This window comes from Oryctolagus cuniculus, chromosome 1 (genome assembly GCF_051225735.1).
Source record: "Oryctolagus cuniculus isolate XC-2025 breed Fujian yellow rabbit chromosome 1, ASM5122573v1, whole genome shotgun sequence".
Taxonomy (NCBI): Eukaryota; Metazoa; Chordata; class Mammalia; order Lagomorpha; family Leporidae; genus Oryctolagus; species Oryctolagus cuniculus.
In genome coordinates this window covers 173,674,099-173,962,456 of record NC_142867.1, presented here as the reverse complement: position 1 = coordinate 173,962,456, position 288,358 = coordinate 173,674,099, and the positions used below count along the sequence as shown (strand labels likewise).

The window sequence follows — 288,358 nt, the reverse complement described above, 5'->3', positions numbered from 1 at the left end:
TATGCATTAAGTAAGGATTTCAACAGTTTGCACCCCCATAGAAACACAAAGTGAAATATATTGTTTGAGTACTCGTTATAGCATTAAATCTCAATGCACAGCACATTAAGGATAGAGATCCTACATGAGGAGTAAGTGCACAGTGACTCCTGTTGTTGACTTTACCAATTGACACTCCTGTCTATGGCATCAGTAATCTCCCTATGCTCCAGTCATGAGTTTCCAAGGCTATGGAAGCCCTCTGAGTTCTCCGACTCTTATCTTGTTTAGACAAGGTCATAGTCAAAGTGGAGGTTCTCTCCTCCCTTCAGAGAAAGGTACCTCCTTCTTTGATGGCCTGTTCTTTCCACTAGGATCTCACTCGCAGAGCTCTTCTGCCAGAGTGTCTTGGCTTTCCATGCCTGAAATACTCTCATGAGCTTTTCAGCCAGATCCGAATGCCTTTAGGGCTGATTCTGAGGCCAGAGTGCTATTTAGGACATCTGCCATTCTATGAGTCTGCTGAGTATCTCACTTCCCATGTTGGATCACTCTCCCCTTTATTTACTCCATCAGTTAGCGTTAGCAGGTACTAGACTTGTCTATGTGCTCCCTTTGACTCCCAGTCCCTTCACCATGACCAACTGTGAACTGAAACTGATCACCTGGAACAGTGAGATGGCATTGGTACATGCCACCTCGATGGGATTGAATTGGAACCCCCTGGTATGCTTCCAACTCCACCACTTGGGGCAAGTCAGCCTGAGCATGTCCCAAATTATACATCTCTTCCCTCTCCCATTCCCACCACCATGTTCAACAGGGATCACATTTCAGTTAATTTTCAACACTTAAGAATAACTGTGCATCAATTACAGATCTAAACCAGTCATATTAAGTAGAACAGATAAAAAAACTACTAAGAGGGATAATGTATTTAGTTGTTCATTAACAGTCAGGGCTATGCTGATCAAGCCACCATTTCCCATAGTGTCCACCTCACTCCAACAGGTTTCCCTCTTGGTGTTCAGTCAGTCGTCACCGATCAGGGAGAACATATGGTATTTGTCCCTTTGGGACTGGCTTATTTCACTCAGCATGATGTGTTCCAGATTCCTCCATTTTGTTGCAAATGACTGGATTTCGTTGTTTCTTACTGCGGTATAGTATTCTAAAGAGTACATATCCCATAATTTCTTTATCCAGTCTATCGTTGATGGGCATTTAGGTTGGTTCCAGGTCTTAGCTATTGTGAATTGAGCTGCAATAAACATTAGGGTGCAGACCGCTTTTTTATTTGCCAATTTAAATTCCTTTGGGTAAATTCCAAGGAGTGGGATGGCTGGGTCGAACGGTAGGGTTATCTTCAGGTTTCTGAGGAATCTCCAGACTGACTTCCATAGTGGCTTGACCAGTTTGCATTCCCACCAACAGTGGGTTAGTGTCCCTTTTTCCCCACATCCTCGCCAGCATCTGTTGTTGGTAGATTTCTGCATGTGAGCCATTCTAACCGGGGTGAGGTGAAACCTCATTGTGGTTTTGATTTGCATTTCCCTGATTGCCAATGACCTTGAACATTTTTTCATGTGCCTGTTGGCCATTTGGATTTCCTCTTTTGAAAAATGTCTATTGAGGTCCTTGGCCCATCTCTTAAGTGGGTTGTTGGTTTTGTTTTTGTGGAATTTCTTGATCTCTTTGTAGATTCTGGTTATTAACCCTTTGTCTGTTGCATAGTTTGCAAATATTTTTTCCCATTCTGTCGGTTGTCTTTTCACTCTCCTGACTGTTTCTTTTGCAGTACAGAAACTTCTCAATTTGATGCAATCCCAATAGTTGATTTTGGCTTTGACTGCCTGTGCCTCCCGGGTCTTTTCCAGAAATTCTTTGCCTGTGCCAATATCTTGAAGGGTTTCTCCAATGTTCTCTAGTAACTTGATGGTGTCAGGTCGTAGATTTAGGTCTTTAATCCATGTGGAGTGGATTTTTGTGTAAGGTGTAAGGTAGGGGTCTTGCTTCATGATTCTGCACGTGGAAATCCAATTTTCCCAGCACCATTTATTGAATAGACTGTCCTTGCTCCAGGAATTAGTTTTAGATCCTTGATCAAATATAAGTTGGCTGTAGATGTTTGGGTTGATTTCTGGTGTTTCAATTCTGTTCCATTGGTCTATCCATCTGTTTCTGTACCAGTACCATGCTGTTTTGATTACAACTGCCCTGTAGTATGTCCTGAAATCTGGTATTGTGATGCCTCCGGCTTTGTTTTTGTTGTACAAGATTGCTTTAGCTATTCGAGGTCTCTTGTGCCTCCATATAAATTTCAGCACCATTTTTTCCAGATCTGAGAAGAAGGTCTTCGGTATCTTGATTGGTATTGCATTGAATCTGTAAATTGCTTTTGGGAGAATGGACATTTTGATGATATTGATTCTTCCAATCCATGAGCATGGAAGATTTTTCCATTTCTTGGTATCCTCTTCTATTTCTTTCTTTAAGGTTTTGTAATTTTCATCGTAGAGATCTTTAACGTCTTTGGTTAAGTTTATTCCAAGGTATTTGATTGTTTTTGTAGCTATTGTGAATGGGATTGATCTTAGAAGTTCTTCCTCAGCCATGGCATTGTCTGTGTATACAAAGGCTGTTGATTTTTGTGCATTGATTTTATACCCTGCTACTTTGCTAAACTCTTCTATGAGTTCCAATAGTCTCTTAGTAGAGTTCTTTGGGTCCCCTAAATACAGAATCATGTCATCTGCAAAGAGGGATAGTTTGAGTTCTTCCTTCCCAATTTGTATCCCTTTAATTTCTTTTTCTTGCCTAATAGCTCTGGCTAGAACCTCCAGAACTATATTGAATAGCAGTGGTGAGAGTGGGCATCCCTGTCTGGTTCCAGATCTCAGTGGAAATGCTTCCAACTTTTCCCCATTCAATAGGATGTTGGCTGTGGGTTTTTCATAGATTGCTTTGATTGTATTGAGGAATGTTCCTTCCAAACCCAGTTTGCTTAGAGTTTTCATCATGAACGGGTGTTGTATTTTATCAAATGCTTTCTCGGCATCTATTGAGATAATCATATGGTTTTTCTTCTGCAGTCTGTTAATGTGGTGTATCACATTGATTGTCTTGCGCACATTAAACCATCCCTGCATACCAGGGATAAATCCCACTTGGTCTGTGTGGATGATCTTTCTGATGTGTTGTTGCATTCTATTGGCGAGAATTTTATTGAGGATTTTTGCATCTATGTTCATCAGGGATATTGGTCTGTAATTCTCTTTCAGTGCTGCATCTTTTTCCGGCTTAGGAATTAAGGTGATGCTGGCTTCATAGAAAGAATTTGGGAGGACTCCCTCTTCTTCGATTGTTCTGAATAGTTTGAGAAGAATTGGAGTTAGTTCTTCTTTAAACGTCTGGTAGAATTCAGCAGTGAATCCATCTGGTCCTGGGCTTTTCTTTGTTGGGAGGGCCTTTATTACTGTTTCAATTTCTGTCTCAGTTATGGGTCTGTTTAGGTTTTCGATGTCTTCCTGGTTCAATTTAGGCAGGTTGCATGTGTCCAGGAATCTATCCATTTCTGATAGGTTTCCCTGTTTGCTGGCATACAAGTCCTTGTAGTAATTTCTGATGATTCTTTTTATTTCTGTGGTGTCTGTTGTTACATTTCCTTTTTCATCTCTGATTTTATTGATTTGGGTCTTTTCTCTTCTTTTTTTAGTTAGTTGGGCCAATGGGGTGTCAATTTTGTTTATTTTTTCAAAAAACCAGCTCTTCGTTTGGCTGATTTTTTGTAATGTTTTTCTTGATTCAATCCTGTTAATTTCTTCTCTGATTTTAATTATTTCTCTTCTCCTACTAGATTTGGGTCTGATTTGCTGTAGGTTTTCTAGATCCTTGAGGTGAATTGAAAGCTCATCTATTTGGTGTCTTTCCAATTTCTTGATGTAGGCACCTATTGATATAAACTTTCCTCTTAACACTGCTTTTGCTGTGTCCCATAAGTTTTGGTATGTTGTGCTGTTATCCTCATTTACTTCCAGAAAGTTTTTGATTTCTCTTTTGATTTCTTCTATGACCCATTGTTCATTCAGGAGCATGTTGTTCAATCTCCATGTGTTTGCGTATGCTCTAGGGATTCCTGAGTTGGTAATTTCCAACTTCATTCCTCTATGGTCTGAGAAGCTGCATGGTATGATTCTAATTCTTTTGAATTTGCTGAGGCTTGCTTTATGGCCTAGTATGTGGTCAATCCTAGAGAAGCTTCCATGTACTGCTGAGAAGAATGTAAAATCTTTAGCTGTAGGATTGAAAGTTCTGTATATATCTGTTAGATCCATTTGGGCTATAGTGTCGTTTAAATCTACTGTATCCTTGTTGATCTTCTGACCGGATGATCTGTCTATTTCTGAGAGTGGGGTATTGAAGTCCCCCAGTACTACTGTATTGGGGTCTAAGTCTCCCTTTAAGTCCGTTAATAAATCTTTTAGATAAACTGGTGCCCTGTAGTTAGGTGCATATACATTGATAATTGTTATATCTTCCTGTTGAATTGATCCCTTAATCATGATATAGTGTCCCTCTTTGTCTCTCTTAACAGTTTTTGTGGTAAAGTTTATGTTGTCCGATATTAAGATGGCTACGCCTGCTCTTTTTTCATTTCTGTTGGCATGGTATATCTTTTTCCAGCCTTTCACTTTCAGTCTGTATGGATCTTTGTTGGAAAGATGTGTTTCTTGTAAGCAGCAAATAGATGGGTTTTGTTCCTTAACCCAATCAGCCAATTGGTGTCTTTTAACTGGACAGTTCAGGCCATTCACGTTCAAAGTGACTAATGATAAGTGGTAACTTTGCCCTGCCATTTGCCAAAGATAAGTTCTAATATATGCTTTGAATTCCCTGTGATCTTTTGCTGTGAGGTTTCCTTCCTTGGTTTCCTTCCTTTACCTTCTTTCATATTGATGACCGTGTTTCTGTGTTTCTGTGTGTAACACATCTTTAAGCATCTTTTGCAGGACTGGACGAGTGGCAACAAATTCTTTCAATTTCTGTTTGCAATGAAAAGTCTTTATTTCACCTTCATTCACAAATGATAGCTTTGCAGGATATAATATTCTGGGCTGGCAGTTGTTCTCTCTTAGTACCTGGGCTATATCTCGCCATTCCCTCCTAGCTTTTAGAGTTTCTGATGAGAAGTCAGCTGTGAGTCTGATTGGAGATCCTCTGAGAGTAATCTGACGTTTCTCTCTTGCACATTTTAGGATCTTTTCTTTATGTTTCACTGTGGAGAGTTTAATTACAACGTGTCGTGGTGAGGATCTCTTTTGGTCGTGTTTATTAGGGGTTCTGTGGGCTTCCTGTACTAGGATTTCTCTGTCCTTCTCCAAACCTGGGAAATTTTCTGCTAATATCTCACTAAAAAGACCTTCTAATCCTTTCTCCCTCTCCATGCCTTCAGGAACTCCTAGAACCCGAATGTTGGGTTTTTTAATAGTATCCTGAAGATTCCCGACAATATGTTTCAGATTTCTAATTTCCTCTTCTTTTCTTTGGTCTGACTGTATCCTTTCCTGTTCTCTGTCTTCTAAGTCCGATATTCTCTCTTCTGCTTCACCCATTCTGTTTGTAAGGCTCTCTATTGTGTTTTTCATTTGATCTATTGAATTCTTCACTTCAGTCACTATCACAGTTTCCTGTTGTACTAGTTGTTTCGTTTCATTTTGATTCCTCCTTAATATTTCATTTTCACGAGAGAGATTTTCTATCTTGTCCAGTAAGGATTTGTGTAGTTCCAGAATTTGTTTTTGAGAACTTCTTAATGTTCTTATCAATTTTTTGAGATCTGCTTCTTGCATTTCTTCTATGTCATCATCTTCATAATCTTGAATTGGGGTGTCTTTTTCATTTGAGGCCGTCATGGTGACTTCCTTGTTTTTATTACCTCGGTTTTTGCGTTTGTTATTTGGCATATTGGAGATATTTGGTTTCTTCACTGTGGTGCTTTTTCTTGTTATACTATGACTCTAGATTAAGTGGACTATCTGTTTTTGATGGAGCCTTAGGGCTTGAGATGGGTGTGGCCTGAGAGCTCTGTTTGGTGTGCCAAAGGTGACACTCCCAGGTTAGGCGTGGTAAATCTCTCTCTCTCTCTCTCTTTTTTTTTTTTTTTTTTTGATTCAAAAGGGAAGTAATTCCGCACAGCTGAACGAAGTTGGAGGTAGTTAGCAGGCAAATGATATACCCACAGGAGCCAGAGATCGGAAGCTCTTTCCCAAGATCCCCACAGGGAATCTGTTCGGCCCTCAGAGTGGGCTCAAATTCTCCTTCAGCCTCCCACTGGGTTGCCAAAGTTACGGAATTGTAGCGTCTCTGGAGAGTGCTCACGTGAATTCCGTGAGTTCTCTCCCCCACCGTCTCTTTTTTCACAGTCTCAGTTCAGTAGCACCACAAATTTACTAGCTCCTAATCTCCTGTTAATTCGCCCCGCCCAGAGTCAGGTTTTTCTGCTAGGCTCAGGGCCGGTGCAGACCTGAGGTCGCTCTGCTTATGACGTATGTGCAAGATGGCGCCTGCTCTTTGTCTTGCTCGCCCTTGAGAGGTGAGCGGAGAGAGAGAAACCCGTGTCCGTACTAGTCACCCTTTTTTCTCTCTCTCTCTCTCTTCCAGTTAGCCTTGTGAACTTCCCCCCCCGGGGGTCGTTCCCTCTAGTCTCCTCTCTCTGCTTGCCTGCCGGTGTCTCGGGCTATTGAGGTTCGGCTCACCTCGCGTTCCAGCGCTGGTGTGTTGAGTCTGCCGCTGATGTCCCGAACTGCGGGCTCCCACGCTCTCCACGCAGGTCCGCTGTGAGTCACGCGTTCCGGAAGAGTTTCTTCTGCTGTTTCCTCCCCTACTCTTCCTTGAACCTGCAGTATCTCCACTTTTATTAAACTATCTCTCCCCAGACTATCAGTGTGCTCCCTTCCTATTCCGCCATCTTGCCTAGAATATTTAGTTGCTGTTTAATCTAGTCACTCTGTTGGGTTTTCAAATGGCTACTGATATTTATTCTTATCAGTGTTTTCACTGACTTGATGGGGATTACAAAGTGTGTGCAATTTTTCTCTACTTTATCCCATACTCAAATGATATCAAGAAGTGAATTTCAATTACCCTAGCATTTATCCATTTCCTAAAACAATATAAACCTTACAGGAATTTCAAAAACAAGTATATTTTGTGAAAACAAAGATTCTTTCAAATGAGAAAATTGTTTAAATTGCTGTCCTAACAAGTACTTTATTCACAGTGTTTTAAAATAAGTCTTCTAAGATAGTATCATGTTATGTAAAAATGAGTCATTCAGTTTACTCAACCAATATAGACTGCAGCAATATGCTGGGCACTAGGCACATCAGTAAGAATCAGATTCACTGGAAGTCAAGACCCATAAAGGAGACAGTCATGTAAACACAATAACAACCAATTTTTTAAATGTGATGACTGCTGGGGAGTTACATACAACTGACTGGTTGAAGAGTTGGTTATGTATGTTTCAAGGAGAGGTAAGTCTGAGTCATTAATAACAGTAATACAGTTTTTTGCCACTTTGCTTTATTTTAAAAGTTCTAATAGATATCTAGTGATGTTCCAACCTGCTCTTAAGCTTCATTTTTCAATGTTAGGTCAATTTAACATCTTTTCACATGTTTCTTTGCCACTCATATGATAAAATTTTAACATTAACTTCTATTAAATATTTATCATGTGCTAACTCATCTATATGCTTTATGTATACAAAATCCTTTTTTCTTGACACAAAATGGGTGGACTTTTTTTAAGGATGAGGAAATCAGAGATGCAGTGAGTTTGAATAGTCTGTTCAAAGTCACACAATCACTAATTAGTGAACTTGGTTTAGTAATCCAATCATTTGACCCTAAAGTCACTCAGATGCCTAACTGCTTTGCTGAGATATACTTAAACTGAAAGCTCAAAAAAACCCATTTAATTTGACCTTTAATATGAATTGCAAGCCCCAAGAAATACCCCAAGGTACTACTTACCATCATTTGCTAAGTATTAAACTAGTACTAATAGTGCAACACATATTTTAAATGAGCTACTTTATTACCAGAAAGAAAAAATAGACATCTGAATTTGCCATTGACATTAATGCTGCAACGCAATCTGCATAACAAATATGCCTTGCAGAAGCTATGTGCTTTATATAGAACTCTATGAAAAAAGATTTAAATAAGAGAGCAAGCATACTTGACAGCAAATCCAATATTATCTATTAAGTATATACACTTGACATGACAACACTTGAACAAGAACAAACAATGATCATGATTGCATGACATGGAGCTACCTCTTCAAAATAGCATCTGGTTTTGTTATTGAAAAGACTACTCAAAATCATTGAGGCATGCATACCTAAAACCTTCAAAAATCCTTTAAAACTACTTTCAAATGTTTTGCGATGCTACCATGTTATACACATACAATTATTTTGCAGTAATAATATTATTCAGAATATGAAACCATATCTGTTAAGAGAAATTTGAGGTAAAACACTATTAAGGAATAGAGAGAGAATCTACATTTGTATGTATCATCTCAGTCAAACTCAGAATCAATCTTTACATCATTGTCACCACATATTCAGCTGTGGAGCATTGAGACATGGAGGTTAATCAATAAGCCAGAGTTTTGATATGCAGCCAATTGACAGGGAAGCCAGAATCCGTACCTAAAACATCTCCATACATTAATTTTCATGATGGATCTGTTCTTAAGATTCTTTGAAATTAAACAGAACATTTTAAGTGTTCACAGGACTAACTGAGCATTAAAATTCTCATAACAGTATCCACACTCTAATTATGTTATCTGTGAACAGTATATCACACACACACACACACACACACACACACTTTTATACACAAAATGTTCTCTTTTATTCTGCAGAATCTCAGTATTTATGCTTCTCAGTATCAGGTGCCAAATCTACCAGGTAATTTACAAAAATCCAGTAGGTGTTATGACTATCCTCTGTATCTGCCATCCACAGTAAAGGCAACTGCAGTTTCAGCACACATTTGCATACACAACAGAGATCATTCACTTTAAGATTTTTCTATTATCTTTCTCTCTCTCTCCTTCCCTGTCTCTCCCTCTCTCCTCCTCATCTGCCGTTTCCTTGTCTCTCTTCCTATTTCTCTCATCTCTCCCTGAAATTTTATTGCCATTTGTATATTGACATATACTAAGAATCCCCATACCCTATCATTTTCCATCTTTATACTTGTAGATTTTCAACAAATTTGCACTCATTTAAACCCTCATCTATATGTACTTCTCAAGGTAATGAGTCAAAAATGTTGCGTTCTTGTTAGACCAACAAAATTTTCACCTTTGGTTTACATTTTCATTGTAGGGTAAGAAGACAAATAAGCCAGTAAATACCTTCACTTTAGATGGGGAAAAATACCTTGGAAGAATGATTCTTGAATCTTTTTTTTTTTTTTTTTTTTTTTTTTTTTGACAGGCAGAGTGGACAGTGAGAGAGAGAGACAGAGAGAGAAAGGTCTTCCTTTGCCGCTGGTTCACCCTCCAATGGCCGCCGCTGCAGCCGGCGCACCGCGCTGATCCTGGCAGGAGCCAGGATCCAGGTGCTTTTCCTGGTCTCCCATGGGGTGCAGGGCCCAAGCACCTGGGCCATCCTCCACTGCACTCCCTGGCCATAGCAGAGAGCTGGCCTGGAAGAGGGGCAACCGGGACAGAATCCGGCGCCCCAACCGGGACTAGAACCCGGTGTGCCGGCGCCGCAAGGTGGAGGATTAGCCTATTGAGCCACGGCGCCGGCTGATTCTTGAATCTTAAAAGAAGGATTGAGAGGTGATCTCTTTCAGATATGCCTGTAAGGGAAGTTCTCTCTAAGAAAGATTTAAATTTAAACAAAAATTCACAGCGCCAGCATTGTGGATTAGTGGGTAAAGCTTCCACCTGTGATGCTGGCATCCCATATCTGTGCTGGTCCATGTTTCAGCTGCTCCACTTCCAATCAGACTCCCTGCTCTTGTGTCTGGGAAAGCAGCAGAAGGTGGCCCAAGTGCTTGGGCCCTTGCACCCACTTGGGAGATCTGGAAAAATGTCCTGGCTCCTGGCTTCAGTCTGGCCCAGCTCCGGCCACTGCAGCCATTTGGAGAGTGAACCAGCTACTGGAAGCTCTCTCTCTCTCTCTCTCTCTCTTGCTCTCGCTCTCGCTCTGTGTGTATGTGTATTTGTGTGTGTGTGTGTCTGTAACTCTGCCTTCCAAATAAATCTAAAAAACATCATATGATAAGAAATAATGAATCTCAAGAAATTTATTCTGAACAACGTTCTAGAAATAAAAATACTATGTGTGATGTCCCTGAAGAAACTGCAAACTTAATTTGCAACAATCAACAACATCTTTGATCATTTTGACCCAAGAAACTGTGCTAGTGATAGTACTGCTGATTCTACTAAATGTAGAATCAGTCTGGCATTGTTTGGATTTTCTCAGGTGCCTTGTGAGAATAGAAATACATTTTAAATATCCAAGTAGAAATATCTAAAAGGAACTGTGGAATAAGCATCTGGTGTTCAGAGGAAAGTTTTGACCTTAGGGTATATTCTTTGGAATTGTTAATCTATGAATGGAATATGAATACAGGATGTGCTGACAAAGGGGGAGAATGTAAACAATAAAGCAACTTCTTTGTGGGTTAAGGCAAATGATTTAAAATACTCTAGGGGCCAGCGCTGTGGCGTAGTGGGTAAAGCCGCCATCTGCAGTGCCGGCATCCCATATGGGTGCTGGTTCTAGTCCTGGCTGCTCCACTTCTGATCCAGCTCTCTGCGATGGCCTGGAAAAGCAGCAGAAGATAGCCCAAGTCCTTGAGCCCCTACACCCACAAGGGAGACCCAGAAGAAGCTCCTGGCTCCTGGCTTCTTGCTTCAGATCAGCACAGCTCTAGCCCAACACAGGTCTGGCAGTTGTGGCCAACTGGGGAGTGAACCAGCAGATGAAAGACCTCTCTCCCTACATCTCCTTCTCTCTGTGTTACTCTGCCTTTCAAATAAATAAATAAATCTTTAAAAAATAAAAAATTCTCTAATCTTTAGAGATAAAATTAAGAAAGAGGAACTATGAAGAGACTTGTAAGAACTATATGATTCAAAGTCCCTAAACTGTAAGGATACAGTTAGGTGAGAGTGATATACTGTATACAAGTAAGGAAAATTTCTCAAGAAAGTAGCCATGGGAAATCAAGCCACATACAACTGTGAAGGTAAAATAGTGTGAATATTAGCTATTGGATTTGATATAAAGTGATCCTGATATAGTGTCAGGAAAGTCCTTGGGTCAAAATCCACACTAAGTAAAGCACAAAGAGAAAAAAACAACTTTTAAAAATTCAAAAAATTAATAACATAAAAAGTTAATACAACAAAAATATATTTCAAAACCATAAAAGATTAGCCAAGGAAGTGGTCAATAAGCAACATCATTACAAAAATAGAGTATCTATAAATATAAGTCATTTCATTTAATTAATAATAAAATAAATGGTTCTAGGAACATAAAATCTCTAGGCATCATTGCTTGAGATATGGGCTAGTCATTTTAAAGAATAATATAGCTATACTTAAAATTTGTATGCATGTGAGCATATAAATTGTTAGTTAATTGATTGGTTAGTTATAAAGATTTTCTCACAACTACTCAACTTCTGATTTTTTCAGAACACTTCACATTGTTTTCCATGCTGTCTGCACCATTTTGCATTCTCACCAAAAGCATGCAATGATTGCACTTAGAGAGAGATTTTCTTTTTTTTTTTTTTTTTTTTTTGACAGGCAGAGTGGACAGTGAGAGAGAGAGACAGAGAGAAAGGTCTTCCTTTGCCGTTGGTTCACCCTCCAATGGCCGCCGCGGCCGGCGCGCTGCGGCCAGCGCACCGCGCTGATCCGATGGCAGGAGCCAGGAGCCAGGTGCTTTTCCTGGTCTCCCATGGGGTGCAGGGCCCAAGCACCTGGGCCATCCTCCACTGCACTCCCTGGCCACAGCAGAGGGCTGGCCTGGAAGAGGGGCAACCGGGACAGAATCCGGCGCCCCAACCGGGACTAGAACCCGGTGTGCCGGCGTCGCTAGGCGGAGGATTAGCCTAGTGAGCCGCGGTGCCGGCTTAGAGAGAGATTTTCCATCCACTAGTTCACTCCCCAGATGGCCACAAAGGCCAATGCTAGGCCAGGTGGAAACCAGGAGCAAGGAGCTTCATCTAGGTCTCCCACGTAGATGGCAGGGTCACAGGTACTTGGACCATCTTCACTACATTTCCCAGGTCATTGGATGGGAAGCATAGAAGCTGGGACACAAACCTGTGCTCACACAGGATGCTGGTGTTGCAGGTGGCAACTTTAGTTGTCACAACGCTGCCCCCTCCCTACCCCATGAAGTTTATATGGATTTCTTTGATGATTTGTGATGTAGAGCACCTGTTTAAATACCTATTGGCCATCGGTGTATCTTCTTTGTAGAAATTCCTCTACAACATCTTCATTCACTTTTTAAATTGAATCATTTGATTTTGTTTCATTTTGTTTTGTTGAGTTGTAGGTATTCTTTATATATAGTTTGGAAATTAATTATTTCTCATATATTATCGAAAATATATTATACCATTCCATTGATTGACTTTTAATTCTGTTGAATGTTTCTTAGCTGTACATAAGCTTTTTAGTCTGATGGTTTCAAAGTCTAATTTTGCTTTTGTTGACTACGCTTTTGGGTACATATCCAATAAATTATTCCCCAAAAAAAATCACCAGAAAGTCAATGGTATGATTCTTGCAATTATGTTTGATATAGCACATTTTCATACAAATTTGGTATAGAGATTACTAAAATCCAAAATCTAAAGCTAACACACTTCTTTCTCATTAATACTTAACAAAATTACTCAAGCTAAGTAATATCTCTGGGTCATAGAACACATTGCATACAAGATTAAATTGGTAGAATCTGTAATTCCAAATAACCTGTCCTTACTGTTTCTTTCACCTCTGTGTTTACCATAGTTACTAAGAAAAAAATACCTTGAATACCATGAGTTATTGTCATTACTTTCTCACATGAAACCACACCAAATTCAAAGTGTAATCAGTAACTGGGCAATAATAGGTCTACTCAAAAAAGTACAAAATTAAAATAAAGATGTTGAATGTGTACTGGCCCCAGCTTCCTTTCAAAGTCAAAGTTTATAGATACACAACTATATCAATAATCAATCAACATATGAACACTTACTCTGGTCCACAGGATGTGTTAAGTGTCCTGGATGAATCGTCTCATTTAATTCCATTATAATAATCCGCATTTTACATGTATTTATAGAAAGTCTTATAGGTAGCAACTTACTCAAATTCCTATAGCTTACAACTGGCAGAACCAGAGTCAGAACACCAGAAGTACTGAAAATGCCATGCTTATGGCACATGTCACATACACTTTCATAGAGCATGTGAGTTCTGGATGGTTTGGTGAATAGATAGGGAAAGATGGCTATCAATGAAGATATTGGAAGTATAAGCAATTCATAAATCCCTAAAAGTGAATGGTAACACAGTAAATTTTTTCCTCTATAAAGATTTTTCTTTTAGGATTTATTTACTTATTTGAAAGTCAGAGTTAAACAGAGAGAGGAGAGGCAGAGAGAAAGAGGTCTTCCATCCGATCCTTCACTCCCTAATGGCCGCAACCGCGGGAGCTGCCTGGATCTGAAGCCAGAAGCCAGGAGCCAGGTCTCCCATGAGGGTGTAGGGGTCCAAGGACTTGGGCCATCTTCTACTGCTTTCCCAGGCCATAGCAGAGAGCTGGATCAGAAGTGGAGCAGCCAGGTCTCAAACCAGCGCCCATATGGGATGCAGGCACTTCAGGCCAGGATATTAACCCACTGCACCACAGTGCCAGCCCCCATGTAAAGATAAACAATATGAAAGTTAGCCAGAAATAGGTTTCCCACAGAGCTTAAAAGTTGATCTAAATTCAGCAGACATTTTCACATGCTATCTTGTAAAGTTATGTTTTATGTATATTTATTTCTCTGCAAGAAGTATCTGATCTAATTAAGGTCAAGGGCCTTGCATTCCCTCTTGTGTCTTACCATATAGTTACTCGATTTACATTCTTGCTGCAGAAGTTTACAGAAATTAGTTCATGCCATGTCCTAGTCATAGAAATCATGAGAAAAGATGAATGTCGGACACTTAGGCCTTGGTAGCCTCAAAACGATAGCAAAATTCAAGGACCAAGGGTATAGCAGTGCTCATAGATAGAAGATGCCATCTCAAGCTTTTAATTAAAATCTAAGTTGAAAGAGATATGCTGGTACTGATAGTTAATTATCCAAAGTTCTTAAACATATAAATAGTCCTAATTATTTATATTGTTTTTCTTTTTAAAAGTCCTATTTTTTGCTTGCACCTCAACTTATATAATGAATTTTGTTTTCAAGACTGAATTTTCCATTGTTTCCCTCCTTCATACAACTAAGCACAGAAGGTTTGTAAGTAAAGATTAATGAGTTATTTTTAAAGTAGCTTTATATATTTTGTAGAATAGTTTGAAAAACAAGATGTTCATAACAAATAGACATAAATAGTGTTCGTGTGATCCAACAGAAATTTTCAAAATTCATTTCATCATGAGCCTTAATGAGCCTTAATGTTAGTCACCATCGATTTTCCTGCAAATTGAAAGGATAAATGTCGATTCCAGATTAATTCAAGATAAGGAAGGCATGTATAATTTTTAACAACAAAGGCACATTATTACTGAAGCCATGTTATCCTTTATTTCTTGTAGTGTCTCTGCTTGTTTAAATATGCCTCAAATTATCATTTGAATATTCAGGGAACCGTTCTGACAATATAATGATTAACACCAACTCATTTTTCTGTCATCACTATCAAAATGGATCCCTACTCGTTTGAATAGATAAGTATGTCAGCAGGGATTATTATTAAGATTCAGTCACATAAAACATCATGCTGCATTGATATAGTTAAAACCTTTTAATATAATCTTATCAAAAATAGTATCTGGGAACCCTCTAGAACATAATAGAAAAAGAGTTCTTCATATGGTAATGGATTCAATTGCCTTGCTACCACTCTAAAAATCTTACATCTTTTTGACATGTCAATGTTATTTCTTTTGATGAATGCTACAACTTTTGGTCAGTTGGCTTATTCATGATTTCACAGAATTAATTTGTTACTGGTTTATACTTCCCTCAAGCAGGAAATGTACCTGTTATATAATATTATCATGAAAACTGTGCACCCAGTATCTAATTAACTTGAAGAAAAATTTGGACAGGTCTTTTTTAAGAGAAATTTTTCATAGGCAGGGTTATTAAACATGTTAATATCTGTTCTCAACTCATTCAGAACATGGGCAAAATAATCACCACTTTGATTTATAGGGATTTGCTTTCTGAGCAGGAACTTAACCCAAGACATTGGTTTTCAAACACATTTCAATTCTTATTTAGTAGGAGGAAAGGATGACCCCATACCTTATCAACAATAAATTACTCTCCTGTTAAACTTGCTGCTAAACAAGGAGCTACAGTCCTATTAAAATCCAATTAAACATGCATCACATTTGATAGATATAATTAGAACAACTGTAGAGGGTAAATGGCTCGAAGCACTGTAGCTGCAAGAACTGTAGATCAGCGTTAAAAGGGAAAATAATAGACAGTATGCTGGGGATTTGTTTCTGCAATGATTCCTCTTTATTGTAGCGATTTTATTTATTACTTTTTAGCTATTTTTAATAATTTCTCTAACTTACTGGGAAAGGATTGTTTTGCGCCCCCGTTTGCTTCTACAAATAAGGATATTGTGTCTGCTTTCATAGGGAAAAAACAGACATTTTAGAAATAGTATAGATTTTGCAATAATGCTCTATACTACGTAGCACTTAAACATATTTTTAAATCACTTTTTCATTTTTCTAATGTTCACTCCTCAAACTATCATATAAAACTTAGGTATAGATCTAGTTGTTTTTCTCACTGGGATATAATTACTAGGAATCGCCAACCTAGACCCTGCAAGAATTAGGTAGCTTATGCAGTAACTGGTTTCCTTACATACTCTCTACCCTCCCACAGTGGCTCTAACAATTTCTTCCCTGACTCTTTCTCAGTCATTCTTAGAAATACTTTGTACTCCAGGGCCAGAGTCATGGTGCAGTGGGTTAAATCACCATATCCCATATCAGAATGCTGATTCAAGTCACAGCTTCTTTGCCTCCAATCCAGCTGCCTGCTAACATGTCTTGAAATGCAGCAGATGATAGCCCACGTACTTGTGACCCGCAACCCATGTAGGAGACTAGGATGGAGATCCTAGATCCTGGCTTTGGTTGACCCAGCGCTGGATGTTGGAGCCATGTCGGGAGTATTATAGTGGATGGAAAATCTCTCTCTCTCCCTCTCTCTATCTCCCCCTCTCTTACTTTCACTCTGTCTTTCAAATACATAAACACACACACATACATACATACTTTTTTTTAAAGAAAGAACCATTTGTATTCCTTGTATCCTGTTCTTGTTAATCAAAACATACAGGAGTATTATTGCATTTTACATGTGGCTCTCAAGAAAGGCTCCTTTTGGAGGCTGGCACTGGGGCATAAAGGCATCCTAGTTGGCATCCAATGTAGACACCATTTCGAGTCCAGGCTGCTCCACTTCTGATCCAGCCACCTGCTAATGTGCCTGGGAAAGCAGCAGAGGATGGCCCAGGTGCTTGGGCCCCTGCCACTCATATGGGAGACCCAGAAGACACTACTGGTTCCTGACTTCAGTCTGGTCCTGGTGGCCATTGTGGCAATTTGGGGATTTGGGGAGTGAATCAGCAGATCAAAGATTCTCTCTCTCTCTCTCTCTCTCTCTCTGTGTGTGTGTGTGTGTGTGTGTTTTCTTTCTCTCTCTCTCTCTAACTCTGCATCTAAAATAAAATAAATAATTCTTTAAAAATATTCTTATCAAGGCCATCACCATCGTAGAATATAGTCTGGTAAAGGATGACATATTGTAAATGTAACAATGTAGAACATAGAATATTATTTTTGGTTTACTTACACTGAATTGGTGCTTTTTTTTTTTTTTTTTTTTTTTTTTTTTTTTTTTTTTGGTAAACCAAAACTGCCTAAGGTATAAAGTGTAGAAAATAAAAGAGGGAGACAAATCCAATATATCACAAGGTATAATTTATTGGGGAGACTTAAGACAAAAGCATAGTTTCAGGTAGTTGGGAGACAATGGCTTTCCATGACATGAAACAACAGAAAAAATGGTTTTATAGACAAAAATGATATGTCTAACCTGAGCATACTCGAATTTTACAAGAAATAGTAACATTCAAGGCATTTGATAAATGACATTCCAGGGTTGGCCTGGCAAGACATAGCTGGAAATTTATCTTAATGACTTTAGTTACCCCATGAGATTTGAAATATATGTCAGGATTGCCTAAGGGGCAAGATGGTGGTTATGATCAAAATGACTTTGGTCATCTCTAGTTTAACTCTATGATGGCAATATAGTTGAATAATCAGATAATAATATATTTTGAGACATCAGAAATGTCTTGATTAGGATGATGGTTGAGCATTTGATGTCTCTGCACATTTGTCAAATATTAGCTTGTTTTTACCTGATAACTTTTATCATATCAAAATCTGTCTTTCTTAAACTTCCTTATAATTGTTGTCACCATTCTAAGGCCACAAATAGATAAGTTTTCAAAGAATTAACAGTTCATATTCTGGATATCAATCATTGACCCATTATGTGGAAAAAAAGAATGAAAATGAGAAATTGTGCATTTGAGGACCTGGAATTTAAGACTAGTACATCACCATGTTCCTTTCTTTCTCATTAAAGCTTATCTTTCAGTTTCCCTATGGTTTGCTTTCCCTTTTCTTATTGATAATTCTCTAGGCAAAAAGAGCCACAGGTAACTCTCAAGATATTCCTCATAGCTGGGCCAATGCAGGGGGCGGTGGGGGGTGGGGGTGGGGAGTTGTGTTACTACCAAATCCAGGACTCAGAATGGCCCTCTTTGGCTCAATTGTATAATCATGTGACCATGATTAGCCCATGCTGTATCCTATGTCTGCTAATTAGCAAGGAAAATACATTACTAGAAGTTGGGTTGTGAATAGGGATACATGGGCAAGTCAGACAGGGAGAGTAGTTGCAAAAGTCTATCTGATAAACAGCTCCCAGCTAGTCTGCGAGATGTCCCTGCTTTCTCTGGACTTTGTTATGCTTGGCACACACAGGCTGCTCACAGACTTCTCACCAGTCTGTGATTCATGACTAACAAGCACTACCTGATTCAAATTCATATATTCTACTGGGATTTCTGTGTTTCTCATGTATATATATATATATATATATATACACACACTATACACACACACATACACATATGTGTGTGTGTGTGTATGCACATATATGTTTTTCCCCATTTGGTCTCCATTGAGTACTTTTGCTATATTGTTGTATTCTCTAATTATACCTCTGTATTTCAATTTTGCTCTATCACACATTTCTACAATGAAGCCTTTTCATATTAATGTAAATAAATGTACAACTACATTTCTTTGTATAGAATCACTATACAAAAATTTTGAACAAAAATGACAAATTCATTTTTATGAAATAGTTCAGGTCATGATATAAGCATATTGGCTGATTATATTATCTCTCTCCAAAATCTCATATTCATGCCATGCATTCTTAGTCTTTGGATTCTAACAAAGAATTAGATCTCATGGTATGGATATATCTAAATATTGGGCTTTAGAAATTTAAATTAACTATGAAATTTTAGGGACTAGTAAATTATTTACATTATATAATATGTGAGATTCATCAACTTTAAAGTAACAATTCATTTTTAGATATCAGGCGTTTAAGAAATACTTTTCAGATGTGGGCATTTGACTTAGCTGTTGACATCCATTAAGGCATCTGCATTCCCTATACAATTACTTGGGTTCTTGTCCCAGCTCCAGTTCTCAATTCCAGTTCTCAATTTTCTTTTCTTTTTCTTCCTTCCTTCCTGCCATTTCTTTTTCTTTCTTTCCTTCTTTTTTTCTTTGTCTATCTCTTTCTTTCTTTTGAGCTTATATTCTTATTTATTTGAAAGACAAAATGACAGAGAGCAGGAGAGGCAGAATGAAAGATCTTCCATCTGCTGATTCAATCCCAAAAAGGCCTCAACGACCAAAGGTAGGCCAGACCATAGAGAGGAGCCCAGAACAACTTTGAGTACTCCCACAGGGGTGGCAGAGGCCCAATTAATTAGGCCATCTTCCATTGCCTTCCCATATACAGTAGCAGGAAACGATGGGAGGCAGAGCAGTCAGAACTTGAACTGGTGCTATTATATGGGATGCTCACAAACCACTGCACCAGCATGCCAGGCCCCACATCGCAGTTTTGAATAATACAAGACCCTAAAAAAGCAGTAGGAAGTGCCTCAAGTATTTGGGTCCCCGCCACACACATGATAGACCTGGGTTGAATTCCTGGCTCCTCTCTTCAGCCTGGTCCATGCCTGACTGTTTGGGGCAATTGATGGAATTTCTCTCTCCTCTATTTTCAATCTCTCTCTATCTCTCCCTCCCTCCCTCCTTTCTAGCCTCCCTCCCTCCCTTTATATCTCTATCTTCTCTATCTACTTCTATCTCTCCACCCTCAAATCAATAAAAAAAAAAAAAACACTTTATTCAGAAATAGGAGTCTATGTTGACTCTACAACTGGTCCATTATAATTCTTATTATTTTTAATTTATTTTTATTGATCTGGAAGATTTACAGAGAGAGGTAGAGCCACAGAGAGAGGAAGAGGTCTTCCTTCTGCTTGTTCACCTCCCAGATGACTGTAACAGCCAGAGATGAACCAACCCAAAGCCAGGAGCCAGGAACTTCCTCCAGGTCTCCCACACGGGTGCAGAGGCCCAAGGACTTGAGCCATCTTCCACTGCTTTCCCAGCCATAGCAGAGAGGTGGAAAGGAAGTGGAGCAGCTGAGACACAAGCCAGTGCCCATAAGGGATGCCGGCACTGCAGGCTGGGGCATTAACCCATTGCACCACAGCGCCGGCCCCTGTCTATAATTATTATAAGACATCTTGGGCCAGCGGTGTGGCACAGTGGGTTAACACCCTGGCCTGAAGCGCCGGCATCCCATATGGGCACCAGCTTGTGTCCCAGCTGCTCCACTTCCTATCAGCTCTCTGCCATGGCCTGGGATAGCAGTAGAATATGGCCTAAGTTCTTGGGCCCCTGCACCCACGTGGGAGACCTAGAAGAAGCTCTTGGCTCCTGGCTTCGGATCAGCTCAGCTCCGGCCATTGCAGCCAATTGGGGAGTGAACCAGAAAATGGAAGACCTCTCTCTCTCTCTATCTGCCTTTCTCTCTGTGTAACTCTGACTTTCAAATAAATAAATAAATCTTTAAAAAAAGACATCTTATGCTATGATATTTGAAAATTTCATGATGTCCTGTGTTTTATGGTATCTTAAATGTGAATTTAAAAATAAACCTTAAGAGATGCGTATTTACTTATTAAGAGTAAATGAGGCCAGCGCCGCGGCTCACTAGGCTAATCCTCCGCCTTGAGGCGCCGGCACACGGGGTTCTAGTCCCAGTCGGGGCACCGGATTCTGTCCCGGTTGCCCCTCTACCAGACCAGCTCTCTGCTGTGGCCAGGGAGCGCAGTGGAGGATGGCCCAAGTGCTTGGGCCCTGCACCTGCATGGGAGACCAGGAGAAGCACCTGGCTCCGGGCTTCAGAACAGCGCGATGACTGGCTGCAGCATGCCGGCCGCAGCGGCCATTGGAGGGTGAACCAACAGCAAAAGGAAGACCTTTCTCTCTGTCTCTCTCTCTCTCACTGTCCACTATGCCTGTCAAAAAAAAAAAAAAAAAAAAAAAGAGTAAATGAGCATTAATTTATCAAAATATTTTGGCATTAAACAGTATCAATTTAAATATTCTGATGAATTTTAAACATAAAGAAAATATAAAATCTACATATATTTTATCCTACCTTTGTATTCGTTTATATACATTTCTCATTTTGCCCCATTTAGCCCCTTGTTTTAAATTAATGCATATTATTTCAGAAGTTCAATAGAAAGTTTTAAACACATAACTTTAAAATGGAAAACAGCTTATTAAGAATCAACATATGGGTGAAATTGTCATCCTTCCATTTAATAATTGCTTATAGTCTTGGCCATATTCCCACTAAACTAGGATCTTTTTGCCTTTTTTCCCATTAAACTCTTTGCTTTGTGAAGAATTAAGCCATTGACAATAATGTAAATTAAAAAATATGCTATCTCAGAAACTAAAAAGAGGGATGGGTGTTGTGATCTAGAGGGTAAAGCTACCACCTACAAAGCCAGCATCCCATTTGGGCTCTTATTCATGTTCCGGCTGTTCCACTTTCTTTTTTTTTTTTAATAGAAACCTTTATTTAATAAATATAAATTTCATAAGTACAACTTTTGTATTATTTTGGATTATAGCAGTTCTCCCCACCCACCCACCCTCCCACCTCCTACTCCCTCTCCCATCCCATTCTTCATTAAGATTCATTTTTAATTATCTTTATATACATAAGATAAACTCTATACTAAGTAAAGATTTCAAGTTCGCACCAACAAAAATCCAGCTCTCTGCTAATAGCCTGGGAAAAGCAACAGAAGATGACCCATGTTTGGGCCCTTGCCACCCACAAGGAGACCAGATAAATCTCCTGGCTCCTGTTTTTGGCCTTGCCCAGCATTTGCCTTTGTATCCATATGGGAGGTAAACCAGCAGACGACGATCTCTCTTTCTCTCTTTCTCTGCCTGTCTCATCTGTCCCTGTCTCTCTGTAAATCTGTCTAATAAACAAATCTTTAAAAAAAAAAAAAACACACAAGAAATATAGGGAGAGATAGAAGGAGGGAAAGAAAATCATTATATTCTTAGAATTCTATGAACAATATCGAATCTGTTAAAAACTAAATAGCTAAAAATAAATTTAAAAAGGGAAAAAAATGAAAAAGCATAAGTGTATATATACCCCTCAGGGGAGGAAAGAAATTTCTGCAACTAATCAATTAAAAAATAATTAATACATTAAATTTATTTAATACATTAATACATTTAACCTATTCCATTTCAAACCACCTTCATTTAACCACTGAAATTAGGAATAAAATTTAACTTAAATTTTTAAAAATTAATAAAATTGCACTCTTGAAAATACATAAACCTAAACATTTAAATTCTGAATGGGTAGAGGTAATAATGTATTCAGGAGACATAAATCACTTTCTACTCCTAGTCAAATAATTAAAAACCTTAAGAAAGTACTTGTGTGAATTGTTTGAGACTAAGTATATTTTCAATTTAGCATTAAATTTTATGTTTACTATTAAAATCATTTCTTCTAAATAATCAACACTAAGAAGTAAATAAACACTTTCAACATTTAGTGGTTTTTTTTCCTAGGAAGATGCTAGAAACTTTCCCTTATCAATGAATATCAGTGGTTTTCTTTAGTTTCCTCATTCTATTAACAGTTTAACCACTGACAAATCTTTACACTATACGTAACAACCATTAAATTTTCCTGTATTCAACACAGAGCAGAGAGATGAGCCTGTCTAGATAGAATATTCACTGATTTTCTTAATCTTTTTGTACACACACATCAACTGTTAGCAACAAAGTGGTGACTGTCAGCGAAATAGAGTAGCCAATGTCACAGGATTTTAGATATAAAGGTACTTCAGACAGCTCTGGAAAAAAACAAAATTAAAAGATAATTTATTTTGGTATAAACAATTTTAAGACCCATGCAGAGTAGACATTTTCCTGCAAACATTTTGAAGATAGCGTGTATATACGTATGCACACAGATATAAATTGGTAAATGTATTTCCATTTCTTTTATTTCAATAATAAAAATTAATACGTGTTCATTATATAAAACATATAAAGGGGAAGACATTTATAAAATAATTTAATAATTACTGTTGTCTACTTTTGAAAATTTCATCTATGCAAGTTTCACAGTCGACATTACTGCTTCAGAACATGCCCTAAAAGATGTGGATGTGTAATTGTTTCTCATACTATTTTGTGGGATCATTTTAAGCTTAATAAATTGTAAGTATTTTAATAAAATGTTAAATATTCACTGAATTCATGATGGCCAACAACTATATAGAAGTCCATTTACTCGCCATAATTTATTTTGTTCAGCTACTTGTTTTTCTTTTTTACTTTAGTTTGTTTTTACTACTTTAAATACAGTAAAGTTGTAATTACTATGTTCATCTTTTATACTCCACTTCTGATTATTTAACTGAGCTACTTTACTATAAATTCATTAAAATAATAAAAAATAAAAGCATACAGACTATTTTAAGGCTTAAATATTGGCATTATGATATCAAGAAAAAAACTTTTTACTTTTAGTTATGTAAAAGCATAGCAACAGAGATAGAGAGGGAGATTGATCTTCCATTTTTTGTTTCACTGCCCAAACACCTGCAACAGCCAGAACCAGGCAGGACCAAAGTTAGGAAACAGGATATCAGCATCTGTCACACCTGTGGCAGGGACTCCAGTGCATAAGCCATCCTTTGCTGGCTCCTAGGATGCACATTAGCAGGATCCTGGACCGGAAATATAGAGTAGCCAGGTCTCAAACCAAGGACTCCCAGATCAGGTGCAAGTGTCGCATGCAGTGCCTGACACAGAGCAACACAGGGCCCACCCTATCAAGAAAAATTTTAAAATTAAAATTTTAAGCTGAGAAAATAGCCTGAGACTGCCATCAGATTTTCACTTACGAGTGTAATTTTTATTTTCTCCATACATTCTAGTATGGAAACAAATTAAAACATTTTTCTTTATATAAGGTGAACAAATTTCATGTATTTCATATCTACAGATTTAGGAGCACAGTGATACTTCCCACCCTACCCTCCCTCCTGCACACACTCCCACCCTCTCGCCTCCTTCCATTTTACTCTTTCTTCTAATTTTTACAATAACGTACTTTCAGTTAAGAAGTTTTAAAATAAGATTTGGAATTGTGTTATTAACCCCAATATTAGTTTTGAAATTTGAATGTGTAGTGAATAGAATAGTTTATTAAGATAAGGAAGCAACAAATAATAGAAAGAGTACGGGAATGTTAGTCTAAATTTTCAGTCAAATGTCTGTCAGTTCCTGTCAATTCACAGTCAAAATTCAGAATGATCTCTTAGTCCCTCTGGCTGATACTCAGTGTTTACTTATCACCATAAACGTTTTTAGCCAGTCTGACTAGTCAGGATGCATGCGATTTATTATTTCGGGTTTTTTCAATCAGCCTGAGTGAACTTTTTAAAATATAAGAAAATTATATTTCACTGCAAAAATTTCTCCAATGTCTTCCAGTATCGCTTGGAATAATAATAATAAGCCTTGGGTGATCACTGACGTCCGAAATAAGAGTGTCAATTGTTAAATCAACAACAGAAGTCACTGTGCACTTACTCCCCAAGTAGGACCTCTGTCCTCAATGAGTTGTACTATGAGAATTAAGAATAAAACTTGTCTTCAAACAGTACTTGATACTTTGTTTGTCTGTGCAGGTGCAAACTGTTGAAATCTTTACTTAGTATAGAGTTGATCTTCTATATATAAAGATAATTAAAAATGAATCTTAATGAAAAATAGGATGAGAGAGGGAGTAGGAGGTGGGACGGAAGTGGAGGTGGGAGAGCAAGTATCTGGGGAAGAACCACTATTTTCCTAAAGCTGTACCTATGAAATTTGTATTCATTAAATAAAAGCTTTCTAAAAATGATAATAATAATTCCATATTCCTTTTTCTGCACTTTTTTAAAAATTTATTTTATATATTTGAATGTCAGAGTTACAGAGAGAGGAGAGACAGAGAGATCTATCAGCTGATTCACTCCCCAAATGGCCACAGCAGCCAGACTCAGGCCAGACCAAAGCCAGGAGCCATGAGCTTCTTCTACGTCTCCTATGTGGGTACAGAGGCCAAGCACTTGGGCCATCCTCCACTGCTCTCCCAGTCACTGTAGCAGGGGGCAGGATTGGGAGTGGAGCATCCAGGATTCAAACTGGCTGCTCATATGGGATACAGGAGCGCAGGTGGTGGTTTAACCTGCTGCACCAAAACTCCAGTTCCATTTCTGCACTTTTTTATGGATAGGAGGCACTAGAAACTTACTTTTGCACTTGGTTACTTTTTTTGTCTTCCCTACTTAAAGGTAAACGCCATTAGGTCAGGGATTTCATGCTTGTTTATTTCTTCATCCTTAGTGCTCAGAGCACGAGGGCCATATGGTGGATTTTCAGTAAATGTCTGTTGCAAGGATGAATATTTAAATCCATATGTTCAAAAAGATACTTAACCCCTCTAAAGCTCAGTTTTCTCATTTGCAAAATTGGTGCAATGATGGCAATACCTACTCCACTGAGATGTCATAAAGACCAAATAATACAATGAGTATGAAAGTACTTTGAAAATTGCAAAGGACCATTTTGTTTCTCTTAGAAAATCTAAATCTTTTGGAGGTAAAACTTAGACTTCGTACTTTTTCTTATTTTTCTATGTTAAGAAGTTTCTCTCTCCCTGAGTATCAGTAAATGGCAGAATGATATGAGTTAATTAATGATATATCATAAAATTAGTGCAGTACTAATAATCCATATATGTTCTCATGGAAACTACATCATCCATCACAGAAAAGAAAATTAATAGGGCGATCTCAGACACCTTTATAAGGTTTTTAAATAACCATAGATAAAGTGGGGAACTTTGAAGTACAGTCTATTAGAATTACCAAAATAAACTTTAATAGTAAGAAAGTATTGTTTTTATTAATTTTTAAATAGCTCTAATATGTAACTATTATCACTTGAAAACTGTGGTAACCATGGTTCTCTACAAATAGGTGCTTTGTGATAAACTAACAAAAATTAGAATTAAAAAGTCAATCTGTATCTGAAATTGCTGTTTCATCAAGAAATTATTCTCTATGTGAACCAATTATAATAAACAATGGACTACTTATTAACAAAGCATATAATAGCTATTCTGGCACAGAAACTTTAAAGTTGTTTCTCAACATGTGTTCAATATCATACCAGGGAATAAATAAACAAAACAAGAGATTTTGCAATTTGGGGGATAAATGTTCCATTTACATCTTATATTAATCTAGTTAACTGATTTTGAATAACTTAAACTCAATGTAACTTCTCAAGAGATTACAAATTTCTTACATCAGAGCCAGTATGTTGACATACTGGGTAAAGCCTCTGCCTGCAGTGCCAGCGTGATTTATGGGTGCCGGCTCACATCCAGGCTACTCTGCTTCTGATGCCGCTACCTACTAATTGGGAAATGCAGAGAAGGATGTCCCAGGTACGTAGGACCTTGCACCCATGTGGGCGATTCAGATGGAATTCCTGGCTCCTGGCTCCTGGCTCCTGGCTCCAGTGTGGCCATTTGGGGAGTGAATCAGTGGATGGAAGATATCTATCTCTCTCTGTCTCTTCCTCTCTCTCTGTAACACTGACTTTTAAATAAATAAATAATAAATCTTTTTAAAAAATTTCTTATATTAATATATCTTCTTGCTTATCTTATATTCGAATTCATATTTGTAGACAAAAAACCCAATGTTTAAAAGTAAGTCATATATTCATAGATCTTAATTTAATATATAGAAATTTGGGAACAGAGATAATTTTTCCAAAGTTATAAAAATGCTTTACATCCAGAAACTCTTTTTTTATTATTTATTGTCACAAAAAATCTGTTTTTTAAAGAAAATTTTTATTTAATGAATACAAATTTCATAGGTACAGCTTTAGAAATATACTGGTTCTACCCCTCATAGCCACCCTCCCATCCCCACTCCCATACCACCTCCTACTCCTTTTTCCATCCCATTCTCATTAAGATTCATTTTTAATTAAACTTATATACAGAAGACCAACTCTATACAAAGTAAAAATTCAACACTTTGCACACACTCACAAAGTATAAAGTACTGTTTGAGAACATGTTTTACAGGTAATTCTCATAGTACAACTCATTAAAGATAAAGGTCCTACATGGAGAGTAAGTACACAGTGACTCCCGCTGTTGATTTAACAATTAACACTCTTATTTTTGATGTCAGTGACCACCCCAGCTCTTGACATGAGCTGCCAAGGCTATGGAAGCCTTCTGAGTCCACAAACTCCATTAATATTTAGACAGGGCCATAAGCAAAGTGAAGTTTCTATTCTCCCTTCAGAGAAAAGTACAACCTTCTTGGATGACCCCTTTTTCCACTGGGGTTTCACTCACAGAGATCCTTCACATAGAACATTTTTTGGCACAGTGTCTTAGCTTTCCATGTCTGAAATGCTCTCATGAGCTTATAATCCAGTCCAGAGTGCCTTAAATTCTGATTCTGAGGTCAGAGTGCGGTTTAGGGCAGTTGTCATTCTGTGAGTCTGCTGTGTGGAGTGCTTCCCATGTTGGAACTTTCTCTCCTTTTTAATTGTTATTACCAGACATTTGTCTCATTTATGTGGTTCCTTTGACACTTAATCCTATCTATATGATTAATTTAACACTTAATATGATCACTCTGACACGTAAGATTGCATTATTACAACCCAGCATACTGGGATTTGGAGTCCCATGGCAAACTGAAATAATTTGTTATTAAAAACAGTTTGATACAGAGATAGACGTTTCTACAGGGTTTAAGAGCCATTTGGGATGCCCACAGCCATATCAGAGCACCTTGGCTGGAGTCCAACCTCTGCTTCCAATTCCAGCTTCCTCTTAATTCACGACCTGGGATAAAAGCAATCAATGGTTCAAGTACTTTGTCCCTGCCACCCATGTCCCAGTCATTGTGGATATTGGCGTGGGGGTTGGGAGAGTGAACCAGTGGATGGAAAACCTCTGTCTATCTATCTGCCTCTGTCTCCATCTCTCTGTATTTCAAGTAAATTTTTAAAAATGATTAATTTTTTATTTGACAAATAGAGTTAGACAGTGAGAGAGAGAGACAGAGAGAAAGGTCTTCCTTCCATTGGTTCACTCCCCAAATGGCCGCTACGGCCAGAGCTATGCCTATCCGAAGCCAGGAGCCAGGTGCTTCTTCCTAGTCTCCCACGTGGGTGCAGGCGCCCAAGCACTCAGGCCATCCTGCACTGCCTTCCCGGGCCACAGTGGAGAGCTTGACTGGAAGAGGAGCAACCAGGACTAGAACCTGGTGTCCATATGGGATGCCGGCGTCAGAGGCAGAGGATTAACCAAGTGAGCCACAGTGCTGGCCCCAAGTAGTTTTTTAAATTAGATAGAACTTCATATAATACGTGGCATCTTTGAAGCCCATTGGATTTTCCCCACAAAAATAAATGTCTCTTATTTTAAATTTAAATACATCAAATGTTGTAATAACAATTTCAATTGTGTTTCCTGTGTTGGAAATTATTGAGGTTGGTGATTAATGTCATGCCAGCAAAATAATTTTTCCTTTACTAATTTGAAGTTGTCAATGTAATAATCAAAATAACCTCAATATTTGACTATATAACAAATTTATTTTCATTGAATTGATTTAAACCTTATGCTATGATATATGCATAATAACTATAAGAATTGCAAACATTCAACAAGGACTAAAATATCTATATAATTACAAAAGAACTACCAAATGTTGTGGATTTGTGTTGTTTTGTTTTGTTTTAGAATTACCAAATTTGAGCTTTTTTTTTTTTTTTTAAGCAGCACTCCAGTGACACAATGAGATGGGAAAACAATTTATTTTCAGATGTGATTAGAAGTTCTGTCAGTGGTCTTGTTCAAGTGTTTCATATAAAGTCTTCGATTAGGCTTATTACAATATTTAATGATATCATAGGGCCAAGATGGACATTTCTAATTCCGAATTTCCATACATAATGCAAAATGGCCAAGTCAAAGTCCATGATTTTTAGCAGTCAATTGTAAGGAGGTAAAATTATTGATTGCTGGTCTGGAATATAAATATTTTAAGTCTGTTATATGCTGAATGGAAAAAAAAAGACTTGCAGAGTTATTTATGGGTAAAACGGAAAATATATCTGTAGAAAATCTGACTGCATTCAAACTTTTAAATTTATTTGAGAGATAAGAAAGAGAAAGGAAGAGAGAGAAGTGATCTCATGAGCTAGTTTTCTCCTCCAAATGCCCATAATGACAGGTGGTGAGGAGTTGAGCTAGGGTAAAGCTGGGAAGGGGGAACAACTTACAGGTCTTCCATATGGGTTGCAGGATCCTAATTATTTAAACCATCATCACTGTCTCCTAGGGTCTGCATGAGCAAGAAGCTGGAGGCAGTGTCTGGGCACTGGACTCAAGTACTTCACTATGGGAGGCAGGAAACTTAACGGCTAGGCGAAATGCCCACTTATTGATGCTGTTTTTGAGTTTGACTGCTAACACGTTTTAAGAGCCATGAGAATATTTTAGGCATGGAAAGCCAAGACACTCTGGGGAAAAAAAAAAATCCTAAATGAAAGATCTCTGTGGGTGAGATCCCAGTGGAAAGAATGGACCATCAAAGAAGGAGGAGGTACCTTTCTCTGAAGGGAGGAGAGAACTTCCACTTTGACTATGACCTTGTCTAAATAAGATAGGAGTTAGCGAACTCAAAAGGCTTCCATAACCTTGGCAACTCATGACAAGAGCCTAGGGTTATTACTGATGCCATAAATAAGAGTGCAATTGCTAAGTCAACGATAGGAGTAACTGTGCACTTACTCTCCATGTAGGATCTCTGTCCTTAATGTGTTGTACAATGTAAATTAATGCTATAACTAGTGCTCAAGCAGTACTTTACACTTTGTGTTTCTGTGTGGGTGCGAACTGTTGAAATCTTTACTTAATATATACTAAATTTATCTTCTCTATATAAAGATAATTGAAAATGAATCTTGATGCGAATGGAATGGGAGAGGGAGTGGGAGATGGGATGGTTGCAAGTGGGAGGGAAGTTATGGGGTGGGGGATAAAGCCACTGTAATCCAAAACTGTACTTTGGAAATTTACATTTATTAAATAAAAGTTAGAAACAAACACTAACTCTCTTTATTTCCCCTATTACCTTCCATACAACCAAAGGCAAAAATCTCCTAACCACTCTCTCACTTGGCAAAAAGTTGGAAATTCAAAAAACCATATTCAGGGATAGCCACACTCATCACAATAAAAACCTTAATGCAGAATCTTTTTTGCCCTCTCTATTCACTTTGGATCTACTTGGAACTACCCTGCTCTCCCCAGAAAACCTCATGATGTGAATAACAGCAACAACAAAAATTACACCCTCCTTGGGTAAGTATTCATGATTAGGCTCTATATCCAAACCAAATATTAGGTAAAGATCCACCTTGTTTCTGCATAGTTGCTTTGAAAGTATCTCTTTTCTTGGTAGAAGTGGGTCTTGACTTACTGCTTCCATCCTGTTTTCTTTTTTTTTTTTATTTTGTTGGTTCTTTTTTATAGATTTATTTGGAAGACAGAGTTACAGAGAGATTGAAGGAGATATATATATAGAGAGAGATCTATATACGGAGAGATCTTCCATCTGCTGGCTTACTCCCCAAATGGCTACAATGGCCAGGCCTGGCCAAAGCCAGGAGCCAGAAATTTCCTCTGGGTCTCCCAGATGGATACAGGGTCCCAGGGACTGGGGCCATTCCCTGCTGCTCTCCAACAGGAAGCTGGATCACAAGTGGGGCATCCAGGGCTCAGCAAGTTCATGGAAAATATGTGTTGCAAAAAAAATCTATGCATGTATTTCAAATGTTTTGCTTCAAAATAAAAATATCATTTCATTACACTTTTCCACAATTTTTGAAGTATTGTTACAAGCGAGTATTGATGTATTAAGTATATAATTTTTAAGTCTACTTATATGGGAAAATATTCCCAACAACAATTTTGGAACTATTTCTTGTGTAGATTCTCAATGATTTCCTTTTTTTTTTTTTTTTTTTTTGACAGGTAGAGTGGACAGTGAGAGAGACAGAGAGAAAGGTCTTCCTTTGCCATTGGTTCACCCTCCAATGGCTGCCGCTACCAGCTCGCTGTGGCCGGCGCACTGCGCTGATCCGATGGCAGGAGCCAGGTACTTCTCCTGGTCTCCAAAGGGGTGCAGGGCCCAAGGACTTGGGCCATCCTCCACTGCACTCCCTGGCCACAGCAGAGAACTGGCCTGGAAGAGGGGCAACCGGGAAAGAATCCGACGCCCCGACCAGGACTGGAACCCGGTGTGCCGGCACCGCAAAGTGGAGGATTAGCCTAGTGAGCCGCATCGCCGGCCAAGTGATTTCTTCCTATCTCCTAAAGGTAATCTTTTCCAGGGTTTGAAATGTCTCTTGGACTACTGAAACAGAAATATACTTACTTTGAAATTGGAAAGTAAATAAGCATAAATATTCAAAAGAAAAAATGATAAATGTTGACATTCTCAGGACAGTAGTATTTGGATATGGCTTCTTTTGAGTTTGGTGACATAATCAACTGCCCCTGCAACCAAGAGATAGAGTATTCCTTTCCAAAAAGAACTTCATGAATTTATAACAATGCATTAGTTTTTTCTCAAAAAAAAAAAAAAAAAAAAAAAAAAAAAAAAAACCTTAGAAAGGAATGGCATGATAGTCAGTACAACACTTCTGGTTGTAGAAGTATTTAATTAAGGCATCCTCATTAGATTAAATCACTTTAATAAAGAAAGCATGTAGTAGCATGCAAGTAATAAGAATTCACTGTATAAATGGTAATTGTTACTGATGATGATGATGTACATACTCATTGGTCCTTAATGAAATGCTAAGATAGAATTGAACATGACCTTGGAAGACATGCAGACCTAGATTATAATTTGTAATGATTAGATGTGAAACAGAAGGCAAATTACTTTAATTTTTCTCATCTATAACATGTAATAATAAAATTGAATTCTCATTGTGTTGAAATGAATAACGCACTTAACCCAGAGTCTACACAGTTATTATTTCTATATTCATCCTTATTTTACTGAATAGGAATCACTTATTTACTTTTTTTTTTTTTTTTGCAAATTGAATCTCCCTAATTAGATGACAAATTCCTTGTGGCCCTGTATTATATCTTTTGTTATTTTATTTCTAGCAAAAACCCTTTCTATGACAACATTTGGCCCTTAGTAAATGTGTGATGTCTACACTTTTCATAATGCTGAAGATTTCAAACCAAGTATACTTTGCACATCCTTAACTCTAAATGGTATAGTTGCTGCAATTTTCCAAAAGTTGTGTGTTAATTTTACCAGGAAACTTTATTTCTATTCCACATTCTGACAGCTACCTTATTTGGTAACATATGTAAAACAGTTTTGACTCTTACACATAAACACCAACTAAAAAGCAAGATGATAAAAATATTTTCTGAAGCCTTATAAACCAACTTCAAATTAACAGGTTAATTTAAAAAATTGCATTAAGCTATAACATTACTAAATCAATTCATTTATATATAAGCGATTTTAATTTAGCTTCACAAATATTCCCCAAATGGCAGTATTTTTAGAATAATATTGCCTAAATAATTTCTTCATTCTAATTCAGAAAATAGTTCAAATAAAGCTATAGAAAACAATTGACTTTCTGAAATTCCTTTACTTCATTTTTAGTATGAGATAAATTATTTAAACATTTCAAGCTAATGCTAGGTTAATTGGCTCCAACAAACTAGAAAATGTATTAAACATTTATTTAAATTAGACACTCACCCATTGAGCACTTACTCCATGAAAAGTTATTGCCCTAAAGAAAGTCACAAACACATACATGCTTGGATACAATTTAAGAAATCACTGGGGCAGGCATGGTGGTGCAGCAAGTTAAGCCACCTCATACTATGCCTGCATCCCATATTGCAGCACTCAGGTGCCCTGCTTTTCATCCAGCTCCCTGCTGTTGCACTTGGGCAAGCAGTGAATGATGGCCCCAGGAGTTGGGACCCTGCCACCTATGTGGGAAACTAGATGAAGTTCCAGGTTCCTGACTTTGGTCTTCACAGCCCCAACATTGTGGCCATTTGGGGAGTGAATCAGCATTGAAAGGTCTCTCTATTTCTCCCTCTCCCTATTACTCTGCCTTTCAAATAAATAAAGTAAATCTTTAAAAAAGAAATTGAAAAACATAGCTGTTCATTAAGTACTCTAGCATTTGAAAACAAAAGGCTCAGAAAATTCTGTCATTTGAAAGTAAGATCCAAGAAAATCATGACAAAGAGTTTATGTTTGAAATTAAGTCTGAAAGATGAATAGGGATGTGAGAAAGATAGCATTTTGGAAAACAAAGAACATGTACCACTTTTGACAATATAAGAAAGGATGATTTACCTGGGGAGAATATCAAGTAGTGCATTATGCCAGAAGCGTAAAACAGTGTCATGGAAGAGAGGTGTGAGAAGAGAACAAAAATGTACTAGGATTTCATAATGAAGTACCTTGCATTCTAAGCTAGAAATCTTAGAACTTAAACAGAATTGAAAAAAATAGTTTCGAAGAATTTTAAGAATAGGATAGCTAAAATTAGATTGACATTTTAGTACATGTTCTAATTAAAATATGGAGAATGGAGTCAGGTACAAAAAGTATCCTACTCAGAAATATGAAGCAATATTATAGGAAATATATGATGAGATCTGAAACTAAGGCAGTAGCTGTTGGATTGGAGAATTAGTGAACATATATGTAAAATATTTAGGAACAAGAATGAATAAGATTTGTTGATAGATATAATTTTTTTTATTTTTTTTAACTTTTATTTAATGAATATAAATTTCCAAAGTACAGCTTATGGATTACAATGGTTTCCCCCTCATAACGTCACTCCCACCAGCAACCCTCCCCTTTCCCACTCCCTCAACCCCTTCCATTCATATCAAGATTCATTTTTGATTCTCTTTATATACAGAAGATCAGTTTAGTATACATTAAGTAAAGATTTCAACAGTTTGCTCCCACACAGAAACATAAAGTGAAAAATACTGTTTGAGTACTAGTTCTAGCATTAAATCTCAATGTACAGCACACCAAGGACAAAGATCCTACATGAGGAGTAAGTGCACAGTGACTCCTGTTGTTGACTTAACAAATTGACACTCTTGTTTATGGCATCAGTCATCACCCTAGGCTCTTGTCATGAGCTGCCAAGGCTATGGAAGCCCCCTGAGTTCACCGACTCTGATCATATTTAAACAAGGCCATGGTCAAAGTAGAAGTTCTCTCCTCCCTTCAGAGAAAGGTACCTCCTTCGTTGATGACATGTTCTTTCCACTGGGATCTCACTTGCGGAGATCTTTCATTTAGGGTTTTTTTTTTTTTTTTTTTTTTTTTTTTTTGCCAGAGTGTCTTGGCTTTCCATGCCTGAAATACTCTCATCGGATTTTCAGCCGGATCCACATGCCTTAAGGGCTGATTATGAGGCCAGAGTGCTGTTTAGGACATCTGCCATTCTATGGGTCTGCTGTGTATCTCACTTCCCATGTTGCATCATTCTCTCCCTTTTTGATTCTATCAGCTAGTATTTGCAGACACTATTCTTGTTTGTGTGATCCCTTTGGTTCTGAGTCCTATCATTACGATCAATTGTGAACAGAAATTGATCACTGGGACTAGTGAGATGGCATTGGTACATGCCACCTTGATGGGATTGAATTGGAATCCCCTGGTATGTTTCTAACTCTACCATTTGAGGTAAGTCAGCTTGAGCATGTCCCGAATTGCACATCTCTTCCCTCTCTTACTCCCACTCTTATATTTAACAGTGATCACTTTTCAGTTAAGTTTCAGCACTTAAGAAGAATTGTGTATTGATTACAGTATTCAACCAAAAGTATTAAGTAGAACAAACAAACAAAAATACTAAGAGGGATAACATATTAAGTTGCTCATCAACAGTCAGGGTGAGGGCTGATCAAGTCACCATTTCTCATAGTGTTCATTTCACTTCAACAGGTTTCCTTTTTGGTGCTCAGTTAGTTGTCACCTATCAGGGAGAACAAGTGGTATTTTTCCCTTTGGGATTGGCTTATATCACTCAGCATAATGTTTTCCAAATTCCTAACAGGGCTCATTTTTCAGTTAAAATTTAAACACCTAAGAATAATTGTGTGTTAATTACAGAGTTCTAGTACCATTAATAGATATAATTTTTGAGATAAAACCATGAAGAAATACAGAGGGTGGTTAGTTTATAGTTTAGGTAAGAGGGTACATATAATATTCTTTCCTGCTATTACATCATGATATCTGCAGACTTCCTCCAAAAACATGGAGGCTGCCATTGCTGAGAAGATGTGGCCACATGGCCTGTTTCAACTGACGAAATTTCACAAGTGGTATGTCTATTTCCAAGTAGGAGCTTTAGAAATCAAAGCATAATTTCGCACATTTGGTCTATCTCTTTGCCACTAGTAATGTAGCTGTAACTACTCCAATAGCCTAAGATTTTGAGTAAAGATTATACCAAAGCAAAATATCTAGCAAATCCACAAGACTTGCAAAGTTGTGAAACAAATTCTTGTGTTAAGCCACTGAATCTTTGGTGTGTAGGGACTTGGTGGGTTTTGTTTTACTATAACAATACCTTGATAGTACTAAGCTGAAGAGGGAATAAAATGAAATTATTATAACCTGCAGGGATTGCAGTTATACCAGGAGGTTAATAATAACATGTGGGAGACTCAATGTTAGATTTTATTGGGAGTTTTTGACACATACAATGGTGTTCTCAAAGTCAAAACATATATTGGTGATATGGATGGATGGGTGTCAAAAATGTCATGAAAGCAGACATAACTTTGCAGGAAAAATAGACAAAGAAACAGTGTAAGTGCACAGTGACTGCTGTTGCTTACTCCTCATGTAGGATCTCTTTCCTTAATGTGCTGTACATTGTGATTTAATGCTATAACTAGTACTCAAACAGTATTTTTCACTTTGTGTTTCTATGTGGGTGCAAACTGTTGAAATCTTTACTTAATATATGCTAAACTGATCTTCTGTATATAAAGAGAATTGAAATTGAATCTTGATGTGAATGGAAGGGGAGAGGGAGTGGGAAAGGGGAGGGTTGTGAGTGGGAGGGAAGTTATGGGGGGGGGCATTGTAATCCATAAGCTGTACTTTGGAAATTTATATTCATTAAATAAAAGTTAAAAAAAAAAAGAAACAGTGTAGAAAATTTCTGAAAGCAGAATCCCAAAATACACCAACACTGTTTGAAATTGAACTTTACTTTGAAGGGAATATTTTGCTATCAGAGGATTTAAATAAATGATATGGTCAGAGCTATGTTTGAAAGATTAGTGTATAGGATAATTATTAAGCATAAGGAAAAGTTGATCATTAATAATAAATTTTTGTAATATTAGGTAATTCAGTAAATATTATCATGAATTAAATCTGTGAAAAAACATGTTGTCCAGGAATGTGCACCTTTGACTATCCAAAAACTAATGTTATGGGCTAGCTGTACATATTTGGTACTCTGGTGCTTAATGTATGTGATAATTTGATGGTTCCTGAATAGATGCAAGTAGATGCCCACCCCTGACACCTGACATCAGTGTTCCATAGGATATCTCAGGACACACTATCTTTTTCACAGTACTTGAACAGTACTGAATATCGTAAAGGTCATAAAGAAGCATAGGTTACAACTGTTGACTTCAAAATACTTATAATCATGGGACAGGGAGAGGTTAGGACAAACATTTTTGTGAAGGCATAGCTTTTGAAAACAACTCCCTTACACAACACTGGAAAATAATGCCAAACGCACACATGGTGCTATCTCTTGATTATCACACTTATTTTTGGAACTTTTTTTCTTGAATGAAAGTTGGATTTTCATGCTGAATTCCAATATTAATTTCTTCTTTTCTGTAATATTTCACTAATTAATAGTGGAAAATTTGGCTGGTGCCGCGGCTCACTAGGCTAATCCTCCGCCTTGCAGCGCTGGCACACCGGGTTCTAGTCCCAGTCGGGGTGCCAGATTCTGTCCCGGTTGCCCATCTTCCAGGCCAGCTCTCTGCTGTGGCCAGGGAGTGCAGTGGAGGATGGCCCAAGTACTTGGGCCCTGCACCCCATAGGAGACCAGGAGAAGTACCTGGCTCCTGCCATTGGATCAGCGCGGTGCGCTGGCCGCGGCAGCCATTGGAGGGTGAACCAACGGCAAAGGAAGACCTTTCTCTCTGTCTCTCTCTCTCACTGTCCACTCTGCTTGTCAAAAAATAAATAAATAAATAAATAAATAAAATAGTGGAAAATTTTAGCTATATAAAAATATCATCTTTGGGGGCTGGAGCTGTATTGTAATGGATGAAGCCACTGCCTGCAGTGCCAGCACCCTATGTGGGCTCTGACTGGGGTCCTGGCTGCTCCACTTCTAATCCAGCTCTCTGCTATGGCCTGGGAAAGCAGTGGAAGATGGCTCAAGTCCTTGGGCCCCTCTACCCACGTGGGAGACCCAGAAGAAGCTCCTGGCTTCAGATGGGCACAGCTCTGACCTTTGAGACCATCTGGGAGTGAAGCAGTGGATGGAAGACCTCTCTCTCTCTCTCTCTCTTTCACTTCCTCTGCCTCTCTGTAACTCTTTCAAATAAATAAATAAATATTTAAAAATATATCATCTTTTACAAATACAGTAAATTTTTGAACTTGGATTTAGAAAATACTTTTTTATATTAGAATAACCCAGTTACAAATGAAAATATTTAGAATATATTCTGGATATCAAAATAATATTACATCAATTGACTGATCTCAGCCTGTTGACTCATGGAAGACTTAGGGAAAATAGACCATCTGTTATTTGGATGCATACACACAACAGTCAAGAAGAAGAAAGGCAAGATAATATCTCACAAATGACATAGGAAGGATTTTTAACACCACAGAAGGTTGGATCTCAAAAATAAATGGGTTGCTGCAGAACACTCCAGATAGACTGTTGACCTTGTCTCAGTAAATACAGAATTAGGGGGGGAAAGGAAAAAAAAAGAATTAAAGAAGCACAAAGTATATAAAATGACCTCAAGTTGAATAAAAGAGGAAATCCTCTTATCTGAAATTGCCCTGTAATCCCTATATGAATGGAGCAAAAGAAAGATTTCTATTTCATACTTTATTTTTCCTCCTCAATTTATAACAAGATAGTTCCATTTTAAATTAATGCATCTCCAATAATTTCTGTTACACCCCAGTCAGGTGCATGGCTCCTTGTTCTATTTTATGAATAGGTTATAGGGTTATTACATGAATATTTGTTTATGTTCTGGTTTCTTCTATATAGTAATATGGTTTTTAGAATACTCTGCAAACAGTAGCAGTTTTCCCTCTGCTAAGATCTGATGATTATTATTAATGTTATCCTGATTTGATGCTGGCATACCCCTTGCACATTGATTTGAATCAGAATTGTGAAAAATGGAAAGACACAAATTGAAAATCTGTTACATATAGTGACTATGCATTAATGACTAATGTATTAATGACTGACTATTAATGCAGTGTGTTATGCATAGCAATGAGTCTTTTCAATTAAATCTCGAAAGATATTTTAAGGCATTACATCTCTGTCTCTCTCAAAAGTAGGTGAGACTAATTCTTCTCCAAACTGCTTTCTCTGATAAGTACTAACAATAGAACTGCTGAATATGTGGAAATATTTCATCACCATCAGGCAACACTTTTTAATTGCCACCACGAATGGTAGCATCCTAAACTAAATACTAAGGGACAGATATTTTGATGCTATCATATACTCAAATAGGTTTAATCTTTTGTATCACCTGGATAATCTTACATGCTAATTGAGTTTCAATAAGGATGCTAAACCTAAATAGCTGAAGGGCTTTCTGTAACATAACCGAAAAAATAATATGATTTGGTAATTATCATTTAATATTTTAATTTCAAAATCCTTGGCATCCAGATAAAAAGTAGGACATAACTCTAATGACAACTTTTTAAAAAAATAAATTTTCTACAATTTCAAAGTATTTATAGAAATATTCAGGGCTCTTTAAACCAATGCTATGTTTGAAATTCCTGTAATGGACACAGGTATTAAAACAGTACTACTCTCTTTGTCCTGCAGAAGTTTCTGTCTTTGAGTATAATTTAAAACTATATTAAGGCCAATATTTTTCTGATGTCTCAGTTTATTACAATACCACTTTTGTTTCTCTCCGGCCTTTTCAGATTCATGATACTTCTAACACTGAACCAAACGTGCACCAAGATAGGAACTTCCATCATGAAATCTTGTCTCTTCTGGAAACCTTAACAAAACTCTGTCAGCACATGCTTTTGACAATGTACTTATGGGATGTGTTGCTCTGACAGTATGATCATCAAATATGGAGTTACTGCTTTAAGCCTCTGTTTGCCTTATACCATAGGCTCAAGGGGATCAAGAGCATATCTTATTCATAATACTAAATAGCGCATATTGCGTTTTGGAGGCAAAATATGTTAAATAAGTTGTAATGATCACACATGCATATGAGGTTTACCAAGTGTGGAATTGACTAACCAATTTGAGATTTTATGATTTTATGAATTGTGTTGCCAGAACTTAGTTATTATCATTTCAACAAATCACCAACGTAAACAAGAAGAGTCTAAAGCAAATTCTCTCTAGTAATCCAAATATCTCTTCTTACAAAAATAATTGACTGAGATACTAATATTTTATTGAGCTGAGCAAAATAGTGCAAAAAGAGCTCTCCTTGGCTCTCTCCATTTTGTTAACATTTGTTATCCTTATTTTTTTTTTTTTTTTTGACAGGCAGAGTGGACAGTGAGAGAGAGAGACAGAGAGAAAGGTCTTCCTTTGCCGTTGGTTCACCCTCCAATGGCCGCCGTGGCCGGCGCATCGTGCTGATCCGATGGCAGGAGCCAGGTACTTCTCCTGGTCTCCCATGCGGGTGCAGGGCCCAAGCACTTGGGCCATCCTCCACTGCACTCCCTGGCCACAGCAGAGAGCTGGCCTGGAAGAGGGGCAACCGGGACAGAATCCGGCGCCCTGACTGGGACTAGAACCCAGTGTGCCGGTCCCGCAAGGCGGAGGATTAGCCTAATGAGCCGCGGCGCTGGCCAACTGTAGTTATTTATTATTATTTATATTTAGTTTCATTGAGATGGTTTGGTTATATAATATGAAAACCAAAATATTCTGCTTTATTGTTAATCATTGTGCTAGACAAACTATTTTCAAATCTGCAAATCAAGAAATAAATGTAAGTATAATTTGTAAATAAATTATCAAACATTTTATCATTTAATAAATTATTATGCATTCATAATTACTTAATGAATTCTACTAACACTAGAAAATCATGATAGTCATACACTGAAATAGATGTTGTCCTTAATGAGTTATTATACTCAAAAGTGTCTGTGCATGTTAGTATCCCTTCACAATTTATTAATCAAAAATTAACAAACTAGTATGTTCTGTTCTTAGATTACTGCTTCCAACATAATAATTTATTTACTTAAATGATACATTAAATTTTCTGGGAATTAAAACATGCAGAAAGGTCTTTATAAACAATCCTTGGGAAGACATAATATATGTATTTTTTTCCTGAAAAGCAGCAAGACAGAGAAAAAAAAAAGAGCTCTTATCTGCTGATTCACTCAACAAATGCATGCAACCTCCAGGGATGGGCCAGGGCAAAACTAGGAGTCAGGAATGCAAATCCGGTTTCTTGAAGGGTGTCAGGGACCCCAATACTAAAGCCATCACCTGATGCCTTCCAGGTCGTGCATCAACAAGGAGCTGAAATCTGCAAGGGAGCCTATACTAAAACTCAAGCACTGTAATATGGGTTTGAAGGCATCCCAAGGGTTATCTTCACTGTAGCGCTGAATGCTTGTCCTAGATGAATATCATTTAACTTGGTCTAACATAAATATTTGGACATGCAAACAGGTCTTAGCAAGAATATAATGTATTTATTTTAGTAATACATAGTTATAATCTAAATAGTGGTATAGGGTTGACTTATTCAATTACTAGCTAGCATCATCCTATTTGATTTCTATCTATCACTCATAAACATATAAATTTATGCCTATAAAATGCGTGTTGAGTAAATACATAAGTAAAAGGAACTCTGGAGTGAAACTACATATTTTGCTGTTTAGCTGATACTACTTATCATTCTTTGTTTCATTTTAAATGTTCTTAGCAAGTTATATAATTTTTAAAATTTAAGCAGAAAAGAGTTTAGGAAATAAATAACAGTAAGGTTTGCAGATGTTTCTAAATGCAAAGGCCAAGGCTACTAACTAAAAATAGATGGTGTGTCTAAAAATGCATTTGAATAAATGTTTCATTACAATGAAAGATCATTGCATTATCACTGATATGTCATTATATTTTTAAATACTTTTATATATTTTATATAAGAATTCTAAATATCTTCATTCTGCTTACTTCCTATAGTCCATCGATTATGTCTCCAACTATCTGTAACCTCTAGCCATTACTAACTTTATTTGCTAGGAATGCAATATCTGAAATCCAATGCTGTATTGAAATTGGAAAGCAAGTTATGTCCTATTTGTAAAAATTATTGATATTTGCTTGATATCACTTTTTAACATTTTAACTCCAATTGTATATGATATTTTTTACTAGGATGACCAGCTTGTGCAACTGGAAAGAAGCTATAAGCATCCTAGAACATCTCAATACTACAAAGGGAATAATCTTAAAAAAAAATAAGAAGTCTAGTCTCTAAACCCTAGAAGATTATATGCAAAATAGGTATTATCAAAAGCAATGACAAATAGCTACATAAAACCAAGTCTTGCATAAAAATAGGCATCATCCATCATTACAATAGAGCCTCTGAACACCTACTGAGTTCCTGATAAGCAGTATTATAACAATTAAGCAACATCATTCACTCCAGGGCTTCCTTACCTACAAGCTAATGGCTAAATGCTTAATTAAATTTTTTTTTTTTCAAAAAAAGGGCATATTTAATTCTTGAATATTCATTGAGTACCTACTATGTGTCTAGATTGTACTGCAGAAATCAAGCCAAGAAAAAACCCTGTAACACAATCATAATATATACTCACATCCTGAAAAGCACGAGGCATGTGAGCTACATTTTTACTTCTGGAAAATGTAGGAGGGTCTAAAACTACTCTAGCCAAAATAGGGAGACATCCTAATTTTGTTCTCTCTATGGAAAACATTTCCACCTTGAAATTGACTAGTGCTCAAAACCACATATATTGTGGGACTCTTCACCTGTTTAGGGATCATCAGAGCATGTTAGAAGTAGGTAGAGGAGCCGGCACTGTGTCACAGCAGGTTAACACCCTGCCCTGCAGTGCCCATATGGGCGCCAGTTAAGTCTCAGCTGCTCCACTTCCGATCTGGTTCTCTGCTATAGCCTGAGAAAGCAGTAGAAGATGGCCCAAGTCCTTGGGCCCCTGCACCCATGTGGGAGACCCAGAAGAAGCTCCTGGCTCCTGGCTCCTGGCTCCTGGCTCCTGGCTCCTGGCTCCAGATAGGCGCTGCTCCGTCGGTTGCAGCCATTTGGAGAGTGAACGAGCAGATGGAAGACCTTTGTGTACGTGTGTGTGTGTGTGTGTGTGTGGGTGTGGGTGTGTAACTCTGACTTTCAAATAAATAAATAAATCTTTTTTTTTTAAAAAGTAGCTAGCGATACCCAGATTCTAGCTAATGCCCCTTTTTGCTCCTTGTATGGTTCTGTTTCTGTCATGGTGACTAATAAGAATGTTGTCTAGCAGGCTAATGTATTACCATGAGTATATAATGAGCTGCAGGTAAATCTAGATCAGCCTTGGCCCCCTAAACTGAGGTGAACCTAGTCCATACAGGTGGTCTGTTTCTATTCAGAGCAAAAGGAATCAAACTCATATCCCTTAGAGCTTGAGAAAATTCCCAGGTGGCTTAACCACTCCCTCTGCCCACTGTCTCAGTAATGGCTATAGAGAATAAAAACAACAGATTATATAGAAATATGTTTTTATAAGACAAACTTTTAACAATATTTTTTAATGTTCTCTCATATTTTTACAATGATTAAAATCAGCCTATTGAATATGCGTCAATGAAATAGCAGTGAAAGTTCTGTTTTTCATCTGCCACACTGATCATCCTGCAATTATCTCAGAGTAAGCAGTATTGTGTTAACACTTTATCAGTTTTCCTCAATCCAAAAACAGATATTTTGCAAATGATTTGGACAGATATATTTTAAAATGCGCTAATATGAATTTCATTGTTTGTAATTATTCCCCAGAGTACTATAATTCTTATTAACTGCTCTGAAGAATACCTCAAGAAAGCATGATTGGCAATCTAGAATTTTCACTGCACCTAAGAAACAAAAATTGGGAGTAGACATTTGGCACAGCTGTTATGATGTCACCTGGAAGCCCACATGCCATATCAGAGTATCTCTGATCCATTTTCCAGTCCTTCTAAGTCTAGCTTCCTGCTAATGCACGTACCAGAATTGATGCAGTCTTTGGTTTCTATCACCCATGTGGGAAACCTGGATCGTGTTACAGGCTTCTGGCCTTGGCCTGCACCAGCTCAGACTCTAGCAGGTGTTTGAGTAGTAAAACAGCAGATGGGAGATCTCTGTTTCATTCTTTGTCTCTCTGCCTTTCAAATAAATATAAAAAATAAGTAAGCCAACAAACTTTTCTTAAATTCAGCATTATTAGAGCAAATTTACTATGGATTATTGAACCAGGAAGAGAAGAAAAATGTTTTCAATTACCTGGCCTGACTCAGTCCTGGTTGTTGTGGTCATGTGAGGAGTGAACAATCCTGTCACTTTATTTTTAAATATAAAAACATCAACATTTGAAAACCATAGTTTTCATTTTATGGAAAATAGTATTGAATTACTTTATTCTCTGTTTCCTAAGAGGAACCCACAAAAACTAATCTATTACCAGTTTTAGATATTTAGACACAACTCATTAAAATAGATGCACTTCTGGCCGGTGCCACGGCTCACTTGGCTAATCTTCCACCTGCAGCGCCGGCACCCCAGGCTCTAGTCCCGGTTGGGGCACCGGATTCTGTCCCGGTTGCTCCTCTTCCAGTCCAGCTCTCTGCTGTGGCCCCGGAGTGCAGTGTAGGATGGCCCAAGTGTTTGGGCCCTACACCCGCATGGGAGACCAGGGGGAAGCACCTGGCTTCTGGCTTCTGATCGGCACAGCGCGCTGGCCGTAGTGGCCATTTGGGGGGTGAACCAACGGAAGGAAGACCTTTCTCTCTGTCTCTTTCTCTCTCACTGTCTAACTCTGCCTGTCAAAAAAGAAAAAAAAAAAAATAGATGTGCTTCAAATTTAAGCCCTAAAGAAGTAAACTTGTAATGTTAAGTCTTAGGGAAGTGGTAGCACTATATCCATCTGCTGCAGCTAGTATGTCACAAAGCATGAGAGTGATGATTAAATAAAAATGGACAAAATGTTTCAAAGATAGTTGATTGTGAAAGTTGTGTCTGAGTGAACAAGTATTGAGTTGGAACACACAGGGGAATGGAAAAATTATGATACATGATTTTATATGATTATTTAAATGTTTAAAACAAGACACTATTCTGTGGGTACATATGTTTCAGACATCATGAGATATAAAATATTTTAAGATCTTAACAGAAATATCAGTGTCTACAACCTTTAAAGAAATGTACAAATCTATAGTTTATATTACTACAGCATGATTTTGGACAATATTTTATGCTGTGATATACAACTAGCCAAATAAATTTGTTAGGTCATTTTAGTGATTGCTTTTCTACATTCTCAAGTCCATATTTATATTTATTTTTTCTTTGATGCTGACAGAAATGTATTATCATTTTAGAAATTATAAAGTATATAGAATGACAGAAAAAATATTTTAAATTCTAAGTTTTCTATGCCTAATCATAATCTTTATTTGCACAATTTCCTATGTTTAAGTATTCTTACCTTGGAAGTTATCATAAATATCCTTCATGTATTAATTATAAGAATCAGTGATTCTTTGCTCAACTTAGTTTCCAAGGGGGAAATTAATGACTTGAAGAGGATTACATTGATGATTTTCAATCAGTATTGAAGAAATAAAATTATGTGTAAACTGATCCCTTAGTCATTACCCTCAGATCTTCAGTGTGTGACTCAATGTTCCCCAATGTGTATAATGAGAGAGTTTTCATGGACCAATTAAGTTGTGGGCTTCATACAAAGCAGTTACACATAAACAATATACACAGAATATTCTCAGCCCATATTTGAGGTAACAAAAATCATAGTTACATAAACACTATTGACTAAGTCCTTAAAATAGATCAAGTTTAGTATACATGATATTTGACACACACACTTTTTTTAAAAACCATCATTAGAACTCTGCAGACACATAGGGTAGATGTCTTTATTGAAAATACGGCAAAACTGTGTTTTGAACAAGGATAGAAACTGAGGGAATACCTAAGAGTTTCCTGTCACATCTCTCAGGAATAGGATTTATCTATTTCATGAAAGAAAGTGTTACCACACCAGCAGAGTTATTTTGCTGTCAATTTAGTTATATTGCCCTGATATTTCTAGGATTGCCTCTTGTTCTCGGATTAAAGCCTATCTTCCATCTTTGTTTTCATAAACATGTATTTTCAGCATGTTCTATTTTTTGAAAAAGGCTATAGATGCAAGGTAAATGAGTATCTGGATCTATGAAAAAAAGAGTTGCAATGTATGGAATATGCCATTTAACTTTTTTCCCCAATTTTTAAAAATGGTAGTAAAATACACAAAACAGAAAATTTGCCATCTTAACTATTTTTAGGTGGACAGTGTAGCAAATTATATACATTAGAAGGCTGTACAACTTTCATCAGAATCCAACCTTTAACTTTTGTTACTACTTGTACCAAAGCAGTTAGAATTGATGTGAATTAGCAGGTCCTATTAGGGAAAAGGTTTTTAAAATGCATTCTGCATTGGCAAGCACATCACTTCCTTGTAGCGAGGTCAAGATACTATTAAAGTCAATGCTATTTTATTGATTAATTTGATGTAGCTATGCAATAACAGAAGTTAAAGGAGGAAACATTGTCTATAAAAAATACATTGCATTTTGATTGCTTTCCCAGAAACTAATGCCAATTCCAATGTTTTTTCAATGAATATATTTTTCTTCTAAGACAGGAAAGTATGTATACTTGAAATGTTTTACGAAATTCAGTATGATTATGAAGACAAAAATACCAAATAATTTACTAGGAAACATGTTTATAATGATACAGGCTGTGGGAGAAAAAAAAAAAAAAAAAAAAAAAACAACCTTCCAGGAACTATATATTCTTTCGAACAGCAAAGATCCTGTTATATGTGATATAATTGTCTACCAAAAGAAATTTATCAGCTTCTGATTAAAATTATGTTGAGTACTAATAGTAACAGGAAAAATGATGGTTCTCATAAAGTACTTCTGTTTCTGGGGTGTCTACAAAATAATCAGATGGGAACATATTATGCCTCTATTTAATATCAATTCAATTAATGTATTACTGCAACACAAAAGGTATCTGTTCACAGTGCTACAGTGAGATTTACCATTCTTAATGTTTTTTAAGCAAATATTTTTCCCATTTAAAAGTTTCATTTATTTTTATGTGCTTGAAAGGCAAAGAGATACAGTGACTTACCATCCAGTTGTTCACTCCTCACATAACCACAACAGCCAGGACTGAGTCACGCCAAAACTAGTGTCGCTCCCCCTCTTCGTGGAGGAACGACACAGGACCCTGCGCTGTTCTTTCGTCTGCTCGGCCCTCCCCGGGTTTGCTGCTGGTTCTTCCCGGGTTGGCTACTATCCCTTCCACCTCCGTGGAAGGGCAGTTCCCCCTGGCCACATTCCCCACTTCCGCAGGGGAGCGGCACACCGCCGGCCGGCTCTTCTCGGGGGCTGCACAGGTGTTCCTTCAGCTAGGTGTTCCTTCAGCTAGATGTTCCCCATAGATGTTCCTGGTGAATGCCGTCTCTCTCCTCCTTTATAGTCCTCCTCCGCCAATCCTAACTCGGCTGCCCACACGCCGAGTACGCTGCTCTCCTCCAATCAGGAGTAGGTCCTACAGTTTATTAGTTGAACTGGAGGCAGCTGTGCGGAAGCTGTTTACTCCTCTCCCAGCGCCATATTGTGGGAGAGCAGATGCATAGAATAAGTCTTAATTCCAGTAACTCAGTCCAGTCCGGATTGCTCCCCACAAACTAGGAGCAAAGAATTTAATCTGGTCCTCCCACATGGGTGGCAGGGTCCCAGGTATTTGATTCATTAACTGCTACCTCCCTTCCTACTTAGCAGGAAGGTTTAATCAGAAGCCAAGACTTGAACCCAGGCACCTCATTAAGGGATGTCAGCATCCCAAGCAACTTAACTACTGTGCCAAACACTGACCTCCGTTCATTTCGTTTCACTAAAAATTTACAGATCTAGTCCATTTCAAGTGTTCCTGAAAATTAAATTAAAAAATAATAATTCTTACTTGCTTTCTATGAGATACCTATGTCATTTGGAAATTAAAACCAGAACATATAGGATAAATAGAATCAATTAGTCTTTCCCTTTTTCTATTCATGTTTAACATTATGTTAATTAGATAAGTGCTCCAGCAATAAACATATGTGAAAAGATGTACGTAGAAATACAGAAAGATGAAGGCATGATTTTGGATCTTTCCAAATGCTCCCACAAGACTCATTGGCTAGGCAAAAAATACATCTAAAATGTTTGTAAATAAAATATATGGCAGGAATACCACAAACCCAAAACTCAAAAGTCTGCATCTTATCAGCAACTGAAAATACTGAGAAGCAATGGAGCACTAGATAGATCCACATTATCCAGAAACTGTTCACAAGATAGTGAGAGACGCCTGTCCCTGTGATGGGCAGTTGAAACATTCCCCACTTGACGAGCAGACAAGTGAAAGTGGAGGACAGTAATGCCTAAAGGGCGAGTGCTATGAAATTTCAAAATTGATAATAAGCCCTATCAGAAAAGTTCCCACATGAATGGATCTGCAGGAGTGAAATAAAAATTAGGCAGAAATACTGATCAGAGATAAAGAAAAGAAAATATTGCATTGTTCCAGATGAAAATAGGAAATCTCAGGACTCTTAGAAAGCAAGATGCTGTATTTTAAAATTTACATTCAAAACAAAGGAAGTCTGTGAAATTAACAAAGATATCTGAATAAAATTGATTGAGTACTAACAGCAATAAGAATGTTTCTAAAACATCAAGCCTGGAGCTCCATAATCAGAAAGTGCTTGTCTTCCCACATACATTTCAAATCTCTGATGTCTTATTTGTTGATTTCAGATCAGATTCTTCTCTCCCTCTCTTCTTTGAAGGGTCAATTTTGGACTATTCCTTCAATTTATGAACTCTCAATTACCTGGTTATCTTATGCTACACCTCTGTGGATTTCAGATAATTATAATGCAAGCCCACATCAATAGTCAGGTCATAAGATTGCACATCAGGCTAGAGTCAATTCTTACCTGAAGTGGATTTTCATAATATGCAGAGATTTTAAGCCATTGAATGGCATACATTAAAAACAAAAACCCCATTATTTGATTTGATTTGATAAAGGCAATAATTTTTGGGATGGTGGTCTCAAACAGGCAATAAAATAGTTAATATTTCTTAAGGATTTACAAGGCACTGTCCTGAGTATACAGCATGTTTATCTCTTTCAAAATCAGTAACAGTTCTGAGATCTAGGTACTTTCATTTTTTCATTTTACATGCAAAATATTAAAGATGTAAAAGAGTTAAGTACTTGACTACAGTTACCAAATGAACAAGATAAAAAAAGGAAAAATGTACAAGTATAGATTTCTTTTCTATATCTGTTCTAATGAATGCCCAACTGTATAAGCAATGAAATTTAGTTTTGGAAACTGATTATATTGATCTTATATCTCAGTGCTCCAGTACAGAGAGGGATGACCTAGGCAATTAGACTCTGTAGAAATGAGCCTGTGGAAGTATATGATCTTTGCACATTACTGTGTTACATAAAAGCCAAGTAGCACTGGGTGGCAAGTACCTTCCAATACAGCAGATCAGTGACTTAACACATGGATGTCTTCTGTACTTTAATTTCTTTTTTTTTTTTTTTTTTTTTTTTTTTTTTTTATTTTTTGACAGGCAGAGTGGACAGTGAGAGAGACAGAGAGAAAGGTCTTCCTTTGCCATTGGTTCACCCTCCAATGGCCGCCGCGGCCGGCGCGCTGCAGCCGGCGCACCGCGCTGATCCGATGGCAGGAGCCAGGAGCCAGGTGCTTTTCCTGGTCTCCCATGGGGTGCAGGGCCCAAGCACCTGGGCCATCCTCCACTGCACTCCCTGGCCACAGCAGAGGGCTGGCCTGGAAGAGGGGCAACCGGGACAGAATCCGGCGCCCCGACCGGGACTAGAACCCGGTGTGCCGGCGCCGCTAGGCGGAGGATTAGCCTAGTGAGCCGCGGCGCCGGCTTGTACTTTAATTTCTTGAAACAAACATATATCAACAAAGTGTTCTGACAACATGAGTCCTAAAGAGATATGGATCAGTTCATTAGCACAAGTTTTCTACTACCCTCTGTACTTAACTGCTATGAACAGCATCCTTCCATCCACCTATTCTATTTGAGCCAGGCTAATTTATTTTGTATTTTTAAGTTAGCACATCCACTAAGAAGTCCTAGCCTACTCATGTATCAAAATTAAGGTCTCTTCTTTATTCTTTCATAACTTCCTATTACTTTCTACTTCATATCAACATCAAAACATAAATTCCTTAGAAATATAAAGAAAAATTGTGAGATTTTGATAGTGAGTGTCCTGATGAATTCCACCAATCATTATCTCTGCCTTTGTTGTTAATTATTGTTTAACAGCTCGTTTCTTTTTTTCATAAGACCTATCTGAAAGACAAAACAACAGAGATAGAGAGAGGGAAAGACAGAAAGAGAGCTTTCATTTACTGGTTCACTCCTCAAATTACTGCCCCCCCCCAAAAAAAAAAAAAAAAAAAAAAAACAGTTCTGGGCCAGGTCAAAGCCAGGGAACCAGGAATTCCATTCTGATCTGCCAGATGGGCAACAGGGCCACAACTACTTGGGTTATCTTCCACTGCCTTCCCAGGTGCACTAGCAGGAAGCTGGCCTGGAAGCAGAGCAACTGAGACTCTAATGGCACTATGCATAGCAAGCAGTTGTTTAATCCACTACACCACAATAGTGGCCCCTGTTGTTATTTACTTTACAGCTATAGAGATAGAAATGATTTGTAGAATGCTAATATAATACAAAAAAGGAAGTCATTTTTACATCTGTACAGCAATTATTTCCTATTTTTTTAATTTTAATAGGAAAAAAGCTGCACCTTATCCTCCAATATTTTCTACTTTCAGAAATTTTAACAAATATGTGACATAGTACAATATAAGTATTGAAATAGATAATTAAATTTATAATGTTGTTGACCTGTATTACACGATTTGTACCACAGGTTCAGATAGAAACCTAGATATAAGTGAAAATGAAATGAAATTTTTTAAAAAGTCCATATTTATGATCTCTCAAAATGAATCTCAGAATCTTGATTGATTTTAGACACTATTCCCAAAGCTAAATTAACTTAGGTTGACCATGGCTAAAAAATGAAGAACTAGACATCTCACAATACTAATTTGTTGGGAAGTAACCTTCCTCTAACACAATAGCCTTCCAGGAGTTCCTAATACATCAGACCTGCAGCTGAAAGAAACTGCAGGGGCTTTAGAAACCACTCTAAATTCACTATCAAAAGTTTTAATGTGGGTTTTTTAATATACAATCTCCAAGACTACCTTCAGAGAATAGACTGTTGTTCATTACTCTTCTTTTGGGGACTTGCATTAAATTCTCCAAGTTTTTATTCTCATTACAGTCTTTTGATATCCCATTTTCTTCTCCTTTATATATTCTTATGGATAACAAAAAGTCATACCCTTGCCTTACAATTGTTTAGTCATTATTAACTTAACAAGGTATCTCTCAAGTTTTTATTGTTTTGTTTTTGTTTTTGTTATTAAAGATTTGCTTATTTATTTGAAAGGCAGAGTTACACAGAGACAGAAAGAGATAGCCAGAGAGAGAGAAAGAGAGAGATCGTCCATCAGCTGGTTCACTCCCCAAATGGCCACAACGTCTGGGGCTGGACCAAATCAAAGCCAGGAGTCAGGAGCTTCTTCCAGATCTCCCAAGTGAGTGCAGGGGCCCGAACATTTGGGCCATCTCCCACATCTTTCCCAGGCACTTTAGCAGGGAGCTGGATTGGAAGTGGAGCAGCCAGTACTTGAACCAGTACTAATACAAGAGGCTGGCACCACAGTTGGCAACTTTACCCCTGTGCCGCAATGCCAGCTCCCATCCCAATATTTTATTCACTCTGATTCCTCATTTCTCTTCCGAAAAACTGAACATATTTCAATACCCTCATATGTATCTTCACAAATATGTTCTCAAGATGTCAAAATTCATTCAGTCAACAGTGTTGATTTTCATGTATTAAATCACTCCCTCTGTAAACATGTTAATAAAATGATAAAAGACCATCCTCAGGAGATTTTCAGTACAGTAGAGAAAATAAAAAATATCAAATATTTATCTCCACACTTTAAGAACACAGTACCATGGACACTTACTAGTTCAGCAACAATCCCCCACTTGTAATCTCCCCGAGTATAGAAGCTTAAGAACCTAAATATTCTCTTCATAAGGCTCCTTTAGGCTTAGGAATGATTCTGATACAGCTGTCCATAGAAATGACAAGATGTGTCCACAGAGAAAGCAGAGAATTTCTAGGAAAGGGCCTAATTTACCATAAGAAAAATAGATCTACCTGGCTCCATGCCTCCCCCTGTCATTTTTTTCTCTATAATTGGAGTTTAGAAGTCCTCTATTAATCTGAAAGAAAGCCAAAAGTATTATATAGATGTCTGTCCAAGATGTTCATCAGATTGGGCTACAGAAAATGAGACCAGCAGAACCAGATATTTCAGAAAAAAATTATCCTCCCATTTCTTATGTCATCATATGTCACATTTTGTAATTTGTTACTTCCAATTTGTACGCAGAGAAAATTTCCAACATTTATATTTTATATTGGAAAAGAGAATGTTTTACATAATTTTATTTTAAGTTCATATTCCTGAAATCTGATTATTCATTGTGTAAAATAATCCTGTACTTAAAGAGAATATAAATTTCTATTCAACTAATATGTTTTATATATATGCTATATATTACATATCTTTAATTTTAATGTAATTATTTTTAAAGGGTTATGTTTAGTGTTCAAATGAAAAACTGAGAATATGATCATATATATAAATTTTTTTTGACAGGCAGAGTTAGACAGTGAGAGAGAGAGAGAGACAGAGAGAAAGGTCTTCCTTTTCCGTTGGTTCACCCCCAAATGGCCGCTGAGGCCAGCAGGCTGCACTGATCCGAAGCCAGGAGCCAGCTGCTTCCTCTTGGTCTCCCATGTGGGCACAGGGCCCTAGCACCTGGGCCATCCTCCACTGCCTTCCCGGGCCACAGCAGAGAGCTGGACTGGAAGAGGAGCAACCGGGACAGAAACCGGCGCCCCAACCGGGACAAGAACCCGGTGTGCCTGCGCCACAGACGGAGGATTAGCCAAGTGAGCCACAGCACCGACCAATGATCATATATTTAACATATTAATGATACTAAAATGATTCTTCAGGCCGGTGCTGTGGTGTAGTATAAAGCTGCCACCTGCAGTGCTGGCATCCTACATGGGCACCGGCTCCAGTCCAGGCTGCTTCATTTTCCATCCAGCTCTCTGTTATGGCCTGAGACAGCAGTGGAGGATCACCCAATTTCTTGGGCCTGGCACCTGCGTGGGAGACCTGGAAGAAGCTCCTGGCTCCTGGCTTCAGATCCACTCAGCTGTAGCCATTGCAGCCATCTGGGGAGTGAACCAGCAGATGGAAGACCTCTCTCTCTCTCCCTCTCTCTGCCTCTGACTCTCTAACTCTGCCTTTCAAATAAATAAATAAATCTTTAAAAAAATAAAATAATTCTTAGTTCACAAGACAAAATTTACTTTTCCTTTAAGTATCTTTTTAAAATGATCACTTACTTGAATCTATTTAGATACGTAGAATTTATTTTATTTTTTATTTAAGTAAATAATACAAGTTGCATGATTTCTGGAAATCTTGTAAGTAAACAAGTACTATAGGCTGAAAGCCCTATAACACTGAAGATAATCTGATTCTGTTATGGTGCTAGATAAAGAGTCATTTTTTTAAACAGAGGACAACTCAAAATTATGGATTATTCATTTCAAGTGAAGTAATTATTTTCGTTAGTTAATTGACTTTAAGGAAAATATCTTACTAAAGTCTTTATATTTACAAATGAAAAAAGTTTTTTTTTTTCTGCACCACGTAAAAGCAAACTCTGAATATCTTAATTTGGATTTTCAATTACATACTTTTTCAAGTTACATTTTTCATTGTCTTATAAAAGATTTTTGTAAATTTTGGAAATCAGAGCACAAATGACCACTGCAAAGAAATAACTGATCCTCTATTCTATACAAAGATATGCAAAGTACTCCCCACAGGGGACAGGAGCACACATTTGGAAGAGCTGATCCTTGAAAGTCAAAGACACTAGCTACTGAATTAAAATTCCTGAAAAAAAAAAAGGGTGAAAAAAAAAGGGTGCATTATCCAACTTGTAAAGATAACAAGTCTAAGGGCACTGTTGTGACACTCATTTAAACACCCATATCCAGAGCTGCTGTTGTGGCATAGCAGGTACAGCTGCGCCTGCAAGGCTGGCAACGGAGGGAAAGGGAACGGAGGATGAACTAAGTGTTTGCACTCCTGCCACCCATGTAGGAGACCAGGTGAATGTCCTGGCTCCTGGTTTCGGTCTGCCCCAGCACTGGCCTATGCTGCTATGTGGAGAGTGAACCAGCGGATGGAAGATCTCTCCCTCTGTCCCTCCCTTCTCTGTATCTCTGACTTTCAAATCAATAAATAAATCTTTTTTTTTTTTTAACGATTGTTTTTATTTATTTATTTGAGAGGTAGAGTTACAGACAGTGAGAGGAAGAGAGAGAGAGAAAGGTCTTCCTTCCGTTGGTTCACTCCCCGTTGGCCACAACGGCTGGAGCTGTGCTGATCCGATGCCAGGAGCCAGGAGCCTCCTCCTGATCTCCCATGCGGGTACAGGGGCCCAAGGATGTGGGCCATCTTCTACTGCTTTCCCAGGCCACAGCAGAGAGGTAGATTAGAAAAGGAGCAGCCAGGACTAAAATCGACACCCATATAGGATGCTGGCACCACAGGTGGAGGATTAACCCACTGCACCACATCGCCAGCCCCAGTAAATAAATCTTAAAAAAAAAAGAAAATCTTACTTCAGATCGCCTTCTTGGTTGCTAGGTTTAAAGCCATTTCTGGCTTCTGACTCCAGCTTCCTGCTAATGGAGACCCTGCAAGGTAGTGGGATAGCTCAAGTAATTAGATTTCTACCACCCAAGTGGGAGACTAGGATTGAGTTCCTGGCTCCAAACTTGGGCCCAGCCCAGTGCTGGGCAATGAGGTCATGTAGGAAGTACCCAGTGGAATGGGTGCTCTATCATTCTTTCTCTCTCTCTCGCCTCCTTACACTCTCAAATAAATAAATGCTATTTAGAAAATAGTTTTTTATCATATCCATATGCCTAAATATTTACTATTAAAATTTACTCAATTTGCAAAATATTTAAATGTCAAAGGTGAAATTAAAGAATGCATTTCTCCAATAAACTTCTGCAAATGGTCCTCTACTCTAGTGGATGATACAAACTATTCATACCACCTGTCCGTGTGGGATCATCACCAACTGAACAATCCAAGTGTGTGCTTCACTAGTTAATTCACACTAATGATGCCCCATGCAGTTTTCTAACCTGTTAATATGATTCCTCAAACTCCTAAGTGTCCATGTGCATGAAAAAGCTGGAAGGACACTGGGAAACTGAATACCACTGAGTTGCTTGACTGAATACTGAGGGATAAATCATTTGCTTTCAGCATTTTCAGAACTTATTTGAGAGAACTGAGTAAATTTTGTTCACTGTGCTTATAGTGAAAAGGCTGTCAATTTAATTCAAACGTTTTCAAGCTCAATGGACTTCCTATCTGATTGACCCATGACACTCAATGATTGACAAGTAATCCACTGTCACAGTTTACCTTAGAAAAAATCCAGACCTTATCACTCATTTTTGTATTTATTTTTCCTTTATTGGGGTTTACATTTGAAGTGCCCTCAGAGCCCTTGATATCTTATCTCTTCCTTGGACTGCCAGCAATTCAGTTGCAAAATGCTTTTCTTTTTTAAAAGTCTCACTCCCAGACTAAGCTACATCAATGCCTTTTTTTTCCTGGCACTTCTAGCGAGGGGTGAGATCCATGGGTGACACAAATGGAGTAGTCTGTCTGCAGTAGAAGCAGTCTGTATTTCCTATTTCTCTTCTAATTCCTTTTCATCTTGGTCATGCAGTAAAGGATTTTCAGACAAGCAATTTTTGTGTGTGTGACTGACACAGAGTTAACTTGGGAGTCTTGGGATACAGACTTGGCAAAGGGCTCAAGGTTCAGACTATTAATATTTCTCCATTGGTTTGGGGATGTAAAAGCTGTGTGACCTTATTCAAGTAGCCAGGTTATCATTTTAACAGCTCCTAAACTGTCTAGTTTTTCTTGTTTCCTCACAATCTCAAGAATCAGCAATAATGTTCCTATAATGACTCCTCTATGGATTAGAGCCAATAAAGATTTACAGGTTGGTAGATCCTTAGCTCTTATTCAGTTGGGTACTCTTTCAATCTCTTTTCTTCAGAATTCTTATGTTTTGTTTAGAATATTCTTGGGTTTCATTTTGTATAAGGGAGAGAACCAACATTAAGGGCCTAAGATGGAGAGCATATCTCGCTTCTACAGGGATAACTCCAATGTTTCTGATATGGGCGTTCTTCAAATTTTATGCACTATCAATTTCAGTAATTAATTACTCAGAAATCCCTTCTTGTTACAAATTTCTCTATGAACTTCCACAATACAACATAATAATAACAAATATTGTTCCCCTGAGTCTGTTTCTGCCTAAAATTACAGCACATCAGAATCCATTTCATCCCATATTTGTTTCAAACTTAGGGGAAAGTCACCACCTTTCTCTAAACCTGTCTTTGTGGGGCTAACACACAAAACCCTGGTGTCTGTGCATTCCCTGCAAAGCCATCTCTGGGAGTTGCTAACCTCACAGTGAGTCCGTGCCACTCTGTGCCTTATTGGATGAAAGTACTCCGATGTGCCAACACAACAGAACTGAGACCTTTGAAATGATAATGAAAACAAGCATATTATACTCTCCATCCATATAAAGATCCTATTTCCTTAACTGTGCTGTTCGAGGAGTCCCTAGACAGCACTTTACTTTGAGAAATTTTAGTGAAGTAACTACTTCTGTATTTTTTTTTTTGACAGGCAGAGTTAGTGAGAGAGAGAGACAGACAGAAAGGTCTTCCTTCCATTGGTTTACCCCCAAAATGAGGGTACAGCCGGTGCACCTCACTGATCCGAAGCCAAGAGCCAGGTGCTTCCTCCTGGTCTCCCATGGGGTGCAGGGCCCAAGCACTTGGGCCATCCTCCACTGCACTCCCGGGCAACAGCAGAGAGATGGCCTGGAAGAGGAGCAACCGGGACAGAATCCAGCACCCTGACCCGGACTAGAACCCGGGGTGCCGGTGCCGCAGGCGAAGGATTAGCCAAGTGAGCCGCGGTGCAGACTACATCTGTATTTCTAGCACCTCCCTTCCCTCAGAACTAAGCACACATTGGTAAAGATTTGGCAAGAAATAGTGGGATAATTAACTGCATTGTTCAATTGCCTCCTCCTCTTCTCTCTCATGACAGACTTTGATAGACTGTTTTCTCAGCCTTCTGTGTGCCTGGACCCCCTCTTGCCTGGTGATGACTTTCCCAGAGGCTCCACAATCCCCATATAAATACATCTTAGCCAGGCTCAATCCTCATATCTTTTAGTGGGACTCCTTTTGTGTGCATCTAGGGTAAGCAAAGCTCAGGTCAAGTTGACACCAAGGTGTTGAGAACTAGAAGTGTGTTGAGGTGAGGGGGGAGGTTATGACTTACCCAATGTTTGCTCCACAGCAAAAAAGAAAAGGAAAAAAAAATCCACTGATTCCCAATTCACTGTAGTACACAACTTCTCAGAAACACTTAGACAATATTTCCAGAAAAGACCCAAAGTATTGTCCACTAAATTATATCAAACTAATTTGAAAGTAGAATCAGTAAGAAACAGATGTTAGAAGAAGAGTTTCTCTTCTGTTTTTGCCTAATGTTCCTTTCCAGTTCCAGGAGGTCACCCTGTAAACTCATTCATTTACGTGTCATAATTCCTTAGGTTTCCTTTGGCTGTGACGGCTTCTCAGACTTTCTGTTTATCATGACTCACAATTTTTTTAAGAGCGCTTGTGAGGTATATTATAGAATGCTGTCTGATGTTTTTCTCATGATTAGACTAGGGTTATGAGTTGTAAGGAGGCAGTTGATGAGGCAAAGTGTCATTTTTATCAAATCAGTAAAAATGCATACCATCAACATGATTTATGAATGCTGGTGTTGACCCTAATCACTCTCTAAAGCAGTGTTTGTAAGTTTCTTTACTGCAAAGTAACTCCCCACCACCAATTCCACACTTTTTTCTTTGTAAGGAAGTCATTATGCACACAACACACATGAGTAGATATGTGAGCAGAAATGTTCCCTTTCTTTAGGCAAATAATGTATATACATTATATAGAATTACTTTGTATGGAAAATGTATTTCTTCTCACCAAATCTATTAAGTTATTAAAAATTATTTAATCAATATGAAATCATGAGCACTTAATTTATCCTTTGCATTACTGATCCAATTCTACTTTGTTTTATTGCTCTATTTGCCCCAGCTATGTCAATGAGGAACTGTTTCCATTACTCATGTGCTCTTTGACATCCCTAATAATTGCATTCCTATTATTGCTTTTATTTTAACAATTTATTACTTTTTGGCACATCAAGAGTCTCTAGAATCCTATATTTCCACCTTGATGGGATTGAATTGGAATCCCCTGGTATGTTTCTAACTCTACCTTTTGAGGTAAATCAGCTTGAGCATGTCCCGAATTGCACATCACTTCCCTCTCTTATTCCCACTCTTATATTTAACAGCGATCACTTTTCAGTTAAGTTTCAGCACTTAAGAATAATTCTGTATTGATTACAGTATTCAACCAAAAGTATTAAGTGGAACAAACAAAAAAATACTAAGAGGGATAACATATTAAGTTGCTCATCAACAGTCAGCGTGAGGGCTGATCAAGTCACTGTTTCTCATAGTGTTCATTTCACTTTAACAGGTTTCCTTTTTGGTGCTCAGTTAGTTGTCACCTATCAGGGAGAACAAGTGGTATTTGTCCTTTTGGGATTGGCTTATTTCACTCAGCATAATGTTTTCCAGATTCCTAACAGGGCTCACTTTTCAGTTAAAATTTAAACACCTAAGAATAATTGTGTGTTAATTACAGAGTTCAACCAATGTTACTAGAACAAAAAAAATACTAAAATGGATAAAGTATTACATTGTACATAAACCGTCAGGACAAGAGCTGATCAATGCCATCTCACTAGTCCCAGTGATCAATTTCTGTTCACAATTGATCGTAATGATAGGACTCAGAACCAAAGGGATCACATAAACAAGACTAGGGTCTGCAAATACTAGCTGATAGAATCAAAAAGGGAGAGAATGATCCAACATGGGAAGTGAGATACACAGCAGACCCATAGAATGGCAGATGTCCTAAACAGCACTCTGGCCTCAGAATCAGCCCTTAAGGCATGCGGATCCGGCTGAAAAGCCCATGAGAGTATTTCAGGCATGGAAAGCCAAGACACTCTGGGGGAAAAAAAAAAAAAAAAAAAAACCTAAATTAAAGATCTCTGTGAGTGAGATCCCAGTGGAAAGAATGGGTCATCAAAGAAGGAGGTACCTTTCTCTGAAGGGAGGAGAGAACTTCCACTTTGACCATGGCCTTGTCTAATTTTGATCATAGTCAGTGAACTCAGGGGGCTTCCATAGCCTTGGCAGCTCATGACAAGAGCCTAGGGTGATGACTGAGGCCATAAACAAGAGTGTCAATTTGTTAAGTCAACAACAGGAGTCACTGTGCACTTACTCCTCATGTAGGATCTTTGTCCTTAGTGTGCTGTTCATTGAGATTTAATGCTATAACTAGTATTCAAACAGTATTTTTCACTTAATGTTCTGTGTGGGAGCAAACTGTTGAAATCTTTACTTAATGTATGCTAAACTGATCGTCTGTATATAAAGAGAAACGAAAATGAATCTTGATGTGAATGGAAAGGGAGAGGGAGGGTTGCGGGTGGGAGGGACGTTATGGGGGGGAAGCCATTGTAATCCATAAGCTGTACTTTGGAAATTTATATTCATTAAATAAAAGTAAAAAAAAAAAAGAATCTTATGTTTCCTTTCCACTCTAAGAATTAGCTGTTATTCCCAGGAATCCTGGTTCCTTTTGTTGGACATTGATATTTGTACCTGAAATGTGGGTCCTGGGTGTGCACAATTTACCGATAAATATTTTCAAATCTAGGTATACTAGAAGTATTCAAAAATTCTTGAAATTTTGTATGGGTATTATGAAAAAACAGTTCATAAAAAGATTTTTGGTGATAACTTTATCTTTTAATTTCAGCTTTCAACAGTTTTTTAAAAGATTTGTTTATCTATTTGAAAGCCAGATTTGAGAGAGAGAGAGAGAGAGAGAGAGAGAGAGAGAGACAGAGATCGATTTTCCATATGTTGGATCACTCCTCAAATTCCCTCTCCAAATGGTTACAACTGCCACAGCTGGGAAGATCCAAAGCCAGGATCCAGGAGCTTCTTCCAGATCTCCCATGAGGGTACAGGGGCCCAAATAATTGGACCATCTTCCACTGCTTTGCAAGGCACATTAGCTGGGAGCTGGATCAGAAGTGGAGTAGCCAAGACTTCAATCAGCATCCATATGGGATCCCAGCATCACAGGTGGCAGCTTTACCTTCTATGCCACAGCACCAGCCCCTCAACAAATTTTTTGAGGTATGCTTATATATAGATTAACTTGAAAGTGAAAATTCAAACCATAGTTATATTAAATTACTAAATCTGGAAAAGTTTCCAGTCTACTTTATCAACTCCATTTCTATGTGATAAACTCTGAAATTCACCATTAACTTCTTCAGTTTGTTTCAATATATTTTTGTTCAAAGTAGCATTTTTAAAGTAAAGATATATCCAAGCATGGTAGTCTTTATTGGATATCTTGGTATAGCTGTTAATACTGAACACTAACTGCATACATATGAAGGTTAATTGATTCTTTGGAGCATTATTAGACAAGTGAACACTTGGGTTTTGCCCCTTATATTTTGTGCCTTGCTGATGAATTAACCTCCCCTATCTCAATTTTCTCTGCTATAAAGGTTTCTAGAATCTATATCATTGAAAGATATTGTGAAGATTAAACCAAATAGATATTCCAGTGCTATAATATCAAATAAATATTAACCAGTTCATATTCCTCAGTGATGGGTATTTTGACAGTGTTGATCACGAAAGATTCTTTGGATTTATAAAGGATTTTCCTAATCAAAACTATTGACTGTGATATCAAAAATATTTTTGGAATTTTCTAGAATCTAGAGTTATCCTTGAGAGTTAAAAGCAGGAGGAAGCAGATTAAAGAAAAAAAGGAAAAATTAGATTGAATGCTGATGTGCAGGCAAGTCAAGCCAGAGAAACTGAAAATTGACCAGTGAATGATTCACTCCTTCAAGGGACATCCACAGACAGTACAATGTGTGGTTCAGGCTATAATCTAAGCCCTGAGAAAGTGGTATTCCCTGAGGCTACAAATAGGGTTCTAGCTAGCCTACAAATGGTTTTTTTCTGTTAAGGTGAAGTTAGAATTTCACTGTTCTGTATTTTTTATCACAATTAATTCCAATACATGAACACATTTGTTATGCACTTAACATATGGAAGACGCTGTTTAAACTCCCTCTATTAGATAACCTAGCTCTCACAATAATTTCCGATGTAGGTGTCATTATCATCTCAATTTTCTCAGTAAGTGAACTGAATCACAGAGCAGGAATTCGACTTTCTTGAGGTCTCACAGCTAATAAATGAAACAGTCAAATTCAAATTCAGAAAGTTAACACTAGAATTCTTATCCACTGCCCTGTATCTAAGTTTAAGACAAATAAAAATGTTTTTTTACTAGCTTGCTGCTATCATCATTTTCCCCTAAGTCTTCACTGAGAATTGGCACTTTTCCAATACCTTTTTCTTGGCATAATGATTCTGTTCCAAATCCACAGGACATGAGTCATGCATGAAAGAAATCTGAACCAAAGTGGGCTGCATTTTTGTGCTTAGTTAGGTCATAGATAACTTTTTTCTTGATTATTGAATTTACAAATATCAATATATTAAAAGACATGTTTCTACTTAAATTATGTAGGATACGCCTTTATACACCCATGCCATATCACATCTAGTCTGCAAAGAACACATCACAGTTAATGTTGTGTACAAGTTTTATACCCAAGGTAATATTAGTAGGCTACTATAATAGTACTTGAGAGTGAAAATGTTCTGTAAGATAGAGAAAGAGCCAGAAAAATATGACCCAAAAAATACTTAATAAATCTATGAATTCATTTCATAAATCAATTTCAAATTTTTAGAAAGGAAAAATATTAGTCTAAAGCTTTTTACACAGGTTGTAAAATACATGTTTTGAGATACTCACTCATTTGATTCTTATTTAGTTTAGTGTCACAAAATGAAATCTTTGCTGGTTGATAGAATCACTCAGGTGAAAGTTGACTGAGAACATGCTTAAAATAGTAAGTCTAGGGCCGGCGCCGCAGCTCACTAGGTTAATCCTCCGCCTTGCGGCGCCTGCACACCGGGTTCTAGTCCCGGTCGGGGCGCCGGATTCTGTCCCGGTTGCCCCTCTTCCAGGCCAGCTCTCTGCTGTGGCTAGGGAAGTGCAGTGGAGGATGGCCCAAGTACTTGGGCTCTGCACCCCATGGGAGACCAGGATAAGTACCTGGATCCTGCTATCGGATCAGCGCGGTGCAGCCATTGGAGGGTGAACCAACGGCAAAAGGAAGACCTTTCAAGCCGGCGCCGTGGCTCAATAGGCTAATCCTCCAGCTTGCGGCGCCGGCACACCGGGTTCTAGTCCCGGTTGGGGCGCCGGATTCTGTCCCGGTTGCCCCTCTTCCAGGCCAGCTCTCTGCTATGGCCAGGGAGTGCAGTGGAGGATGGCCCAGGTGCTTGGGCCCTGCACCCCATGGGAGACCAGGAAAAGCACCTGGCTCCTGGCTCCTGCCAGGATCAGCGCGGTGCGCCGGCTGCAGCGGCGGCCATTGGAGGGTGAACCAACGGCAAAGGAAGACCTTTCTCTCTGTCTCTCTCTCTCACTGTCCACTCTGCCTGTCAAAAAAAAAAAAAAAAAAAAAAAAAAAAAAAAAAAGGAAGACCTTTCTCTCTGTCTCTCTCACTGTCCACTCTGCCTGTTAAAAAAAAAAAAAAAAAAAAAAAGAAGTAAGTCTGGTCTCTAACTTCCTGTAAATATCATTAATCTACTTCACGTATGTACTCACATCAGATACTTTAGGCCAAAATGATCAGTATTTATTTGGTTATTTCCATTGATTTATAATCCAGAGCTTTACATTGTTTATATATAAACTTTAACTGAAATGAAAACTCATGCCAATATATAAGTATATATATTATCTGCTTTTATTTGTTTGTTTTGGTCTTGTTGATAATTCAAGTTTAATCACAATTAATTTATTGTATTACCCATGAGTCTTTTTGGCCTTCTTAGAAAATTATAGTAAAATGTTTTTGTAATCATTTAAATATATTAAAATATACCATTATGAGTTTTATGTATAAAATATAGAAATAAGTGATGTTTTCAAGCTTCATCTAAATGCAGGGAGCAGACATGAGAAATTATAGAGACATTTATAGAAATTAAATATAACAGAGTTTCTCATTTGGCATTTTTATTTCTAGTTCACATTTGTAATTACATTGCAGTACAAATGTAATTTTGAATCTTTCTTATTCTAGTCTCCTTTGCAGTACCATGATTTATCCAAGTACTGGTATTTTCAGTTTTAACGTGTTAAGTATAGGAAAGAATGTGAACTTGTTGATGCTCTTAAACTAAAAGAGGCAGTATGTTATAACTAAATACTAGCATAGAGAACTTCAGCAGAAGAGGAATCAAATTTCACCTCTGCTGTCTACTCATTGCATGATATTGAGTAAGGTACTTAACCCCTTTCAAACAAGGCTGCTCATCTGTAGAAGGGAGGTCAATTACACCTGTTTTATATGATGATTGTGAGGATGAAAGGCAATGAGATAATGGTTGATTTGACATAGTGTAGGTTGCTGCCTCTGCATGAAAACTGGGCTATAGTAAGCTACTCATCCCTTCAAAGGATATCATATATTCATAAGCAGATCTATAATTAAATAAATAAATACACGTCCTGGAAATGTAATGCCTTTAACAAGAATGTAACAAAAACCCTTTCCATATTCACAGAACATCAAGGCCATGGAAATTTGGAACTCAGTGAAATTTTAAGTCAAGCTAGCAGCATGTAGGAAAATCAGGCTTGAGCCCAGCTGTGTTTGTGTATATATATATAAATCACACATATGAGCATCTCTGCCTCTGTAGAACTTAATTAAGAGAGGAATGTGATTCACTTTGTCAGTTTCAGTTTCAAGGTGTTTTTTGCAGTTAGAAGTGTTAGATTCGTTTAAAAGTTGCATGTAGTCCTTGGAGGTGAAACAGAAAAGTAAAAATCTAGGTTAAGCCATTGTTACAGTTTGTATTATAGTTTGGGTGTTTTCCAAAGGCTCATGTGTTGGGGGCTTGGTCCCTAAAGTCTTATGTTACTGATTATTAGATTCATACTAATGATTAATGGATTATGGATGGATACTTGATCTGATTAGGGCATCTATTGGTGGGGCCACTGGGAGAGGTCTTTAGGTCCGAGAGCCCTTGGAAGGTAGTTTTTTCCAAGAGAGTTGATTATTTAAGCTTATTTCAGCCTAGTGCTTGCTTTACTTTAGGAAATTCACTTTGTTTCTCCACTCATGATCTCCCATTGGCACCCTCCATCAGATGCTGGACTAATGGGACTGCCCAGTCTCAACTGGGAGCCTCTAAATCATGAGCCAAAATAAGTCTTCTTCAGTCATAAGTAACTTGTCTCAGGTATTTACTTAAAGAAACAAAAAGCTATCAAATGCAGGCATTTTGAAAGAAATTTGTTACAGAATATAACATGCCTTTTCAACAACCACGTGGGAAAGGGGCCGAGATACTGAAATCTGAAATCAGATTCAGGGCAGTTTATTATTGGTTTAATCAGGAAATAATACTCATACTTAGTATGGAAAATATGAATGAAAGTGAAATTTAACTAACCAAAATAGTCTCATTTTATGTAGAATGTGTTTTATTGAAGGGGCAATGGGAACCAAAAGCTGACATGAGTCAGCAACACAATGCTTCACTTTCCTTTTCCATTCAGTAGCTCCTGTAGTATTTTTCCTTAATAGAGGTAGACTTTAAAATGGAAGCCCAAACCATATTCTAATATTTTCTCTGTATTTTTAACTTTGTTACTCAAACAATAATTAAATTAAAAAAGAGATAGCATTGGCTATCATCAACATTGTTTTATTTATTTATAGTTTATTTATTTTCCTTTGCTTTTCTAATGCAATTATTTTCTGAAAATAAAAATACTAAATGGGAAATTTAGTTAAGACCACAAGGATATGACACTAACAGAATATAATAAAACAACTGTAATAGTGGCACCAATATTCATTATTTTGAATGTCAGTGTGTTTTTTTTCAAATTGTTATCCTATGTTTTATTAATTTATTTATTTATCAGATAGGCAAACAGATTTGGAGAGGGGAAGTAAATTACTCATGGTCAGATCAGCAATGCACAAGTCAATTTCCATTTGTTGTCAGAATGTGAGCAATAGAAAAAAAATTAAGTTGCAGCCATACATAATTGTCATTAGCACTAGAGATTTTTAAACAGGGAAACAATGACCAAGGTGATGCTACTTGATACACTGAATGGCTTCTCTCCCTCTTGAAACAATTGTATTTGTTGTTTTGAAAGAAAGTTTTCTCAAAATGGGCTTCAAGAATTTGGGGAATGCCTTTAAGTTGGATGTAAAGCTACCTGTGTGTGAATATAAGAATATGTCTAGGATTTTGTGTGTGTGAATGCCTGTGTGTATGAACAGTTTGCCAGGTGCAGAAGGACCAATAACTATCATCTCATTTTCAAAAGCTCCCATGATACAAAGCAAGTTGAAGAGCTAGTGTTTGGAGGAGAGTAATGATTTATATCAGTAATCAAACATCTTTCTGCACATTATAACCCCTGGAAAGATTTCTAAAATGGCTGTCTATGGGCTCACCAATTTATTTTTATTTGGTCTTGGGTGTGGTCCGTGCATTGTCCTGCCTTGATCACTCTAGGTCATTCTAATGCATAATTAGTATGGAACTTTATTTAAATGAGGTCATATCCATTACTTCTATATTGATATATACAATAACGCACTCTTCCTTTCATTATTGTTAGAGAAGACAATATTAATTTTAGTTTCCAGTTAGTATCTTTTTAAAAACAGGTTTTCCATCTAAAATAAATTTAACTATAGTTCTCATGTCTGCATTTTATTTGTCTACAGTTACTGAGGAGTTCTAATGGCTTAACATTATTCTGAGATTATTGTTTTCAATATAAATAAGTTTTTGGAAATAGAAATTGGTATTATAATTTTATGGACTAAAACCTTCAGGGGGCAAAATATAAGCTACTTAAAGTAATTAGCATGACAATGCACTAAATGAGCAGCCTATCAAAAGAAGAAAATTGTACATATTAATTCAAATTCTGAGAAGAAATTAATATTAGCGTTGTTTTCCAGGGGAGGAGTCTTTTAGTGGAGAGATCTGTACCTAAAATCATCTCTGCAATGGCCTGGGAAAGCAATAGAAGATGGCCCAAATGTTTGGGCCCCTGCATCCACATGGGAGAGCTGGAAGAAGCTCCTGGCTCCTGGTTTCAGATCGGCCTAACTCCAGCCATTGCAGCCACCTGAGGAGTTGAACCAGCAGATGGAAAATCTTCCCCTCTGTGCCTCTGCCTCTGCCTCTCTGTAACTCTTCCTTTCAAATAAAGAAAAAAGAAAAAAAATAAGAGTAGGAATAGGAAAGGGAGGAGGAAGAGGGGTGGGAGTGTGGGTGGGAGGGAGCTTAGGGTTGCAAGCATCACTGTGTTCCTAAATCTGTATATATGAAATACATGAAATTTGTATAACTTAAAACCCAAGTAGAAATCTTGAAAAAATTCAGTCAATATTTAGAAGTATGTTCATAAATAAATATTTGTTAAAAAAAGAAAACCACAATGAACTGATAGGGAGCCTTGACTTTGCTGAGGTACTGAATAAATAAAAGGAATGAGGCCAGCGCTGTGGCTCACTTGGCTAATCCTCCGCCTGTGGCACTGGCACCCCGGATTCTAGTCCCGGTCAGGGCACCGGGTTATGTCCCGGTTGCTTGTGGCCCTGGAAGGCAGTGGAGGATGGCACAGGTTCTTGGGCCCTGCACCCGCATGGGAGACCAGGAGGAAGCACCTGGCTCCTTGCTTTGGATCAGCACAGCGCGCCGGCCGTGGCGGCCATTTGAGGGTTGAACCAACAGAAGAAAGACCTTTCTCTCTGTCTCTCTCTCTCTCACTGTCTAACTCTGCCTGCCAAAAAAATAAAATAAAATAAAATAAAAGGAATGAAAGCCTTAAATAAAATTCTTGCTAAATTTTTATAACTCCAATGTCCAAATAACCTTGATATCAAAAAATGAGAGAAATTTTAAGAGAAACTATTATTGAATCTTACTTAAAATCCTAGGCAAACTGTTGATAAAGTGTATTAAAATATATAAAAGAATCATATATAAAAAAAGACTAGCATTCTGCAGGATGAGTTTTGGGGCTTATAAATGGTTACAAGGAAAAGGGTGCTGATATGGTGCATTTGTAAGGAAAAGGATTGCAAGGAAAAGGGCACAGAACAGAGGAGACTGGATATAAACTCACAGTCCAAACAACGTATTTGCAGAGGTGGTTGACCGCCAGCATGCACACAGAACGAAGGTGGCTGGGCCGTCTATATCTTAGGGTGGGCTAAGAGGTGGGGGCGGGCACTGGATGGAGATGAGTTTCACCACACAGGTTTTTAAGTTTTTCTGAAGGCTTTCCAGTCTGGAAAGGAATGCAGGCGGTGGGGTGGGGAACAACACATGGTGTGAGACTGAACTGGTCTCTTGAAAGAAGGCCAGGATAAGGGGTAAAATGGCATTTTATTTACTTTCAGGCTAGAACCTAAAATGGTTGAGGTTTATGTGTAAGGCCACCACAAGACACACCAGAGGTGTATTGTCAGGTGGGGGAGGGAGAGGGCAAGAGAGAAAAACACCTGTGAGGGAAGCAGGTCCTGTTGTACTCTTGCAGGGAGTAGGGAAGTGGGAGCCGGGAATCATGTTAGGGTTGGGGTGGAGCTGACACTTGTGGTTGGGTCTTTTAGTCACCTGACACCCAGTGAGCCAGACTGGTCTTAGGACTGAAGCTTACTGTGCAAGATGAACAGGAGCCAGAGGCTACGATGGTGTCTGGGGCTTAGATGACGCCACAGATTAGACTGTGACATTTTAATAACATTATGTCCTTGTTCCATCAGAAATCACAGAAGAGCTGCAGGTCTCTTGATTCTGGTGCCATGTCTTGTCGCTAGATCAATGACAAAATATTCCTTCGCTGTTTCAGCCTTGTGGTCCTTGACATCCACAGGTGGTGAGAGTATATCTAGCCTGACCAGGTTCTCCCTCTCTGGGAAAAAAGTACAGAGATAAGGAACAATGCAGTGTACACCTTAGGACCTGGGGGGAGTGGAAGCTAGCAGAACAGCCTGAAGCTTCAGCTCCCTGGCTTTGCATTCAAGTAGTAAAAATTGTCTGCTTATGCTATTTTATAGCCAGTTACACCTACCTCCCCCTCCAATCCTAAATTTAATATTCTGACTCTATCTGTATTTTCACTAGACTAATTATGATTCCCAAACTCTGCCTTCTCAGAAAAAGCCTGTTGACTGCTATTTACTGTAAGTTTTAAAAGTACTTATATTTAGGATGAAAACTTGGTCTGATGGTTAAGACAATTGCCTCCCATTTCTCACTCTAGCTTCCTGCTAATGAAGACACTGGGAGGCAGTGGTGATGGCTTTAGAGTTTGAGCTGCTGACAACGCTGCAGGGGTTCAGTGCCAACCTGCATAGACCAGTGCATGGGTTCTCTCTCCCCATCCCTGCTCCCTGTCTCTTTCAAATAAATTTTTAAAACTCTATACAAAACTATACTATTAATTTACACAGTTATAAAACACAGAGAATGTCAAAGTGACGTGAACTTGTGTTGCCTTCATGGCATTCTTTGATGTCCAATTTAAGAACTGGGGTTTATATCAATATCCATAAAAGAATAGAACAAATAAAATAATAGAAGTCTGGATGAATTGGAGAAACAACTGAAACAACAGATTTGTTTTAAAAAAATGCATATTTGGGTTATATGCTTATACCAAATCTCTAAACTCTTCTTCCTTTGTTTCTATTTTGGTACAAGCAGATTCCCTACCCTTTCAACTCTCTTTTCCACTGCAGCCTCCCTGTGCTTAAATTCATCTTGTATATGTATGTACATCTCGAGTTATAGAAAGGGTACAATTAGAGTTCTTAAGATACCTTACATGGGACCCACAGAAGTCTTCCTGTATAATAACCAGAGTACTAAATGGCTTTCTTCCCAATGTGCAAGTGATATGGGACAAATCAGCGAGACAGATTAAGTTCATGAGCTAGAGACCCTGTCTCCATGTCATCTCACCTGCATCCACCCACATGTCAATCAGCCTACGTAACCACTCCCTCTTTTGGAAGTGAATAAGAGGTCTGAAGATCACAGGGCTGGAGTGTTCATGCTCTCCGGTTTGCTCCCTCTCTCTCCTGGTGGACCCCTGCAGACTGCTATGAAGATCCCCATGTGCTCTTTCTGGCCCATTCTCCCTTAATAAAGCCCTTATGTTCCTATCTATTCTTCTAAATAAAACTTAAATCTGACCATGTTACATGCTTGTTTGAGTCTGTGCTTAGAATTCTTCTTTAAGTAAAAGGCAAGAGCACAATATACTAATTTTTAGGCTAACCTAGCTCACAACACAAGGACTATAATGTTTGTCTCACTTGGAAGATAGTTTCTGCAAAACTTGTAAATGCATTTATTTATCTATTAGGTTCTGTTTATTGTTAGATTGGCCGTGTATTTTATACTCCTCATATATCAAATTTGTTACTTTTTAGAAGTCTTTTTTTTTTGTGGGGTCAGATGTTTGTTATTTTAATGTGTTAATTTCCTTGGATATATCTATATAATTAATAGTTTCATCTTACATTTTACTTTCTAAGTAGTTTATTGTGTTTCAAATGTACAGCATGCTCATTATGTTAAGCATAAGCTTAAAATCTTTAAATGTATTTTCACTTTCCTTTTTTTAATTTTTAATTATATGGAGTCTAAACACAATTTATGACAATACAATTATACATACTTATGCTTTATTATAAATATGACAATAGTTCACAAATTTCATGAAATGCATATTATGAAAAAATGATGAATAGATTTCAAAATTTTTCCATCAAATAAATATATCTCCTAATTCCATTTTCCACAACCATTTTGAACTCCTTTATTTTGTGCAATTTTGCATATGAGTAAATATATAAAAAACTGCATAAATGCATTATATGTGTAAGTACACACATGAGGAGAAATGTAATCATAAAATGTGATCTTTTTCATTTCCCATTTGATACAGATTGATATATGGCATAGATATATAAATTTATGAACCTGTAATGTTCAAGAATAATAAAGAATTCACTCCTTTATAAAATTAGAACTCTTTTATTTGACTATAAGTAGTATTTTAGATAATATAATCAGTCTTCATTTTCTTATATCATGGTAACTATCATAACTAAACAAAAAATGTTTATACTTCCAGGTTTCCATGATCTGGTGCTGGGTTTAAATAAAAGTAATCCAAGAATGATTAACATCTATAAGGACAAATATTTGTTGCATCAGGTTTAATAGCAGTATTGATCTTCACATAGATCATTCTTGCCTCTGGGAGTCGCCAATTTAATGCTGACACATTGTACTATCTCTCAGTAATTCATGGGCGCAACGACATTTTGATTCATGGTCCTAGTCTTTGAATTTAAACATACTGTGATAAAAGCTGTCTGAATTCAAAACATAAATTAGTGAAGAATTAATCAGTTTGGCAAAGGTGTTAAACAGCACTCCAGTACCATGACACTTTCAAGACTTATCCAGCAGATGGTTTTGAGATGAAAGTTACTCCTGATGCAGGATTTGAGCATTGCTATCAGTATTTCAATTAATACAAACTCAAATGGGCAGGTTGATATTTCCACAACAAATGTGTTAGATCTCAGTGTAAGTGATAAGTCCATATTATAAAGCTTTACACACCTTTGGCCAACCTTGTATTTCTCAATGATTTGACTTTGCCCAAAACATGCTTTTCCTTCCTTTCCTGGGGCTTCTATCTGTCTGTGTACATAGGAACAGCCTGATAGCTTTCACTCTGGAGATTCCTGTTTAACTCTTCTCTCCATTGTGAAACAAACTTCACAGCAACAGTTGATTTGTGGAATACCCATCTAATTCTGTACAATGTCAAACCACCAGGTAAAATGTTCAGAAGTATAAGACACAAAGTGTTTTGAGTAGTGTAGTCTGATCACTTGGAAAATATTTGAAGTTTATTTCACAAGATTGGACTATAAACATGGAATTACCATCAGAAAGTAAACTCTTCTAAATTCAAAGCTCATTTAGTCCTTGATTGTATTTGATGAGCACTTGATTTGAAAACAGACCCACCAAAGCCTAAATATGATTAAATCATTGTTGATATATTTTGGGTGTAAGTTGGACAGTCAAATTTTCACCTATTAAATGTTCAGATTATTCATGATTAGAATTTAAAATTATGTAATTGCATCTCACCCTCCTAAACTGTACTTGAATGCAATGACATTGAAATCACTGACTGTATGAGTTATGGTTATGTTCAAGTTAGCAATTATTTTTAAAGTTACTGTCCTGTCTTTGTTGGTGTCACCTCAGGTCACCAATGTCATGTTCTTTGTTTCAATTTATTTGGATACAATTTCTGATTTAAGTTATGGTGCATTTGAGCTCCATTCCAACATAATAAAGACTGATGGTAAGAGTTATAGATCACAATTTAATTAACTATAAACTTAAAGATTGAGTTCATTACTAACAATTTAGGAATGTCTCCAATCTCTATCTTCCCAACCTACACATTCATTGTTTGTCCACAAATATACATATATTGTATAAATCACAGGAATACTAGAATTGATACTAATCTACTTGAAACTGTCTACTAACGCCCCTTTAATCTGTGATAAGATTCAATTACGGAAGGATAACTAGCCTATTTCTGATGCCTTACAAGTAGTGCGGTATATGAACAGGGATGTAGAAGGAAAACATCACCCATGTTCTTCCCATGTATGTGTTTTTTTAAGCTTGGTAGACAACGTTTATTTATCTTGACCAGGATAAGTCAGTAAACTAAAAGTGGACTCGTCACGGGACAACACGCAGGAAGACTTCGTCACCACGGGCTATGTCTGCCGGAGCAAAGAATGGGCGCAGAGGCCCTTGGGGAGAGATTTTGGTGAACGTGAAGGGAGAGGCTCCGTCGGCCACGTTACAAAAGGAAATTATCCCAATATCCAAGTCCACGAAAATCCCCACTCGGTTTAACCTGGGCTCCAGAAAGAGACGAGTCAAAGGCACGGTGCTGGCACAGAAGAGGTCATCGTCTCTCAAACTCAAGGTCCAGAAGCCGTGTTCTGAAGACAGCTCTACCGGCCCCTTGCGATTAGCTGACTCTCTACAGACCCCCACGTCCCATTTTTCTGCTGCTTCCCACGTCCACCTCCCAGTAATGGCGTCCAGAAGTGAATCCCAGGGAGTCCAGGACGCACAACGAGTAGTCGAATCTCTCAGGACACTCTCTCCGAGTCCGTGGGGAGAGTCCACAGTGAACGGTTTTCCGGTCCTCCGAAAAGACCAGGCAGTTGTTGGCCGTGTCCTCATCCCAGGTCACATCCACTTGGAACTTGAGCGTCCTTGGGTTCATATACAGAATGGCACTCCTATGGGGCTCCAGCTCCTTGATGGCGTCCACCAGCTCCCTCAGCTGGAAAGCAGGCTTTGATGTCCTGCTCCTGAGAGACCACAGAGCAGCCAGGGCACAGGAGACCCTCCCCGTCGGGCTCCCTTTGCAGTGAGTCGGCGCATCGCAGGCAGCAGGTGTAACCACACATCAGATACACGGGTTTTTGGAGGTGAGCGGAGCTGAAAGGACATCTACATGCCTCTTTAAAGCGGTCCGCCGTGGCTACTGCCTGTCGGGTGCTGGTGTCAGCAAGGTGAACGGTCAGAAGTGCTGGTGTGGATGCGGGGAGATGGGAACCCTCGTGTGCTGGCCCCGCTCAGCTCTCTCTGCCTCCAGCGCATCCCCAACAGCTCTTGCTGCGTGTTGGATGCAGAATAGGTCTAATATAGTTTCAATATTTTTCTCTGTTTCTTGTGGAGTTTTTTTTTTTCTATTTCTCTTAAGTTCTACTACTACTATCACTGCTTTCTTTACTAATACTCTATTTCCAAATCATTTATTGTCTTAGAATTGAAACTTTTCAACTCAACTAATTTTTTTATCAAAATCCTCATGATATAATTAATTATTAAATTTCCCTACACTAAGTGGGGACAATATCAATCCCTTTTTTTCTGCCAATTGATTTATTTTTGCTCCAAAACACTGTTGTCTTTATAGCAGAGCACAATAGTCACTCAAATACAGAAGAAAGATATGTATTTGGGCAGAGGTCCCTTCTCAAGAATTCAAGCTTTTAAATAAGCTTCCATTTGTGTTCTTTCTTTTTTTTTTTCAATTTTCCTCTTTCTGTATTTGAAAGCCTATAATTTTTTTAATAATTCTCCATGTTTTTATTCAGGTCCAATGACTAGAGCAGTGTGGCATTACTCAGAGAAGGCATAGATACACTACTTCAATGATTCAGATTCTTTGTCACTGCTTGGAAGAAACACAATGATTTACATTTCTCTGGATAACTAAAATAGGCACACACACACACACACACACAAACACATGATCTTCCAGGTCTTTGTGTTTGACTTTCCTTTTTGCACTAAAAACCAAATTAGGGACTGACTCACCTGCTTATGGGTTCTTGAGCTTTTCAAATTTTCCCCTGCAACCTCTTGTTTTAGTTTAACCTACTGGATGTCTTCTCATTCGTTCCCTTGTTGTCTCTGAATAAATAAGATGTTATAATTCTATTATCTTCCATTCTTCACTTTGAAAATTTATTTATTTATTTTTATTATTTAAAAGACACAGAGTGGGGAGAGGTTGGTGGTGTAGAGCAAGAGAGAGTCCCTATTGCCTGGTTCACTCCCCAAGCACCTGCCACAGCTCAGTGTGGGTCTGGAGGAAGCCAAGAGCCTGGAACTCAATCCAGCTCTCCCATTTGTGTGGCAGAGACCAAAGTACTTGAAGTGGATCTGGGACTCAAACTCAAGCATCCCAATTGACAATGGCTGTGCAAAACGCCCTGTTAATTCAGTAATGTTCTGATCTTGCTCTTTGCCTGGTAAATTAAGCTTTGGGCTGGATGTACCACATATTTCTTACCTAAATAGAAATGTGTGGCTTTATCCCGAGGTGTGTGTTTTCCTCTCAAGGATTCCCTGTTCTTAGTAAATGCAAATTCTCTTTCAACCTCATGCCTTGTTTTTGATCCTCTCTCTTCATTGCATCTTATGTGTTTCTGGACAATTAACATTTATCTTTTAGCATCTGTATTCTAGGAGACTTCTGGTTATTTTTTTCCATTTTTGACTTACTTATTGGATTCGCTGTTGCTCATGATGAATTGATATAAGTTTTGTAATTACTATGTACCCCTCTACATGGTATAATGCTAGAAAATGTTGGCCAGTCTACTTGCTTAGTTAAAAGTGGCCTTAAAAGAGAATTTTGAACCTACAAAAATCAAGACTCCTGATTCTCAGTCATTTATTTTTCTATCTATGTATTGTCTTTATTTTTCAACTTGATTGAGGTATGTTTTTATGTCTCCTGGATAAAGAGTTTGCATTGTGGGACCAGCGGTGTGGTGTAGTGGGTTAAGTATCTGCTTGAAGTGCTGGCATCCCACATGGGCACCGGTTTGAGTTCCGACTACTCCACTTCTGATCCAGCTCCCTGCTGGTGGCCTGGAAAAGCAGTATAAGTGCTTGGGCCCCTGCAACCGCATGGGAGACTAAGAAGAAGCTACTGGGTACTGGCTTTGGATTGGCCCAGCTCCAGCCATTGTGGCCATTTGGGGAATGAACCACCTGGTGGAAGACCTATCTTTATGCTTTTCCCTCTCTCTCAAGTAAATAAATAAATGTTTTTAAAATGAGAATTTGTATTGTATTTTATGATGGGTCAAAATGTAACATAAGGAACTCCCAGGTTACTTACTTTTCCAATGCTGTTAATATCTAATATTCATATCAGCAGTTAATGAGTATTCAATTGATTCTGTATACTCACCAGTACTAAACTTTGTCAATTTTTTTAATTTTAAGCATTCTAAATGGAGTATTGTACTGTTTGTTGTGGTTTTCATTTGCATATCCCTGATGAGAAACTGTCACACACACATTTCATACACTTTTCAGTTCTTCTGAGAAGTGTCCAAATCTTCCCTTATTGTGGCATTTATCTTCTTAATATGAATACCAGCTGTAGATTTTTCCAAAATATCTTATTAGGCCGAGAAAGAACCACTATATAATTAACACACCATAGGTGCTTAATAAAACTAGATGTTGAACTTAGTTTAATTATTTTTCTGCTTCTGTTGCAAAACTCATATATTTTCCCCATTATTGTATTAATATGGCAAAATGCCTACATTTGGTTTCTTATCTTAAACTTTGCATTCCTAAAATGAAAGATATTTACCATTGAATTAAAAGGAAATATTTTGTTACAAAAGTTTATGCCCATGTCATGAAGAATATTTTCTTAGAATTACAACATACTATTAAAACAGCTTAAAAACTAAATCCTCATCTACTTACTGAAAGAACTTATATATAATTATTGCTTCTCTTTATTTGAAATGTCTTTATATTGACTTTATTCTGGTTTATTTATGCATTTACTTATTTATGTTTATTTTAAAGACAGAGAGACAGACACACAGAGATCTAACTTCTGGATTATTTCCCAAATGCTCACAACAGGTCCAGGGCCAGTATCAAGCCAAGAGCCCAGGACCTAATCTGAATCTGTAAAGTGGATGGCAGGAACCCAAGTTACTTTACGTCTGTTACCTTACAGATGCATTACAGGAAGTTAAATTGGAAGCAGAGGAGCTACTCATATGGAATGCGGCTGTCTCAAGAGTTTTCTTAACCACTGTGCCTAATATCCATTCCATCTTTATTTTTGAAAGACATTTTGCTGAAATGGAATTCTGGTTTGATTTTTTGTTTCTTTCAGTTCTTTAAAGATATTGGACTATTATATTAGTGTCTCCATGAATTCTCCTGAGAAATCCACTGTCAGCCAAATAATGTTTTCCTCAAAAAACTGCAATATGTTGGTCTGTTCTAGATGAATTGAAGTTTTATTCTTTACCTTTATTTTTAATTATTTGATTGCAGTATGTCAGGACATAGTTTTCATCATATTTATCCAAAGTGGTGTTCATTGAATTTCTTAAAACTATTTTGTCTCAACAAAGAAGTTGTTGGATCACTTGTCTTCTGTCATTTTGGAACTTCACGTGTATTTTAGAATTTAATTCCACTTATGTCTGTGCATTCCTGACCACTTTTATCCTATCATTTTCCTCTCTGTTCTTCAGATTAAATAATTTTAGTGCATCTTCAAGGCCATGGTCGGTTTCTATTTGTTTCCTTTAAAATATTTTCTATTTCTTTTCTGAGATTATATATCTCTCAATCATTGCAGTTCTTATTTTCATTCCTTGGGCCCAGTGATACTATCTACAAAAGTCCTTGAGCTCTGATAGCTGAGTTATCTCAACATTGCACTCTGCTTCTTTTCTCTTCAAGGGGTCGAATTTTCCTGGTTCTTTATATGTCAAATATTTTTAATTTTATCTAGACCTGCTTCTTTATCTGTCAAATAATTTTTAATTTTATCTGGATAAAATTTCTAATTTTATCTGTATTGTAATGGATGTGGATTTTATTAGAGTTTTCCAAAGTATGTTTTGTTTTATTTTGTTTCTTCCAGCATAGTGGCCTTTGTTTAAAAAAATGCAGAACGTGTCTCGTTTACACTGGGAGGAAGATGAACTCTCTTATATTTTTACCTTATCTTGTAGTGTTTATTATACAAGGCCTGCCAGCTCCTTGGCTGAAATTAACTACAGAAACCTGGGGCCTCTACTTTGGAGCACTTTCTTTGAGATTGTTTCCTCAGTTTCTTGTGAGTATGACCCTTGAGGCTTTCTTTTTTTCAAAGCCAGAAAGATTGAAAGTTTTCTCATAGAGGTTTAGCTGTTCTGAGTTGAGAAGGGACCATTGCTTTTCCTCTGGCTAAAATTGCAAAAGCAAGAGAGTCACTCTGCTCCAATCCCATTTGCTGTGTTTGGACTTCCCTCAAAGTTTGTGTGCATATTTCAATCTGCAGAACATTCGAGTAGCTGCTTTTTGTGTTTGGTGCAGGTTGTGAAGGGGTGATTGACTGGAGGGCTGGTGTTAGAATCGTACTTCCCAAACTGGAAGCTGACCTCTAGTTCTTACATATTTATTTGAATAATATATGCCTGCTCTTACAGAGCATAAGCTCTCAGAGAAAAATAAGTCTATTTTTGTTTGCAGTGTTATTACCAGATTCTAGAAAAAGTCATTGTTTGTAACAGGCTCATAATAAATATTTCTATGATTAGTAAGTGATGAAATGCTCTTTGCATAGTATAGTAGAAAAGCAATAGCATTAGAATCAGAATTCAAAGGTTTTAGTACTAGTGTTGTTAGTATAAAGAATTTGGAGCTACTTTTTTTTTTTTTTGTTTTCTCATGTATAATTAAGTGTCTCTGAATGTATCTCTTAGAGGTTCTTCTTTAATAATAGGCTATGGATACATACTTCTTGGCAATTCCAATTTAGTGCTCCCCCAAAATTTTGATTTTACTTCTCTACTATAACAATTATCACATTACATTATACAATTTTCTTTATCTGTTTTCCCTTTTATTTTTGAGCACAATAAGGGCAAGGATAGTATCTTTTTTCACCTTTATTATCTGAGCACCAGGCACACAGTTTGCCCCAAGCACATTTCACAGAGGATACATGATTGAATGGCCAAGCAAATTTTTGGTGATTTTTCTTCTAAGTACGACATCAGGTAGTGCTGATAAAACTACTCAAGATGATGAATATGGCATTCTTGGCAGTTATATTTCCTGTGACCATATAGATTAGACACAAATACTACTCCTGAGACTTGCAGCTTTGCATAGTTACTATATCACGACTGTCAACTTCCCAAAAGACATACTGACCTTTCTTAATCAGTGCATCATTTGGAATATGTGGCAAAGGAGCTTCTTGACAACTTTTAAGCCTGAAAACCATAGTCTGCATGCAAAGATCCTCTTGTGCAGACAGGCCATGATTTCCATCTTCTTCATGCTTGTCATTAGTCTTTCTTTGCTGACCCTGCACATCTTTAACATGCAATCATTAGCAGTTTCTGGATTACTGTCGTAAGAATTTATGATGATCTTCATAGCCTGCTGAGTTACAAAAGTTTCCCACAGGACCGGAGGCACATTATGACACCAACTTGTGTTTCTAGCATATGTCCCAAGTTCAATTTAATATACCAGTGGCTACTTTAAAACAGGTATTTCTTCTACTTAAGAAATAGATACTCCTTTCAATTATTTTTTTTCCAGCAAAAAAGTAAAGAAAATTAATAATCAGGAGAAAAAGAAAAAGAGAAGATAAAAAGAAAAGATAAAATAAAATTGACATGAATTTAAATAGGCAACTGCCCCTTCATATGTTTAATTAGACCAGGGGTGGGGGATATCACACCTGCAGTGGATAAAAGTCTCATGAAATCATTTGGTCTGACCTTGCCAAGGCAAACATACAAGGGTTCAAAATTTAATAAATTTAATAAATCTAAATTTTTGATAATTTTGGATACCACAAAAGATGTTATAAATATCCAGAAATATTTTATTTATAGTATACTATTATTTGTGATTTTATGAAACATTCCATTTATCCTCAAGGCAAATTAATTTCCTTTATCACTATTTCTAAGGCTTTCTTTCTGTCATTTTGTTTATATAATTTTATTATTTGAAAGGAAAGGGACAGAGACGGAGAGAGAGAGATTTTCCATTTCTTGGTTTGAACAAATATCCAAAAGAGTTGGCAATGGGCCAGGATGATACCAGGTACCAGGAACTCCATTGAGATTTTCCAGGTGGGTAGCAAGGCCCCACGTCCTTGGGATACCACTTGCTGTCTCCCAAGGTCTGCACTAACAAGCAGCTAGAGTCAGGAGTGGAGCTGGGATTCAGACCGAGGCAGTCCAACATGGGATACAGGTGTTCCAAGCAGCATCACAACTGCTGCATCAGACATCCATCTCTCTTTTTTAAACTTGTTTGTGTTGGCCCCTCTTTTTAGTGGAAGATTTCCCTAGATTCCTGTGGATCCTTAGCTTTCATTTCTTATCCAGAGTGAGTTGATGGCACTGTCAGAACCGGTCACTTGGTGGTGTTTACATGACAATAGTACATTTTTAATGAAATATTTTTGACTGTTAGTATCAGAAATTATTTTCCTTAGATTTATTTATTTTGTCAAAATTAAACTTTCTTAACTTTGGCAGGGTATACAGTTGGAGTGGATATTATATACTTGGCTTCTGACTTTCTGGGAATTAGGGAGGAAAATATATATCAGGATTGTATATTTTTAATATAGCTCTTCGGTTAATCCCTACCCTTCCGGTTTTCTATAATGTCTAGTAGCTCCAAGTCTTAAGCCAGTTTTCAGCAGTATATAAATGCATTAGAATGTGACATTTGAAGGTCCAAGTACTTTTAAAATAGATTTTCAGTCAATATACTTTTTGTCTTGCTGCATTAACCTTGTTTGTCAGATGTCTCCAAATACTGAGATCTTCAGGTGTTCTGCAGGATGGATTATTTCACTGCTCAGTAAATTCCTCTGTACAAACCAAGTTGACCACTTTATCGCCTGGACTAAATCAATTGTCACTTGTATATCGGTTGGTTTCCCAAAGGCAGATTCCTGAGGAATTTTAGAAAGTGATTTGTTAGGAAGTGTTCCCAGGGAAAAACAGTAGGTAGCTGAAGCAGTGGAATTAAGTGAAAGAGGTAAAGAAGGCAGGATGTTGTATTAAGTAAACTCCTGCAGAGAATTATTTTGGTTCAACCCTACTTCAGAGCTCTGGGGACCCAGTGTTGGTTCAATCATAAGCAAGGAAGCTGGTGTATTTATATCTGTCAATCACTGGATAAGGCCTGTCTGCTGCTCACTGGCATATAAAATGGTCCCAGCAGCCTTGAACAGCTCTCTTACAATGATGCTAATATTGATTAACTAGAGCCGCAGTGCATTAAAGTAGTAAAGGATGGGAGGAACATGAGTTAATTACTAACAACAACTAGAACCACATCTCTATCTGTATTTTTCCTTAAAATTTATTTAAATTGATGTTATCTTTTCTTCTTTCAGTAACTTTAGGTTTTTACATTTTGTTTTACTTTGCTTTTATCTATGATGCCAACTGACACATTTAATTAGATTTTTCTAGGGGAAGCCCTGAGGTTCTTTTAGAAATATTTCTACTTTTCTAGGAAAAGAAAGTATGTTGCACTGGAAATAAATAGAAAACAATATGGGTTATTTTAAGAAACATAAAATATATTTGCTGATATATATATATATATATATATATCCACGTCATATTAAGCAAATAGAATTGTAATTTGTTTCCTCACATCACAAGTTGGTCAGAAGTATTGAAGAAGAACACCAAAAGTGTAAAGAAAATGCAAAATAATTTTAATTAACAGAATTGCAAATATGCCAAGTGAAGCTATTCAAATATTTATGAAGTTATATATTAAATATTTTAATGAAAAGGCAGTTATAGTTTAATAGTACCCACTATACCAAGAGCATTTTTTCAATAAATAGTGCTGGGAAAATCAGATATCCATTTCCAAAAGAATGAAACAAGAACCCTACTTCTCACCATGTTCCAAAGCACCTCAAAATGAATTAAAGCCGGCGCCGTGGCTCACTAGGCTAATCCTTCGCCTTGCGGCGCCGGCACACCAGGTTTTAGTCCCGGTCGGGGCACCGGATTCTGTTCCAGTTGCCCCTCTTCCAGGCCAGCTCTCTGCTGTGGCCAGGGAGTGCAGTGGAGGATGGCCAAGTACTTGGGCCCTGCACCCCATGGGAGACCAGGATAAATACCTGGCTCCTGCCATAGGATCAGCGCGGTACGCCAGCCGCGGCGCACTGGCCATGGCGGCCATTGGAGGGTGAACCAATGGCAAAAAGAAAGACCTTTCTCTCTGTCTCTCTCTCTCACTGTCCACTCTGCCTGTCAAAAAAAAAAAAAAGAATTAAAGACCCAAGATTAGGATCTAGAACTTTGAATTTATTAGGAGAGGAAATGCTTTAGGACTTTGGAAGGGACAGTAATTTTTTGGATAAAATCCTAAAAGCATGGCCATCAGAAGTAAATATAGACTAATGGATTTAATCAAACTAAAGTGCTGCTAGATAGCAAGGCAATAATCATCACAGTAAACAGACAACCTATGAATGTGAGAAAATATTTGAAAACTTTTCATATGATAAGTTAATAGTTAGAATACATAAGTAACTGAAAGAATTCAATAGCAAAAAAGAAAATCAATAAAAATGGGCAGTAGACCTATACTTGATGTTAGCCAAAAGGCCAAGATACAGTGGACTATAAATCTAAACAGACATTTCTCAAAAGAAGACATGCAAATAGCCAGTAGGTAGATACAAAAACTTACTCAACATCTCTCATCAGAGAATGCAAATCAAAATCACAGATATTTTGGCTGTTATCACAGACATGAAATATAGTATGTGTTGGCAAAGGTGTAGAGAAAAAAGGGCCCTTGTTCATCATTGGTAAGAGTTTAAATTAGGATATCCATTGTGGAAAACAGTATGAAGACACAACAAAAACATGTTCACTCTACAATGTTTATTGCAGCACTATTCACAATAGCCTAGAGCTAGAAACAATCTAAATGTCCATCCACTAACGAATAGATAAAAAAGAGACATATATACATAATGGAATACTACTCAGTCATAAAAAGATGAAATATTATGTGCAACAACACAGACAGAACTGAAAGTCATTATGTTAGGTGAAATAAACCAAGCATGGAAAGACAAATATCACATGACCTCACTCATATGTGGTGTCTAAAAAAGATGATCTCATTGAATTAAAAATATAGGCCGGTGCCGCGGCTCACTAGGCTAATCCTCCGCCTAGCGGCGCCGGCACACCGGGTTCTAGTCCCGGTCGGGGCGCCGGATTCTGTCCCGGTTGCCCCTCTTCCAGGCCAGCCCTCTGCTATGGCCCGGGAGTGCAGTGGAGGATGGCCCAGGTGCTTGGGCCCTGCACCCCATGGGAGACCAGGAAAGCACCTGGCTCCTGGCTCCTGCCATCGGATCAGCGCGGTGCGCTGGTCGCAGCACGCCGGCCGCGGCGGCCATTGGAGGGTGAACCAACGGCAAAGGAAGACCTTTCTCTCTGTCTCTCTCTCTCACTGTCCACTCTGCCTGTCAAAAAAAAAAAATAAAATAAAATAAAATAAATAAAAATAAAAATATAATGGTAGTTACCAGAGGCTGAGGAGTGAAGAGGGTAGAGAGAAGGGGAAAGGTTCATTAAATTATAAGTAGATAGAATTAAGTTGGGATTTATTGAACAGTAGAGTAACTGTAGATAATTTAATATACCATATATTTCTCCATTTAAAAATTAGCAGATAGTATTTTGCATATTTTTAATATAAAGAATTGTTAAATGTTTGAAAAGATATTTATCCTGATTGAACATTAGTCAGTATGTACATATATCAAAACATTACGATACTACATAAATTGGTGTAATTTTCTTTGCCTGTTAAATTTTCAATTAAATTTTAAAAAGTTTTTAAATTATAAAATATTTGAAAACTAAAATGTGAAACCACAAAATAATTGTTGCCTTCTAATTCATAATCTTAAAAATATTACCATAAGGGCGTACATTGGGGTACAGTGAATTAAGCCACTGCTTTGATGCTGGCATCTCATATTGGTGTGCTGATTCAAGTCCCACCTGCTCTACTTCCAATCCATTTGCATGCTGATTCTGCTGGGAAAGCAGCAGGTGATGGTCTAAGAACTTGGGCCCTGGCCACTCACATAGGAGGCCCAGATGCAGTTCTGGACTCCAACTCCTGGCTTGATTCAGTCCTGGCTCTTAAGCCATTTGGGGAGTAAACCAGGTGAATTAAAGTGTCTGGCTGCCATGTCCATGCATTTCTAAGCTGAATTTCTACTTCTTAAAGAACCTATGATTTCAGTTAGCAATAGTTTTTTTTCTACATGCTAATATACTTTTTTTCTAACTACATAGGCAGGTAAGTGTGAGGATAAACACAGAAATGGAAATAGGTATCTAGGTCCTCCTGGAGGCCATGCCCAGAGGTTAGCTGCCAGTGTGGTCTTTTGGGATTGAAATTTGGGATGAACTAAGAGAAAAAACTGGGACTACATGAGACAAGATAGCAGGTGAATCATTTTTAAATAGAATGTTTTGGGAAGAGACAGGTCTAAGAGTGATGAAGAAAAGGACAAAAGGCAGAATAATTTGAATTAACAGAATTAGAAATGCATCAGTATTACTTTTCATGGATATATCACTCTAGTATGGGGCTTTTCAGAAATAAACTGCTATGTAGTTTTATGAGATTCTCCATTTCTCCATCGTTGGCTTATGAGATTTCTGCCATAGGAGAGTCAAACCCTGGCATAGAAACAGTATAGGAATATGATGCAAAGGAAAAGAGATTTCACCTTGGAGGAATCTCCTTAGACTGGATGCTAAACAGCTCAACACTATTGCCCAACCAAGTTGCTAGCTTGGTTGCTAGGCTATGCTTGATAGACATCTGAGACCTGTTCATTAATAAGGAGAGAGGTGCAACGCTGTGGTACAGTAAGTTAATTCTCTGCCTGCGGCATCAGCATCCCATATGGGTGCCAGTTCTAGTCCTGGCTATCCACTTCCAATCCATCTCTCTGCTATGGCCTGGGAAAGCAGTAGAAGATGGCCCAAGTCCTTGGGTCCCTGTAACCACGTGGGAGACCTGGAAGAAGGTCCTGGTTCCTGGCTTCGGATCAGCAAAGCTCCAGCCATTGCAGCCATTTGGGAAGTGAACCGGCAGATGGAAGACCACTCTCTCTGTCTCTGCCCCTCTCTGTCTACTGTAACTCTACCTCTCAAGTAAATAAATATTAAAAAAAAAAGAACAGAGAGGTTACAGTGATAAAACTACCTGTTGTGATGTCCACATCCCCTACCTGGAATTCCTGCGCAACTCCATTCAAGATTCCAGCATTTCTGCTCCTGTGTACTACAAAAGGCAGCAAGGAGTGGTTGAAGTATCTGTGACCACTGATATTGGAGACCTGGATTAACTTCCCAGATCATGGTTTTGGCCTGACCCAGCCTTGGCTATTGTGACCATCTAGGGATTGAACCAATGACTGGGAGTTGACACTCAGCCTCTCTGTCTTTCAAAAACATATAATATAAGTAACAAATTTAAAAAGAATGAAAAGGAAATGAACATCGTTAACTGTGTCATTTTATAAATCACTTGTGGAAATAGACCTTGACATAACAAGTATGCCTTCTCGTATTATATTTTTTGATGATCACAGTATACTCGCACTTTTATTCATTTTTCTTTTTCTATGTTTGCAATCTCAATTCTTCTGATTTACAACAATGATTGCCTAAGAACACTATCATCCTGAAGTGGTGCTGCTTAACCCTATTGTGATGTTCTTTTCTTAGTCCCTAAGACATTATTCAAGTACTCAGTATAAAAGGTGAACAGAGGATCAACCCAGAAAAAGACAAGAAAAAACATGAATGCATTGTCAGCTTAGCGTAAGTGAAAAAAAAACATGCTTGTGAGGAATAAATAGCCATTCATCCCTTGACAAAAAGAATCTAAATGAACATGTTTCTTTCTTTTCTAAGATGAAACGCCAGTTTATGAGTTACCTAATCCTTTAATCCAGATTGAAATCCTTTAATCCTGCCAAGAATAGCCCAAAATGGGAGCCAAGAAAGGCATTTCAAATAGATTCATAATTGTACCAATGAAAATCTGCTCCTTGTATAAGCCAATCATGTCCTCTCTTGCTTTTTAGACCTTCACTATTTAAGATGAATAAATAAACATATGAAGCAAACAGCTTCAAAACTGACAGCAATTGAAACACCTAAGAAAGTATTTTTTGTGTGCTACAATGTCAATTGTATAACCCAAAGTATTATATATTTACCCTTTATTTATGGGTATCTTCAGATTTTCACAGGGTATATTGCTAGAAAAAATTATAACTATTGACAGTAATGATAACGACAATTAAGGTTAAGAAACAGATCTGACAAATTTAATTGTTTCCCAGAAGATATCCATTAGAAAATAACTTGCTGGACAATAAAATTGAGTCTAAAACAGCAGCTGCTCTGAAAAGTGTCTCACAACTTTTGTGAATTTCATCATTCATAATTGTACCAGTTTTTTCATCTTTGACAAAGAGTTCAAGGAATAGATAGTTATCTGCTTGATAGATAAGGTTAAATTATACGTTTTTTTTATGTGAGTAGAAGAAATTGCTGTAGTAAATGCTAGTTACCAAGAGGGAGCTTCATAAATATATGTTGAATGATTAATTATTTCTTCCTGATCATATTCTTTTTTAAAGATTATTGTTTGATTTTTATTTTATGTATTTATTTATTTATTTATTTATTTATTTTGACAGGCAGAGTTAGACAGTGAGAGAGAGAGACAGAGAGAAAGGTCTTCCTTCCGTTGGTTCACCCCTCAAAGGGCCGCTATGGCCAACACTGTACTGATCCGAAGCCAGGAGCCAGGTGCTTCCTCCTGGTCTCCCATGTGGGTGCAGGGCCCAAGCACTTGGGCCATCTCCACTGCCTTCCCGGGCCACAGCAGAGAGCTGGACTGGAAGAGGAGCAACCAGGACAGAATCCGCCACCCTGACCCGGACTAGATCCTGGGGTGCCGGCGCTGTAAGCGGAGGATTAGCCTCGTGAGCCGCAGCGCCAGCCCTGATCATATTCAATCATAGAGCTAGTTGGTTTATTTCTATGATTCTAGATTTTTTTTTTTGCAGTCATCCTAGAAAAAAAGTTCATCTTCAGTCTTTGAATTGCCAATTCACCCTAAAGTTTTATTTTGCAATGCTTTTCCCTTTAAAAAAATTGATACTTTAGAAAAGATAACTGAACAATGCAGCTTACAAAATTACCTTGGTATTCATTTTACTTAAAGTCAAGGTTTTCAGCACCCATCAGATTTAGAGATAATACACCTCTGGTAGTGATACTCCCTGCTAGTGTCAGGGAGCCTTAAGAATTAAGTCACAACAATATATTCAAAAACATCTATTGTGAACTTCATGTCATTCATTGTTCTCTTTAAAAAAAATACTTCTAATGAGTCACATACTCCAGATATCCAGTAAACACCAGAAAGAACAAACAAAAGGAGAAAAATAAAGACCTATGAAGGCATACCATATTAAAATTGTTTAACAACAAACAAAAACAGAAGATCTTGAAAGAAACCAGAGTTTTGAGGTGGGCTTTACCTTTAGAGAATATAGGATAGGAATCACAGATTGTTGAAATGAAAAAAATCTAGAACTAACTGATGCTGAATATTAATTGCTTTTTTGCTTATGTTTTGCGCTGCTTGCTCAATGACTTAATGCAGGATGCCCAGCATAAGAAAAGGGGGAGGGGTAATTGTACCTCCAAGGCAGGCCTCACAAACTCCAGGAAGACGGGAAGGCCCAATTCTTAGAAAAACAAAACTTAGTAAATACTTCCTGAAATTAATGGTCTCCCACTTCCTTGTGTGACCACTTCCTTGTGTAACCACTTCCTTGTGTGATGCATAGTCCCCAGACTGCTGAGATACACCAATAAAATGCTCAAATTTAGGTAATTGCCATATAAAAATAAAAAACTAGCATATGTGTGTGATGACAGATGTACTTGTTTACTCAAGCATATAAAATCGCTGAGAAAGAAAGAGGCGGGGCTTCTCACCCCTGCACTGTGCTATACTGTATGTGTCAGTGGGAGCCCCAACTAGCTGGCAATAAAATAAAACAATAAAACCTCTTGCCTTTGCATCTGTAACTGTCTTTTGTGGACTAATTGGGAAAATTCTTGGACCCATAACTCAACAAGATGACTTCTACTCAGAAATCATGCATGTAGCAAGAGACTGACATGAAATATTTAAAACTATTGAAAGACAAAGTCACCAACATAGAATTCAGTGAGAAGAAAAATCATCCTTCAAAAAGGAAAGAGAAACAAAGACTTAATCTACAAACAAAGCCTGAGGAAATTTGTTATCATTAGATCAATCTATGAGAAATGTAAAAGAAATATTTCAGGCATAAAGAAAATTGGTAAATTCATAATGAAAGGAAGAGAGTTGGAAAAAGAATGAATATAAAATGAAATCATTTCCTTTTCTTACTCTATATTGGTAAAAGAAAATCCAGCTTGATATTTAGATCTAATACAGTTCCAGTAAAATCTCAGCGTGATATTATGTGGAAGTCAACAAACCAATTCTATAATTTATATGGAAAGGCAAAAGATTCAGAATAGAAGAACAAAGTTGGAGGGCTTATATTATCTAATATCAATGCTTAGTATGAAACTACAGTGCTCAAGATAGTATAGGACTGATGAAGATATGGATATACAGATCAATGGAACAGAGTAGAAAACTGCGACATAGAACCAGATAAACATTCACAAAGAGTTTTTGACAAAGATAAAGGAAATTTAAAGAAGCAAGAATGGTCTGCAAATGGTGCTGATACAATTGGTGCATTCTTGTGTGTATGCACACCCCCACACAAACACACACAAATGAAACCTATACACAGATCTTGTGTTTTCCCCTCAAACATCTCAAAGTTTATCATTAGCTAATATAAGTTCCAAAAATGTAAACCTTCCTGGCTATATCTGTGTGTGTGTGTGTGTGTGTGTGTGTGTGTGTGAAAACCTATGTCCTTAAACTTGAGGGTAAATTTTTTTAAAGATTTTATTTATTTACTTGAGAGACAGTTACACTCAGAGAAACAGCAACAGACAGAGAGAGGAAGAAAGAGAGAGTGAGAGAGAGCGTGCACTCTTCCATCTGCTGATTCATTCCGCAGATGGCTGCAATGGCTGGGTCTGGGCCAAGATGAAGCCAGGAGCCAGGAACTCCAACAAGGTTTCCCATGTGAGTGCAGTGGCCAAGTACTTGGGCCATCTCCCATTGCTCTCCAAGGCATATTAGCAGGGAGATGAATCAGAAGTAGAGCAGCTGAGACTTGAACTGGCTCCCATATGGGATGCCACTGATCCACAATGCTGGCTCTGAGGGTAAATTTTAAGACCTAAAACCAAACATACTTTTTATGAAAGAAAAATAGATGAATAGGATTATCAGTTTAATTAAATATTTTAAAAAGAGACTTCTAATTTGTGAAACACACTAGCTAGAGAATCTAAAGGTCAGCCATAGACTAGGGAAAAATATTTGTAAAACATTTATCTGACACAGGTCCTGTATACAAAATACACAAAGAACTTTTAAATATCAGTGATAAGATAAACACATAATCCAGTAAAAAGATGCCTTAGAAGACAAGACAACTAAATGAAATGTGGTATCCCAGGTAACAACAACAACAACAAAAAGACATCAAGTAAAAGAAAATCAAAAACATCAAATAATGTATGGAATTTAGTTAAAAATAATGTATTGATATTGATTAACTATGACAAACATAGGTATACCTCACTAATAAAGGGTTTGAAAATAAGGAATTCTGGGTGTGGTTCATGAGAACATATTTGTTTATTGATTTTGATTTATTTAAAAGACACACCCAAAGAGAGAAAGAGAGAGAGAGAGAGAATCTTCAAAATCCTCTAGTTCACATCCCAAATGCCTGCAACAGTCAGGGCTGGACCAGATTGAAGTCAGTAGCCAAGAACTCCGTCCAGGTAGTCACAGAGATCCAAGTACTTGGACCATCACCTGCAGCCTCCCAGCTCGCACATCAGTAGGATACTGGCTAGGAGGTAGGGTGGGACTTTTTCTGGGCTTTTTTTTCTATATTTAACATAAAAATAGCAAAAGCAATCATCAAAGAAGAAAATAAGTATTCAAATATTTCATAAAGAAGACAAACATTACTTTGTTGAAAAGTGGTTCTTTTTTTTAACTTTTATTTAATGAATATAGATTTCCAAAGTACAGCTTATGGATTACATTGGCTTCCCCCCCCCAATGACTTCCCTCCAACCTGCAACCCTTCCCTTTCCCGCTCCCTCTCCCCTTCCATTTACATCAAGATTCATTTTCAATTTTCTATATATACTTCTAGAAGATCAGTTTAGTATACATTAAGTAAAGATTTCAACAGTTTGCACCCACGTAGAAACACAAAGTGAAAAATACTGTTTGAGTACTCATTATAGCATCAAATCTCAATGTAAGCACATTAAGGACAGAGATCCTACATGAGGAGTAAGTGCACAGTAACTCCTGTTGTTGACTTTACAAATTGACACTCCTGTTTATGGCATCAGTAATCTCCCTATGCTCCAGTCATGAGTTTCCAAGGCTATGGAAGCCCCCTGAGTTCACCGACTCTTATCTTATTTAGACATGGTCATAGTCAAAGTGGAAGTTCTCTCCTCCCTTCAGAGAAAGGTACCTCGAAAAGTGGTTCTTAACAATGGAATAAGAGCAAAAGAGAATATATAGATAAATATAAAAGATTATTTTTAAATCACTTTTTTTTACAGAAGATCAATTTAGCATATATTAAGTAAAGATTTCCACATTTGCTCCCACACAGAAACACAAAGTGTAAAATACTATTTGAGTACTAGTTATAGCATTAATTAAACATCTAAGAGTAATTGTGTATTAATTACAGAGTTCAACCAATAGTTTTAAGTAGAATATAAAATGCATTTGTATTGTTGTGGCTTCCCCCCCCAACCTCCCTCCCTCCCGTGGCCCTCCCCTCACCCACTCCCTCTCCCATCCCGCCCTTCATCAGGTTTCATTTTCAATTACCTTCATATACTGAAGATCAACTTAGAATATACTAAGCAGGGATTTCAACAGGCTGCACTCACAGAACCGAACCAGGTATAGGGTATTGTTCAACTAGTAGTGTTGTTTTTGAGTTTCATAGTTAAACACATTAAGGACAGAGATCCTACGTGGGGAGCATGAACCCAGTGACTCCCGTTGTTGATTTAACAATTGGCACTCTTATTTATGATGTCAGCAATCACCCGAGACTCTTGCTATGAGCTGTCTAGGCTATGGAAGCCCTTTGAGTTCACCAACTCTGAATTTGTTTAGTCAAGGCCGTATCACAGTGGAGGTTCCTTTCTCCCTTCAGAGAAAGGCGCCTCTCTCCTTGATGGCCTGATCCTTCTGCTGGGGTCTTGTTCATCAGGATCTTTCATTTAGACTGTTTTTTGCCACCATGTCATGGCTTTCCATGCCTGTGAGACTCTCATGGACCTTTTAGTCACTTTAAAATATAAAACAAAATAAAGCATTGTGGCACAGTGAGTTAAGTTGCCTCTTGGGACACCCATATCCCATATCAGAGTCCTGGGTACTCTGCTTCTGATCCAGCTCCCAGTTAATCCATCTAAGAAGGCAGCTGATCATGGCCCAAATACTCAGGTAAAGGCATAGACATCAGAGACCTAAATAGAGCTCCTTGCTCCTGATTTAGCTTGGTCTAACACTGGTTGTTGCAAACATTTGTGGAATGAACTAGCAGATGCCAGATCTCTCCCTCTCTCTTTCATTTTCCTTTTCAAATAAATAAATAAATCTTAAAGAAACAAAATATAATACAGTTTAGTGCTATGTCCAGTGATTAAAAAAGCCCTTCTGATAACTGCATTCCATATCATAGTGCCTGGGTTCAAGTATTGGATCTGCTTCTGATTCCCACTGTCTACTAATGAGCACCATGGGAAGCAGAAGGTGATGGCTCAACCACATGTGTTTCTGTCAATCTACATGTGAGGCCTAGATTGGGCACTGAGCTCCTGGCTTCAGCCTGGCCCAGGCCCTGATGTTATGGAAATTCAGGGAATTAACTAACTAGAAGATTCTCTTGCTCTTTTCTCTCTCTCCCTCTCTCCCTCTCTCTCCCTCTCTCTCTCCCTCTTCCTCTGTGTATGTGTGTCTGAATTTCAAATAAATTATAAATTTATTTTAAATGTGTATACAAATATTTAACATAATACTACTAAGCAATTTTAAAAATGTTTTATGATATTTAGAAAAAAAAATTGGAAGTAAATTGTATGATAGCAACACAAAGAAGTCAGCAGAGTCAAAATGGAAAGATGCTTAAATAAGTCTGTAACTCACCATTATCAAATATAATATTACTTAAAGATAGATCATGATCAGATTAAAATATATTATATAATGAAAAAATGGATATACCAATAACCAAAGAAATTTACAAAATATAATGATGAAAATAATAATTTGTTTATGAAGGTGGATAATAATAGTAGAAAATGAACACAGAGATATTAGGATAATAGAAAAAAAGTGAAATGGTAGACTTTAATCCAACCATCTTAATAGTCACATTCAAGTTAAATAGTAAATACATCCATGAAAAGCTCAAGATTGTCCGATTAGAAAAAACTATATGCTTGGCTATATACTGAATGCAAGAAATTCAATTCACATTATAGGTCTGAAACAAAGTACAGAAAGATGCATACTATGCCAAGGTAATCAAAAGGCAACTGAAGTAATGATATTAATACCAGATGAACTAGATTTCAGAGCAAAAAAACCTAACACGGATAAAGACTGTAATTTTATAAGATCATCAAAAGGGCATAAGGCTCCTGAATTTTTGTGAACTCAGTAACAGTACTTATAGATGCAAAAAGAAAAAAACTGATGGAACTGCAAAAAGAAACAGAAAACGAACAATGACCATAGAGCTGGAGATATCAACACCCCATTCTTAACAAATGGTTGAAAATGTTGACACAAAATCAGTAACAGCATAGAAGTCTTGAACATCTTGTCAACTAATTTAACTTGTAAAATATTTTGAAATATGCCACTCAACATAGAATTATTATTCCTCACAAGGCCAGCAGAACTTTTACCAGGATGCACTACATTCCCAGTGGTAAAATGATTCTCAGTAAATGTATACTTTCTGACTGCCAGATAATGAAATTAAAAATGAATAATGAGATATTTTCTTTTTCTTTTTTTTAGTAAATTTTTATGCTTTCTTAACGATTTATTTATTTATTTGAAAGGCAGAGATACAGAGAGGCAGGGGCAGAGAAAGAGAGAGCAAGGTCTTCCATCCACTGATTAATTCCCCAAATGGACACAGCGTCTGGAATTGGGTCTATCAGAAGCCAGGAGCTTGGAGCTTCTTCTGGGTCTTTCACACAGGTACAGGGACCGAAGCTCTTGGGCCATCTTCTACTGCTTTGCCAGGCCATAGCAAAGAGCTAGATCGAAAGTGGAGCAACCAGGTCTCAAACTGGTACCCATAGGTGATGCTGGCACTACTGGCAGCAGTTTTACCAGCTATGGCACTACGCCACCCCCAAGATATTTTCAAAATTTTAAGATAGAAGGAAACAAAATGCATTTCTAAGCAACACATGGTCAAAGAAGAAAACAAATTAGGAAGTCTTTTGCTAGATGAAATTAAATACACATGTCAAAACTTGTGGAATGTAAATGCAATAGGGCTTAGAAAGATATCTGCAAAGTCTATCAGAAAAGCAGAAAAATCTCAAACTAATTCCTTAATTTTCCAACAAATGATAAATGAAAGAAACAAGGAGGAAAACAAAGCTAAAGTATGAAGGAGAAAGAAAATAAAGGTAAAAGCACAAGAAACAACATAGAAAATAAAAACAATGTATAAAATCAAGAAAAAAAAAACAATCTGTGAAAATCAATACATTTAATCCATTTCTAGTCTAATTAATGACACAAAAAAGGAGATGACAGATTTACAAATATCAAGATTTCAGGGATAATATTTCTATAAATCAGAAAAATAATAATGAAAATATCTAGATAACTTTTCAAAGGTTTTCAAATATATCTACAGTACTCTTGTAATGTGCATTTACAGGAAGAGGGTTCATTTCTCTCCTTAACTGGGGCGTGACTTAATGATTTGTTTCTAGTAAATTGTATATTGTAGCAAAGACTGTGTGGGAGTTTAGATGTTAGATGATGAAAGATTGTGGCTTCCTCCTCTCTCATACTGTCTTGGATTCCTTGCTCTGGGGAAAGTGTTCATGTGGTAAGGACATTTAAGCCCTTAAGCAGATTATGAAGAGACTCATGTGGCAGGAAAGTAAGACCTGCCAACATTCATCAAGGAACTATCTTCTTCCAATAACTTTGAGAGTGATCCATCTTGAAATTGGATACTCCAACACATCAACCTTCTGATGAGTACAACCACATGAGAGACACTGAGCCAAAACCATCCAGCTAACCCAAACCAGAATTTCAGATCCAGAGAGATTTGAGAAAATAAATGTTTCATGTTTTAAGCATTGTATATCCAGAAAATGTGTTTTATACAACAATAGATAAGTAATAAAAATTTAGGCTAATCAATTTGGCAAATTAGAGTAAATGATAAATTCATGAAAGGTACAATATAATGAATCTCACTGACAATGGAAAACGTAACCTGAATATTTTTATTTGTATTTTTAAAAGAATTTTGTATTTACACGAAATGTAGAAAGATTATTCACCCACTACTTCACTCCCTAATTAGCAACAAGAGCCAGAGCTGGGCCTGGCTGAAGCGAAGAGCCAGAAACTCCATCTCCACTGGGTAGCAAGGACTACAGCACTTTAGCCATCTGCTGCTGCTTCCTAGGTCTAAACCAGGAAGCAAGGCAGGAAGTAGCAGTGCCAGGACATGAGCCATGTACTCTGCATGGAAGGCCAGCATCTAAAGATGCAATTTAACCCACTGTAGCCTGATACTCAGGCACTATAACCTGGATATTTTTAAACCTAATAGAAAAATTGAATTTATAGTTTAAAATGGGCTCACGAAGAAAATTATAGGCATGAAGTCTTTAGTGTTGTTTCTGCAAAGATTGAAAAATATACAAAAAGAAATTATACATAATAATATTGCTTATATATGCACATATTATAATATTAAATGGCAAAATGGCTTTATTATGGGAAGGCAAGATTATGTCTGTATTTACAAATCAATCACATTGGCTGGCGCCTCGGCTCACTTGGCTAATCCTCCGCCTGCAGCGCCGGCACTCCAGTTGGGGTGCAGGATTCTGTCCCGGTTGCTCCTCTTCCAGTCCAGCTTTCTGCTGTGGCCCGGGAAGGCAGTGGAGGATGGCCCAAGTCCTTGGGCCCTGTACCCGCATGGGGGACCAGGAGGAAGCACCTGGCTCCTGGCTTTGGATCAGAGCAGCGTGCCGGCCTCAGCGGCCATTTGAGGGGTGAACCAACGGAAAAGGAGGACCTTTCTCTCTGTCTCTCTCTCTCACTAACTCTGCCTATCAAAAAAAATCAATCACATTAATTCACCATTAAAGTATAAATTAAAATCATATGAGTATTCAAATAGAGGAAGAAAAACATATTTGGTCAAATTCAACACCCATCATGATAGAAACTCTCAAGAAACTAGAAATAGAAAATAACTTCCTCAATCTGAAAAAGGGCATCTGCCAAAAATTTAAAGTTATTGTCATATTGAATGGTGAAAAACCAAGTGTTTCTTCATTTAAAAAATCAAAATAATGACTATGATGCCAATGTCAGGGGTACTATTTACTCCTGAAGATCCAGGGCAGTAGAGCAAGGAAAAGAAAATAATGCTATATAGAAAGAAAAGGAGGAAATAAAACTGTCTCTACTTTCCTTATCATGATTGTCTATAAATAAAAACTCAAGGAATCTACAAAAATACTATACTAATAATGAGTTTAACCAGATTAATGCCTATCAACTCAAAATTCAGGAATCACTGCTTATTAGTATACTAATGAAATGAAAGAATCACTGTTATTAAGACCACATTTCTAGGCCGGCGCCGCGGCTCACTAGGCTAATCCTCCGCCTAGCAGCGCCGGCACACCAGGTTCTAGTCCCGGTTGGGGCTCTGGATTCTGTCCCGGTTGCCCCTCTTCCAGGCCAGCCCTCTGCTGTGGCCAGGGAGTGCAGTGGAGGATGGCCCAGGTGCTTGGGCCCTGCACCCCATGGGAGACCAGGAAAAGCACCTGGCTCCTGGCTCCTGCCATCGGATCAGCGCGGCGCGCCGGCCGCAGCGGCCATTGGAGGTTGAACGAACGGCAAAAGGAAGACCTTTCTCTCTGTCTCTCTCTCTCACTGTCCACTCTGCCTGTCAAAAAAAAAAAAAAAAAAAAACAAAAAAAACAAAAAAAAACACATTTCTTCCCAAAGTGATAAATTCAACAAAATTCCATTAATTATGACTATGATTTTTTTACTTAATATTAAACTATAATACATTCAATAATAAAATGTACATGGAAAGACAGAGTCAAGAATAAATTAAAATTGGTATTGTGAGTTGAATTGCTATAAACATGGGAGAGTGCAGTAGCTCTTTCATATGTTTATTTCATTTCCTTTAATTATTTTCCTAGGAGTGATATAACTGATTCTTATTGTAGATCTACTTTTAGTTTTCTGAGGAATCTCCATATTGTTTTCAATAATGGTTGTATCAATTAGCATTCCTAACAACAATGTACTAGGGTAGCCTTTTCTTCACAACCTCTTCTGTATTTGCTATTTTTTTTTTTATTTTTAGAGAATAGCCATTCTAAATGGAGTGAGCTGATAGCTCGTTGAGGCTTTTATTTGCATTTCCCAGAAGGCTAGTGATCCTGTGCATTTTTTCGTGTGTCTGTTGGTCACTGGTATTTCATCCTTTGAAAAATGTGTTTCTATCCTTTTGCCCACTTCTTAACTGAAGTGCTTGTTTTATTGTTGAGAATCAATCTAGATTTCTATCAACCAATGATTGGATAAAGAGAATGTGGCATACATACATGATGGAATATTACTCAGCCATAAAAAATGATGAAAACCTTACATTTGCAATAAAATGGATGAAACTAAGGATCATTATGCCAAATTAAATAAGTCATACACAGAAAGACAAACATCAAACGTTTTCTGTTATTTGTGGAGGCTAATGTTTAGAGAGTATAAAAATGATGTGTATGTAGCTATAAATATTGCATCACTGAATCATACTATATGCATGACAATATGGTCTTCTTTCCCCATTATATAATTATCATGAATCTTCACTTTGTGATATTAATATATCTGTTTTCAAGAAAATAGTGTATGTGTGTATATATATAATGTCTATAAATGTGAATGTGGAAAACTTAAATTTTAAAGCTAAAACACAATAAATATCAAAAAATAAAATTTAACTATCAGGCCTTGATGCCAAAACTTACTATAATCTTAAGACTTGCACAATAATATATAACTCACAATAGATTATAGAAATAAATATATATATAAAACTATATAAATGCAAAATATGTCTTCTCACAAAACTATAAATGAGGGGTCAGTGTTAGGGTACAGCATGTTAGGTCACCACTTAGGATGCCAGTGTGCCAATTCTGGAGTGCCAGTTCTACTCCCAGCAGGTCTGCTTCCTATCCTTCTTACTGCTAATGCAACTAGGAAGGCAATGGGAAACGGCCATGGATTTTTATAACCACTACACTTGTTCCTTCTCACTCTTCTTCACTGGCTAGCCTTCCAATGTTCAACTTTCAAATTCAAATTTCATGAAGTGCTCCGTTCTCTGTCATGTTTTAGATTATAAAACTCCACCTAGAAAGTTTGTTAAAACATTAAAAATTTTTAAAAAGTAAAACTTAAATATCCAATTATCACTTAAAGTCAGTTCATGTCCAAATCCCTATCTTAGCATTCTGAATCATGCATTTATTTGCATCTGTAGACATTTACATTTGTATTTCTTAATATATATCTCACATTCTGATTTTTTGAAAATGAATTCGTGATTACTCCTTAATCCCAAGCAACCTCCTCAATCCAATATACCATTGCTAGTTGAGGAGCACCAGTGCCCAACAAGAGATTGCCTCAGCAAGGAACTTGTTCATAGTAAATAATATGATATCAATTACTTCCTTTCTTCTTTCACCAACTTTCCATTTTAATACCTATGCCATTGATCACTTTCCATTCTCTATTTCCACTCACACTACTGTTATTCTGATACTGTTTTTCACTTGTAATAGAGCAATAGATGCTGAGTTAGTTCTTTCTTCATCTGGGCCTTGTTTCAGACTTCCTACTGATAGTGACAGAGACACTGTGTCAAATACAAACCTAATCACAAGTTCTCTCATTTATAAAAGATTACAGTGCTTTCCAAAGATTTCAGAATAGCATTCAATTAGCTGAGCATTATTTAAAAGTCTTCCTACCTCATATTTTGTACCACTTGACCCCTCAACATTTTCTTCAGTTATGAATAATTACTTGCAGTTTCTCTACTTATATGATACCATTTAACACCAATCTGACCGTTAATGCCATTTGGAATATACTCTCTTCACAAATCTAAGTCCCAGTATGTGCCCAAATAGCACCTCTCATACTTAAAGACTGAATTTTTATCTGTTCAGAGATATCTTTCTTGATTCCCAATGCTTTCCCTTACATAATATAAAATTGTCAGTTGACTTCTTTTGAGTCTTGATCCTATTGTCCTCCATACCTGAATGTATCATATCATAGATTATAATGAAACAACATTTTTAATTGACTTTTGACTCTATATACTAGATGAAGAGCTGTTCAGGATGGAAACTATAGTTAAATCATCCTTGTAATTTTCATGGCAGAGCAACTCTAATATTTCTAAATTTCCTAATAAATATCTTTTAATTAAATTAATCAATTTGTGAAGCAGATATTTTAAAAGTAAAACATTAATATGACATATAGTATACTATATATCCTATTTCTATTTAAAGACCTATGCACAAATGTTCATCTCAGTAATTTATTAGAAATAAAACAAAAATGGAACCATATATGATAAATTTCACTGTTAAATGTAGTTTTGCAAGCTTGTAATCCTAACATGTCACTCTCCAAAGAGCTTAACTATATCTTCAAAGCATTGCCAAGGACCAGAAAATAACATTTAATGCAGTGTTGGCAAATGTCTGTTATTTTCCTTAGTTTGTTGGTCGTGTCTTTTTAAAATTAGTTTTCATGGAAATTATACATATTTATATAAAAATTCAGAAGGCTTCAGTTCATTCATTTCACCCAGATTTTGACTTTCCCTTAGAGATTTCAAAACACTCCACTGGAAAGCTATTCATGAAGAAAAGTAGTGTGCTGCCAGTTTAAATGAATCTCTGGCTTCATACCAGTTGAAAGAATCCTCTGAGAAGATGATTTTGAAGCAGGCATATGAAAAATATAAAGCCTGTAGGTTTTAAACTATAGTTTATTCTGCAGCTATTGAGGTTGTTAATCACCATAGTTATGGATGTGATGAACATACTCACTAGAACTACGGATTCTTATTCCAAAACAAAAAAACCATTAGTACATAAAAGTAGACAAATTAAAGTGCCCTGGCTCTGACAAACCTCAACAATTACCATGTTTTATATCCTTAATTCTGAAATTAATACTATAAGCAACTGTATCCTCCAAATACTTTGCCTGTAGTTAAACATACTAAGAATTCAGATCTTATGGGTAATTCTATACAGTTTTGATGACATGGAGCTGTTAATTTCTACAAAATGATATCTCAATATTTTTAGTTTTTACATATTATTGGCTCTTCATTATTCCATTGTTACATAATAATTTTTCTTTTATTCCCCCTAAAAGGAATTATATTTTTCTGTGAGTTATTGATGTCCAAGAACAAAGTTTCAACAAATCATGTTTTAGAGAACTAACTGGATTTTGTTAGTGGTTCACAATCTGGTCATTATCCCATCTATGAAATAGAAAGGTGCCCTATGGGGAATAATAGAACAATCAGTTTATGTGAGGTCCTTAAGCAATGCCAATGTTAGACCAATATCAGGTTACATTCTCTGTATGGGATAAAGCAGAAGAGACTTCCTTATCATGCCAATTCAAATGGTCTGAGCCAGTTTTGCTTGTTTGCTGTAAATAATCCATTGTGTTTGCTTATTCTTCTAAAAACTGTCTTTTGGGGGACATGGCTAACATCCTTCTTGGTTTCTCAGAAGGTCAGGTTTACAAAAGTCAACAGCAACAGTTTTGGTTTGATAACACAGAACCTTAGGATGTGTGACACAATTTTGCGTGGATCTGATTTGACCTAGTGCAGGACCTGGTGTTAGACTTTTGCAAAGGCTTACAGACTACTAGTTTACAATGGAGTACAATTTCACATCGCAGGAATAAGGGCAAAACGGAGAGAGGCAGGGAAGGAGAAAAGTAAGTTCAAGTATCAATTAACTGGTGCCAAGTCTGACCAATTCCCAAATCTTGCATGTCCACCTTCTGAAAGGACAAACATGTGACCTTTCTCAGGATAGATCACTGTGTTTGTGAGCTGGGATGTAGGAAGTTACCAGAGAGCCAAGAAGCAGGAAACAAATGTGATTGAGATGACCCGGTTAGCACTCGCGATGTGCTTGATACACAGAGTTTTACCCAGGTTCATGCTTCCAGAACTGCTTCACCAAAAATTAACAGTCTACTTCTCTTTTTATGTTACTATGGTCAAGTTTATTGATATTTACACACTCAATGGTCATTTCCAAAATTTCATGGAATGTAAAATGTGACATGGCTTTTGTGATATTTTGTCCTCTCTGTGGATGATGTAGTGCATTCCCTGACAGAGTGGGCATCAACATTACTGTAGGTGCCAGAAATAGATGAAATGATTAGAACCGCTATACCACAGTTCAGTTATGTAGTTCAAGAACTGAGTTTTCTCATGTACCAATCTTGGAAGAAGTGGTGAAGTTGTCCACTGTTTCCCTTTGCTTCTCATTCTATCAGTGAAACATGAGTAAGCATTGCTTCAGGATCTCCACTCTCCAGGGTAAAACAACCTCATTTGGCCTTCACATAAAAATAGGAGTGTGGCAGGCCTGTTTCATTGCATGTGATCCTGAGGCTTGGCAGTTCAGATAGAAGAAGGCACTTAGTTGCTTATACTCAGGCCGGATGTGTGGACATTTCTGCTTTCAAAACTTGAGATTAAATGTGCTTGGCTCAGATTCTGATCTATTTATCATGTGCTCAGTATACACTGAGAAGTAGGAGGTTGTTAAAAGTACAGAAAATCCCTTCATGTACAAAACATGAGAAGGACAGATATTTGGTTCCTGGGGTCTTGTCTCTGGAGGCATGTAGGCGTAATATTTCTTTGAAAATATCATACCAGTTTTATCTCTCCTGGGGGTATATCCTCTGCTTTACCTTCACACATGTTACTTAACTCTAGCTGTCTTTCTGTCACAATCTACGAATTATTTTGTCAGTCTTTCTCTTGAGCTTGGCTGAATTTTAAGATCAATGAACTTACTTGTGAATTTGACAGGGCTATCAGTTGTTGTAGCAATTAATTAAGCCTTACAAATTATCTTAACCCACGACTAGCAGCCTCTATCTTGCTTAATCGCCACTCAATCACACAGTTAAATTTGCCTAAAATTAACGTCGTGGTCCACAAGGAGACAATTTCAACCATCCTGTCCAGCTGCTAATTCTCTGAGCACCTCCTTAGGCGTAGCTTTGAAAAAATATTAAAGCTTCAACATAGGAATCTTACTTTTCTGAAATCATTTGAAAAATGTTCTTTTCTCCTTCAAAGCCTAATTTTGGAGTCAAGCAAAAAATGTTTATGACAAAGCATTTTTCCATCTTTGTGATATTTAACATTTCAGGAGAGAAAGCAACTGGAGAACAAGCTATAGGAGGAGAGCTTCAAAAAGTGTACATGTGCAAACACATACTTTCACATTTTCATTTATTGGTTCATTGACTGTGTCTCAAGAAAGGTATAGTCAAGAAAAAGAAACTGGTTACATGAACAACTTTGCAGCTGATCTTCACACTTAAATATCATTCACCATAACAAGCCGACTTGGAAACTAACAATCTATCCACCTGTAAAAACATATTTATATCTATTCTATGCTAGGAAGTGTTCTTCACTGTGCTTGTGTGGCAAAAGAATAGCATTAGGGTTTCTTGAGGCACTCTTTATGCCTGGATTTTTAGTTCAAGCTGTAAAAACCATGTAATATATGATCTGACTTTAAAATAGCTATTTTAAAATGACCCATTTCTTTTTTAAGAGCACATAAAGGTACATGTTAATCTGTTTCCAGCAGGAGAGCTAACTCCTTGTTCTTGTGCTCATGTGAAGGAGTGGGTTGTCATGAGAGACAGAGGAATCATCTGTTACAGGAAAATATCATCTTCCTTATAGAGATGGAGACTAACATTTCAGAGGTTGGAGCTGATGAAGAGAACCCACTTGATAAGTACCTAATAGATCCCTGTCACAATACTAGCTACTCCATATAAATGTGTTCTAATCTTATGATTAGCTATTAATATTCTGTTGATTTTTTCCTTTTTCTGATGAGCCAGATGAGGGTCAGAAAAGTTACAAAAATTAGCATGATCTCACAACTGATAAGTGGAGTAATCTCTTCATCAGCATTGCCCCTTCTTCTTCTTCTTCTTTTTTTTTTTTTGTCTAGTACCAATAAGTCTTGATTTATTCATTATATTTTCCAAGGGAATGGAGAAGGGATGAGTAGATCAGCATATGTGTTACAAAGCAATTAGGAAATGGTAATGAAGTACCCAGTACAGCAAAAATCAACCTTCAAATAAATACACCCCAGTGACAGAGACACCAAAGCCCAAGGGGCTCAGTCTCCTGCGGTCCAGGAGTGAGGGGAAGAGGTCAGGGAAAGAGCAGACACAAGTTCTCCTTCTCTCCCTCCCTCCATAAATTCAAGATTTCACACACAGCAGTAAACATAGAGTTAAATTCATCCATCTCCTATCAAACAATCTTGTGGCCACTCTGACCTTTCTTGCACCTGCATAAAAGTTTCTGAGTGACTTGCATGTACATTGATAGTCTCCTTCTTGGCCCGCAAACCCCACTTCATACACAGAAGGTTCGCCAGTAGCATTTCTTCTTTAGGATACGAATTCCATAGGTTTAGTTTTGATCCATCCAAATATATCAGTGTCTTAAGTCTTTGGCATGAATCACATCAAGATGTGGTCTTGACTCTGGAGGTTGGGAACAAGGGATGGCAGTTTCCTATTTTCTTCAGGATTTTTGCATAAATCCTTTAGATTTGTGGAAATACCCCAAGAGTTAAACATTTACATGTGCAGATTTCCTTTTTATTGATGGAGGAATGGAGAAGACGATAGGTTAGGAGTCAAATTTTAAAGATAGGAGATCCAAAATAGGATAGGGGAATGAAAACACAAAGAATAGATGGTTTAAGAGCCCCACTTCAAGAAGGCTCCACCAAACTTATGATTCAGATACTTTTGCCTGGTGCAGAATCTTCTATCAAAGATGCTTTGATTATTTTTCACTCAATAAAAAAAGAAGTTTATAAACAATAATAGCACAAAAGAACATGGAGAAAGGCCAATGCCTCACATTCACACAAACTAGACCTCCAGTGATCATCAACTCAGAGACTCAATGAAGTCCTACAAAGCACAAATACAATTACTAAAGGGGGGCAACATTTGAGGGAGACAGGGACCCAAGACCAGGCATACATCACCCAGTGGGTTCTATTGCATTTATCCCATTAAAACAGTGAGTTAGGTTTGTGGTGATCTTTCATAGAAAGTTTAGCACCAGGCAAAAGGATCTGAAACATATTTTGGGGGAGCCTTCTTCTTCAAGTGGGGATCTTAAGCCATTTTTCTTTTGTGTTTCCCTTTGCCTATCCCCTATCAGCATGCAAATGAAACCCCCATTTTGTCCTTTAGTTACCACAACTCTAGTAATCAATACTGTCACAGGGCAGGACATTGGCCCCAGATACCACAGAGGCCCTCGCTTATGGGACTCTCTGGAAGTCAAGAATTTAGAAAGGTTAAGGAATTTTAGACTTTGCTTCATATTTCTATCTTTGGACAGCACAGAATGGGTACATATATGTTGGCCTTCAAACTTGTCCTTATCAGCTCACATTTTTCACGCACATTTGTGCATGCACACACACACACCCTGTTGTGCCTAGTGGTAGTGGGTCTAGCTTAATCTGCTGAGGATGGATCTGTTATGTGAAGCAAAAGACCCATGCCCTAGATCAGGCAAGCCTAATCATGGATTCCTCATCAGGCTCAGCTCTCTTAACTTCTCTGCACCACCTTCCTGTTTAATTTTCAATCTTTGAGGAGGAGGAGATCAAGTCATGGGGCAACCCAATTAACACTTTGTCTCCTATGAAATATTTTCAAGAGGACACTATGGTAAAAAGCCAGCTCTAATTGGCAAAATGAGGTAGTACAATAGGCTGTGCGCTCCAAATAGCTGCTCTCCATGGTGATGAAAACAACAAAAAGTATTCCTGCTGTGCAGACCTGGAGCTGCTGCAGACTTATCCCGGAGATTACTCATGTACCTGGGAACGCAGTGCAGGAATGAGGGCCTTATATTAAAATAAACCAAAATGCAAAACAAGAATATTTATATATTTAGAAAAACAATTCAAAATGCACAAGATATCTCATTTGCACACAGTTAGTGCAGTTGGCATCCTGGAGAAAGTGGAACCAAAGGTGTAGTTATCCAAGGGAGCAAGTAAATAAGTCACATTGGCCCAGAACAGGGTCCAGTGAGCTTAGGAGCAGTGGGTCTGTGACTGCTCCCCTAACCATCATTTTTTCTCATCACGGCAACCCATTGCTTGTGACAGTACCCAGCACTCTGTCCCAGGATCGAGTAATGGGGAAACAAGATGTGGAAAACCCTACCTTACTCCTGAGAGAGTCCCTCCCACAGAAAGATGTGGTTTCTGGGTTGGATCCAAGAATCTGGTCCCACAGCCAACCTTCTCACACTGGCTAGGGAAATATCATTCCATATCCTTCCTTGAAATGAAAACTTCCCCATCCAGGCTACTTTCTAAAGCTGGAGATTTTGCACGTGGGGCCTCAGATAAAGCATGCAGGCTACAGGGTGATATCCCCCCCAGATGCCTTATTGGCATTTGGATGCAGCATGGTTGGAAATCCTTTGTCTCACTCCTTCCTCCCAGCAAGAGGGAAAAAGGGGTGATGCTCTGAACCCCAGCCTGGGATACTTGGCATTTCCAGCTACTGCAACCCACCCTGTCCCCATTTTCTCCACTCTGTGGTTGATGCCTGCTGCTTGAAACTTTGTGATAGCAAAAGAACAGCTCTCACCCACTGGGGCTCAATTCTGGGCTTCAGGGAGCAGGTCAGGGCTGTGGATCTCTTGTTCATCTTTCCAGAAGCAGGCTGGTTTTCCCTGGGGAATGGGGCCCTGTTGGGTCTTGCGGGGAATAAGACCAGCGTATGGCTAATGCTCTGGCAGAAGTGGCACTTCTTGGACTGGAGTGGCAGCCTGCACTCCTCGGCATGATGGTCTAGACCTCCACCTGTAGCACCTGTCTCCTTTAGGGCTGTGCTTCTGCATGTTCTTCCCCTTTGGCCGTCTCTCACTCCTGATACAGAACACTGCACCAGGCCTAGTGACACTGACGCTGATGAATTCCAGGCCCTTGGCAGATTTCTTGAAGGTGAACTCCACTGCTTCACCCTCCTTCAGGTTCCAGAAGCCTTCTGTGTGCAGCGTACTCTGGTGCACAAAGACATCCATTGGGGGTTTGAGTACGATCCCTGCACAGACGGTCATGGACAGGAAGCCCAGCCACATGCACACGCTGAACCACTTACAGACTCCTCTGCCCCCCAGGGACGCGTGCCCTATGCTTCTTAGGGAGCTTTCTTCACCACCTTGGTGCAGCCACCTGCAAACTGCAAACTATGTAAACCAAATCATAGCTAGCCTGGAAATCTGCTGGTATAGTTTCGGTGAATTTGTTGGACTTGTGATATGGGGATGATGGCAAAACAAGAAATGAGTGATATTGATCTCATCAAGTGAATCTTATTAAATCAATTCATGATTAAAACTGTTTCCTATATCCACCTTTATGTATAAATAATTTATTAGTTACAGTTTTACAATCTTTTGATAATCAATAATCAAGTTCCTATGCTTTTAAAAATAAAGAGATGTGAGTTTTACTTCTCTTTGTTTTAGTAACCCTTTCTAGCTCTGAAGAAATTTAAGGTTTTCATTCATGTATTTTTAACCAAAAACTTTTTGTTTAATGTATTTTATAATGTCAGTAAATAACATCTATTCCTAATATTTCTTTATTTGTAATATATTTTAGCTGAGTTAGAAGTTTGTGAGTAAGGATAAAGGCTTCTGTGTGTACCCTGTTTTCCTATAATGTTAGCTCCTGATTCCTCCTAGGAGAATTAAGAAAGAATGAACTCCATTTTCCCAGATCAATTCTATGGCATTGGTATTAAACAATCTATATCTTCTTTTTAAATCCAATTTTCCCCTAGAATTCTATATTATAATGAATTTTAAAATGCTTATTCATAATTACATCTTAGTAAATCAATAATGATGTGATAAAGTACATGGCAAGAGTTTATCTGTGTTTGCTTGGGTCCACCCATATGAACATTTCATAAAACAAACACTTGTACAGAGATATATGATTTGAGGACAGTAGGCCATAGATAGTGATTCTGAGAACAGTATGGTACAGTATCCCCTTCTCAAATTGTTCTCCATCCAGCACTACAGATATGCCATGAACTTTGTCGAGATACCATTTCCAATCATATCTCAGTGGAACCTGAAGAGCTCGACTAACGGAAACCTTGATCCAGGTAACTTGATGTTTTGTATGTTAACATTTGGCTCACTTTCTAGCTCATGTCTGACTTTAGCAAAAGAGAATCAAATCTACAGCTATAATTGTTATAAACAGGGAGAGTGGAATAAATCTCTGGCTAGTAATATTTTTAAGTTAATAAACATTATTTAGAAAGACATTGCTGGGGCTGACCATGTGGTGCAGCAGGTTAACATCCTGGCCTGAAGTGCCCACATCCCATATTGGCACCAGTTCAAGTCCCGGCTGCTCCACTTCCGATCCAGCTCTCTGCTATAGCCTGGGAAAGCAGTAGAAGATGGCCCAAGTCCTTGGACTCCTGCACCCATCTGGGAGACCTGGAAGAAGCTCCTGTCTCCTGGCTTTGGATCGCCACAGCTCTGGCCATTGATGCCAATTGGTGAGTGAATCATCAGATGGAAGACCTCTCTCTCTCTGTAACTCTTTTTTTTGTTTGTTTGTTTGTTTGTTTTTGTTTTTGTTTTACAGGCAGAGTGGATAGTGAGAGAGAGAGACAGAAAGAAAGGTCTTCCTTTTGCTGTTGGTTCACCTTCCAATGGCCACCACGGCTGGCGTGCTGTGGCCAGCGCACCGCACTAATCCGAAGCCAGAAGCCAGGTGCTTCTCCTGGTCTCCCATGGGGTGCAGGGCCCAAGCACTTGGGCCATCCTCCACTGCCTTCCCGGGCCACAGCAGAGAGCTGGCCTGGAAGAGGGGCAACCGGGACAGAATTCGGCGCCCCGACCGGGACTAGAACCCGGTGTGCCGGCGCCACTAGGTGGAGGATTAGCCTATTGAGCCGCGGCGCCGGCCTCTCTGTAACTCTTTGAATAAATAAATAAATCTTTAAAAATACATTGCTTTCAATTACATAACAGCTATTGAAAATAAGCTCCATCCATTCAAAGTAAAACACACTGTATATACTTGAAGTAATATTTTAGATAAGATGTAACAATAATATTTTTGAGATTGAGCAATATTAAGTACGTGACCTTAATGTTTATTTTATTGCTGAAGATTTTTTTCAAGGAACATAGCTTAAATATCCCAGGTCACAATTTGGATTTAATAAGATTAAAAGGTGTTTATTATGCATTCCTCAACATGCAAGCATATACACGAACAATCACATACACACACATATTTTTCTTTACACAGAACTATTGTTCAACCTGCATTTTGTAATATATTGTGGATCATGTTTAAAGATAGCCCATTCTGCTTTGTTATACAGCCTTCTTTTTTAAAACTCGTTTCTGTTTAACAACCATTGCCCATCAGGGAAATCTTCCTTATGGTTAATTTAAATCACTCGTGCTCTGTAACCGGTTTACAGTTTTGTCCTCAGTTCTCCTTCTGGTGAGAAGATAGCTACTAAATCCCCCCATTCACCTTCTGGTGCTCTTTTCTCTTCACACATAACTTACCCCTATGAAGTTCTCACAGGCATTTAGACTCAAGCATTTACAAAATGCAGTTAGAAGTTAAAAAATTAAAAAGAAAATAAGGTCCTTGAAAAGGGCTTGGGGGAAGAGATATTTTATATGTCAGATTTTGTCATTCAGGAGCAAAAATAAAAGTTTAGCCTCTATAGATTTTTGTAATTTTCTAATTATGTTGGAAGTTTGGATAAAACCCCCAGTCCTTTTTTTTAATAAGCCTTAAATTCATTGATATGTTTCTATTCTATGGGTTCTTTGAATTTCATGTATTTAAGAACATGATGTATTCATTTTAGTGATCATAACATCAATTTAAACCCAACATTTTGATCCATTATTTTCGTAAACCAAAAAAAAAAATTTTACCATGCTAGAATATAAAATATGTTGGGTATTTCTTAATGAAGGTGATCAATTAGCTTATTTGTAAGTTTTTATTTAATAACTAATTTTAAGTCAACAGTTATATTTTAAGGGATATTTCTATATCTGTATATTAATATTTATTTATTTATTTGAAATTCAGATTCACAGAGAGTGAGGGAGAGGCATAGAGGGAAAGATCTTCCACCTACTGGCTCACTTCTCAAATTACTACAACTGCTAAGGCTGAGCCAGGCCAAAGACAGGAGCCAGGAAATTCACTTAGGTCTTCTATGTGGGTGCCAGGAGCCCAAGCACCGGATCGTTAACAGGGAGCTGGATCAGAAGTGGAGTAGTGCATATGGGATGCCGGTGTTACAGGTAGAAGTTTTACCTACTGTGCTACAACATTGCCCTATTTCTGTTTATAAATATTAGCTCTCAAGAAGTTAGCTTGTTATGGTAAGTAATTTCTATTAATTTTGCAAATTTTCTGGAAGCTACAATAATTATAAATAGTAAAATAAATTCCTTAAAAAATTTCAGAGTTGATACTAATATCATTTTAATAATACAATCATGAATTATAAAGCATTTGAAAAAAATTGAATGCAATTACAGCAATTGCACTCTGACCATCCATCCAACTAAACTGTACAAGCAATCTCAATTTCTATCATAATTTGTGTTCATGTTTAAGCAAATTTTAGGGTAAAGTTTAAAATTCAAAATGTTAATTAAAGAGGGAAGGACCTTGGAATCACCACTGTCAAAAACATGAGAAAGAAGCAGAATTTGATCAATAGCTTCAGCCGTCCCCATGGGAACCTTCAGCGCTAACAAGGCCCATCAAAGACTTTCCGTGCTGCACTGATGTAGCTGGGCCTTTATATTTCCTCTTGGTCAGTCATTAGATATAAGCTTGCCCTGGTAGAGCACACCTTTGGATGTGGTGAATCTCAACAGATTAAGGGAACCCTGAAGGTGTTTACAGTTGAAAGGTGTCTCTTGACAGCTCTCCTAGACACTATGATAAGTCCTTTAAGGAAAATCTAAATGGTATACAGGCAAGCCCACCACTATTTATTTAGTTATGTGCCACACATTGCTATAACTACTTTGTATATACTAACTCATTTAAAAGCACAAGCGTGTGACAAAATTACTCCCATGTTACCATTTTCAAGATAAAGAGAATGAAAATGATGGAATTCCAAAAACTTGCCCAAAGTCACACCTGGTGGATGGTAGAGCTAGTCAATTGAAGCATTCTGGTACAGAATCTGTTGTGCTTCTTTGCCGCCCAGAGTCACTGGTTGAGTGGTTCCTAAGGATCTCTTCATTACCCAATTCCTCATTTTTAATTCATTTTTATTGCTCTTTTTCTTTCAGAATGACCTGCCATGGTTTAATTTGGTTTATTTCTTGAAACTATCTCCTAGGGTAATTCATATGTCATGATGCTGGTTTTTCCAACTGCTTTTCTGAGATGTTTTCTGGTGATTGCTTTTCATCTTGTTACTGCTTAAGTGTTGATATCCTTTTAGTGTTGGCTACTCAGTTTTCTTAACTACTTATACTAAATACTATACCTAGAATGTATTCCATCCACTCTGATGCTGATATCAATTCTTACTATATCACAAGATGCTCAGGTATCAGGTCATGTTGTTCATGTTAGGAATGAATGTGGTGGGACAACAGGAAGGAAGCAACCTTTCTCCATGCAAGAACTGATGAAAACAGAAAATGTAATCAGTATGTTCAGTCCTCAGCCTCTCAAATTTTCCCAAATAAGATAAGAAAATGCAATGATGTCACTTCCAACTACTTTCTTTTCACATCATAGTGAAAGGAAAGATGTCAAGAAAAAGGAAACAATATAAATTAAGAAGGAAGAAATAAAACTGCTTTCATTTACAGATGATTTGATCTTATGTGTAGAAAGTCAAAAAATCAACTGAAAAATCCCTATGCGGCTAATGAACAGTTATTGCAAGATTTTACTATGCATGGTTACTTTATAAATGGCAATTACTTTCCTATATATATGCAATGAACAAATAGAATCTGCTATGAAAAACAACACTGATTATATTAATACCCCCAAAGTGAAATACTTAGGTATAAATCTAACAAATTACATACAAGATCTATGTGATGGCTAATTTTGGTTGTCAACTTCAGTGAATGAAATGTTGCTAAGATAGTTGGTGAAGCTTTATTTCTTCTCAGTGCTACAGTAGACACTGAGTCCATCTATCAAACTGAGAGTTACACCATCAGCTTTCTTGCTTCTAAGACCTTTGAAGTTGGACTGAGCCATTGTACTGGCTTCTCTGCTTCTCCAGGTTGCAAATAGCCTATCATGGGACTTCCCAGACTCCATAATCAACTGAGTCACTGCCCTACTAAATCTTTTCTTATATGGTCTTCTATATTCTCTATGAGTTGTCTCCCTGAAATATTTGTGTATCCTGACTAAATATATGTGAGAAAAATTATAAAACTATCATGAGTTAAATAAAAGGACTAAATAAATGAAGATGCCCAATATTGTCAAGATATCAATTCTTTCCAAAATAATCTGTAGAATCAATGCAATCACAAGAAAAATACCAGCAAGTTATTTGTTAGAATTTCAACAAACTTACTTTAATATTTCTATGTAGAAGTAAAATATCCTGAGTACTCAATACAATACTGTAAGATAAGAACAAAGTCAGAAGACATACAATACCAACTTCAAAATTGATTATAAAGCTACAGTCACTAAAGATAATGTAGTATTGGTTACAGAATAGATGAAAAATTAATCAACAAAATAGAAAGCCAAGAAATAGACTGGTAAAAGTATAGTCAACTAAACTTTGAAAAAGGAGCGAAGCAACAAATGAAGCAAATATAGGATTTGCAAGAAATTATGTCAGAACAATTGGAAATCCACATACAAAAAAGAAAAAAATGAATGTAGACACCGACCTTACATGCAACAGAAGGATTAACCAAAAATGAATCATGGATGTAAAGTGAATAACTCTAAAACTATTGGAAGATAAAATAAGAGAAAACCTGGATTACCATGGACATGGTAATGACATATCATCAATTCAATGAGAAGATATGCAAATTATAAATATGTATGCACCCAATATCTGAACACCCATGTACACAAATATTGACAGATCTGAAGTGAGGCATGGCAAACAATATATTAAGATAATACATCAATATCCTCTTTTCCATAATGTATGAAACATCCAGATAGAAACTCAACAGACATGGTGGACTTGAACAACACCATTGATCGAACAGACCCAACAGCACTTTTCATAAAACAGAAGAATACATATATTTCTCAAGTGCACATGGAACTTCTCCAGGATAGATTGTGTGTTAGCTTACAAAACAAGTTTTAATCAACTTAAAGAAGGTTGAAGTTATAATAAGCATGTTCTTCAACTAGAATGGAATAAAATTGCAATCACTAACAGCATGAAAATGATAAAATTCACCAATATATGGAAAACAACACATTTTGAACCACTAAGTAGTAGGTTAAATTAAAGGGCATCTGAAGTGTTCTTATTTCATATAAATATGTTCTAGGTTAATTCTTCAGGATTTTTAGTATTCTGTTTATTGTATCATCTGTGATAATGATATGGAAAATATAAGGGTGTATATCAATTTAGTGTCTATTCTAGTTTGACATGTTTGTTTTTCAAAGTTTAGATGACCCTCTTAAATCAATAAATGTAGAATGAAAATTTTAATACTCCTCAATTATTAATGTGAACAAATATTCCTATAATATATAAAACATTTGAAGAGATACTCCTTCTGTTTGACACCATATCTCTGACAAATATGCTCATTAAAGTTAGATATTGTTTTTTTAAGCATCACCAAGACACAGAAATAATAACTGTAAAATAAAGAAAAATCTGAAATTTACTATGCTTAGATTGTCTGAGGAAAAATGCCAAACCTGATCCCTCCATATCACCAGGAAATGTAATGTGCTCATTGCTTTAAAAAGCAGAGATCTGTCAACAGAGTGAGAGTGTGATGAATAGAGCAAAGCAGTTTTCAAAATAATGGAAATCTATATATAAAATGTATTATTATAGTTATGTAATATTAGATAATAAAACCATAATGCAATTATAATAAATGTTATTATACATCAAAGTAATATTATATTTTGTACTGAAAATACTAAATTTTGCTTCTCTGATGTCTCAATAAAAAAGACATGAATTCATTTCTTCTCACTAAAACACTGGCAAGAAAAGTTTTTGAGACCAAAAGATGATTTAACTCCTAAACTATACCAAGTGGTTCTGAATCACCTGGAAAACTCACTGATGCCTCAAAGGAAACATTTTTCAGTCCATGATTTATCCCCTTTGCCCTCATTACTTTAGGATTCTGTGGTAGAATTTCCTGTGTTATCAAAATTTCAATTCCTTGGAAGTGGTGAGTTGTCAGTTTGAAAGCAGAAATATATTGTTATAGCAATTCATTGCTCCCATGTACAATATTGTAGCCCAACGCAAGTTAATATGTTCAATCTTTCATTTATTTCTATTTTTAACAAATACTTACTTAGTTTCCCTATTTACTCAGCAACTTTCTAGACACTGACATACAAAGATGAATAAGATGAAGACATGGCATGAATAGGGATATGCTTTAGATAGCTGTTAGTGTATTTAGGGGACTATGTCAGATGTGCTAAGAGTAAGACGAGTTGATGTTAGGGTCAAACATTGAAGGACCTCTTACAACATGATAAGGAATTTAGAATGCACCTCTTATGAAGGCTTAATTAAGGTTTTTAAGTGATAGATAACATAATGAGGTCAGTATTTAGAAATATACTCAGAAATTGATTAGACAAGGAGAAGGCTGGAGAAAGAAAGCGTAAACCCATAATGTGCCAGAATCTGGGATTAAATGTTAATAGTGCAAGATCTCATCATTCAATGAATGTAGGATTGTGAGGATGACATACTTATAGAAATACAAATTTTACAAACCTTTTCTAAAGGAATAAACGCTAAAAGGAGAGCACTTCATGCCTGATTGCGAGTGCCAGGGTCTGGTGAGCAGTGTGGTTTCATGGACGGTTCAGGAAAGATGCCCAAAACTGATTTGTGAACTGGAGCTTGATTTGAATTAACATATTTCCTGGGAGACCTAATAACATATTTTAAAATAACTAGGTATGAGAGAGATTAGTGCACCTGAAAATCTGAAACAGATAGATATTACTGAATCACAGGAGAGTTGTAGGATTTTATGGTAGAAAAGCCAATGGAGACTAGTCCAGAAAATGTTGCTATTCTAGTGAGTTTTTAAACTAGGGAGTGAGGTTTGTCAGATTTTATGAAGAAAATAGACATGTTAAAATAATATCTCTGCTGACTGTAGTGGCCAGAGATAAGAGCCAGCATACAGTAAGGAAATGATTGTTAGAGATGAGAGGAACTAGAACTAAATGTACTAAAAAAAAGAGAAAGAATAGATAAATTCAAAACATATTTACAGGGTAGAACATTCCATAAATATTTGCCTTAATTGCCTATCCTTTGGACATAAGATTCCAAGTGAGAGATCATTTCTGATATGGACAAAATGTAGGAATTAGCAGTCACTTATTTTGAAAGCAAGGGGGAGCACAGGGATAGTAAGATTTTGATAACTTTAGATGCACTGAATTTGAGGTGCCAATGTAATATAACCAGGAGGCACAATATATTAAAAATTATGAAGTAGGGCAAGAAATTGGATTTGATATGTAAATCTTGGATTAAAGTCCAAGTCATTGACCTATCCCACTTTATAGCCTTGTTCCTATCCTAGCTTTAATCAATGATAATTAATGCACACTGAACATAAGGACAGAGTCTGAACAATGGAAGAAATCTGGACATAAATAAGGAGCCCACTCACTGAAAGCAGTTAGAGTTAGCTTGATTTAGAGTCGAGCTGCTATATGTCCAGAGGCCTGACGGTGACTGAAATGCTAGTTTGTTTTCCGGTATCATTTTTCTACTAGGTCACTGTGTTCAATAATCTTGCTAGATCCCTTTAACAGCTAATGTAATATATAAAAATCTGATGGAAGTATTGGTAGTGATAATAATGCATATGCTGCTATATTCACGGTAATCTAAAGCCAGCTTTCTAGCTTGCAAAAATACTAATACTAGCATTTTTCTGAAGTCAAAAGTGATCACATTATATTCAGTCTCACATATGAGGGTACTATGAAAATCAATGGCAAAATTGAAATTAAAAGAGAATTTTTTAGTTCAAAAAATTGAAATCCATATCATATGAAGTATGCACAGTTGGAAAAAACCTTTGTGTGGATTTCAATTTTCTTTGTAGCAAAGTAAACCAATATTTAAATTTCACTTTCCATACATTTTTGAAGTAATCTAATAGTCTACACTGCATGATGTCTGCATTGTATACATGCCATCTGCATAGCAAGTCATATCCAAGTGTATTAAAATAATGGTGTACCCCGGGTTCTAGTCCCAGTCGGGGCGCCAGATTCTGTCCCGGTTGCCCCTCTTCCAGGCCAGCTCTCTGCTGTGGCCAGGGAGTGCAGTGGAGGATGGCCCAAGTGCTTGGGCCCTGCACCCCATGGGAGACCAGGAGAAGCACCTGGCTCCTGCCATCGGATCAGCATGGTGAGCCGGCCACGGCAGCCATTGGAGGGTGAACCAACGGCAAAGGAAGACCTTTCTCTGTCTCTCTCTCTCACTGTCCACTCTGCCTGTCAAAAAAATAAAATAAATAAATAAATTTAAAAAAAAATTAAAAAAAAATAATGGTGTAGGACTTACACAAACATAAAAAGAGAAAAACAAAGTTAGAAAATTAATATAGAATGAACTTAAATACTTTTGTGTGTTATAATTTCAGCGTGAAGTACATTATCCTTTCAAAAGTTTCCTTTAAAATAATTTTCAGAGTGAAAAGATACAGTTTATTTTCAGGTATATATTTATTTGCTCTTTTTTAACTCTATGGAATGTGCTTTTTGTTTATTAGGTAGTATAAACTACCAGTATGGTATTCCTAATTTTTGGTATTGTTAAATAAACTAAAATCATTTCTGTAAAAAAAAAAAACCAATTAAAATTATTGTGAGATATTTCTCAAATAAAAATTTATGTCCATGAGTTTCCATCTCTGAGCAGGAAAAAAGAAAAAAACTAATCCATTCACTTTCTTTGGTAGAAAATAGCTTGCTTTTAATAGCTAAAATATCATAAAATCTCCTGTGTGGTGTTTTTGTATCCATTCCAATGTAATATAACCATGGGAGTCAGTTGGTTATACAGAGTTAGAATACACTAACTTGAGCAGGCTTAGCAGATCTTAAAAACTCATAGTATAGATATTCTTGATAGTTAAGGGATTTAAAGGGAGACTTAGTTCCAATACAATAGTACTTGGGGACTTCTATACTCCACTCTCAGAAATAGACAGATCAACTGGACAGAAGATCAACAAGGAATTGGTTCTGGTTATGCCAGGAAAGCCGAGCCTGAGCCCAGTTCCCTGGGCTCTGTGTTCCCCTTGGAGGCTCCAAGGTGGGCCAGATGGAGCAGAACCCCAGGTTTCTGGGTGGGAGACTCTGGGGGAGTGTCTGTCACTAGTTCTTTTTTATTTTTTAATTTATTTTTATTTATTTTTTTGACAGGCAGAGTGGACAGTGAGAGAGAGAGACAGAGAGAAACGTCTTCCTTTGCCATTGGTTCACCCCCCAATGGCTGCCGCGGCCGGCGCACCAAGCTGATCTGATGGCAGGAGCCAGGTACTTATCCTGGTCTCAACATGGGAAGATGGCAGAATAGGAAGGGAGCACACTGATAGTCCGGGGAGAGATAGTTTAATAAAAGTAGAGATACTTCAGGTTCAAGGAAGAGTAGGGGAAGAAACAGCAGAACTCTTCCGGAACGAGTGATTCACAGTGGACCTGCGTGGAGAGCGTGGGAGCCCACAGTTCGGGACACCAGCGGCAGACTCAACACACCAGCGCTGGAACGCGAGGTGAGCTGAACCTCAATAGCCTGAGACACCGGCAGGCAAGTGGAAAGAGGAGACTAGAGGGAACGACCCCGGGGGGAAAAGTTCACCAGGCTAAATAGAAGAGAGAGAGAGAGAAAAAAAAAAAAAAGTGACTGATACGGACACGGGTTTCTCTCTCTCCGCTCACCTCTCAAAGGCGAGCAAGACAAAGAGCAGGCGCCATCTTGGACATACATCATAAGCAGAGAGACCTCAGGTCTGCACCAGCCCTGAGCCTAGCAGAAAAACCTGACTCTGGGCGGGGTGAATTAACAGGAGATTAGGACCTAGTAAATTTGTGGTGCTACTGAACTGAGACTGTGAAAAAAGAGATGGTGGGAGAGAGAACTCACGGAATTCACGTGAGTACTCTCCAGAGATGCTGCAATTCCATAAATTTGGCAACCCAGTGGGAGACTGAAGGAGAATTTGAGCCCACTCTGAGGGCAGAACAGATTCCCTGTGTGGTCCTTGGGAAAGAGCTTCCGATCTCTGGCTCCTGTGGGTATATCATTTGCCTGCTAACTACCTCCAACTTCATTCAGCTGTGCGGAATTACTTCCCTTTTGAATCAAAAAAAGAAAGAGAGAGAGAGAGAGAGATCTACCATGCCTAACCTGGGAGTGTCACCTTTGGCACACCAAACAGAGCTCTCAGGCCACACCCATCTCAAGCCTCTAAGGCTCCATCAAAAGCAGACAGTCCACTTAATCTAGAGTCATAGTATAACAAGAAAAAGCACCACAGTGAAGAAACCAAATATCTCCAATATGCCAAATAACAAATGCAAAAACCGAGGTAATAAAAACAAGGAAATCACTATGACGCCCCCAAATGAAAAAGACTCCCCAATTCAAGATTATGAAGATGATGAGATAGAACAAATGCAAGAAGCAGATCTCAAAAAATTGATAAGAACATTAAGAAGTTCTTAAAAACAAATTCTTGAACTACAGAAATCCTTAATGGACAGGATAGAAAATCTCTCTCATGAAAATGAAATATTAAGGAGGAATCAAAATGAAACGAAACAACTAGTACAACAGGAAACTGTGATAGTGATGAGAAATCATAATGAAGTGAAGAATTCAATAGATCAAATGAAAAACACATTAGAGAGCCTTAAAAACAGAATGGGTGAAGCAGAAGAGAGAATATCGGACTTAGAAGACAGAGAACAGGAAAGGATACAGTCAGACCAAAGAAAAGAAGAGGAAATTAGAAATCTAAAACATATTGTCGGGAATCTTCAGGAGACTATTTAAAAAAACAACATTAGGGTTCTAGGAGTTCCTGAAGGCATGGAGAGGGAGAAAGAATTAGAAGGCCTTTTTAGTGAGATATTAGCAGAAAATTTCCCAGGTTTGGAAAAGGACAGAGAAATCCTAGTACAGGAAGCTTATAGAACCCCTAATAAACACGACCAAAAGAGATCCTCACCACGACACGTTGTAATTAAACTCTCCACAGTGAAACATAAAGAAAAGATCCTAAAATGTGCAAGAAAGAAACGTCAGATTACTCTCAGAGGATCTCCAATCAGACTCACAGCTGACTTCTCATCAGAAACCCTACAAGCTAGGAGGGAATGGTGAGATATAGCCCAGGTACTAAGAGAGAAAAACTGCCAGCCCAGAATATTATATCCTGCAAAGCTCTCATTTATGAATGAAGGTGAAATAAAGACTTTTCATAGCAAACAGAAATTGAAAGAATTTGTCGCCACTCGTCCAGCCCTGAAAAAGATGCTTAAAGATGTGTTGCACACAGAAACACAGAAACATGGTCATCAATATGAAAGAAGGTAAAGGAAGGAAACCTCACAGCAAAAGATCACAGGGAATTCAAAGCATATATTAGAACTTATCTTTGGCAAATGGCAGGGCAAAGTTACCACTTATCAATAGTCACATTGAACGTTAATGGCCTGAACTGTCCAGTTAAAAGACACAGATTGGCTGATTGGGTTAAGGAACAAAACCCATCTATTTGCTGCTTACAAGAAACACATCTTTCCAACAAAGATGCATACAGACTGAAAGTGAAAGGCTGGAAAAAGATATACCATGCCAACAGAAATGAAAAAAGAGCGGGCGTAGCCATCTTAATATCGGACAACATAAACTTCACCACAAAAACTGTTAAGAGAGACAAAGAGGGGCACTATATAATGATTAAGGGACCAATTCAACAGGAAGATATAACAATTATCAATGTATATGCACCTAATTACAGGGCACCGGCTTATCTAAAAGATTTGTTAAGAGACTTAAAGGGAGACTTAGACCCCAATACAATAGTACTGGGGGACTTCAATACTCCACTCTCAGAAATAGATCATCAGGACAGAAGATCAACAAGGATACAGTCGATTTAAATGACACTATAGCCCAAATGGATCTAACAGATATCTACAGAACTTTCAATCCTACAGCTAAAGATTTTACATTCTTCTCAGCAGTACATGGAACATTCTCTAGGATTGACCACATCCTAGGCCATAAAGCAAGTCTCAGCGAATTCAAAAGAATTAGAATCATACCATGCAGCTTCTCAGACCATAAAGGAATGAAGTTGGAAATTAGCAACTCAGGAATCCCTAGAGCATACGCAAACACATGGAGATTGAACAACATGCTCCTGAATGAACAATAGGTCATAGAAGAAATCAAAAGAGAAATCAAAAATTTTCTGGAAGTAAATGAGGAAAACAGCACAACATACCAAAACTTATGGGACACAGCAAAAGCAGTGTTAAGAGGAAAGTTTATATCAATAGGTGCCTACATCAAGAAATTGGAAAGGCACCAAATAGATGATATTTCAATTCACCTCAAGGATCTAGAAAACCTACAGCAAACCAGACCCAAATCTAGTAGGAGAAGAGAAATAATTAAAATCAGAGAAGAAATCAACAGGATTGAATCCAAAAAACATTACAAAAAATCAGCCAAACGAGGAACTGGTTTTTTGAAAAAATAAACAAAATTGACACCCCATTGGCCCAACTAACTAAAAAAAGAAGAGAAAAGACCCAAATCAATAAAATCAGAGATGAAAAAGGAAACATAACAATAGACACCACAGAAATAAAAAGAATCATCAGAAATTACTACAAGGACTTGTATGCCAACAAACAGGGAAACCTATCAGAAATGGATAGATTCCTGGACACATGCAACCTACCTAAATTGAACCAGGAAGACATCGAAAACCTAAACAGACCCATAACTGAGACAGAAATTGAAACAGTAATAAAGGCCCTCCCAACAAAGAAAAGCCCAGGACCAGATGGATTCACTGCTGAATTCTACCAGATATTTGAAGAAGAAATGACTCCAATTCTTCTCAAACTATTCAGAATAATCAAAAAGAGGGAGTCCTCCCAAATTCTTTCTATGAAGCCAGCATCACCTTAATTCCTAAGCCGGAAAAAGATGCAGCATTGAAAGAGAATTACAGACCAATATCCCTGATGAACATAGATGCAAAAATCCTCAATAAAATTCTGGCCAATAGAATGCAACAACACATCAGAAAGATCATCCACCCAGACCAAGTGGGAATTATCCCTGGTATGCAGGGATGGTTTAATGTGCGCAAGACAATCAATGTGATACACCACATTAACAGACTACAGAAAAAAACCATATGATTATCTCAATAGATGCCGAGAAAGCATTTGGTAAAATACAACACCCGTTCATGATGAAAACTCTAAGCAAACTGAGTTTGGAAGGAACATTCCTCAATACAATCAAAGCAATCTATGAAAAACCCACAGCCAACATCCTATTGAATGGGGAAAAGTTGGAAGCATTTCCACTGAGATCTGGTACCAGACAGGGATGCCCACTCTCACCACTGCTATTCAATATAGTTCTGGAAGTTCTAGCCAGAGCTATTAGGCAAGAAAAAGAAATTAAAGGGATACAAATTGGGAAGGAAGAACTCAAACTATCCCTCTTTGCAGATATATGATTCTTTATTTAGGGGACCCAAAGAACTCTACTAAGAGACTATTGGAACTCATAGAAGATTTTGGCAAAGTAGCAGGGTATAAAATCAATGCACAAAAATCAAGAGCCTTTGTATACACAGGCAATGCCATGGCTGAGGAAGAACTGCTAAGATCAATCCCATTCACAATAGCTACAAAAACAATCAAATACCTTGGAATCAACTTAACCAAGGACGTTCAAGATCTCTACGATGAAAATTACAAAACCTTAAAGAAAGAAATAGAAGAGGATACCAAGAAATGGAAAAATCTCCCATGCTCATGGATTGGAAGAAACAACATCATCAAAATGTCCATTCTCCCAAAAGCAATTTATAGATTCAATGCAATACCAATCAAGATACCGAAGACATTCTTCTCAGATCTGGAAAAAATGATGCTGAAATTCATATGGAGATACAGGAGACCTCGAATAGCTAAAGCAATCTTGTACAACAACAACAAAGCTGGAGGCATCACAATACCAGATTTCAGGACATACTACAGGGCAGTTGTAATCAAAACAGCATAGTACTGGTACAGAAACAGATGGATAGACCAATGGAACAGAACAGAAACACCAGCAATCAATCCAAATATCTACAGCCAACTCATATTTGATCAAGGATCCAAAACCAATCCCTGGAGTAAGGACAGTCTATTCAATAAATGGTGCTGGGAAAATAGGGTTTCCACGTGCAGAATCATGAAGCAAGACCCCTATGTTTCACCTTACACAAAAATCCACTCAAAATGCATTAAAGACCTAAATCTATGACCTGACATCATCAAATTATTAGAGAGCATTGGAAAAACACTGCAAGATGTAGGTACCGGCAATGATTTCTTGGAAAACACCCCAGAAGCACAGGCAGTCAAAGCCAAAATTAACATTTGGGATTGCATCAAATTGAGAAGTTTCTGTACTGCAAAAGAAACAGTCAGGAAAGTGAAGAGACAACCGACAGAATGGGAAAATATATTTGCAAACTATGCAACTGATAAAGGGTTGATAACCAGAATCTACAAAGAAATCAAGAAACTCCACAACATCAAAACAAACAACCCACTTAAGAGATGGGCCAAGGACTTTAACAGACATTTTTCAAAAGAGGAAATCCAAATGGCCAATAGGCACATGAAAAAATGTTCAAGATCACTAGCAATCAGGGAATGCAAATCAAAACCACAATGAGGTTCCACCTCACCCCAGTTAGAATGGCTCACACTCAGAAATCTACCAACAACAGATGCTGGAGAGGATGTGGGGAAAAAGGGACACTAACCCACTGTTGGTGGGAATGCAAACTGGTTAAGCCACTATGGAAGTCAGTCTGGAGATTCCTCAGAAACCTGAATATAACCCTACCATTCGACCCAGGCATCCCACTCCTCGGAATTTACCCAAAGGAAATTAAATTGGCAAACAAACAAGCTGTCTGCACGGTAATGTTTATGGCAGCTCAATTCGCAATAGCTAAGACCTGGAACCAACCCAAAGGCCCATCAACAGTAGACTGGATAAGGAAATCATGGGATATGTACTCTATAAAATACTATACAGCATTAAAAAACAGTGAAACCCAGTCATTTGCAACAAAATGGAGGAATCTGGAAAACATCATGCTGAGTGAAATAAGCCAGTCCCAAAGGTACAAATATCGTATGTTCTCCCTGATCGGTGACAAATAACTGAGCACCAAAAAGGAAACTTGTTGAAATGAAATGGACACTATGAGAAATGGTGACTTGATCAGCCCTTGCCCTGACAGTTGATGAACAACTTAATACTTTATCCCTTTTAGTATTTTTTGTTCTACTTTATAATATTGGTTGAGCTCTTTAATTAATATACAATTATTCTTAAGTGTTGAAACTTAACTGAAAAGTGATCCTTGTTAAATATAAATGCCTAGGTTGATTACTGATGCCATAAACAAGAGTGTCAATTTGTTAAGTCAACAACAGGAGTCACTGTGCTCTTACTCCTCATGTAGGATCTCTGTCCTTAATGTGCTGCACATTGTGATTTAATGCTATAACTAGTACTCAAACAGTATTTTTCACTTTGTGTTTCTATGTGGGTGCAAACTGTTGAAATCTTTACTTAATGTATGCTAAACTGATCTTCTGTATATAAAGAGAATTGAAAATGAATCTTGATGTAAATGGAAGGGGAGAGGGAGTGGGAAAGGGGAGGGTTGCGGGTGGGAGGGAAGTTATTGGGGGGGAAGCCATTGTAATCCACATTCTGTACTTTGGAAATTTATGTTCATTAAATAAAAGTTAAAAAAATATAAGAGTGGGAATAAGAAAGGGAGGAGATGTGCAATTCAGGATATGCTCAAGCTGACTTGTCCCAAATGGTAAAATTAGAAACATGCCAGGGGATTCCAATTCAATCCCATCAAGGTGGCATGTACCAATGCCATCTCACTAGTCCAAGTGATCAATTTCTGTTCACAATTGATGATAATGATTGGACTAAGAGTCAAAGGGATCACATAAACAAGACTAGTGTCTGCAAATACTAACTGATAGAATTAAAAAGGGAGAGAATGATCCAACATGGGAAGTGAGATACACAGCAGACCCATAGAATGGCAAATGTCCTAAACAGCACTCTGGCCTCAGAATCAGCCCTTAAGGCATTCGGATCCAGCTAAAAAGCCCATGAGAGTATTTCAGGCATGGAAAGCCAAGACACTCTGGCAAAAAAAAAAAAAAAAAAAAAGAATTGACCTAAATGAAAGATTTCTGTGAGTGAGATCCCAGCAGAAAGAATGGGCCATCAAAGAAGGAGGTACCTTTCTCTGAAGAGAGGAGAGAACTTCCACTTTGACTATGACCCTGTTGGAATAAGATCGAAGTCAGTGAACTCAAAAGGCTTCCTTAACCTTGCAACTCATGACAAGAGCCTAGGGTGATTACTGACGCCATAAACAAGAGTGTCAATTTGTTAAGTCAACAACAGGAGTCACTGTGCACTTACTCCTCATGTAGGATCTCTGTCCTTAATGTGTTGTTCAATGTGAATTAATGCTATAACTATTACTCAAACACTATTTTACACTTTATGTTCTGTGTAGGTGCAAACTATTGAAATCTTTAGTTAATATATACTAAATCGATCTTCTGTATACAAAGAGAACTGAAAATGAATCTTGATGTGAATGGAGGGGAGAGGGAGCAGGAGAGGGGAGGGTGAGGGTGGGAGGGAAGTTATTGGGGGGGGAAGCCATTGTAATCCACAAGCTGTACTTTGGAAATTTATATTCATTTAATAAAAGTTTTAAAAAAAGGAAAACAAAAATAAGTAAAATATAAAATGAAAAAAAAGAGAATCGAAACCAAGCAGAATGTCTAAATTTCTATGCCTGTATTGGTATCAAGAAGGAAGAATTTGTCAGTGATGGTAGATACCTGGCGTTTCCCCTACCTGTCTCTAACTCTTGGAGCAGCTGGATGCTTCATCTCCTACTTGACCTTCTGCCATTCTTACTTTCCCTACATAGTTGTGAAAATCCTTTCTCAACAAATAAAAGGAATTCTGAAAGGTTTATTTTCCAAATTCTAAACATTTGAAGGAAGATATGTCTTAGAGGTTGCTTTGTAGTACAGTTTTAAAGAGTTGATGAAAGGCAATTTTTTTCTTACAGTTTTATGTTTTATTTCCGATATAATGTAATCACAGTAAATTTTAAGGAACCATATCTACAGGTTTTTTTTAAACTAGAATTTGAGAAAGTAGAATGATAACTTCACATGATGACCATCTCCTGCTGACATCTTTAATAATAATTTACAATACCTTCTCATTTGGTTGGGAGGGATTTTCCGAAGAAAGCACTTATTCTACTCCACAATTACCTTCTTCAACTTATCACGTTGATTCAGTAGGTAATATTTGAAAGGCCCTTTTTCTTCAACTACACTCTCAATAATGATTACAGAATGTGAGCTAGTTCAGCTTTTCTATCAATATTTTATCCTTTAGTACCGTGAAAACAATTCCCACTTTACCAAGCACACTCAGGGTCTGCTATGTTTTGAACTAAAGTACTTCTAAGTATCAAGCAAATAGGTATACAAGAGCACACAGTCATCAAATACTACTACAGACTACCTAACACAGAACATAGCATACAAACTAACATTTACAGAAATGGGCATAAGAATAGATACTTGATAACTACTTCCAAAATATATTGAATTTCTATTGTTCCTCTCTAACATATTTTCCTCTCTCATTCTAAATATATAGTTTGGGAACTTGGACCACAAAGGAAACTGGTCCTAGTTTGAGATTGTATTGTGTAGACTGGGGTATTATTAGAATCTAAATTAATGTTTTTATACATACTGCCCTTCACAGTAACAAACCTCTTTCTGTTATGGTATCACATTTGATATTTTAAACAACATATTCAAGAATGTGCTTTCCAAACTGCACATCTCCAACTCTAAATATTTCAGTAGTAGGGGTATGGGTGAGTTGGGGGAAGGACAGGGGATAGGAGAGAAGGGAAATAAATGTAGGCCCAGAGGTCTCTGTTTAGATGTCTGGTAGGATTCTCTAGTGATCCTGTTGTGCATTCTAATCAAGCAGTAAACCAATTCCCCACATAGCAGTTCTCAAAACATGGTACTCCCATCAGCCTCACCTTGCCAGATGAGATCTACTGGAAAAGCAAATTCCCAGGCCCCGCTCAGCTCTACTAAATAGAAATCTAGTGGCTGTGCAATAATTGGGGTTTAGCACACCCTTTGGGAGGCTCTGATGCATACTGAAGTTTGTGAACCACTGGTCCACAGAACTTAGTGGGAATAGGAGCACCTGTGTTAATGTATAATGTAGGTTTCTTCAGCCTACCAAAATAATGTCTCATAAAGGAGAGAAAACTTTTGCAATGGAATATTTTCGAAATTCTACCAGGGATTGTAAAGCATAGCAAAGTGTAAGAACCACTAATATAATTCCTAAAGCCTAGTTGAGTGAGGTAAAGTTTCTGCACTTTCTGGCTCCTGTACCATCCAGTCTTTTCTCCTGACATTACCAAATCCTCCCTTTGCTCCCTACATTTTAAACTTCTGGTGTAATCCCACTAATTCCACAACACTGTCTAACACACAGGACCTCTAAGCCACTATGTCTTTGCACAGCTGCTCCTTTGGGGAAACCCTTCTCTTCTTTCTGGTTCTGAATTAAATTCTATCTTTATTTTAAAGCAACCACATTTCACAAAGATTTAACCTACATTCCTTTATGCATGCTCTTATGTTACTTATCTTGATCTTTTTTACATTTGTTATCCAACTCTCTTGGATTTATTACATACATATCTTTCTCCTCAACTAGTCTGGGTCACTTAAACACTTGGGCTCACTATACTACTATTGCCCTAATAAACTCAAGGCTCCCTGATTACTGTTGTAAATGGAAATAATATTAGTATAGGTTCAAGTACTGTTCTAAGATATTCACTTACATTATTTGTTTTTAAATATGTTTAAAATAATACTAATTTTATAATGTGCATACTATGATAATGCATGATTCATGGACAAGGATTTGGAAGTAACAAAACTTGCCTGGAGTCACACTCACACAATGGGACTCAAACCCAGGCAATCTATTTCCAAAGCCAAGCTCGTTACCATTACAACAAAGCCCTAAATACTTAAGTCCTAACTCCCCTGCTCAGAATCCCTCCAGAAAGTCCTTAAGGGGTATCCAAAGTCTACTCATGTTCTTCTCCTCTGACCTCATGCTTTCTGTTCGAGGGAAATAATGTTCCACTGTGATTGCACCTGGGCCTCTGCGAAGATAATACTTCCCCATCATTCAGATCATCCCCTTCAGTATCACTGCCTTTGTTATTCCCATAAATTCATTTCACAGGTTTGTTTAATCTGGAGTCTCAGCTATTTCAGGAAATAGAAAATACAGCTTCTAGTGACATAAACTTTCTGCAAGGGGCCTCAAAACCATTAAGAGTGCAGCCATGAGCACTCTCCACTTCCTAAAAAAATTAGAGAGACAAAAACAAGTAACATTAAATTTGCCATCTTCACCATTTTGAGTGTAAAGTTAGATAGTAGAAGTATATTCATTGCTGTGTAACATATCTCTAGACATTTTCACATTGCAAAACTAAAACCCTGAATTTTTTTTATGCTAAACCCATGTTTGGCACCCACATTGCTACTTTCTGTTTCTATGAGTTTTACTCCTAAAATACAATTTTTGAGGAAAACCACAGTGTTTACATTATATACTCAAGTTTCATCCATGTTATACTATGTGGCAGGATTTCCTTCTTTTTTCAAGTCTGCATAGTGTTAATGTATTTTGCATTTTCTTTATTCATTCATCTGTTGATGGACATTTGGGTTCACTCATCCTTGCTTTTAACAGTCCTCATGAAAATTCTCCCTATTTCTTCAAATTCCTTCTTCTTTGTTCAAAAATCTGGGCCATAATTTAACAGTTGTGAAGTATGTGGTCAACTGTTCTCCAGCAGAGTGTCAAACCTACATATCAAGAGATGATAGCATTTCAACAATTAATAGTGGGAAAACTGGATGTTCATACACAAAAGAATGAAATTGGAACTATACTTTATATCATATACAAAAGTAAACTCGAAGAAAATTAAACATTTAACTATAAGACCTGAAACTCTAAAACTCTTAGAAAAAAAATTTTATCATGTTAGTCTAGGTGATAACTTGTTGGATAAGCCAAAAACACAGGCAATAAAAGCAAAAAAAAAAATCTGTGAACTATTGAATCTGTTCTCCTTGTATTAACATCACATTAACATGAGAAATGTGCAGTAAAAATTGAAAAGGAGAGAAATTGAGAGAGAGGGAAATTTAAAAAACTTCTCTGTGATCATCTTTAATCATGTTTTCTGGTGTATGTTAACAAATGTCTTTAAAGTTTTTAAGGTTCGAAAAATGAGGACTATTTGTACATTAAATGTTTAGAAGTCTTTGTATGTAAAACTGCTTGAGTTTTGTATCAGATTATCTGTGATACTACAAACAACATGCCCTCAGCTCACTTGATGATGTGTTAATCCATCCTTTCCAACAGTACACATCTGAAAAAGCGTGGAAATTCTCTTATCCCATGCACAGGCCCAGAGAAGAATATGAAGGAGTTGTTCTTCAAACAGTGGAGAAGAGAATGGAGGGTTAAGTACTTTAGTCTTCTTATCCATAAATATTATTCAGAAATATATTCTATAGAGTGACTTAAAATATACCCTGTGGGGCTAAGTTTCAGTTGTCTATATCAGTAATTAGCTTAATAGCACATATTTTATTGTCTTACCCCAACCTTCTCGTTATCAAACCCATCTTCCTCACTTCTCCATCCAAGGGTCATCTCCCACACAAAAACCACATCAAAATACTTATCTAAGGCTTTGCTTTTAGGGCCTAAAAACTAGTATTGACCACTATAGGAGAGGTCTTAGAAGGTGACTCTCAGAACGCAATTTAGAACGCGATCACTCACTGATCAGATGGCCATTAGGACTCCAATTTTAGTGTTAATAATGAGTACTATTAGCTCTTGACATGCTGTAGAATAATAATTCCTCATCTATCCCTATGCTGTGGATTAGAAGACATGATCGTATAGGAAAAATTGACTTCTTAGTAGCTCTCTAACATTTGAAGGAAATGGGAATATAGCAAATACAGACTGCCAATTGTTTAGATTTGCTAATGGTTGTAAAGTCTTTTATAAAGTACCAACAGGTACAGGTTAACCAATTGCCCATTATGTGTATGCCGTGAAGATACAAAGTTCTCCAGGACCGTATTAAGAGACACCCTCATCTCCTGTAACTGCACTGAAGACTGTGATGATAATCATGACAGTGATTTAATTAGGTGGTAAAATAGTAAAGGAGACCGGATATACTGCCTTGATAGGATTTCTAATAAAAAGTGAAAGGGTTTGGCACTGTGATGCAATCCATTATGTCACCTCTTGAGACACCTGTATCCCATATGGCAGTGCCTAGGAACCTGTATCCCATATGGCAGTGCCTAGGATCCTGTCTTCCCCAGCATCTCTGTCAGCCCCAACTTCCAGCTAATGCACCTGGGAGGCGTCAGATAATGGCCCAAGTACTTGGGTTCCTACAAGTCACGTCAAAGTACAGTATGGAGGTCCTGTCTCCTGGTTCAGCTGGCCACAGCTCCAGCTCTTTTGGGCATTTGAGGAGTGAACCTGATGATGAAATACCTCAATCTTTTTCTATCTTTTCCTCTCTGTCTCTCTGCCTTTTAAATAAATAAATGTAGCATAAAAGTAAATAAAATCGGTGCTGTGGCGCAGTGGGTTAAAGCCCTTGCCTGAAGCACCAGCATCCCATATGGGCACCACTTCTAGTCCCAGCTGCTCTCTTCCCATCCATCTCTCTGCTATTGCCTGGGAAAGCAGTAGAAGATGGCCCAAGTCCTTGGGCCCTGCATCCACGTGGGAGACCTGGAAGAAGCTCCTGGCTTCAGATTGGCACAGTTCCAGCTGTTGCGGCCAACTGGGGAGTGAACCAGCAGATGGAGGACCTCTCTCTCTGTCTACCTCTCTCTCTCTAACTCTGTCTTTCAAATAAATACAATAAATGTTTTTAAAAAAGAAAATAAAATCACATCTTGAAAGTGAAGAATATAAACCCCGAGAATAGCGATTGGGATATTTGAATAGAATCTTCTGAATGATATTCTGTACACCAGCAGAAGTAATGGTCTCTCTCTTCCTAGAGGAATGTTGTCTCTCTTTGACTGGAGACCATGAAAAGTATTCATCTATTGTGATGTTTTCAGAAGATGATAATTTTCTCCCCAATATATTCTGCACCCAATTTTCCCTCATTGCCTCTGGTCAATAACTAATGTCAGATTTCTGCATTGCTTGAAAAGTAAATAATTACAAAACCAGATGCAGCAATGTTCTAATAAGGGATAGCAGCATAAGTGAAGCATAGGTAAACTTGAAATTTGAGAGCTTGAGCTGGAGGATATAGATAAAATACAAACCTAGATGGAGAAGAATTATCAACTTGAGCTAAATCTGTGTCTCAGAATTTAATATCCTGCCAAATAAATCTGGATTCAACCCTAAAATTCTTCTGGGATATTTTCTAAAGTTTGGAGATGATAAATGCTTATAGTAAGTAGATAAATATGTTGGACTGCACTTGCAGAGTATTAAGGAATTAATCAGAACTCACAGACAATTACATGTTTATTATGTGGGACCAGATAAACTACTACCTGACTGTGTGCTGAGAAGACACTAGAAACCTTCACTATTCTAAGGGAAATATTTAGAGGACATCAGGCTTTCTGAGAAGTTCTGTGATGGCTGCTCTTGAAGTTCAACATCCAAAAAAAAAAAAAAGTGTGCATGGATCCTTTGGTCAATGGAAATTCAACATTCTGGTCGATTGAAAGGCAGATAGCAAAGGTTACGAATCAGAAACAAGGTGTTTTTAATTATCATCATAGACTGCAATAATAAATTAGTAACTGTTTGCATTTGATCTGCCAGAATATATAGAACTTAGCATAAACCATGGTGTTCATAGGATAACATTAGATGCACAATCAACAAAGATACTTTTCTACTTGGATAGCCAAAAAGAAAAAAATCAAGACCAAAGATTTATGTCTATTGCCACAATAAAAAAGCATCAACCCTTGACAAGCTGTGAAAAGTGAGATTCACAATCCATTGGTTGATAAGTAGGCTAAGACCCTATAAAGTAGGTTTTGCGGCTGGTGCCACGGCTCACTAGGCTAATCCTCCGCCTGCGGCGCCGGCACACTGGGTTCTAGTCCTGGTCGGAGCATCAGATTTTGTCCCGGTTGCCCCGGTTGCCCCTCTTCCAGTCCAGCTCTCTGCTGTGGCCCGGGAGGGCAGTGGAGGTGGTCCAGGTCCTTGGGCCCTGCACCGGCATGGGGGACCAGGAGGAGGCACCTGGCTCCTGGCTTCGGATTGGTGCAGCGTGCAGGCCGCAACCCGCCAGCTGTAGCGGCCACTTGTGGGATGAACCAATGGAAAAAGGAAGACCTTTCTGTCTCTCTTTCTCTCTCACTAACTCTGCCTGTCAAAAAAAGAAAAAAAGTAGGTTTTGCATGATCACCAAAATACACGATTTAAAGTAAACATTCTTTGACTTTTTCCACTAAAGGGGCTGTAGTCATTTATTAGAACAAAAAAAAAAAAAAAAAGGAATAGTGAATGCCTAGGTCTTTTGAAGGCTTCTAGATTCAGAGTCAAACTGTCACTCATTTTACAGCATGTAAAATGTCATTATGCCTAGTTCAGTAGAGTGGAAATTACAAATATATGATATAAATGGAATTTACACTTATATTTACCTGAGAATGATTCCAAAGCATCTATGGGAAAGCCTTATGATAGTTTCTGTGGTTCTTGCATCTATTATCAAAATGGTTATAAGTAACTGCTGATTGAACCATCACATTTGCTTCTCTGACATATGTAATAAATTTATCATAGAAATGTAAAATGAAATTCTGTGAACCAACTTCAACAACTGTTTCCCACTAACATACACACATACACACACACACACACAACCACACACACCACATGCATACAAACTCAAGAGAGATTTTGGGGAAGCAATAAATATCACTTTTTTTCGTATAATTGCAGAGCTTAATGTTATGTTCAAAGTCTTGAAGATTACAAGGATATAGTATAGCGTACCTCATATCTCTATTCAATAAACCCATATAGTTTCTGCAAAAACAAATTGATTATAGTAGATATCATTGCACAGTTGTAAATGTAATCAACTTGTAGCACCGATTGTCATTGCTATATATGATATCATAAGCATTTCAATATATCTTATCATATTGATTATGTGGCTATTAATTTGGTTATCTTTCAATTAAGTAAATAAAAAGTATTTTGGAAGGTTAAAATTTAATATTCATGGAATTAATCAAGAAATGTGTTAACTCTCCTGCTTCTTTTCACCATATGGTCTGAAATAAATAATGATGGATTTGACAGTCTGAAGAACATCATGTTGGTCCATTATATTGGTGTCTTCTTTTATACAAGAGCCCTGAAAAGCGAAAGAGAAGTAAACTTAATGATTTAGATACACTCTTCATGAATTTAAGAAATAAATTGGACTTATTGTCCTTGTCACAGTGGTGAAGTTTATAGGGTCCCCATGGTCTTAAGATAAAGATTAAATTATTACATCTTGCGGCTGGTGCCACAGCTCACTAGGCTAATCCTCCGCCTGCAGTACTCCGGGTTTTAGTCCCCGTTGGGGTGGCAGTTTTGTCCTGGTTACTCCTCTTCCAGTCCAGATCTCTGCTGTGGCCCGGGAAGACAGTGAAGGATGGCCCAAATCCTTGGGCCCTGCACCCCATGGGAGACCAGGAGGAAGTACCTGGCTCCTGGCTTCAGATCGGTGCAGCTGCCAACCGTGAAGACCATTTTGGGGATGAACCAATGGAAGGAAGACCTTTCTCTCTGTATCTCTCTCTCAAAAAAACAAAAGAAATTATTACATCTTGTATCTCTTACTATTAAGGAAGGAACACAGCACTTAGAAGTCCTATTTAAATCTTAAAGGCACAATTTATTACCAGTTTCTAGGACACCAAACATATTTTAAGGACATTGTTTACATTAGCAAAATAATTTAAAATGCATTATTAAATCTATGGACCTGAATAATGTACATTAATATATCATAAGAAGAATAAATAATGGAAAGTAAGTCCTTATGTATTTGATTATTGCTCAAACATTGCACCTTAAAATACTTTTTGAGTTTAGTTAGCATCTCATCCTACTCAGATCCAAGAATCATGTGATTCTGTGCTTTTTCAATTAAATATGCTATTCATCACATAGTGTGTTTCCAACCATAAGAAAATGAAGACAAAAATTATCATTCAGAAGCCACAGCTCTTTATAACTTATGTCTTCTGAAGGATACAGATCCTCCCACTCCACAGTTCCCTACTACCATTTACTTAACACTGCTACATTATTACTCATGACTGCCTCATCAATTGTGACAGCTGTGAGTTGTGAGTACTAGCTTGTAATGACTCACTCAAAAGTGTTCCTCTGCTTCATTGATGAAGGACAAAGTACAATTTTTTTCACCAGATAATGCAGGAAAATGTGAAATTGTAATTGTTAATTACATTCAATTACATTTAAATTTTATTTAAGTTATACAAGCTTCATACATGTCCATAGTGTTTATATACCATAATTTCATTATCAGGTTGATGGACATCTGGGTTGATTCCATATCTTAGCTATTGTGAATTTTGTTGCAATGAAAATGTGGGTACAGATAACTCTTTCAGATTCTGATTTCTTTTAGTTTGGGTAAATTCCCAGGAATAGGGTGGCTGGATCAAATGGTAAGTCTCTATTCAGATATTTGAGGTATCTTTATAGTGCATTCCACAGTGGCTACAGAAGTTTACATTCCCAACAGTGGATTAGGGTACCTTTTTCCCCACATCCTTGCTAGCATTTGTTGTTTGTTGATTTCCCTATGAAAGCCTCTCTAACTGGTGTGAGGTGAAATCTCATTGTGCTTTTGATTTGCCTTTCCCTGATGGCTAGTGGTTAATGTTATGGAACTGAATAATGGACCTGAATTTTTTTTCAAGTGTCTATTGGCCATTTGAATTTTTTCTCTTGAAAAATACCTGTTCAATTCTGTTGCCCATGTCTTAACTAGATTATTTGTTTTGTTGTTATTGAGTTTCTTGAACTGCTTTTAGATTCTGGATGTTAACCCTTTAGAAGTTGTGTAGTTTGCAAATATTTTCTCCCATTCTGTGTTGCCTCTTCACTTTGTTAAGTGTTTGTTTTGCAGCTCTATATAATCCCACTTGTCAGTTTTGGCTTTGATTGACTGTGCTTCCTGAGCCTTTTTCAAGAAGTCTTTACCTATTCCAATGTCTTGCAGAGCTTCCCTAATGCTCTCTAGTAATTTGATGGTATCAGGGTAGATTTAGGTCTTTGATCCATTTTGAGTGGATTTTTTGCGTAAGGTATAAGGTATGGGTCTAGTTTTCATACTTCTGCACACAGAGATCCAGTTTCCCTAGAACCATCTGTTGAAGAAGGGATGGTCCTTGCTCCAGAAACTGATTTTAGCTACCTTGTCAAAGATAAGTTTGATGTAGATGTGTAGATTGTGTTCTGGAGGTTCTATTCTGCTCCATTTATCTAAATGTCTATTTTTGTTCCCATACCAGGTTGTTTTGATCATAACTGTCCTGTAGTACGTTTTGAAATCAGGTATTGTGATGCCTCCAGCTTTGATTTTGTTGTATAAGATTGCTTTAGCTTTATGGGCTATTTTCCTGCTTTCATATGAATTTTAGCAACCTTTTTTCTAGATCTGCAAAGAATATCATTGGTATTTTGATTGGGATTACATTGAATTTGTAAAGTATTTTTGATACTATGGACATTCTGATGATGTTTATTCTTCTAATCCATGGACATGGAAGATTTTTCAATTTTTTAATGTCTTATTCTATTTCTTTCTTTAGTGTTTTGTAATTTCAATGTAGAGATCTTTGACATCATTGATTAAATTTATTCCAAGGTATTTAATTCTTTTTGGAGCTAATGAATATGCAACTTCTTAAAAGTTCTTTCTCAGCCAAGGCATTGTCTGTGAGTACAAAGGCTGTTGATTTTTCTGTGTTGACTTCATACCCTGCCATTTTACCATACTCTTTTATGAATTCCAATGGTCTCTCAGTGGAATCTTTTGGATCCCCTACTTTTAGAATCATGTCATCTGCAAATAGGGATAGTTTGGTTTCCTTCTTTCCAATTTGTATCCCTTTGATTTCTTTTTATTGTTTAATGGTTTTGGCTAAAACTTTCAAGATTCTATTAAATAACAATGTTGAGAGTGGGCATCCTTTCCTGGTTCTAGATCTTAGAGCGAATGCTTCTAGCTTTTCCCCATTCAGTAAGATGCTGGCCATGGGATTGTCACAAATTGTTTGCGTTGTTTTGTGGAATGTTCCTTTTTTTTCTTTTTTTCTTTTCTTTTTTTTGACAGCCAGAGTTAGACAGCGAGAGAGACAGAGAGAAAGGTGTTCTTTTTCTGTTGGTTTGCCGGCAAATGGCCACCACGGCCGGCGTGCTGCGCCGATCCGAAGCCAGTAGCTAGGTGCTTCCTCCTGGTCTCCCATGTGGGTGCAGGGCCCAAGCACTTGGGCCATCCTCCACTGCCTTCCTGGGCCACAGCAGAGAGCTGGACTGGAAGAGGAGCAACCAGGACAGAATCCGGTCCCCAAACTATGACTAGAACCCTTCCATATCCAAATCTCTTAAAATTTTCTTCATGAAAGGTTGTTGTACTTTATCAAATGCTCTCTCTGCATCTATTGAAATAACCATATGATTTTGGTTCTTCAGCTTGTTAATGTATCAGATTAATTGATTTGCAAATGCTGAATGATTCCTGAATATCAGGAGTAAATTCCACTTGGACTGGGTGAATAATCTTTCTAATGTGTTGTTAAATTCGATTAGCTAATATTCTATTGAAGATTTTTTCCATCTATGTTCATCAGGGATATTGTCTATAGTTCTCTTTCTCTGTTGTATCTTTATCTATCTTAGCAATTAAGGTGATGCAAGCTTCATAGAAGGAGTTAGGGATAATTCCCTCTCTTTCAATTGTTTTGAATAGCTTGAGAAGCATTAGGATTAGTTATTCTTTAAATGTCTAGTAAAATTCAGCAGTGAAGCCATCTAGTCTGAGCTTTTCTTTGTGGGAGGGTTTTTATTACTGATTCATTTTCCATCATGGTTATTGTTCTGTTTCTTATGTCTTCATGACCCAATTTTTGTAGATTGTATGTATCTAGGAATCTATCCATTTCTTCTAGCTTTTCTAATTTGTTCCCATACAGCTCTTTGTAGTAATTCCTTATTATTCTTTTTATTTCTGTGGTATCTGTTGTTACATTTCCTTTTTTATTTCTGATTTTATTGATTTGGGTCCTCTCCCTTTTTTTTTTTTTTTTTTTTTGGTTAGTTGGGTTAATGGTATATCAGTTTTGTTTATTTAAAAAAAAATAGCTCTTCATTTAACTGATCTTTTTTTTTTGACAGGCAGAGTTAGAGAGAGACAGACAGACAGACAGAAATGTCTTCCTTTCATTGGTTCACCCCTCAAAGGGCCGCCAAGGCCAAGGCCAAGGCCGGTGGGCTGCGGGCAGCGCGCCACACCGATCCGAAGCCAGGAATTAACTGATCTTTTGTATTATCTTTGGTTTCACTTTTCTTTATTTATTCTCTAATTTTTATTATTTCTTTTCTTCTACTTATTTGGGGGTTGATTCATTGTTTTTCTAGGTCTTTAAGATGCAATGATGGCTCATTTATTTGTATCTTCATGTTGGCACGGATTCTTATAAACTTCCCTCTGATACTTTTGCTGTATCCCATAATTTTTGATATCTTCATTCATTTCAGAAACTTTTTGATTTCTCTTTTGATTTCTTCTGTGACACACTGTTCATTCAGGAACACGTTCTTCATACTCCATGTGTTTTCATATGTTCTAGAGATTTTTTGAGTTGTTTATTTCCAACTCCATTCCACTGTGGTCTGAGAAGATGCAAGGTATGATTTCAATTTTTTGAATTTGCTAAGACTTGCTTTATCCTAGAGAAAAGTTCCATGCACGGATGATAAGAATGTGTATTCTGCAACTATTTGGTGACAAATTCCATAGATATCAGTTAGATTCATTTGGTCCATGGTGTCGAGTAGCTCTGTTGTTTCTTTGTTGAGTTTTCTGCCTTGTTCTGTCCATAAATGAAATGAGGTATTGAAATCCCTCATTACTATTGTATTGGATTCTATGTCTCCCTTTAGAACCATAAGCAATTCTTTTAAATAACCAGGTGCCCTGTAGTTGGGTATGTATTCGTATTGTTTATTTTGGATTTCTTTTGAATTTTTCCTCGGGGGTTTTCTGCTTTCACATTCTTTTGTAACAATGGCTATCTTTCTGTGTTTCTGTATATAGCACATCCATAAGCATGTTTTATAAGGCTGGATGAGTGGTGACAATTTCTTTTAATTTCTATTTGTTATTGAAGGTCTTTATTTCACATTCATCCATAAATGAGAGGTTTGCAGGGTACAATACTCTGGGTTGACAGTTTTTTTTTTCTCTTAAGACTTGGACTATATCTCGCCATTCTCTTCTAGGCTGTAGGGTTTCTAATTAGAAGTCAGCTGTGAGTCTAATTGGTGATATTCTGAGAATAACCTGGCATTTCTCTTTTGCACATTTTAGAATCTTTTCTTTATGTTTCACTATAAAGCTTGACCACAATGTGTCATGTGAAGCTCTTTTCTGGTCGTGTCTGATAGGAATTCTGTGTTTCCTCTACTTGGATGTCCCTCGCTTTATTTCAAGAAGTTTTCTCAAGACTAGTGTCTGCTAATACTAACTGATAGAATCAAAAAGGGAGAGAACGATCCAACATGGGAAGTGGGATACACAGCAGACTCATAGAATGGCAGATGTCCTAAATAGCACTCTGGCCTCAGAATCAGCCCTTAAGGCATTCAGATATAGCTGAAGAGCCCATGAGAGTATTTTAGGCATGGAAAGCCAAGACACTCTGGAAAAAAAAAAAAAGAAGAAGAAGACCTAAATGAAAGATCTCTGTGAGTGAGATCCCAGTGAAAAGAATGGGGCCATCAAAGAAGGAGGTACCTTTCTCTGAAGGGAGGAGAGAACTTCCACTTTGACTATGACCCTATTAGAATAAGATTGAAGTCGGAGAACTCAAAAGGCTTCCATAGCCTTGGCAACTCATGAGTAGAGCCTAGGGAGATTACTGACTCCATAAACAAGAGTGTCAGATTGTTAAATCAACAACAGGTGTCACTGTGTACTTACTTCTCATGTGGGATCTGTCCTTAATGTGTTGTCCAATGTGAAGTAATGCTATAACTAGTACTGAAACAGTATTTTACATTTTGTGTTTCTGTGTGGGTGCAAACTGTTGAAATCTTTACTTAATATATACTAAACTGATCTTCTATATATAAAGAGAATTGAAAATGAATCTTGATGTGAATGGAATGGGAGAGGGAGTGGGAGATGGGAGGGGTGTGAGTGGGAGGGAAATTATGGGGGGGGGGGACCATTGTAATCCATAAACTGTACTTTGGAAATTTATATTTACTAAATAAAAGTTAAAAAAAGAAAAAAAAAGTTTTCTGTAATTATTTCACTAAATAGACCTTGAGTCCATTCTCTCTCCACACTTTCAGGAGCTCCTTCCACCCGAATGTTGACTTGTTTAATAGTATCCCATAAGTCTCCAACATTGTTTTTAAGTTTGGTCTTAGGGCCAACATTCTGGCACAGTGTGTAAAGCCACCCCCTACGACACTGGCATTCCATATGGACACAAGTTCCAGTCCCAGTTGCCCCACTTCCAATCAAGCTCCCTGTTAATGGCATGGGAAAAGCAGTGGAAGATGGTCCAATTGCTTGGGCCTTTTCCACTAATGTGGGAGACAAAAAAGAAGCTCTTGGATCCTGGCCTGGCCAATGTGCCCATCTGGGGAGAGAACCAGTGGATGAAAAATCTCTCTCTCTCTCTCTTTCTCTTTCTGTACTTTCAACTAAAAAAACAAATTACTTTTTTTAAAAAAAAGGACATCATTGTCTTGGTCTGGGAACCTCTGGCTCCATGACACTACTGGCCCAATTACATCAAAAAATGTTCTTAAGAAATTGTTGAGAAAGACACACAAAGTAAGGAGTCCCTTGAGGCATGAGTCTTGAAAAAGGGGACTTGCTGGCTCAGATATAATGTATTTGGAATAAATATATAACTATCACTAACCCCCAGGACAGTGTATTATTTGACAAATAACTTCCATTGCAATTTAACAAATGAAATAGGTGGTGGTTTTAATAGACATATTTCAATGATCCATATGCATTAATTCTACAAAAATTTACTAAACTCTTGTAAAGTGATAGATTCTAATTTATGTCAGGAATAAATAAAATGCCAATGATGAAACTAATATACCAACAGAAGACACAGACAAAAAATAAACTGTATGAATTAATGTGCACACACACACATACACAATTTCTATAATGAAGTTACTGATGAATGTAAAGTTTGGTAAAGGTATATAGTTACAATGGCTAAGGGCAGAATCTTGGAGGAGATGATGTTTGCCCAGAAATGTTGATGAGGTAAGGGAGATAGCAGTGAGAATTGTGAGAAGAGAGAACACCAAGTACACCTTGAGTTAGAGAAAGTTAATGAGAATCATTTTGATAGGCTTGAAGAACGACAATGAAAAGTGCATAATAGAAGCTCACAGATCAACTGACAGATTAGGAGAGTATGAGGCTAAAGGAATAGCAAGAAGTTGTAGGATTGTTATAAATGTGAAGATTCAGGGTTTTGTTTTTTTTTTTTCTGTTAATTTTAATGGAAAGCCATTAAAGGGTATTGAGTTGAAGAACACTATGGACTGACTTGATTTGATTGCTTTCATTGGTTTATGAAATTATAAAATTGTAAAATGTGGATTAACAAAGAAGCAAAGAGATTAGTTAGAGCTGTTAAAGCATCACATGTGATGGTTAAATATCCCTGATGGGGTTCAGAACTGTGACATAGCAGGTAAAGCCATCACCTGCAGCACTAGCATCCCATATGGGTGACAGTTTGAGTCCCAGCAGCTCCACTTCCAATCCAGCTCCATTCTAATACACCTAGGAAAGTAGAAGAAGATGGCCCAAGTTTCTCTCTCTCTCTCTCTCCCTCTCTCTCTGTCTTTCTCTCTCTGTAAATCTTTCAAATAAATAAATATATAAATCTTTAAAAAAAATCCCTGAGGGCTTTGCACAAGTGAGTGTTTTATAATGATTTGCTGACTGTGTTTCATAGTCATATACTTATATCAATGTTTATTAAACCTACTAAACATAGACTATACTAATCAGTAAAATTGCCAAGCTACATTCAGATGTCAAAAAAAGTTTTAAACCCTGAGTTTCTAAAAGAAATAACTGAAAGCAGTCCATTAGTGCTCATAATATATCAAGGAGAATACATTTTGTGATTTAGAAATATTTACCTCTGCTGACAGGAAGGTTATTTCCATCTTAGGGTAAATATATTACCCTTCATAGGTTACAAATTTGTCAATGCAGCCACCTACCATATTTCAAAGTATGCTCTAATGAGCAAGCTATGACAAAATCAGTCCAAAATTTTAAAAAATACAAAATTCTATGTGATATACAGTTTTACTTTAAATTTTTTCAATGGAAATTCTTAATATCAAGGAAATTAGCTAGTCTAAAATACAAAATGCAGACACTGAATAATCATTCTCTCCACTGCAGATGATATATCACTATATCTTGCCAGCACTTAATCACTTTTATGGAATTACAATTTGGTTTTCACTAAGTGTGATTTACTTAGTGTGGGTTGATTTATGCCAAGGAGAATTTGTTTAGTTAATGGAACATTTTAATTTATGACAGAAGGCTGTATAAAATTGCTTTGAATATCTGGATTGCTTTACCATTGACTGCTAGTCAAATTTTCAAATGAGAAGAAAAGTGACAGAATAAAAGTATTTTTATTTCAGCTACATTTATTAATTGTATAGTACAGATTTGAAGCTAAGAGCACAAGAAGCCAGTAGATTTTACACTCGCTTATCAAAACACTTGACTAGATACTGCAGTTTTTCCTGACATATGGTACTGTCTGTGAAGTCTTTTCAGTGAAGCCTCACAGGGAAAGAGTGAGATGTTTCAGAATGTAGTGTCATCAGTATTCTATTGGCACCCAGAACTGGGTCTCCTTTCATCTGGCCCAGATGGTATAGATCCTTGACTCTTACAGTGTCTGCCTGAGATAAAAAGGAGTTGAAAGCATACTGGCTGATGGTCTATCCTGATGATTTCAGACTATCGTTCATGGGTCAAAGAGTCAGGAGCAAAGAAAGCTTAGGCTTCTCCATTAGTGGAAGTTTATTTAACCATTGACATCAAGTTATATCTGTTTTTATTTAATACCTCACTTGTAAAGATTCATCCCTGTGCAGCAAATGTTCATCCATGCTTTAAATGTTTCCACCATGCTGTGTGACTTTTCTTGAAAGAGTGTAAGAGGATTAGGCTTTCACAGAATCAGAGATTTTCAGGGTTCAGTTAAGTCCACATGTACTTGTAACTGTTTGGGTTAGATATCTGCTACTTTTTCTACCAGATCCCTTCTTGCACAAGATTGTGAAAACTGAGTAAGTGAGTTCTGTGGATAGTCCTCTCACCTTCTATTTTCCTCTTGGTTTTAACAAATTATAGGCACTAGCAGAAGATTAGGTTGGTTGGTAGAAAAGACAATAGAGTGATGTCAAGATTTATTTATTCAGTATCCTGCCTATTCAGTCATTGGAGATTATATTCATAAGTGCTGTGTCCTTCATCAAAGACTCTATTCCCTGCTGTGTGGACCTCTTCCACATGGAAGGGACAGGGCTTTCTGAGTTCTGGCAGTCATTCATTTCCCTTGTCCCTTCAACTTTAGGGTGGTGATGGCATTTTATTGTCTCTAATTCCAAGACGGTCCTCTGTCTCTTGTTACCTTTCCTAACCTGTAATTTTGTTTTTGCAAGCAATAGATTCACTAAGTTGTCTTCAATATGCCCATTTGAGTGGGTATCTGTGTCCTGATAATACAATCATCTAGTCTAAAGACTTGCTGGTTGTTTGAATCCTCATTAATACATCTGTTATTGCTTATTGATAAACCAATTCCTTCCTTAATCAAACTCTAAATAAATTTAATTTTTATGTATCATAAAAGAACAGTGATCCTTTGTGAAACTGTAGAAAAAATATTTGGTGTTTTTAATGTTTTTGATTAGTTGTAGTTTTCTAAGCATAAAAAAAAACTTTTTTAAAAGGACAAGATTTTGTATCGAAATGATGGTTGACTAGATATAAGATTCGGGAACTGTGTAGATTCGTCACCACTCAGAGACAAGAGTTACCATTTAAAAATTTCTTAAACCACAGGCCACTCATTTATATTCCAAAGAGTTGTAAACTAGGGACTCATCTCTTTACTGATAGTACTTATGAAAATGAGATTTCCCTCCTTGTTTAAGGAGAGCACCTCTGTTGCATTTTCTATGTAAACTCCATCAGAGAGAGGGAAAATTCTGGCCCATGGACTGTAAGGCCCACAAAATCATTTGATTTGGCCCTACCAATGTAACCATAGACTGCACGTCAATAAATAGCAAGCAAATTTTTAAGCTGATAATTTTGTATGGCTCGCAAATGTTGTTATAAATATTCAAATGGCCCCTGGCAGAAAGAAGGTTTCCCACCTCCAAAGCTTCATAACATTGGAGTTCCTCTCCTACAGTACATACTCCTTTATAAACACATGCCTAACCATCTGGCTGTCATCACATTACCCAAAGAAGAGACTGGATTATGGGGGACAAGTGCAGGTTTCTTTTTGTTGTTGTTGTTGTGTTGAATATTTCTTTGTTCATTTAAAAGACAGAATGACAGAAATAGAGAAAGACAGATCTTCCATTTGCTAGTTCACCCCAGGGCTAGGCCAGACCAAAGCCAGGAGTTCAGGGACTCCATCCAGGTCTCCTACATTGGTGTCAGGTGCCCAAACATGCATGCCATTTTCTGCTGCCTTCCTAAGCAGCATTAGCAGGAAGCTGGATTGGAAGTGATGCAGCCTGGATTCCAACCAGTGCTCACGTATGGGATATCTGGATTGCAAATGGGAGCTTAAACCACTGTGCCATAATGCTGACCTCCAGGACATTTGTAAACTTAAGTTATAACAATAACAGTCTGCCTCTGATGCAGAACCTTGTTTGCTTTCACAATAAAATAAACAAATATGGGTACTAAAAATTTATCAGTTCCCTTCATATCTTTGGATTGATTATATAATTTTGTATGAGAGAATATCTTGGCAGAAGATAGCAGTTTTAGGTTTTGATCTTGGTGCACAAATATTTAGAGTGTACAAAATATTTAGTGTTCAAATATCAAAGATTAAAGTCTTTTAAACTTCTTAGATGTTCTCTAATGGAAACTCCGGCTATATCCACCCTTTTGTTGAATAATTTACTAAGTCTCACCAATGAGATGTGTATGTGTGTGTGTACATATACATATAAGTGTATGTCTACATTCATATATATGTATATATGTGTGTATATATACATACATATGTATATATACATATATATTTCCATTAGTTTCTAGTTACTATATTAAAAGATGAAGTTTACAAAACAATAGAGAAGAGTAAGATAACAAGGTCACTTGTAGTATCTCTATAATGTGTCACCATCAAGAATAGTCAACTCTAATAATTTTTATATTTCCTTAATGAAAGTCAAAATCCATATTCCTAGAAAAATAAATCCATTTGCTCCAGATTGTATTATACCCTTCTTAATCCTTGCTAAGGAAAATATGAGTCACTTTTATGGGTTCCACCTAAATCACTTATAAAAGGAAAAGAGAATTCCAGAAAGGAAAGTAAGGATGCTGTTATTGGAAGGACATATTAATAGACAGCAGACAAAAATGTTGATAAAAGTTTATGCAGGTAAAGGAATCGGTGTGAGAAAGTGAGGATAGGGATATTTTTGGAAACTACATAGTAGTTTGGAAAAAAAACGAGACTGAAGAGAAATTTTAGGGTGAAAAATGATAAAGTGGGATGAGTTTTGTTGATTTTTGCTGTTTTCTTACTAGCTTGTTTTTGCATCAAAATTTTTGCTTACTGCAGACAAAAATTAAATGATACACTAAAAGTGCTGAAAAAATCATTTCAGACTCATACCAAATTTCTTTTTCATGTAGGCAGTCAATGATCTAATTAAGTGTGACAGACTTTTGTATATTAATGTTGTATCCTGCAACTTTATTGAATACTTTTGTCTGTTGTAACAAGTGTATGTGTGTGCTGTCTTTAGGGTTTTCTCCACACAGGATCATATCATCTGGAAATAGAGTTGACTCTATTCCTTCCTTTCTTATTTTGATGCCTTTTATTTATTTTTCTTGACTGATTGCTCTTGCTAGTACTTCTAGTATTAGTACTATGTTGAATAAAAGTTGTTGGAATGGGCATCCTTACCTTTCAGCTGCTCTTAGAGGAGAAGTTTCAGGTTTTCCTCATTGATTATAATGCTAGCTGTGGGGTTTTTGTTTAGGGACCTTTGTGCATTGAGGAAATTTCCTTCTAAATACAAAATGACAATATTGTCTAATGAAGAAAAGATATTGAACTTTTTCAGTTTCTTTGTATCTGTTGAGGTGATCACATGGTCTCTATCTGATCCTGCTAATAGGATATATCACATTGGTTGGTTTGTATATGCTAGACCAACCCTGCATCCCAAAGACAAATCTGCATTGGTCATAATGCTTAGTATTTCTGATATGATGAACAATTTAATTGTTGGTTTTTATGTTTGGTTTGGTTTGGTTTGGTTTCAATTTTAGAGGCAGAGAGAGAGAAAGAGACAGCTCGCATCTGCTGATTTAGTCTCCAAATGCCAGCAATGGGAAAATGCAATATTCATATGAAAAAGAAAGAAGCTGGATCCTTCTCTAACACTACCCACAAAAAAACAAATTCAAAATGAAATAAAGACATAAGCATGACACCTGAAACCCTAAAATACCTAGAAGAAACATTAGGGAAAGGATCCTTGACATTGATTGTGGCTTTTTTTCTTTCTTTTTTTTTTTTTTTCTATTTTTCTTTTTGATATCAGACCAAAAGACCAGATAACAAAATCAAAAGCAAAACAAGGTGGCCTACAATAAATTACAATATTCTATACACCAAAGGAAACAGCTAACAAAATAAAAAGACAGCCTGTGGATTGGAATAAATATTTATAAACTCTATTTCTGATAAGAGGTTAATATTCAAAATACATAAGGAATTCACACCATTTGATATGTATATATATATCACAATTTTTAAAATGAATACAGAATTGAGTAGACATTTCTACAAAGAAGATACACAAATTGCCAATTGTGAAAAAGTGCTCAATGTCACTAGTCATCATAGAGAGCAAATCAAAACGACAGAGATATTTCCTTACACTTGTTTGGATGGCTGTTAATAAAAATACAGGAGAGATCCAGTGTTAGCAAGTATGTGTTGATGGAAAATGTAAACTGGCATTTTTATGGAAAACAGTGTGGATATTCCTTAAAAATTAAAAATAGGATAACATTGTGCAATTTTTATGCAAGTTGCATGCCAAAGGCACCCTCATGAACACTGCAACAGTATTCACAATAGCCAAGATGTGGAAGCAATCTATATTTTCTTTTTTTCATGTTTTTTTTTTTTTATTTATTTATTTGAAAGTCAGAGTTAAAGAGAGGCAGAAAGAGAGAGAGAGATCGAGAGAGAGAGAGAGGTCTTCCATCTTCTGGTTCACTCCCCAAATTTCTGCAACGGCTGGAGCCGAGCTGATCAGAAACCAGTAGCTTCTTCTGGGTCTCCTATGCAGGTGCAGGGGCCCAAGGACTTGGGCCATCTTCTACTGCTTTCCAAAGCCAAAGTAGAGAGCTGGATCAGAAGTGGAGAAGCTGGGATTTGAAATGGCACACATACGGGATGCCTGCATTGCAGGCAGCAGCTTTACCCCCTATGCCACAATGCCAGCCCTGCAATCTATGGTTTCACCAACAGATGAATGGATAAAGATAATGGAGCTTTTTTAATCTGTGGAAAATGACTAGGTCTTGAAGAAAGAAACCCTGAAGTTTTTTGCAACAACACAGATGAAACTTAAGAACATTACACAAATTGAAATAAGCTAAACAGAGAAAGCAAAAATATTCAATAATCTTACTTATATGTAAAATCATGAAAGAAGTCAAATAAACAGGAACAAAAAGGATATCAGTGGCTGCCAGGGTTGCAGAAGATGGAGAGCTGCAGGTGAAAGGGGTGTAGAGTTGTTACATAGGATGAATATGTCTTGAGAGCTAATGTACAGCATGAGGAATATAGTTAATAGCTTTGTCTACTGAAAATATGATCAGATAGCCCATTGTAGGAGCTCTTACTACCAAAAACTATGTATGTCTATGCCAGTGTTAATTTGTTTGACTGTAGCAATCATTTAGTTTTATATATATATATATATGTGTGTGTATGTATATATTTATCAAGACATAATATTGTAATTCTTCATGTAGACAATAAAATTTTATAAAAGATATCAATATCAATTTAATAGTGACACAAAATTTTTAATAGCAATAGGAAAATAGACATGTTTTCAGACGAAAAAAAGCCCAGGAAACCTGTTTTTAGCATAGCTTTACTAAAATAAATAAAAAACGCAGAGAGGGAAATGAGCTCAGCAGAAAATACAGAAATGCAGAAAGTAATGGAGATTGTTGGAAAGTATAAATATGTGGATAAATAAAATAAGAAATGAGAATACAAGTCAGTGTCAGCACTACACTGGGAAAACTAAAAGTAAAATCACAAACTTGACAATAATAATGCAAAGGCAGGCAGAGAATATGTAGGAATAAATGGCTTAAAACTTCTTTCTTTAAAAAGATTTATTTATTTGAAAGGCAGAATGAGGGAAGGGAGAGAAGGATTAAAAACAGGAAGAGAGAGAGGGAGAGAGAGAGAGAAAGTCTCTACTGTACACTGGTTTGAACTCTTAATTACAGAATGGAGGTGGAGAGAATACGGGTGATTCTTGCAAAATTCTTTCAGTTTGTCCTTATATTCAGATTTTCTTTTATAAAAATATTTGGAAAATATAAAATGGTGAGCAAGTCCACCATTGAAATTTATGATTATCAACAGGAAAAGGAAGAGAAAAACTTACATATAAATTTCAACAGAAATGTAAGCAATTTATCTATTTATTTGAAAGGAGGAGTTACAGAGAGGGAAGAAGGGGGGAAGAAAGAGGTGAGAGAGAGAGACAGAGAGAGAGTGAGACAGAAAGACAGAGACAGAGATCTTCCATCTGTTCTGTACATTCCCTGAATGACTGCAATGGCTGGGTCTGGGCCAGGCTAGACAGGAGGCTGGAATTCCACCGAGTCTCTCACTTGGGTGCAGGGACCTATGCACTCAGGCCAACATCTGCTCCTTCCCAGGTATATTAGCAGGAAGCTGGATCTCTCCGCAGTGGAGAATTGAACCGGCGCACATCTGGGATGCCAGCATCACAGGCAGCAGCTTACCCCGCTACACCACCATACCCATACCAATTTAAAACTTTTATCTAATTAAAATAAAAGTCAGCATTTTTAATTTGATAAAGAATATCTGTGAAGTGAAAATTTATAAAACATCCTATATATTGATGAGTTAAAATATTTCTTAGATTTAAAACAGAATAAAGATAAAGGGAAATAAATTGATGTGTAATCTAAACTGTTTCCCACATTAAGGCAAGGATATGGCCAATACACAAAAAATAAAAAGACTAAAAGTCTAAAAATTTGAAAAGAAGGAACAAAAATGTTATGTTGAACAGATAATATGATTGAATGAATAGGAAATGCAAATAAATCTCCAAGAAAAATTATTATAATTCATCACTGAAATTAATGAGGTAACAGAATATACTTTTATCTCCAAATCACAGCAAAAGTGAGAATTTTTTTACTTCAAAAACATTAAAAATTTCAAATTAAATAAATATATGTAAGATTTTTACAACATAGAGTGTAATTTTATACTGGTAGACAGTTTATTCAATACCTGAATGAAGTGAGGGATGCTTAGAATACTCAGTATTTTAAAAATGTCAATTGTGTCCAACTGATATTTTGATTAAATTAAAGTCCCAATAAAATAATGTCAGGTTGTGTGTGTTATGTGTGTGTACTTATCTCTACTAGAATTTGATGAACTGATTCTGAGATATATGTATGAAAATTCAAAGAAACAAGAATACCACAGGCACTCTTGGAAAATGACATTTGAGTACTTATGCTATCACATGGACAGATTTGTTTTAATACTGAGATAATTACTCAGCATAGTGGTAGCACAAAGAGGAAAAAATAGGCCAATGGCAAAGAAGATCGTTCATAAATAAGCTAAGAGAGAGTCATTTGATGATATATTTTTCATATATTCTGCTTAACAAATTATCTTAATGTTTCGCAGCTTACAAAACAAGCATTTATCATCTCACATGTTTCAATGTGTCAGGAATTCTGGAGCAGCTCAGCCGGGTCGTTTTGGCTCAGAGTCTATCAAGAGGTTGCTGTCAAGCTGTCAGCGCAGGGCTGCTGTATGAGTTTCCAAGTGCACTCAGGTGACTTTTGGTAAGAGGCTTCAGTTGCTCATCACATGGATCTCCCCATAGGACTTCACTGCTGCTGACTTCTTCCAGCAAATGCTTTAAAGAGAACAAATGAGAGAGAGCTGATAACAGAAATGACACACTATTATTTCTGCTGAATCTTGTTGATTCCCCAAACCAAGCCTGGTATAATGTGGGAGAGGACTGCCCTGGGTCTGAATACCGGATGAAGGGATCACCGGGTGCTTCCCCAGAGGTTGTCACCACAGTGATATTGGTGATACTGTAATGTAGTGGGGAAACAATGCTCTTTAAAAAAAAATTGATTCAGGGTCAAATGGATGGTCTTATGGGGCAAATATCTTCATTGTGTATCACACAAAAAAAGTCAGAAATGCACATGTGAAAGGTAAAATAATTAAAATTTAGGAAATAAATACTAGAGAATATCTTCATTTCATTGTCCTAGTGAAAAAATTCTTACAGATACAAAAATCATTAACAGGGAATTGGCAAAGTGAAAGACATTAAGAGTTAAGTGAAAGCCACAAAGTGGAGAAAAGGAGGACTCATCTTTAGACTTTTTAAATAGCACAAATCTTTAAGAAAAAGACAGATAAACACATAGAAAACCAAGAGACTACTCGAATGGTAAATAAGCACGAAACGTGTTCAAATTCATTAAATCATGGAAAGGCAAACTAAAATCACACTGACATTATTACGTACCACAGCTAGCGTGGCTAAAAAAAATAGGAGACAAATTTAAAATTTTAAAAAGACATTTAAAATTTAAATGCTCAGTTAGACAAATGTGCCCAAATGGCTAAAATTAAAAATACATTTCTAAATGTTGGTGAGAATATGGATCAACAGGAACTCATAGACTACTGGTGGGAGAATATTATGCTGTAAACACTTTGAAAAACTGTGCTATAATACTCTAAAGTTCAATATATGCTAACCTAATGACCCAGTCAAATGTACCATTAAAGACATGACCCATGGAAATAGATGCTTACAGTCATGAAGAAATGTACATGAATGTTCCAGAAATATGACTCTTTTAACCAAAAGTTAAAGCAGCTCAAATATCCATCATCATAGACTATGGTGATGTGAAATATTTTCACAATTGACTAAACAGAACAATGAGAATCAATCACTATTCCCAACAACACACTCAATGAATGAAGTTAGACAAATAAAGACCACATACTATATAAGTCCATTTATTATGTATTATTCAAAAACAGGGCAAATTAATTTGTGGTACTTGATAACAGTATAGTATTACCTTTGATGGGGTCAGTGGAAGAAGGCATGTATATTGTAAGTTTCTGGGGTACTAGCAAATTTCTTTTCTTTTCTTTTCTTTTTTATTTTTTTGACAGGCAGAGTGGACAGTGAGAGAGGGAGAGACAGAGAGAAAGGTCTTCCTTTCCCTCTGGTTCACCCTCCAATGCCCGCCGCGACCGGTGCGCTGTGGCCGGCGCACCGTGCTGATCCGATGGCAGGAGCCAGGTACTTATCCTGGTCTCCCATGGGGTGCAGGGCCCAAGCACTTGGGCCATCCTCCACTGCACTCCCGGGCCACAGCAGAGAGCTGGCCTGGAAGAGGGGCAACCAGAACAGAATCCGGCTCTCCGACCGGGACTAGAACCCTGTGTGCCGGCGCCGCAGGCGGAGGATTAGTCTATTGAGCCGCTGCACCGGCCAACTAGTAAATTTCTGTTTCTTCATCTAATTGCTGGATCCACAAATCTATCTCTTTGCAAAAACATCATCAAGCAGATCATCTGCAATATGTCCGATTTTCTACATGTTACAATCTAATAATGAGATTATTGCATCAAAATGCACCAAAGTAGAAGCAAAAGCAAAGACTATTCTTTGAGTGAGAATGAAAATAAAAGTAAAGTCAGTTTGGAGGAGTTTGGATTAAAATATAGGGGAAGCTGGGTGTGGTTTTTATGAATTGTGATCACCAATGTGAGATATTAATGGAGAAATGGGGAATTCCAAATGTAGAAACTCTTTGTATTACTACCTCACATTTTTTGTTTTTGTTTTTTGAATTTAAAACCATTTCAAATAACATGTTAAAAAATAGAAATTAACGTCAAGGGGAGGAATTGATGGCATTTAACCATAGAAAAAGGAAAGGAAAGTCTTTAGGAAAATGGGAGTAGGACGTACATGGGAGCTTTTAGAAATATCATGGAAAGGTAAAAGCTGGAAATGGAAGAGAAAATAGAGCTTAACAGCCTCTCCTGAAGGAGAGTAAGAAGGATGATTATGGAGATGCATATGCAGAAGGTAAAAAGAATAGGTTAGTAAAAATAAGCAAGTAAACAGAAATGGTCATAAAATTAATTCAGAACTTTTCAGGTATTTTTGCCACAATGAATCAATAAGTTGGAAATATTATCATGGAGAGAGAGAGTAAGCAAAATAGGGATGATTGAGAGTTTGATTAAATATAGATTGTATAGAGCCTTGAGGAACTGTAATAGAAATTAAATATTAAAATATTGAACTATCAGAGGACAGTGAAGAAAGTAAGCTATCAGATTTCCATGATAACATATACACATTTTACATCACAGTATCATAATGTACATGTGATAAATGACATGTAATAAGCTTTATTGTTTATATTCTTTGCTGGGAAATACTATACAAATGCATATATCTGTTTTGTTTGCTCTAGGCATTTCAGTTGGTCTTATCTGTCTTAAAGGCAAAATGTATTAAGAATTGATCATGTGTCATCCATTTGCATTAAATAAAGTTTCTTTGTACTAATACTTACACTTACTATGATGATATGAAGTCTTACTTCAGTTCCACTAAGCCAAGAATATATGACATTTCTTAAAAAGATTATACAGATTTAATTACTAGTTAAGCACTCTTAATAATCCATGTCCAGTTAGCTCCTAAAATGTGTGCTGCACACATTGATATCTACAGAATCTTCTTTACGAGTGAATCTTTATTTATGCATTAAAATTAGTTGTGCTTTTTTTTCAAAATTTCTCGCTAAAATAATTGGTTAGTAAGAATTTCCCACCCTTCTTCTCTATAAAGGTATATATCTGCACTTCAAATAATTATTATGTAATGCTTGGTTTTTTGAAGTTAGTAGGATAATTTTTTACCTGAATGAAATTCTTGATATTTATCAATTTATTCAATATATTTTTATCTTTTCCAAGAAATTCAAACTTTGTTTAGTATTTTTAAGCTTATCTCAATGCTTCTATCATCATTTTAGGGGATATGTCATGATGTCATTTGTATCTGTCTTAATACACTTGAAAAATGAGGTAAAATTTATAATGCATCCCAAGTTTACTTGGACATTTATTTCAGTTTACCTCAGAGTTAGGTGAGACAAATTAAGAAAATTATGATTCACTGGTAAAATGTTTAAAGCTTTAAAAATTTTGCACTTATAATTTCTTTTTCATGATTGCACTCTATTAGTCACTAATTATATGTGGGTAGATCATCATTTCTAAAATCTTTGCTTCAATTATATTTATGGTTAAAATAAAACACATTTTTATCATTTATTTATTTCCATAAACTGAAAATTCCTCAAATGTATCATTCTAACAATTAAGTACGAATGCAGAGTATAGCAGAGTTAAAATAGTTTTTTTTCAGCATTCATATAGCGATACTGTGTATTTCTATTTTCTATTTTAAATATTTATTTATTTATTTATTTGAAAGGCAGATTTACAGAGAAGAGGCAGAGAGAGAGAGAGAGAGAAAGAGAGAGTCTTCCATCCCTTGATTCATTCCCCAGATGGTCACAACAGCCAGAGCTGTGCTGATCCAAAGCTGAGAGCCAGCCAGGAGCTTCTTTTGGGTCTCTCACGCAAATGCCAGGGCCCAAGGACTTGGGCAATCTTTTACTGCTTTCCCAGGCCATAGCAGAGAGCTGGATCAGAAATGGAGCAGCCAGGACTCAAATAATAATCAACTCTTTAATAAGAGCAACCACCTGAGGGCCCACCCCCAGTGACTCAAACACCTCCCACCTGACTCATCTTTCATATGCCATAATTAGATGAAGTCTGCACCCTTAACCATCAACCATTAGTATTAAGACATCAGAGTTTCCAGATCTGCATGAGTTTCAATCAGACAGTTCCTATTCAACACATAACATTCTGTGTCACTGTATTTGGATGATACCATTAACCAATGTTTATAGAACAACTTTAGTAGAGCTCTGTGTAATGATTTGCCCATTTGTGTCTGACTTCTATGTGGAATGCCTTTTACTTTAGTTATTTTATTTATTTTTTTGCCAGTTTTTTTTTTTTTTTAATTCTAAGGCCGACCATATTAGAGGCTCAGTAAGTATTTGTTAGGTGAATGAATGAAAATATTACTATGCAGTACCTTTCTGGGTATGATGAACATCAAGCTAGTTAGTTTGCCTACCTAAATATTAGTGTCATGTACTTGATGGTTAGAATGATAAATATGAGGGGTTTTCAAAAAGTTAATGGAAAAACCTAGTGTAAAAAACTTTGCTTGGATTTAAACTTTATTGTACAAAATATGCTTTTCTTTTGATTACATATTTTATGATTTACTCTGATACCTAAATAGACCACTGCAAATATCTTCAAAGAAGTTTGAGCATGACAATTTATAACTTCATCTACATAGGAACTTATGGTTAATCTATTTATTTATTGAAAGCAATACAGAAAAATTCAGAAATTTCTTTATCTTTAAATAGCTAATATATAGTAAAATTAGGGGGAAACTAAATTCTTCTGATATTCCATTGCTTTTTCCTCTATGCAATGCCTAGATTATAATGAAATATTTTTTCAAAAGATGTAATACAAAATAAACTCCCTTTGTTACATAAATTAATGGAAAATTATATAAACTAACATTTTATGTATAGAAACAAGAAACGTAAGTGTAATGATCCTACCATATGAAATTTTTTCTTTTACATCAAATAAAATGTTAGATAAAGGAGGCAACACTGGAAGAGTAGTGTTTAGGGAGTTCTGTATCAGCCAGGAGTCCTTTGATTGTAAGGTACAGAGTATGTAACCAACAAAATAGTGTTTAAACAGGGGATCAATTACATAATGAAAACCCTGCTTTCCTTCTGTCTTGTTGGGATCAACTTTCTCTAGGCTTGCTCCACTTTTTTTTTTTTTTTTTTTTTGACAGGCAGAGTGGACAGTGAGAGACAGAGAGACAGAAAGAAAGGTCTTCCTTTTCCGTTGGTTCACCCTCCAGTGGCCACTGCGGCCGGCTTGCTGCAGCCAGTGCACCGCGCTGATCCAAAAGCAGGAACCAGGTGCTTCTCCTGGTCTCCCATGGGGTGCAGGGCCCAAACACTTGGGCCATCCTCCACTGCCTTCCCAGGCCACAGTGGAGAGCTGGACTGGAAGAGGACCTACCAGGACAGAATCCGGCGCCCCGACCGGGACTAGAACTCAGTGTCGCTCCCCCTCTTCGTGGAGGAACGACACAGGACCCTGCGCTGTTCTTTTGTCTGCTCGGCCCTCCCCGGGTTTGCTGCTGGTTCTTCCCGGGTTGGCTACCAACCCTTCCACCTCCGTGGAAGGGCGGTTCCCCCTGGCCACCTTCCCCACTTCCGCGGGGGAGCGGCACACCGCTGGCCGGCTCTATCGGGGGCTGCACAGGTGTTCCTTCAGATAGATGTTCCCCTTAGATGTTCCTGGTGCATGTTGTCTCTCTCCTCCTTTATAGTCCTCTTCCGCCAATCCCAACTCTGCTACCCACACGCCGAGTACGCCGCTCTCCTCCAATCAGGAGCGGCTCCTGCAGCTTGTCAAGTTGGTGAGAGGCAGCTGGGTAGAAGCTGTTCGCTCCTCTCCCAGCGCCACATTGTGGGAGAGCAGATGCATAGAATAAGTCTTAATTCCAGTAACAGTATAGTCCGAGTTGCTCCCCACACTCGGGGTGCCAGCGCCACAGGCGGAGGATTAGGCAAGTGAGCCATGGCGTCGGCCAAGGAAATTAAACTTCTAACAACAGCTATTTATCAAATTTGCTTGGAGATAACCCCTCTTATGTTGAACTAACTACAATCCAAATAACTATTATAAGTCAGGAAAAGTTAAAACTATATAATTACTTCACTATCCTAAAGAAAAATGTGTAAAAAAAAAATACATAAAAGATTAATGGAAACATCTGTCTCTGGTCCCCTGAGTTTTAAATCAAAGAATCAGGTTTATGAGTGGTATAACTAGTTCCAGCACAGGATGATTCATAAGTGCAGAAGTAATCTATAAGACAACTCAGCAAGCCACCAGAAGGGGGTTTATAAATTAAAATTGATAGTTGAATTTCACTCCAAAGTCTATGGTAGGTAGTGCTGATTTCAGGGTTTGGGTGAATCGACTCGAAACTTGTTTTATTCATAGATTACTACATTTTCTTTTTTTTAATTTTTATTTTTTTAACTTTTATTTAATGAATATAAATTTCCAAAGTACAGAATATGGATTACAATGGCTTCCCCCCCATAACGTCCCTCCCACCCGCAACCCTCACCTTTCCCACTCCCTCTCCCCTTCCATTCACATCAAGATTCATTTTCGATTCTCTTTATATACAGAAGATCAGTTTTGCATACATTAAGTAAAGATTTCAACAGTTTGCTCCCACACAGAAACATAAAGTGAAAAATACTGTTTGAGTACTAGTTATAGCATTAAATCTCAATGTACAGCACACCAAGGACAAAGATCCTACATGAGGAGTAAGTGCATAGTGACTCCTGTTGTTGACTTAACAAATTGACACTCTTGTTTATGGCCTCAGTAATCACCCTAGGCTCTTGTCATGAGCTGCCAAGGCTATGGAAGCCCCCTGAGTTCACTGACTCTGATCATATTTAGACAAGACCATGGTCAAAGTGGAAGTTCTCTCCTCCCTTCAGAGAAAGGTACCTCCTTCTTTGATGACCCATTCTTTCCACTGGGATCTCACTCACGGAGATCTTTCATTTAGGTTTTTTTTTCCCCCATAGTTTCTTGGCTTTCCATGCCTGAAATACTCTAATGGGCATTTCAGCTGGATCCGCATGCCTTAAGGGCTGATTCTGAGGCCAGAGTGCTGTTAGGACATTTGCCATTCTATGGGTCTGCTGTGTATCTCACTTCCCATGTTGGATCATTCTCTCCCTTTTTTATTCTATCAGCTAGTATTTGCAGACACTATTCTTGTTTATGTGATCCCTTTGGTTCTGAGTCCTATCATTACGATCAATTGTGAACAGAAATTGATCACTGGGACTAGTGAGATGGCATTGGTACATGCCACCTCGATGGGATTGAATTCGAATCCCCTGGTATGTTTCAAACTCTACCGTTTGAGGTAAGTCAGCTTGAGTATGTCCCGCATTGTACATCTCTTCCCTCTCTTATTCCCACTCTTATATTTAACAGTGATCACTTTTTAGTTAAGTTTCAGCACTTAAGAAGAATTGTGTATTGATTACAGTATTCAACCAAAATTATTAAGTAAAACAAACAAAAAAATACTAAGAGGGATAACATATTAAGCTGCTCATCAACAGTCAGGGTGAGGGCTGATCAAGTCACCGTTTCTCATAGTGTTCATTTCACTTTAACAGGTTTCCTTTTTGGTGCTCAGTTAGTTGTCACCAATCAGGGAGAACAAGTGGTATTTGTCCCCTTGGGATTGGCTTATTTCACTCAACATAATGTTTTCCAAATTCTTAACAGGGATCACTTTTCAGTTAAAATTTAAACACCTAAGAATAATTGTGTGTTAATTACAGAGTTCAACCAATGGTACTAGAATAAAAAAAAAATACTAAAATGGATAAAGTATTACATTGTACATCAACCGTCAGGACAAGAGCTGATCAAGTCACTGTTTCTCATAGTGTCCCTTTCACTTCAACAATTCTATGAGCAAGAATTTCTTGTTTTGAAAGATTTATTTAGTTTTTGAAAGGCAGAGTTAGAGAGGCAGAGAGAGAGGTTTTCCATCTGTTGGTTCACTTCCCAGATGGCCACGACAGCTGGAGCTGTGTTGATCAGAAGCCAGGAGCCGGTAGCTTCCTCCAGGTCTCCCTTGTGGGTGCAGGGGCCCAAGGCCATCCTCCACTACTTTCCCAGGCCATAGCAGAGAGCTGAATTGGAAGTAGAGCAGCCAGGACTCAAACAGGCACCCATATGGGACGCTGGCAATGCAGGCAGTGGCTTTACCTGCCATGCCACAGAACTGGCCCCTACGTGCAAGAATTTCAAGAAACTATTTGCCTGGGAATTCTAGAGGGCAAAGTTATTCAGTGAAAGATTATTTAACCTTGGGCTTTTCTGTAAAATGCACATGCACACACAGACACATAAAGTTAATATAGAGATGCACAACTGAGGGATGAGAATTATTCTTGGCTTTTCATATTTTTTCTTTTGGTTTTGGTTTGCTTTTATTTTATTTTGTTGTTTTAAAAATAAACTGCTAGGAAGTTGAATAAGTGACCAGATAGATAAAAACCAGCAACCATGAGATGCATTTTATATTACGCATGCTTATTTTATGCCTATAAAAAAGAAATCAATTTAAAATTTTTGACAGTGTCAGAAATGTTTATAAAGATTACATTTTGTACTATTAAAATAAGTAAGTAGAAGGTCATTAGCCTGAGGCTGTTGCCATAATTTTAGTTACTGCATAAGGAATCACAAACTTCACTCAGTACTTAGGAGCATAACAAACAGCCAAGTTTTAAGCTATTACAAGCAGCCAGATTTCAGGTAGTCACAACAGTCCACTCATTACACCACGTCCAGTAAGGCAGATGCCTAACTGTAGTCAGGTGACTTCTCAGCTTTGCTTCCATGTTCAGCCTACAAAACCTCACTGCTCATATTGCTGGGTAGATCTCTCTCAAGCTTTTCTGGTTATAAGTGCTGCCCAATTCATGAATAGTTCTTTGATAAAATGAACTCTTCTAGATTTAATTTGTCTAAAGTTTTTGCTTTAACAACACAAATGAGATCATGATATACCTTGCTGTATATTCCTTAATGTCTTCTTCAACCCTTATATGTTAGTACAACAGAACACTTAATTTTTTTTAATGGATGCCCTCTAATTCATTGTGTAGATGAATTATCCCGTTTTTTTTTTTTTTGAAAAAATATTTATTTGAAAGGCAGAAAGAGAGAGAGAGAAAACTTCCATCCACTGGTTTGCTCCCCAAATGGCCCCACAGCCAGGGTTGATCAAGCCTGAAGCCAGAGCCTGGAACTCCATCTGGGTCTCCCACATGAGTCAAGGGGCCCAGGTACTTGAGCCATCCTCTGCTGCTTTTCCAGGCATATCATGAGGGAGCTGGATGATAAGTGGAGCAGCTGGTACTTGAACCCATGCCCATATGGGATGTCATCATCAGAGGTAGTAGCTACTAATATGTCATGGTGCCAGTTCAGACCTGGAATTGATTAGTTACAATATTGTTATATTTTTGAATAGTGTGGGAAGAAAGACTATAAATATTTTTACCTTATAACTTTTTTTCAATTACATAAATATTTCTGAATAATTAATTCATAGATAGAGTAATGCTAGGTTAAAAGCTAGGAATTTCAAATGAAATTTTATCTTCCAATTTCATTTTTGTTACCTCTGTTCTCTATAACTTGAGGAACAATATTATCATGTGTATTTTAAATATCTATAATGAAAAGAATCTAACACTGAGCAAAGCTCCCTTTAGAATAAAAATACTTAGGGCCGGCACTGTGGCCCACTAGGCTAATCCTCCACCTTGCGGCGCTGGCACACTGGGTTCTAGTCCCGGTCGGGGTACCAGATTCTGTCCCGGTTGCCCCTCTTCCAGACCAGCCCTCTGCTGTGGCCAGGGAGTGCAGTGGAGGATGGCCCAAGTGCTTGGGCCCTGCACCCCATGGGAGACCAGGATAAGTACCTGGCTCCTGCCATCGGATCAGTGCAGTGCACCGGCCACAGCACGCCGGCCGCGGCAGCCATTGGAGGGTGAACCAATGGCAAAGAAGACCTTTCTCTCTGTCTCTCTCTCTCACTGTCCACTCTGCCTGTCAAAAAATAAAAAAAAAGAATAAAAATACTTAGAATGTGTAAATATAGTCTGTTAGCTGTTTAGATAATGCTTTCTTTCTCCCCAAATTTAACTATAGTCTCATAATCAGTGCATTATAGATAAGCAAGGAGATGTTTCCTAGCACAGTAACAAACGAACACTTCTTATTTTCCATTTTTTTAGCTTATTAACAAATCCAGCCTAGCAATCTTTAAAAAGAAACACAGTAATGATTGTATTTAAATAATGGAAACACTTGACCAGCACAGCTAATATTTGTTTATAATTGAATTTTGCATTTCTTGTGTAAAATATTTCAGAGAACACAATACAAAAAAAGTCAATTTGTTAAAGAAAAGTCAATTTGTTAAGTGAGAAGCTCACAATTTCTAATATGAAAACTCTCTCCTGAAAAGGAAACCTTAGCGCTTTTCTGTAAGTAAACAGTCCCTAAGCCTCTTCTCTGTTTTCTTTGTCACTAAATTCATTGACACCTTTTATAAGGCTTCATTCTGTCAAGGTGTCCCTTTGCCTTTCCACATGTTTTTGTCCATCTCTGAATCTTTGTTTAGGTTTTTCTCCAGTGGCGTCCTTTATCTACTAAGATAACCAACCCCTTTTATCTCCAGGCTTCTCAGATGAAGGACTTAAAGAAAATGGAGTGGGGTGAGCAGGCAGGACAGGACCATCCTATTCTTTAGAGAGTTTTAGTTTTTATTTTATTTTATTCATGTAGAGAGGAAAAATGATGCTGAAACACCCTGCTTTCTTCTCCCTTCCCCCACAAGCTAAATGTTTTTATGTACTTCCTGGAGTAAAGAAATAAAATACACAGGAGAACAATTTCTTTGTTTTATAACTAATATCCACCTCAAGTGTTTCAGATTACTGCAAAACAGTTATCTGAATCATTTCAGAAATTGTTTCTGAGTGTACATTGAGGCTTTAATAACACAATTGAATGATGGATTTGCTTTTGTCTTTCTTAAGGTCACAACGTTTTCCTTGGGCATTCAAAGATTTCTCTTTCTTTTTTTTTTTTATTTTTAAATCTTGCCTGCAAACAAAAATTATAAAATTACCAACTTAAGTTTCATCAAATTTACTTCAAATACTGATTATCATCTGTTTTGCAGGTAAGAAAAGTTTAGATTGTCTTTGTTAAGATTTTATCTACACATTAGAGTTCTGTGAATGACTGGTTCTGCCAGACACAGAAATCTGAGCTTGAGACACCCTTTCCACGGTCTGCTGGCAGATGACATCTTGATAATTAATCTTTCTGCATTTATTACATTTGAATTTATAAGAAAACAGTCAATTCTCTCTAAATCTGTAGTACTGTTGGTTATACAAATAGCTTGGGCTGTTTTAAATCAGTTCACACCACTCTTGTCTGACATTTCTGTGATTCAATATCCACATCTGTGACAGGGTAGAATAAACGTACTTTCCTCATTGGGTTGTTGTGAGGATAACAGAAGCGTGTTATATGATAAATATGAAGTATTGTTAAATAATATAATGTAAAGTGCTTTAGAGCCCTGTTGGACATATAGTAGGCGTTCAGTTAATATTACTTAACGTTGTCCTTGTAAGGTTATTCTATTAGTTCTGAGGTTCATTACAGGTTACTACAAAAGGAAAAAATAAACAGACAAGAATTTTATTTCTCATTATCTTATGATTTGAAGCACACTGGTATAACAGTGTAAAACAAACATTTTCTTTAGCAATTACTGGAGAATTATTTTAGTATTGGTCAAAGTAGACTTAAAGCAACACAATGGGCTATGTCCTTGTGAGAGTTTTCTGTTCCTTTTGCAGTAAAATAAAAAAAAATTAGTGACTAACACAATACAAACATTTTATCTTACAATTTTTATGTGTCTCATTGGGTAACAGTCAGATGAGTCTCACGGGGACAGCATAGAGCTTTGCCAGGACTGTGTTTCTTCTGGAGGCTCTAAATGAAAATCTATTTCCTTGCTTGTGTAGATTGTTGGCTGAATTCATTTCCTTGCCTGTGTTTGGTCAAGTGTTGTTCTCCACTTCGAGAATTCTTTGGCTCACATGGCCTTCTTTCTGAAAACAGCAATGGTTGGTCAAGACCCTCTCTCATCAATCTCTCCATCAACATCTCTATATTCTGCTTTCTTCTTTCACTTATAATGACTTACATGACTTGATTGTACCTATGTGATAAGCCACAATAATTTCCAAAGTCATTGTTATAACCTTAATCACATCTGCAGATCTCTTTGCCATTAAGACAAAATATCCCTAATTTCCAGGAATTAGTGTGTGGGTATGTTTTTCAGAATACTGGCAAAATTCTACCTATTACAGTCTTCACTTGCTTTTTAAATTACTGCATTTGTTCCTTCCAGTGTCTATTTCTTATGCTACTTCTATAGCATCTCATATGGCAGCTATTTTCTCAATCCTATCTATAAGCTAGACTTACCCACAGAGTATTCCAAAAAATACCAATGCCAAAACTCACCTCCAGATTAATTATACCAGAATGCCTGGGGATGAGTATATTGGTTCTACTTTAGATTAAATATGATAGTATTTTATGTAGGTAATATTCCTAACAAATAAAATCTAAGTATTTTCTAGCAAAATTTTTCTGTTAAATCTAAAGTTAAAAGCTAACAGGGGAGGCCGGCGCCGTGGCTCACTTGGCTAATCCTCTGTCTGTGGCGCCGGCACCCCGGGTTCTAGTCCCAGTTGGGGCGCCGGATTTTGTCCCGGTTGCTCCTCTTCCAGTCCAGCTCTCTGCTGTGGCCCAGGAGGGCAGTGGAGGATGGCCCAAGTCCTTGGGCCCTGTGCACCTGCATGGGAGACCAGGAGGAAGCACCTGGCTCCTGGCTTTGGATTGGCATAGCGCGCCGGCTGCAGCAGCCATTTGGGGGTTGAACCAACAAAAGGAAGACCTTTCTCTCTGTCTCTCTCTCTCTCACTGTTTAACTCTGCCTGTCAAAAAAAAAAAAAAAAAAAAAAAAGCTAACAATAGCCAGTGTTGTGATGCTGACATCCCATATGGATGGCTGCTCCATTTCCTAGACAGTTCCCTGCTAATACATCTGGGAAAGCAGTGAGGATGGCCCTGGGTGCTTGGGCCCCTGATACCCATGTGGATGACTTGGATGAAGCTCCTGACTCCTGGCTTCGGCCTGACATGGCCTCGGCCAACCATTGCAGTCATTTGAGGAATGAACCAGTGGATGGAAGACCCCTCTCTCTTTCTCTTTCTCTCTCTCTCTCTCTCTCTGCGTCTCTCCTCTCCTTCTCTGTAACTCTGCCTTTCAAATACATAAACAAATTTTAAAAAGCTAACAATAAAGTTTTTTCTAATAAAATCTAAAATTATGCAGTTGAAATATAAACTTGTGTCTTTAGTCTAAGTGGGCATATGTTAGGGACACTGGAGCCTTCTTTCTACAAGTGTTATGTGGATCAGCAACCTCAGTATCAAGAGAGCCTGTCAGAAATTCAGAATCATGGATGCACAGAAGAATGGAATTTTGATTCCAAATGTCTATATCTGGGCCTGAAATGTAGCCTTTCATTCAACTCCTAAGTTAGGACAATTCTGCTGGTTCATGGATCACACTTCCAGCAGTAAGGTTCCAGAGGATTATGATATAAAAATTGCTCTGTCTCAATTTAGTATGTATTTTCAGTTGCATTTTACAGAAAAGGAGCTTAAACATTATGAATTAAATTTCTTCATCCACAAAACAAGGTGGTGGAACCAAGATGCCAGTCCTGAGCAATCATTCGGCATTTCTCTACCACAACCTGGTCACTTTCTGAATGGAATGGTGAGCGAGGTGTCTCAGTCTGGGTTTAGCAATCATTACTTGCCTCATTTCATCTCTGAGAGAAGATTCAGAGTGAGGCAAGTACCCATAACCTAATTGTTGTTATTTTCCATTAAAAAGACAACCATGGAGTTATTTTATGACTTCTATCAGAAAAGCTAGCATTTCTTTAGGAAAACTTTAGAGAAAAATTAATTCACATTTTTTCTCCTCTAGATGTAGTAGCACTCCTTTTTTTTCTGCAAATTAATGAAAATATCAGGAATAATAAAATGATGCATTTCATATCCTTTCCCTTTATTTTATATGAAGTAGGGTTTATAGTGAGAGCAAAGAGGATTTTTTTTTTCCCAAACCCATCTGGAGGCTTCCAGCTGAGATTACAATTTTCTGAGGCTGGAGGTAGATATTATCAATTACCAGCTGCTTCTTAGCTAGATAATTTGAGTAGTTTTTAATGTCTTTAAATGCCAAATGATTGAAGATTAGTACTAATTATATGCAGCATATTAAGCTACTGTTGATCTCTAATGTTAATAGTGACTGGTAGCATTTTGTGAATAAGACAATATTTAGCACCCCATTAAATAATCTGTAACTAGTAAGTTACAAATTTGACTTCAGTATCATGAAAGAGTTTTATGGTCTAGAAAAAAAATCTAAAAACTAACAAAACCCCTTCTATCTCTTCACAAAATTGGTTAATATTTGAGAAGCTGAACTATACATTTGCTTATTCTGATAACAGATTATAAATATCTATGGTGAAACAAAAGTAAAAATTAAAACAAGTAGTATTTATTAAATGTTGGTTTTTGAAAATTATAAACTTGAAAATTTGAGCGTGGCTTTCAATATTAAATACAAAGATAATTTCAGATTTTGAAACTCAGACCACAGTCAGGATTAATAACAAAACTTTCTTGGCCAGCACTGTGGCTCACTTGGTTAATCCTCTGCCTGCGGCGCCAGCACCCCGGGTTCTAGTCCTGGTCGGGGTGCCAGACTCTGTCCCGGTTGCCCCTCTTCCAGTCCAGCTCTCTGCTGTGGCCGGGGAGTGCAGTGGAGGATGGTCCAAGTGCTTGGGCCCTGCACCCCATGGGAGACCAGGAGAAGCACCTGGCTCCTGGTTTCTGATCGCTGCAGCGCACTGACCATGGCAGCCATTTGGGGGGTGAACCAATAGAAAGGAAGACCTTTCTCTCTCTCTTTCTCTCTCTCTCTGTCTCTCACTGTCTACATCTGCCTGTCAAAACAAACAAACAAACAAACAAAAAAACTTTCTGCAAACTCATCATGCCTTAGTTGGGGTGGGTCAAAGGTAAGAACTGGATTAAGTGGAATCCTATAACTCTGACTGAGGGCCCTATATGGACCTGAATTGTCCTATGTTCTTAAATAAATTAATTAATTTAATTGTCTCAATACATTGTCATATTATTCTTGTTTCAAGAGAGGAGAACTGAAGCACATGAAGGGGTATAAAATGACTTGTCTGGGTACTTGAGAAAACAACTCGAAAATCTATTTATTTTCATTAAACCACAGGACATTACTCAAAAATGTTGTGAACCAACTACACCTTGAAAGTTGAGTCCAGCTAACTTGAAACACAGTCTAAGACATGACATTGGTTTATTTGTCTATTCAAAATACTTTTATTTAGTACTTATTTTGTACCAGGAATTGTGTCAAGAATTGTTGAGGAAAGGGGGCTAACAGTAAATTCTAGAACCAGTTCTTTTTTTTTTTTTTTTTTTTTGACAGGCAGAGTGGACAGTGAGAGAGAGAGGCAGAGAGAAAGGTCTTCCTTTGCCGTTGGTTCACCCTCCAATGGCCAACGCGACCAGCGCACCGCGCTGATCTGAAGGCAAGAGCCAGGTGCTTCTTCTGGTCTCCCAGGGGGTGCAGGGCCCAAGCACTTGGGCCATCCTCCACTGCCCTCCCGGGCCACAGCAGAGAGCTGGCCTGGAAGAGGGGCAACCGGGACAGAATCTGGCACCCTGCCCGGGACTAGAACCCAGTGTGCCGACGCCACAAGGCAGAGGATTAGCCTACTGAGCCGTGGCACCGGCCTAGAACCAGTTCTTGAATTGTGACTGTCCCTGAATTTCTAGCTTTTAATTATTTTGTTACACTGTATTATAACTTGGCACTATAGGCAATTAAAAGGCCCTAGTTGATGTGAGAGTCCTGATTCGTAGCAAGGGAAATAGGGAAAGAAGAGATTGGTGGGAGCCTGGTATTGGAATCTGAGTGTATATACATATATATGTGTGTGTGTGTGTGTGTGTGTGTGTGTACACACACATACATACATATATAATAAACATATATAATATAAATATATATAATTTTATATATAATTTGAAACAGGAGTTTTACATGTTCCTGAATAGTAGGTGCTGTGCTATTTGCAACAATAAGCATAGCCTCAAGAATTTACATGGGTAAAACTAATATGTTCCAGAGATGCTTACCAGTAGAAAAAAAAGCACATAGGAACAGAATGAATGAAGAACAAAGTACAAGAAAAAATTGGCTTACATAAATCAAGCTAATTATTTCTTGATTAGCTTCCTAGAATCATTAAAATACAAATGCCTGTTTGAAAATAAGTTAGACCTTTGGAGACCATTCCAAATGATAAGAGCTTTGTTCTTTTTAATTTTAATTATTTGGGAACAGAGAGACAAAAAAAATATATAGAAAGAGAGAGAGAGAGAGAGAGAGAGAGAGAGAGAGAGAGTGCTCCCACTCACTGATTCAATTCCCGAATGTCTGCAGTGGCTGGAACTTCGCCAGGCTGAAGCCGGGGCCAGCAACATGGGTGTCAGGGCCACAACTTCAAAGTCTTTACCTGCTGCCTCTCAGCATGTGTATTAAGGAAGAAACTGAAATTGAGATTCAGATAGGAAGTGAATCCAGGCACTTCACTACAGGATGCAAGCATCCCAAACGTCATCTTAAACACCAGACCAAATGCTTGCTTGCCCAGAGTTGTTAAGAAATTCCTTCCAGCCGGCGCCGTGACTCACTAGGCTAATCCTCAGCCTGCGGTGCTGGCACCCAGGTTCTAGTCCCGGCTAGGGCACCAGATTCTGTTCTGGTTGCCCCTCTTCCAGTCCAGCTCTCTGCTGTGGCCCAGGAAGGCAGTGGAGGATGGCCCAAGTGCTTGGGCCCTGCACCCCATGGGACATCAAGAAGAAGCACCTGGCTCCTGGCCTCAGCAGCCATTTGGGGGGTGAACCAACAGAAAAAGGAAAACCTTTCTCACTGTCTCTCTCTCTCTCTCACTGTCTAACTCTGCCTGTCCAAAAAAAAAAAAAAAAGAAATTCCTTCCTTTCTTCCTTTCTCTTTTTTCTTTCTTTTTCATGTCTCTTTTCTTTACCTTTCTATCACTTTCCCTCTTTCCCTACTTCTCTTCCAGCCTTCCTTCTTCCTTCTCTCCCTCCCTCCCTCCCTCCCTCCCTCCCTTCCTTCCTTCCTTCCTTCCTTCCTTCCTTCCTTCCTTCCTTTTTTCCTTCATAAATACAAATATTTCCTGACTGATGATTATTTGACAGGATTTTTCAACACTCAGATGGTATGAAGGCAATACAGTTTCAGTAGAAACTAGACTCTAACTTTTGAATTTTGATCTCTTGGGCTAGTGATATACAGCAAGTCATTATCTTGTGATGCTTGGCGACTGCAGGGAGCACAGTCAGCCAAGCAATCATTAGGGTCAACTATCTTTGTATTCAATAATTTACATGGAATACCACAGCACACTTATGTATTTGAAAACAGGGAGAGGAAGAGAGAGGGAGAGTGAAAGACACACACATACACAGAAAGAGAGAGAGAGAGAGAGAGAGAGAATCTGATCTTCTGGTTCACTCCTCAACTGCTAGGACTGGGTTAAGGCAAAGCCAGGAGTTTGCCCTCCATTAGGGTGTCTCAGATGGGTGGCAGAGACCCATCACATTTTTTTTTTGGACAGGCAAAGTAGACAGTTCACCCTCCAATGGCCGCCGGGGCTGGCGCGCTGCGGCCAGCGCACAGCGCTGATCTGAAGGCAGGAGCCAGGTGCTTCTCCTGGTCTCCCATGGGGTGCAGAGCCCAAACACTTGGGCCATCCTCCACTGCACTCCCTGGCCATAGCAGAGAGCTGGCCTGGAAGAGGGGCAACCGGGACAGAATCCGGCGCCCCGACCTGGACTAGAACCCGGTGTGCCGGTGCCGCTAGGTGGAGGATTAGCCTATTGAGCCGTGGCACTGGCCCATCACATTTTTAATTTAATATGTTTGCAAATTATGATGGGTTTAGCTTGATGGACTCCCTTATAATCTAAGTAGGAGAAACTTCTTCTTTACAATTATATTTTGTTTTACTTTTCAATCACAAATATCCTATATATATATATTTTCATAAGTCATGAAAATCTGTATGGTACAAAAGTACTTATGTTGTCATAAAAAATGCATAGCTAATATTTTAAAAATTCACATATTGTACAAGAGGAATATTATGTAAATTTCAAGTCTAAAATTATATCCTCCCAAGTATTAAAAAATGAAGATTAAATATTTTATGAACATCAAATTCACTTTTTCCTTTGATCTATATATGGTTTACAGGTAATGAAGAAATCTAAGCTGATATCCTCAGGAAGATAAAAAGTTAAAAGAATTAAATTCCTTGTTTACAAGTATATTCTGCTATATCAGGGAGAAAAACAGCCCAAATTTAGACTGGCTGCTGATAAAATGCAAATCCTGTCCTTTTTTGTACATGGTACCCAAAAACATCTTATCCTTGGGAATGTAGGTTCCATTCTTATCCATTTAATCATTCTCTAGACTGTTGAGAGCTGACTGTAAATTGTCTGGTGAATGACCCAATTCAATTTCTCTCCCTCCTCTGTTAACGAATAAGCTGGAACCGGGGGCCGGCGCCGTGGCTCACTTGGTTAATCCTCTGCCTGCAGCGCGACATCCTATATGGGCAACAGGTTCTAGTCCGAGTTGCTCCTCTTCCAGTCCAGATCTCTGCTGTGGCCCAGGAGGGCAGTGGAGGATGGCCCAAGTGCTTGGGCCCCTGCACCCACATGGGAGACCAGGAGGAAGCACCTGGCTCCTGGCTTCAGATCGGCACAGCGCACTGGCTGTGGCGGCCATTTGGGGAGTGAACCAACAGAAGGAAGACCTTTCTCTCTCTCTCTCTCACTGTCTAACTCTGCCTGTCAAAAACAAAAAACAAATAAGCTGGAACCAGCATTCCTCCCCACACACAGAGGCTGCACATAGCTCAGATTTTCACAGGAAATGGGATCTCCAAGCTTTCCAGGTCCTGGGAAGTTAGGTGTTCCCAAAGTCCTCTTGCATTAGTTGACACATAATCTCAGACCACTTGATCCCTGAGACCAAAGTGTATGTTTTTCCCATGGGAGTACACTACAGTCTTGACTCTTAGAAAAGGTGAACAGAGAAGTAGGGTCAGTCATTGGGGATGACAAAGAAGGAAGGACACTTTTGCTCAGCGACTCTCTTACCTATCAGTCCCAGTGTACATCACAAGGTGCTCCTCATGTTGTCCAAGACTTTTGTTCAAGAACAATGCAGTTAAGAATCAGAATTCAGATTATTCCAGGTCATTCATGCAAAATTTACAAGAAAACTTAGAAATATATATTCTCAGTAGCAAACAGAATTATTCCTTAAACACTAAACATGAAAGTATGACTGCTTTCTGCTCTAGGGGAAGCCCTCTGGACATCATTTAGATCTTTAGCATGTTTTATTTGTACACTAGGTGTTCCGGTGTGCATTTGCGTGGCCTGAGGCAAGATACAAATGTACAAATGAATAAATTTTTAAAATTTTAAAATCTGGCAAAAAACTTTTAAATAAAATATGTGTTCTCTGTTCATACTTTGACAGATATACCTTTGCAGTAAGAGGAAAACCAGATTTAAACTGAGAATATTCTTATTCCTTAAATTCCAGGTAATGAAAGGCTATGATGAGGACACACCCCTGGCCCTACTCAGGCCTTCCCTCCCTAACTAGAGCTTAGACTCTCCATGAGAAGGAGGAATACTTTGGGAAGAGAATAACCTCACTTGAGATTCTCTTTAGCTGACACAGGACGTAAAGCAAATGAAAGACAGATGCCCACAAAACTGCATTAAAGTCCCCAAGAAAAGAAATTTGACTGTGCATGTTCTGATCTATCACAGTGGCTAAATCCCAAATATCTGTCATCACCTTTTGACAAGCCCACACAATCCTGGAACCTTTCTTAAGGAAAACAAGAAGCAGAAAGTCTTTTCTAGAATCCTATCTTATAGTGAGAACAGCTATAGCATGACCTAAATACATTGCTCTGGAGATGCCAAGTGAAAGGAAATCTTTCATAACCCTTTCTTATATGTATTTCTACCTGAGCCAAATGATGCTACCAGTGTTCATCTCAAGCATTCTGCATAACAGCTACACCTAACATGACATATTGTTTCATGGTGGGGAAGGAGGGTTTAACTGCAATATCCAGAGGTGGGACACACTCAAATAGGAAAAAAGGATAGTTTACTGGAGAGCACATAAGATGTGGATGCACTGTTTCAAGCAAACCAGGCAAAGGAGGAAGATGAACACAGAAAGGAAAACAAAGTCCATAGTCTCTGGAGGTCCCTGACAGAAGACAGCTTTAGTCACTGGTAGACTGATAGACAGCCTGGGCAAATCCTTAAGAAACGTGATGAACTTCTAATGCTTCAACTGCTTTCTATCCAGCCCACTGCAGTCTCCAGGTCTGTTGGAGAGAGATTCAAGGGGAGAAAAGAGGTGAGTCAGTAAACCCATGGCATCTTAACAATACTTTCACCACAGGACAGAATGTAATTTAGGAGATCAGTTCCCCAACGTGAAACATTTTGATCAAAAGAAGACTAAGGTTGGGACTAAATATCTTGCCTTTAGCTTCCAAAAAGATTCCCAGTGTCAACTTCATGTTCTTTGCTCTCCAGGTTAGGGAATCTGTTATAGAGAGAGGAACACCTGGACAATTACAAACAGGAAGAGAAGTGAGAGGGCAGAGTCTCTCTGGTTGGACAGAGCCCAAGAATACAACTGCAGCATGTGGGCACCAGCCTCTCTGTATAGTGCTGAGTAGGCTGGGGATGTGGTGCACCTGCTGACATTTCTGTTCATGAGTTTCAGCCTCCAGCAACTGCTGCTGCTGTTGTTTGCACTACACATTTTACGTAGCTAATTTGTAACACATTTAAGTAAAGTTTTAAATCTGAGTATTTAAAAAATAGATGTCTATATCAGTCACAATTCATTATTAAATATGAATACAACTTTTAGAATGTGTCCTAGTTCTACAAAATCTGTAAAACCCTAGGCAATAGATGTGTTTTGGTGGCCTAGTGGTTTATGGTGTCATTGTTGAGACCACGTCCAAAAGAATGGCAGCAGCTTCAATACTTGACAAATAAATCTGTTCAGCTACAAGCTTTATTTTGTGTCAAACAGCATAGACAAAGGATAGGATTGAAAGTCCCACTGTTCATCTTTTCTGTGGGGAGAGAACAGCTAACAAAGTGACATCTTTGGACAGCAAGAAGCTGTATCCTAAGCATCACAAATGAAACTTTCTGGGTTTTTATATCTTTGTCTGCCACGAGAGTCTTATAAGACCCAGCAAGAACTTTCATTACCACACAAGACACCAAATAGAGACCCAAAGACTGGATCCAGGATTCTGAATTCTTGCTGCCCCATATTTAGTTTGCTTCTCATATATTCTTGGGTCACAAAACAGAAGGGTAATAAATTTATTCACCAGTTCAAAGAGCATCACATTGCTTAGCTCAGTATTGTGTCTAACAAGAACTTGTTAACTTAAGTGTTATTCCTTTGCATCACTTTCTTAGAGTGTTATTTTGCAATCCCTATTATAAGTCAGCAACAATACCTTACTCATTTCTAAATGATGTGCTAGTATATTATTCTTGTGAAGTAAGAAAACACTAACTCCAAGGAGTAGTGGCAATGCTTAAGGGAAATTAAGAAGGGCAGGGAAACATTTTTTTTTTCTCGGTTCAAAATATATCTCAAATAGCATATACTCCCAATTGTATACACATTGCAACATCAACCAATATTGCTTGAGTATCCTATTTCCTTGAGCCCCTGAAAACACAGGGTATTTATATTTCTGTGTAACTGAAATTATTCTATTCCTGCCTATTGTCTCTTCTACAACCTATGTTTCTAAATGTCAATAAGACAATTTTAAAATAAAAGAAAATGGGTTATTCCAATCCATTACATTTTTAAAGTACTCTATAATCACAACAATATTTGGCACTTAAGTGTGAAAAACTCAAAGAATTATTTTCAAAAATGGAAAATAAAATAGGAAGACAGGAAGGCAGGAAAGAAAAAAAGGCTGACATTGCTGCCTATACCTCAACCCAATTTGTATTTTGATGTTTCCAGAAAGAACAGCAAATCCAGCCAGATAGTAACTCCTAAAGTGAAAAACAAAGCTCTTTTGAGATGAAGATCATTATGCACTGAAAACACTCACTTTACAGAAGTTTCCTTCCTTTGACTCTAGGAAGATAGGAAGAGGCAGTAAAATAAGACAAGTAGCATCAGTAGACATCACCTTGTTTGTGAGTGCTAACTGTGACCCCAGAACAATTCATTACTTTCTTTCATTCATTGCAAAGATTGGAAGGTGAAGGAAATATCTTTTATTTTGATTTCTTTAAAACAGATCATAGCTTACAAAGTCCTAAATGGTTGCAGGATTAAAACATAGATGTTACTTTGAGGTTACTAAATAAAATTGACATCATGTCATTTATCTGAGGTTTTTAACTCACCCCAGTTAGAATGGCTCACATTCAGAAATCAACAAAAAACAAATTCTGGCAAGGATTATTGAAGAAGGATACCCTAATCCACTGTTGGTGGGAATGTAAATTGGAAGACAGTATGGAGATACCTCAGAAAGCTGAGTATAGACCTACCATATGACCCAGCCATCTCACTCCTGGGAATTTATCCAAAGGAAATGAAACCAGCATATGAAAGAGTGATCTGTAACCCCATATTCATTTCAGCTCAATTTACAATAGCTAAGACATGAAATCAACCCAGATGTCCATCAACTGAAGACGGGATAAAGAAATTACGGTATATATACACTATGGAGTACTACATAGGAGTAAAAAAAAAAAAAAAGATGAATCATCATTTGAAACAAAATGGATGCAACTGGAAACCATTATACTTAATGAAATAAGCCAGTCACAAAAGGACAAATAGCATATGGTCTCTCTGATCTGTGGTAACACTGTGCTAATACAATACTCAAAATGAAATCTATAGGAGTGAAACCGACATTTTGAGATGCAATGATTTTTTACAGCCAATGCCTTGATTGTCAGGGAACAATGTTTTTCTTATTTGTTTGTTTTTGTTCTTTTTACTCTTTTCTTCATACTAATTAGTGAACTCTCCAAGAGGTGTAGGGTTAATCTTATGAGTATAAAAATTAACTGAAAATTGATTTCTATAAAAAATATGAATGAGAAAGGAAGAGGAAGGAGGAAGAAAGGTGGAGTATGACTGGGAGGGAGGTAGTGGGGAAGAAGCATCATGTTCACAAACTTGTATATATTAAATGCATAAAGTATTCCTTAAACAAAATAAGTTTTTAAAATGGCAATTTTTCATTCCTTTTTATGATATGCTTAATTCTTACTTTAAAAGAAAAATAAAACAGAACAGCATAGGTCAATTCATGCATCCCCACTTACCCCAAAAGAAAAAAAAATGAATATTACTCACTTATATTTAAATTAGTATGCAAGATTCACTTTCAAATAAATATTGCTGCTTGCTAGAAACTTACAAACTCACTACACCGTGATATTTAGAGATTTAAAGAATCATTCAAACTCCTGGTCTTCATGATATGTGTTAAGTTGGAAGTCATAATTCAAAGAAAATAAAATATAAAAAACAGAATGAATTTTGTGATTAAATTGATTTTTTTACCCACCTTTGTCCTTGAAAGTACATCTAGGCCATTATATTGTGATATTAATCAATACCCAGTTAGACCCAAAATGGTTTAAAACATACTTTTATGCTTTGTTATGGAGAAAGCAGAGAAAGGTTCCATTTTTCATATATGACCCTACAGCACTATACTTTATAAGAAAGAGTCTTTTCCATTTCCAGCCTAAACAGCAATCTCTGCTTGCAGCTGTTCTATTTGAGTAACCTGATTAAAACTGAATGATAACTTTTCCCCCAGTCTTTACTGTACTGATGATTGTTACAATAAATGGCCACAATCTTCTTTCTCCAGATAGGAAATTTTCCCGGAAGAAACTCAACATCTTTTAACTCTTGCTTCTGAAGAATTTTATTTTTTATATTGTTAGGGACGATTGTCTGATCAAAGAATCTTTTATAACCAATGACCCAGCTCATTACCAAATGAGCCGATTTCTGAGAGCAAAAATTATTTAATTAAAGGGAATGTGAGAAAGGACATTAATAAGTAGGGCACTGGGATCAGAAATAGTTTATATTTTATTCTTGGATATCTGTTTAGGAGATAATGTCCTTGTGAAGAAACATTGCTCCTGGATAATGTTTTGTTGCTTTCAAGTAAATATTGAGATGAAGCCAAGGCATCCATTTTCGAAGGTTAAAAAACAAAGCAAAATACCTGCTTCTTTCTTGACTGGGTGAAATAGAACTTCAGGGTCTTTCATATACAAGCCACTAGAGGCAAAAGTTATACTTAAAGAAGCATCTAAGAGTCAAAGAAGCTCATGGTCATCTATTCTCCACACATATAAGTCATGTCTTTTTGTATCCCTGACAGAAAATCATCAGCCTTTCTTGAGTCTTCCCATAAATAGAAGTCCTTCCAGCTTGTAGAACAGTACATCCCATTAGCTTTAATGACTGAAACACTTTTTTCATGCTTTGATAAAAAAATCTGCTTCCCTATAGCTTCTATTGGTGCCAATATCTCCTTACAATGAAGGCAAGTCCTTAGGTGCATCTCAGGTATTTAATTTATTATGTCAGTCTCCCCAAATTCATCTTTCCTAGCCAAGAATTCCCCATCCTTCAACTCTTGAAATAATATCCCTCTTTTTTAACTAATGATTTACTTATTTTTTTGAAAGAGAGCAAGAGAGAGAGAAAGTACACATACATTTCCATCCACTGGTTCATACCCCAAATGGCCACAATAACCAGGGCTAGGCCAGGCCAAAGCCAGGAGCATGGAATTTCATCCTGGTATTACATATGGGTGACAGGAGTTCAAATACTTGCCCACTTTCTGCTATATTAATCGTGCATTATCAGGGAGCTGGATAGAAATCAGGACAGCCGAGATTCAACCAAGTACTCCAATATGACATGGTAGGCTCTGAAGTGATGGCTTAACCCCGTATTCCACAATGCCAGCTCCTGTGTTTATGTTTTTATTTCCCCTGCTCCACTACCAATTCGCAGTGAAGATCAACACGAAAATGTTAGTAATTACTGTAGTTATTTGTACATATAAGTATATATATTAATATTTATCAGTGCACATGAGATCATGTTCCCCTACACACACTTTTTATAAGAAATTTTCAAATTAACTGCTACTGAGCAGTGTACCCAAACCTATGCCTTATGTCATTAAAAATAAAAATTGAACACTGTAATTTAACTATTATATTCTGTTATAGACTATATGGTCATTTTCAATCATCTCCCTCAAGTGCCAACATGCAATATCTGCATCACTGTATTTCCTAATAAAATTTCTGAGTGTCATTATATTTATTACATAACCTCTTATTATTATTAGTTTACTTCATTGAACTGCAATCCAAATAAGGACAATTTTTTGTTTATTATAGTTTCATCTGTGTGCTAGACTCTAAGTTCAGTGCTCAATAAATAGGTATCGACATGTAAAACCATAAACAAGTGAATGATCAAAGCGTTTTTTTTTTTGTTTTTTTTGTTTTTTTTTTTTTAATTTTTTATTTTTTTTTTTTTTGACAGGCAGAGTGGACAGTGAGAGAGAGAGACAGAGAGAGAAAGGTCTTCCTTTGCCGTTGGTTCACCCTCCAATGGCCGCCGCTGCAGCAGGCGCACCGCGCTGATCCGATGGCAGGAGCCAGGAGCCAGGTGCTTTTCCTGGTCTCCCATGGGGTGCAGGGCCCAAGCACCTGGGCCATCCTCCACTGCACTCCCTGGCCATAGCAGAGAGCTGGCCTGGAAGAGGGGCAACCGGGACAGAATCCGGCGCCCCAACCGGGACTAGAACCCGGTGTGCCGGCGCCGCAAGGTGGAGGATTAGCCTATTGAGCCACGGCGCCGGCTTCAAAGCGTTTTTTATAACAAAGGTAAAACTTAACCCTATACATATGGTGTTGACAGTAGAGGAAACCTGTACTGACTTCCCTACTCATTAATTTAGATTAATTTAATACACTTATAATATAATGAACCAATGCACATAATTTATATAACTGTACTATTATCATTAAATTTTTTGCTTTTCTCTTTTTCATAAATGTATCAGTTATCAATTATACAAAAATGAAATTGTGACATTTCTCTTCCCCTAAGCAAGTAATATAAAAACCCAATGAAAAACATGAATAAAAGTAGGCAGATGTTGTGATATAGCCATCACATGGGATGCCTATTTTCCATTTGAGTGCCAGATATCAAGTCTCACCTTGCTTCTGATCCAGCTTCCTGCTAATGCACTTGAGAAGGCAGCAGATGATGGTCGAAGTACTTGTGTTCCTGCCACCTGTGTGGGAAACAGATGGAATTCCTAGCTCCTGGTTTCAGCCTGGCTTAACAGGACATTTGGAGAGTGAACCAACTGATGGGAGATAACACTCTGTCTCTCCTTCTCTCTGTTAAATGAAGGCTTAAAAATGGAAAGAGATTAATTTGGCCTGAATTATTTCTAGTGACTCCATGTAATTTATCCTTTTTAGTTATCATGATGTGTCTGCTGAAATACCTCCTCTATATATTTTTGAGATATTTATACTGATTTTATTCATTTGAAAGTCAGAGTTACACAGAAACAGAGGGAGAGAGTAAAAGAGAGAGAGAGAGAATCTTCCATCTTCTGGTTCACTCCCCAGATGGCTGCAAAGGCCAGAGCTGGGCTATTTAGAAGCCAGTAGCAGGGAACTTCTTCCAGGTCTCCCACATGGGCGCAGGGGCTCACGCACTTGGACCATCCTCTGCTGCTCTCCCAGGCACATTAGCAGGGTGGTTGATCAGAAGTAGAGCAGCCGGGACTTGAACTACTTGGATTGGCACCCATATGGAATGCTGGCATTACAGGCAGCAGCTCCACACTCTATGCTGCAATGCCAATCCCAATATAGGTTTTCAAAAAAGGTTCCTTTAACTTTGATGAGAAACATACACATATACACATTCTAATTCATAAGCTTCATAATAAAGTAAAAAATGCAAAATTAGTTAAATGTGCATATAAACTACTTGCAACAGATAATATTGTAGTCCAAAATATATTGTATTAATTGAAAATATTAATTTTCCATTATCACATAATAAAGAGTTCTCATCTAAACCCTTTTTCTTTATTTCTGACACAAAACTTTCTAACACTCCTTTCCTGATTTCTTTTTTACAGCCCACTCATAAATGAGATGCTCGCAATTTGTCCTCAAGTTCTTCCTTTCAGCAAACTGTAAACACTATTCAAAATCAGTGATGTGACTGTGAAGGAGAAGAAAATTAAGGAAAAAAAGGAAGGAATAAAGAAAGGAAGAAATGAAGGGCATTATATGAAGAAATATACCTACTTTATCAAGTGTTATGGAAGGTACTTATAAGACACTTGGCCCCAAAGACTACAGATCCAGAACTGTAATTTGTAATAAGAACATCAAAAGTACACAGAAATGGGTTGAACCTTTGATTTCTACCTCCAAGTTTAAAGCGCTTTGGCCAGAAACAATGTTGTGAAGCTCATTTTCCTCATATGCAAAATGGGGTTTTCTTTTTTACCTTTAGGCTAGTTGGAAAATATTAGCAGATGTTATTTTAATTTATTCTCTGCCTATTGCACCCCAAGCCCTGCAACTAGGCAGTTTGTGTGTTTTTAAATTTTAATTTATTATTTACAGCATGCACATGGACTTAAATTACAAATACAAAGGCCTTAGCACTAATTATAGCAGATAACAAGTATTTCATATATGTTAATGGCTTCCCCTCTTCTCCTCAAACTAAAATGTTATAAAAATCTATTCTCAGTTTTAAGGCATTATGTGTCTCTAAGTTGTATTCATTGCCCACTAAATTATTTTTTAAAAACTCCCAATAAAGCACTCATTAATTTCCATTATCATAATAATCAGATGCATGACTTAACACCAATTCTGACAGGAATAATTTAATCAAGTTCAAAAGTTTATTTGCCACCTATTAATCTACTTGATTTTTAGCTAGGTATATAATACCTCCAAATTTAGAAACTTGAGGAATTTTATGTTTAGAATTCTTTGCAAAGATGTAGTTTGCAAAGTACATATGTTGTCTTTATCAAGATCAATTTACAAAATCCTGGAAAACATCCTTAAAGTGAAATTTAACAAAAGGTACAAGAAATCATTTCAAATTATTGTTGAATGTACAGCTTGTATTCAATATAACTTCAACTTTTCCATGATCACATGTGTTTACATTTGTGTCTTCAGTGCCTGTCTAGCATGCTGTATATCAATTTATAGGTACAGAATAAATCACTGTATAATTGATATATCTGGTAATGATTAATTAACTAGTAAAACAGGTGGGACTGCATCCATGGGTTAAAAACTTTGGGTGCATGTGTCACAGATGTATGAAACTTGAAAGTCTTTTATTTTATTTTTTAACAGATTTACTTTATTTGAAAGGCATAGTGACAGGGAGAGAGAGAGAAAGAGAAATAGAGAGAGAGAGCTTCCATCCACTGGTTCTCTCTCCAAATAGCCACAATAGCCATGGCTGGGCCAGGCTGCAGCCAGGAGCCAGAACTTCATCAGGGTTTCTCACATGAGTGCAGGGGTCCAAGGACTTCGGCCAACCTGCACTACCCTCCAGGCACACCAGCAGGGAGCAGCCAGGCCTCACACTGGCTCCCATATGGGATACCGACATTTCAACAGCCACTCAACCCACTACACCACAATGACAGCTCCCAGAATATTTCTTACCATGTTCAAGAATATCTTTAACATATTAGGAAAAACTTTGGTTTTAAAAAATAGCTGTAAACATGACTCCAATTAATAAAGGGACAATAGTCTGAATTTTTAGTATATTTCTCCTCTAGTGTTGACATACACAAGACGGGGTGAAGTGAAGAATGCTGGAGACATTAGCCTCAGGTATTGAAGATATGGAAAGACACCGGAAAATATACTGTTGACAGAGTATGTTGATGCACTACAGCATGTGTCCAGCTGCAGTCACAAGAGGATTGCTCCAAAGCCTTCAAGGCCTAGGTTCTTCTGAAAACCCTATGACATTAATTAGAAGCTTGATAGTCTTAACAGTTCCCTTTCGGCCTCTAACTCTACCACATTCTCTTTGCCGTGTCTGTCGAGTTTAGATGATGAATCCAGAGTCAGGGAATCACTTTGACAATTTAGTGTTTGATGCTAGCCTCATTAAATGCTTCCATTCTTTCAAGGCATGTTTTTGTGATGAACAGTTATGAGGCAAGCATTGTGCTGGGCACCGGAAGGATAACTAAAGAAAAGCAATGCTCAGTGCTCATGATCCATTCAGGGAGAGTGACAATCACAAGCAACGAGACAGTGTGATATCTCTTGTCAATGTCATGGAGACACTTCTGGAAAAGTAAAACCTAGGCATCTAACCTGACAGACGGGGAGTCATGCAAGAAGGAAAGCCTTATATGGAATTTGAAATGTGTGTAACCAGGCAAAGGGTAGATAATGATACATTAGGAGTAGATAAGAAACAGCTTGATTTCTTCATGGAAAATTTCACGTGGTGTTTCTATGTGTCTATAGAGTCAGGAATGATTACAAATAGTGCCAAAAACAAAAGCAATGTCAAAGCCACAAAAGATTCTATACAGTGACCTTGTGCCTGAGTGCAATAAGGAACCACTGTAAATTTGAGGCAGCAGAGAGATGTCCCTCTAGACTCAGACTTTAGTACAATCATCCTGGATGTATAACAGATGATGGATTTTAAAAAGCAAGATTAGAGTCATGGATTATAATTATGAAATATTTTTAGTAACCCAGATAAAAATTATGGTGGACTGGACCTTTGAAAAAGAAACGAGAGAATCTGTTAGCTAATTGTGTAAGTCGTGCATTGTTAACATATGTACAATCCGAAGAAAAGCAAAATAACCATTGTTTACTTTGCTTCAAGAGGAAGTAGTGAAATAATGAGTTGTTTATAAAGGATTCAGATGCCTTACGACTGGTCAGATAATTAGGTACCTACACAAAAACTTATTTGACCCCTCACAATAATCCTGAAAAATACTTATTATTCATTCTATCATTTGGAGAAACAAACAAAGAAAACTAGTCCCAAAGATGAAGAAAACTGCCTAAAGTTACACTTCCAGTAAGTGGCAGGGCTGAGGCTCCAGTCCAGCTGTGTCTGATTCCAAACTCACAATTTCCCTACACCTTGTTTCATCATTCTTACATTTAAATTCAACAATATCATAATATTAAAAATATTAGCAGTATGTTGTAACTATCCCAAAATAAATCTGTTCTATTTATAACGACCAGCTTAATGATAAACCAAATGACAGGTTATTTATAAAGTCCTATATTGAGGAAATACTTTGAACTATTTTTTGTTTGTTTTTTGTTTTGTTGTGTTTTGTTTTTAAAGATTTATTTGAAAGCAAGAGACACACAGAGGCAGAGAGAGAGAGGTCTTCCATGCCCCGATTCACTTCCCAAATGCCTGCATTTGCCGGAGCTGCGCCAATCCAAAGCCAGGAGCCAGGGCTTCCTCCAGGTCTCCCACATGGGTATAGGGGCCCAAGCACTTGGGTCATCCTCCACTGCGTTCTCAGGCCATAGCAGAGAGCCAGATCAGAAGTGGAGCAGCCAGGCCTAGAACCGGTGCCCACATGGGATGCTCATATGGCAGGCAGTGGCTTTACCCGCTATGCCACAGCACCAGCCCTTGAATTATTATGATACATAGATACATTTATAAAAACCTTTGCCAATTTGTGTTTCATGCTATTTTTACTTAAAATATGGTTCATGCAATACTCCGGACTAAATCACGTAAGGCTGCTTGTTAAATGAGTCCTAAGTCACACCTGTAGTAGTGTTTGCAAATGCAAGTGAAGTTCTCCATTCTAACAAGGGCTGTAAATAATGAGAAATCCAGTGATTTTATCTAGAAATATATATGTGTTTGTGTATATAAAATGAAATTTTACTGAAGAAAGAGAATAGGCATATCATAATTTTAATATCATTAAATAATACAATGTAAATAAACTTAATAGTCATATAGTAAAAGCATGAGGCATTTTACTCTTCTGTTTAAAAGAGCAATTAGAAAAATCTTTAAGGCATATTAAGATAAGCTAAATAGTGGGAAAATTAAACCTCGAGGCACAAAATAGTTTCCCAAAAATCTTCTTCCTAGGTTACATGTATTGTTTTTAGAATGTGTTTTTTACCTTGAAAGCCACTAAAACACTCTAAATTTCTACATTGAAGCCTAAGAATTATTTAGTTTGTAATTTCACATAATGTATTTGTCTCTAATTTTTATCATCAAAAACATTTTTCTCTGAAAATTACCAAGAAATGCTGTTTCTTAGAGTACGAGTGTCATGAGATCATTGGATTAAAACCATTGCAAAAATGACTTCCTTATTTATTCCTGTGTTTGGCTACCCCAATTCTTGCTGTGGTTGGACCAAATGAAAGAACTTGTGCATTCTTATTGTAAATGATGGAAATCTAAAATATTCTTTGATGGGGCCAGCGTTGTGACACATCAGGTTAAAGCCCTGGCCTGAAGTGCCAGCATCCCATATGGTCGCCGGTTCTAGTCCCGGCTGCTCCTCTTCCAATTCAGCTCTCTGCTATGGCCTGGGAAAGCATTAGAGCATGGCCCAAGTCCTGGGGCCCCTATACCGGTGTGGGAGACCCAGAAGAAGCTCCTGGCTCCTGGCTTCAGATAGGTGCAGCTTCAGCCATTGCAGGCATTTGGGGAGTGAACCAGAGGATGGAAGACCTCTCTCTCTGTCTCTACTTTTCTCTGTAACTCTTTCAGATAAATAAAATAAATCTTCTAAAAATATTCTTTGATAATTCTGTTTTAATAATATTTTATGGATTTAATAATACTTAATGACACCTATTAAGAGTGGGATCCACTTTCTGACACTTTATTTGTTCCCTCCCCCCAACACACATCCATTGAAAATGGAGATAGAGCAAAATAGCAAAGACAGTTACAATGTCAGAGTCCTGAGGATCTTACACAATCTACCTAAGCTCCGGGTATTTCAGAATGCAAGCAGATATTATACACTAAATGAAACAATAATACCTGAATCCATAAGAGAGGGAAAGGTAGTTTGAAACAACTTGGAGAATTCACCTAAAGCTGAAACTTCCAGCAAACACACACCTTGGAGCTCTTTTGCACTGCAGGTTTGCAGCCAGAGCTACGACAGCTTTAAGAATATATTTGACAGAAACTGCAGGAGGATGAGTTGAACACACGGCACTCAGTCAGTTATTTATTTTACATTTAGAAATCAACCTTCCAAGCATACGAGCTTTTGATAATATTTGTGACATAAATTATCTCTAGTGTCCTGTAGTTCCTTCTGGTAGTGATGCTTTCCAAAGTCATTTGTTATTCAGAAGTTTCACTGGTGCATTCTATTAGCAATAATTTATGTTTGCCAATGAAACCTGAAGGGACAACTTGACACCTTGACATTTAATGCTGTGGTGAAGTGAAGTAAATTGGTGGTTTCATACTGCCTGTGCACTACAATAATTTATGCAGCTTTGCACATATTGAACAATAACATTTGAATCCATAAACAAAACTAAGAAACAATAGTTTGGAGGAACTCAGTCAATACCATGTATCTTTCTGAGTTATTGCCTTGCTGCTAAAAATACATATCTAGTGTCAGCTCTATTTCCATAGTTTACACAGTCTTTTCAAAACTCTGGTAATCTGTGAGTACCTAGGGTGTAGGTGAAGGAACTGGCTTGACTTTGTCAACATATATTTCTTCTGTATTAAATTGTACAATTCTGTTTTGCAGTGGTTTTGTATCTAAATTGTATACAAAAGTTAATCTTAGAGATTTTTTTGAATGTTTGGTTATAACATTTCAATCAATTCCATTACTGGAGCAATAATGACAAAATAATCATTTCTCTCCCATGTTCCAAGCATATTTCTTATATGTGAATATAATGTAATAATTCAATAAGAGTATCTGAGCTTTATTTACAACTTCATTAAAGAATACATTCAGTAAGTGTGATAAATTTATGTTGGCAGAACTATGAATCTTCAACTATAACCAAGTTTGTTAGCTTATACTAAGTTTCTCCTTCACAATAACTTATTTTATTTCAGGTTTAAAAAAATTCAACTCACATTAATCTCTAAAGGATCCAAATATGTTTTCCTTTACTGCTTTCTTGAGAAAGTTATTACAACTTCTGATAAATCAAGAATGAAAAATAAGTCCAAGCCATTTTTTTTCTTTTTAAAAGTACATGTAGATTTCCCAGTTTTTCAAATGATCTTTCACTTTATCCTATCTCCTCATTTCAAAACCACATTTAGGGGCTGGTTATGTGGCACAGTGGGTTAAGCCTTGGCCTGTGATGCCAGCATAGCCCTGGTTGGAGTCCCAGCTTTTCCACATTTGACCCAGCTCCCTGCTAATGCACCTGAGAAAGCATCTGAAAATGCCCCAAGACGTTGGGCCCCTCCTACCCACATGGGAGACTCTGACAGAGTTTCTGGTTCCTGGCTTCAACATAGCCCAGTCCTGCCATTGTGGCCATTTGGGAAATCAACCAGTGTCTGTCTGTCTGTCTGTCTGTCTCTCTCTCTCCCTCTCTGTAACTCTGCCTTTATAAAAATAAACAAATCTTTAAAAAAAACTGCATCCAAAGATGTTATAAAATTTTTCTGCTATTTGAATATGTGAAAGTTCCCATACTTATTAATTGCTACCTAGTAGTGGAAAAATAATTTACTTCATCAAGGAGCATGATACTACTAAACATGATTTTAACACATTTGATAGCCAGATGCACCCCTCAGATGCTCTACAAGATCTGTTCTGGAGAGATAGAAAACAGCAGCATTCTTCATTTTAAACTTGGCTCTGGTCACTGCCAAGGCTCCAACTGCAGCACTATCTTTTGCTAGTGAGCCTCAAGGACAAGCTGAGGTCATCGACTATCGCTTACAATTCAGATGGCTTGAGATGCTGTTGAACAATGAATGTGGGACTGCCACATTTTTCTCCCACATTATTTTGTGGGTCCTGACGTTGCAACTTTTAAAGTTTATTAGTTGGAAGATTTCATTCTTCACGTTTTTCTCAGCTCATAGAATATCTAAATACCTAATATCTGTGAGGGAAACTTCCCTAAAATTCAGAGGCTTCAGAATAGATTCCAAAAACAAAATCAGATATGACAGAGAAAGGCAGAAAACAATTGCTTTCACTTAATTATCACAGCTGATTATTAAATTATCATAGTTTTTGAAATTTAAGCAGGAGATTTTTAACCTATTTTGCAGTTTTCTATCACTAAAGAAAATAACACAGCAAAAAATGTTTGTATTCTGTAAACAGATTGCAACTCTTCCTTAAGGCAAAAATAGTGACATGTATGGCTCAGAAACAACATATGTCTGTCACATTAAGAAGGGATGTAATAAAGAGAGAGAGAGAGAGAGAGAGAGAGAAGATTCTCTTAGAAAAACAACAGAACCTTTTTTAAAAAATGACCTAAACACACCATATGGATTTAAATGTATAAACTTTGATTTAAAAATATGCAGATGTACCTGTATACACACATGCTGTGTGTTTGCGTATATAGAGAAAAGTAAAGGTAGCGAGAATAAAAAATAAGAGAAAAGAAACAGAGAAAAATCAAGGAAGTGAAGGGAGAGGGGAATAGGGGACAGAAAGGGAAGGAAAGAAGGAAGTTGTTAATTAACATTCTTGATTAAGGAAAGTCTTGATTAAGGGTGTCCTGTTAAGATTCCTGCATAGGAAATACTTCACTCTATTGTTTTCTTCCACTGCATTCAATTGCAACTGGTATAAAAAAATTCCTCTATCTTAAAATGCAGATGGTTTGGTGTAATGTTAGGTCAGAGGAAAACTTAAAGACTCTCCAGGCTATTTCTCAGAAAGTTTGAATGACATGATTGATAACAACTATCATAATTACAGCTACATTTGCTTGAGTAGCTGTGAGGTACTGCAACTGGTCTGGGCAGTATATGATGCAGTTGTAATCTTCCCAACAGCTTTGGAAGAAAAGGATTATTATTCCCACATTAGAACTGAAACTAATGTTCAGAACGGGAAAGTAGCATTTCCAGAGCACACGACAAATAGATGAGAAGCAGGGTTTGAAATGATTATCTTACTGCTTCTGCCAGTAGATTCAAGTTACAAGGAAGTGGCAGGAAGAAAATTTGAATGTCTTGTGTTACAGTACCTTGTTTGTTTGTTTTTCTATTACACCATATTAATCAATGCCTCTGCCATTCAGGTAATATAAAGATGAGGTTAGTGGTCACAATGTAAATGAAATTATGCATTCCTCAGACCCACTATAAAACTCCCTTTCCTTAGAGATGGGACCCTCTGCAATCTGATGAGTACATGCAGTCCTTAGTCCTCTGCTTTATTTTTTTTAAACATTCAAGATTATTCAGTACATACGACATCTTCACAACTAACAGGTACCTGTTAAAGAAGGAACATAAGGGGAAAAAAACCATGATGCAACACAGAAAGAAATCATATTAATACCAGTGGCAATGTTGTAAGAAGCTTACTTGACTGGGGCAAGGGATGGGGAGATAAGGAAGGAATTGATCATATGCTATCAATTCTTTATTATGGGGGAGAGGCGAAATTTTGAAATTTCAATTATGGTTAAAATACTAAAAAAAGTCTTTTTTAGAAGGTTTTTTTTTTTTTTTCAGACAGAGTTAGACAGTGAGAGAGAGAGAAAGAGAGAGGTCTTCCTACCATTGGTTCACCCCCCAATGGCTGCTGCGGCCAGTGCGCTGCGCTGATCCAAAGCCAAGAGCCAGGTGCTTTCTCCTGGTCTCCCATGCGGGTGCAGGGCCCAAGCACTTGGGCCATCCTCCACTGCCTTCCCGGAGAGAAGGACTGGAAGAGGAGCAACCAGGACAGGATCCAGCGCTCCAACCAGGACTAGAACCCTGTGTGCCGGCACTGCAGGCGGAGTATCAGCCAAGTAAGCCGCAAAGGTTTTCTTTTACATATTACTGAAGTATAATTGTGTCCCAGTCCAGGTGTAGCAAAGCATTGTTAATTAAGCTTTGTGACTGAATGCTAAAGAATGGAAATTTCTATTGTTCCTTTTATTTACTAATAACCAAGTATGATGCTAATATTGCTTATTGATTATTTATTTTCAAATACGTAAATTAATGTATGTGAAAATCGATTATAAATTCAGAGCTGATGTGAAGGTCTACTCAAAACGACAAGCAATATTTAGTTTTGCATAAACCTGCCAATTGTAATGCACTGTTGGTCTGTGTTTTCTCATCTCAGAAGCAAGATTATATATAGCTGTATTGATGAAAAAGGGAAGAAAAGAATTTGAGGGCAGTGGTTCATGGTCATAAAAGTTGGACAATTAATAGCTACGGCCAGAGCCAAAAACGCAATAACTTCCCCTAGTGCATCAGGAAAATAAAACAGTGTCTTTTCCAGCCAAGGGTTTCTACTATGTGAAGATAAATTGTTATAATAATATTCAGCATTTTCTACTAAAAATCACAAGGTATTTTAAAAACAAGTAAGTCATGATTCAAAATAAAATAAAAGTATGAGTTCAGAAACAGGTGAAAAACTAAAATAGAACCAGTTGTTCTGTTTTATGGAATAAAATTATAACCCAGCTTCTAGGAGTCTTTGGTCTCTAGACAAGCTTCTTTAAAACAGCATTCAGAATACACCTTTGTTTAGTCACCATATTATACAGAATACTATAGCATATTGTATTTGTAAAGTTATTGGGAATATTAATAAAATGTAATTGGAAAAGGAGTATATAAAGAGTATTTATAACATGATCACTAATCCTGTTTTTTAAAACAAGTGATGCATATGTATTTATGAATGCATATAAATGAAGGTATTTGTGGTCTGAAAATTTACTCATGATATATCAGCCATGATTATCTCTGAGAATTAGATTAATGGCTGATTTTCAAAGGTAAACTTGCTCATCCACATTTTTGTAATTACATAGGACTTTATTAACAGAGATGTAAAAAAGCAGAGAATAATTATAATAAGATTATATTTAAATATAATTTTTAAAAATTATTTAATTTAGTGACCCACAACATAAGATCTTCTTTAAAGAAATCTATTTATTTTATTTGAAGGCAGTGTGACAGAGAGAGAATCTCCCATCCTCTGGTTCACTTCCCAAATGGCTGCAACGCCCAGGGCAAGGCCAAGCCAAAGCCAGGAGTCTCCCATATGTGCGGCAAGGGCTCAAGTATTTGGGTCATCTTCCACTGTTTCCCCAGGTACATTAGCAGGGAATTGGATCTGAAGTGAAGCATTTGGGACTTGAACCAGCACCCACATGGGCATCGAGTCTCAGACAATGCCCTAACCGAATAAACCACAGTGCCAGCAAAAACATAAGACTTTTAGACCTTATAATGTCATTTGCATTATAACTACAGCATTGTCATAAAATATATTAGTTAATGACTTTTTATGTTTTTGAAATTGTCTAATATCTGTATCTATCAAGTTATATTTTCTAATTGATTTGGGTTTTGTGTTATAATTATGATTCTCATTCCGTTTTCTATTTCTAAATGTCATCTACCTTTTCTAGAAGCTCATAAAGTAAGTAACCAAAATTCATTTATAGATCATCTTACATGGTAAGCATACATTGAGCACATTACATGAATCATCTCACTAATTTCCTTAACAACTCTGTGATTGAGACATTGGTAGGTTTCCAATTTGTAGATGAGGGAAATTTAGAGTGGAAGAGATTAGGATAACATCAGAAGGTCAAACACCTAACAAATGTCAATGCAAGAATGAAAGAAAAAAATTTAATCTAAATTCAAAGTCAAGACTTTCCATTAAGAATTATTCCAAGAAGTCAGAGAGACAATCAATCCATAAGAACTTTGAAAACTTATTTAGAAGCATTCATGTATTAAAATATACCACACAGTTAATTTCAAATCTGCTGAGATTTATCTCTGACTCCATAGAACTGGAATCTTTAACCACCATGCTGACCACATCATTAACAATGCAAACATTTGGCAGAACTTCTTTACTAAAAGTGTCTCATGTTAATGCCTTTAAAAACATTTTTAGTGTTTATTTTTGTCTGCTTGGAAAGGAAAGTAACAGAGTGAGAGAGTCAGAGAGTCAGAGAGAAAGAGATACCTTCCACATGCTGGTTCTCTCACCAACTGTTCACAACAGTTAGGGTTTGGTCATCCAGAGCCAGGAGCCCAGAACTATATCGAGGTCTAATGTGGGTAACAAGTCCCAAGCTCTCAGACCACCATCTATTGCTTCCTAGGAAGCAGAGGCAGGAAGCTTGATAGAAAGTGGGGTAGGGGCCAGATCTGTGGCACAACAGGTTAATCCATGGCCTACGGTGCTGGTATCACATATGGGTCTCAGTTCAAGTAGCAGGCTACTCCACTTCCAATCCAGCTCCCTGCTAATACACCTGAGAAAGCAGCAGAGAATGGCCTAAGTCCTTGGGTCCCTGGAACCTTGTGGGAGGCCTACATGAAACTCCTGGCTCCTGGCTTCAGCCTGGTCCAGTCCTAGCCATTGCAACCATTTGGGGAATGGAAGACCTCTCTCTCTCTCCCTCTCTCTCTCTGTAACTCTGCTTTTCAAATAAATAATCTTTTTTTTAATGATCTATTGAATAAGCTTTAAAAAAAAAGAAAAAAGAAAGAAAGTTACGTAGCCAATACTTGAACCGGCACTGGATGCAATGTGGGCATCCCAAGCAGTCGCTTAACCCAGTGCCCCACAACACCTGCCTTCATGTTGATGCTTTTCAAGGTAGTTAAGAAAACAGAAAGCAACTTGTGATTTGTACATAAAAGAGAAGTATATTGAGTGTAATTCGACAGGTATCTATTTCTTTATCTACTTATACATCCATCCATAAGTCTAAACATCCATCAACCCATTTAACATTCTCCTTGCAAGAGGACAGGTATGAGCTTTATAATCACATTTTTACAGAAGACATTCAGGCAGAACAATGCTTAACCAAGATTCCCCTGTCTATATGCTGGGTAGCTGAAGATATTTCTTTTCTCCAGTCTACTCAGAACATTTTACAGGTTTCCATCCATGGTTTTCATATCTATTTACTTTGTAGTTCTTGCTAAGTTCTGAATCTCAGCTTGTACTTTTGGGATTCTCGTTGGTTTCTCTCCAAGTTGTTATCTTCTTCAGATATCATCTCTCTTTTCTCTTAAATCCCTGTGTTGTTATTCTTCTGTGTGGTTTTGATCATCCTTAGCTAATGCCTTGAAATGGGAAAACTAGCACAACTTACCCCAATACAAGGACCCGGGAACACAATGTGCTTCAGGCTCTAGGCTTCTTGAATTTGAATTTAATCTTGAATAGGGTAGGCCAGATAGTAGGTATGTGAGAGTGTGATGTGAAGAACATTTGGGAAACTTATTCCAGCATTAATGTTATAGCTCTGAGTTCAGGAAATGATCATAACTAAGATTCTTTATTTTGTGGAGAGCAACAATGTTAAGTAAGAGCTACGACATTTGTGCTCAGACTTGACTATCCTGAATCTCACTCTCATTATATTTCGTATGATATAATGGTGATCATGAGATTGCACAAATGCTTGAGTCTGTCATGGTGATATGCAGCAAATATCTATACAAGCCTACATCCCAGGTTATACTTGGAGGGATCAGTTGATCTTCCTGAACAGCTGAGATGATTCTTATTCATTCAGATATTAACATACCCAAATGTGAATAGCTAGGATGAGGATTTCAAGGGCCCAATAAAAGTATGCACTATCATGTCTACTTTGAAAATGCTGCTAATTTCTCTTCAGAACGTTCTGATTTTGTGACTTCTTATTGTGCAAATAATTTTTCACTTTACTAGAGTGATAGTTGGTTGAACTTATTGCTAACTTTTTCAAAACACCATTATCTACAATTTGGTGGCAATTACATGAAGACTCAGATACACTATGCTACAATTCTTTAGGGGAAAGTATTGAGGTACTGAAGGGTAGATGATTTGTGATGCTAAAGATGGTCCACTGACATTGCAATTTGCAGATGACTGAGGCTTTGGAATTTATTAAAGGGAAGTAAGGTTTTTCCATGGAACCAGAAGTCCACAGCAGGAATTTCTAGGAGTCTGGCACACAGTCATAGATTAAAACTTTGGCAATGGCCAGATTTTAGTAATGCTGTGACAGAAAAGATTGAATCAAGAAGGGTGCTTACATAGCTTAGACTATATTAATGGATATGTCACCTTATTAGTAGGAACTTCTAAGTACAACGGAAAGGAGCTAAAGGAATTCTGGAGTCTCAGAAAGACGTCTGGTAGCAGGAGCACTATAGTGAATAAATATGGTCCAGAAAAAGACGATTTGCCCCCAACTCAACAAATTGGTAATGGAAGACCAGATTTTAAATGCCCAGGACTAGCATCCAAGATAGAGGTTTTCATTTCAATGTTTTAGTTTTTTTTTTTTTTTTCTGTTATCTCACTTGATTCCATCTGCTTCCCTTTCATTCCACCATATCCAATTTACCTTACCTTTAAGTGTTAAGAATTTAACTTTTTCATCACTGCTCCTAGACATCTGTTGTCATGGGTTCCCAGGATATAGTTGTCCTTCCTTATCATTTAAGGCCAAGAGAACTTGCAGAATACTTGTATTACTTATGGCTCATTTTCTGAATTAACAAGTCAAAATATTTGGTATAGCTAGGTTCATTCATATTTATATGTATATGTGCACGCACAAACACACAGTGTGTGTTCCACATTGATGGTGGAAGAGGTTATGATTCTGGACAATAAAACAAGTGAATACAGGAGGTCACAAGCCACGTGCTGGTGGCTTCAAATATGGCACCTTTGATGCTTTTTCTTAAATGTAAATATATGTTTTAAGATTCTTTATTTATTTGAAAATCACAGTTACAGAGAATGAGGGAGAAACACAGAGAGAAAGATTTTCCATTTGCTAATTCACTCCCCCAAATAATGGCCAGGGCCAGGACAGATCGAAATTAAGAGCAAGGAGCTTCATCCTGGTCTCCTACATGGATGGCAGGGATCCAAACATTTGGGGAATCTTGCACTACTTTTCCCAGACCATTTAGAGGGTGCTGGATCAGAAATGGAGCAACCAGGAATCGAACCAGTGTCCATATGGAATGCTTTACCCATTGTGCCAAAATGCCAGTCCCATTTTGGCTCCATCTGAAGGTGATTTTCTTGCACACATGGCCAAGATTCCACAAGAGCATATTTATATTTTGCTGTAACATATATATAGCAAAAAGATTTATCAATCTCTGTATATTCAACATTAAGAGACTAGTTTAAAAATGATGGTATCCCATTGAGTGTATTAATATAGCCAATATTTATTAATTATTGAGCAGTGTTGTAGGTACATAAGGGGATACAATGTTGAATAAAATGAATCACTCTTTACTTCTTTACTGCCTGATTAGAGCCACATATACCTATGTTCTTTATATAAAATTAATTAGCAGAGTAAAATTAACTAAAATGTCTCTCAGAAAATTTACTTAGAAATTTTTTCCATGAAAATAAGAATAGCATATTTTATGAGTAATCCATAACAACAGTGAAGATAAAAATCATAAAATGTGGGCTGGTGCCATGGCTAATCCTCTGCCTGTGGTGCTGGCATCCCATATGGGCTCTAGGTTCTAGTCCTGGTTGCTCCTCTTCCAGTCCAGATCTCTGCTGTGGCCCAGGAGGGCAGTGGAGGATGGCCCAAGTGTTTGGGCCCCTACACCCACATGGGAGACCAGGAGGAAGCACCTGGCTCCTGGCTTTGGATCGGCACAGCTCTGGCCATGGCGGCCATTTGGGGAGTGAACCAAAAGAGGGAAGACCTTTCTGTCTGTCTCTCTCTCTCACTGTCTTTAACTCTACCTGTCAAACAACAACAACAAAAAAAAAAAATCATAAAATGCAAATACAACAAGAGACAAAATTTAAAAGCTGATATTATAGCTTTCAATAATTAATTTTAGAGCTTAAATACTTTCATTTTATGTGTATTTATATATGTTAAATATATATGTATACATATATATCATGGAAAGAGACAGAAATAGAGACAGAGACATATATCAAAAATAAAGAGAAAGGAGAATGAGATTTTCAGCATTTTTATATATAAATAAAATACATTATTATTTTAATGACCAAAAATCCATAGCTATTTGAATAGCCTCTAATTTACTTAACAAATCTCATATTGATAAATACTCTAAGTTTTTGCAAGATTTTATGACTCTTGTCATATGACAGTAAAGCCATTCTAAATGTTATTGAATGTTTAAAATATATCTCTGCTGTGGCCAGGGAAGTGCAGTGGAGGATGGCCCAAGTACTTGGGCCCTGCACCCCATGGGAGACCAGGATAAGTACCTGGCTCCTGCCATCGGATCAGCGTGGTGCGCCGGCTGCAGTGCGCTGGCCGCGGCAGCCATTGGAGGGTGAACCAACAGCAAAGGAAGACCTTTCTCTCTGTCTCTCTCTCTCACTGTCCACTCTGCCTGTCAAAAAAATATATATATATATATATATTTCTAAGCATGAAACCCCTAAATCACATTGAATGTTGTCAAGACACTATACTCATATCACCAAATAGCTTTCCAGAAATTTTGTAAGAATTCAAAATTTATTGTCTGTATATTAGAGTGCTCTTATCAACACAGCATTGGAAAAATAAATTCTGAGAATTAAAGATTAAATATAATCAAAATTACCATAAATCTTAAATCTGTTAGTGATTTATTTTGGTATAAAATATGATGCAGACATGTGTGATGTTATCCAGGTATTCCATTGTCACTTATTAATGAATCCATTTGGTCATTCTATTTAAAATTCCAATTTTAGATTCATTAACTCAGTAATTATGCATAATTGCCCTTGCTTCTGACCTGTCATCACTCTTACATTGGCCTATCCATATACTTTGTTGCTGAAAGTATACTATAATATTAATGGGTTATTTACAATGTTTTATGATTTGCTATTTTAACTCTAGATGTACATGTAGACAAATGTTTAGAATTATTTAGCTAACTACACTATTCATTTCCAAAGTTAAAATTTGGGTTATGATATTTTATATGTGAATATTAGAAGATGTTACTATCTCCTTCCATTTGTTGATGAAAAACACAACTGTTCTTCATTTTTATCTTGCATAGAATTTTTAGATTGAAAAGAAAATTTATGTAATTTATTTCAAAAAGCTCCTAGAAGTGGATTTTAGTTAATTATTTAGAATTTATATTATTTCTACTACTGTGGTTCCTTATTTCATATTTTAAATGTTTATTATTTGTATAGGGAAATTTGACTGCTCTGTTTTCAATCAGGCTGTGCTAACATCCAGACAAATTCTGATAGGCCTTTTAGATCTCTTCAAATTCCACAATAACAAATCATGACATTGGCAATTAATATTTATTTTCTGTTTTGATTATACGTTTATGTAATTTTTTTTTCATTTTTTCCCATGATGGTCAGGTTATAATTTCCATAAGGATGTTTAAAAGATATTGACCACAATGGCAAACTGTTTTGCTTCAAAGTTAAATGTTAATGTCTCTATTGCTGTACCATGTGATACCAGTCTTCCTTCAGCAATGATTGACAATATATTATGTTACAAGGAGTCTCTAGCCTAGCAGTTAAAACACCTGTTACAATGTCAATGTCATACATGGAGTATCTAGTTTCAGTTTCTGGGTTCTCTCTAGCTCTGACTCTAGCTTCCTGCTAAGGCAGATCCAGGGAGGCAGGGGCAATGGCTTAATAAGATTAATTAATTAACTAGGTTCCTGCCACCCACCTGGGAGATCTAGATTAGTTCCAGGCTCCTTTCTCTCAGCATTGAGCCTGTTCTTCCCAAGTCCTCCTTCCTAGCATTGCAGGCATCTTGGAAGTTAAAGCAGTAGAAGAAATTCTCTCTTTCATCTCAAATAAATAAAGAAAGATGTAAAAGACTTATTTATTCATTTGAAAGGTAGAGTTACAGAGAGTGCAAGAGAGACAGAGGAAGAGAGATTTCCCATTCCTTGGATCACTTCCAAAATGACTGCAAAGGCCAGGACTGGGCCTAGTGGAAACTATGATCCAGGCCTAAGCCAGGAGCCTGGAACTCCCTCTGGGTCTCCATGTGGGTGACAGGGCCCCAAGCATTTGGGCCATCTTTCACTGCTTTCCCAGGCATATAAGCAGAGAGCTGGATCAGAAGTGGAGCATCCAGGGGCCGGCGCTGTGTCATACTAGGTAAAGACCCTGTCTGCAGTGCTGGCATCCCCTATGGGAACTGGAGACCCAGCTGTTCCACTTCCGATCCAACTCTCTACTATGGCCTGGGAAAGCAGTAGAAGATGGACCAAGTCCTTGGGCCCCTGAACCTGAGTGGGAGACCTGGAAGAAGCTCCTGGCTCCTGACTTCAGATTGGCACAGCTCTGGCAGTTGCAGCCAATTGGGGAGTGAACCAGCGGATGGAAGACCTCTCTTTGTCTCTCCTTCTCTCTGTGTAACTCTGACTTTCAAATAAATAAATAAATCTTAAAAGAGAGAGAGAGAGAAGTAGAGCATCCAGGACATGGCACATTGACCATATGCGATGCTCTCTTTGAAGGTGGTGGCTTAACCAACAGAACTACTACCCCAGCCCCCCAAATTAAACTTTTAAGCAACAATTATGTTAAGGAATAACACAATTTTACCACCCCTCTGCTGCTTTGTTTCCCTAAGATTGTTTAAATTGTTTTTACTTGATTTGCTTCTAGTACTTGATCTTATTAACTATAATAGCAAACTTTACTTTATAATGGATTGTTCCCTTTATTCCTAACTTTACTTACTTTTGTTCCTAACTTACTCTCTTCCCCAGTAATTCTTTAAATCAAAATGCAGGTGCAACAGAGTAACTCATATCCCTTGAAATCTGGAAAGCACTGAGCATCATTTCTTCCCCTTGGGCAGTAGCCTGGGCACACATGAGACCACAGGATGGTCCATATGGCTCAAGCCTCAACTGCTCCTGGGGCTTGGTGTTCTCCTGTTGCATCTTTTTCATGTGGGAGGAGAACATTGCCTGAGGCTGTAGAGGCAGTGTAGTTGTCCTTAGTGGAAATCACAAATTGTCCTCCATTAGGTAGTAAGGTGTTGGCATCCAAGCCACCTTTGGAGTTGGCTTAGCAGAACCACAGCAGCATGGGTCACATCCTCCATTGTGATGTCCGAGCATGCAGGAAGAATGTTAGTGCTGTTCTTGGCCAAGTAGGTGAAGTCACAGCCAGAGCAGTGGGAGAACATAGCTGCAGAGACCAGGCCAACAATATCAGAGATGGTGAAGATGGTAGCACCGGAAGCAGTGCACCTAGGTCTGGCTGATTGTGAATTTGATCCTCGCAGCCCTGTATTGCTGCCGCCATCTTGGAACAGAAAAGGTTTCAGATTCGCTATTCGCTCTTTGCTCCATAAACTGATTCTCCTAACACACTATGCTGTGGCATAGCAGCACGCCATACAGGCGCTTGTTGAGTCCTAGCTGCTCCACTTCTGATCTAGCTCTCTGCTATGGCCTGGGAAAGCAGTAGAAGACGGCCCAAATCCTTGGGACCCTGCACCATATAGGAGAACCCAGAAGAAGCTCCTGGCTCCTGGCTTCAGATCAGCACAGCTACAGCTGTTGTGACCATCTGGGGAGTAAATCAGTGGATGGAAGACCTCTCTCTCTCTGCCTCTGCCTCTGTCTCTCTCTGCCTTTGCCTCTGCTTCTCTGTAACTCTGCCTTCAAATAAATAAATAAATCTTATTTTAAAAAAATCACATTCTTGGTAACCAATGCATCTTCGTTTCCTTGACAAAGACACCCTTATGCCCAAGAGACTCCTCCATCACCTTCTTCCCTGACAGGTTTCCTTTCCTTCCCCCAACCAGGATACCAGATGTCTCCAAAATGGAAGCGACCAGCACGTCTTCCTCTGCCACCAACTCCTCCTCCTCGTCTTCCACCTCGGCCCCTAAACCCTCCGCTTCCACCTTGGCCCTGCTGAATCCTCCTTGCCCTCTTCTGGTACTACCAGACCACCACAGCCACCAAAGCACCCCGCCCCTTGGCCCCAGAAGCCACGCCCATGGAGACTAACTCTGACTGTATGGGGAGTGCTCAGTTTCACTGCTCCAACACTGTGGCATCTCTAAATGCACATGTCTCCTAATTTACTGAAACACTAAAATATTAGTTTTGGACATCTATCCACACAGTCGTATAGTTTTTCTCCTTTGATCTACTAATATTATGCATTATATTAAAAGATTTCCTAAAATTAAAACACTATTGTCATTTTAATTTATTCATGGATTTTTATGGTATTGAAATTAGTGTTTATTTCTTTTTTAAAGATTTAATCTTGTCTTTTGCAACAAAATGGATACAATTAGAAACCAATACACTTAGTGAAATAAGCCAGTCATGAAAGACAAACATCATCTATTCCCTGATCTCTGGTAACTATACAGTACAAAAAATGTAATGTATATGAGCAAAACTGACAGTTTGAGGTTTGATTATTGTTTACAGTACTTGTCTCTACTGTTGAGAAACTGTTTTTTTCTTCTGTTTGTTGAATTCTTTACTTAGTGAAGGGTTAAGCTTATGATAAGACAAACTGAAAATATGTCATTGTAAAAATGAAAACAAAGAATAAGAAAGGAAGGAGGAGCAGAGGTTGGGAACATGGGTGGATGGGTGGGAAGGAGGGAAGGATCACTATGCCCCTAAATCTGAATATATGAAATGCCTGAAATTTGTTCACCTTATATAAATATATATGTATATATAAAAAAGGAGTGAAAAAATATTTATTCGTTTATTTAAAAGTGGAAGTTTCAGAGAGAGAGAGAACTTCCATCCACTGGTTCACTAGTCAAATGATTGCAATAGCCAGGGCAAGGACAAAGCCGGAAGCCAGGAGCTTCATTTAGGTCTCCCACATGGGTGGCAAGGGCCTAAACACACGGTCCATCTTCTGCTGATTTTCCCAGATCATTAGCTGGATCCGAGGTGGATTCCAGGACACAAATGCCCATCACAGGCATCAGCTTTACCCATTACACCACAACCCTAGCCTCTGAATTTTAGCTTTTAATATCTGTATATGAGGGTTTAGTTTATATTTTTTATTATGCTATTTATTTCAAGTTCTAGTATCAATTTTTACAGGTGGTATTAGATAAGTGAATGTAAAATAAGAACGACCTCTAAAATTGATTGTTTTAATATGTTGTTTGAAATTTAGCAGAAGAGACCACTATCTTATGGAGAAAATTTTGTAATATTAAGGGTTTATGAAATAGCCCCACCTGAAATGCAAGCCACTACAGATCATTTAAAACTAAATGTCTTTGCTTTTATTCTTCTATAAAAATGAAACAGTAAAGATAATTTTTCAATTATCATTTAATAAAGAGAGACTCTGTCTATAAACTTTACAAGTAAAAATAAAAATAAAGTTAAAAAAATCATGAAACAAGTCTGACCAAGTGTCTGTCTTAATATAGGGCAATATAGGGTTCTCAAGCGTACATTTTTAATAATTTTACTGAAATGAAGTATGCATACCAAGAAATGCACATAAGTGTACAAATGAGTTTTTGCCATCTGATTACAGTCATAAACAATACCCAAATTATGAACAAAGCATTACTAGTACCCCAAGAGTCTATCACCCCATTATAATTTTTCTTTTTTTAAAAAGATTTTACTTATTTGACAGGTAGAGTTACAGACAGAGAGACGGAGAGTCAGAGAGAAAGATCTTTCATTTGCTGGTTCATTCTCCAAATGGCCATAACAGCCATAGTTGAGCCTATCTGAAGCCAGGAGCCTGGAGCTTCTTCCAGGACTCCCACACAGGTGCAGGGACCCAAGCACATGGGCCATCCTCTACTGCTTTCCTAGGTCATAAGCAGAGAGCTGGATTGGAAGAGGAGCAGCCAGGACATGAACTGGATCCTATATAGATACTGGTGCCAAAGGCGGAGGCTTAGTGTCCTACACCACATCACCCCCTGTCTAATTCCTCTTTTTGTAACATGAGAAATAAAAGCATCTTGTCATGTACATATTATGATTCAAATATAACACATATGTAACTACATATCAAAAGATATGACATGCATATAATTTTATACTCTATATGTATTAATATCACAAATAAGATAAAACATGTTATTTGTCTTTTTGGGTTTGGCTTATTTTACTTAGCATAATGTTCTCCAGTTGTATCCTTTTTGCTGCAAATGTCAGGATTTCATTATTTTCTAAGGCTATGTAGCATTCCATTGAGTATATATACCACATTTTCTGTATCCAGTCATCAATTGATAAATATCTAGGTTGATTCCATATCTTATTTATTGTGAACTGAGCTGCTGTAATTTTGGGAGTCCTGGTAACTCTTTCATATGCTGATTTAATTTCCTTAGGATACATTTCCAGGGGTGGGATAGCTGAGTCATTCTGCCTCTCAAACAAACAAATCTTTACTTAAAAAGTCAATTTATTTTAATACAAATCACCAAATACTGAACTTTATACAGTCTTATGATGATAAGATACCCAAAATACTTTCATTTAAAGTTGTCTTGAAACCACATATTTATTAATTTCTTCATTAAAACTAAAAATATCACTTTCAGGACAGGTGTTTGGCTAGTGTTTAAGATACCATTGAAAACACCTCAGTATTGTATTGATGTGCATGAGTTTGATTCATAATACAACCTTCCTGCTAACGTGCACTCTGAGAGGTAGTGGTGGTGTCTTAAGTACTCGTGTCCTTAACACCCATGTAGGAGGCCTGGATTGAGTTCCTGGCTTCCAGGTTTGGCCTGGACAGTACTTACTAGATATTGTGGATGTTGAGACAACGGATAGGAACTCCCCCAACCGTTCTCTCTGCGTCTCCAATAAAAAATAGAAAAATCCTTTTACATGACAATATTATAAATAAAATTTATATTGTTGTACTCAAACATCAAATGCATATAGGAATGTAGAGAAAACATAGAGATTAGTGAATTTGTCAATTTTTCTTGTTTGTAAGAAATGCATTATTTTTAATTTCTAGTACCTTCAAAACATTGTACTTGATAAGAACAAGATAATACAAAATAGCAAAGAACTCCCAGGTCATATAACATCAATATTTCTGCTTCTAGTCCATGGAAATAATGAGTCAGATAGAAAAATAATGATTATAATCTGATAAACAAAAATATTGGTAAGTGCATAAGCAATAATGGATCTGGAGGGATTTTGCAGAAATAGGACTAAGTGAGGGTTGATGTAGGTAATAATGAAGATGCAGCAAAGTGTAAATAAATCCAACAGAGAACTCTGGAACCAATTCTAGGACTGCTGAATGGCTGCCCTCACATTCATTCCCCCAAGGCTTGGCAGGGTAGATTCCCAAGGGATTATTGAAACACCTATCATTAACACACTTAATTTATTTATGTAGCTCCTTTCTTCAAATGCAAGTTTAGAAGTTACATTGTTTAACAAGTAACTGTGGATCATAGGCAGGTGCAGATCAGATCCAAAGTCTAGCTAAAATTTGTCCCATTTGTTTCCAGCTTTGGAGTAAAAATATCAGCAGTTCAAAGAAAAAAGAAAAAAAAAACCCACATTATTCTTAAAAAAAAAATGGAAGTGCATTTAAGGACAATAAACTGTCATAAAATAATATAGCTACAATAAAGCAACAAATGCTGCACAAATTCGAGGAGAAAGTGGTTGTTGGAAAAGATTCAATGAGTATGCAAGTAACACACGTTTAGCCAAATAAAAACTGTGGGCAGGAGGAAACACAAGACATAAAATAATTTAATTAAAATGTAGTCATGCCAAGAATGTGCCTGGGATTTCGTCTGCATTAATTTTTGTCATATTCAAAATATGACATGTGAGGAAATTTCACATGTGAGGAAATTAAGAGATTTAGATGACAGGAATCACCATTGGTCTCTTAGCAAACTTCAAATTTCAGATCAATTGATCTGTCTGCTATAAGTAACTATTTTGCAGATACACATGACATGCTGTGTATGAGTTTATTTGGCATGGACTTCTTCAATTAATGATCAATATTTAAATAAGAAGTTTAAACTTTTTTTTTTCAAAACTCACATGTCTGTCAATATGGGGTTGACTTTCACTATCACAAGCTGAAGCATGTTGTTTGGGACGGCTGTAGTAAGATATACTTCCTGTTGTCCATTGCCCCATACAACCATATGCACTTATGCCTTCCTACATTGATTCCTTTCTTTACAATACTACCTAACCCTGAGGTTCAGATCTCTACTTTAAAAAGTGAGTTAATGAAGAAAACATAAATTTTAAAGCACTAAAAAGAATGAAAAGGGACTCAACTCTATTGTATTGATAGGCAAAATTTAAAATAGTGTACTTAAATTTTTTAATTCATTTAATTCATTTTTTTTATTCTCCTGTAAATGGACTGTTCTCCAATGGTTAAAGTAAAGCATACAGTTTTTACTAAATCACCACATCAGATATCATTCTGGAATAATTTGCTGTTAACTCAGTGTTAGGGGAAGTACATACATAACGCTCTGAAGGCTATGAATCTCCTTCTGCAAAACAGCAAGTTAGTTGCTAAGCATCCTTTTTGTTAAGCAATCCCTATAACTATGTGAACACAAAACACACACGGTAATCCCTGAAACAGACAAACTCATTTTTAGATATGTGTGAAGATTTACAAAATATCTATGTGATTTCTTTTTTTTTAACTTTTATTTAATGAATATAAATTTCCAAAGTACAGCCTAGAGATTACAATGGCTTCCCCCCATAACGTCCCTCCCACCCGCAACCCTCCCCTTTCCCACTCACCCTCTCCTTCCATTCACATCAAGATTCATTTTCGATTCTCTTTATATACAGAAGATCAGTTTAGCATACATTAAGTAAAGATTTCAACAGTTTGCTCCCACACAGAAACATAAAGTGAAAAATACTGTTTGAGTGCTAGTTATAGCATTAAATCTCAATGTACAGCACACTAAGGACAAAGATCCTACATGAGGAGTAAGTGCACAGTGACTCCTGTTGTTGACTTAACAAATTGACACTCTTGTTTATGGCCTCAGTAATCACCCTAGGCTCTTGTCATGAGCTGCCAAGGCTATGGAAGCGCCCTGAGTTCACCGACTCTGATCATATTTAGACAAGGCCATGGTCAAAGTGGAAGTTCTCTCCTCCCTTCAGAGAAAGGTACCTCCTTCTTTGATGACCCATTCTTTCCACTGGGATCTCACTTGCGGAGATCTTTCAATTTGGAAAACATTATGCTGAGTGAAATAAGCCAATCCCAAAGGGACAAATACCATATGTTCTCCCTGAGAGGTGACAACTAACTGAGCACCAAAAAGGAAACCTGTTAAAGTGAAATGAACACTATGAGAAACGGTGACTTGATCAGCCCTCACCCTGACTGTTGATGAGCAACTTGATATGTTATCCCTCTTAGTATTTTTGTTTGTTTGTTCTACTTAATACTTTTGGTTGAATAATGTAATCAATACACAATTATTCTTTTTTTTAACTTTTATTTAATGAATATAAATTTCCAAAGTACAGCTTATGGATTACAATGGCTTCCCCCCCATAACGTCCCTCCCACCCACAACCCTCCCCTTTCCCACTCCCTCTCCCCTTCCATTCACATCAAGATTCATTTTCAATTCTCTTTATATACAGAAGATCAGTTTAGCATACATTAAGTAAAGATTTCAACAGTTTGCTCCCACACAGAAACATAAAGTGAAAAATAATAGATGATTTTTTAAATGATGATGAAATCAAATCAGACCTGTTGTCATTCTTAACTGATGAAACTTAACTGAAAAGTGATCGCTGTTAAATATAAGAGTGGGAATAAGAGAGGGAAGAGATGTGCAATTTGGGACATGCTCAAGCTGACTTACTTCAAACGGTAGAGTTAGAAACATCCATGGGATTCCAATTCAATCCCGTCAAAGTGGCATGTATCAATGCCATCTCACTAGTCCCAGTGATCAATTTCTGTTCACAATTGATCATAATGATAGGACTAAGAACCAAAGGGATCACATAAATAAGAATAGTGTCTGCAAATACTAGCTGATAGAATAAAAAATGGAGAGAACGATCCAACATGGGAAGTGAGATACACAGCAGACCCATAGAATGACAGATGTCCTAAACAGCACTCTGGCCTCAGAATCAGCCCTTAAGGCATTCGGATCTGGCTGAAAAGCCCATGAGAGTATTTCAGGCATGGAAAGCCAAGACACTCTGGGGAAAAAAAAAAAATGAACCTATGTGATTTCTAAAATTAGCTAACACATGTCTAGATGTTTGGAAAGACATTATTTTAGTTCTTTAGGGTACATTTGGAAACTGAACAGGAGGATATATGAAGGTATCCTAACTTCATAAAAGGAATTCTTTGAGGAAATATAGTAAGGAGAATTTCCTTCTTTGTTTTCTATGTGTAAAACGTTATTGCATTTATATTCATCGCGCACCATTGAAAATTATATCATCAATTGCTTATCTTGATTTTATCTTTTTTTTTTTTTTTTTTTTTTTTTGCCAGGCAGAGTTACAGTGAGAGAGAGAGACAGAGAGAGAGTTATAGACAGTGAGAGATCGCTTCTCTGCCTTTTGGCTAAGATCAAGTGTAGATAGTGAGAGGCAAAGAGAAAGATCTTCCTTCCACTGGTTCACTCCCCTAATGGCCGCTACAGCCGGTGGTGCACCGATCCAAAGCCAGGAGCTGGGTACTTCTTCCCAGTCTCCCATGCAGGCGCAGGGACCCAAGTACTTGGGCCATCCTCCTCTGCCCTCTTGGGCCACAGCAGAGAGCTGGACAGGAAGAGGAGTAACCTGGACTAGAACCAGGGGTGCCGGCGTCGCAGCCGGAGGATTAGCCTAGTGAGCCATGGCGCCGGCCTTGATTTTATAATTTAACAGGAACTTTTGCTGTTAAAAAGGCATGAACTAATATGATATATTTGTAATTGTCTAATTTGATTGTTTGAAAACACACAAATTCAGTTTTAACATAAGTCTTTTATCTGTAGGTTTGGTTTTGTTTGGCTTGACAGGGTAGTGGTTAAATGTAAACTCAAAATCAAACTACCTGAATTCAACCCCTGTTTTTGTCATTTACTAATTATTTGAACTGAGGCAACGACTTTAACTTTCTGGGTCTCTGTTTTGAATCTTAAACGTGAGAATAATCATAACATCTCACTCGCAGTGCTGTTAGACAGTAAAATTGAAAAACCATACAGAATACTTATAAAAGTGTGTCTAGTATATGTTAAATGAGAAATATTAGCTAGTTCTACATTTTTTGCATTAATTAAACTACCATAACAGTTGCCACATATCTGCATTACCTCAGAGACTTGAGATAATAAAAGAAGGGAAAACTCCAGGGTTTAGATGAATTTAATTAAGCTTGAAAAAAAATGAAATTACTCAGAGGATGGATTTTTTCATTACTAGGTCAACTGAATGCACCAGAATCATAGCAAGCATACTCACTGCATTTTCCTCTCTATTGAAACATTGGGTCAGCTTTCCACAATTTTTCAAGCTTTTAAATATATCCTCCTCCACAATAACTTAATTTAGGATTAGTTTGCTCTAAAAAATTTCCAGCATAGCATTGGCTTTTTAATTTTTGATACTTGCAACTTTAAGGAGTACTAAACTAAAGATTCATTTTATAAAAATTGGATATAACTGTAATACATTATTCAAAAGATGATTATGATTCTTTGTTTAAATAATTTTTAATGTTTGTCTTGAATTGACACTTATTGTAATTATTGTGTACACCAGGATGCCTCGAAATATATGTACATTGTGATTAGCAGGGAGGAGAATGGTGAGATGTTGATTAAAGGATATATAATTGCAGGCAGTAATAAACGTAAGAAATCTGTTGTGCAGCAAGATGACGATCATTAATGAAGATATGTTGTTTAGCAAATGCAATGAGAGTGGATATTAAGTGCTCTCACCACAAAAAAAAATCCTATTTTTCAACTGATACACATATAAGAGAGCAAAACATGGAGAGCCATCAGTGCACTGTACTTTACTAGGAAGTACAAAGCATTTGGTCTAAGAAATCAATGAGAAATAATTTCAAACAGGATGACACCATTTGCTTACAAGTACAGCCTTTCTTTCCCTTTTCTTGCCCCACCTCCTGCTTATTTACTGTGCTCTGGTAACCTTGGCCGCCTAGGGCTTCTTTACTGGTGTTTCTTCTGCTTGAAATGCCCCTTCCTGAGCTTGCTGTGTGACTGCCTCATTGACATAGAGGGAGGAGCTAAAACAATAGATACTAAATTTCAACTCCTCTAACAAAGCATCTTCAGATCCTAAAAAAAATAAAATAAAAAACACTGCTCACTGCCAGGCACTCTCTATTACACCTTTCTTCTTTATTTTATTATTTCTATTATTTCAAAATGCACAAATACAGTTTTTATTATTTGTTCTTAATATAAACTTATTGCTAGATTATAAGGATTATGGAGACAAGAATCTTTTTTCAATTTGTTCACCACTACAGTTACAACAGGGCTTCTGAGAGGAGCCCTGAAAATAGTTTTTTAATGATAAGCAAAACCCTCCATCAACTTATATTTCTCTGTAAGTGAATAATGGGAATAGGTCCCTATTTAGTTGTGTTCCCTTGGATGCAATAAGCTCTTCATGAATAAAAGAGCAAATTTTAAAGAGGATACTCTCATGCCAGATTCAATGACAAATAGAGATAAATTCTAAAAGGGAGATGTAATCAGTTATGTGCAGAAGGCACTTAGAAAAGGGAGAAACTGTGTGGACTTTAATTTTCTGCTAAAACTGTATGATGGAAATAAAATCTTGGCTTTTGTGCTTATCTTTTAAAAGCTGGGGAAACAAAGCCGACACACAGACACAAGCCATTGAAAGCCATCTCCGCACAAAAAATGAACAAAGATAAAGAGATGAGTAAGAGCTTTGTGAGTGAGTGTTTGTTTAAAGTGTTCCAATAGAAAGAGAGGACTTGTGTTGAGTGGAGCAGGAATAATTTGGGAAAGGAAGGGCTAAATGAGAATCTCGATCTAAAATCTGTGTAGAAAAGTCCAGCACTGGTCACATCATCACATATCTCCCTTTACAATGAATGATGCCAACCATTCCATGCAAATCTCTATGTTATACCATGTCTGTAACTGTATTATATTATCATTATTAAAGACTGTGCCTTTTTTTTCTTAAGATTTATTTGTTTATTTGCGAGTAAGAGTTACACAGAGAGATAGAGCGATCTTTTGTCAACTGGTTCACTCCCCAATTGGCCACATCGGCTAGAGCTGCGCATACCCGAAGCTAGGAGCCAGGAGCTTCATCCAGGTCTCCTACGTGGGTGCGGGGGCCCAAGGACTTGGGCCATTTTCCATTGCTTTCCCAGGATGGAGCAGAGAGCTTGATCAGAAGGGGATTGGCCGGGACTCTAACCAGCACCCATATGGGATGCAGGCACTGCAGGCGACAGCTTTACCCGCTATGCCACAGCAATGACCCCAAAAGACTGTGTCTTTATTTATCATTGTATACAATAACTAGAAGAGCTGATGACACCTACTAAACACCAAAATGTTTGAATATATAATAATGATCATAAGAAGTTTTTGAATGTTTTAACATATTAAAATAAGAAAGTAATAGTTGTGCTTTAAAAACATACAGAGGTGAAAATCAAAGAGGAAAAGTATAAACTTACTGCCAGAGATTTGGAATTGAAGCATTATGGTCCTAGATATTAGTAGTGGCAAGTAGGAATAGAGCAAAAGAACAGTTATGAAAAATTAATGTAAAAAAGGAGTCTTCATATCTTATCAACAAGTTGAACATGTAGAATAAAGAAGTAGTAAATCTGAGTGAACAATAATTCCATATTTTACTTCTAGTAACTGAAAAAAGTATAAATATTTAATAGAAATCTGAATGCTTATACAGTACATTATTTAATATTTTAATCTTGTCATTGCTAATTCCAAGTTATGTAACCAATACATTACAACTTCTCCAATACTCCAACATGAAGAGACATTAATAAATACATCATGTGGCTGCAGGAAATAAGAGATACATGTATTTTAGGATCCTGTATGGAAAGGGTTAATTTTACGGATTTTCTCACAATCCACTTGCTCCACACTGTATAACTCCAAATGTTGACCAGAAAATATTTCACTTTTTTTCAACTGAAAAAGTTCCCTAATCATTACATTTTATACCATTCTTCAATGATGGCTTCAAGGGACTCGAAAGAGTTTATGTTTTATCATTAAATAAGTCAAAAAGTAAATATCAGATTTTTTTGCTTTTTCTATGTAAAGTTATTTCTCTTGCAAATGTCCTCTTTCCATTTCTTTTTTTCTCTTTCTCTCTCCTTGCTTGCTATCCCTAAGAAACTCAGTTTAATATACAGAATAGTTTGTCATTCCAGTCTCTTCCACAAAACTCATATGGTGGTAGGTACATAAAGTCTCAAGATTCATGTTCTGATGGTGCACTAGACACAGACACGGACCACTGGGATTCTGTAAAGCAGGTCTAGTGTCCCAGACATAGTGAATATGATGAGTTGACAGCTTCCTGTTCCTAGTGTCTTCAGAGCTCCTTAGCATTCAAGCAGTAACCCCCTCCTACCAGGAAACCAAAAGCTATGCACAGTGATGATTGTACAGAAAGGGACTGGCCACTTCTTACTAAGGGAAGATACCTCGAATGGGCTGTCTTTGCATGGAGTGCACCATTTAGCTCACAGATATTTTTCAGATCCAGAGCTTGATTTTATATTTTGCCTCTTTCCATCGCTTCTCAGCCTTTTGTCTAAGATCAAGTGTATAATTTACCTCTTTCCTCTGATTTTTAACATAGATATTAACCCTCTACAATTCTTTCATATTCTAACCTTAATTTAAAACTGCCTCCCAGAAAACCTTTGGCAGTGGTATCCAGAAACTGAGCTGCAGCTTTGTTGGAGCCTTTTTGATAATTGCCCAGTTAAGGAAATCTTGTCTTGGAGGTAAGTCAGGAGCAGCACCTGGAACACAATGACGGTTCAGTTCTTAAAGTTCTCACCCACGATGAGATGGGAAGTCATACACGTAGATGTGAATGCAGAGCCACAACGCAGGCATCTGAAGGGACATGGGGATATAAATAGAACAGAATTGAATGATTATGCGAAGTTCCCTTGATGTAGACTAGAAATGAAAAGCAGGGGGCACTTAGTAAACAATTTTAAACTAACTTTGAGATCTGAGAATCCCTTTGTCACCAAAGAAAATCTCCTTTCTTGCTCCTGAGCAACCAGAAAAAGCTAAGATTTAGCCAAGGATTTGAAAAAAAGGGTGTTGAATTTCAAAGGCATTGAATGTTCAACCTTAGCACATCTGTTATGCCAAGAGAGGGCCCTAATTGGGAAAAACCCTGGACACTGATGCAGGATGAAGGCATCTGGATGGATGCCCTAGAATCTGTTAACTCAACATCTCTCTCTTTACAATCAGAGTCTGAAGAAATGGCCCATCTCAACTCATTAGGATCTAGCATTACCCCAATATCAGGAAATGATACGAAGTGGCTACTTCACAAAAAAGTATTGCTCCTCAGAAGTTGTTGTCATCTCTTCTCCTGTCTCTAAATTGATAAACAAAATTAGGTCATGACATATCTGTGATATGTTGGTATGTCCTAATGCCATAGCAGATGGTAAAATATGAAATTAAAAGGCCCAGAGAAGTAGGCATTTTGTATGGCAATTTCAAACTCAGAAAATATTAGCTGAAAAGGTGACACAGTTCCATGGCTTAAGGAGCCTATGATACCTTGGCAAGGATGCACTTTAACATTTTCTTTTACACCTTTTCTAGAGACTTATATCCACTGAGTTGGGACATTATCTACGGACAATTTACTGTACTTTGAGAAAAAAGAAATAAAAAACACTTCATTGACAGTTGAATAGAAGACTTCAACTAATATTAATATCTACACAAATAAAGTGACCTTATGGCTTCCCTGATAAGATGGTGTCATATGGGATCAGGTAATAGAGTCCTGAATAAAATCCAATTTAAAATAAATCCATTGAGTCCACAGATCCATCTGGTGAAAATTTCTGTGATATGTAAATATATATTTGGCATTGATATACTTAGTACTAGGATTAACACTGTAGCATTAATATACATAGTTTATATATATATTATATTTTTTATTTACATTATACACACACACAAACACCAGGAAGAAGGGTATTGATACATTACCACAATTAAAGATTTAAAGAATGGAGGAATAATAGTTTCAATCATATCTTACATTAATTCACCAGTCTCACCCATACAGAAACCAGATGGATCACAGCCAGTAATTGCAGATCATTCTAGATTTAACCAAACTGCAACAGCAACAGCAGCTGCTGTGCCAGATGAGGTATTTTGATAACACAGATTAATCAATCTCAGGTAAATGATATGTGAGCATTAACATGGTAAATATGTTCTTTTTGTTTAGTTGGCAAAAAGTATCACAGATAGTTTTCATTACCTTGGACAGGACAGAAGTATCCATTTACAGTTTTCCTAGGACCATGTTAACTTTATCACACTCTACATAATAAATAGAGATCTGAAAGATCTAGACATCCTGAAAAATACTATCTTGACCTAGTGATCCCTGTCATGAAGGCTTTAGTAGGACTTCAATGTTACAGAGGCTGGGAGATGAATATTACAGTGATTAAAAGATAAGTCATTATAGTAAAGTTTTAGTGGGCGATTGATAAGGGACATGTTAGTACATCCTTAGCAAAGTGAAATATATATTTCCACATCGTGTATCCAACCCCTCCTACAAAGAAGAAAGAAAAACTTCTAGTGGACCTACTCAGGTTCTGGACATAAGGCATTTCATATATACAAATATTGCTCCAATCCATACACAGAATGGCAAAGAAGGCTTTCAGTGGAATACCACTCTGTAGCAATACCAGTCTACAGTACAAAAATCTACATAAAGGATGCACTGGGAAGAAACACTACACTGCTAAGTGAAAGCAAAATTCAACAAATCCGTGATAAATAATGCAGAAGTTATCAGTAGCCACCATAGCAGAGTCATGTTGGGTACATGAACGATAAGGCCGTGATGAGGACATAACCCCGACATTCATCTGAAGGTATGCTTTCCTATTTACTTAAGCTAGTCTTACTACTGCTATCTCAACGTATTACTATCCATAATGATAACAGCAAAGATCAATGCTTGCCTCCAAAAATCACTCTTTGAGCAAATCATATGGCCACTTAATTCCAAGTAACTAAATTGTTTCCTTTTATAAGTGTCATGTGGTTTATTTTCAGAGGAATAGGCATCTGCATATTATGAATGGATGCCTGCCTTTCCTTCTTCATGGGCCTCCACCAGTACTACTGTCCAGGTGCTGCCAGAATAACTTATCCATTGCTATGTAATCCCTAAACAGCATCTACAGACCACAGGATCTACTGGTTTAATGCATAATGCATCCCCAGCTGTTGACAGAGTGTTAGCATGGTCTGCTGAAAAGAAATCTAAAGCACCATCTTGGAGACAATACTCTGTAAGAATCAGGTGCCATCCTCCAGCATGAACTGGTTATTTGCACTGAACCAGGGACATTTATATGGATAGAGGGCAGGTAAGCTGTTAGACATCCTATAATAGAAAGGACAACTTCCCAAAGAATTACTCAGTCCCAAATGTCAATAGTGTAAAGATTGAGAAAAACAATTAGAGGCTACAAAAGTAATACAAAGTCCCTGACCTAAAGAACTTTGTTGCATACACTAACCATAGTTATTGGTAAAAAATCAAGCCAGAGAAAGTTGGAAGTATGTTATCTTATTTCTATTCCTTCCTTTGTGGATGAACTGCTTTTGACTACATTCATTTAACTTGAACCTCAAATATAGTAATTTGGGAGCAGTCTCCAAGGTTCCAGGACAGAACATCAGAGTTTCCTGTATCATTTCAGAATGGATAAAATCTGTCATGGTAGTCAGAGCAAAAATGCAAAAGAAAAGTAAGAGGGCATTTCTAAGTGGGAAGGTGAAGTTTCCTTGATGAATAAACTTGAAAACCATTGTCTGACCATAGTTTTCTCAAGCCCAAACAAGGAAATTCTCTTACAACTTTTTAAAAGATGTAGTTTTTTGTTTGTTTGAAAGTCAATTCACACAGAGAGAGAGAGAGAGAGAGAGAATCTCCCATCTCCTGGTTCTCTCGCCAGATGGTCACAATGGTCAGGGCTGTCAGTCTGATGCCAAGAACCAGGACCTCCATCTTGGTATCCCAGATGGGTGCCAAGGCCCAAGAACTGGGGCTATTATGCACTGCTTATCCAGGCATATTAGCAGGGAGCTGGATCGGAAGTGGAGCAGCTGAGTCTTGAACCAGCACCCAAATGATATGCCAGTGTCACATGAAGAGGGTTTACCTATTACACCACACTGCTGCCCCCAAACCCAGATTTTTTTAAAGATTTATTTTATTTATTTGAAACTCAGAGTTACACACAGAGAGAAGAAGAGGCAGAGAGAGAGAGGGAGAGAGGTCTTCTATCCACCAGTTCACTCCCCAGTTGTCTGCAACAGCCGGAGCTGTGCTGATCCAAAGCCAGGAACCTGGAGCTTCCTCCAGGTCTTCCCACTTGGGTGCAGGGGTCCAAGTACTTGGGCCATCTTGTACTGTTTTCACATGCCATAGCAGAGAGCTGGATCAGAAGTGGAGCAGCCAGATCTCGAACCGGAGCCCATATGGGATGCTGGCACTGAAGGCACCAGCTTTACCCATTATGCTACAGTGCTGGCTCCCCAAACCCAGATTTTTAAAGTAAGTTATTCCAGAGGCTTCCATAGCCTTGGCAGCTCATGACAAGAGCCTCAGGTGATTACTGACATCAAAAATAAAAGTGTCAATTGTTAAATCAACAACAGGAGTCTCTGTGCACTTGCTCCCCATGTAGGATCTCTATCCTTAATGTGTTGTACTATGAGAATTAATGGTAAAACTAGTCTTCAAACAGTACTTTATACATTGTGTGTCTGTGTGGGTGCAAACTCTTGAAATCTTTACTCACTATAGAGTTGATCTTCTATATATAAAGATAATTAAAAATGAATCTTGATGAAGAATGGGATGGGAGAAGGAGTAGGAGATGGGATGGTTTGCAGGTGGGAGGGTGGTTATGGGGGGGAAGAATCACTATAATCCAAAAGTTGTACTTTTGAAATTTATATGTATTAAATAAAAGTTTTCTATAAAAATAAATAAAATGAAATACTTCTTAAGGAGTTGAAAAAAATAAAGTTAATTATGCATTCAAGGATGGAAAGATTAAAATAATTTTTTCTCATAAGACATATGAGTACATTATTTTCTTTTAAATGCTGCATGTGTTATCATCTGATTTTTCACAGCATTTCCTAAGGAAAAATACTTAAATGGGAAAATATAGGAACAAATAATTTTTTAAACAAATGCCACAATCTACTTTTTTTTTTTTAAAGATTTGATTTATTTTATTTGGGAGTTAGAGTTACAGACAGTGAGATGGAGAGACAGAGAGAAAGGTCTTCCTTCCAATGGTTCACTCACTAAATGGTCACAAAGGCCAGAGCTGTGCCATCCAAAGCCAGGAGCCAGATGCTTCTTCCTGGTCTACCCACGTGGGTGCAGGGGTCCAAAGACTTGGGCCCTCTTCCACTGCTTTCCCAGGCCATAGCAGAGAGCTGGACTGGAAGAGAGGCAGCCGGGACTAGAATTGAGGCCCATAGGGGATGCCGGCACCACAGGCAGAGGATTAACCTACTGCCCACAGCACTTGCCCCCACAATCTACTTTTTAGTACATCTGATATTCTTTGTTAAATATTTTAGTATTTTTTATTATCATTATTATTATTTAAAGATTTATTTTGTTTACTTGAAAGAGCTAAGGAGAGAGATAGAGATACAGAGAGAGAAGTCTTCCATCCCCGGATCACGCCCCAAATGACTGCAACAAAGATGAGCTGATCTGAAGCCAGGATCCAGAAGCTTCTCTCCAGTCTCCCATGTAGGTTCGGGGGCCCAAGGACCTGGGCCATCCTCTCTGCTGCTTTCCCATGAGCTTCAGCAAGGAGCTGGATCAGAAGTGAAGCAGCCAGGACTCGGACTGGTGTTCACAGGGGATGCCAGCACCGCAGGCAGGGGATTTACCCACTGTACCACAGCCCTGGTCCCTTGATTATTATTAAGTAATAGTTGGAAATAGAATTTGCAAGAGGATTATTAATTTTACAGATACTTAGATTATTTCTAATATTTCCAGCAATAATTTATTTTATATCAATGCATCCTATACTCTATACCAAGATGCACTCTATATGCAGTAGAGAACATATTCTCTCCTAGTCTTAACTGCAATATACGAAAGAAAAAAGTTTAATGTCACACAGCCTCTGCCTCAGTGTACAACCACTGCAGTTGCTTTACCTGAATTTGCTAGTAACTTTAATTAAGTAGTAAATTCATTCCTCCTGCCAAGAATTTTGTCATATTTTTTGACTGATTTGAAAGAAGTATTGGTCACTTCAGGGAAGAAGTCTTAAATCTAGCTCACAGTGAAAGAGGAAATGAGATTTGTATTTTAAAAGATTTATAGTAAAATAAACAGTGAGGCACACACAACAAAGAGTATTATCCAAGGAGTGACAATACGGCATTAATAATGATACTCAATAAAATAAGTTATAAGAGCACTTTTTTTTCTAATGTCTTGTTAATGGCGAAAGTGTTAACAATAAATATGAGTAATTAGGATGTCCCTTGGCTTTGCTACTTAATAGTTTGTATTAAATATATGGAGCAAACCTAAAAATTTAAAACATAGTTTAGCATTTCCTCATGTTGTGCATCAAAGATGGAAAAATAATTGCATAGTTATATCCTATAAATGCCAATGAATGCCATTTCTTAAATCCACAAAGGATCTGAGAAGCATTAACAAAATCCATTAGTGTTACACAGAAGAGAAGAAAAATAACATTGTCTAAAATGATCATTTTGTAATTTTTATTTCTTTATCTTATCAATTTCTGTAATGGTGGGAACAAATGGATTTTGAGTGAAGTTTTTAAAATAAAAGCCTAAAGTCCCTATTTAGGACACAAAATGAAACAAATATCACTAAACAAAAATAGTTTAAAGACTCTAGTTGCATTCTGAATTTAAAAAAATTAGAGTAACTAAATAGCAAAGTCCTCTTCAAGTTAAAAATAAATCTTTTCCACTGTATAATGGATAGAACCTTGACTTCAATGTCAGAAATCTGACCTTAATATATAGCCACTCAATTCATGGCAGTAGTTTTTGCTATATAGAAAACAAACTTAAATCTTCCTCTCCTACAACAGTTTTTCTTTTTTTTTTTTTTTTTTAATAGCACACAGGTCTATGGATTCTTGGATTTCCACCCATCTTTGCTGGATTACAAGAGTTCAATCAGGCTAGACAGGAGGCTTGTCTTCCCATGTCTATTTCTGAGACAAGCAGCTGTGTAGGTGCACTATTGTCATGGCCCAAAGATCAAGAGGTGAGTGAGAACACTTATATTTCTTAACTGCAGTTTCAAATGAACACACTGTGATTACAAACATATCCCATTGTCTAAAGCTAATCACATGGCAAACCTAATATCAATGGGATAGGCAAATATCTTCTGACCTCAAGAGTCACTTCACTAGAAAATTGCAAGCAAAAGTTCATTCTCTTTCTATTCAATGTTGCTCACAATTTTTTAACATTACATTTATTTGAAAGGAAGCAAGACAGGGAGAGACAGATAAAGAGACAGCTGGCTAGCCAATCAGAATCTACTGATTCACTCCCCAAATGCTCACAACAACCGCAGTTGGACCAAGTCCAAGCCAGGAGCCCAGAATTCAATCAGGGTGTCCCATGTGGGTGGCAGGGACCCAAGGATTCAACCCATCACCAGCTGTCAGAATCTGGAATAGGAAGGGGAGTTGGTATTGGAACCCAGTCACTCCAATTTGGGATGTAGAATTCAAAGGAGCTTCTTTGCTGCCCCAAGTGCCCACTCCACTCAAACTGCAAACTTAAATTTTCTTGTAATTACTTACCTATGTAAAGCAACAATAAAAAAGAAACTTGCTAAAACAATTATTTTAAACATTTTTTTCTGTACCCATAATATGTCAAAGTTATCACTGTCAAAGTTATCATATGTCATCAAGCATTTTGCTGGTATATAACTAAAACATTTCATCAGCTTTCTAGTTTCTGACCTCAGTTTCCTCTTCGTTCAACCCTTGATTTCTATGCTCATAAATTTTCTTTTCCTTGTAATTTCAGGGAAACAATTCAAGTCACTAGTTTCTTAATTATTTAATAGGTTAGTCTGTAAAGCATTAACAAGTAAACTGTGCAACTCAATGACTTAACAAATATTTGTTCCTTAACCAAATTCCAGTGTGAGTCAGAGGATGTCTCAGAGATTGTCCTTCAAATATGTCTAACAAATCTAGGCTGTTTCTAAGCATAATTTCACTTCCTTCAACATAACCACTGTGATCATTGATGTAGAAAAGATTGAGAAGGATCACAGAGTAAGCTTAATGCACAGAACACTCTTCTACCCACTTTACTTCTTCCAGAGACCAATTATGTGGCCCAGTCTGGTAAACTAACTGCTAACAAGACAGGGAGGTATAGTTTTTCTGTAGATAGAGAATCATGAAATGGGTTTGGTGAGTATCTTGCACATGAACACCTGGAAAAAATCCCAAAACTCATAAAACTGCAAAATCTGAAGTTACCATGAGGATCAAAGAATGAATAATACATATGGTAAAACAATGCACATATTAAAAAACTATCCTATAAAGCTATTTGTATTGGTTGAAAGTAATCGATAATGCATGTTGATTTGAGAAATATTAGCATATATCAAATAAGCCGAGTTTTATATAAAATTGCATGAACAATTTATATAGCCTACACAGTCCTATGTCATTTCAATTGTAGCATATTCTAGTGACACAAGAAAAATATATGCCTATTGCAATTATATATAACAAATTGGTCAATCTAATAAACATTAGTAGTCTCCAGACCAGAACGGCTGAAATAACAGGTCTAATCCTCCTTTAATCTCTAATTTAAGTGTATGTAATCTTTTACTACTGCTATTTTTATGACTAAAGAAATTAAGGTCAAAAAGAAAAATAAAATTTCCCTAGCTACCACCATGATATAGCCATATTATTTTAATTGAATTTTTATTGTGTTCTATATAATATCAATAGAAATGTACGGGGACAAATTATAAATTAAACACATTGTATTTTAGAAAGCCACCATAATTACAATAATGGCTCAAATACAAAATAGTTTCAGAATGTTGATAAGAATCTTCAAGAAACAGAAATTTTTGAGGGACTAAAATTTAAGTGAATTTATTTATTCATTTTTTTCCAATCAAAATTACTGACTGTGTTCTCATAAAGTCTAGGTGCTAATTTACATTAGAACACCTCTTTATCAAATTTCAAAGAATAGTACATGAAAAAAAGGAGTAAATTTAAAAATTTTGACTCACGTTTATTGTTTTAACTTTTGTATTTTCTATTGTTAAACTTCTGAACAGAAGAGATCCTTAGTGGATTGTAAAATTAAATTGCAGCAATAGGAACCTAAACTCTCTCCGACACCTTGACATCATCACTTAGGAGCCCTACAATCTTAAACAAATCTCCTAGTATTGCATAATTACTGGTCAGTTACTGGTTTTTGGATAATAGAGGAAATAGCTACTCTTTCTATATCACAGAGTGGTTCTAAGGAAAATATGACACAATTTATAGAAGACAATGCATTTTGAAACTAAATTGCTGTACATCCTAAGTACATTATTGGTTCTAAAATCATTTTAATGGATTATGTTTCAGGTTAGGGCTCTTTTTCTTCTGATTATTATCATTGTTGCTCACACTTGCACCTAGGGCCTTAAGACAAATATTTTTAACCTTTTCTCCTTTTGTGCTTTCTATTTCTCTTGGTGCATTACATCAACAGAACTATCTCTTTCCAGCATGTAAAAGGCATTTATAATGCTGACTATAGGAAGACAGGCAATATAATACAAATGTATTAAAAATGTATATCTAAAGATCAAGATGAAAGATCTGAGTGATTTGTAGTACAACCTGTCATCAAAAGCACTGAACACTGGGGAATACATAAGACATGTACAAGAATCAATATTAAAACCATACTTAGTAGAGTTTAAGAGGGCAATAGTGACATGACATTCTCCAACACATTTTATATTTTGCTAATGGATCAGAAAGGTAACTGTCATTTTCAGCCCCTTAGTAACAAAATCTAGTTTATGCTATAAAGTCATAAATAAAGAAGAGTGGTTATAGCATGATCATTATTTTCAAGTTTCAGTTTAAAAATGTATGCAATTTTCCCCTCTGTGTTTTGTACATTTTTATTTATTTATCTTGTTAAGAAATATTCAAATTCAGCCTAGTTTTGTACTGCAAAATCAATAGTGATTATCATGGAATCTCTCTGAGTTCTGTCATAATTAACAAAGAGGTATTGAATAATTGTTAGATACAAGATAATTCATGTTAGCATCATTAATTTCAGACCTATACAGCAATTAAAAGTTGTTTATACCAGTGACTGCTACTCTACTTCCTATCCAACTTCCTGCAAATTTGTGTGGGAAGGCAGCAGAAGATGGTCTAAGTGCTTAGGTACCTGCCACTAAGTGGGAGAACTGGATGTAGTTCTTGGCTGCTGGCTTTGGCCTTGTCCAAATCTGGCTGTTGTAGCCATTTGGGGACTGAACCAGTGGATGGAAGTGTTCTCTCTCTCTCTCTCTCTCTCTCTCTCTCTCTCTGCTTTTCAAATAAATAAGTCATTTTTTTATTTTATTTTTTCTGACTTTTATTTGGTGGATATAAATTTCCAGAGTACAACTTTTGGATTGTAGCGGCTTTTTCCCGCCATGGCCTCCCTCCCACCCACGGCCATCCCGTCTCCCACTCCCTCTCCCATCCTATTCTTCATCAAGGTTTATTTTCAATTGTCTTTGTATGCGGAGGATCGATTTGGTATGGATTGAGTGGGGATTTCAGCGGTTTGTACCCACACAGAAACACAAAGTGTAAAGTACTGTTTGAGTATTAGTTATACCATTAATTCACATAGTACAGCACATTGAGGACAGAGATCCTGCGTGGGGGGTAGGTGCACAGTGACTCCTGTTGTTGATTTGGCAGTTGGCACTCTTGTTTGTGACGTCAGTGATCACCCGGGGCTCTTGTCGTGAGCTGCCAAGGCTGTGGAAGCCTCTTGAGTTTGCTCACTCCGATCTTGTTTGGACAAGGCCATAGTCAAGGTGGAGGTTCTCTTCTCCCTTTGGAGAGGGGTACCTCCTTCTTTGAAGGACTGTTCTTTCTGCTGGAATCTCACTCACAGAGATCTTTCATTTGGGTTTTTGTTGTTGTTGTTGTTGTTGTTTTTCCTGTGGTGTGTTGGCTTTCCATGCCTGAAATACTCTCATGGGCTTTTTGGCCAGATCTGAGTGCCTTAGGGGCTGATTCTGAGGCCAGAGTGCTGTTTAGGACATTTGCATTCTGTGGGTCTGCTGTGTATCCCGCTTCCCATGTTGGATTGTTCTCTCCTTTTTAATTTTATCAGTTAGTATTGGCAGACACTGGTTTTGTTTGTGTGATCCCTTTGACACTTAATCCTATCATTATGATTAATTATGAACTGAAACTGATCACTTTGACTAGTGAGATGGCATTGTTGCATTCCGCCTTGGAGGGATTTGGTTGGAATACCCTGGCATGCTTCTAGCTCTACCATTGGGGGTGTGTATGAGTGAGTATGTGCATCTCAATACACTACCTTGTTAACTCACTAAATGTAGAATAATAAGAGCCACATCAAAAGGAAAAAAAACTTCCAGGTTCCAGAAAATATGCTCTGCTTCTGTATATAAAGTTACTCCCCCTCATTTGTTTGGGGACCATTCCAAGGATCGTTCCCTTTAGTGGAATCTGATGAATGTTCGTTCTCTTTGGTAGTATTGGAAGAAATTTTACTGTGTCCTCCCTCCTATCAGGATGGGAAGCTTTCCTGAAGAGTAGAAAACAAAAATAAACAAGGAACAACAACAGAATTTTTCAAAAACCTAAAAAAAAGTTGTTTATAAATAAAAAACAGTATCAGTGCACTGGAAAAGATAAACTATGTATTTTGATAATAAAGACTATTTCTGTACAGACCCTCCATTGACCTAATTTCTTCTTTGAGATTTAAAAATTATTGTATAGTATGTTTGTGAGTTAAGTGGAAAATGATTTTTTGGCTTATTTTGTTTGAGAGACAGAAACAGACAAACTGAGCTCCCATTCACCACTAGTTTTACTCTTCAAATGCCTGCAACTCCTAACTGGAGCCAAAGCTGGAATCTGGGAACTCAATCCAAGTCTCCCATTTGGGTGGCAGAGATCCAAATATTTGAGCCATCACTTGCTGCTTCTCAAGGTATACACGACCAGGAACCTGGAATTGGGAGGAGAACTTGGACTTGAAGCTAGGCACTCTGATATGTTATGCAGTGTCCCAACCAGTGGTCTAACCACCAGATAATTCTTGAAGAATATCCCTGAAAATGAAAATCACCCATGGAAGAATTATAGATGATTATTTTCTGTTTATTTTCAAAATATATTTTCCTGTTATGAATGCTATATATAACAAAAACATACAAAGGAAATATATATTCTATATTTCTATATAGAATATGTATTCTATATTGACTGTTATCTATATAGCAAAGCAATTTGATTACCAGTATTCTATTTATAAATGAAACTACCCTTATTGAATCTGAATAATGTTTCAAATGCCTATTACATCTTTCTAAACCATTAATTTGAGTTTTTAGTGCTCTGATGGTCATCTGTGTCTCCAATGCATGTAAAAAGCAGCACAGCTATGAAAGTTTGTATAACACAATAAAATCACAAATAGGAGGTTGACATTCAAAGTACTTTTCCTACTGTCACTGGCTATTATTGTTATGCTTGAAAGACTGTTCTTGTATGAAGATAAATAATAACAAAAGAAAAGTTGTATGACTGGGCTTTTCCTAACAATAGTAGTCACATTCACCTTTAAAAAATTACAATAAATCCAACACAAATTCTTCTGGATATGAGAGAAGAGACTAGTAAAATTTGGGAACAAAGTGAAACTGAAGTATCATATGTTTTGGATAACCATATATACACGAGACACAGTCAATTACCTACATTTTGAAGGTAATTTTCCATTTTTGCCTTACTCTGTCTCCTTCCTTTTGGGTTGCACAGACAGCATATTTAGCTATTTCCTTTTCTTCTCTATGGTCTGCACAAAGAAAATGTAGTAGTTACATTACTGCGCATTCACAGTGTCCTTCAGCAAGCAATGCCTTTCTATGAACCTAATAATTGCCACATTTCTACCTCACTAACCTACTTTTCACTGGTGTTTTTATGAAACCTGAAAGCAATCCAGTGAATTTACAAGCACAAACACAGACATCATTCTCAATTGTCCTGCACCTTGGATTGGCAGGATAATTTTCAGGAATGACTTAGCTAGTCATGTGTAAAGGCACACAGCCCTGAGTAAAAGTCTACTTGGCAATCTGAGGTCAGCAATGACCTTGAGCCAATTATTCAACATCCCAAGGCCTAATGTGGAAAATGAAGACATGAATAAAAATTTTGTAGGAATTACTACAAGATTAAAGATAATATATGTGTATAATTTTCTTTAGTGCTTGGCCCACAAGAGACACTAAGTGAAAATTGAATATTATTACTAAAAAAGGAAATATCAAAGATTGGCAAACAAAGTTTGATGGTGACACTTAAAATTTTTAAATATACTGAGGCTTAGAAAAATGAAGACATCATTACATGTTGAAGTGATTTTAGAATACCAGACAATTGTCAGAACAGAATTAGAAGCCGTCCTTGACATACAATCACTGAAGTACTTGCTTCTTGCTATGATTCCCTAAGTAAGACACAAGACTCTGGGAGAAAAGAGTGAAAATAACAATGGTTTAAAAATAAAATATGACATTGCTATTGAGATTTTTATGTGCTTGGGTACTACCTTACAAAATATGTCAATGAGCATCTGAAATTAGTGATAAATTTCCAAATTTACAAAAGTAACATGAGATAATTAACAATATGCGGTATGCCAGTCCATCTCTAAATTCATATAGTGATGACTCACCTAGTTCTCAAGCTAATAAATAAGCTCATTATATGGCAGGAGTTGCCATCACATAAATTATTATTTATTTAACTGTTCTCTGAATTTTGCTTTTCTCAAATTTCTAACATTGAGTTTGGAGGATTATAGAAAGTAATGTATAAAAATGAAATTCAAAACCTTTTACTTCTTCCTATAATTGTTGTCTTTGTCAATAATCCCTCCAATTTCACAACCTGGAACACTTAAAAATTATTTTAGGTACTGAATCTTTCCTACCTTTTTTTTTTTAATCTATTAAGTCATAAAAGCCTATAGCTATAACTAAAGATGTCTTAACGTAATAACCTTCTTTGATTTTATTTTTGCAGTATGGTGTTCTGTAAAAGTTTCTGACTGACTCCCTAAAAACCCTTTCTCTGCCTACAATCCTTTCTCCACATGCTTGTTAAAATGATCCCCTTGGAGAAATGTGTTCTTGCCATTCCTCTGCCCTGAGGCTTAACTCCGACTTCTTCCATGGCTGTTTGCAACCGGCATTTTCCCACATACTGAACCTCATTGCTAGACACTCTTCACACCATCATCCTCTCCAAATTTTCAGTACTCCCATCAGGTAAAAAACACTCCCTGCTCCTACAACATCAAAACTCTCATTACTACCTAAACACAATACTAAGTCAGGCCTATACTCTCGGCTTGTACTGCTCTCACAATTACTTGTGGATTTTTTCCAACCACATTGTAGGTTGGGTTCTCTATGATCATCTGGCTGAGACTTATTTACAGGAGTTTATTATGGATACTTTTAGCAGCATTGCTTCTAAGATATGAAGGAAATGGTATTGATCAAAAATGGAATTGTGATGTGGTGAGAACAAAGCTCTCAGCCAATGTTACTGTGCAATCTGGAACCATGTCTGAAAAGAGGGAAGCAAATCCTAGAATAGTAATATATATGGGCATACCTTGAGGAAGAAGCATGACTTGTGGCAAAAATGAACCTATTTAACTAAAGACAATTCTTGGAGAAGGATTTATCCCAATAGGATGGAGAATGGGGGCCTAAAATGTGAAGGCAGCTCTACATGACATATTACAAAACCTGCACCTTCCTAGTAGAGTTAGTCATCACATCCTTTGTCTCAAAGAGTTTGGTGGAAATCTCTCTCCCAGCATGTGTACATTGTACTACAGCAATGCTGGCATCCCTCACCACGCTGTGCGCTCTCACATGGCTGACTTTCCAGTTTGCAGCATATTTCTCAGCACTTTGAAGGCTTTTAAGAGGGATGAAAGAATCCATCAGACAGTAATAATATTCATGACAGAATAAAGTTACCTACTGAATCTAATGTTCTATCCTGCTTTATATGAAATGAGCATAAATGTTGTGCTATGGTAAAGCACAATTTTAACTGATATTGTTCTTTGGGCACATTGTTATCCAATGAAGTGAATGGATCATGCTGAGAAGAGGTTGGGTATGTTAAGAAATATCTACAATAGTTTCAGGGGCACAATCAATTACCATCATCAATTAGAATTCAGACAGAGGAAGACCTGAGAAAACTACAAATTTGGGAAAAGGAGCCATCAGGGACTCTTAATTTGAAGATTAACTGGGGAGAACTGGAATGAGATATGGATCACAGGAATAAATTGTTAGAAAATATTTGGAATCAACTGAGCTCATGGTTACAAATCAAGCACCAATGAAAAACTGTTACAGTGATGGAAGTAAATAAATTCACAAGTAGCTTCTTGAGTGATTATTTTTATAAAATATATGGAATTTTCAATTGTTGTAGACTCCCTGAGGAAAAAGTTAAGCAGCACACCCTTCATAGTCCCTGGATAATTGTAGGTGCATGATTTTTGTTTCTTTGTCCATCTTCTTTCCTGAAACATAAAAGTTTTAAGTCAGACATGCTCTTTATCTTGAAGAATTCCAGCAGACAACCCATAGAGTAATAATATTCAGGAATACTCTATTGGCCACATTGTGCTTCTCACAAGAGGCTATAGTCACATATGCAGGTCAATGTGGGATTTCACAAATTGAAAAAAAAAATATTTAATTCTTCTCTTCCTATATTGCTAAATACTAATTATTCCACTCTTTTCTTTATCCCCTTCTCATCATCCATACAAGAACCATACAGCTAATGTCTTCATTTTAGATGGATTTGATGTTAATGGTGTGTTTATAGTGTGTATATATTGGAGATAGAATCAGAACATACTTCTCTCAGTTACTAAGTAAAATTTATTCCCATTTAATTAAACAAGCAATATTCAAGATGCACCTCTCCCAAGCAATGACCTAGAAACTATCGCAGAAAAAGATGAAAAGGAGCCAGCATTGTAGCATAGTGGGTAAAGCAGCTGCCTGTGATACTGGCATCACATATGGGCACCAGTTTGAGACCCGAATGCTCCACTCCTGATCCAGCTTCTAGATAATGTGCCTGTGGAAGCAGTGCAAGATGGACCAAGTCCTTGAGCCCCTGCCACCCATGTGGGAGACCTGGAAGAAGCTCCCGGCTTTCTCTTTCTCATTCTCTCTGTAACTCTGCCTTTCAAATAAATAAATATTTTTTAAAAAAGAAAAAATACGAATAACTTAAGAATGATAAGCAGGAAGATTAATAAATGAAATGAAACAAGTGCTATAACTAAGGTACACTGAATGTGCTATAAGAGCAAAGAAGAAGGAACGATTACTTTTGACCTAAGGGAGGTCACACTTTTCAAACCTTTTGAGTGTCCTCTAATTGACCCATTTGTTCCCAAGAAACCTTTTATTTAAGGAATACAAACTTCATACATTTCATAAATACAGCTTTAGTAACACGGTGATTCTCCCCATCATATCCGCCCTTCCACCCTGTCTCCCACCCTTTTTCCTCCTTCCTCTCCTATTCCCATTCTTATTTTTTAGTAAGATCTATTTTCAATCAACTTAACACATGTAAGATTAACTCTATACTAAGTACAGAGTTCAACAAACAGTATGAAAAAACAAAACTGTTCCTCAGTAGTCAAGACAAGGGCAGTTCAAAATCATTGCATCGCAAAGCATCAATTTCACTTCTATAGATTAACTTTTAGGTGCTCTATTAGTTACCACAGATCAGGGAGAACATATGGTATTTGTCTTTTTGGAACTGGCTTATTTCACTAAGTACAATGGCTTCCAGTTGCATCTATTTTGTTTCAAATTACCAGATTTCAATTTTTTACTGTGGGGAGCAACTCGGACTATACTGCTACTGGAATTAAGACTTATTCTATGCATCTGCTCTGCCACAATGTGGCGCTGGGAGAGGAGCGTACAGCTTCTACCCAGCTGCCCCTTACCAACTTGACAAGCTGCACGAGCCGCTCCTGATTGGAGGAGAGTGGCGCGCTCGGCATGTGGGTAGCAGAGCACGGATTGGTGGAGAGGACTATATAGGAGGAGAGAGACGGCATGGTGGTGTGGGTTGGTTGGAGAGTGCGTTGGAGAGTTCGCGGGGAAGTTCATTACTTCGTTCTTTCTCACTTCTCTCTACTCATTCTTGCTTTGGGAGTTCGCTGTTTACTTATTCTTACTTTACTATAGAAAGGACTTGTAAAAAAAGGGAACAACAAGCGTCCGGTCCGGTGCGGCTCCTCCGCGTGCGGAGGAGCAGCAAATGGTGCCGTGACTCGGATATGAAGCCTAGGCAGGGCTTAGTGTCGTTCCTCCATGAAGAGGGGGAGCAACATTTACCACTGTGTAATATTCCATGTTGTACATATTCCATAATTTCTTTATCCAGTCTTCAGTTGACAGACATTTGGGTTGATTCCATATCTTAGATATTGTGAATAAACATCGTGGTACAGGTAACTCTTTTATATGCTGATTTTGCTTCCTTTGGGTAAATTCCGAGGAGTGAGATGGCTGGGTCATATGGTAGGTTTATATTCAGATATTTGAGAGATCACCATACTGTCTTCCACAAGTGGGTGCACCAGTTTACATTTCCACCAACAGTTGATTAGGTACCTTTTTCTTTACATCCTCACCAGCCTTTGTTGTTTGTTGATATCTGTATGAAAGCCTGTCTAACAGGGGTTGAGATGTTGTGTATATATTTCCTGGTAATTAAAAATTTTACCTATCTTCTATCTATGCGGTTTGTGGATATAAGAAAGCTACTTTAACATTATCATACACACATAAGTCTCAGTAATGCAGGGAGAGGAAGATGGAGATGGAAAATGAAAGGGAGAGGGAGAAAAAATATTTTATTTGCTGTTTCATTGCTGCAGATGTCCACAACAATCAGTTCTGGGCCAGGCTGTAGTCAGAAAAGGGAACTCCACCCAGTTTTCCAACGTGGGTGGCAGGGATCCAGTTATTTGAGCGATCACTTGCTGCCTCCCAGCGTGCACATTAGCAGGAATCTGAACCAGATGCAGAGGCTGAACTTAATCTTAAGTACTTCAACAGTGCCTGAGTGGGAGGTAGGCATCCCCTAGCATTGACTTCACCCACTGTACCAAAACACTCTATTGATAGCAACATTTTATTTTGAATATTATTTTGTAAATATTATTTCTTTATTTTCTTTCTGAGTCATCTTGAGTGCTATAAACAGAAAAACAATGGGATTTGTCTTTGGAAGTATGGACAACCACTTGGAAGTATGGACAACCACTGGAATTTTTTTTTTATATATAAATACTTCCTATCCCTCTATAAATTCAGCCAGGTTTTTTCTATTATGGAAAAAAAAAAAAAACTTTAGCCAAGTACTTGAGTTGTCAGTTGAAATGCCCACATCCCATTAGGAGTGACCCTCCTTAGGGTTTGAAGACAACCTCTGGCCCCTAATTCCAGCTTCCTGATAGTGCAGAACCTGGGAAGCAGCAGGTGATGGCTCAAATAACTGGACAGTTGCCACCTATGTGGAAGACCTAGATTGAGTTCCTGGCTCCCACCTCCAGGTTGTGGCATTGGTCCATCCTCAGTCTTTGTAGGCATTTGGGGAGTAAACCAGAGGATGGAAGCTCGCTCTCTCTCTCCCTCTCTTATTGATATATCTCTCTGCCTCTCAAATAAATTGAAAAAATAAATCCTAGAAAAGAGATCAAAGTTGGTAAATAAAATCCATGTGGCACAAGTTATTGTACTGGGAGCAAGAATTTTTTAATTAAATGTATTCTGCTTAGTTACACTACTTCTGTTTTTCTTTCAAAATAAGTTATTAGATATCGTCAGGTTACAGACAAAAGGATGATTCCTTCACAGAGTAATTACTGGAAAGTGTAGATCTTAATTAACAACAACAAAGAAATAGGATCAAGTTCCCTGTGACTTGGAAATGAGACATCTTTATGATTTAAGTATATAATATTCTAAAAAATTACTCTGAGGAAAAATTTATGAATGGAACACAAATAATAAAACATCATATTGAAAGTTTTATCTTTGTTAATTGAGCCTTGAATTATATGAAATTTACAGAGAAAATAAAAATCAGAAGCCTGCTTCTATGTATGTATATTGTTTTAGAGTACACGTTAGAATAACCAGAAACCAAGATATGATGCTGAATATTGCTAACCAGTTCATAAATCAAAAAGACTGAAAACTACCAATGTTAATCATCTTTAATCCTCTTCATCAAGAGGGCAAGTGTGTGGCACAGCGAGTTAAGCTACTGCTAGTGATGCTTGCAACCCATATCAGAGCACAGGTTTGAGTCCCAGTTGCTCTGCTTCCAGTGCAGCTTCCTGCTAAAGCACCTGGGAAGGCAGCAGAAGATGGCCCAAGTGCTTGAGCCCCTGCACTCATGAGTGATATCCAGATGGAACTCCTGGTTCCTAGCTTCAGCATGACCCAGCTATGGTTGTTGTGGCCATCTGGGAAGCGAAATGGCAGATTGAAGATATCTCTCTAATCTCTCTCTCTCTCACCTTCCTTCTTTCTCTGTTGTTCTGCCTTTCAAGTAAATAGATAGATAAATAAATCTTTTTTTAAAATTTTATTTAAGTTATAAACGTTTCATTCATTTCATATATATAGATTTAGGAACATAGTGGCACTTCCCACCCTAACCTCCCTCCCACCCATGCTCCAATCCTTCCTCTCCCTCCATCTCATTTTCCCACTCTTAATTTTTTACAAAAATCTATTTTCAGTATACTTAAATATCATATAGTTAGCCCTACTCGAGGTAAAAGAGTTCAACAAATAGTATAAAAAGGAAAAAAAAAATAAAAAAACACGCTTCTTCAAATGTCTATTTCACTCTAATACATTACATTTCACTTACCCTATCAGTTACCTCAGTTCAGGGAAAACATGGTATCTGTCTTTTTGGGACTGGTTTATTTCACTCTGTATAATGGTTTCTAGTTTCATCCATCTTGTTGCAAAAAACAGGATTTCATTTTTTTTTTTTTACAGCTGAGTAGTACTCCATAGTGGATATATACCATAATTTCTTTATCCAGCCAACAGTCAATGGATATGTTAGCTACTGTGAATTGTGCAACAATGAACATGGAGGTACAGATAACTCTTTCACATGCTAAATTCTTTTGGTTTCAGTAAATTCCCAGGAGTGGGAATAAAGGTGAAATAAAGACCCTCCATAACAAAGAGATATTGAAAGAATTTGTCACTACTTGTCCAACTTTACAAAAAATGTTTAACGATATGTTACACACAGAAACACAGAAAAATAACCATCATTATGAAAGAATGAGAAGGCAGAAAATCCCCCAGTAAAAGTACAAAAAAATCCGAAGTATAAATAGAAATATTTACGGAAAATGGCAAGGCCAAGTTATTACTTATCAATAGTCCCATTGAATATAAATTGCCTCAACTCTCCAGTTAAGATAGATAAACCTTGGGGCCGGCACCGTGGCACACTAGGTTAATCCTCCACCTGCGGTGCCAGCATCCCATATGGGCTCTGGTTCTAGTCCTGGCAGCTCTCTGCTAAGGCCTGGGAAAGCAGTAGAAGATGGTCCAAGTGCTTGGGCCCCTGTACCCGCATGGGAGACCAGGAGGAAGCACCTGGCTTCTGGCTTCGGATAGGCGCAGCTCCGGCTGTTGCAGCCATTTGGAGAGTGAACCAACAATCTCTCTGTCTCTCTCTCTCACTGTCTGTAACTCTACCTGTCAAATAAATAAAATAAAAATCTCAAAAAAAGATAGATAAATCTTTAAAAACAATCTGGCACCTGGTGCAGGTGATGCATTGCAGCATCTTAAGTCACCCCTTGCAATAAGGGTTCTGGTACAATTCCAGGTTGCTCCACTTCAGAACCAGCTCCCTGATAATGCACCTGGGAATGATACTGATGATGTTCCAGGTATCTATGCCCCTACTACCTACATGGACAATCAAGATGGAGTTCCAGGATTCTGGCTTCTGCCTTGCCTAGCCACAGATGTTGTGGGAAAGAGAGATTATCTCTTTCTCTCTAGCTCTCCCTCTCTCTTGGATAGTCTGCCTCAAAAATAATAAAACAAATAAAAAAAAGGCACTCAAAACTCATCACATAGAGCCAAATCTTGAATTTTTCTGTCAGTTGATTCAGGGAGCACAGATAACCCAGGCGACAACATTAGAAAAATACATGTTCTTCACATTCTTGACTGAAGCACTGTATGTATTACAAAAGGAATCACTTACCCTTGGGCAATATGACATGGCAAAACAGATTTGTATTACCCAGCACTTTTTTTTTAAATAAAATTATTAGATTAGTTACAGATGGACAGAAAAGTTGCAGAGATAGTACAAACAGTTCCTATATATTTTATATCCAATTCTCCCTACTGCTAATATGGTATTTATTATAGTTAATAACCCATAATATATAACTAATGAACCAAAAAAAGATCACAAGTAAAAGCAGATTAGATCATAGTGGTGGTAGTGATCATTGCAGTAGTACAATAGTAGTAGTGATAATTGAGTAATCCAGGAATATTGGAAATTTTAGGTAAAGTAGAAATCAAGCTTCAGACACTGTCATTAAGATTACTCCCTTTTCCACCCCTTTTCTGTCATAATGACACTGCATCCCTTTGTTAGCATCATTATGATAGACATTTTCAATCCAGTATAAAAGACCACAATCATTTCAGTCTCACATTTATGTTCTCAAACACTTATACAGGTTTCCAGTATATCCTGAGATTGATCTTCACTGGACTCACTCAGGCCACATGGCCTTCCTTTAAATCACTTCTGTAAATCACTAAGGGAAGTCAAACATGTGGATTGGCCACACCAGCATCAAGTCCTATCCCTGGATATGCGTGTGAGAGTAGCTTTCCCAAACAAATTAGCCCACTTACCAGATACATTTTTTCATGAGGAATTAAGTTGCTGATATAACAACAAAGAAAACATGTCAATAGAGTATCTAATGTCTACTATAATGTGCATGTGGATTGATGCCTTAATCTTGATACAGCTTCCACACATGCTAGTTTATAAGTATTTCTTTTCTGAACAGCATGTAGAGAACTTTATGGTTGGGTTTATCTATTTCTTTGGAAATGGTAAGAGAAAAAAGATTTTTTCTTTCTTTCTTTTTTTTTTTTTTTTTTTTTTTTTTACAGGCAGAGTGGACAGTGAGAGAGAGAGACAGAGAGAAAGGTCTTCCTTTGCCATTGGTTCACCCTCCAATGGCCGCCACGAACAGTGCGCTGTGGCCAGTGCACCGCGCTGATCCAAAGGCAGGAGCCAGGTGCTTCTCCTGGTCTCCCATGCGGGTGCAGGGCCCAAGCACTTGGGCCATCCTCCACTGCACTCCCGGGCCACAGCAGAGAGCTGGCCTGGAAGAGGGGCAACCGGGACAGAATCCGGCGCCCCGACCGGGACTAGAACCCTATATGCCAGCGCCGCAAGGCGGAGGATTAGCCTAGTGAGCCGCGGCGCCGGCTTTTTTTTCTTTCATGTCATCTATATTACATGTTGGTTATCTTTATTTTTCAATAAAATCAAGAAACCCAACTTAGGCTCAATATTACTTGAGTATTTCTTTCACAGCTCCATTAAATAAAATATTTCCAAATTCTTCCAGCAATATTTTATTTGAAAGACAGAGTTACAGAGAGGGGCGGGGAGAGACAGAGAGATATCTTCCATCTTCCTGTTCACAACCCAAAGCTGGGTGTTGGCCAGGCCAAAGACCGGAGTCAAGAACCTCTTCTTGGTCTTCCACGTGCAGAGACCCAAGAACCCAGCTATCCTCCACTGCTTTCCCAGGAACACCATCAGGGAGCTGGATGGGAAATTGGACAACAGGGACGCAAACCAGGGCTCATATGGGAAGGCAGCATGGCAGGCAGCAGCCCAACCCATTATGTCAAAATGCCAGTTCCTTTTCAGCAATATTTTTCAGCAATTTTACATATACAATGTTTAACAAGAAGGTGAAGAAATAACTTTGGACAGTTACAGTTCTTTTTTATACCACAAGAATTTTCCTTCATGAAAACAGCAGTCAAGGATATTTAGTATTTTATCGGTGGATACCAGCACTGTGAAAGATATTTACAAACGAGAAATCCTATAATGTATAGAGCAACCAATTAAGGTTGTATGGTTATTTCCATGTTACAGATGAAGCAACTGAGTCAAAAGAACAAAGCAAATTCTGGAAGCTCTCACAGCTAGTATCATCAGATTCTACATAAATTTGTTTCAGATCTTCGTCCATTCCAAAGGGCTTTGGTCAATTGTTCCATCTCCAGCTAATATACAGAGATCCACTTCCAAGTCAAATTCAACTTCTCTGCTTTTGGACCCAATGCAGAAACTTTGCCCTTTGCACAGACTTCCTTATGTGATACAAGAAATAAATAAAATAAAATAAATAAAACGTAATGGGAGCATTTGCTATCTACACATAAGTAGCCTTGAAGTGGAAAAGAATTACAGCTCTGACAGTGATTCTTTACATGCAATGGCAGTCACAACAGAATAAATTCTTCTCCACCCTTTCTCATGCAGTAATTAGCAAGACTTTCTGGGAGATATTCTGATGTGATTAGACTTTCAATCACACTTAATCCTATGTAGTAATCATCTTTGGAGTGCACCACTAGGTCAGCTATCCCTTCTTATCTGCCTCAGTTTCCTTGCCCTCATTACTGTTCACAAGGACTGTGGTCTGGAACAAAGCTTCAGCATACAACTTTTGAGTCAGGCTCAAAGAAACTCAGTATAAGACAGTTGGTTATAGGAATGAGCTTAGAAAGCAAATCCTGAGGGTAAATTTTGAAACCATATTGCTGATCAGTCTCACAGCAACAAGGATGCTATTGCTGGTGTTAAAATGCGCCAGTGATAAACTCTGGCATGTCATGACATCATAATCACTAAAGCTTTCCTTTATGTAGTTAATTGGGGTGAGGTGCAGGTGGAAGATAAGACCCTAAAGAGTTGTAGTTGCTGTATGCTTTTATGATATAGGCACAAAGACATTACAGGGATTGTGGATTGGGCTAGCTTTTGTTAATACTATTGGAAGCTTTAAAAAAGAAAATTATAGGTTTATACTAGCCAAGTGACAACTGGAGGGACGAGATGAAAGCCACAGCACCTTTATGCCTTTATTTATGCATAGTCTTGACATCTATGGTTACAGGGCACTCTGCAGAAAATTAGACCCAAGACTTGATTGTAAGTGTGACAGAACTGCAAAAGAGACCGAATATATTGCCTTGAGAGACCTCATGTGTTTAATTCAGGATTGTCATTGGACAGGAGGAAGATTTTGAGAACAGTGTTGGGGACATTTGTGTTAACAGAACTTAGAAACTTGAAGTGTGTGTTCCCCGAAAAAAAAGAAAGAATAAACAGGTCCTCTCCCTTTACATATGGGAGTTGTTTTTCCAACTTGGAGCACATACAAGGATGCTTTGAAGGCAAATCTCTCCCAAAATGTGGTCTGTACTTTTCAGGAACTACTCCATCACCACTTACTGTTTCCAAGCTGATTACAAAGCAAGAAATTCCAGTATTTCCTTTGGGAAAAAGCCATTTAATGACTTTGGGATTTTTATCTGATTAATATGTCCAGGTTAGGAAATGTAGAATAATTGTAATAGTGGATATTAAAATTGTTGGAGCAGAGGAGCAGGGATTTGACCCAGCAATTGAGATACCATTTGGAATGCCCACATCCTACCTCAGAATGCTTGGGTTTGAGTCCCAATTACACTTCCAATTCCAACTTTTTGCTAATGCCTAGACTGGGAGGCAGTAAGTGATAACTCAAGTAGTTAAATCTCTGCCATACATGTTGGAAGCTCAGACTGAATTCCAGGCACCCAGTTTAGGCTTGGTCCAGCATCTGCTTTTGTAGTCATTTTGGGAGTGAACCATGGATAGAAGATATCTCTCTGTCTCTGCCTTTCTCTTTTTTTGTACTTCTGCCTTTTAAATAATTTTTAAATGAGCTTTTATAAGAAGTGTTAGAGAAAGGCAGTAAAATATAAGGCTTGACATATTATCTTAACTTCACAGGAGACAAACTCTGAAATGAAGATCTGTTTGGATGAGTCTTATTAAAGAGTGCTCCTGGAAACAGTACTTGTTAAGGGATAAGAGAAGAAGATGAACTGCTGCAATAATAAAGTTGAAGGGGACTCAATTTCAGAGTAATTCTGGAGTTATATGACTATTCAAAGTAGGCAGGAGTTGAAACAAAGTAAAGAGCCTTTCAATCCTTCATTAAGTAGTCAGTTGATGTGGGGTTGACCCCTAATGGGGAGAAAAACTTTTTAGAAGCAGGTCGTTATGGTCAAGGACAAGCTTAGAAAATTCTACCTAAGTGCTGAGTTTGGGACTGGGCAACCTGCCCAAGGAAACACTACAGTAGGGGAGAATTTATTGAATTTGAGGCACTCACTCCAAAATGAGACTCAACGTTTTGTCAACAAAGACAATCAGTCCTCATTATCTGTTTTGGTAATTCTTTTAAGCTTGGACACAATGATAACTCATGACAAATGTGATGGGGAGATGTTTCTTTATGAAAGTATGAAGGGAAAAAATAAACCTCAAGGAAGTGGTGATCTAAGGACAGATTATAATGCACAGCTTTAATGTGCCACCACATCATTTTCCCAAAGTGTTTTGGAGACTATTTCCTTGCAGATTAAATATAGAATATGTTGATAGGGCATGTGGGACAAATCAGCATCCTTAAAAAACAGAGTTTTGGGGCCAGCGTTGTGGTGTAGTGGGCTAAGCCTCCAAATGAGGTGCTGGCATCCCATATGGGTGCCAATTCATGCCCTGGCTGTTCCTCTTCTGATCCAGCTCTCTGTTTATGGCCTTGGAAAGCAGTGGAAGATGGCCCAAGTGCTTGGGACTCTGCACCCATGTAGGGGACCCAAAAGAAGCTCCTGACTCCTGACTTCAGATCAGCTCAGCACCAGCAGTTGCAGCCATCTGGGGAGTGAATCAGCAGATGGAAGACTTCTCTTTGTCTCTACCTCTCTTTGTCTGTAACTCTGCCTCTCAAATAAATAAATAAAATCTTTTTTTAAAATGTTCTTCCTTAAAAGAAAAAAGCGCATAGTTTCAGGGCAATGTCAGCATCCCATATGGGGAATGGTCTGAGTCCTGGCTGCTCTGTTTCCTATCCAATTTCCTGCTAATGGCCTGGGAAAGCAATGGAAGATGACTCAAGTGTTTTGGTCACTGCTACTCACATGGGAGACCTGGATGAAGCTGCAGGCTCCTGGTTTCAGCTTTGTGACCATTTGGGCAGTAAACCAGTGAATGAAAGATCTCTCTCCTACTTCCCCTCCTTCCCTCTCCCTCTCCCTCTTCCTCCCTCTCTCCCTCTCCCTCTCCCTCTCTGTAACTCTGGCTTTTAAAAAAACAATCTTTAAAAAAACATAGTTTTCCATTCTCTTCAGGACAGGGATAACAGATGTTGCCATGAAATCACTCTCCATGATAAGTAAAAATAATGGGAGTATCAAATGGATAAAGGCAGGTAGAAGCAGTTCAGGTTTAGAGATAAGACAAATGTAATTACTCAAATGGGTCTTGTGACTAGAGTGGATAGCAGTGTGTGCTGAAATGCAAGTGTCTATGGTAATGGCAAATAGATCATAGTGTTATAGAAGAAGCAGATTATAAGAGATGAATACATTTCTTAACCTCTGTGATGAAAATAAATAAATACAATGGATCTCATATAGTAATAACTAATTTAAATCGATTCAGAGCCACAGAGTCCTTGATTAAAGGTTATTCAGTCCTTTGAGAATGATCTCTGTATATCATTACCAGTAAATTAAGTAAATATGCCCTTGATTCGTTCCAAAAGAAAATGGGACCAATACCAGAATGATTGTTTGCAAGAAAGAAGGAATGACAGATATTTTAAGAAATGTTAGATAAAGATTCTGAGTTGAGACAGATAATGTAGAATTGAAATACTGTCATAATTCCTCCATTAGAACAGAAGCCATGGATGCCAGGTGACTGAGGTTTTGGCCCAAGTCTGTCTCACATGCCATATAGCCAATGTGTATGCACAACCACCCTAGAGCTGTTTCTCTTGTTTCCCAGTGGATAATTTAGTCTTGTATACTTCACAGCTGACAGAATATTTCCATAGATTTATGAACTGTTTACTAAGGACATTATGGTAGAAAGGGCCAAGAAGCATCTCTCCTCCATTTTGGAAAGTATTGAGAAACAATACTGTATCTCTGGAGGAACTACAAAGATAAGCACCACCATCAAATACTTAAGCAATGTAGGGAGCATGGATGCTATGAGAGCCACATTCAATCAACTCATGGGCTATTGGAAGAGTTTAATTTAAAACTTTATCACGATTGTAGATGATTATGGCCTAACTCATATTTACTCTGGATATAGCCCCCATGGCAACCACATGCTTGATAAGATATTTATGGGTACAGTTTCACACTGCCTCTGACACTCAGCACACTGAATTGATGTGGCAATTTCATTCTTCTTGATTCCTGTCAGTAAGGGAAATCCAAATAAGCCTGCCATCATATAGTAGAGGCAGTAAGTAGTACACATTCAAAGATTGCTCCAGGCTATGTTAACACTTGGGCTCACATTCATGATATACTCTCCAGGCACACTGGCTCTCTTGCTATTCTGCATAACATCATGCTGGTCTACTATGATGATGTATCATGTTAATTAGACCCAATGATCAGGAAACTAACAAGTACTATATGCCTGTGGGAGATACCTAAATACTACAAACTAAAAGAAATTCCTGTTGATGATACAGGGGCCTGCTATATCCATGAATATTTTAGGGGTCTAAATCCACTGGAGTAAAGCAGAACATTCTTTCTATGGTGAATAACAATTTAATATATCTCCCATTTCCTAATGACAGTATTTGAGGTTTTCTATGCATTTTTTAGGCAGTGTAAAACATAATTCAGAATGTTCTTAAGATCTGGGTGACTCAGAGAATTCCCTGTTTTTAGTGGCACCAGGAGCAAGGACATGTTCAACAGTAGGTCAGAACTGTGTTACAAGCTGCCTTGTTATTCAAAGTATATGATACAAAAGTTGAGACCAGGCAGTCTCTAAGTCTCATAAATAGATCTTAACTATTATTTCCCAGGGATACTTCAAATGTAAATAATCTCCCCTCCATTTGCCTTCATGGTTTATGCTTAAGTCATCTATGTACGTTTACCACATTAATTTTCCCTTTTATATATTTTTCTCAAGAATAATTAGGTCTTTGAGAAATTAGATATCACAGTCTTTAAGATGATGTTGTTATCTACTAATTAAATGGTACTCATAGATTTTCTGTGGTAACTTTATTATGTACCGTATAGCCCATTAAGAATTAAACTGAAACCACCATATGCATCCTACTTAAGATTAATTGCAAGTATAATGCCTTAGCAAAACATGCAAACTTAATTCATTGTAAAATACTGATCATGGTACTATAATGTCTCTCTTATTTTTCTGTTTATTTATGTATTTATTTTTAATTTTTCCCAGAAACCTTTTATTTAAGAAATGCAAACTTCATGAATTTCTTAAATATAACTTCAGGAACATAGTTATTCTTCCCACTATACCCACCCTCCCACCCGCTCTCCCACCCTTCTTCCTCTTCCTTCTCCTATTCTTGTTCTTATTTCTCTTAAGATGACATGTTAAAGTATCTAAAATTTTTTAGTGAAAGCAATTTTTAAGCATTAAGAGGAGAAAGAAAAGTAAAATATTATTAAAAAATCTGTCTCTATATTTTTATATTTATATATAAAAAAACTTGAGTTAATTGTATCAGTTGTTAAGATAGGAAAAAAGGATTTAAGACATTTTAAATAAAATACATCAACAAAGAATATTTTTAAATGGCCATCTGTTACAATACCAAAATATTTCTCACACGTTTATTTTGTATGTTTGTACCAAATCAAGTGCTAAAAATTATTTGTGGTACATTAGAATAAAAATACCTGCACCCACATAAATACACACAAGAAGACAATAAAAGACAAAAGCTCAGCATTTCATTCTAAGCTTCACTGCCATCAGGACAAAACATAAAGTATTTTTCTTGTTATCTGAGCAGGAAAGATACCAGGCGACAGGACATCTAATACATTTTCTTCCCCAAACATGTGTTCAATAAGCAATGCATTCTGGGAGCTCTGCCTCAGCAGGTTCAGCCATTGCTTGTGGTAGTGGCATCCCATACTGGACCACCAGCTGGAGTTTCCAGTGCCCTGCTTCTGATCCAGCTCCAGCTATCATATATGGGAAGGTAGGTGAAAATGTTGGTTCAAATACTTTGGCCCCTGCCGCTGATGTGGACCCAGCTAGAGTTCTTTGCTAAACCACGGTGCCATTTCTGTGAGAAAACAGATGCAAGATCTTTTTCTATCTCTTTCTCTCTCTTCCTTTCTCTGTCACTCTGCCTTTCAAATAAATAAATCCTTTTAAAAAATAGAATACATGGGGACTTAACATTGCAGTATAGCGGGTTAAGACACCTCTTGTGAGGCAGGCATCCCTTATGAGTGCCAGTTCAAGTCCCAGCTGCTCCACTTCTAATCCAGTTCCCAACTAATGCACCTGGGAAAGCAGTGGAAGATGACTCAAGAATTTGGGTGCCTTACCCCTGTGGGAAACCCCAATGAAGATCATGGCTTCATTCTGGCCCAACCCTGGCTGTTGAATTTGTAAGCCTGAGTCTTTATTACTCAAATGAAACTGAAATTAGCCATCATGCAGAAATAAGGCATCTAGCACATAGTAGGTTCTTGGAGATAAGGCATGTGACACATAGCAGATTCTCAGCAACTGATAGCTATTATTATCTGTTCCTACATTGTTAATGAATGAATGAATGAATAAGGCAAGCTTCATGTATGTTATATGGGTCAAGATTCTGTTTTGTCCTCCATTGTTCACCGTAAGTGACCTACTTTCAACAAAAAGACAGTACAGCATTATTAATAACCAGGATACAATTTTGTACCTCTGATTTCTTCCCTGCTTGGTTCTTTGCTCTTAACCTGCAACATTGATTTGACCTGGTGCTAATCCACTTGACCTGTCTTTGTCTATACCTGCATTTTAAGCCTTAGCCTTAAACAGAAAAGAAGAGAAAAAGTGTGTGTCTATGTGTATGTCTGTATGTGTTGGGAGGGGTTGCAATAGACATAACTGAATTAACTGCTAATACAACAATCATAACACTTCAATAGAAAAGAAACAACTCATTTGCAAGTACAGGTATCTGTTAACCAAGCTGTATATGTCTATAGACTTGTAATCAATATGTTAATGCTACTATTTTCTATTTAATTTATCTTCGGTGATTTGCACAAGTAAAATTCTTTATAACCTAATTTCTATCATAAAGTATGAGAGGAACAATGGAAAAAGTAGATTTAATAGATTAGGCAAGTTATTTTACCAAATTTCTCTATTTGATTGCAATTTAATTCTCATTAAACTCATATGATTTTTGAAAAAATATTAAAAATCGGATCCATAATTTTGGAATGTTTGTTAATCACTTTTAAGTTATACAAGACCTGGCCAGCACCACGGCTCAATAGGCTAATCCTCTGCCTGCGGCGCCGGCACACCGGGTACTAGTCCCGGTTGGGGCGCCAGATTCTGTCCCAGTTGCCCCTCTTCCAGGCCAGCTCTCTGCTGTGGCCCAGGAGTGCAGTGGAGAATGGCCCAAGTGCTTGGGCCCTGCACCCCATGGGAGAACCAGGAGAAGTACCTGGCTCCTGGCTTCAGATCAGCGTGGTGCGCCTGCTGCAGCACACCAGCCGTGGCAGCCATTGGATGGTGAACCAACCACAAAGGAAGACCTTTCTCTCTGTCTCTCTCACTGTCCACTCTGCCTGTCCAAAAAAAAAAAAAAAAAAAAAGTTACACAAGACCTGAAATACCTGGCTTTCTTTACCAGTCTTATCACAAGCAATTTTTGAAACATGACCACAGAATATTCATTATAAAACTTGCATGCATTCTTGTCAACAGTTAGAAGATGTTCCTTTTCCTGTTCCCTTTAACCTTATTTACATTGTCTTTCTGAACATCAGCCAACATTTTCATAGTATTTTTTTAGTTTTCCAAAACTGAGGTTTCTCCATCCCTTATGCACATAGGTGAATGAAACTTTAACATGTCTTAAAATGGATAGTTTTTCTTTACTGCTAAATGTTCTTCCATCTTTAGGTATGACAGACAGTGAAATATTTTATTATTTAAATTTTGATTGTATTTGGTTACCTTAGATTATTATTTAGGGATGTTAAAAAGCAAAAATTATTTTTAGATTATCAATAATATTAAAGCAAAACAAGCAGTTAAATATATTAGTGAAGTTTCCTTATTTTTATATTTTCTGAAATTTTACTAATTATCTAATGAAGCAGAAGTTCCAGCACCTGCATTGAGCTGTCATAGAAAGAAGGCTAGAAAGTATGAAATTATTACCATTTCTCATTGAGTATCCCTTTGGTTGACAATTATTAACCACATTTAGAGTCACTCTAAGATAAAAAATGCTGGCTTAGTTAGGAGACAGTTTGTAAAGAGAATTCCAATTCCTGAGTTTTCCTTTGAGCACTCCTTGAGCATTGAATCCTAAGTATTATAGAAAAGATACAGAATTAATCTTTTTACATGAAACTAATGCTTATTCTCAATGGTTCAATTGGAGATTTACTTAATTTACTTAATGTTGGAGAACATAATGAGAAAGACAGAAAATTCCCCAAAATTACAATAGTTATTTTCATTTGCCCATGTTATTTGAGCATATATTTATTGAGCCTTGACTAAAGGTATGGCTTAAGTACAATCTCAAATTAATCATTTGGAGATTGAAAGTGTATAACCAGTGTCAATTTTAAGTTAAGAAACTATAATATCCTAGCAACTTAGATTTGCTTGAATAGTTACTAATTGAAATTTGTTGCCAAGGGAATGAAATAACTTTCTAAAACGAAATTAAGTATGTGTTTTATGTTCTTGTAGATTTGTTTTCAACATCCAGCTTGTAGATTTCTTTTCAACATTGATACTTAATATTCATTCTATCTTGACAAAAGGAAATTCATCTCCCAAGTAATATTATACCTGTTTTTAATGTACAGGATTCACATAAGATTATCTAACATCACTTAAGAGCAAATAGAAAACATTATCCAAGTGTTATAGGTTCTTATGATCTATTACAGATTGTAATTAATTGAACATAATAAAAAGAGATAATACATATTTGTGTCTTTGTCAACACAAAACGTACTCAAGCAAGTTAGACACTATTTTCTGACCATGTTTCTGCTTGAAACATGCTAGATATTTAATTTTTTTCAGCTCATCTATACCTATCACTAACATACATTATTATTTTATTATCTTTAAGATAATAATAAAACCTTAGTGTCTGTGAAGCTGAACTTCTTCTCTGGTGAGGCTACTCATGCAATATTTATTTGTAATTTCTTCTAGCAAGATGATAGGAATTCTTGAAACAGATGTTTATAAGCTCCACAACTATGGTTGTATGAGTACATCATCAAATTGGTCAACATTTCAAGCTATAAGTGATGAGCTAGCACCTTAGCATCTTGTCCCAGCTTATTGAGTCTCATTGAGCTTGTTTTCTCATTTAATGAGAATTTGGTTACCCACTTTTTAAGTAGTAAGCGGATGATCACTGCCATATTTGTGTCAGGACAGACTAGATTGCATGATGACAGTATCATTCAACCCCAGAATGTCCATAGCTTATAAGAATAAGATGTACATCTTCAGATGCTGTATGAGTACTTCTGTTGCCATGTGGTAAAGGGTTCCATTTTTGTAAGCACAAAGAGTGACAATAGAGCTTTCAATATTGCAGAGTTAAAGCCTAGAGACTTTACTCCACATTTTTCCTCACTCAGAGAAACAAGTCTATGGTGTCTTTTTCATCGGGAAAACCATAGATAGCTATGTCAGAAATAAAAAGAGCACACAATGAATTCAATCATACTTTAGCTCTGAGTGACATTTTAATATTGGAAGGTGAATGTCATATAGATATGGCTAAATACACAGGATAGGGGAAATGATTACTAGAGTATAATGAGATGGAGATCTGTACATATTTAGTGAAAAGTAACAATGACCATCAATAAGTTGTAAGCAATAATAATCTCAGTTATTGAGAAAAGCTTTCATTCATTCATTTTCTTAACCCATTGAGATTGCTATTACAAAATCCCAAACAACAGAAATAAGTTGCTCATTTATGAACCTGGGAAGTATAATCAAGACAGATTAGGTGTCTGGTGCGGTTCTTCTTTCTGGTTCTTAGATATAAAATTTTGGTGTGTTCTCATATGGTGGCAGAGGCAACCAAAGTTCCTGAGGCTCTTTTATAGGGACACTATGGAAGCCTCCTCATGGGGGCTCCTCCCTCATGAACTAATCACCTGCCGAAGGCCTCAACTGCAAACACCAATACCTTGGGAGTCAGCATTTCAATATATGACTTTGGAGCAGACACAAACATGTAGACCATAGGATTAATAAACTAAGTTTCATACAAAACACACTCACCAAAAGTACTAAGTCAGATATTAGGAATATTTGAATGCTGAAATAAAAATATTTTTCAGAGCTTGAGGGTGCTGCTATCCAGTGTTGTGTATGTGAGACATTACTCCATTCTAGCTTCCTTTCCAGATAATTCACTATAATATTTTGTTTTTAAATTTTTTTAATCTTTTTATTTATATAAATGGAATAAGTTCTGTGATTTTCATATATAATTTTTTTAAAGATTTATTTACTTTAAAGTCAGAGTCACAGAGAGGCAGACGCAGAGGCAGAGAGAGAGATGTTTTCCATTCACTGTTTCCCTCCCCAAATGGCCACATCGTAGCCAGAGTTGGGCTAGTCTGAAGCCAGGAGCCAGGAGCTCATTCTGGGTCTCCCACATGGGTGCAGGGGCCCATGGTCTTGGGCCATCTTCCACTGCTTTCCCAGGCCATAGCAGAGAGCTGGATCAGAAGTGGGGCAGCCAGGACTTGAACTGGCATCCATATAGAATGCCAGCACTGCAGGTGGTGGCTTTATCCACTATGCCACAGCGCTGGCCACATATATAAAGTTTAAAAAGCATAATTATACTTTCTTCTCTACCATTTCTCCATCAATCATACCCTTTCTTCTCCTTCGTTTCTTGTTTTTCTTTTAATTTTTATAATGATATACTTTCAATATACTTTATAATCAAAAACTTGATCTTCCACTAAATAAATAATTGAACAAACAGTAAGGAGAAAAACCACTGTTCCTCAAAAGTACAGACGAGGGTTATAAAGAATAAGCAAATCTCAAAACATCAACTTTTCTCATATACATTATATTTTTGTACTCGGTATATTATTACCACAAATCAGGGAAAACATAAGATATTTATCTTTTTGAGACTGTTTTATTTCACTAAGCATAATGGTCTTCAATTGCATCCATTTTGTTGAGAAAGACAGAATTTCATTCTTTTTTACTGCTGAGTAGTTTTCCATTGTGTATACATACCACAATTTTTTTATCCAATCATCAGTTGATGGACTTCAGGGTTGATTCCTTATCTTAACCACTGTGAGTTGAGCTGTTATAAAATGGGCAGTACAGATAACTCTTTCATATATCAATTTCATTTTATGTTGGAAAAATCCCAGGAGTTGGACCCAGGGATGGCTGGGTCAAATAATAGATCTGTTTTCACATTTCTCAGGCGTCTCCATTCTGTCTTCCATAGTGGTTGTGCTAGTTTACGTGCTCACAGCAGTATGTTGGGGTACCCTTTCCCACTTTCTTGATAGCATTTGTTAACTGTATTTTTTAAAAAAAGATTTATTTATTTGAAAGGCAGAATTACAGAGAGAGAGAGGAAATACAGAGAGAAAGAGAGGTCTTCCACTTGCTGGTCCATTCCCCAAATGGTCACAACAACCAGGACTGCAGCAGACTGAAACTAGGAGCCAGGAGATTTCTTCCAGGTCTTCCATGAATGGGTGCAAGGGCCCTAGAACATGGGCCATTCTCTGGTGCTTTCCCAGACAAACTAGCAGTGAGCTGGATTGGCAATGGAGCAGCCGGGATCCCAACTGTCACCCATATAGGATGCTAGCACTGCAAGGGTGGTTTATCCTGCTACAACACAACACTGGCCCCCACACTACAAATTTTATAATCATCATAACCAATGTACAATTTTCCCAGAAAAGACAACACCTGGCTCTTTGTTCTCCAACACTTATCATTTCTATTCCCAGCAATGTCAAAAACCATATTAAAATATCATCTAAAATACTAATCTGTTGTTTACCTTTACTTGTTTCATTTTGCTTCTGTTAAAGATATTTATTTATTTATTTATTTATTTATTTTGAAAAGCACACAGAAAGAGGAAGAGAGAGAATGAATCTTCTATCTGCTGGTTCATTACCCAAAACGTTCACCACAGCTGAAGTGGATCCAGGCCAAAGCCAGGAGCCCAGACTCCATTTTGATCTCCCACTTGGATGATAGGGGCCCAACTACTTGGGCCACTATCTGCTTCTTTCTCAGGTCATCAGCTGAAAGCTGGATTGGAAACAGAACAGCCGAGATTCAAATCAGCACTTCAGTATAGAATGTTGACATTGCAAGCAACAGCTTCACTCACTGTGCAACAATGCTGGCCCTTCACTTTTTCTTTAAATCTCTTCTTGTGCATTTCCTTTACATGGAGTCACCTTAGAGAGTTATCTACAAAGAACTTCTCCATCACATATGACACCATGTCTTCTCCCACTAAAACCCTACAGCACCATACAATTGTACAATCATTGATATAACTACTTGCTAACCTCTGTCTTTTTCTTTCCAGTTCTTCCCAGTCTTTGTGGATCCACTCAGCTCAATTTCAAGCTTACTCTACCTACTTTCATGATTTTAATATTTTCTTTTATTAAAAATTCTATTGTATCCAAAATATGTTACTAAAACTGTCATTCAGTATTCCATCTGGAATTACCCTCATTTGTCAGTTCTATACCCTTGTTCCTAGATCAAAGAGCACTTTTGAGGAAAAAAATCAAACATTATGTAGATATGACACACTTCAAATAAACACTGACAGACCAATCTGGTTAGAACATAGTAAGGATACCTACCCTACGCTTAACATAGTGTTATTATTTTTCTTCGCCATGTCTCTCTATATCATTTTAACTGTTTTCTTTATATTATTCTATAAATATTTCCTAATGCATTAGAGATACTAAATCTTCTGTCACTTTGACCCCATTGTCATTCATTGCCTATCTACTATTTTAGTTTTATCTTCAAATCCATTCATTTCTAGAGGCATAGAATTTTTAACTTTAAATGAAACTTAAAGATTATATTTGGAATTTTGTTCAAATTTGCATTTGGCATATATCTTTCAATTCAACTTCCTGAACTTTTCACTAAAATACTCATAAAGACTCAGAAGGAAACGGGAATTTATATCATCAATAAACACCATATCTGTCATATAATCTAGTCTCAAAATCTGAAAAAAACAGATGGGAGGGAAATGGGAAAATTGGCAATAGAGAAAATAATAACAAGCAACCACCACCAAAATAGAAAATAGATATAAGATTTGAATTTATCATATATTTTGAATTCATTTCATCTGACGAAAACTGCCTAGAAAATATTGTTAACTTATAGCAAAGGTTGTGATAAACATCAACAAAAACATCAGGGGCTTTTCTTGTTGTTTTTGTTTTAGGATGAAATGAAGAATAGAAAATAATTATCATTTTTTAAGATTTATTTTTTATTCATTTGAAAGGCAGAGTTACAGCAAGAGGGAAAGACACACACACAGTAAGACAGGGGGCAAAAATTTTCCATCTGTTGGTTTACTTCCCAAATGGCCACACAGCCAGGGCTGGGCCAGAACAAAGCCAGGAGCCAGGAACTTCTTCAGGTCTCTCATGGGGTTGCAGGGCCCAAGCACTTGGGTCATCTTCCACTGCTTTCCCAGGTGCAGTAGCAGAGAACCGGATCAGAAGCAGAGTGGCTGGAACTCAGACTTGTGCCCGCCTAGGAAGACAGTGTTATACACAGAGGTTTTAACCACTATACCACAATGCCAGCCCCCAAAATATTCATCTTATAGAAGGTGCACACATATCTTGAGGTATAGTAATCATATACTAAATAAACTAATACTATTCTGGAATGAATATATGAAGCTAATTTAAAATGTTCAAGGAAGAATGGAATTAAAATATGTTTATTTTGGTGCAAAAATGGTTTAAATCAATACATAGTTTCTTTATATCCTTTTGGTGAACTTGTTGAAGATCCCACATAAAGGAAAGTATAATTGTATTCTCCAAATCTATATTTTAAGTTGCTATGGAGCTGGAATGAAATGAAGTAATTTTAACTTTTCTTTCCTAGGTCACAACTTAGTTGATATATATATTCCTTGGTGACTATCTTGGGAAGTGAGTTCCATTTGCTGTATTATTATTTCTCTCCTATATCCTAGCTTCAAAGTCATCTAAAAATATAAGTTCTTTCAAGAGAAATGTATTTCCAAACGGTAGAGTTTTATCCCATAGTGAACATTTCCCATCATTTATCTTCCAGTTGGGATGTTTGTTTTGCCTTTCTTCCTGATCTATCACAAGGGATAACTCCCTCTTTTCTGGGTGGGGTAACTTCTCTTTTAAGTAATAATCCTTCAATAACTATGAAAAAAATGGGCCCAGAGTACCATTTGTTTTGGATTTGTAAGAAGTTGATGAACAAAGAGTGCTCGAACATTGTTTACACAGCCGATTTTTTAAGTCCTTAGAGTTTAATGTAAATGATGAAATATTTTCTTCTTCCTTTCTGAAGACAGTTCTATATATTTTCTAAGGACAACCAACAAGCCAATGTGGCATGTTTTCATCTCCAAGTCACAACACCTACCAAAACAAGAAACAAACTCTAAAATTACATTTATACTGAGGTCTCAAGACAAGTGTCATCTAACTATCAAAGGACAGCTCATGAAAGTTCTCCAACCATTGCCAATACAGCCCAGGTACAATTCATCTTGACTAGACTTAGACAGCCAAGCAGGGCTAAAAACAGCAATAATCTGCTACCCACAGCTTTAAATACAGACATTATCAGACAAGTGACTCTGAGGGGCAAGGTCTGTTTCACAATGATGATAAAGCTAAAATCTGCCAGAAGCTTAAAAGCATGAGTTTAAAAACCATCAATTCAATAGAGGAGGCATGCTTTAAATACTTTTTAGACTACTATTTATCTGGTTTAATTACAGAAATCCAATACCTTCACATGAATATAAAACTGGTAGCACTTCTTTTAAAATTACATTAGGATGAACCACATAAACTTGCTGACATTGACCAATTTTGTTTTTTACCTACATAAAGGGTAATTTATGTGGTTCAATTTAAAAATCCATTTAATAAGTTCTAGAATAACCCTAACATTTCTCAAAAGGGAAAATTTAATTTGGAAAACTTCGATGACTAGCTCATGGTCATATGTCAATTCATGGTAGAATGATTACTCACCATCTTTTCAATCAAACTAGAACTTTTGAAAATAAATTTACATGCTACATGATCTCCTTCTTCTAGAACCTAGCACTTTGTTATTGTTGAATTGTAACAAATTTAACCTAAACCAGTCTCCATTCAGGAACAAGTTTGACGCAAAGTATCTACTATATATAGTGAATTGTTACCTAGAATGATACATAGACAATTTGTAGCCTCATCTAAGAAGATAACCTTGAAACCACACAACATGAGTCTCTGCCAATCACAGCAGCTGAGCTACAGCCAATTATAACTTGCCAACTATTCAGATCATGTGCTTATAAACAATGCAACTGCAGCCTCTGTTTGTCACTTCCTTTCCTTAGGTTATAAATATAATCTGTATGTGTGGTGGTAGGGAATACGGTCTAATTCATCTTCAGTATGGAATGTTGTCCCAGTTCTGAAAACTTTTCTCACTCAGTGAAATTTTGTTTATTGGTTTCAATATTTCCTTTATCACTCTGTATTGTGCCTGAAAAGCTCCCTCCCCCTACTTACTGATTCAGACTCATCCTTTAGTTCTCAGGTAAAAAGCTGTACAAAAGACATGTCTTCCTTACACCACCACAAATATGTAAGATCCCCACCATTTATCCTTCCTTTAAAACCACCTTCATATCAATTTCATACTTGTAACCATGTAATTAATTGCAGTAATTAGTTGTGGCTGTATGTATTATTAGCCTGATATACATAGGAGCTTCATAACAGGAAACCTGGCTGCTTGGTCCCGGGTTTTTATTTTTTTTTAAGTTTTTTAATTTATTTATTTAATAGGTAGAGTTACAGACAGTGAGAGGGAGAGACAGAGAGAAAGGTCTTCCTTCTATTGGTTCTCCCCACAAATGGTCACTATGGCCAGAGCTACGCTGATCTGAAGCCAGGAACCAGGTGCTTCCTCCTGGTCTCCCATGGGGTGCAGGGCCCAAGCACTTGGGCCATCCTCCACTGCCTTCCTGGGCCACAGCAGAGAGCTGGACTGGAATAGGAGCAACCAGGACTAGAACCCAGCACCCATATAGGATTCTGGCGCCGCAGGCAGAGGATTAGCCAAGTAAGCCATGGCGCCGGCCCGGTGCCTGGTTTTATGACAGTAAATTACAAATAGAAGGTATTCAGGTATTTGGTATACTGTTTAACACAAAATCATTTTTAACATTAAGAAGCATGACAGCACTAATACTGAAACCAGGAAACCAATTTGTTACTAAATAATGTGTATTATATTAACTTAGCCACAGTTTTTTAGTAGTTAAAAATTGAGAATTTTTCATTAGCTATCAACAAGAAACTCTATCATAGTAACACATGCTTTAGATATTTAAATAAATACTTATATGAGCCTACATGTTCTAAACCTTGAAGATTTTCCGCATTTAGTATTGCTATTAATTTTTGTTTCACAATCTTAAGTATTCAACAAGCTAAAACACATAAGTCTTGGAATGACTTTGGCCTACGTGGAACTTGCATATGAGTATGCTATAACTTTTTGGAGAGAGAGAAATGTAAAGATGTTGATTGACAGATGCGCATTAGATGAATTTGTATAGTGCTGCTTTATTTAATGTTATATCAGCAGTGTCTTCACTACCTTTTAAATAAATTCCAGTGGATAGCTAAATTAGTAATATATAGCAGAAATCCAGTAGAGAGGCTAATTACTTGATTGTCAAATGAAATAGCAACAATTTTCCCTGAAGTGAAAGCACCACCACTGTAATTAGGTTAAGTCATACTTTACCCTGAAGGAATATTAAAAACACGAGACTAGCCAATGTCATCATTATACTTTTTCTATTTATAGCAGCATTGTAAATTGCTACCTTCATGTTAGAACTAAGATGTCAATAACAGAGCACTGACAGCCCTTCTGATGTCCAATTACATTTGCTTTGTGGATATTAATGTAAGTATAGATCTCAAAAGAGAATGGTTTGCTGACTAATCACTTATAGTAAGAAAGATTGATGAAAAATTTAAAAACATCATGCATAGAAAATATTTAGTAAATAAAGCAGTATTTTAACAACTGATTATGCATTTATTTATTCATAATCCTTTCTAGAGTTTGCATATGTGAACTTCAAATAAAAACCACAAAATATTGACTAATAAATTCTATTAAAAATTTAAAGTCATATGATTTATACAGAACATAAATATGTAATTTTACATATTACAAGTATGTGATTTATATGCTATATATCGAATATATATGATATAGTCAACAAATTATCTTCTACTTGCTAAATTTTGAGATTGCTAATTGTTAAAACTATCAATTCTGTCAAAACTAATTTATCTTTATATGCAAATATAATCAAATAAGAAAAAAAAGAGCCTCCAACTTATTACTAATCAACAAAGCAAAATGTAAGTGGGGATTAAAACAATGAAAGGGTAAAGTAACTTCCATTACCTCTTCCCTTACCTGATGGCCTTCCTGATTCTAAAATAGGTCACATGTCAAGAACAAGATCGATAGTTTCTTGGCTATCATTATCTCATGTTCACCATAAGAATCAGATCCTTGATGCAATGAAACAGTTACCCTAATGGAATTTTGGCTTGTAATAGACTTTTTAAAAAGATTTATTCATTTTTTTAAAAGGATAAGTGACAGAGAGAGTGATTTTCCATTTGTTGGTTGACTCCCCAAATGCTGCAGCCAGCAGCATTTGGCCAGGCTGAAGCCAGGAGCCCAGAACTGTATCTGTGTCTCTCATGTGGGTGGTGAGGACCCAAGTAATTGGGCAATCACATGCTCCCATCCAGGCACATTAGCAGGAAACTGGATGACAAGCATGGAGTACCCAGAACTTAAACAATGCTCTCAAATATGTGTGTCAAGCAGAGTCTTAACCAATTGTACCACAATCCCTGCCATTTGAAAGCATAAAAAAGAGCTATCTGCTGGCACCATGGCTTACTTGGTTAATCCTCTGCCTATGGCGCCGGCACACCGGGTTCTTGTCCTGGTTGGGGCACTGGATTCTGTCCCGGTTGCTGCTGTTCCAGTCCAGCTCTCTGCTGTGGCCTGGGAAGGCAGTAGAGGATGGCCCAAGGGCTTTGGGCCCTGCACTCACATGGGAGGAAGCACTTGGCTCCTGGCTTCAGATTGGCGCAGCACGCCAGCCATAGCGGCCATTTTGGGGGTGAACCAACAGAAGGCAGACCTTTCTCTCTGTCTCTCTCTCTTTCACTGTCCAACTCTGCCTGTCAAAAAAAAAAAAAAAAAAAAAGCACTATCATTTTCTTGTGTGTTGCTAGGGGAAATGTGTGTTTCTTTGTTCATGAAGTTTACCTTGATTGGTGACAGAAAATACTTCAACAACACCCTATGAATATTCAGAATGCCATATAAAAAAAAACATATACAGGACACACAAAAATATAATGTATATGAAAAAATTGACATTTTGAGATTTGATTATTGTTTATAGCCCTTGTCTACACTCACGTGGAACAGTAATTTTTCAACTTCCTGTTTGCTGAATTCTTTACTTAGTAAATGGTTAAGCTTGTGATTATAAAGTAATTAAAAGTGTGACATTGTAAAACTTTAAAGAAAAATAAGAAAAGGGAGGGACAGTGGCACTGAGGGAGGAAGGGATGATGCTCTTAAACTGTATATATAAAGTACATAAAATTTGTTCTTATATAAATAAAAAAGTTAAAAGAAACAAAAAATATATTACAAACTTCTTCACATGAAAGTACTGAAACATACATGTGCTTGCAAACACATATATATGTATACAAGTTGTGATTATAAACTAGAAGATTCAACTTTCTCACATGCAGTTTCTCTATGCTGTAAATTTGCATACGTGTTGTATATATACATACACACATGTGCTTCTGTGCTTATCTTTGTATTTCTTGGAAAATATGTTAAGGCAGATTTCTAGGTAGACATTTAGACTAAACAGATTTGACTGATTTTTCTCTTGTCTTGTTATTTTATTTGTATAATCATGAAATAAATACACACTGATCATTGCAAGACATTTGTAAAATTCAGATACTATAAGACAGGTTAATAGCAATCAATAATTCTACTATCTCAATCTATTCCTGATACAGAAGCAAAATACCATAGACTGGGTAATTTATAAAGCACAGGAATTTATTTCTCACCATTCTAGAGTTAGACTAGTCCAAGAGAAGGGCCGGCGCTGTGGCGGCTTCAGGCCCTGTCCTGAAGCGCCAGAATCCCATATGGACTCCGGTTCTAGTCCCAGCTCCTCTTCCAATCCAGCTCTCTGCTACGGCCTGGGATAGCAGGAGAAGATGGTCCAAGTCCTTGGGCCCCTGCACCCACATGGGAGACCAGGAGGAAGCTCCTGGATCCTGGCTTTGGATCAGCACAGCTCCAGCTGTTGCGGCCATCTGGGGAGTGGACCAGCAGATGGAAGACCTCTCTCTCTGTCTCTACCTCTCTCTGTAACTCTTTCAAATAAATAAAATAAATCTTTAAAAAAAAAAAACAATAATCCAAGAGCAAAACACTTGCAGATTTTGCATGTGCTGAGCACTATTTTCACCTTCCCTGAAGATGCTTCTTTGCTGTGTTTCCACAGGACAAAGGAAAAGGAAAAGCTAGGCAGCTTTCTGAGGGGGTGAATGCCGCTTTTACAGGGGCATTAAGGCATTAGTGCATTAATGATTAATGCATTCATGAGCACAATGCCTTGTGGCTTAGTCATTTCACCTAAGGCTTCAACTTTTGATACAATCACTTTTGGGTTTACATTCCAACAGATGAATTTTGGATAGACAATTACATTCAAGCCATGGCATCTACCATCTCAGAACAACCACTAGCATCCTTTGTTAATTTCCTTCATTCTCTGAATAATGGTTATTTTCTATTTTCTTTTTATACTTAAAATAAAAACTTTCTGTTTAAAAATTTAGGTTAATATAATACTGACATTGTGGCACAGTGGGTTAAGCTACTGTCTGTAATGCAGACATCCCACCCATCAGAGCACCAATTGGAGTTCCTACTTCTCCATTTCCTATCCAGTTTCCTGTTAATGTGCCTGAAAAAGCATCAATGAACAGTGCAAGTGCTTAGGCCCCTGCCACATATGTAGGAGACGTGGAAGAAGTTCCAGACTGGACCAGCCCCAAATGTTTCCATCATTTTGTGGAATAAACCAGAAAATGGAAGATTTCTTTCTGTCTCTCCCTATATTTCTGTCACTCTGCCATTCAAATAAAGTAAATCCTGGCCGACCCTGTGGCTCACTAGGCTAATCCTCTGCCTGCGGCCCCGGCACTCCGGATTCTAGTCCCGGTTGGGGCGCCGGTTCTGTCCTGGTTGCTCCTCTTCCTGTCCAGCTCTCTGCTGTGGCCTGGGAAGGCAGTGGAGGATGGCCCAAGGGCTTGGGCCCTGCACCCACATGGGAGACCAGGAGGAAGCACCAGGAGGAAGCACAGAGAAAGAGAACTTTAATATCCCTGATGACCATAGGTGCAAAAATCCTCAATAAAAAACTAGCTAATCAAATCCAACAACACATCAGAAAAATTATTCACCCAGCCCAAGTGACATTTATCCCTGGTATGCAAGAACAGTTAAACATTTGCAATTCTCAAAAATAAAATGTGGTACATCACATCAACCACCTGAAGAAGAAAAACCATAGGATTATTTGAATATATGCAGAGAAAGCATTGATAAAATACAAACCTCCTTTCATGAGGAAAAACCTTAAGCAAATTGGGAATACAAGGAACTTTCCTCAACACAATCAAGACAATTTATGACAAGCTCACAGCCAGCATCCTATTAAATGCAGAAAAGTTGGAAGCATTCCCACTAAGCTCTGGAACCAGACAAGGATGCCCACTCTCACTATTCATTATGGTCCTGGAAGTTTTTGCCACAGCTATTAGGCAAGAAAAGAAATCAAAGGGATACAAATTGGGAAGGATGAAGTCAAACTATCCCTATTTGCAAATGATATGATTCCAAATATGGAGGATATAAAAAACCTTCGCTGGGCAACTATTGGAACTCGTGAGAGTTTGGTAAAGTGGCAGGATATAAAATTAACACACAATAATCAATAATTTGGTACACACAGAGAATGTTATAAAAAGAACTTCTTTTTTTTTTTTTTTTTTTTTTTGGATATCCAAGGCTTTATTTTGTAATGCAGAGGCCATACTATGGCCCCAATCCCACTTCCCACCCTGCACTTTTTAAATGTCTATCACTCTAGGAGACCCAGCAATGCCCTTCATGATCTTTTGAAGATCATTGAACTGGAATTATACCCTTATTTTTATTAAATAGATCAATAGCTTTACTTACAGAATTCATTTTAAATAGATAGCAAAAGTTATACTAAAATTTTCACTAAACTAACTTTATATTTTCCTTGCTTCAGTTCCATTGCTAAACATTGTCACAATGTCTTCTGGTTCTCATTTTCTTGGTGCTCACAATGTCCTTATCTTTCTTTGGATCTTCTGCATGTCTCTTCATACCTAGTGTTACTCTCTGCTCAGATTTCCTCTCCACAGAGTCTGCACCAGGCTTGAGATTAGTCTTTCTGGATCTCAAACTCATGAACTCTGTATTTTCAGTTACTCCTTTCAGATTCTTCATGAAGACTTCTACACTTTTCCCCTTCACGTTCACTTCTGTTGTGTTCTGTGTGGAGGACGCATCCTCTCTTCCAGATCTCAAGCACATTTTGTTTTTACTGACTTTGCCCCTGGATGTAAGTTTCTTGGCTTCGTCATCTGGTTTTTGTAGCTCTTGGCAAGAAAGAACTTCTAAAAGCAACCCCATTCACAATAGCTACACAACAATTAAAAACCTTGGAACCAATTTAACCAAGGATGTCAAAGATTTTTACAATGAAATCTACCAAACATTAAAGAAAGAAATAAAAGACACAAAATGGAAAAATCAGCAGAGAATCTACTCCAGCCCACTAACCTGTCCTGTCCACAGAGCCTGGGATGTTCCCAGAGCCAGCTGCCTCTGGATGCACCCCCTAAGCTGTTTGAGCCCCGAGCCCGGAAGTCTGTGATTTATTGAGAGGCTGGGGGCACCTCACAGTCATATATGGATGCCCAGCCCATTAATCCTCACAGCCAGACTCAAAGTTAAATGGGAAGCGTGGATTTTTCTTTTTCTGATAAAATCTCTGCATGCATAATACGCACGGGCTACAGCCCTACTCATTCACAACCATGCTGGGCATGTCCAAGAGTCTCTGCAGCCAGTACTAATGCTGGAAGGGCTCTTTCTCCCTGCCTGTTTCTGGGTGCCTGCACCAAGCTGCTGCGTTTGCCTCTGCTAACAAGATGGAGACTGTTCCCACCAGTTGCTGGGCAGGTGCACTAGAGCTGCAGCAGCTGCTACCTACTTATGTCCAAAATGGCTCCATCACCCTCTCAGCCAGTTGTCAGGCACCATTTGGGCAGGATGGGAGAGACAGGTGCCCCTTTTCTTTTTTACTGTGTGAGTGTGCACCTTGTTCCCCTCAGGGGTCTGGGCCAGACTCAAAGACAGTGTAGTCTACTAGGCTCTCCCTCTGGCTATATCACCAGTGGCTCCGGGCACTGCAGTCTGACCTCACCTTGTTCTCCAAAGCTGATATTTTCGCCTTCTCAGGGCTGCTGGAGTCATTGGTTGTGTTCATTGTTCCAAATCATCTCTTTTCCTTCCACAGATTTCCACTGCAGTTTTCCCTCCAACTCTCCCTGAGAATGCACTTTTCTGGTAGTTTTTATTGTTTTATTGTTTGTGTTTAATATTTTCCTAGCCTAGAGCAGACCACCCTGTCACTATTCTCCTCTCTTGGAATCCCCCTAAAAGAAAGTTTTGTCCTGAACTAGCTGTACTACAAAAGTATTACATCAACTCGTAAACTTTGATAATTATGGCCATAAACATCTCACCAGGCCCCACTCATTCTGTTCTAATTTAGACCAACACACTAAATGGTGTCTTGGAGAAATTCTTACCCCAAAATATACAGCATAGTTAAGCACAATATGCATCTTATGCAAATGAAGTATAAAGAAACATCCCTTAGATATAAGACATTCTTCAACCAGATTGAAGCATCTATGATACCAAAATTTCTAGAAACAAAGTAGTGTCATCCACATGGAAATTTGTCCAGTTCTTATGGTAGGCCTTTTGTCACCTCAGAGCATTTGTGGAGCTATTCAGCTTCCACTCTTCCTTATTCCTGAATAGGAATAAGGAAGTTTACCAGACTGGTAAACTACTGAAGTGGTAAGCAATTTATCTGACTCTTCATACAAAGTCACTACTCCAAGTTACACATCACTTTTTGCAGCTTGCATTTTAAAAATAAACACACTAACTGATTATTTCTTGAAAAATGTCCAAACCTATAACAAAAAAGTGTATATTTTTATACACCATCCTAGCCTAGTTTTTAGCAAAATGCATAGAACATGGTAAGACCTAAACAAATATTTGGTGAATTACTGATTGAACAAATAAATACATGCATCTACTGGGGTTTTATTTATAACTTTTATATACTTAAATGTCCGCTTGTTTAGAATACCTAACATACTGCACCTGGCTAACATGTGTTTTAAGGAGTTATTCCCAACAAATGTAAAAACAGGGATATTTCAAATGACTGCTGAAATTTAAAATCTGCCAGCAACTGGATTAACTGTGTTGCTCAATACAAACACATTTAATAACCTCATGCCAAAATGATTAATTGATTAAGTGGTTGTATTATAAGATACTGTGATTTTTGATGTTTTAAAAATTGCCTCCAAATCTATATATGTTCCTCAAAGATGTAATGCAGAAAAAGGAAAAACTCACTGTAATTCATCACCTAACATGCACCATATTCTCATTTTTACACATCCCCAAACATCTCTTAACAAGAATGGTTATAAGAATAATAGCTTAGGAATAGTTTATAGTTCACATAAATTTTTTTCATTTGATGTTTATTTGAATATGCTTTGATGTCATATTTCTATGAACTTCAGTGAAAACTTTGTATTTGAAGCTGATAAAATATTAATCATTTTCATATAGTGGATATTGTTGGTTACTCCTAGTGGGAACAGTAGTTGCTTGATATTTATGAGATGAGTGCCACAAAGGATTGTTCTAGTAATGGATGTGTATATGCTCCTCTTACTTAATTTGTGAATTCCCTAAAGGCAAAATTTTGATCATTGAAATTGTCAATAGAATTTTGTCTGTAGTGAAGAGGCATAAATTTCCATGATGCTTGACTAAGAAATCTTATTGTGGGAAACATAGTCAAGATGCAGTGTGGTGCTTGTAATTTACGCCCAGATCTGGTTTTGTTTTGTTTTTGTTTGTTTGTTTGTTTTTGTTTTTGTTTTTTACCCACTGTCTGTCATTGGGCAATATTTACTTCAACATTTTCACTTTTTTCCCCTATCTAAGTGAAGTATTAACTACTTACATCTGAAGATTGTGGGGAATTTTTTTATCATGTCTTCTAAAAATTTTTTAGTATTACTTCAAATTTAAAATGCAGTAAATTCACTTATTGTAACCAATAAATCAATTCAACTTAAAGCTTCTAATTTTCTTCCCATCTTTGCTTTCAATCCCATGAAACAAGGATAAGTAATTTTCACACTGTATCATGTATCCTTACATATCTGTTTCATATTCATATAAATATTTACAACATGAATACTTTTAAAAGAGTTCATGCAAATGCATATTCTGAAAATCTATGCATGGATTTCAAACATACTTTGCACCAAAATAAACATTTTTTATTTCATTTTTTTCCTGAACTATTGGAAATACCCTCAAATACATACAAAAATTTTATGTTTCAGTTGGCCCAGGACAACCTCCATTCAATTTTGTTGTCTTGGTGTAATTATTAGGAATGTTTCTTATATTCTCAAAAACATCCAAATTTGGGTGATAAATTGCAAAGTTAATCTTTCTTACAAGGAATTTGCCTGTCTGATTTTAAGTACTGGTAGTCATTAGCATAATGCTGGACATTTCCCCAGACACAATGGCAAGTGTTGTTATAAAGATCTCCATTTCAAGGGTGGGAGTGCAGGAGGGAGAGAAGGTAGGGTGGGAAGTATCACCATGGTGTTAAAACTGTACATATGAAATACATGAATTTTTCTCATCATATAAACAAATAATATCTTTAAAAATATCTTCTTTTGATAGCAGGGAAGCTATACAGGGAATAGTAATATTAGGACTAACAGTTGAATGAGCAAATTGCTTGTTATTAAAACATTTTAATACTTTTAATGAGTAAATTTTATATTGTTTATTCAAAGATATAAATATAATCTCCACCAGCTTTCACTTAAATAGTGAATAGTCTAGCTTTTATACTATAAACTTAAATTGGAAGTTCAGAGCAACCTAGATTATACTGAAAATAACAGCTTCAAGAAGGTTGAATGATTTATGTAAGGTTGCAGATATTTAATATCATTATCTGACTCAAATCTCTATTAGCCCAGTAAATTGAGATATCTACTCATGTTGCTAACATTGTGGGTATTTCAATGTTTAAAATTTCAAATAAATAAGTAAAATTTTAAAATAAAAAATTTAAAAATATTTAAATAAGTAAAATATTATTAGGTTACTTAATTGATCTTGTGGTACGTACAAAACCATGCATTTTTTTCTCGTATTTTCTTCTCTACAAGGACATTGGCATTTTCAACCAAGCAGGTGTATCTAAAACTATACCAATTAGACATCAGAATCATGTTATTCACTTAATACAGTTTCTGACTCGACTTCAACATCCAGCAGGCTAGATTTTAGCATGTGTTTAAAAGTGCATTAATTTCCTCCATAACTTCCAAGTCATCACTGAATAATTTTAAGGTAAGTTAAGAGATAGAACTTTATGAAACAAATTGATGTAGGGATTTAATAACAATTATTTCCCCACCTTCCATATTTTAAGTTTTCTTAGTCAATTTATACTCCAGCTACAATTTTATATGTACTGAAGGTAATGAAAAAGGTAAAAAGGTATTCCAAGGGCAAATGTGTTTCATTAAAGTACATAAGAACATTTTCTTGGTAAAAATCAGGAAAGATATCATCAAAGGTTGATAGGCGGGAAGCTCATTCTGTTTTGAATAAGGCATATCTACTTAGTAATTCTGCAGGTTTACTGTCAGTGTAGTTAGGCAGATGAGGCACACTGTTGAGGAATAAATAGAAAATACATTTGAAGTTCATAAAAGAGGAAAATGAAGTATGCAGCCCTTGACAAAATAAAATGAAAGAAAGCCGAGAAAGCCGGTATCAATATTTCAAAGGCAGAAATAAAGAGAGAACGAAGGATTCTCCTGAGGCATTTTCAACAGGTTCGAAAGTTCAGGTAAGATAAGCTTCTCCAAATTTAGATGCCCTTTGGGACCATCTTCTAATTTTTGAAGGAGCTATTTTTTGCCTTTTTTGAAGACAAAATGAGCTAACCTCTCATGAAAACCCCTGGATTTTCAACTTATTATTCTTGAAAACTGCCCATCTTGTTCAGTAAAGTCTCATATCAACAACAGGTTTATTACACACAATAAACTTCTTCAATATATTTGTCAATAGACTTTGCGGCTAGGAGGTGTGTAATTGTTAGTCAATAAAAATGAGTTAATGTTAAAGAGTGAAAACAAAAGTTTTAATCATGTTTCTACATATTTTGTTTTGATTAAAGCTTTTCCAAATATACCTAAAGGTGCTTTTTTTAAAAAAAATGTATTTTATAAATTTGAAAGGCAGAGTTACAGAGAGAGCAGAGAGAGAGACAGAGAGAGAGAGAGATAGGTCTTCCATCTACTAGTTCGATCGTCAAATGGCCACAACAGCCAGAGCTGGTCCAGGCCAAAGCCAGGCACCAGGTGCTTCATCCAGATCTCCCAAGTGGGTGCAGGGGCCCAAGCACTTGGGTCGTCCTCAGCTACTTTCCTAGGTGCATTAGCAGAAAGCTGGATAGGAAGCTGGGCAGCTGGGATTTAAACTGGGGTCTATGAGGGATGCTGGCACTGCAGGCAGCAGCTTAAATCACTATACCACAACACCAGTTCCAACTAAACACAATTTTTGTTTGAGTTGAAATAAAAATAAATTTAAGAGCATGGTTAATATTTGCTGAATATTACTATAGTCTAGGCTTCTGCAGAACATATAAATGTACATTGTCCCAATTAATCTTCTAGTTCAATGGAAGGTGAACAGACTATTTGCATTTTGGTGACAAGAGATCTGAAATGAAATTGAAACCAAGAAGCTGTAGTTTCACGGCCTTGTACAGATCCAGAATATCTGACTGATAATTAGATTTTATTTTAAAATTAAGTGATTACTGTATATGATGTAATGCTTTTGTAATTTACAGAAAAAAAGAAATGCTGCATATGTTGTCAATCAAATCCATTGTTCCTGTATCCCTAGTTCTTTCCAATAGGATGGAAACCAATGAAATTGTATTCTTTTTACTTTAAGCTAACAATGAAAGGTATCTAGATGTTTGCCAAAATCTTTAAACAGCCAGAAGACTCCCAGAGTTTTCATGATAGTTTATTTGTAGAATCTTTCTTTTCAACATTTGAATGCATCCATGTAAACACATACCCACACATACATTTACAAGCCAGGGAGTGCAGTGGAGGATGGCCCAGGTCTTGGACCCTGCACCCACATGGGAGACCAGGAGGAAGCACCTGGCTCCTGGCTTCGGATGGGCGCAGCGCACCAGCCGCAGCGGCCATTTGCGGGGGTGAACCAACGGAAAAAGGAAGACCCTTCTCTCTCTCTCACTGTCTTACTCTGCCTGTCAAAATAAATAAATAAGTAAATAAAAAGTCTTATCAGTCTCTATGCCTTGCAGTTTTGGCATGGTAAGAGGAAACTGGTAGCCATTTACTTTCATTCTTTCCCCCTCTTTAACCTGGGATTGCCAGGCTGTGTAATGTCAGTCACCCTCGCTCACAATGCAGTGTGTGGTGGACACTTGGCTTTGTACATACATTAGTCCATATGTCACCATGCTAAGTTACTTGGTGGTGTTACTGCATCCTTCCTAAGTGTATATTCCACATAGCATTTTGGACAAGGATTCTAATTGTCCATTAACTTTAAAATTTTTAAATCATTTTTGTCAGTCCTTATTATATTATCTGCATTTATAAAGTATCATTATAGAGATAGGATAACTACATATTTTAGTTTTGTGTTTACATACATTCTATAATGCCAGTCAATTTTGTTATGGTTTGCAAGTCCTCTCCAAAACTTTCATTGAAATTCAATTGCCAATATAACAGTATTTAGAGATGGGACTTTTAAGAAGTGATTGGGCCATGAGGGCTCTGCCATCATGAGTAGATTAATGCTATTATCCTGGGAGTGGGTTATTTATTGCAAGAGTACGTTGTTACTAAAGCAGGTTCTGCCCTCTCTTGCTTCTGTTTCTGGAACATTCCCTCTTGCCCTTTTGCTTTGTCATGATGTAGCATGGAAGGCCTGCCAAAAGCCAAAGCCATCACTTTGGATGTCAAATCACCAGAGCTGTAAAAAATAAATTTGTATCCTTTGTAAATTATCCATTCTCAAGTATTATGCTATAGTAAACAAAAGGACCAAGATACAAGAGAAGACTACCAAATTAAATAAAATTAATGACACGTATAGGCAATGCATTTTTGTATAAATAATAAAATGCATATTGTATACTATAGTCTGATTTAGATGTTGCAAACAAGTTATGGGATGTAATTTTAAAGAGTATAACGGGAGGAGTACTCACATTGCAATTAAACATCCTTCAGTTTGAATTCACACTGCCACTTTTATTTTTTTTTTCAGATTTACTTATTTATTTGGAAAGGAGAGAGAAAATCTTTCATCCCCTGGTTCACTCCCCAAATGTCTGCAACCCAGAGGTGGCAGTTTCAACTTCTATGCCACACCACCAGCACTTCTGACTCCAGCTTTTAATTAGGCAAATTAGTTAATCATGCTGAAGTTTAGTTCCCTTACCCTCCCCCCACACATTCTACCCCTCCTCCCCCCCCAAATAAAAAAAAGATAAGGAAAAAAAAAGTGGGGGAAGGAAATTATAGTGACTAGTTTTCTGTTGTATTGTGTATCATACAGTAATGTCTCATGCATGCCACCCTTGTCTATATTCCTGTGGAAGAGAATCTTTGTACTTTTTACTTGTTGAGCATTATTGTTACTGGTGCATTAAGCCTGTGATTACAAAGTAAAAGGATATTATGTTATTGCAAAAATTAAAGGAGGTGCCAGCAGTGCAGTGTAGTAGGTTAAGCCTCTGCCTGCGGAGCCACCACCCCATATGGGCACTGGTGCTCCACTTCCAATTCAGCTCCTTGATAATGGCCTGGGAAAGCGTTGAAAGATGGCCCAAATACGTGGGCCCCTGCACCCACCTGGAAGAACCAGAAGTTCCTGGCTCCTGGCTTCAGTCTGGCACAATCCCAGCTGTTGTGACCATCTGGGGAGTGAACCAGCAGATGGAAGACTCTCTCTGGGTCTCTCCCTCTCTCTGTCTGTAAATCTACCTCTCAAATAAATAAATAAAACTTTTTTAAAAAGGGGAAAAAAAGAAAGGAGGGAGATTTAGAAAAGGAAGATGGGAGGGAGAAAGGAAAATATGGTTACCATCTTAAAGTTATATCTATGAAACACATACATTCTGTTCTTTTTATAATAAAATAAAAATAAGAAGATCATAAGAGGAGAAAAATAAATGGGTTTATAAATTTGCTTCTTCTAAATGCAAGTTTCCTTCCTTACAAGACAGTGAGGTTTTTAAATAATTAGTGCTGTGTGAGATTAATATGGTACACATACACTGTTGGTTAAGTTTAGGTGAGCTAGAATTCTTGTAGCACTGCAATGCAATGTTTACCACTTTAACTGTTGGCTTCCTATGTCCCCACTTCCCAGTATGCACCAATGTCTCATCTGGGATCAGGATACATGTTGAGACTCTATACTGCTCAGTGGTTTATTCCATTAAGATACCTCCCTGTAGGCGGGTGCCTTGGCTCAATAGGCTAATCCTCTGCCTTGCGGCGCCGGCACACCGGGTTCTAGTCCCGGCCGGGGCGCCGGATTCTGTCCCGGTTGCCCCTCTTCCAGGCCAGCTCTCTGCTGTGGCCCAGGAGTACAGTGGAGAATGGCACAAGTGCTTGGACCCTGCACCCTCCTGGGAGACCAGGAAAAGCACCTGGCTCCTGGCTTCGGATCAGCGTGATGCGCCGGCTGCAGAGTGCCGGCCGCAGCAGACATTGGAGGGTGAACCAACAGCAAAAGGAAGACCTTTCTCTCTGTCTCTCTCTCTCTCACTGTCCACTCTGCCTGTCAAAAATTTAAAAAAAAAAAAAAAAAAAAAGATACCTCCCGCTTCAAACAAGAAACTAGAAACAGGTCTCTTTTTGCCAAGGACCATGCCTCAGGTATCGCTATTTCTCTCTTTCATAATAGGTGTTTCTCTGTGTGGGGTTGCCCACACTTGCACATGACTGTCTGTCCCCTCTCACTGTTACATAAATCCATTTCTAATTTATGCAACACATATATGCCCCTGCTATGAATTCTTATTTCTCTGGCAACAATGGCTTGGAATTAAAACTTAAGACAATCAGGTCTACATCCAAGTTGCCATTTGCCACGTTGTCCCAGACAGTGGCCTTCCTATTCCTTTTCTGTTCATTTTTCCCCCCTCCAAGTGATAAAATTTTATCTTTTTCAGAATCTGGAAGTTTCTTACGTTATATCTCTATTACAACCTCCAGCATCACCTGGATGTTTCTAAGTGAAGAGCAGTAGTAGGGAATATTTACTTCTCAAAATGACCTTACTTTGAACACAACCAGAAGAGACATTGTCAGGGATGCAAGATGACTGTCCGCACAATAGAGGCAGCGAGCCATGCTTTTATAGCCTAAAATGTCAAAGCCTTCCATTATAGTTAAGAAGATTAATATAAAAGAAGGTCACATGCCAACATTCTGCTTTATGAGGATATATGATCTGTATTAATCTAAATAATTGAAATTTTGGTACCTTAAAATTTCTCAGACTATAAGGGGATCATCATTTAACATACTGAATATTGATGGGATATTTTTAAAAATAAGCCTGTTTAAAATCTATGCTATATGAAGAGATTATTGAATATTTTCAGAATTATACAAAGGAAAGGACAAAAATGAGTGAAATATTCTTAAATCCATTTTGACACTTTAGCAGAGCTTTAATGTCTAAATTACCAGAAAGTTTCAGAATGAAAAATAACCTGAAATAGAAAACATTTAATAATTGTAAATAATTTAAATTTTGCCTACATGTGTTTTGTTTCCTCATTTTTATTACAGATTAAGAAAATACTGGAAATTGAACAGTACATTTTGAGATGGAACTTTTGGTTTAAATATACTTCATTAGGATCTAAAGAAGCAGCATGATAATGCTGACAGGATTTCATTAGAATTATCATGATTCTCTCCAGTTGTGTGTTGGAAGCAGTCTTCAGGATAAATGATTACAACTGTGAGGTCGCTAATATTCAAATTTACTGCCCTAAATTGTTGAGTATTTGAGCTTTATAAGCCACTTAGAAAATAAATTGCAACAAATTAGATTAATCTAGCAAAGTAATAGTTGATTGTTTTAATAAAAATAATGAAGCCTTATATTACATGCTGCCTTCCCTGATATGTGTCACCGTAAAAATATAAGGCCATAGTAAGGTTCTAAATGAACAGCATTTCGGCTGGCGCCGTGGCTCAATAGGCTAATCCTCCACCTAGCGGCGCCAGCACACCGGGTTCTAGTCCCGGTCGGGGCGCCGGATTCTGTCCCGGTTGCCCCTCTTCCAGGCCAGCTCTCTGCTGTGGCCAGGGAGTGCAGTGGAGAATGGCCCAAGTCCTTGGGCCCTGCACCCCATGGGAGACCAGGAGAAGCACCTGGCTCCTGCCTTCGGATCAGTGCCGTGCGCCAGCCGTGGCGGCCATTGGAGGGTGAACCAACGGAAGACCTTTCTCTCTGTCTCTCTCTCTCTCACTATCCACTCTGCCTGTCAAAAAAAAAAAAAAAAAAAAAAAGAACAGCATTTCAAGACACTTTTTATGCATTAAATCATCTGCATGATTTTCTTCTTCTAAAATTCAGTTCAGAAACAGGAAAAAAGGCATGAATTCTTTTATATTATCATTTAGTGCCATTTGCTATTTATATTCAAAAGTGTTAGCAACAACTTTTTTACCTCATAAATAATATATACATGCTATAAGTATAAAAATGCACAAAGCCAATTAACTGCATTTGAGAGCTACATTAGAAAGAATGCATTTTGTTTCCAATATATAGCAACATGTTTTAAAAAAATAATAATAATGTTCATTTTTTTAAAGAAGTATTTTATTTTATTTGAAAGAGATACAGAAAGAGGTAGGGCCAGAGAGAGAGAGAGGTCTTCCATTCTGCTGGTTCATTCCCCAATTGACCGCAGTGGTCAGAACTAAGCTGATCCAAAGCCAGGAGCCAGGAGCTTGGGTGCAGGGACCCAAGGACTTGGGATATCTTCTACTGCTTTCCCAAGCCATAGCAGCGAGCTGGATTGGAAGTGGAGCAGCCGGGACTGGCGCCCTTTTGGGATGCCGGTGCTTCAGGCCAGGGCATTGATCCGCTGTACCACAATGCCGGCCCCTAGCTGCCGGTTTTTAAATTTATTTATTTATTCATTTATTTGAATGTCATAGTTACAGCAAGACATGGAAAGACATACACAGAGAGAGATCTTCCATATGTTGATTCACTCCCCAGATGGCCCAATGGCCAGAGCTTGGCCAGGTCTAAGCCAGGAGTCAGGAGCTTCTTTCAGGTCTCCCACATAGGTTGCAGGGGTCAAGAATTTAGGCCATCTTCTGCTGCTTTTCCTAGGCCCTTAGCAGAGAGCTGGGTTAGAAGTGGAACAGCCAGGATTCAAACAAGCATCCATATGGGATGCCACCATTGCAGGTATAGGTTTTACCCATCATACCACAATGCCAGATCCTAGAGTTGCTATTTTGTAGAACAGAAAATGCACTGACATTGGAATTCATTTTTTTTTCTCTTTTTTCTCTCTTTTCTTTTTTGAGAAGCAGAGTGGACAGTGAGAGAGAGAGACAGAGAGAAAGGTCTTCCTTGTCCATTGGTTCACCCCCAATGGCTGCTGCGGCCAGCGCACTGCGCTGATCTGAAGCCAGGAGCCAGGTGCTTCCTCAGTCTCCCATGTGGGTGCAGGGCCCAAGCACTTGGGCCATCCTCCACTGCATTCCCAGGCCACAGCAGAGAACTGGACTGGAAGAGGAGCAACCAGGACAGAATCCGGCGCCGTGACATGGACTAGAACCCCAGGTGCCGGCGCCACAGGTGGAGAATTAGCCTATTGAGCGGCAGCGACGGCCCGACATTGGAATTCTAAGCACTAACCTTCATGACTGTATTCCCGCTTATTAGCAAAGCAATCTTGGACATGTCTCTTAAACTTTATGACTCTTGGTTTCCTTCTCTCTGAAAGAGGAGTAATACAATACTCATTAGTTACCATACTACTGAGAGGGTAAAATGATACAATGGATGTAAAAACACTGTCAAAATTAAAACAGTGGTGTTATGATTTCTTGCAGGTCTCCTATTGTTTGCTTTACATGACTTTAATAAAACAGACTTATTTTAAGGTGGACACTGAAATTGTTATCACTATTGATAGTATCTATTAAAGCTATTAATGAGACTAGAGAAAATTATCACAAGGTTGACAATAATTCTGAATTGATATTGGGCAAGTAAAAAGCTTAAAAGAACATTTAAGGTTACCTGAAAAAACAGACATTTGATTTTTATATAATATAAGATGTTTTATTCATGTTACTTGAGCAATGTTGAACAAGTTAAAAGTGACATTTAAACCAGAGTGGAGGAGTTAAGTGTGAATCAAATTTATATTTGCCAAAATAGGTACCTGGTATTCATACAGATTTTTGTGGATAAAAATAATTTTTAAAGTTTATTCATACTAGACATTTTTCTTCATGTAAGACTCGTGTTTTAAAGACTATTATTTAACAGTTATTGTGCTGAGTTCATTTGGCATTAATAGCGTATTAAGACAAAAATTTCAAAAATTTAGTAACATTCCATTGCTGAGAACCTATAGTTATCAGGAAACATAGATGAAAAACGATAAGCATCATTGAAAATTGAGTGTTGTTTATAAAAGTAACAAATGATATGAGAAAGAAAGAATTCTAAGATCAAAATTAATTTTTTAAACTATGTGTAAATCACCTATTAAGTGACTATATATCTAAACAGAGTGTAAATTCTATAAACAGAGAGCAAATCTCAAATTGAGAAGTAATGCTGAAAGATTTGTTTGAAGCATGTTTCTTGTTCAATGTATTATTTAAAGTCTAACACACTTTCAGAATTTTTAATCACATAGACTTTCCTCCTGGTGGTTTTATTTAGGTTAGTGAAGCTGAAAGATTTACGTCACCAAGTTTAAAAAAAAAAATCTCAAAGGAAATTTAGGTATCCAGGTTAGAAAGGCTGATATAGGAGTCAATAACTCCATAGCACAAAATGAGTTCTACTTTGACATCCTTACTTGTTCATTGATGAAAAATAAATAAATAAATAACTCTGGCTCAGAGCTCTTGTATTTGAGTAAAAATACAGACTATATGTGTCCATTTGCAGGTACATTGTCCAAAATAGTATGTTTTCAATTAGCAAATCATTACTTCATTCTTTGTACCTAATAGAGATATATTCATATTTAATTTGTATATTCATATGATGAATACAAATCATCCTATTTTAAACAAAATTGAATTTGTTGACTGTAATTGGCTAAAAAGTTCAGTTTAATATGTACAAAAGAATCTTCCTTGTTTAGCTTGGACACAATGAAGGCAATCTTAACTGGATTTCAATAAATAGAAAGGCATATTTTTAACTAATATGTTCTCCTTGACTTGGAGTCAGGAAATTCATGTTTAAATTTATTTTCTGTCATTTGTCATTTATAATCTGGACAAATTACGTTACCTCTTATTTTCATTAAATGCAAAATAGGATGAATGTTAACCTGGCTCACAAAGTCATTGCAAATTTAAATAAAATAAAATTTATGAAATGCTACATTTTATTTATACATTTAATACATTATAAGTTATAGAGACCCATAGAAATGCTGATTGTCCTGATACTGCTATTCAGTGGGTAGATAAATTATTCCACATGACAAATGCAAAGCAAAAGGAACAAAACCGGTTCACCATAGAATTTTTTTAATATTTATTTTATTTATTTGAAAGAGAGTTACAGAGAGAGGTAGAGACAGAGAGGGAGGTCTTCCATCTGATGGTTCACTCCCCAGTTGGCTGAAATGGCCAGAGCTGCACCTAACTGAAGCCAGGAGCCAGGAGCTTCCTCTGGGTCTCCCATGTGGGTGCAGGGACCCAAGGACTTGGGCCATCTTCTACTGCTATCCCAGGCCATAGCAGAAAGCCGGAGCGGAAGAGGTAAAGCTAGGACTAGAACGGCACCCATGTGGGCTGTGGGAGCTTTAGGCCAGGGCGTTAACCTGCTGTGCCACAGCACCGGCCCCTCACCATAGAATTTATCTGTTCTTACCTTGATGTAAGTGGTTTGTGTCGGCTGATGTCCAACAAAAGATAAAAGTAAGGACACACTATATTGAAGCTCCTTAGACTAAACTGAAACAATACCCAAATGTATTGTTATTCAATAGGAAAGAATGGCACAACAAAGCATTAGACAGGAGACATCAATAAAACACACACTCATTTTCCCTGTTTATGGTCTCTCTTTACTATATTGAATGGTTAGTCCAAGTGTCTATCTTCAAAATACCACCCCCTCACATCTCCCCATATTCCCTTGAATCCCAGTTCCAGAACCTCAGTCTGTGGGGGAAACACAGGAAGCAGATAATAATGTTCACATGGTTTTTGGGTTGAGGAGAAACTTCAGGGATTCCTGTAGCGGGGCACTGGCATAACAATGCTCAGCATTTGGAACTGAGCAGGCGGTGGATTTTGTGCCAGGTTGGTATAAGGATTCTAATCTCCCCTTTTCTTCTTGGGAACAGTAGACCAACACTTCCATATGTACCAGGAGAGAGGAAATTTCTTTCAAGCTCTCTTATCAGACCACCTACTCTGTTTCAAATGATTTTAGCTCCTTTGTATTTTTTTCTTCTAAGCACTTATCATTCATAGTTTCTTGTTTAGATGTATTTTTTTCAAAGTCATTGCATCTTAAAGTTAATTTCACTTTTTTTTTTTTTAGAAACTTAATTAACTCTAACAAAGCACCCAAGAATGATACATCTTTTGGGAACACTTATGAAATCGGAGATGACCCCCTAAAATTTACACAAAAATGCGGCCCCTTGAAGTTCCCCAGAAGTGCTATGTGGGGTGCCACATATGCTACCAGAATTTGGGGTGCCATACAATATCACCATATGCTTACTAATAAATCCCCAATATTAGTAAGCCCAAGAGGATTCTTGTTTAATATTTAGAAAAGAATTTTAAATACTGGCACATATAAACGAGGCATCATGGTACATTTTAGGCATTTATTTAGTGAGAAAGATGCATAGGAGAGTTAGAGATTTATTAAGAGAGAGAGGTAAATCTGGGTTCATACCAAGCACCAGGAACCAGCCACATGGAGGAGCATCTAGGCCTGGAAGCCTAGGGTGGGTGGTCCAAAGGCCACACATCCTGGAGGCATAGGGCTACAGCAAGCCTCCTCCTGGCAAGAGGCCATGGAAGAAGAGAATGGGGCCGGACTTTTAACACCATTTCCTGGACTTTTAACCCACTTCCAAAGGGGAGTGGTTAGTTAACCCGATTGGCTGGCGGGCACCCCAGTGTGACCAGGTAAGGGGATGAGGTCACACAGGGGCATGGCAAAGGCATGGTCTTCCAGCTCACAAACCTAGTTGATTTTAACTTCTATGCCTGCCTACTTCACTTAGACATAGTTATAACACAACTCTTTTCAGGACAGAGGTTCTGCATGGAAAGTCAGTGCACAGTGATTCTTGTGGTTAATTTAAAAAGCCAAGACATTGAGGCAAAAAAAAAAAAATGACCTAAATTGTGGGGAGCAACTCGGACTAGACTAAGTTACTGGAATTAAGACTTATTCTATGCATCTGCTCTCCCACAATATGGTGCTGGGAGAGGAGTAAACAACTTCTACACAGCTGCCTCCAGTTCGACCAATAACCTGCAGGAGCTGATCCTGCTCCTGATTGGAGGAGAGCAGCGTACTTGGCCTGTGGGTAGCAGAGTTGGGATTGGTGGAAGAGGACTATAAAGGAGGAACATCTAAGGGGAACATCCGAATAACATCTGAGCAGCCCCCAAGAGAGCGGGCAAGCGGTGTGCCGCTCCCCCGCGGAAGTGGGGAAAGTGGCAGGGGGGCCCACCCCTCCATGGGGGTGGAGGGACGGCAGCCAACCCAGGAAGAACCAGCAGCAAACCTGGGAAGGGCCAAGCAGACGAAAGAACAGCGCAGGGTCCTGTGCCGTTCCTCCACGAAGAGGGGGAGTGACATAATGGTGCCGTGACTCGGATAAGAAACCTAGGAGGGAAGAAGCGGGAAAAAGTGGGAAAATACTGGAGAGAGATTAGAGAGAGCCTAGGGGAAAGCCGGACGGAAAAGGTGCCGCAAGAAGCTATCGAAAGCCTAGGCATAGACTCGGATACGGACTGTGGGAAAGAAGTTAGGATTGAAAGCTAGGATTGAAAGTGAAAGTGAAAGCAAGAAGAACTTAGACTCGGATATGGACTGCAGGTTGAAAGTGAGAGTGAAAGCTAGAAGAAACAGACTCGGATACGGACTGTGGGGAGAAGCCAGGAGAAATGAGAGAGAAATATTGTTGGAAGAAAAGTTAGGAAACATACCGGGTAGAGAAAAATATGTTAGGGAAAATGAAGCCGTGGGGGTAGGCCGAAGCGGAGATGTAAGCTAGGTTGGGATTCGTCAAGTCAGCCCGGGAACAAAAGGCGAAAAACTAAAACCGGGAGTGGAGACGTAAGCTAGGTTGGAGTCCATCAGAATAGCCCGGGGAGCAAAAGACGGGAAGCCAAACCGAAAAGCGGAGACTTAAGCTAGGTTGGATTTCGTCAGGTTAGCCCCGGGGAACTTAGACTGAAAACTAAACCAACCGATGGCAGAAACGTGAGCTAGGCTGTGTTTCGCGGTAGCCACCGAGCGCAGAGAAAGCGCGCGGGGCGCGAGTAGATATGAAGTGCGGGGCTGGCACGGAGGCCGTGGTGCAGGCGCGAAGGGCGCGGAGACCGCGGAGCGCACACGAAGCCGGGAAGCTGCGCAGATGAGAGAAGTGCGGGCTGAAGCTGCGCAGAGCCGGGAGGCCACCGCGGGGCGAGGCGCCGAAAAGCCACCTCAGGGCAGGCGCCGGAAAGCCGTGGGGATAAGAGAAACAGAAGTATAGAAGTAAAATGAGAGAAATAGGAATGCTGGCAGATAGAAGTAAAATAGGAGAAATAGGAATGCCCAGAGATAGAGAAATAGAGAAAAATAAGGCCTCATAACAACACGGCAATGAGAGAGCTCGGATTCGGTCTGCCTGATTAGTGAGGCGGTGAGCACCTGCGGGCGGCTAGCAGCTTATGCGCTGCAGGTCACCAAAGACAGGCATGTTATCAACACCAATAAGTCTCCCCACAACATGGCAATGAGAGGGCTTGGATTCGGTCTGCCTGATTAGGCGATAAGCACCTGCAGGCAGAATATCCGCTGCAGGTCACCGAAGATAGGCACGAATCAACATCAATAAGTCTCCCCACAATACGGCAATGAGAGAGCTTGGATTCGGTCTGCCTGATTAAGGCGATAAGCACTTGCAGGCAGCTCGAGCAGAGTGTGCACTGCAGGGCACCGAACACAGGCACGCATCAGCACATAAAAACCTCCTCACAACATGGTGAAGAGAGGACCCGGATTCGGTTTGCCTGATTGGTAGGGCTTGTAAGCACCGGTGGAAAACTCCAGCAGGCAGAATAGAGTGTGTGCTGCGGGGCACTGAAGACAGGCGCATATCAATGCCAAAAATAAAAAGAAAGGGGGAATTGTGGGGAGCAACTTGGACTAGACTAAGTTACTGGAATTAAGACTTATTCTATGCATCTGCTCTCCCACAATATGGCAATGAGAGAGGAGTAAATAACTTCTACACAGCTGCCTCCAGTTCAACCAATAACCTGCAGGAGCTGATCCTGCTCCTGATTGGAGGAGAGCAGCGTACTCGGCGTGTGGATAGCAGAGTTGGGATTGGTGGAAGAGGGCTATAGAGGAGGAGAGAGACAACATGCACCAGGAACATCTAAGGGGAACATCCGGATAACATCTGAGCAGCCCCCGAGTGGCAGTGTGCCACTCCCCCCGCGGAAGTGGGGAAAGTGGTAGGGGGAGCCACCCTTCCACGGAGGTGGAAGGATCAGCAGCCAACCCGGGAAGGACCAACAACAAACCCGGGAAGGGCCGAGCAGACAAAAGAACAGCGCAGGGTCCTGTGTCGTTCCTCCACGAAGATGGGGAGCGACACTAAATGAAAGATCTCTGTGAGTGAGATCCCAGCGGAAAGAAAGGGTCATCAAGGAAGGAGGTAACTTTCTCTGAAGGGAGGAGAGAACCTCTGTTTTGACTATGACCTTGTCTAAATGTGATCGGAGTCGGTGAACTCAAAAGGCTTCCATAGCCTTGGCAACTCAGGAAAAGAGCCTCTGGTGATTACTTACGCCATAAATAAGAGTATCAATTGTTAAATCAACAATAGGAGTCACTGTGCACTAACTCCCCATGTAGGATCTCTGTCCTTAATGTGTTGTACTATGTGAATTAACGGTATAACTAGTACTCAAACAGTACTTTATACTTTGTGTTTCTGTGTGGGTGCAAACTGTTGAAATCTTTACTTAGTATATACTAAGTTGATCTTCTGCATCTAAAGATAATTGAAAATGAATCTTGAAGAGCATTGGGTGGGAGAGGGAGCGGGAGATGGGATGGTTGCAGGTGGGAGGGAGGTTATGGGGGGAAAAAGTCACTGTAATCCAAAAGCTGTACTTTGGAAATCTATATTTATTAAATAAAAGTTTAAAAAATAATTAAATGCCTCCTTCTTTGATGACCACTTCTTTCCACTAGGATTTATTCTCGCTCATGGGGTGGGCACTGTGGCATAGTAGGATAAAGCCTCTGCCTGCAGTGCTAGCATCTCATATGGGCACCCTGCTCCATATCCAATCCAGCTCCCAGATAATGTCCTGGGAAATCAGTGGAAGATGGACCAACTAAGAGACCAGGAAGAAGCTCCTGGCTCTTGGCTTCCAATTGGCCCAGTTCTGGCCATTGCTGCCATTTGGGGAGTGAACGAGCAAATGGAAGACCTCTCTCCTTCTCTGTCTCTCCCTCTCTCTGTCTGTAACTCTGTCTCTCAAATCAATAAGTAAATCCTTTAAAAATATATTAAATATATATAGATCAGCTCTAGCTGGGCACTGCTGTCTCCCTAGAACTTAGAACAATGCCTGGCACATGTTAGGTACACAAAATAAATATGATAATGAATAAATGAATGAATGAATATGAAAATCTCCAAATATCTGGCCATCACAACTACTTCAGATATAATTTTCAGTTGTTAGAATATTAATATCCTATATAGTTATACTACATTGAAGGAATTATTTATTTGGATTTATTTATTTTATTAATCTATTTGGATATATTGCTTTATGTTAATGTTTATGACCTTAATGGGTTAAAAATGTCTTTTTCCTCATTCATGTAAAACTTTAGAAGTGCAGGAGTCTTATATAAGTCCATCCAAGCAAAAGGTCCTGTTATTTTCTAGTGACTCTACAATGCAATAACCTTTTTATAGATTAGCTCCTCCCAATTCAGAAACATGGACCCACTATGCAGGTACCACTGTCATCTAGAGGAATGAGTAGAGGATGCATTTAGGAATGTTTCTTTAATATGCAATTCCTTAGAAGGAACTATAGGTATTATTAGAAACATGTTTTTAGCACTGATCTCAAATCTCAGAAATGGAAGAAGCATTGCCGTTGATGAGGGGAATGGAGATAGCAGAAGGAATGTGACTTAGTGAGCTTGTGTTTGCACTCCCAGTTGACCAAAAGCTCTATTTTTGAATAGCTTAGGAAAGGACTTTTTTATGCCAGCAAGGATTCAAGTTTCTGCAGACAAGGTCACATAGTTACAAAAATCTGGGGAATATGTGTTTGATTTTTAAAGTCCTCATTAATACATTTTAGGTATCATTTTCATCTGTCTTTATTCCTAAGAGTGAGTGTTGAAGTTCAGGCTCTGTCTCTCAATTTACCAGTACAGCAGCTTAGGTTAAGTTTTTTAGATTCACTAAAGCACAGTTTCCTCATTTAAATAGTTAATTTATTTAATAATAAAGTAATCATAATAGAAATATGTTGCATATCCACATCTACACACATATGTCACTTTCAGAGTATGTGTAATTCAACCTTCTAAAACTATGAATGCCATATTTTCTTCTATCACAAGAAGAGAAAATTGGAAGAAGTAACTTCTTTTTTATACACACAATTAGACCAATAGGAAATTATGGAGATAATGGAATAAGATAAATTAAAGTAAAGAAAACACTTTCACAGCCTAATTAAAATAAATGTTTCTCTATTTCTATACAATTCACAGTTAACTAAGATCTAGTTGTATGCAGGCAAAGGGAGATTCAACATTTATTAAACAGATTCCTTTTCCTTACCTAATATGGTTACCTATCAGTGGTACACTACATTTATTTTATTTTACCTAATTTTACATATGTGAGGTTTTGAAATTCCAAAAGAAACACAGTTGTTTCCAGTGGATTCTACTTATTATTTAGTGTTTTAAAATTAAGTGTGAGAATTATGATTTTGTAGAATGATAATCCCTAACACGTGCATTGTGTTTTATAAAACGAATATTCATTTGCACATTCCAAGTTAATCTTCAAAAAATCCCAGTGAGAGAGGCAATCCATTGACCTCATTTGGAAAAGAGGTTAACTCTGAGTTTCAAAATAAATAAGTAAATCTTTAAAAAAAATTTCTGAAAAATAATGACTCATTCACTGACCAGTGACCGGCAAGTAAGAGGCTCTTCACACACATGCTTTGCAAACTGTGAAGTACTAGAAAAATAGTTTTGCTTTTCTATTCAAAGCCCTGAACTACTTCTTTCAGCATCTTTATACAGTTTGCTCTCAGATACGTAAAATGTTTAAGACAGTATGTTCAGTGAGTATTTTTCTATATTCCCCAAATTCATTTCCACAATTCATTCAATAAAAAATTTAAATGCAAAATGAAAATATTTATTAGGCTGTTACAAATTATTCACAACAAATATTTCCCACTTGTGAGTATCCAAGCTTTTTTAAAAATGAAATAAATTGAGAGACTGTATTAAATATTTTAATTTATTTTTATGAAATGATTTTGTGTCAGAGAAGTCATGATGTTTCCTGCTTCTAAGATTCGAAGCTCAAAATCTAAATGATCAAAATGTTATTGGTGCATTTCATTTGACTATGAAATAAAAAATACACAAGGGCTAAAATTTGAGAAGGCCCTTTAAAATGTTAGAGAATACATTCAGGTGCTTGGACTACAGCTCAAGGTTTCTAGCAAATGTTACCTTAGTTAAAACTTTATGTGGGCCGGCACCGTGGCTCAATAGGCTAATCTTCCACCTTGTGGCGCCAGCAAACCGGGTTCTAGTCCCGGTCGGGGCGCCGGATTCTGTCCCGGTTGCCCCTCTTCCAGGCCAGCTCTCTGCTGTGGCCCGGGAGTGCAGTGGAGGACGGCCCAAGTGCTTGGACCCTGCACCCCATGGGAGACCAGGAGAAGCACCTGGCTCCTGCCATCGGATCAGCGTGGTGCGCCGGCTGCAGCAGCCATTGGAGGGTGAACCAATGGCAAAAAGGAAGACCTTTCTCTCTGTCTCTCTCTCTCACTGTCCACTCTGCCTGTCAAAAATTAAAAAAATAAAATAAAAATAAAAAAAGACTTTATGGGAAGATGTTGGAATTGTTGTGTTTTCCCTTGCTCTTGATTGCTTTCTAATCATTCTATCTTCAATGGGATACAAAAAGCTGCTTCTGTGTTTTGGAAATAAATTTGCAAATTTAGTGAAGGATTAATCAAAGATATGAAAGGATATAAAATTAACCTTAATCTTTGAAAAAATTTAGTTTTCAAAATTCTTCAAAGATAATAATGGGGAAATAAACAGGAACTGATGATATTGTTAGCTCAGGCCATAAATGAGGTGAGAAAAAAAATCCAAGTAACTAAGCAACTGAAGCTAATTTCAAAAATTCTAATTAATTTTGATTTTCCTATTTTAGAAAAAATGTTGGTTACTTTTATTATGAGTAGGAAAATATCATGTCTAGACAATACATATAACTCCTTATAGTTCAATGGTTTGTAACAATAACAACAATAGAAGACACTTAAAGATAAATTATGCAGTGACAATAAAATCAATAAAACAACTATGAATCATTTTTACCAAGAAGCCAACTAAAACTATATGCCAAAAACAATACATTACGACATAAAGAATATCTTACTACATAGGAGGATCTACAATTTTCCTCAATGGGAAGACCTAATATTTTAAAAATGTAACACTTCATAACTTCAATCAATAATGACAAACATAATTCCAATAAGATGTCCAAATTATTTGTTAACATAAGTTGATTCTTGTGTTCAACTGAGCGGAGAAATATACATGAATAGGAAACTTCTCCTCCAAAAACTTTGAACAAGGAAATACTAAGGATATATACTATATCAATACCTAAATACTTTCCAAATATTACTTCAAAGTAATAGTAAATGTTTACAAATAACTAACTAGAAATTTCTAAGGACAAGTAATAGGTACACATTTCTATGGTAATTTAGTGACTAACGTTGTTAGAGGTGTTAGAGGACATGCAAGTTATTGCAAAATGATATTGGGACTAACATGATGTGCAAAACAATCTAAAAGTAAATATTTACCTCGTATCACTTAAAAATCAATTGGATATGGAAACCAAAGAAAATTTTAAAAGCCTAGAAATACTAGAAAAGGAATTTTTTTTTTTTTGTAAAAGGATTGGAAAACCTAAGGAGTGAATGAAACCTTGAATCCATAATACCAATAACAAATTTGAAAAAAAAAAATGAATTAAGAGACTTATATGCAATAAAGGACTCCCCTAAGTAAAATTGTAAAGTTCATGTCCATCCAGAAACGAACACCATTTCAGAACTGGGGACTGGGACTTGAGACTGTTACGCAGAACATAATATCAAGAGAGCGAAAAAAGGAAGCTTGGGTTGGAAGAGCCTTGAACTATTAAGTGTGTAGTTAAAGTGGTTTCCCTAGTGGAAAGACTTCAAGCCAAAGTGCCACAGTCAGGACTGCCAGTATTTACAGGAGGTCTGCTCTTGTCAATCCACCTGCTCATTGGCCAAGAGCAGCTCTCTTGAAACACATTGTAAGACAGAAATTTGGCAGTAGATGCAGGCCGTCCCTACTGAGGACAATGAGGCAAAATCACTACACACAAAAAGGACCTAATCAGCACATTTTCATTTCTATCCTCAAAATAAAAACAAAAACAAAAAGTAACAGTAACAGATCATTAAGAATAAAATAACCCAGTCAGCAGAAATGGGTAAGGCAATGAGCAGACTGGTATAGGAAATACATTCATAGCATAAAAAATTATGAAAATATGCTTAACTTTTTCTTCAAAGAAAGATAAATTCAGGTGGCAGTTAAATATAAACTTGTATCTATCAGATAGGCAAAAACATTAAAAGATTTAAATTAGGGTCATATGTGGACAGTAAATGCTTTTGAAAGGCAATTGGGCTATAATTCTAAAAGTTAATCTTACAGTTCTTTTTATTACACAAGTCTAATTCAAATTTTATAGGGCAGTATTATTTATATTGGAGAAAATATTTGGCATATCCTAAATGTCTACTACTGAAGGTGTAGTTTGGTAAATACCTAGAAAAATTATTCACTTTATCTGTTTCCCCATCAATAATATTGGTATATTAATTCCCACATCATGGATATTTTCTATGAGGATTTTTATAAAACATTTTAAAGTACTCCAAATACTCACCAGCATATAGTGTGCACTGACCATTTGATTCCTTTCCTTAATATTGTGGAATATTGTGCAATTAATAAAATAATTAGGTAAATTAACAAATATAAGGAATATTTGATTGTATTACCTGAAAATAGCAAGCATCAGAGAAATATTAACATAGAATTTTATTAAAAAGTAAACTTAAAGAGTGTGCCAGTCTATATATGTGTATTTGTTCAAAAACATCTATGAGGGTGGGCATTGTGGCATATTGAGTTAAGCTGCTGCCTGTGACACTGGCATCCCATATCGCACCAGTTTGAGTCTGGGCTGTTCTACTTCCCATCCTGCTTTCTGCTAATGTGTCTGGGAAAGCAGTGAAGGATGGCACAAGTGCTTGGGACCCTGCTACACATGTGAGGCACCTGGATGGAATTCTAGACCCCTGGCATCAATCTGGCTCTGGCTGTTATAGCCATTTGGGGAGTGAATTAGTGGAAGGAAGACTTTCTCTCTCTCTATCTCTCTATCTCTATCTCTATATCTCTCATTCTCTCTCTCTCTTTCTGGCTGTCTCTCCTTAACTCTGTAATTCTGTCTTTCAAATATAAAAAATTAATCATATATATACATATATACACATACACACACATATATGAACAGATATTCTACAATATTTTAACAGTGATACGCTTTGGGGAATGGAAAGAGATGGAAGGTTAATTAGTCAATAAATTTTGTATTTTATTTTTTCAAAGGCACATTTTTAAAAGTTATGAATTAAGGGAAAATATATAAAATTCAAAATGATATGACTATATTAGATGTAAAAAATCAACTTAATAAACAAACTATAAGAATTCGCTTAAAGTATGATAAATATTGGCCAAATAAAATTTATCCAATGTTTTATTTATCCTTTTAAAGAGAAAGCATATTTCATTCTTGTTTTGTATTTTCTACCCCCACACATTCTATGTCTTTAGATTGCTATACGAATGTTAAATGAAAGTCTAAATCAAGAATTAGTGATGTAAATATTGCTAACTCTTTATTTGATATATGCTGTTGTGTGTGTGCTTATTCTGGAATATTTTTTTTAAAAGAACATTATTGTGTAACACTAACAAGCTCTTGCTTTCTTTGGGAGATGTTTCTTCAAGGCCTTTGAAGTGAATTTAAGCCAATCACAACTCTTGTCACATGATCAATTGGTTGTGTGCTTGATTTGAAGTGATACTAACATTATTTTTTGGATGGTGTAATTGAAATATGGATCATTTATGATCCAAATTTGACAAGAAGGGTGCTTCCCCAGCAATTTTGTAATTGGAAATTGTGGCAGAATCCCTCATCTAATAAGCATTCAGAGAATGTATCAAACTTGAACCTGTGCATAATCTGACATTTCACAACCTGGCCTGGTCTGTTTGGGATCTAATGAAACTAATGTGTTTAAAAGTGGGAGAAAGGTGACCAAAAGAGAGTTTAATGACAACCATGTTTCTGTTTTAACTACTTCAAATGAGATTTCTCCTTATGTTCTTTCATGCATTTTCTTTGAGTCAATATATCTCCCTTTAGTTTTTTTTTTTTTTTTTTGGTAAATAATTTAGAATTGTATAGATATTTCTGTTGTTTGTAATGCAATCAGTCTGCACTGTATAGATATCTGTGAAAATATAAATATATAATTTCAAAGAGTTCTTCAGAACCCTTGAAATGCATCACGGAACCCAGAATATGAACCATCATTACACTGATTATTCTGATTAGCTGATTTTTTGTCTCTGCTAGACAATACATTTGCCTCATATGAAGTAGAGCCAATGTTCATCTCCTCATCTCTCTTTGATCATGGATTGCTATCCTTATATTTACCCCTGACTACTACTTTAAAAAACTGTCTTGAACAGATTATTTTTCCATACAGCAATAATATGTAAATTCTTAGCTGCATTTTTTATTAGAAATGAGATCTCTTGGAATATAAAGAAGCAGGTAAGCATGGACAGTGGGGTAAAGAGAGAGTGTTAAGGATAACATAGTTCTCACCCTCTCTGAAAATAAAGTGAGAACTTCATTGTTGTTTGTTCTTTTAGTGAACATTCAAGAACAAACAAAAAACACAGATGAGTTGAAAATGCTTGACATGCTGTTCCCGTAAAAACTCATGATTACTAATTTGTCAACAAAACAGATTACACTCACCTTTGTTTTTAGTTTTCAATATGTTACTGAGAATAAATTTTACCTAGCCTTTGCAGTGACCTCTTATGTTCCAGGGAATCCTAGATAAGAAAAAAAAAAAAAAAAGCAAAATTTTACTGCTAAGAAATTTGCAAATTTAATTGATCTCACAGTACCAAAAGATAACAAAGGAACATGAAATATAAGTATTTCTTTTGTCATAATTTGACAGAATAACAAACAGCATTAAGTTCTCTTCTAATATACAACAAGCAACTGTCTTTAATGTCCACAAATATTTTAACTCTTAGCTTGGGAAAGGAAACAGAAGAATTTAACTGTAAGGCAATTGAAGCAAATGTGCTCTTTTCTCTATCTTTGTCAATGAGAGGTTCTAAAGTTTACCAGGTACCTAAACATCTTACTTTCTTAGATTTGAATATTGCAACATTAAGCCTCCATCACCATAAGTCACCGTTATAATTTTCATGATTATTTTAATTGCCAGTTGTGAGAAGGCAATTTAAGCACCATTAACAACTGAAAATATTAAACCTGAAATCGACTTATTTTTAAATAATTGAATTGAATGAAGGTCATTGGGTAATTACATCGTTGTTTCAAGATGCAGTTTTCTTATAATGGAAAAACTAAGTTGAATAGAATATACTTATAGTTCATTTTTAATTTCAAAATATTATTAAATGATGAATCAAGATATATAATTTAGCGGTACTGAGTAATAATTGCTCCCATAGTATTTAGAAAGAACATACATTAGTTAATCTTCTTTCCAAAGGTAATTGCTTTAACGGTTTTTACCTTTCTATTATTTTCTTAATGTAGATTCATGAAGTTCCTCTGACATAAATATATAAAAAGTGACCTTAAATTAATAGACTAAGCAGAGAATTTGTGGATCAATTGGTAAGTGAAATGATTCCACTTTCTCTTAATCTTTTGCATGTTTCTCCATTTTTCTCTTCCTCAGTTTTTCAAAACAATTCATAGATTTATACAGGTATTTATGTGTGTCTCTACATGAGTGTTTAAATAAGTAAAGTAAGTAGATAATATGCATATTGTGTTAATTAAAGAAAAGGATTCTGTTTCTGCTGCTATTTCCCATGCAGTAGACTTCACAGGAGAATTACTCAAAGTGAAATGGAGCCAAATGTGCTTGGTGTAAACATGACTCACTGGTTCTTTTTGGCTATGCCACAGTGTAGGCCCCAGGATTCCTAATTCCTATTGTTCCTCTGCATATTTAACATAACCTCTAAGTGACATATTCAATTCCATTTATCCTAGAATATTTTCCATTTTCTTCTTTATCTTTTTCATATGCATATTATAGATTTAATCATAATTCATCTATATCCTCATAGTAGGATTCTGGAGATAATTCCAGTGTTAAGGATGAATATTTTGGGCTTGAGGCAAAAGCAAATTCTACCAACAGTGCCCTAAGTTGAGTTAATAAAAGCTTGGTTATTTTATGTGTCCAGAAGCTGAGGTGTCCACTGATCCAGCAATGCCTCAGTGATAAGATCAGGCCAGGCATCTAGGATTCTTCTATTTTTTTTTTTTCGTATTTTTTCATCATCCTTCTTTGTGACTTTCAACCTCACGGTCATAGTATCCAGGTTCCTGACAAAAAGGCAGAAATTAAAAATTAGAAACAGAGCTTGATTCTGGCAACTACAAAAAACAATTTCTTTTTGCAAATATTTCTGGGAATCCCCATCTAATTGTCTTGAATGGTTTGCCAAAGCCACCCCTTTAAAACGATCTAGGAGAATGTCTGGATACATTTCCCCACCCTAAAAAAAAACATGTACATAATAAAGAGGTTCAGAATGGAAATCAGGAAGGCAATTGGAAGTATAGACTGTACAATAGGTATTGACATTGTCAAAGGGCCTAGGATATCTAATTCTCAAAGAAAGCTTCCAAAGACAAATAAGCTAGTCCTAAATTACTAAAAGGGCAGATTCCCTGCCTTTTTTATTGTCATTAAGCTGTTATTTGTTGTTTAGCTCTTCTTGGTGAAACTCTTCTCTACTGCTTCTTTAGGGACTTGGGGTTTAGGGAGAACAGAAAGGGCTGAAATAGGAGAAATGGTGTGTGTGTGTAATGGAGATGGGCTTCATTATATAGGCTTTTGGATAAAACATAACCACTTCTAATTTTGCTTGTTTTCACAATAGTAATTGACATTGTAGTTTGTAAACATTTTCCAGACGTGTATTTGTGTTCAAAAAATTTGGTGGTGTTGTAAAAATTAGCTATTTGGTCTATCTTAAAGATCAGGAAACTGGTATTCTGAGGAATTAATTGGCTTGCTAGAAATGACGTTCATCATTGAGCATAAAAGAAACTGATGTTTTTTGGGGCCAGCTCTGTGGCGCAGTGGGTTAACGCGCTGGTCTCAAGCCGGGTGCAGGAGAGACCCGGCTGCTCCACTTCCGATCCAACTCTCTGCTATGGCCTGGGAAAGCAGTAGAAGATGGCCCAAGTCCTTGGGTCCCTGCACCCATGTGGGAGACCCGGAAGAATCTCCTGGCTCACTGGCGGTTGCGGCCAACTGGGGAGTGAACCATCTGATGGAAGACCTCTCTCTCTCTCTCTCTCTCTCTCTGCCTCTCCTCCCTCTGTGTAATTCTACTTTCAAATAAATAAATATTAAAAAAAAAAAAACTGAAGTTTTTGTAAATAGAATTTCTTAAGGAACTAATAACAAACTTGTGAAAATAAGAGTCCCTATTAAAACTAAAGAGAGTAAACATGACAACTGTTAGACAAATGAGAAAGGATATTTGCTTTAAAACACAATGGAAGATTGAGAGAAATCATTACAAATCCTGAATGAATAACTATTACAGAGATATGTACTTGAATGTCTTATGAGCTAGTAAGAAAAACAAGTTGGTATGCGGATACACTATAAATAATTTAATAAGGATAAGGAATGTTTCCAATAAAACATTGGGCTATAATATTCCTGTGTTTAATGTGTGCTGGATCAAGTCAGATCACCATTCTTCTACATTAATAACCCTTGCGATGGGGAAAATAATAACAAAAATCATTATAAAGGGCAAAGCATTGCTTCACCTTTATTATTAATCAAGATGGAAACCATGTCTTCTTGAGGACAAAGTTCATCCTCTTTACAACAACCTTGCAAGGTAAGTGTTGGTCTTTCAATATTGTGGTGAAAAAGCTGAAAGTAGTGAGGTGAAGTCATTTTTCCAAGATAGAATAAGTATTCTTCCTTAAATCCATTCACTACAACCCTCTGTGTTCTTTATATTGCACTTGGCAGTCTTCCTATAACGTTACTGTTTCCCATGAATGTTCAGTTATTATCATTATCAATGTCTTTTATATAAGTTCCTTTTTTTCCCAAATCTCTGGGTAAACTGATATAATCTCATCAATTTCTCACTAAACACACATTTGGAAGAACATTATCTATTTGGGGCTGTCCCTTCTATATCATTTCTACAAACCTATATCCTTTTCCACTTCACAATGTCCCTTTGTTATTGGTTTCTTTCCAAGTATCTACTGTGGATATGAGAGAGAAACTCATGCTTCCAAAGTTCATTTTCAGCACAGAAATGCTTGACATTGTCTAGAATCAACTCACCTCTTCCATCTCCCACACTTGGCTTATATTTATCACAGAATGCTTCTTCACAAAATGATATGCTTATAATTTGACAATATAAAAACAATGGTTTGTGGTACAAATCATTTAGTTGGATTATAAAAAAATCTTTCATTTAAGTTCAAAATAATTAGGCGAGTATAACCTTACTTAAATCTGAGTAGATAAGACAAAGTTTATCCAGCCTAATTATAGTCAGGAACTGAGACAACATTCTTAAAAACAGCATGGCCTTTTTTCCCCACTCCATCTATTAGGTTCATTCTTCCGACTCCTTTTTGAGCAATTCTCTCTGCAAGTGCTGACTAGGTTCACTTGATCCAAATCTCTATAAGTTCAGGGGTCCAAATGACACTCACATCACACTGAGTTTTCTGGATCTCTTCAATTAAATCTTTGGAAGATGCAATAAACAAAAATAAAAGGATTATCTGTTTTCCTACAGAGGAGCTTTCGCCTCCTGGCATTATCAGCTGTAGCCACCTGACAGGTGTAACACACAGAGTACCTTTAGTGGCAAACGTCTGGCAGAGTAATTTCAAAGCAGGGTGTGGTTTTTTGACAGGCACCCCCAGATTTAACTGCTTTGAACATTTAACCATAGTGGCAATGAAAGATGAAATGTCTAGCAAAGGAAGCTGCACAAAACAGTTCATCCACATTACTTATATTAGCAAGCGTTAACTGCCATCTACTCTGAATTCTTTACTAGTACCTCACATAGCCTATTTTTCAAAACATCTTGTGAAGTAGATATCATTACTGTCACTTTTTACAGGAAACAGAAAGCTTATTATTATTCTCATTTCATAAAGAAATCTTCTTTATTTCATAAAGAAATAGAAGGGAAGTTAAAGAAATATATCACTCAAGGAAACCAACTTACTTACTCAGAGTTAAATGCCTGAAAGTTGAAAATCAGAGATTTAAACCCATGCAACTGGCTCCTGAGTTCACCTGTATAAACTTCTACACACAATGCCTTGTATAACTGTTTATAAAGACAGTAATTTTTTCCTGGAAAGTTGCTACTTAACAATTAAATCCAAAATGTGAATTATTTTTGTGCTGACTCACTTGTAAAGTGGGAGCAAGGAATTCCAGCTTGCCAGGTGACACATGGGGCTCAGAGCAAATGTTGGCATTTTTCAATCTAAAACAATTTGGTTCATTATTTGTCATTTCAGTGCATGATCTTTGTATTTAGACTTTAAAACATGGAGAAGTAAATTAGGCAGAAAGAATGAAAATCTTGCAAGCAAGATTTGTGAAACTGTTTTCAAAGAGCTGAGGTTGATAGTGACTGCAAGCCATGTGAGTCTGATGGCTCTTTGGCGGTGTATATGATACATGCTGGTGGTTTCCCTCTTGTTACTCCTGGACAAATGTTCAAACCACTAAAACCACTTAGGAAATTGGCAGTTGTAATAGGAAAAATGAGTTCCTTATCTTGGGAATCCTCTACCATCTAGAATAATGATCTCAAAAGGGGTTGTTAACAGTGGAAAGTCTAAAAGGAGAAAAAATAACCTATACACCTTCTCTGCTACAGACGTGTCTTTATGAAATCTCCATTTTAAGAGGAAAATGGAATAAAGTACTACAGTACCTCCTTCTTACGCAAGGTTCCAGTTTCTGAGATTTTAGTTATTCATATTTAACTGTGGTCCAGAAATAACAAATGGGAAATTCTGAATTTAAATAAAAAGTTTTAAATTGCATTCCCTTCTGAGCAGCATGATAAAATCTCACACTGCTCTGTCCCAGCTCCACTGGGACATGATTCATCCCTTTGTTGGGTGTGCCCACACTGTATGTGCTACCCACCCATTAGTCACTTAGTAGCCCTCTCAATTATTAGAGCAGGTGATACCACATTGCTTGTGTTCAAATATCCCTTATGTTAATAAAGGCCCCTGGCTCAAGAATAAGGATGGTATTACTTATAGTATATTACAATTTTTCTATTTTATTATTTTTAAAACTTTCACTGTGTCTAATTGACTAATTAAACTTTATACATACATATGTATATACATACATATGTATATATGTATATAAGGAGGATTGTATGGAGGATTCAAATACACTGAAAAATTATTGGAACATAGCTCTTGCATATAAGAGAGGACTACTATGTATTAGAGACTAACTAAAAGAACAAACAACTCCCATCTCTCTCCCCTTCCCTCTCTTTCCTGTTCCTCTGTGTGTTTCAGAAATTTTTTTAGAATTGGCTACTATATCTTTATAACACTAATTCAGAACATCTTGCCTTACAATAGCTTATAATATTTAAAGCCAAATGAAATGATATCTGTTATTGTTATTTATCCTGTTTTGTTCAGGAAATATCTCATAGGGGCATATTTTTATAGTTAGATTTCTACTAATTTATCAGAATTAAGCTTGAAATTAAGTTGTCATCAAACTGATGAAAGGAAATAATTATCATGAAGTCAGGTTTCTGCTATGGACTGTATGATTCTCAGTCTGTGCTTGCAAATCTCAGGCTTTCATTCAATGCACACAAAATGATTTGTATATGTTGAGTCATGGTCTTGAAATGTCCTTAGGAAATCTCCATAAGGCAAAATCAATAGGGTGCACATCTGTGCAGCTATAATGAGAATGAAGGGCACTAAGTACTAAAATGTTAAAAAAAAGCAAAATTTGTAAAATGTTCCACCATTTAGTGTAAGTGATTCCTCTTATACCTTGAAGTCCTCTTTTCAATTTGGAGTGTTAGAGCCTACAGTTTTTGTGGGCCACTCAATTTGAGACAAATTACCTGTTAATTTTTTGAAGGTCATTCCTGGAGCTCAATTCCGAATCATTACCTGAACTTCAAAATACTGTGTGCTTGTAGAAAACATTCAAATACCACACATTTGAACTTTCCTGAATTGTTTTATTTCTGGCAGTACTCAGTTGTCAAGAAAGACAGAATGAACAAAATGGATCTTAATAGATTTTATTACAGCAGGAAGATCTAGAGATATTTAGAAAATATCCAAAGACTTTCTTCAAAATTTAATTCTGTTGAATTTTTTTTATACCAATTGGTACAATTATACCATCTTCTACTATTTAATACATGCACCAAAGGATAAGGCAAGATGAAGAAAGGAAAGGCATTATACAAGTCTACTTAGTGTAATGTAAAAATGGGCATATCACAATTACTTTAAACTCATACAATCTACAGAAATTCTGCTGAAAAAAATGTGACCATTTCAAAATAAAAACTTTTACAAATTCTCAGAATATATTTCAAAGAAATTTTAAGATTTTATACATTAAAACTTATTTTTGGTAACTAAATTGTTTCCTTTTAGAAAATGTAATCACTCACAAAGCTTAAAATAACTCTGAATACTGCAACACATATTGCTTTTTTCTTTGAGTATATAATATAAGCTACAGAAGGATGAATACAAACACACATACATACATCTGTTGCATTTTAATTAACATTTTCAGGGAACATGATTCCATTTTTAATTTATTTTTGAGAAAATAAATCTTAACCACTAAATACAGTTCTTGAAATTCAACTGCAATTTTCTGCATTATGAAAAGCTATTTCAGTTGCATTTTGCTTTCTAATTCTGATATTCATTAGTTTTTACTTGTTTCCCTTTCTGTGTTGCCCACCTTCTCAGAAAATTAACTTGTTAATTTTATAACATAGTTTATTATCTGATTTCAGTTTTCTAATTTTATTGTTTTTCCCCAAAATACCATGCATTCTTTATTTTGCAAAGTATAATTCAAGTGTCTAAAATTTGCTTCTATTTTCCGTTAATTTTATAATATTTTAAGGAAATACCTTCCACGTTATTCTTCCAAAATCATTACCCATCTTTAAAAGAGCACTTTCGTATCTTGACTCACAAATTTTGTTTTCTTTTCTTACTCAGTATTCCTTGCTGCTACCTACAGCAAACAAGAGGAACCAGACGCCCTTGTTTTAACATCCATCAATGCTGTTTAATCCTGGCAATTTCCATTCCATGGCATTTTCCAAATATTTTGATTGCCTTATAGCCAATCCTTGCTCCTTAAACCTCAAAGATTTTGGTCAGTTTCTTCCAGAATATTCATTACTTCTCTTCCTTAACACTGCTACGTTTTCAAGGATCCAAATTAAAATTAGCCATATGCAAGTATAATTTACTACAATGACATCGATACAGTTGAAAGCTATTACATTATTTGAATTTCCATTAATTGATAGTAAGCTCTCAAAATTTCCAGAGATGTTTTTCCTTAACTTAATATTTAACTGAGAATTTCAGTTTGAATTTAATTTGGGAGGAGGCAGTCTGAGAATTTAGACATCTTACTGTCATCTAGATTCCTTTCAATATTATGTATTAAGATGTTAGTTGCAAGGTTCCCTGATGAAATTTACTAACTTTTGCATGTTAATTCTTTTTAATCTAGTCACATTCTCCCAGATTTTTAATCTGTAAGTTTATTCAGGGCATTTCAGTTTAGGCTCCCCATCTCATACACATGCATCATGCAGTTTGCATAAAATAGGCTCTCACATAGTGTTTGGATAAATCCACTATGATTGTTTTTTCCACTGCATCAAGAGACATATAGCCCGAGTTCAGGGAAACCATTATGAGCCTGTATTGCTTCTGAACCAGTCTGTCTGCCGCCGAATATTGGCACAGCACAAATGCAACAAAGGGTGGACAACGCAGTTCTGCCTTTTGTCTAGATTCTAAATTTTTGTGTACCATGGGTGTGCACAGAATTTCTTAAATACAAATGAAGGCTGTAATAATTAGAAATAAAAGATACTGAGAATCTTTTGACTCTTCAAAAATAATTTGACTTTGGGCCAGCATTGTGGCATAGTTACAGACTGCAATGTTGGTATCCTTTGTGAGTGACTTTTGGTGTCACGGTTATTCCACTTCAGATCCAGGACCCTGCTAACAGCCTGGGAAAATCAGCAGAAGTTATCCCAAGGGTTTGGGGTCCTGTATTCATGTGGGAGACCTAGAAGAAGCTCCTGGCTCCTGGCTTTGGCCTGGCCCTTTGCAGCCAACTGGGAAATGAAGCACCAGATGGAAGATCTCTCTGTCTCTCCCTCTAACTCTGACTCAAATAAATAAATCTTTTTAAAAAGTTAGGATTTACATAGCAATTTTTTTGGGCTGGTGCTGTGGCGCAGCAGGTTAAAGCCCTGGCCTGACACGCTAGCATCCCATATGGATGCCGGTTCTAGTCCCAGCTTCTCCTCTTCTGATCCAGCTCTCTGCTATAGTCTGGGAAAGCATTAGAAGACAGCCCAAGTCTTTGGGCCCCTGCACAAGCATGGGAGACCTGGAAGATGCTCTGGCTCCTGGGTTAGGATCGGCGCAGCTCCAGCCATTGTGGCCATCTGGGGAGTGAACCAACGGATGTAAGGTCTCTGTCTCTACCTCTCTCTGTAACTCTTTCAAATAAATAAATAAATCTTAAAAAAATAGCTATTTTTTTCTTATGTACTGGAGAATAAACATGAGAAAAAAGGATGTTTATATATATCTCTTTACATGAAAGCTATAAAACATTTTATTAGATAAGTGATCATGTTTGGTTAATATTCATTTAACTTTCTTTTACAGGGTTTTTTTTTTTTTTTTTTGGACAGGCAGATTTACAGAGAGAAAGGTCTTCCCTCTGTTGGTTCACTCCCCAAGTGGCCGCAACAGCCGGAGCTGCGCACCGATCCGAAGCCAGGAGCCAGGTGCTTCCTCCCAGTCTCCCAGGAGAGTGCAGGGGCTCAAGCACTTGGGCCATCCTCCACTGCTTTCCCAGACCACAGCAGAGAGCTGGACTGGAAGAGGAACAGCTGGGACTAGAACCGGCACCCATATGGGATGCCGGCACCACTGGCGGAGGATTAACCTAGTGCACCATGGCACTGGCCCCCCTTTTTTACAGTATTATACAAGGGGGTTTCAAAATGTTTGTGGAAAATGAAAGGAAAAGATAAGTTCATTATTGTGTAAAAAGATTTTATGAGTAGTTTTTTAAAATGACATGCATTTTTCTTGAACTTTTGAATAATTTTCATTGTTGTCAATAAGATTATAAAAAAATATCATTTAAGTAACATCTCCATTTTAGTAATACATTTATATTATCATTCAGATAAAACACATTTATGGAGAATACCAATTAGAAAATGTTATATTTAGAAAAAAATACATTAGATATAGATGCCATATCTTTATTATTTTATAACTGCCTTAAATATTATCTTTCTTCTTTATATTTCCCCAAATCCCTGGTCTCTTCATTCCCATTCTTCAGCGTCAGGCACCTGCTCTCCTGTTTCTGTATGACAAAGGCCTGAGAGACAGAGGGGCAAAAGATTTAAAGGGCATGGTAGGAACAAGAGCTGAGCAACAAGAGTATAACCTCATGTGTTACAAGTGTGTATGCCTTGGGCAGGCGTTTGTGCATCTGAGAAAAGGAGGCCTGGTGCACAGCGACATTTCCAGGGGGGTCCACACTAGCATTAATAAATCCTTTCCTCATCACATTCATATTCATATTATAGATCCCTACTATAGTCATGTTTCTAAAGTGTAGATGAAACTCGGATGAGAATTGTGATTAACAGCGGGATATTGAGAAGTGCTTGTAAAGATAACTCCTCACCAGGCACACGATTTTATCACACTCTCTAGAAGACTTGCTACATTTCTTGACAATTTTCCTTTCTGAGTACAGCAGTAATTTTTCCAATGCCTCATTTTAAATGTGTTTAAAAAGTTTAATATGGTAAGACTTTTTCATAAACTATAAACTTGCCAGCTTAGAAAAACATACACATTGCAATTTAAAGTTTAAAAATCCCATACATAGGTATGCATACATACATATTTAAAAACACATATATAAAATGCGTTATAAGCACGTTTTAAAACTAACACTATTCTTTCAATTACAATGATAAGAATGGGTTCCTGGAAATAGCAGGAACTCCATCACTCATTAGCCACATAAAAATGTACATTTCACAAACAATGCCTTTAGTAGCTCTATTGTAAAAAGTGGGTCAATTTCAAGGTGCTGGGTCAAATCAATTCTGTGCATGATATTGATAATTATATGGAAAAACTGGTTTTAAAATCTACATAAAGCTTATTTCATTTGCTTTAGATGTCCTAAAGAGAAAAAATGTTTCTAATTGGCTTATCACCTATAAATTATACATTGCTACAAAGTAAAATCCCAGAATGGTACACTTTACATTTCTCATATTTTTCCTTTGGCTTATGCCTAAAATTTGATAATTTTATGTTAAAAATATACTTAAAGCTTTTGTTAAAAATAAGTGCTACTATAATTTTATCCTGTCACAGTATCATTGCATAGAAACAAAAGGTCAGGAATAAGTACCTGGAAAACAGATTGTCCTTACTAAAACTTGAAGAAATCTTACAAAATCCCAGAAGAGTTGACCTCTTATTATAAAAAAGATGCAATAGGTTTATATTACTGTTAGTGTCTAGGTAAGTATGGAAACTAAATAAATATGAATAGATAGAAACATCTGCAAAGGGAAAATCAGTAAACACAGTAGATTAAGGTGATAGAGCACACTTAAAAAAGAATTATGTAAGTTTATTTTATTCCTTAGTATACAGTCTTCCATCATATTGTTAGATTATTTTGTGGACCATAAAATGGCTTGTCATGTGAAAATAAATAATATGCAAATGTCTCAAATAGAAATATAATTTAAAAGATCACATTAAAATTTAAAAATTACTTATCTGAAAAGAAACAATTTTCTTTGTGCATCATCCCTGTTCTATATTCTCCATTCACTGAAGAGAAATTTCTCAATTTCATCTGTCTCAGAAATCTTTGACTCTTAGAGAAGGCACACACAGTTGAGAAAAATATCCGTAAGCCATTGAATACTGGTTTAGAACAGCCTTGGGAGCCTGTTTCGGTCCACATCTCAGCTCTAATATTTAATTACTCCATGACACCTGGGTCAAGCAGAGTTTTCTGGACTTCAGTCTTCTTAGATATATAATTCAGACATTATAAT

At 37.3% G+C, this 288,358-nt stretch overlaps 1 long non-coding RNA gene and 2 pseudogenes across 3 annotated transcripts in view; all 3 read right to left on the bottom strand.

Annotated features, from left to right (window-relative positions):
- Positions 1–72,329: 72,329 nt before the first annotated feature.
- Positions 72,330–101,100, bottom strand: LOC108178081 (ret finger protein-like 4A-like protein 1 pseudogene; annotated as a pseudogene).
- A 3,726-nt stretch (positions 101,101–104,826) lies between these two features.
- On the bottom strand, positions 104,827–250,900 carry LOC149128765 (protein lin-28 homolog A pseudogene; annotated as a pseudogene).
- Positions 250,901–283,188: 32,288 nt separating this feature from the next.
- The window catches only part of LOC149128764 (uncharacterized), a 12,626-nt gene continuing 7,456 nt past the window's right edge, over positions 283,189–288,358 (bottom strand). For 2 of the 3 annotated variants that reach the window (XR_016223524.1, XR_016223528.1), the window contains exon 3: positions 287,725–288,358. This exon is cut by the window's right edge. This is a non-coding gene — a long non-coding RNA (uncharacterized LOC149128764). Of the gene's footprint in view, positions 286,642–287,724 lie in introns of those variants that run through there. The other variant, XR_016223529.1, reaches the window with a different exon arrangement.